General features: G+C 41.3%; 1 protein-coding gene across 3 annotated transcripts; it reads right to left on the bottom strand.

Annotated features, from left to right (window-relative positions):
* Nucleotides 1–81,325: 81,325 nt before the first annotated feature.
* LOC134602679 (potassium voltage-gated channel subfamily A member 1-like) lies at nt 81,326–215,896 on the bottom strand. 3 transcript variants are annotated; one of them, XM_063447809.1, is made up of 3 exons: nt 213,374–215,896; nt 212,446–212,510; nt 81,326–81,392 (listed from the first exon to the last, which is right to left on the bottom strand). In XM_063447809.1, the coding sequence occupies exon 1, from the start codon at nt 215,560–215,562 to the stop codon at nt 213,730–213,732; it is 1,833 nt and encodes a 610-aa protein (XP_063303879.1). In that variant the 5' UTR covers nt 215,563–215,896; the 3' UTR covers nt 81,326–81,392; nt 212,446–212,510; nt 213,374–213,729. The 3 variants fall into 3 exon arrangements, with proteins under 3 accessions (XP_063303879.1, XP_063303878.1, XP_063303880.1); XM_063447808.1 differs by having other exon boundaries at nt 212,446–215,896; XM_063447810.1 differs by lacking the exons at nt 81,326–81,392; nt 212,446–212,510 and adding an exon at nt 212,998–213,026.
* Nucleotides 215,897–288,358: the final 72,462 nt, after the last annotated feature.

The following is a 288,358-nucleotide window of genomic DNA, read 5'->3' as shown; positions in this document are numbered from 1 at the left end:
CTGAGTTCCATTCATCTAATAATGTTTGGTCTCCTGTTCCAAAAGCGGGGACCTTAAGAATTCTGAGACCTCTAGATACAATTTTAGCAATTAAATATTGTTCAAGTGATGTGATTTCCCACCATTTCTTAGTTTCTTTTTCTAATAATCGTTCTAATTTAGTGAACAAAAAAATAATATTTTGATTTTCAGTGCTTCTATTGTTAAACAGAGTATTTCATCTGATTTTTCTATCTTTCCTAAATTCTAGATATATATTGTTAGAAGCCATAATGTTACAAATGCAATGTGCCAGAAAAAACAGTTAACAGATAAGGGAAAATTACAAAGAGAAACAAAAAAGTTAACCGTCAATACTATATAGCACACAGTACCCTAGGTTTATAAGTGTACCCTTATAAACACTCAAGAAACAACTGTGACAAGAAAAAGAAAAACCAAAGGTACAAAGTAATGTGAATCACTAAAGTGATAATATATAAATAAATATAATACCAACTGGAAATATGTAGAAATATAAGGACTCAGAGTGGTATCTGCAAAAAATATGAACAATATATAGGGTAATATTGTAAAGACCACTGGGAAATATGGGTGGTGGAGAACTCACAAAAGTAAGATGAATTCAGGCATATCTCCCTCTGTAATTAGGGAACTGGACAGTATGAGAAACCTCCAGCGATGAATCTCAATATAAGTTGATGACAAATCTTCTAATGCACTCCAAACAGAGAAAAGAAAATGGATAGTGCAGATTGTATTAAAAAAAATAAAATTTCTTTCATATATTGCACTTACAGTGTATCAGAGTAAAAACAGAATGTCTCCACACTGGGTGGTATTCAAAAGCAGCAACTGGACCAATCAGGATACAAAATCAGGAACAGTAGTAGCAGCACCAAACAATATACAAATAAAAGTTCGGTTTAAAAACAAAATAAACAATTCCAACGCTTTTCGTCCTTCTCTGGACTTCCTCAGGGATGTGTAGTTGTGATGGGGATGGGAGTCCTCTTAAATATCCGTCTAATAAGGCTTCAAATGATCGCCGGTGTTGGCGTGCGTTCCACTGTGGAACGCATGTTACTTCCGCATGACATCACTTCCGGTTTGACGAGTGTAACGAAAAAACAGTTTCTATTGCAAATGACAACCTCGGATAGCAGTAGTAATGATCACATAGAGACATGGAACCAATAGGGTTCCTATTTATCTACCAAAAAACCTTATATATACATTTACAAATATGAAAAAAATGGATTATTGGACATTGAGCATATTTAGATGATATATAGCTGTGTATAAAGTGTAATGTATAATACTGTCTATAAGGGTAGACTTATAAACCTAGGGTACTGTGTGCTATATAGTATTGACGGTTAACTTTTTTGTTTCTCTTTGTAATTTTCCCTTATCTGTTAACTGATTTTTTCTGGCACATTGCATTTGTAACATTATGGCTTCTAACAATACATATAGAATTTAGAAAAGATAGAAAAATCAGATTCTCTAAGGTTCTCGCATATGCCAGTAAATCTGACTGTGCGCATGTCATGTTACTTTCTGTTTTTTTATCTCACTGGAGCTAAACTCAAGAGGCAGGCATGTGCTCAGAGTACCTGCCTTGCAAAACTTCCCTTTGAGTTGCATTGGAAAGTCTGTGATTTGCTAGCCATAGAAAATCTGGGCTAGGCAAGAAGGCGGGGACTTGAAATGGCTTTAAACAAGAGTTCTGCCGTTCATTCGGCCTGCTTTTAGATATAACCCGAATTTTAAAATGCATAATTAAATGCTTGCATGTTTTCATTGGAGGTGTATCTACTAAACAGTTATTATATGTATTTATTTACTATTTTTTGCAGTCTGAGGAGGTGTCCCTCGGGCAGTGTTTGCATGAAAATGCCTGAAGGTAATCATTATACTCACCAGAACAACTACATTAACCTGTAACTGTCCTGGTGACTATAGTGCTCCATTAAGATAGCATCTGCTCTGTGTTCTGCTTTCTGAAATTTGAAGGTCATTAAGTAGGATGTGGTTAGCAGAATTCAATGGAAAAATAGAGTTGCCTTTTCAGATCTGACCAAATCTTAGACATGCTGTTCTTACACAGTGAAATAAAAAAAATTTTTTTTTTTTAAATATCTGCATAGATACATTTGGTCACCTCACCTAACTGTTCTCTGCCTGGTTCATAAGTTCTGCCTTCCATCAGTGAAGTTTGGCCTCACACAGCTCACAAAACTATCTTATATAGATGGTGACATCTCTTTTTGTGATCTAGAGCATCTATTTTGCTTTGTGACTAGAGATGTCGCAAACATAACATTTTCCGTGAACGGCGAACGCGAATTTCCGCAAATGTTCGCGAACGGGCGAACCGGGCGAACCGCCATAGACTTCAATAGGCAGGTGAATTTTAAAACCCACAGGGACTCTTTCTGCCCACAATAGTGATGGAAAAGTTGTTTGAAGGGGACTAACACCTGGACTGTGGCATGCCGGAGGGGGATCTATGGCAAAACTCCCATGGAAAATTACATAGTTGATGCAGAGTCTGGTTTTAATCCATAAAGGGCATAAATCACCTAACATTCCTAAATTGTTTGGAATAACGCGCTTTAAAACATCAGGTATGATGTTGTATCGATCAGGTAGTGTAAGGGTTATGCCCGCTTCACAGTGACAGACCAAACTCCCCGTTTAACGCACCGCAAACAACCACAAAAAGTCAATTTGCACAACCGCAAACTCCCCATTTGCACAAGGTTGGATACCAAGCTAGCCATGTCCCGTTCCTTGTCCTCACTGATGTCATTGAAGATCTCTTCCTCCACCTAGCCACTTACAACATCAAGGGTCCCCGAAAGGTGACAACAAGCCCCCTGGGACGCCTGCTGTGTTTGGTCTTCCACCTCCTCAAAGCCACCTTCCTCCTCTGACTCCTCTTCTTCAGACTCCTCTCTCTGCGTTGCCTCTCTCTGCGTTATTATAAGGTGTGTTAAGTAGTACTATTCCTATCAGTTTAATCCCTGTTACATCCCCTATCAGGGGACGTGTATATGGCATCGATTTTAGGAAACGGGAGATGGAAAAAGATGCTTGGTCGGTCCTCCTACTTCAAATTTGGGGCACTGCCCGTGCAATCTAATGTGTCACCAGATAGGAGTGGTGTGTTAAGTAGTCCCCCTCATCAGGCCTTTTTTTGTTCCCACGTTATTAGGGAGCTATCTACTAAAAGGCTGAACGATCTGAATTGGTCTTTCAGCCAAATTTACTAATACTAAATAAAGATGACTCAGTATTAGTAAATTATGCCCCTACTCGCTATACCGTGAGTAGGGGCATATCTATTAAACAGTGAGCAGCCTATGCCTGCTCACTGTAAAAACAAACAAGCAAAAAAAAACACACGCCCCCCTCCCAAGCCCCCACCCGTGCCGTGCAAGTGGGGTCTTCTAACCTGAAGGGGGACCTATTGCCCCCCCCCTAGGCCCCCACCCCTGAGTGGCAGGGGGGCCCCAAAGTAAAATAATGGGGGGACCTATTGTCCTCCACTCTGGCCCCCACCTCTGAGCGGTGGGTGGGGGCCCTAAATACTAATTAGGGGGGGGACCTAATGTCCTCCCCCCTGGCCCCCACCCCTGAGCGGTGGGTGTTGGGGCCCTTAATTAAAATGAGGGGGGACCTAATGTCCTCCCCCCTGGCCACCACCCCTGAGCGGTGGGTGGGGGCCCTAAATATCAATTAGGGGGGGGACCTAATGTCCTCCCCCCTGGCCCCCTCCCCTGACCGGCAGATTAAGTAACCAATCAGAGTGTTATGAGTCAAATTACACAGCGTGGGAAAATTCCAAAGAACTTTCCCACGCTATGTCAAATGACACAGAGCACTCTGATTGGTGGATTTCAAGCTAACCAATCAGAGTGCTGTGACAGGCAAATGTAGAGACTTACCTGTCAGTCTCTTCATTTACCTGTCATAGCACTCTGATTGGATGGCTTAAATACACCAATCAGAGTGCTCTGAGCCTAATTGCAGGGCAGGGCAAGGCTTCATAAGCCTTCCCCCGCCCTGCAGAGCTCAGTCTCCGCGGAGCCCTCCATGGGTGAAGATGGATTTTTTTTCGCTCTTTTTTTTCTTTTTTCTTTAAAGTGCGTTGGTTATTATTGCTTTTTATTTGGCCTTTTTTGGGGCTGAAAAAATAAGATTTTAGAAGAAAGGAAACATCAAATGGTAAGTTTTATATGATTTTTTTTACTGGTACTTAGTTAAATGGTCCCCCCCTCATTATTTTTAGGGTGAGGGGGTAGGTAGGGGTTAATTTTTTGGTGGAGGGTTTTGACTAGGGGTTTAGGGACCCCTAGTCACCTGGGTGAGGGGGGGTTAATTTTTTATTTAGGGCCCCCACCTGCCACTCAGGGGATGTGGCCAGGGGGAGGACATTAGGTCCGCCCCAATAAGTATTTAGGGCCCCCACCCACCGCTCAGGGGTGGGGGCCAAGGGGGAGGACATTAGGCCCCCCGTTCATTCTAAATTAGGGCCCCCAATCACAGCTCAGGGGTGGGTGCCAGGGGGCAGGACATTAGGTCCCCCCCAATTATTATTTAGGGCCCCCACCCACCGCTCAGGGGTGGGGGCCAGGGGGATGACATTAGTTCTGCCCCCTCATTCTAATTTATGGCCCCCACCCACCGTTCAGGGGTGGGGCCAGGGGGAAGGACATTAGGTCACCCCCTCATTCTAATTTAGGGCCCCACCCACCACTCGGGGTGGCAGTGGGGAGGACATTAGGTCCCCCCTAATTAGTATTTAGGGCCCCCACCCACCGCCCAGGGGTGGGGCCCAGGGGGGAGGACATTAGGTCTCCCCATAATAGTAGTTAGGGCCCCCACCCACCGTTCAGGGGTGGATGTCGGGGGAGGACAATAGGTCCCCCCCATTATTTTACTTTAGGGCCCCCAACCGCCGCTCAGGGGTGGGGGTCAGGGGGAGGACATTAGGTCCACCCCAATTAGTATTCAGGGTCCCCACCCACCACTCAGGGGTGGGGGCCAGGGGGAGGACATTAGGTCCCCCGTCATTCTAATTTAGGGCCCCCACCCACCGCTCAGGGGTGGGGGCCAGGGGGGAGGACTTTAGGTCCCCCCCTCATTCTAATTTAGGGCCCCCACCCACCGCTCAGGGGTGGGGGCCAGGGGGTGGACATTAGGTCCCCCCTTATTCTAATTTAGGGCCCCCACCCACGGCCCAGGGGTAGGGGCCGGGGGGGCAATAGGTCCCCCCCTTATTCTAATTTAGAGCCCCCATCCGCTGCTCAGGGGTGCGGGCTGGGGGGAGGACAATAGGTCCCCCCATTCCTTTACTTTAGGGCCCCCACCCACCGCTCAGTGGTTGGGGCCGGGGGGGGCAATAGGTCCCCCCTTATTCTAATTTAGGGCACCCACCCACCGCTCAGGCCCCCCCTTTAGTTTAGAAGCCCCCACTCGCGCGTCGTGGGTGGAAGCTCGGGAGGGGGAACCTTTCTTTTTTTTTTAACAGCCACAGGCTGCTCACTGTTTACTAGACATGCCCCTACTCGCGGTATAGCGAGTAGGGGCATAATTTACAAATACTAAGTAATCTTTACTTAGTATTAGTAAATTTGGCTGAAAGACCAATTTAGGTCTTTCAGCCTTTTGGTAGATAACTCCCTAATACTGTGGGAATTAGGGAGTTATCTACCAAGCGGCTGCAAGAAAAGTTCAAAAATTCCGAAGTTCTGAAGTTCCGAAGTGTCGAAGTGCCGAAGTTGCCGAAGTTGCCGAAGTTCTGAAGTGCCGAAGTGCCGACGTTACCGAAGTTCCGAAGTGTTGAAGTGCCAAATCGCCAAAGTGCCGAATTGCCAAAGTCCCGAATTTCGGAATGCCAAACCAAACCGAAAAAAATTTCCATGCACATGCCTAGTTTATAATCTAGAGGAAAAAGGTAGTGAGGCAAAAAGTTAAAGAGTAAACTGCAAATGATGGCTAGAAAGAAAGGGGAATTGCAAGCACTGTGTAGTGATTAATGAGAATTACAGACACCTGGGGGATCATACTATAAAGTAGACATACTGTTGTATTTTTAACAATACGATTTAATTACTAATGAATAAAATATAAATATATATATATATATATATATATATATTAGAAATATATTAGAAACGGTGGACTGTTTGCAGTAATATCATGATCAGTAACTTTAATTAAGCCATCTGTAATTCTATCTTTGTAGTCTATTGAGAAATTAATATTGTTGAATGATTGGGTAAAAAAATCATTCAACTCAAAAACCTTAATACCATTGAATGAGCTACTACTTTCAGAGTTCTTTCAATAACCATCATTTAACAAATACATTGGTTCAAGGCTTCTGTTCTGCACATAGATATTATGCAGAAATTGGTTTATTTTAATTAGAGTATTGATGAGAGATTCTTGCAAAATAAAAGGGAATTTTCGCAATGAAACTTCCATTTTTTTATCACTGGACCTTGTTTGTCACTTTAAAGTAAATTGATTTGTCTTATATGTTATTTTTTTGCTAGTGCCATTTTATTTAAACTTCTAATGCACTGCACGTGAAGAAGTGTATACTTAGTATTCAAAATAAGCTGTATCCTGGGGCAGTAGATGTTTTTGATACAAGGAGTGATGACAGTCGTTTTTAACAGACCCTTATTAGAGGAAATTGTTTGAGCATGTATGGGCTCTGTAGACTTGAAAAAATAATCACAAGATTGCTTATGTGACATGAATTAGTCTACTAAAATTGGATGAATGCTATGCTTTTTACTTTGAAATTATGTTTAGTTTAATGCACAAAAAAATAATTATGTACCGGTAAGTAAAATAGAATCGGGGGACACTTTTTTTGTTAATCTACCAATACATTTAATGCAGTTATTTTGTTTTTATTTTCTTTTTAGAGATAGATATAGGCTTTAAGAGAATGCAGAGTTTTTAGCATATAAATATAAATCAAGACAGACTTTGCACACTGCATTGTGTATTTGTAAGATTGATAAATTTTCTTATAACCTTGGGTCTGCAATTTGTTTTTATATAGGTAGGTACGCAGCATAGACAGGGCTGTTATACATATACCCTCTCCCCCCCCCCCCCCCGCCTAACTCCAGTTTTTCACATATCACATTTTCTGCATACTAATATAATTAATTTTGCTTTAAGATACTCAACAATTTATTTAATAAACAGTGACATACTGAGTCACTGGTTTTGGACATTTCAATGTACAATAAAATATATTGGCGTAAACACGCAGAAAATAATTTAACCATGCAGAATGGGAAGGGGAATAACAGTATAATAACCTGAGGAACATTAGATACTCTCTGCTCAATTCAGGGATCCATCCCAATGCAGGATCCCCAGTTATCTACCATCTTGTCTGCCAACTACAGATGGGATAGAAAGAAAAGACAACATATCTGACAGCCAATGGCCCCAGATTTCTTAAAAGCTGTCCATGGTCTGATGCAGCAAGACCACCTTGTCAGATGTAAATATCTAAAGATTATATAAGCATGGGCTAACAGTTGCTTTTAAATCTACTGAAAAAAGTTGATGTGAAAAAAATAAACCACGCAATGTTTGCTTTAATAAGTTAATATGGATTTTTAATAGAAGAAAGATGTGAGTGTAATGTCACAATCGTTATTACTTGGGAAAATACATTTAATATGGAAGCAAATTGCTATCAATCCATGTCAACATTAACTAATTGGAAATACCCAATCTACACATATAATGGTAGCGACTGATAATACAGATACCAGCATAGATTGAATTAATTCAGCAGGTCTGTGGCAGACCACATTGTTATTCTTTGGCAGGTGACATCAGCATATATTTCAACTAACCAAGTTAATTCTCTCAACGTAGTCAGCACTTTGTTGAAGATATGTAGGGTACGTGATGCACACTGACAATCATGAGCAAAATCTGAGTCACTGAATTAATGGAACCACACATCACCTGCTAATGAACAATGTCTACCTGCAAATGGAGGGATTGTAACAGGGATTGTTCCTGGAATTGAAATTGAATGGAAGAGGATAATAGTAACAAGAACGTGGGAGGAGAGAGAGGATTGTAGTAGGGATGCAGTTGTTGAGAGGGAGAATTATCTATGGATGTCGAGTAGGAGAATTGTACTGGGGTGTATGGGAGGAAGTGGAGAAAAAAATGTATATTTAGATGAATAGATGAGATCAAGATCATCAAGAATTATTTACAGGGCTTAGTAAGACAAGAAAGGCTTAATGGGACGTTGCTGTTATTGATAAAAATCGAAAAAGAGCAAGTGACAGTGAATTAGAAAAACCTCATGGGTGAATTTGCTGAGAGGAAAGCCCTTAAGTATGATTTCAGATTAAGAAAAAAGCTGTTCCAACTAAGTATATTTAGTGTTGTGCTTCATCAAGCAAAAGCAAGTAAATAAAAGAATCATGCCTCAACTCCTAAATGTCACATTGTCACCTATTCATTCTGAAGGATTCCCAACTGTAAGTAATGGGGGCAGCAAAATTCCAGAAAACTCCTATAACTAGGGCCACCATCAGGGGGTAACAACCATGATGGTTGTCATGGGCCGGGTGGGGCTGGGGAGCCTGCAGAGGGAACTTGCTGGCATTTTGGATCTGGACTGCCCGTATGGGTGGGACCAGTCTGATATGTTTCAGAGAAGTTCTCTCTGTAATGGCACAAGATGAGCAAAAAACAGCTTGAGAACTGAGCGGGGACCGACCGAAGGGCAGGCTATTTCAGCTGCTGCCCGTTCTCAGTATTCTCTTGCGACCCATGTTTTACTCTCCACAAGTTTAAAAGGATAATCCAGACGTGGACCCCTTGCTCACGGTGCCTAGGGAGATATCAGCTATGCCTCACTGATGATGCCTAACAAGGCTGAAACGATCGTCTGGGGTTGCTGTGTCTCTCGTGCAGAGGGAACTTGCTGGCATTTCGGATCTGGACTGCCCGTATGGGTGGGACCAGCCTGATATGTTTCAGAGAAGTTCTCTCTGTAATGGCACAATATGAGCAAAAAACAGCTTGAGAACTGAGCGGGGACCGACCGAAGGGCAGGCTATTTCAGCTGCTGCCCGTTCTCAGTATTCTCTTGCGACCCATTTTTTACTATCCACTTACATGTGCACTAACACCGTGTCCACTTTACACACTGCATCCAAAATACAGACACATACACTGCATCCTCAACACATACACACACTGTATCCACTCTACACACATCTTGTTGGTGGACTTAGAAGCAGGCCCTGCGGGTGGTCTTGGAGGTGGGCCCTGAGTGTGGTCTTGGAGGAGGGGCCACGGGACTCACACCATGAGCTGTGTAATGGGCACCAAAATGTCTGATGGCAGCGCTGCCTATAGCTATACTAGTTAGTAATCTAAACTGCTTAGAAAGGAACAGAACAGAATATACAGCAGTACATGGCAAGTGGACTGCTGTAGGTCTGTGCTCCTGCAACAAATGAGGATTCATCATTTATTTTTTTGTTTACCATCCACCAATATATTTATATTCAGTTTGATAAAATAAAGTACCATACCAGCTGTGGGGATTCATAATTATCTCATGTTCATGTAAATTCTGACATAAACTTTTCTAACCCTTTTTGAAGAATGTTAGCGTACAAAATAACCTTACTGGCGTTCACATTATCAAATATCTGCCCATAGGGTTGATGATAAAATCTTTGTTCCAACTTGTCACATACTCCAGTTGTTACCTTGGAAGTTCACTGAAAATTCCCAGTCTTCTAGGTTTCAGTTTATCATTGGAGTATAGAGATCACGTCTTCTGATACATACAAATGCTCAATGTGCTCAGACAAACAGAAGAGAAATAAATGCTTTGCTCTTTATATGTATGTCCAAGGGCATATGTAATGAACAAGCAGATGTCTAGGGATTACAACTCCCATCAATATCAGGCAGTCTGTTGGAACATCTGCCTGAGAAAGTCTGCCTGCTGCTTTCCCAAACCCATGGAAAATAAATGGTCAAAAGTATATATACGCATAAATCTTTTTTTTACGGTTGTATATATGCTATTATTAACCATGTTAATGAAACTTTGATTTTAATGACCTCAGAAGGCTGAAATGCTGCTTTAATGCCAGGCTTATACCTGAAACTCTGAGATATTGCAGCTTCAACACTGTCCAAAGGGCTACCTTGTAATCTTTGACATAACGGAGGGTAATATTTTATATCCTATGGTACGGGATTTTTCACAATGGTACTACACGTTTTTTTGTACAGAATATTATGGAAAATATTTAGTAATCTTTTTTTCCAGATAAAATAATTTTTTACCCTGCAGAAATTACTTTCCCCATTTGTGATATCAGTTGGTTGTTTTATAGTAATTTTTGTAGAAGAAGAAAGGTATGAAAAAATGTCACCCATCTTCTAACAAGTTGTAAACTTGTAATGTCTTCGTTATGTCAGTCTGAACTGAGACATGTTAGAATGTTGCTCCTGGCAAGATGCAGGAGAGGAAGGCCTGACATGGAAAGAATATTTTAATGTGGCTGTATGTCTATTTTAGCCTGTCTGTATGTGATATAAGTGGACTAGCTGTGTATGATTTGGGTGAGTTGTTTGTGACTGGTACTGTATGTTATGTGTGCTGTCTATATGTGAAATGTATCTTACATGTAATTTTATTAATCTTCAAATAAATAATTTTTTCAATATGAAAAATTAAAAAAAAAAATACTATTATTATTATATGCAATTATATAGCTGTCAACTTATTCTGCAGTATTTTATAAAGAGGGAAATTTAACAATACATGAGACAATTACAAAAGTTTAAAGAAATAATAGGTTGTTGCTTAAAAGTGCTTAAAATTTAGAGGAGGTAAAGTATAAAAACACAATAGGAAGGGCAGTGTAAGTGGGCCTTTTCAATCATCAAGAAGTGCTTCCCATCTCCTCCCAATACCCACGCTATGTACTCACAGGTAGGGGTGTTATAAGTCACAAGTTGTGTCAACGTGAGGAAGGACATGTCTATACGGTTGAGATCCCCACTCAGGGTTTCCCCAGATGTGCTTTTTCCTCAAATATGAGTTTTTGCCACTGGGTTTTTTACCTGGCCACAGATCACTGGGTTGACTGGTAGTCCTATACCCTGGTCCACAGACGAGGGATGGGTATTATTCACACTTTGACTATACACGTTCAAGTTGTGAATGAAGGAGGGAAACTATTGGGAATAATACACTTTGCCTTTGTGCAATGCTTAGTGACCCAAGGCTCAAGCTACAGATGACCGGATGTCCACTCTATTTAAAATTGACTAACTTGGAGCATGTCAGCTATTGGGAATAATACACTTTGTCTATATACAATGCTTAGTGAATATACCCCTAGACAGAGCTATAAACTTTCCTGTCTCAGAGCGTTGGTCTTATTTCCTGTTTTCTATTTCTGTAATTCTAACTGCGTAGTAACATATCTATTTTATGAGTGCGTAGTAACTTTTTATTTAAGCTGTGTAGTTAAACTGAAACTATTATGAGTACTCCCCCATTACACCTGCAAGCTTGCTATAGGTTAAGATGTTAATACAAAATAGATGATTTTGTTAGGATTTGATAAATGCTTGTAAGACCACCCCTGTTTCCTTTTGAATATAACCTGTTACACAGTCCATGAAACGTCAGAAGTCACCTTGAACCTTACATTGTCTTGTCTCGTTCATTGGGGCTCCTCACCAGCTGGTTTGGGGACAAGGAGAAATACAGAGAGTTCCAAATTGCTTAGAAGTCCATGACATGACATAAAGGAAAGTTCTTGACGCAGGAAATCTTCACTAACAGGCAGCATGGGGGATAACACACAAGCAACAAGGTGGGTAGGTAGCAGAATTAGAAGGTGAGAGAGTAGTGTGGCCCTTTAAGAGTGAGCAAGAAACAGGTTTGTGAAAAAAAGTTACTCTGAGAGGCCATTGGCTATTCTGAACAGATGGGTTTTGAGGGTCTTCTTAAATGGTTGAAGACTAGGGGAGAGGCAGACTGTTTCAAAGGAATAGAAACACCAGAAAAATTTCCTGCAAGCAAGAGTTAACAGAAAGAATACATGCAGCGTAGAGGAGAAGATCACCAGCAGAGTCGAGTGTGACCAAGAAGGGGCGTACCTACAAATTAGTGAAGAAATTAGTAGGGGTAAAGTTGTTTAAAACTTTATAAGTAAAGGATAGTATTTTGGATTGAATCCTGTAGGGTACAGGAAGCCAATGTAAAGATTGACAGAGGGGCGAAGTGTCAGAGAAGCGATGGGGAGAAAAATCAGCCGAGCAGCGGTTCTTACTGCTGACTGTAGCGAGGCAGTACCGCTTCTGGGGAGACCAATTAGAAGAGAATTACAGTAATTAATGCAATGAATTACAAGAATGAACATGCTCCTTAGCAGAATTTTGAATAAGAAAGGGACAGACATGGGCAATGTTTTTAAGGTGGAATTAGCAAAAGACTGGATGTAAGGTGTAATGTTGAGTCCAGAAGATGGCACCAAGACAGTGAGCTTGGAAGGACGGCCTGATGCGTGTACTATCAACTTGAAGAAACAGGGAAATACTAAAGGGATTAGTATTATGAAGTTAACAGAGGGTTGTAGTCAATGGAGCATATTCAAAGCATTGTCTTGTAACCAGTGGGGTACCTCAGGGATCTGTACTTGGACCCATTCTCTTTAATATTTTTCTTAGTTATATTGCAGAAGATCTTGAAGGTAAGTATCAGGATCCTATCCTGACAACCAGGAACATGTTTCATTTTCTTCTGTTATTATTTCATGTAATACTTGTTTCTTGCCTCTAGTGGCCTCCCTAGCCACTAATCTCCTCAGTCACCTTATCATCCTTACCTGCCTGGACTAATGAAGAGGCTTAATAAGGCTACACCCTGCTCACAACAGGGCCTTTACATTGAAGTTGGTGATTTGCCTGAAAGACGTCAGTTCCTGGCTCCTGTGAACCTGCCTTCCTCTGTTACCAGCCTTCCTGTGTTACATGCCTGCCTCTGTTCTCAGCCTTCCACTGTAACCAGCCTGCCTTTGATACCAACCTGCCTTTGTTTCAACCCTACCTGGAGATCACAGCCTTTCTTTATTATTTGCAAGTATCCTGTTTTGTGGCATATTGCCTTAATTCAGTTTTTTTTCTAAAGTTTCATAATATGTCTAAAAGCACCAATAAAGTCTCAAATAACAACCCAGGCATAAGTCTCCTATCTGACCTGCTAAAGATCATGGCAGTAAGGTATGTCTTTTTGCTGATGATACTAAGATATAACCAAAGAAGAAAATTATGTCCCAAAGGCAGGACCTATAGTGTGTCAAGGGGACTTAGAAGGGGGTAACCCTAGAATTGAAAACTAAAGTCCAGAGGACACAATAAAGTCCCTATAGGTTTGTATGACAAAATTTAAAACCACAATTTATTAAATTATATTGAAAAGAACAAACATAAGTAACACACAAACACACAAAAACACACCACATATAGTCCCATAAAAAAGAGCTATTAATCCTGAATGGGTATGTAGGATGCAGGAGGCTGCTTGAATAAATCAAAAATAGAGGGTCTTGAAGTATAAAATAAGGTGATAGCGCACAAATGATTATTGTAGATCACAACAATACGGGTAGGTATGAAGAAATCTATTAAAAGAAACCTAAAAGCAACATAGCATAGACTTATGACGTGGTACCCGAATAGAACAGTGGTTCCCAACCAAGTACTCAAGCACCCCCTAACAGTCCAGGATTTAAGGATTACTAAATTGTGTCTAAGATGTTTTTTGGGGAAAAACAAAAACACTTTAGACACAACAGGGTAATCCCTAAATCCGGGACTGGTAGGGGGTACTTGAGGACTGGGTTGGGAACCCCTGGCATAGAAGATACAGAAGACACTCACGGATTAGAGAGCCCTCAAGGTTGGCTCTGAACTCTGCTGGTATTTTTAACACTCTCAGGTTGATGTGGTGTGTTTAATGTTGATAAGTGCAAGATAATGCATCTAGGACGTAAAAACCCAAGGGCAGAGTACAGAATATTTGATAGAGTCCTAACCTCAACATCTGAGGAATGGGATTTAGGGGTAATTATTTCTGGTGACTTAAAGGTAGGCAGACAATATAACAGTGCAGCAGGAAATGCTAGAAGAATGCTTGGTTGTACAGGGAAAGGGCATTAGCAGTAGAAATAAGGAAGGGCTTATGCCATTGTACAGAACACTGGTGAGACCTCACTTGGAGTCATTGTACACAGTACTGGAGACCGTATCTCCAGAAGGATATTGATACTTTGGAGAGAGTTCAGAGAAGGGCTACTAAGCCGGTTCATGGATTACAGGATAAAACTTACAAGGAAAGGTACACGTATAGCTTGGACGAAAGACGAGACGGGGGGATATGATAGAAACATTTAAGAAAGCAGGAGGACATCCAATCAGTGATGGAAGAGAAGCAACCGGTGAAGCATTCAAGGACAACAGGAGAGAGATCAGGGGAGGAGAGATTTACATGGGTGCCAACGGCATAAAGATAGTAGCGGAATCCAAAGGCATCAATACATTTGCCAAGGGAAGCCGTATAAATAGAATACAAAAGGGACAGAATACAGAGCTTCAGGGGGCTCCAACCAAGATAGGCTGAGGGGAGGAGTTGTTATTTGAAAAGGAGACACTGAAGGAACTTTAGGAGTTCTAGAGATGTTAAAACTATAGGAGTTCTAGAGATGTTAAAACCCCCAAAACAGAAAGAGAATTGTTTATAAAAGTCTATAGAAGCTCTCAATATCACCCATTTTCTTTAATATACTCCTTTTGTTGTTTTGTATTACTGTATGAGTTTTTTTCTTAGCTATTCCATCTGTTTTGGAATGAATACACATACACATGCACTCAATATATATACACAAACACACACATGGACATACTCAAACACAATCACATACACTCACAAAGATGCATGCAGATACACATTAACACACCAATACACACATAGACACATACCTGCTCACTCATGCTCTTATTTTCTTTCTTTTTAGTGCAGCACTGTGGCATACATGTCAGGAGCTGCATGAGATTGATTGGGCTCACATTCTCAAAGAGAGCTGCTGTCATTCATTCTGTTTTCTTTTTGTTTACATATTAGCATAGATGCTGAGGAGGGAGAGATAATTTGTCTCTCTCCCTAGCACATCATATGAGTAATTGAAGAGATACAGATTTAATGATAGTATTTGAAAATATATTTCTTGATTCTACTCTAGCAGGGTTATTCACTAAGGTGAGCATTATCCAGAATTCAAAGTAAAATTTACATTTAAGACCAAAATAACCAAACTGCAATTTTTTCCAAGCCATCTATGCTTCCGGTTCATCTACGTTGGTCGGTAATTGGAAATTCACTTTGACTTCTCCACAATTCTCACTTCAGTCAATAACCCTGTATGATTCACACAATATATAGTCTTAAAGAAAATGTAAAGTATACAGATACAAATGTATGCATAGACCCACATACAGGTGCCTGCTCAAATATTACACAAAAACAGTTATAAGTGATAGTCACATTTTTCAAAATTTCTACTAGCTATAAACAGAATATAGAATATAAGCAAATAGTTGGTGCCCTCTAGTGACTGAAAGTTGATATACAAAGTTTGATATATACAAATCTGATCTAACAAAGAAGAGTAAATACAGGATTGCTGATAACAGTTTACTGATGTTTGTTTGTTAACTTAATTATTTACTTAAAGGGTGAAAAAATAACTGTTTTAGGAAACATACAACTGTATTAGATCTGACATTCAGTTCAGAAATGTGTTTTGCATTATTGAAGTAGGTTGTTTAGAAAAATCAAATAAGAGTTACTAGCTCCCCATCTACTGTTGGAATGCCCCTGCAGAGCATTATGGGGAAAAAAACTGTTTAACAACAGTTGGGGAATCAAAGTTGTACATCTCTGGTGTAAGAGGTATTGCTGAACAATGTAGTTTAACAAAATAGATCTAACTACAGGTAAACTGCATAAACTTGAATACGTCCGGGTGAAGGATTTCAGAATGGAGAATAGTCAAACATCAACGCTAGTGATGTCCCGAACGGTTCGCTGGCGAATAGTTCCTGGCGAACATCGCGCGTTCGCCACGGATGGCGAACATATGCGATGTTCGGTCCGCCCCCTATTCGTCATCATTGAGTAAACTTTGACCCTGTACCTCACAGTCAGCAGACACATTACAGCCAATCAGCAGCAGACCCTCCCACCTCCTAGACAGCATACAATTTAGATTAATTCTGAAGCTGCATTCATTTTTTTTATTATTTTGTTTTGTGTGTTTATTATACATTATCCTCCATAGCCAGTAACCTGTGTTTATTATACATTATCCCCCATAGCCAGTAACCTGTGTTTATTATACATTATCCCCCATAGCCAGTAACCTGTGTTTATTATACATTATCCTCCCATAGCCAGTAACCTGTGTTTATTATACATTATCCCCTCCCATAGCCAGTAACCTGTGCTTATTATACATTATCTCCTCCATAGCGAGTAACCTGTGTTTATTATACATTATCCCCCCCCATAGCCAGTAACCTGTGCTTATTATACATTATCTCCCCCATAGCAAGTAACCATTGTTTATTATACATTATCTCCCCCATAGCCAGTAACCTGTGTTTATTATACATTATCCCCCACAACCAGTAACCTGTGTTTATTATACATGATCCCCCCACTACCAGTAACCTGTGTTTATTATACATTATCCCCCCATAGCCAGTAACCTGTGTTTATTATACATATTCCTCCCCATAGCCAGTAACCTGTGTTTATTATACATTATCCCTCCCATAGCCAGTAACCTGTGTTTATTATACATTATCCTCCCATAGCCAGTAACCTGTGTTTAATATACATTATCCCTCCATAGCCAGTAACCTGTGTTTATTATACATTATCCTCCCATAGCCAGTAACCTGTGTTTATTATACATTATCCCTCCATAGCCAGTAACCTGTGTTTATTATACATTATCCCCCCATAGCCAGTAACCTGTGTTTATGATACATTATCCCCCATAGTCATTTATCATTGGACCTAGGCAGCATGATGTCTTAGGCCGGCCCAGAGAGTGAGTGAGTGAGTGAATAATATAATATATATGTTCAGAAACATATTAGTAATATATGTAAATCGGGTTCATACAAAGAGGGTGAAAAGGTATTAAAGAAAAACACACTTATTGCATCAAATTTACAAAGCCAAACTTTTAAAAGCTTTCCTCATTTCTTTCTCGGGATGAGTAATATATTGGTTGTAGACTGAGGATTTCCATCTGCCCAATCTTTTAATAATATGCACTGGAGTGTCAGTGTTGAAGGAGACCGAAGCTGCCCCTATTCTAAATGAAAGACCCTGGACATGGATACAACCCAATCTTAGTAGTAGTGTTCTGATGTAGAAGATGAATTTAGCCGTAGTCAGAGGGATTCAGTGAGAGTAGTGGTGAAATGTGTGTGGCATGACTGAGTGTGGGTAAGTAAGAGTCAAGTATTTTAACTGGGCACTAGTTCTAGGTGGGATAAAGTGGTATAGCGGATGGATGAGTAGTTTGGTTCGTTTTAGAGGTTTGTAGAGAAAGTAAATAGTGATCATGATTTTTAGCGATATCCAATATTTTTAAGGTGGTCCCAGTGCCACCACTCATATCTGGTGTCACAATAGCTTGCATTTAAAAAAAAAAAAAACCTTTTTGACTGTAATATAATAGCAGTCAGTTTCCTTCACATGTGTGCGTTTCAGGGCCTGCCAGGGCACAGTGTCACACCAGTGCAACTCATATCTGGTGTAACAGTAGTGTACATTTAAATAAAAAATACAGGGGGCTTGTTGTCACCTTTCGGGGACCCTTGTTGTTGTACGTGGCTGGGTGGAGGAAGAGACCTTCAATGACATCAGTGAGGACAAGGAACTGGACATGGCTAGCTTGGTATCCAACCTTGTGCAAATGGGGAGTTTGCGGTTGTGCAAATGGACTGTTTGCGGTTGTTTGCGGTGCGTTAAACGGGGAGTTTGGTCTGTCACTGTGAAGCGGGCATAACCCTTACACTACCTGATCGATACAACATCATACCTGATGTTTTAAAGCACGTTATTCCAAACAATTTAGGAATGTTAGGTGATTTATGCCCTTTATGGATTAAAACCAGACTCTGCATCAACTATGTAATTTTCCATGGGAGTTTGGCCATGGATCCCCCTCCGGCATGCCACAGTCCAGGTGTTAGTCCCCTTGAAACAACTTTTCCATCACTATTGTGGCCAGAAAGAGTCCCTGTGGGTTTTAAAATTCGCCTGCCTATTGAAGTCTATGGCGGTTCGCGGGTTCGCCCATTCGCGAACATTTGCGGAAGTTCGCGTTTGCCGTTCGCGAACGGAAAATTTCATGTTCGCAACATCACTAATTAACGCACCCAAAATATCACCCCTTTCACAGGCCACTGATATCTTGTGCATTAGGCAGACTACAATGATGACAAAACAAGATATCAAGCAGGATTAGGATATTAGGTTGACTTCCCAAGTTGTACAATGTATTCACAAGTTTTCAGTTTACTCTTTAAGTATATACTGCATATTGTATTTGTTCTGTTGAGTTGACTTTTCATGCAGGTTTTAACATGGTACATATTCCTAAGCAGCAATTAAGAACAACACTAACAAGTATCCTGAATGAACAGCTGTATTATTGTACTCTAAATACAGGAAGTTTTTGTAATTATACAATTATATTAAAATAGGAAGCTATACTCCAAAGCAAATCACATGCAGGGAGGGAGATATTGCATTGGATGTTCAAAAGTAATTTAGTTTCTGCATAGTTATAGCTTAGAAGGGTGACTTTTTCCCGAAGCTTTATCTTTCTCAATTACTGCCAAGGTGACTTTGTCGGCATTCACAATTTAAAACAGATATATGTCTACTTTTGGAATATGAGGAAGTATATTGCTTGGCCGAGAAATCTGGCATAGTACCAACACTTTTTATACGGGCACATTAAATAAAAGAAATTGTATCTCAGTCATTTTGTTCATAGAAAAAATATAAAAGTAGTGAATCATGTACAGTAAACCATCTTGAAATGTTTAATTGAAGAGAAAACTAGGGTATTGAGCTCATGGAGAAGCAGGTTTGTGGGGTGAAAACCGGTCTCTGACTGTTAATAAAGTTGTGTAACATTCCATTTGCTTAAATTTGCGTCTGTAACTCAAAGACAAAGTTCTGTATTTATGAAAAGAGAGAGATTATATGAAATACTGTATATGATATTAATTACACACATATGCATATTGAAGTCTGGTTTGGTTGTGTCTTATGTGGACCATGATGAGGACTTTAAAATATGTGTGTAGTTTTGTTCTTGATTGCACCCAAGATGTGGCCAATTGGCCATACTTTTGAAAAGGAACAGATACATACAGATCTAATCCGTCATCAGTGACTTCCAATTCAAACACACTGTGGCTATATCTCAGCCAATCCCTCGTCTATCATTAAACCCATTATACCGCTAGGCTTACTTACAAAAATGAACACAATGTCAAGGATACATAGAGAGATGTAAAAAAAAAAAACATTTTTTATCTTCTAATATTGTTGTTAGATATTTTTATAATTTGTATATAAGATTGTCTTTACTTTGAATGCTATAAAAATGTGCTTCAGTATCCCTTTAAGTAATATGCATTTTAAAAGTCAAGAATCTCAAATTATTTACATAGATACAACTGAATTGTTAATTCATCCAGCATTTAAGTGTATTGAATAAAATGTATAATCAAATGAAAATGTGCCTCTTCTGATAAGAGAGATCTTTTTGTTCTCTTTGGTTAGTGTTAACCGAGAAGCAAGATGAAGTTACAAATTCACGTTGGATCTAGATAAAGTAGCATTCAACATCGACAATGTAACACTGGTTCTTTACAGACTCTTACTTTCTATATCTAGTAGGCTGTAACAGAGTGTAAGATTTTTAGATAACAAGACAATAGGTAACATGGCTCTATCTAAACTTGGATTAGATACAATTTGTAAGTCTGTGGAGAAACAGAGGGATTAAATAGCATGGCTGTCTGTGATGGTGCCCTTTCTAAAGGGGAACAAGGGTTCAAAAGTAAACAGATCATTTAAAAAAAAAAATTAAATGTTGAGATGATATAAAAGTGTTTTGTTATTACCGAAAATAAATAATTATTTTTTATTCTCAGAAGTAAGACTTACATTTTTGGTAAATATTTGATACAATTTATTAATTCTGTTATTGTGTTTTTTCATCTCTTGCTTCTTTTGTGCTCTAACTGTGTTTTTTCCAGAAGGAAAGTGTTCTGTTTCACTTCTCTTTTTACTCTAACGGGGTGTTTCACTAAACAGAAAATGACAGAATTGTGACTGTGGTAGACGATCTCGGAAATGCCTCAGAGCCAAATGACCATATATGGGACAAGAGCTGTACGTGATCAGGGCCAGGACCCATGTACAGGAATGCTGAGAATGTTCATATGCAGTGAAGTTGAAAATTAATAAAGTAATAGTTAAATGCTTGCTAACTGGTTATTAATTGCCGCAGCATGGGAGCAACCCTTGCATATCTCTATTGCGTATAAGCTGCATCATCTGTCATATATAAGCACTGTTAACGGGAGAGGGGACTCTCTCCCGGCCCTTTTTGCAGACATGAGTCTGTACTGATGAGACTGTAGCCGAGCTATGAATAAACTTTTTTTTTTTCTATGATCTGTGTCCAGAGTGAGTCTCTGCAACCTGATACCAAGAACACCTGCAACATGACCACATTGGCACTTCTAATATTTACAAAACCCAAATATGGTTGGAATTCGGTTGACCTAGTGACTCTTCGGCAATCGTGCAGATGCATGTCTCTCGGCATTGAATCGTGCTCCGCCAATATCAGCCAAGGGGGAGGGGAACCTAATGCGCATGTGCAGCGAATGACCAGTAAGCATTAGGCCTTGTCCATATAAAAGCATTGCCTCAATCCTTTCCTCTGGGAATTTAGAAGAAGCTGCATGTCCTCATGTAAAGTGTGAGGACATTCAGCATTGTAGAATGGAGGCAAGGACCCTGAAAAGCCAGGAATCATAAACATTGCAGTTTCTCTAAAACTGCAGTGTTTTACATCGCAGGGCTAAGGGAGACAATGAGATGAAGTGGTCTGGGTGACAATAGTGTCCCTTTAATGAAGGTGCTCAATTAATTTTGTTGCCAAGGTGTTACAAGCTGCTACACGTGCTGCTGTTACCTATTATTTGTTGCTGGACCTCTGCTTGACTACCTGCTTTGCTTCTTTTTATTCCCCTTAATCTCAGACTTTTTATAAAGATTCTACTTTTAGTTCTGATTTGGATTTGATACAACCGGAATAACTAACTTACTTGCATGTGTTCCTCCTGTGCTAATCTGAAACCTCTTACACAGTTCTAACGTTCTCCTGCTCCACACTCTAGTTAAAACAACTCTTTAAAACTTCTCTGGCTGCAAGACATCTCCCAGCAAACTATAGAAGCTTCACTAAAAGCACATGACATCTCTGCAGTTGAGTTCTCTGATTTAAATGAAAGAACTATTAAATTAACAAAGCTGTTAGCTGAAGTGATTGTTTTATAAAGGCTCTCAGTGAAGTAACACTAAACTGCTCTCCCGTTCTGTGCGCTACGATTCACATGTGGAAATCCATAACTGTTGTGTCCCCTCACCCCTGGACCAGCAGGGGTTATCCCGGTTTATCAGCATCCATACCTCATCTGCGTCTCGCTGATCCATGCATTCTATTACACAACACAGTACTAGTCAAGATGGTGGGCTCTCCATCTTCATGCATGAAAGACCACTCACTACCACAGCATTGCCACATGTAAAGTACCCTAGAGAGATTGGAGGATATATTCACACGTTTCTGGGCAAGACTGGAAGAATGTGGTGCAGCAGCAACTCTTCAGCCTCGGGAGGAAGCTCGTAGGCACTAGCAACGATGATAAGGATAAGAATGATAAGCCCACCTGGGCATCGGTCCATGAGAGATATATCCCCAAAGCATCGTCCCCAACAGCAGAAGACAGCCCACCATCAGTGGTATCTGAAGCGCTGCACTTAGTGCTATGTCCCTTCCAGAAAGGACTTGATCCTGATATGTCCATTGTGACTCAATGATGTTGGCCCGCATACAGACCTGGGGCTGGGAGAGCATCCGAGGTTATGCTGCCCCCTTTTGATGACCACTCAGCAGGTTCCTCATTTTTCCAGATGTCTTGCATTGGCTAATCATGGAAGCTCAGCTTTACTTTAGAGATAACCTGACCTAAACAACCGCTACCATTATTTCTCAGTTTGACAAGTTATAATTTCTTACTATGCATTTCATTATATTTTGTATGCAGTGGCATCGGGATGCATTGGTACAATATTTTTGTTTGTTTGTTTGTTTTCACTTTCTTTATTACGTTTTTGGTCATATTTGTACAACATATACCATAACACTTACAAAACAAACATATACTAACAAGGGTAGAACTACATTATTTTTCTTTTTTACTGCCTAGAAAGGAGAGATCAGAAGCGAAGCCTTGAAATATAATCTTTACCACGGTGAACGTTTTTAGGGTAATTAATCAAGTTATACATTCTATTTTATTCTTGTTAAGCATTGATCCCATATATCATACATTTTTGGGGAGTCTAAAAGGTTAATAGTTGGGCTGCTAGTGGATTTCCAATGTTGTGCTATTATCAATTTTATTGCTAATAACATATGTATGAGTAACATTTTATCTTTTAAATGCATAATTGGCCAATTCAAATGTTATACAACTTCTGTTGGAGGCCTTAGATGTTTTTGTAGATGTTTTTGACCTTCGATGTTTTTGTAAACCAATGGAAAGATTTATTCCAAATATCTTTAAGCATATCACATTCCCACCATATGTGTAGATAAGTAACTTTTTCTCTATTACATCTCCAACATATATCAGATTCAAAGAGAAACATTTACCAGTATATACACCTCCCCAATGTGATCACAGCAAATTTTTTGTAATATTACCAATATAGGACCAATTTGGGACTGGACTGTAATGCAAACAGCGTGGAACTGGACTTGGGTATAAACTACAATAGAAAAACAATAAAAAACAACAACATAGTGTAAACTGTATAATAAAAAATGTGTAGTAGGTACGTATGTGACTCTCACTCACATTCTCCAGAGCCGTACCAGGCTCTGTAAAACAGGCTCAGGGGTGCCAGTACTGGCTAACGATCCAGGTGATCCAGATAGATGCGACTCCAGAATTTGGATGCAAAATATATTTATTGTATAAAATTATTTTAAAAAGGTATAGGCACAAATGGGCATTATGGGGGTGGAACCCAAAACAGACAATAGTGTATATAGCAAAATTGGAGTTCCACTTACCCCTATCTTTTAGCAGCCCAGAGTGTCAAAAATACACATAAAATAACAAATATAAATATGCAGAAGATTGAAGCAGACGCGTTTCGGCTAACAGCCTTCCTCCAGTGCTTGTCTTCATGTTCTGTTGGGTCTTCTTTTATAAGTCCTATCTGTCCCATTCACCTGGATTCAATTTCGTACCGGCGTCGCGTCACTTCCGGTTTCGCGGGTGACGTCACTTCCGGTTTTTCGGCCGGCTGGAACGCACGCTGAAACGCGGTGTTCAGGATGTTGGTTGCTCTTAATTTTGCTATATACACTATTGTCTGTTTTGGGTTCCACCCCCATAATGCCCATTTGTGCCTATACCTTTTTAAAATAATTTTATACAATAAATATATTTTGCATCCAAATTCTGGAGTCGCATCTATCTGGATCACCTGGATCGTTAGCCAGTACTGGCACCCCTGAGCCTGTTTTACAGAGCCTGGTACGGCTCTGGAGAATGTGAGTGAGAGTCACATACGTACCTACTACACATTTTTTATTATACAGTTTACACTATGTTGTTGTTTTTTATTGTTTTTCTATTGTAGTTTATACCCAAGTCCAGTTCCACGCTGTTTGCATTACAGTCCAGTCCCATATTGGTCCTATATTGGTAATATTACAAAAAAATTGCTGTGATCACATTGGGGAGGTGTATATACTGGTAAATGTTTCTTTTTGTCTTATGTAAATTTAGTGCATTGGGGAAGCACTAGGTTACCGGTTACACCATTTATTGCATATCTTTATTATATACAGAACTGTCGCACTATTTTCTGTTTGTTATTTGTATACTTTTTCCCTGTACTAGTGAGGGCTGCTCATTATATAAAATGGATCTATTTGAAAAAAGACCGAATTGGCAAGATAGAATAGCCAACAGGTTTGAATGTGAACCTGATAATATCAAATTTAGAGATGACGATTTAGATCTCATGTGCCAAAACTTACAAAAACTTCTGACAAAGGAAACCAAAATCAAATGGGAGATTTTTACTATGGAGAAGTACTTAGAGAATAAAATCACCCCTAGAGGTTTACGGTTCTTCAAAACTCCTACATTTGATAGAGATGACGAAGAATTTATAGATATCTGGAATTCAGCACTTGAATCTTTCTCTGTAAGAATGATGAAAATTTGCATCCAGCAGAGAAAAATAAATTTACTAAAATTAGATACTGAAATAAATGAAATAAAAGAAAAATGACAACCATTAAAAGGTTGTGAGGAAGTAGAGAAATCATTGGAAACAATAAAGGATTGTGTTGAAAAGGTTGAGCAAGAAACTGTGGTTATTAAAAAGAGAAAATGTTTGAGGGATAAGAGCGACTATGCACATAAAAAAGTCCGCTCTTTCTCAAAGAAATTTCAACCACAAAGTAGATCTCGCTCTAGGGATAGGATGGTACACTTTCAGAGGAAGGAATCCCCACAATCATATATTTCAGTTAACAAATATCCTGTAAGAAGACAGAATGTGATAAAACACAAACAATTTCGTGACCAATATACACCAAATAAAAGACCCTACCAAGACAAGAATAGATCATACCAAAGGAGACAGGGTTCCCAATATGGGACAGATTATAACTATACGAAGTTTACACACCAAAATAGATTCAGAGTATTATCTGAAAATTCCCCAGGAGAGACAAGAAACCCTACATCATCACCTTTTTTAGGGCAGGGCCCATTGAGGAGGGAGATGACGGGTTTTCCCCAAAAAAGGAGAAATCAGGAAATCGGAGAGGGAATAGAGCAGGAAGAATCTTGGAGAGAAAGGAAAAGGGGGAGGATACTAAATCAATAGGCATTTTTAACCTAACGGATATGATTCTTACAAAACCACAAATTGAAGTTTTAAGAAAGGGATTTAAATTTGTTCCATCAGAATTTAATAAACCATTTGATACATTTATTGATTTAAATAAATTTACTCGGAAAATGTGTATCAAATTATTTTTTGATAAAATATCCCCTCCAGAGCCCTTAGAAGGCCTACAAGAGTTCCATCATACCCAGCTCAAGAAGACATCCACATTTTTCCCCAGGCACCTGATAAATGGGGGGATGAAGGTATTTGAGCGTTTAGTGATGGACGATGTGAGGAATTTAAATAATAATAGTAAGAGGAATTATAAAAGGGATAATTTGGATTTTCTTCAAAGGAAAGCGCTAAAGGAACTCCAGACAAATAAAGAAATAATCATAAAACCCGCTGATAAAGGGGGTGGGGTGGTTATACAAAGGAGAGACCAATATGTGAAGGAAATCTACAGACAATTGGATGATCTAAACACATATAAAGAACTAAAAGGTGACCCCATAGGACAGATAAAAAAGGAGTACGCATCTCTCTTGGGCAGGGGTAAGGTACTGGGAATCCTAAATAGGGATGAGTTCCAATACTTGGACTCCACCATAGGTAGGACCCCGGTATTTTACACCCTGCCGAAGATACATAAAAGTGAGGACAATCCGCCTGGCAGGCCCATAGTGTCAGGGGTGGGGTCACTTCTGAGCAACTTGTCAGAATATATAGACAAGCAATTACAACCCTTGGTGGTTGTACAACCATCCTATTTACGTGACTCTATGTCACTGTTGGACTCCCTGGAAAAGATCAAATGGGATAGCAATATGCTATTGGTGACTTGTGACGTTTCAAGTCTGTATACGAGTATACCACACTTGTCCGGCTGCGAAGCAGTCGAGTATTTCCTTAAAAATCATAGCGAATTGAAGGAATTGCAGGTGGACTTTATCCTAGATGGAATTAGACTTATCCTCTGCAATAATTATTTTTGGTTTGATCACAAGTTTTTTTTGCAGCTTAAGGGGACGGCGATGGGGACCAGGTTCGCGCCCAGCTACGCCAATTTATTTATGGCGCATTGGGAGAACCCGTTTCTAACGGAGGAAGGTAGCTGGGCGCGTAACCTGGTCCTTTATCGTCGTTTTATAGACGACATCTTTTTTATTTGGCGCGGTGATGCAGAATCACTGCGGCCATTTCTAGAATTCTTGAACCTTCAACATCCAGACATTAAATTGACAAGCGAGTACAGTACATCCAATATCAACTTCCTGGACTTAAATATCTATGTGGACAATGAAGCCATTAAAACCAAGACTTTCTTTAAGAAGGTCGACGTAAATGGGTACATAGAAATGTCCAGCTGTCACTATGAATCCTGGCTACGAAGTATCCCTAAGGGCCAGTTCCTTAGGCTGTTCAGGAATTGTAGTGATACTGAAGTGTTTGAGGAACAGGCAGTCTGCCTGAGAGATAGGTTTGTAGAGAAGAAATATGACGCCAAGGAATTGGATAGTTGTATTAATTCTATTAAAAAGATGGACCGAAATAAGACTCTGAAGAAAAAGATGTCTAGTGAGGGGAGGAAGGGTGCAGACCAAGTACCAATTATTTTAAATTATAGTGAAGATGCCAAGCAAATTAAGCATATTATCAACAAACATTGGCGGATCCTAAAATCAGATCCGAATCTGAAGGAAATTATTGGTGACAAGCCACGTATTATCTATAGAGGGGCAAAAAACCTAAAGCAACATCTAACTACAAGCTTCATTAGGGACAAAGGGGAAGGAAAAAACCTCTTTGGACTGGAAAAGGGTTTTTATCCATGCAAGTCCTGCTCAGCTTGTAAGAAAACAATATTTAGTAAACAAAAACAGACAGAATTTACTTCCCACTCTACTAATCGAATATTTAAAATCCATCAGGTTTTAACATGCAACTCCACTAATGTCATATACCTCCTCTGGTGCCCATGTGGTCTGCAATACATTGGGATGACTACCAGAGCATTTAAAACCAGGGTTGCGGAACATGTGGGCAATATACAGAGGGGGTATATGAAACATAGTGTATCAGCACACTTCACTGAGAAACATGGCGGTGATTCTTCATACTGTCATATACTGTCATCTTCAAGAAATTTAAAAATTGGAGGGGTGATAACAATGTCAAAGAGCTAGCAAAGATAGAGGGCAAGTGGATTTTTGATGTTAATACCCTATCCCCAAAGGGGTTAAATTTAGATTTTGAGTTTATACATTTTTTATAAAATTCATACATACATATTTTTTATATATTTTTTAGAACTTATTTAAAAAATTTTCTATTTGAATTATCAGGTTTAGAAGGCTATACTGGCTTTCTGTTTAATTGCTATCTAAATGTAAAGCCTCTGAGGTCATACATAGCATTGTTCAATGTATGTAATTAAATAGTTCTTCCAAGAATACATTGCTCTACTTTTAAACATAAAGAGATTGATGTTAGCTAATACAATATCTGCAATGTGTAAGCCATTTATAGATCATCGTTTTAATTTTCATTTTTCTCATTTTGTTATGATATCCTGCAAATATGGAGGTTAAGGTTGCTATGGGGACTCAATTATAACAATTAAGAGCAACCAACATCCTGAACGCCGCGTTTCAGCGTGCGTTCCAGCCGGCCGAAAAACCGGAAGTGACGTCACCCGCGAAACCGGAAGTGACGCGACGCCGGTACGAAATTGAATCCAGGTGAATGGGACAGATAGGACTTATAAAAGAAGACCCAACAGAACATGAAGACAAGCACTGGAGGAAGGCTGTTAGCCGAAACGCGTCTGCTTCAATCTTCTGCATATTTATTTTTGTTATTTTATGTGTATTTTTGACACTCTGGGCTGCTAAAAGATAGGGGTAAGTGGAACTCCAATTTTGCTATATACACTATTGTCTGTTTTGGGTTCCACCCCCATAATGCCCATTTGTGCCTATACCTTTTTAAAATAATTTTATACAATAAATATATTTTGCATCCAAATTCTGGAGTCGCATCTATCTGGATCACCTGGATCGTTAGCCAGTACTGGCACCCCTGAGCCTGTTTTACAGAGCCTGGTACGGCTCTGGAGAATGTGAGTGAGAGTCACATACGTACCTACTACACATTTTTTATTATACAGTTTACACTATGTTGTTGTTTTTTATTGTTTTTCTATTGTAGTTTATACCCAAGTCCAGTTCCACGCTGTTTGCATTACAGTCCAGTCCCATATTGGTCCTATATTGGTAATATTACAAAAAAATTGCTGTGATCACATTGGGGAGGTGTATATACTGGTAAATGTTTCTTTTTGTCTTATGTAAATTTAGTGCATTGGGGAAGCACTAGGTTACCGGTTACACCATTTATTGCATATCTTTATTATATACAGAACTGTCAAAATTTCAGTGAAGCGCCTACGCACTATTTTCTGTTTGTTATATATATCAGATTCTGAAGGAGAGATTTTTACAGATTTTGTGGGAACATAGCATTTTTATAATGCATCTACAAAAGATTTAAACTGTGAACTGATGGTGAGGAACTAATTAGTGTTTTATTCCAATCTTCGACATCAATATTTAATCCCAAATATTTTTTCAAATTTAGATATAGCAGGAATATTTTGTATGTTATTAAAATTTGTAATCAGTTGTCTTTTTTTGACAATATTTTTAAAATGTTCGTGTAATTAAATATTTTTGAAATGTTTGAGATTAGAAAAGAATCTTGGTAAATAAGATATTTATTTAAAATATTCTTTACTCTAAGGTAATTACAAATTTGAGAATTAGGAAGATTCAATTCCTCCATCAGATCCGGAAATTATTTTAGAGACGCATTCTTTATCAAATTAGATATAATGGTAATATTTATCCAGAGGATAAAATTCAAGTTACCTCTAGAGTTTGTATTTTGTTTGATGGTATTAATTTTGACATTATTCCAAATTACTTTTTTAATATTTATCCATGATTGTATTAGTTGACATAAAACTGTACTTTTCTGTTTTAAAATAGTAATTAATTGTTTTTCTTTAACATTCCATACAATTAAGAATAAATCATCATATCCTATCATAGTTCGTTCAATATCTTGCCATGCTTCAAATTCTGGGGAATAAGTTTGTAAACGATATAAATGGGTCATTACACTAGCTCGGTAAATATTTTTGATGTTTGGAAATCCTAAACCACCTTTATTCTTGTTCATAGAGAAAATCTGTTGGCTAATCCTGGGAGACTTTGCTTTCCACATAAAGTTTGATATGCTAGATTGTAACATTAAAAGCCAAGGATTAGAGATTGAAAGAGGGATCATTTGAAACATGTATGCCCATCTAGGGATAATATAGCTATTTACAAAATTATTACAACCCTACCATGATAATTCAACCTAATTCAACCTTTCTCCATATTTGTGTTCCTGACCCTATAGTGATTCTTTAAACTCCGCTAGTGAGCAAGAAGCACCACTTGTGGCTGTTTGCATGACAGTAGCTAGAGATTGACTTAATCCTTCAATGTAAAAATTACAGTTTCTTTGAAACAGCAATATTTTACATTGCAGGGTTAAGGGTACAGGTGCACTGCACCCACACCACTTATATGAGATGAAGTAGTCTGGGTGTCTATAGTTTCATTTTAATAGTGTAAATTACTGAGAAATTACAAGTTTCCCATCAATAAGAGTTTTCATGTGTGAGCTAAATTTTATCTAGCAGTTAAGGTTAACAGTTTTGTCTTTAAGACGACAGGTATTCCCAACAAGCTAAATTGCTCACTGTGCAGCACTTCCCTAGGAAGCACCTCTAACAGACATCTGAGGAGTGGTCAGTGGAGTTATCACTAGGCTATATTGTAAACACTGCATTTTCTCTGAAAACACAGTGTTTACTGCAAAAAGCCTAAAGGAAATGCTTCTACTCCTCAGAACAAATGCAATAAGCTGTAGTTGTTCTAGTGACTATAGTGTTCCTTTAAGACTCAAAATCAGTTCACTTAAATATTTCGAGTTCCAATGCACAAGAGACAAGTAAAATGTTAGATGGCAGGCTTTATGGTTGCTGGAAGTAAAATATAAAATGTGCCAGGGTAATTCAGTAACATGACTGTGTCCAAGTCTAAAATGGCCTTTAATTTGCCTGCGTTCAAGGAATGTCATGAGGGCATGCACCTCTCTATAATACAAAAGAGTGTTTGCAATGTACAAATCAATGATCTTGCTAAATAGATAAACTAGCCACTGTTTTGTTTTTGCTTAGAAAGAGAAATATAGATACTATAATGTATAAACATTATACTGAGTACCATGTTACTGCACAATACTTCCAGGTCTGCATTGAGTATGCTGCCACAGTTTTATATAAACCATTGTAAAATGGATATTGCATGACCTCCACTATCCTCTGCATTGTCTCCACTTCTTGCCTGTACTTTGTATCCACTTAGTGTTTGATGTGACATCATGCGTGTGTGCATAATTAAAAGCAAACATACAGCAGAATAATTCATGTCTAAGCTATGTGTTTGGTTAAAATATTTACTGGTATTGAATTCAGTGCTGTCTACAAGAAGTGTTTTTTGAAGGAAAAATTTGTATTATGTAATATTAATAATGTCATGATATTTCCCTGGTCAGACTTTCTAAAATACAAAGCCATTAACCTTGTTCAATAAACTCAATGGCCATTAGTTCAGCAACTTTTGACAGCACTAGAACAAGTGGTGATACAATTAAGTTAACTGTCATGAAGATATATGGCTTATCAAACAGAAAGAACGTTGCATTGCATTGGATAAACTCCTGAGATCTGCATATGCCTTCGAAGTCTGACCATTGGAGCCACAGTACCTGTAATATACATTCAGTTACATCAATGTCAAAGCAATACTGAAGATAGCTTACATCTAAATGCTTAGCACAGGGACTGATAACACATCTGATGTTGCAAAAAAGCTTTAACTTGGGAACCGAACATATTTGTAACCCAGTCACATTCCATCAGACACCTCTGTAAAGTCACATATAGTCACAGACCTAGGCACCCATGCACTTAATTCCATATATTCACCAATTTATCAGTCATATGTGTTACGCTACTAGGGGTGATTTGGGTTGGAACTCAACTGCAGCTTGTAAATTCCCTAATTACAATAGTGAAGAAATGGAGAATACTTAAGTATCAATACTGTAGCTTTAAGAAAAGAGAGAATCACTGGTAACTTGACTCACTAGAAGTTTTAATACGTGTTAAACTTAAATGAATTGCATTTAGGCAATAAACCAATAAGAAGAAGTGCAAGTAATCGACAACACAAAGTTCATTATTAAGTAATTCTTCAGAGATCCATTAAGTAACATTCTTTAAGTTCTTAAGAATAATCTTCAATAGGAACAATAATCAAGTAGCTAAGAATATTTGCAAAGCAAGAACAGTTCATAGTGAATAAGCATGATGGGAGTTGTCCTCCATGTAATTAGTAGATTGAAGCACTGAATGTATTTGCAAAGTAAGAAACAGTTCATAGTGAATAAGCATGATGGGAGTTGTCCTTCATGAGATTAGTAATTTGTAGCAATGAAGGTTTGAGTAAGCAAGCATTAGTTCATTAATAAATGATTTTGTAGACAAATAGCTGAAAGATATACTTAAGGTTAATATGGGTAGTCCTCCAATAGTTCAGAGACATGGTCCACTTGTAAAGTAGCAAAGTATCCGTTCTCCAGTAATCCTTTATGGCATGCAGCAATCCTTGCATTTGCTCAAAGGCTGGAACGAGCTTGTGGAGAGGCAAGTCCGGTGGAAGTAGCTCCCAGTAGCTGAGCCTGTGGAGCCCGCGGTCTCGCGGAGGCAGCTCACACGTTAGCTCACACAATCAATCACCAAGCACCCTCCCTCTGGCCCAGTCTCCCTAAATACCGTCAGAGCTGTGTCAGAGTTGCGGGGTCCGGCTCCTCACAGCTGAGTGCCGAACCCGGGAAGTGTTACTCCATGACAATATGTACCACTATGTCACATGTGTACCCATACCTGCACTCACCAACTCTGTTACAATATACACATCATCCACCTCCCTTTTCACAAACCTCTACCTGCCTAGTTGCCTGCACCTGCCAGCCCAACCACTCACTAATTTTCACCGGTGTACCTCTTAACCCGCCTTTTGTTTCTTATCCCCTTTTTTTTAAATGTCTTACCCCCTTTAGTGTATCGTATCCCCTATTTTCCCCATTGTGTGTCTTACACCTCCCTTGTGTATCTCTTACAAATACCCCTTTGTGTGTCTTACTACCCCCAGCCTCTTTATGTGTCTCCTTCTCGCCCAGCCACTTTGTGTCTTTTACTCTTACCAGCTTCTTTGTGTGTTTCTCTTCTACCACAAGCCTGTCTATCTCCCCCAGCCCCTCTGTGTCTCTTTTTCCTCTTCTCCAGCCCCTCTGTGTCTCTTTCATCCCCAGCCCCTTTGTATTTCCACTCCCTAGCCCTTTTGTGTGTTGCTGTCATCCCCAGCCCCTCTGTGAACTTTTGCAACCCCAGGCCCATCTGTGTGTCTTTCTCCCTTCTCATGTCCCTCTGTGTATCTTTCTCCCCATTTTCTTCTCTCTCCCCCCTCCCCTGCCCCATAGTGTTCTTCCACCCCTCCATCCCATAGTGTTCCTTACCACCCCCCTCCCATTGTACCATAGTGTTCTTCCTTAGCACCACCACCACCCCAACCCTTAGTTCCCCTCTTTCCTTTAAGTATAAAATAAAAACAAAATTACTTCTCTTTAATCTTCTTGTGTGAGGATAAAGAGTACAGAGATACAGATGATCCCGGTACACACAATAAGGAACATACATGAATCTACATAAATAACTAAATAAAAAATTCATAACGTAATGCAGTAACACAAATGAATACTCAATTCAGTAGATGGAACCATTAACATGTACTAGAACCATGATCAGGCTCTATATAACACACTCCAGGTTGCCCCCTTTATGGGCTATGAATAAAGGAATCTCCAACAAACCAGCCAATGAATCAGCAAAAAAAATGTTTTATCTAAAAAAACAATATTCAAAAATGGCAGGATGGGGGCGGAGCTTGCAAGCAACCTGAACAGTCGCCATTTACAACAGCTTCTTACAATCGGCAGCAAAAACCCAAAAAATACTCTTTAACCCTGCTTATTCAGCCAGCAAAACACATTACCTTGCTTCTCCAGGTCAGGCTGCATTGCTAGATGCCTTTTTTCCAACCGACGAAACAACCTAGGCTGCGCCGCAAAACCAAGGCCTACTTCCCTCCACCGATCCTCGGATTGGAATCCCTCCTTTGCGGACTCACATAGAGAACACCAATTGAATCACCGGCCTTACTAGAACCCATGCCGGCCACAGGATGCCATTCCCAGAAGCCTGACGGAGTCTACAGAGTGGCAGGATCCCCCACATCAGTACCCAACCTGAGTAGGGACTTCATACTGCACTGCCTGACTTATCAGGATAAGAATCAGATCATGTCTGCCATGAGAGGCAAGACGCCACTTACCTTTGAAAAGGCATAATTTTCCTTCTTTCAGGAACTCACGTGAGCTACCCTCCAGTGGCACAAGTCCATGGGACAGACCACATCAAAACTACAAGCCTACAGATGGGGATCAACTGGGACTCTGGTGGCCTCACTAAAGGGAACCATGTACACACTCACCTCGGAAGCAGAGGCACCGGCCTTCCTATCATTGCCGGGACTGGTATACAACACCACAAACCCACTTAAAGCCACCCCCACTGACCCCTGGAATCCTGACACCACAATCCCGTTTGTACCGAGAGCTGGAGGCTCTCAGGACACAGTCACCTGAACCCATCGGGGGTAAGCACGCAGCAAGATCTGTCTCAGAAGGGACTCACAGCTAAGGGACATTTGTTCTGTTAATGTTTCTTTCCTTATGTTTCTTCCTTACATAATTTAAGTTTTGCGTTAGTTCACAACTGTAGACCGCACTGGCGACTGATTAGAAACACATGCTGGAAAACAAAGGGGGATTCTGACGGTACACACATAACAGCCGACAAACATCCCTCCAATCCCCCCCCCCACTGCCCCCTAGGTCAGGGGCACTTCTCAACCCTCTCCCTCCTGACTCTTTTCCCACTCACATGCCAAAAATGAACCGGGAGCTGCCTCCTACATGCTCCTCCACACGCCAATCTGGTCCCCAATATTAGATTTGCATTACCATCGTAGATATGTTGCACCATCCTGGGTCACTCATGATGATCCCAAGCATAATCCTAACTCATACACTAGGGTACCTGAGATCATATCCCTAATGACTCCCCACGAAACAGACTCCTCAGGTGATAACATGTTGTGATCTCTGTTTTCAAAGTCTACATGCTTAATTTGCTTCCCTGTAAAACATCCAGCGGCCTGTAATTTCCTTGTCTGCTACAAACCACTGCTAAAATAAAGAATACAAAAATAAAAATAGCCGGAAAGCTAAAAGTTAAATAACAAATTATGAAATAAAGTAAATTCTTATCAAGGATAACAAGCTTTACAAAGCACAATGCGTTTCAACCAACATTCATCGGGTGTATATAGTATCCAGTACAATAACAGTATTTATAGGGTCCATTTAATGAATCTGTCCCTTACTCCATGTGTTCCACTAAGAGGGTCAAAATATACACTTCTGTCATTTGTATAAGAACAAATCACGTGATCTTGGCAGCACCATGTCATGTGATTCCGGTGATGCGCTCATTCGAACGAGAAATGCTTAGGTGCAAAATTGGCAACTGGAATATTTACATAAAATGCCCTTTTGAACAACTGAACAATTGAAAGTGTTAAAGAACATAGAACAAACAGAATGGAGAGGATAACTGGATGAACTGAAAAATACAAATATTACAAATAAAAAAACGTATATATAAAAACATTAATAAATATGAAGAATAAAATAATGCAAGAAAAAAAATGCAAATAAAAAAATACTCCCAAAATACTACACCCTACCAAAATGATCCTGTTAGAAAGGATTTAAACCATATGGGGCATAAGTACTAATGTCTAACTTGCCCAACTCTTTAAAATTATCACATCCTCTCCAAGTTTCCCTCTCCTTAAAAATGGCCATAAAGAATAATAAAGTAAAGATTTCCTCTGTGAAACTTCGTAAAATTAGTAGAAACTGTAACGGATCGACGGGCACCCCGACTGGGTACCTCCGTTGAAGGATGCTCCTAGCGCTTCCTGAGGGCTCCAAGCACGCCAGCCGACACCATAACCACCGTGGACTCCTTCAGAGAGCAGGACAGGAACAAGCTCTTACAAGAGCTTAGTAGTGATTTAGCAAGGGAGTATGACAAGCATAGCAATCCCTTGTAGCAGATTCCCCCAATAAGAGACCGCACTAAAAATTGAGGGTGAAGTAGAACTGACTGTACTGGCACATACAGCCTCTTTTATTCACATTCTACAAACATAGTACTGCCCACAGGGTTTTGAAGAACAACCAATCAACACATTACAACACAGCTAACACTCCCATTCATTACATCAGAAATCCTTCCCTCTGCCTGTGATACAATTATCTCATTACAATAGACTAACTTAATTATCACAGGCAGGACAATACAGTATTTTAAAACATACCACTGGGACCCTAAAACATGCAATAACCCCATAAATATATCCTCGGAACCGGGGGATCTGGGTGAACCACATATCCAAAATTCACCCAGATCCGTTCAGTAGTTTGGAAGATACGGTTTAATGCAGATTCCGCAGAACAACAGTAAAACTACTGGACGATGTCTTTGTGCACCAAATACCGTAGAGATGGCACCGTGTAGAAAAGTCAAAACAGTGTCTGTGAGTTAAAATGGCCGCCATCCATTGTTCTCACCATGTGCTTCATCCATTGTTCTCACCATGTGCCTCTGATACATGAAATGGTGGCCACCCAGTAACTCCACAGTTTGTCTGGTAGTCTATCCAGCCGAACCAACAGATGAAACACATGGGGAACAGTGCAACAAACGAAGGGAATCATAAAAAATATGGACAATAGTCATATTTGTGCACAATCTCCAGTTTTGTCACAGGGCACAAATAGTGTTTTCAAATGCCATATATCCCAGGGCCATAGTCAGAAGGTATGAGGCGGGCAAGCAGCCCCCTCCAAGAACACGTGGCAAGGTCTGTTCCGCCACATTAAACTCTGTTATTAAATAGCTTACTTTAGTAATATATATATATATATATATATATATATATATATATATATATGCTCAGTTATTCATGGGACATAAGCTGTTTATTTGCCCCACCAAAAAAAAACTCAACCAAATAACTTTTTGAGTAAAATCACAAATCAAAAAGAAAATGTTTATGGTTGTTTGAGTCGTTTTCCCCAAAGTTCTGGCACGTGGCAGTTCAGAAAAAAGAATGTTTTCCGAATACCCAATCAGCCTGAATTTAGACAATTGCAGTTCAGCCTGAAACAAATCAAGTCTATTAACTTGTAAAGACCTCTTCACTTCTGGACATACCCTCCATACGTGTACCGTTGTTCCTGCCAACATATATTAGAGATATCTGGATACATTTTAAATATAGTGAAATTTGAAGGGCATGGTAAGGAAACATATTTAAAGGAAGAGGAATAAGATATGGAAATACAATGTTAGGTTAGCTATACCCATATACAGAACTTAAGTGACCATTAATAATAACATTCTGGTGTAAAATAATGATGGAGATATGAGTTACTGTTTGTGGCTGAACATGTCAGCCTTGTAACTTGAAATGAATGGTCAAAAACAGTTAGATTGCATTATTCCTGTAACTATAATAAATCTCAATGAGTTGCACATGCCTCCTGTAGACAGCAATGAATACAATTCAAATACAATAGATCAGAGCTAAACTGCTCTGCTGTTTGTTTACTTTAAATTATGCACACACGCATGATGTCACATCAAACATAAAGTAGAAACAATGTACAGGCAAAGAGGGGAGACAAGGAGATATCTTTCAACAATAGATAATTTAACAAAGAGCATGTGTTTGCAACAGATTATAAAAAAAAAACTTGAAAAGCTTAACTTCAGCATGTATAACAGAGAGAATTTAACGAAGTATGATATATAAAATATGTAGCATGTAGGGATCTTGACAATGCTTAGTTTTTTAAAAAAAAATTAAAGAAACATTCAAAGCACCATACCCTCTACAGAGTGCTGGTGGCATCCCAGGTTATGTAGTAAACCTATTTGCGAATGGTTTGACAACTTACCTGGAGTTCATCAGGTTCCATTCACCTTATCTAACTTATTGGCTGATACTCACACGCAATAAGGTGGCCCTGCACTGGAAGCAATCCCACCAACAGCATTAAACCAAAATTGAACAGCTACCCTATGCCGGCCCTGCTACTGGGACTAGGGTCAATGCTCACATCTCAACCAGCATGCCTCTCTTTCACTGCAAATTGCATATTGCAGAGCAAGGATTTGTATCACCTATTTATCCATCTTGATAAAGAAAGCTCCTTCACAGTGATCAGTTGGGCAATCAGGAGGGTAATTTTGTTTACCTGCTGTTTTGACACACTCATGGCTGATGGACACATCTTTGGGATAATGTGGACTGGGAATCTGTCTGTCCCTGACACCCTGTGGCACTAGGCTCAACATCCCCCTGTGTAAGAGCAAACAATCACCAACCAGAGAAGTGGAGCGTGTAAGGTGTACTACAGGATACACCTACCCTTTGTCGGGACGTAGGGATTAAGCTGTAAAATGGAGAAAAAAAGGAACAAATAGTGTAATAATGTCAGGGGTATACGTGGACTGTAGGTGTCCAATGGTCCAACTCACATGTGAATGAGCCTTCCAGGACCCGCTCAGATCGTATAGGCAGGAGTGTATTAGGTGACACAATCCCTTCTTCTGTCCGCTCAAATATGGTATATGAGAAAGCCCTAGGAGAAGGTGAAACGCATATCAGAGGAGGAACAAGGACAACTTGTTTGTATTCTTGGCATCTAACTTTTTATTTGTGTTACTTTGTTTTTAATTGTTATGTTTATTAACTAATATAGTCCTATAAATCACTCCTGCCTCTCCTTGCTTGAAAAGAAGGGTTTACCCCCTCAGAGGCACAGAGCGCTATCACCTTGAGCCAGGCATTAAGGGCTCTGGAATAGTGAGCAAGATCTTTTTATTGTATATCTGTTTTATCATACCTTATGTACTACAACAGAAGTCTACTGGTTTCCCCACTTCTTTTTCTTTTCATATACCACTTAAATTAAATTATAATCAAATTCTAAGTGTATAATATTTATTATTTATATATAATGATATTATTTTATGAATTATATATTGGGGGACCTGCCTGACAACCTAAGCAGTCACCCTGCAGCCTATTCTGCCAATCGAGCCGATCTGAGTCATGTGATTGCGGGTTACAAGAAACAATTCACCCCACACTCAGGTTGCACCCAGCGATCTGGCCATATGACTAGGAGGTGCTCTGTGAATAAGCAGACACCGCAATCCACAGAAATCAAGACTTGGTAACAAAGAACATAGGCGACACGCCAATGTCCGTAATGGTCTTTTTTTATTGGAGGGTAATATTCCTCAAAAAATAAAAAGCTGCGACATTTCTAGAATTGCATGATTAAGGTAATTATAGCCGATATTTGGAGTGTCGCCTGTGTTCTTTGTTACCAAGATGTGATTACAGGTTGTCAGGCAGATATCCCAATCGCAATCGGCATGAAGGGTAAGTATGCTATGGCACCCTAACAGAGTTAAAGCCCTCCTTTTGTAAGACGGTATAGCACACCCTAACAGCAGGAAAAGTTTACGTGGCACATGAAGAAAATGCAGAAAATCCATGCAGAAAATCATGTGTGACCATAAATGTAATTATTCTTAAATATTCTACAAAATGTCCTAATATTTTATTTTTAATTCTGTTAGTGCTACAATTGTATGAGATTTTAAACTAAATCGGCATGTCAGAAAGATATTTTAAATCATATCTGACTTATTCTGGCCTTTTCCTACATTTTGCTCATTAAAAAATACAAAAAAAACCTCTTTAACCCTAACACATGTTTATGTGTTTAAATTTAAGCCATCTACCTGCTACTTTCCTGTAAGTAATTGGCCAGCGAAAGACCTGGATACCATTACAGTACAAATTCTACCAAGGTAAGATTTAGAGTTTTATCAATTTTGTCGTAAATCCTTTCCTCCAGCCTAGTTTCCTATTAACCAAAAAGAGTTTTATTAGGTGATAAAAGGTATTTTCTTTTTATATTTTCTTCCTATTTTCATTTCTCTAGAATTATTTTAAGGTACTTAAATTGCATTGGCCAAGAAAAGAGAGTTTTTGATGTTCATGAACACATCTCATTGTAGAATTATAACAGAATAAATGTTTTGTTCATATGGTTCAAGATAAAACCTAGCTGTGAGTTTTTTAAAACACATTTTAAAGGAGATTTATTTAACAACTTGTTCTAGTAGGTAAGCTCAACTGGATTTATATATTTTATGTACGCATTTTTGCTTCTTCTGTAGAAAATATAAAGAGACCTTTAAAATAACATCTCAGTCCAAATAAAATAATCCATAAAATATTATTTTCTTAAATAGCAGAACCCAATAAAAACAGCATTGTTACTCATAAGGTCTTTACATTTTTTTTAAAGGTCTCCCAAGGTTCTCTATATCTTTGGCATCCCTGTCATTTGGTTCATGACCATTTTCAGATTCTTCTGCACATTTCTGGTTAACATTTGTGCATGTTCAGAAGGGCTAATAAATGACCCAAAGTTGCAGTGAGATTATTATGGACCCTGCAATTCACAGAGCCAATCAAACTGTATATATACACACACCGGTGCAATGTGCAATGTTTGGGCTTGAAACGTCGCACATACAGAGATATTTGCATTTGTGTGTCTGGGGCTAGGTACACCCCAAGCAAAGGTGACTTAAGTAACATGGAACTTTGTTCTGAAATAAGAAACCTACACCATTTTCAAACTTGTCCATTGGAAAAAAGACAATTTAATGAAAAGGGAAAATTGGCATTAAGAAGTAACCTCGAACAAAATCTAGACTAGCATAAAGGCAATTGAAAATAAAATGAAATGATGTCCACTGAATGAGGGAAACCTGTGAAGAATTTGGAAACCCACACTTTATCTTTTACTTATCCCATGGGAAAAGCAAGAGTAAATGAAATGATTGGGTCCCAGCAGAAGCTGAGGCAATTTAAAGAAAACAGGGAGTTGTTCACTTCTTTTGGACTGGGCCTGAGTGAAATGCAATAGATCATTAAAGAAAACAAGCATGGTGTGTGCAAATATTTCCTGAAGGAAATAGGAATATGCATGGAGAGAGGTACTCTGAGAAAAACCCAGGTTCCCGAAGACCATTTTTTTGAGCAGGAGCCTGCCAGATAACCAACTCAAATGTGCTCTATAGATGTGGGCTCCTTACAATTACTATTTACAAATAATTAAAAAGAGCTCAGTTGATTTATGACCTTCTAAAGGAGCCTACATCCGTTTTCTGGGGTGAATCCCAAAAAGGTAATATATGGTGAAATAAAAGAGACTTGCTAGTGCAAAGAAGCTGCATAGGCAACATTGCACCAATGTTTGATAGACTGCATCTCAAAGAAATCTCAATAAAAAATTGAATAGGAAAAGTCACATTTTGTACAAGCTTCAGTTTGCAATAGCCCAAAAATTGGAATTGGAGGCAAAATTGACTAAATGTTTGCTCCCCTCTGTGTTCCAAACCCTCGCTGACACTATGGGCAAGAAAACTGGAATATTCAGTGTCTATTACTGGTTCTCAATACATAAGCAATCTGCTATAGAGACCTAGACAACATTAAATTATTAACTGATGCTTCTGAATCAGCCTCTTCAGAGATAGATCACTTGGACGTCCTTGGTCATATCAGTTGCTGGCTACGAAAGACGCTACTAAAGAACCTCCTCAGAGAGATCCTCCAGTTCATTATGGCAGACTTGCCATTATACAGGTGTCGATACTCACGGCCAAAGGCCGTAATGCCGCCATAAGAAGATGCTATGGGGATCCTCACTTCCAAACTGCATTCAAGAAGCAACAATGGAAAAACAGGGTACTGGACATATTGAGACTGAAGTTCCACTTTAGTGGAATTATTTAAATGTTTATTTATCTCATTACATAGAAACATAGAATGTGACAGCAGATACGAACCATTCGGCCCATCTAGTTTGCCCAATATTTGAAATACTTTAATTAGTCCCTGGCCTTATCTTAAGTCTAGAATAGGCTTATTCCTATCCCACGCATGATTAAACTCCCTCACTGTGTTAACCTCTACCACTTCAGCTGGAAGGCTATTCCATGCGTTTACTACCCTCTCTGTAAAGTAATACTTCCTGAAATTATTTTTTAACCTTTGCCCCTCTAATTTAAGACTATGTCCTCTTGTTGTGGTAGTTTTTCTTCTTTTAAATTATTCCTGAATCGTACCTTTCAAATCAAAGATCAGATACACCCCTGAAGGAATTCTGCCAGGGTATCATATTGTGTTTCATCAACAGAGTGTTCTGAACAATATTTATGCAGCTCAAATTTTCAGGAGATGTCACTGCCGTTACTAAAGTAACTTTCCAGGGGCAAAGGTCTTTTAGAAAACTTACCTCCCTATTGCATGATCACTCTATAACATGCCTATGCGAAAGTAACAGTGTCTCCTGCTCACCAATGAGAATATTGCCTGCAGAATAGAGGACCTTGCAATGTTACCATTCAATCAACTCCCTGTGGATTCTGGGGGCCCTGGCCCAGGAGTCTACAGACCTTTAAAAAAAAGTTAAACTTACAAATAGAACCAGGCTTATCTGGTTTGATTTGATCCTTGTCTACCACCGTAACTTTTGACTGTGACTGACAAACCACCACACATGGCTGCAATATCTAATAACAAACAAGACAGGCTTGACATGCAAGTCTTGGATAAATAGTCTGGAAATGTTTTCTTTATTTTTTTTATTGACAAAGCCATCTATACATTGTATTCCTTACTCTTCTGATTAGCTTTTCTTTTTGCTATATCTACTTAATTTAATTTATGAATATGTTGTGAGCAGTTATTATGTCCATAGATGCCATTTGATACTGCAACCAGTATTAAATGGCATCTATCAAATGCCCTATCCTTTTTTCACTCAGTCCAATAAATGAGAGATCCCTAGCAACCTACTGGTAGTTTATGGGACAGCCATGAATGCTTGTTTTTTTTTTAATTTTGTTTGTATAAGTCCAGTAGCTTTATTAATAGAGCCCTTTGTTAGACGTAACTTTAGACACAATGCTGTCCCCCAAATGGCCTATCTGACTTCCAGAATAGCGGTATCTCAAGTACATTTGAAAAGTATTGTAACAGAGGGAATGGCTTAGAATGTATATGACAAGAAAATATTGTTTCTTTTATGGAGTACTGTTAATTCACATCTTGTGTATTGCATTTTTTCTCTTTAAAATGTGCTTTTGTAAGCTCATAACACATTTACACGTTTGTAACTGCTTTTTAGCATGCAATAACTAAATAAAAAAAAACAGATATTTAGATAACAATGCACGTGTAATGAATGTAAATCTTGCCTTGTCTTTAAATAATTTTTAAAAACTGTAATATTTGTTTTTAATTAAAACTTGATTTGCAGTTATGTACATTTATAATAAAGCATTAATAGTATTTAATGTAATTGCAAAATATTAAAAATACATTTACCCTAAACACATATAGTTAGTATATGAGAAATCACTTAATACACAACATCAATGGATTAATGAAATATGAGTCTCACATGTAAACATCATACAGATTTTAACATCGTCTTTGAGACCACTTCAAAGCAATGTGGATGCTTTTTAGTAACTCTGGTTTTACAAAGTCAGAGGTTTTACTTCTCATCTAAGTACACCTTGTTCACTTTTTTCATTGTTCTGTTTGATTTATCTCAAACAATATCTCACAATATCAAACAATATATTCAAATATTGGCAAAATAAGATGAATACATGAACGCATGATTGCTTGTCTGAAGGTTTTGAACCCGAGGACCAGGTCAGCCTTTGAAACCATTTAATGAATACATAGGTCATGTTCTGCTCTCTGAAATGATGACTCACTTATGAATAGCATGCATTTTGAATACAGTAAGCAACACATAATATTGTGGGAGCTATAATGTTACCCCTATTATTGAGGACTTTGGATAATTTCAAAATCAAATTTCAAGAAGCAGTTTTGGTTCGTTATCTGTAATATGTTTAGAATTTTTTTCCCTTTTCTTTCCTTTTTTTGCTTTTCTTTTTTTGTTTTTTCCATTTTTGTCTTATTTGACAACTCTGCTTTCCTTTCAATTTTTTTTTATTTTTTAAGTCTTGTTATTATTTTGGGTGTCCTCAAGTGAGCCAATTCCTCCTCTGTGTCTTGTATACTTAGTGCCAGATACAGGCCTTTGATAACATGTTTATGATTTTCGTTTGAAGGTCCTAATTTTGTCTGCTCTTCTCTTTGTCAGCTCTACTCTTATTTTTAGTGTATGTACTGATGTGGTTTTGAAAATAAAATATTGTTTTTAAGAGACTCCAGACTGGACATGGTGTACCACCTGTAAATACAAGCTCAGTTTCAACAGGGCCTCCAAAGGTTGAGATGAGACCCAGAGTGCGTAGCCATGATACATGCCATTGACTAGAAAATACGCTGTTTGCTTATCCCCAGAGATGGAATTACTACCTCCAGATACCTCTGTTGTGCTGAGTTACTCTCCATCTATTTTGAAGTGGAAACCTACAGAACTACCGTATTTTTCGCTCCATAAGACGCACTTTTTTCCCCCTCAAAAGTGAGGGGAAATGTCTGTGCGTCTTATGGAGCAATGTGAAGGTTTACTTACCTGTCTTGTAGCGTTGGCCGGCAGCACAGGGCGCACCGCGGTACTGGAACTTGAATTTCAGGTTCCGGTTTCCGGCGGGACTGAAAGGAAGTGTGCACAAGCTGAGTGCGCACTTCCTTTCAGTCCCGCCGGAAACCGGAACCTGAAATTCAAGTTCCAGTACCGCGGTGCGCCCTGTGCTGCCGGCCAACGCTACAAGACAGGTAAGTAATTATGGGACAAGGGGAGGGGGACAGTATGGGAGAGGAGAATATGGGATAGAAGAGAAGAATATGGGGAGGGGGATGAAGTCTATGGGGAGGGGGGGAGATGAAGTCTATGGGGAGGGGGGGGAGATTAAGTCTATGGGGAGGGGGGAGATGAAGTCTATGGGGAGGGGGGGAGATGAAGTCTATGGGGAGGGGGGAGATGAAGTCTATGGAGAGGGGGGGAGATGAAGTCTATGGGGAGGGGGGGGAGATGAAGTCTATGGGGAGGGTGTGGATTAGACTATGGGGAGGGGGTGGGTGAAGACTATGGGGAGGGGGGGTGAAGACTATGGGGGGGGGTGAAGACTATGGGGAGGGGGTGGATGAAGACTATGGGGAGGGGGTGGATGAAGACTATGGGGAGGGGGTGGATGAAAACTATGGGAGGGGGGGGGGAGAAGACTATGGGAGAGAGGAGAAGACTATGGGACAGGGGAGAAAAAAAATATTCTGAAGCTAAACTACACACCCACGATCCAAAAAATCAGACAAGATGTAGAGAAATGGCAAAACATGCCAATATCATGGCTGGGAAGACTGACATCGGTTAAGATGAATGCCTTACCCAGGCTCTTATACTTATTCCAAACTCTACCAATCCCAATTAAAAACACTGACATCAAGCAACTACAATCTACAATCGACAAATTCATATGGGCCAACAGACGCACCAGGATCAAAAGACAAACCCTATACGTTCCCAACAAAGCAGGGGGTTTAGGCCTCCCACACCTCACCCACTACTACAAGGCAGCTCAGCTAACACAAGCACAAAACTGGCACGCCCCTTGCGGAACCAAAAGATGGGTAGACCTAGAGCACGATATCTTTGGCAGGGACTTCCCATCATTATACATATGGCTCCCCAGAACAGCAAGACCTCCCCTACCCCGAACATCCCCCGCAATCATCAACACTATCAACATCTGGGACAAAGTAACCCAAAAAAGTGGCTTGACAACACAACCCTCACCCCTGACACCAATTCTTCGCAACACACACTTCCCACCCGGCATGACACCAAAAGACTTCGCCCGATTCGAAGAAAACGACCTCACACGACTACACCACTTCTATAGAAACCAACAACCAATACCATTCGCGGACCTCCCACAAACTACACCATACCGCACCTTCGACATGTTCCGCCACCTACAGCTTAGAAGCTTCCTCGAAACTCCGACAATAAAACAGGCCGGCACAAAAACTCTTACGCCCTTCGAAAAACAATGCATACAAACCCCTACACACAAAGGACAGATCTCAAAGCTATACACCCATTTAATTCAAAACGTTAAACACGGAGCACTTACATATGTGTCGGCTTGGGAGAGGGACATAGGTCCAGCCGAGGATCCAACAGACTGGACCGACATATGGGAAGCCACGGCATCCATATCCATATGTGTGAACCACAAGGAACAAGCATACAAGACACTACTGAGATGGTACGTCACCCCACTAAAACTCAAACAGATGGGCAGGTCGGACAATGACCTATGCTGGAAAGGCTGTGGACACAGAGGCACTTACATACACATGTGGTGGGAATGCACACACACAACACAACTATGGAACCAAATAGAAACCATGGTATCACAGATCCTCCACACTAACATACCACACGACCCATGGATATGGCTACTATCCAAACCCATGGCCAATACACCAAGATCCCAAAACAAATTGATTGCCAAAATTGCACTAGCAACCAGGAGAGCCATCGCTGAGAAATGGGGAAGCCCAGACACACCCACGCTAGACACAGTAAAAAGGAAAATTAAGGACACAATCAAAATGGACGAATTGTCCGCACTGGTTCACGACACGACCACACATTTCAATAAAATTTGGGACCCATGGTTCTATGAATACCCACCAACAGCCTAGACCGCCAGCGAGCACCCACACGGGATCACATCCCAAGTACGCGACAACCACACATATCCCACACCCATAACCCCCTCAGCCCCCCTCCCCCCGAGTCAGTAGACCGCTAGAACACCCCTACACAAACCACACTCTCCTACCAACCAAGCTACGATACACGCCGGCACCAATGGCGAACAAAAACAAAGGACACACATGACCAAACAATAGCATTACGCAGAAAACACACACTCACACTAACGATTAACAAAGCAACACAGCACCCACAACGCACACCACACCGCACCACAAATGACGCCGAAACGACCCACAAACCACACCCATACCGATGACATATAACGGACAATAACTCACTTAGAACGGAAGAGCGCAAGACACAGAGACAGACACTACAAGCTGACAATTCAGGATATCTCCCACCCCGACCTCTCTCATCCCAGAGGAGCCCGAAACCCAGCGGGACGACTTGACCACTGAAGTACGCAAACACAAAGGGTACAACAGAAAGATCACGAAAGCACAGTGTGCAAACAAAGGTACCCCACAACTGCACACCTATGATAGGACAGGGCATCCTACCCCCAACCCTTTAATCTTCTGTACCCTACCCAAACCACTAGACCAGGATGTATCACGCAAGAATAGAATAATGATATGTATCACAACGCTGAGATCCATAATCACAAGAATATTGCAACTGTCGAAATATTCGAAATACTGAAATAACTTTATGTGTAAGCAATATATGTTCCTTTTTCATGTTTACCAAATGTTTACCCCCCGCTTATTTTCTGTACCCCTTACCCCTAAACAAAACAAAAAAAATCTTTCAAAATAAAGAATTTATAAAAAAAAAAAAAAAAAATATTCTGAACAAACTGTCCCATAGTAAGAAACACTATGGGACAGTTTGCTCAGAATATTTTTTTCCTGGGTTTCTTCCTCTAAAAACTAGGTGCGTCTTATGGTGAGGTGCATCTTATGGAGCGAAAAATACGGTATATGGAATAAATACTGCTTTGACATGCTGCTTGCCATGGTACAATTTCCAGTCTTAAGGTTGTGGACTAGCACTACTTAACCTACAGATTGGTCAAACTTACGCAGAGCAAAACATATTTTAAGCTATTTTTTTGTATACCTTTTTGTTATTCATATAGACTACAGCTGCTGTAATTGAGAGGTTGTTGAACTGTGGATGTATAAATCTCAGTTACAGACTGTGGAGAAAATATAACAGTACACATTTTTAATATTTCTTTTTTCTGTCTTCTCTTATTTGTTGATGTTGGTATGCAGAGATATTCTTTTTGCAATTAGGCTCGCTTCAGGTAGAGGGGATTTACTTATATGTAGGGGGTTTCATTGGTATAGTAGTGTTTTTGTGCATTGTTTTTTTATTTGTAATTAACCTGGTACTTGTGTTTGCAGAAATCATTAATACTTTTATAAATAATTTGCATATTGTATATAGAGTGCAGTATCTATTTTTATTTTTGTTTTTAAATCTACACTAACCCACCACTTTCACTTTTGTTTTTCTTCAGCAACCCCATATTTCTCCTCATCTCATCCCCACATTTCTTCCAATGCCACACTAACATGTTTCTCTTATCTCATCCATATGATCTCACATTTTAATGCTCATTTTTAGCGACTCCCACACCACCACCATTTGTCTCTCATGGATTAAAACAAAATAAAATGGTGAGAGCACACTGATAAGTGTACAACCAGTACACATGCACTAATATCATATAAAATTGCAGTGACAAGGGGGCGGAGCCAGCAGCCATAACGAGCAGACGTGTGCAAGCAGAGCTCCGCAGAAAAAAGCCTGAAAATAGCAATTTAACCACCCGAAAATCTCCAACCTAAGCCCCTAACGGGTCATAGCGAGTTGGGGAAGAAGTCAAAGCACCAGGGAGCCCCGAGACCGACAGGGGCACGAGATATCGGGGATCTTCTCCTCCGACCTGCACAGGCCCCAAACCACGCTGCGCCTAATAAAAAACATGGCGACACGGCCTCGGCCTCCTCCGAGGATCAAGCGATGGACGAACTGGATGTATTCCCGAACTCTGGGGGCTTGCACCTCCCGTCTTCCGATGAGGATAATGAGCTGCCCTCCACGAAGGGGGACATCAAGGCCTTGCTACGCCACCTCTGCGAAATGTTTACCGCAGATGTGGCCACCCTGCGGGAGGAGATACACACGGTGGAGGGGCGCGTCAAAACAACAGAGGGGGAAACGAAAGACCTCTCCGCCCGGTGCACACAATTAGAAGCCCAGAATATGGAGTTGCGGCGCGCTCAGTCCCAACTCACCGGCCGCCTAGACGCAATAGAAGACCGGCACAGGAGCAGAAATGTAAAAATCCGGGGTATCCCGGAAACTGTAGCCCCAGGCGACTTGACACACTACGCCGGGAGACTGCTCGCCTCCCTGCTCTCACCGCAGCAAACGAAACTAACTGAGATAGAAGGGACCTACCGCATCCCGAGGGCCGCTACAGCACCAGCAGACACCCCAAGGGATGTCATTTTGCAGCTTCAAACACGGGCAGCCCAGCTAACCCTTATGACTGCCATGAGAAACAAAGAGAACCACCCATTCGAAAACACTACCCTATCCTTCTATCAGGACCTGTCCAGGCCCACAGTGCTGTGGAGAAGCAGGCTCAAACCACTAACAGTCAAGCTCCGTCAACACTCCATCCCATATTGCTGGGCATACCCTAGGAGCCTGATCATCTCCCATGGGGGAGCAACAACCCGCCTAACGGAGGCGGCGGAAATGGACTCAGTGCTGCTCGCGCTGGGACTAACGACGGATCGGGTTAGCACCGGTCAAGCTCCGAGACAACAACACCCTCACACCTGGGACATGACCAAAGTCCAAGCATTCCAGCCCTCTGGGGCCTCCACCTCGTCCCCTATTGCCTTTAAAGCACAGAGGGCCACCCGCAACACGCTGGGTACCTGAGGCCCAGACGGTGACTCGGGGATACCAAGCATAACCATACAACACCACCAAGTTCAAAGATCCCATCTGTGACTCCCCACTACAAGGTTATATATCTCTATTGTTTAAAAGCTTATGACTTATCCTTAGACTCTCGCTCAGACCACAACATACCCACAACCCGCAGCCACCCAAGGCGGGCAACCCTGACCAATTGGAAAGGTAGCCTCTGACACAAGCAAAGAAGACGCGAACCGAGGCGCACGACAGGAACACTCACCTAGATTGCTTACTCTTACGTCTGGCATGACAGAGGTAGGGGGACTCTCCAGAGACTCTAAGGTCAAGCTATCATACTGTGTTATATTGTTCTTCATTTATTATTTGTGCCCATAATTCTGCATATTAAGCATATTTAACGTACTGTCTAACTACTCGGTAGTGCTGTGACAGGAAGATTTACAAAGTACCTTATTATTTTGAGCTTATAGAGCTCTGGCAGGTACATTATGTAGGTTACTAAGGGGCTGTGAAAATATGGGAAGTGACATCGTGTTACAAGCATTTTGAGTAAAGGCATTACAGCCGATAACCTATTACATCCAGTGGCATAAGAGAAAATACTAGGCATTTAAATCCTAAGTGTCAGGAACTCATAAAGAGCTCATTCACACCATGCCTTTTATTGTGTTACATTGCTTTTCATATATCTCTAAAATTGATGTGAAAAAACCTAAGCACTGTTCAGCCATATTGTCTATAGTCAGATACTGCTCTGCCTCAATACGTGCCCACACTCTACTTCCTCTGGCATAGATGTTCTAGCAATGGCAAGCAACGGCCACCTTTATCTTATTTTAATAAATCTAATCCTACCCTGCCAACATCCAGCTTAGTTAAGCATGTAAAACGAAACAAATTGGGGTGACTATTATGCCACTGCCTAACTTTTATGAAGCCCGAACCGCGCTGATGTGGCATCAGCTGATATGCCGTGTTCATCGACACGACAAACATTAAGCTCCCCTCATAAATTGCAATATCTCCGCGGGTCGGCTTTGCCAGCAAACCCGAAGGTGTACACCCCTGCTACAGACCCCTACACTTATCATGCTCCTTAGACTTGTAGGGCTGGCTATTATTATAAGGTGGCATTACCACTTTGTTATTTTCATTGATTTTTTCTCTTTTAATACTGTTCTTACTTAAGGATAAGTTCACTCAATTTAAACATGGGCACTGTCACTTAATTCCATCCCTTCGTTAATCAAGAATGGCTAGTATTTACTGTTGCGGCTGTGCTACCGTGCATGCACCAATATACCAGCAATGTCTCGATAGGTCGGCTACACCATTTAACCCATAGGTGTATGCCCCTGCTACAGTCACCTAAACATGTCATTAACCTTAGAAATGTGGGGCTAATATTATTGTATGGTAATAATGTCCGTCTGTTTTCTTCATTTATCTTTTCTCTCTTAATAATGTTTATGCTTATAGTTCAGCTTACTTAATATAAAAATGTGCAGTATCATTTAATGTCAACTTTCTGTTAAACAAGAATGGCCGGTAATTGCTGTTGGGGCTTTACTGGCGTGTATGTACTAATCTACCTGCACTCAAAAATAAAGAATAAAAAAAATAAAATAAAAAAAATTGCAGTGACAAGATAAAACAGTGTAAATAAAAAGTACACACACACATGCAATTTTACCATCAACTTGGTATAAAACCTAAGATATAAAGAGAAAATAGACCATAGTGAAATCTGTATAATTGTAATGCAAACAAATTAATACAAATCTGTCTCACTCACATATTGCTGAGCCACTTTACGGCAGGCTCAGACTATCAGCAACTTTGGATAAATATAGATGAGATCAGGTAGGTAGGATCCGCACAAGGTTCTGGATACTGGATTCCCCACACTTAATTTGTAAAAACAAAAGAAAGTAGTAGAAAATATAGCCAGTAAGAATTTATGAATACAGATAATTAAAAATAAAATAACAGGGGGGGTGGGGCCTGACCGCCGACGGGATCAGACGTGCTTTGTCTGAGCTCCTGCTTCGGAGCCCAAAAATCGGTGCCAACTGCAGGCTAACCGCAGCCTTCAACTCATACCGATGAACACACCGCACAGCGCCGACAGTAACCCATCAAGGGCCATAGGCCCGCTGGAGCTTGAGCCGGGACGAGACGGACGCTCTCCCGGGTCTCTGGCTGGCGTCTCGCCTCCCCCCCCTTCTGGACCGGGGGGGTCATCCCGGTCTACACGGGCAGCTGATACCACACCAATCTGAGCCCAAACAGCCACCCTGTCGTGGATCAATCACCGGGCGGCACCCCATAAGATGGCCGCCGCATGCCAGCCATGTGCGAGATACACCAGCATGATCGGGCCGATCACGGGGGAGATTACCCAAAACCATCAGACCATGACAGCCTACCTCAGGGCTGTGTCGGCAGATTACACAGGGCATAACACGCCGCGGAAAGTAAAGAAACGGAGGAGGGAACCCAGGCGTTGCCATCATGGACCAGCTGTGATCCTTCAGCGTCGACGCAACCCATGCACTGGGAGAGATCCTGACCGCCACATGGCAAAGCAGCATGGAGGGAGTCAAACTGGCACATACCTACCTGAATGGCGTATTGCACGAGGAATCTCATCATGGTATGACCTTCAAGCGCAGCAAGCACTGATGTCCCTCACAAGACCTGTCACAGCAATGAGGACTAGACCTGTTCAGACCACAGGAAGCATTGTCCCGGTAAGTGTGGTGGCTGAAGTGCAGTGGGGCATTCCGTTCATCTTCTATGGACTCAAGTACCACAAAGACATCCCTCCCTCTAAGGGCATCAGCTGAGCAGTATAGACCCCTCACAGCAAAATATATTTTAATACATTTATAAAGGTGGAGCGCTTACAGCTTCATGGACCCCTCAGAAAAATCATAGGATCACTCCAGCTCAGAATTACATGTAAAAAAATATAGAGGACATAAAATAGTGAAGTACAGTCATAACAGATGTATATAGGTAAAGTATATGTTTATTCCAACTATTCTAGACATAAAATGCTTCGATCTATTATTAAGACACAATCAGCAATGATAGAGAAAATGTAATCCAAGTACATAAAAATCACACTGATATAAAAATATAAAAAATCAGCCTCTTACATGAGAACAGTAGTGAGTATTTTACAGTATGTCACTGCTACTCACACACGCTTGTGGGTCTCATAAGGGTGCTCAGCAGTCCGGTTAATCTGCAAGGGAATCCTCCACGGATCGCTGTAATAGTTCTGCAGTCACCAGGCTGTAGAAGTAATCAGAGCGTCCCTGTATTCCGAAACTCGCGGGTTCACCAGAAACTCCGCCTACTTACATGGGCGTAGGAACCTGGGGGGATGGGGGGAACGCATCCCCCCAGCAAATCCTGCGGGGGGGACAGGTTATGGGGAAATCCCCCCCCAGCTCCGCCGGCCCCCCTCATGCTGCAGCCGCCCGAGCGCTCTGTAGAGAGCCTCAGGCGGCCGCAGCTTTGCCCAGGCTGGTGCGTCCATGAGGGTGCACCGCCCGGGCGCAGCATGAGGAGAGGGGCTGACAGGAGGTAAGCGCTCAGCGCTCCCTCCTGTCACTCCCTCACTGTAGCGTGGCCGAGCCCTGTATGGTCCGCGGGTACAGGGAGCATCTGTCTCCTGTACCCGGCCGGACTAACAGGAACTGCACACTGAGTGTGCACTTCCTTTTAGTCCGGCCGGGTACAGGAAACAAAAGTTCCCTGTACCCGCGGACCATACAGGGCTCGGCTACGCTACAACAGAGGTAGGGGAGGGGGAGGAAGAGAGTAGGGAGAGAGGGAGGGAGGGAGGGGGGAGGAGAAAAAAGATAGTGGCAAGGGAGGGGGGGAGAAAAAAGAGAGTGACAAGGGGGGGAGAAAAAAAAAGAGAGTGACAAGGGAGGGAGGGGGAGATAAAAGAGAGTGACAAGGGAGGGAGGGAGGGAGGGAGGGAGGGAGGGAGGGGGAGAAAGAGTGACCAAGAAGGGAGGGAGGGGGAGAAAAAAGAGATTGACAAGGGAGGGAGGGGGAGAAAAAAGAGAGTGACAAGGGAGGGAGGGGGAGAAAAAAAGAGTGACAAGGGAGGGAGGGAGGGAGGGAGGGGGAGAAAGAGTGACAAGGGAGGGAGGGGGAGAAAGAGAGTGACAAGGGAGGGAGGGGGAGAAATAGAGTGACAAGGGAGGGAGGGAGGGGGAGAAAGAGAGTGACAAGGGAGGGGGAGAAAGAGAGTGACAAGGGAGGGAGGGAGGGGAGAAAGAGTGACAAGGGAGGGAGGGAGGGAGGGAGGGAGGGGGAGAAAGAGTGACAAGGGAGGGGGAGAAAGAGTGACAAGGGAGGGAGGGGGAGAAAGAGTGACAAGGGAGGGAGGGAGGGGGAGAAAGAGAGTGACAAGGGAGGGAGGGGGAGAAAGAAAGTGACATAGGAGGGAGGGGGAGAAAGAAAGTGACAAGGGAGGGAGGGGGAGAAAGAAAGTGACAAGGGAGGGAGGGGGGAAAGAGAGTGGGGAGGGAGGGAGGGGGAGAAAGAGAGTGGGGAGGGAGGGAGGGAGGGGTGAAAGAGAGTGACAAGGGAGGGAGGGAGGGGGATAAAGAGAGTGACAAGGGAGGGGGAGAAAGAGAGTGACAAGGGAGGGAGGGGGAGAAAGAGAGTGACAAGGGAGGGAGGGGGAGAAATAGAGTGACAACGGAGGGAGAAAGAGAGTGACAAGGGAGGGAGGGGGAGAAAGAGAGTGATAAGGGGGGGACGGAGGGGGAGAAAGAGAGTGACAAGGGAGGGAGGGGGAGAAAGAAAGTGACAAGGGAGGGAGGGAGGGGGAGAAAGAGTGACAAGGGAGGGGGAGAAAGAGTGACAAGGGAGGGGGAGAAAGAGTGACAAAGGAGGGAGGGGGGAAAGAGTGACAAAGGAGGGTGGGGGGAAAGAGTGACAGGTTATGGGGAAATCCCCCCCAGCTCCGCCGGCCCCCCTCATGCTGCAGCCGCCCGAGCGCTCTGTATCCGGGTAAGTAAAACCCCTTCCCTGTAGTGACCCTTTAATGTTATTATTTAATCATTTATATAGCGACTGCAAATTCCGTAGTGCTGTACAATGGGATACACAACACCTAGTTTACGGAATAAGAATATACCCGGCGAGTAAAAATGCTATCCCCCAAGATTTTTGGGGGTTCCTACGCCCATGCCTACTTAGGATAGCGTAATTATGTAGCTAACGTGGCTACGTCTCCACGTCTACGTGTTTCGCCGGTAGGCTTCGTCAGGACGTCAACGGTGAATGCATAATAAATAGGAGCATTTTATGTCTAGAATAGTTGGAATAAACATATACTTTACCGATAAAAATCTATTATGACTGTACTTCACTATTTTATATCCTCTATATTTTTTTACATGTAATTCTGAGCTGTAGTGATCATATGATTGTTCTGAAGGGTCCATGAAGCTGTAAGCGCTCCACCTTTATAAGTATTTTTAATTGTGATTATTTGGGTGTCATGGGTAGCACACAGGTGTACAGGTGCACAGGTGTACAGAAGCTGTATTACTAATATAATCTTAATATAAGGTATTCTAAATTGTAAGGTGGCGGGTAGGATTTTTTTACACATTCTCCCCCTCCCCCCCAAAGGCCTAGGGGCATTTGGGGGTGACTAGGGAGACAATAAAATGTAGTGGAGTCAGGAGGGCGGTTAAAAAATAAAGAATGCGGCCAAGATGGTGCCGCTATAAATACTATCCTGATCCCTAATGGACAGTAAAGCAGGCGATCGCCTGTATCGAAATAAATGACTACATAAAAACACTTGAAAGCTTTATATAACTTACTTGCCCAGGTGCTCCACTAGCTCCCACATAGCAAACAGAAAAAATGGCAATCACGGGGTCTTAGAAGAAAACTTATTTTAACTTATCACATAAAACATGATATATATAGAATTTTGTTTGCAAAATTAGTCACAAACATACTTAATAAACATTTGGAAGACCAAACCTAATTTCCTTTTCAATTGCATTATACATATTCACCAGCATTTAAACCAATTAGTTGAAACTAATACTTATTTTGAAATTATAAGACAATCTAATTAATCTCTTCTGAAATATTACATTATTATATAAATATTAAATAAGGTTTTAAAAACTGCAGGACAAATGTGCCATAGTGTTAGAATTAATTTAAAAAGGAAGAAAAAGCATTACTGTATTCCAGGGGTCGGCAACCCGCGGCTCCGGAGCCGCATGTGGCTCTTTTGAACCTTTGCCGCGGCTCCGGGGCGGATACTAGGGAGGGGAGGAGGCGCATTGTGCGCCCTGACACTCCCCACTGTGGCGGGCGCTGTAGTTACGCACCGTCCTGACGTCTCCTTCCCGCCCGCTGTCAGATCGGAGGGCAGCGGCGCGCATGCAGGTCTACGACTGCGAGGAGGAAGATGACATCCGTCCAGACTCCCGGCAGCAGCAGCAGCAGCAGCAGCAGCAGCAGCAGCGTGCCAGGCACCAGTGTGAGGTAAGTGAAGTGATGCCTCGGGGGGGGGGGGGGGGGGGAGCCCGGCCCACACACTTACACAGACAGAACTTAAAGACATTTTTATCCAATTTAATGTGCCACTAGTGTACAATGTATTTTTTTTTTTTTTTTTTAAGTGTAATTTATATCATATAATAAAACATAAATCCCAAGTATTCCTATTTAGGAGGAGAAGTCCCTATTTCCCAAATTCCTTTGTCACTCATTTCTATCATCATTTCCCCTCTTTTCTAGGAGCTCCATTTTGTTGGTGAGTCTACAGCAGAGCTCCACCAAAATAATACTGACAGTAGTATGTCTTTAAACTACAATAAATGTGTCTGAGTCTACAGCACAGCTCCACCGCAATAATACTCCCAGTAATGTGGCCGAGTTTGTAACAGAGCTCCACAGTAATAATACTCCCAGTAATGTGTCTGAGTGTATAACGGAGCTCCACCACAATAATACTCCCAGTAATGTGCCTGAGTTTATAACAGAGCTCCACCACAATAATACTCCCAGTAATGTGCCTGAGTTTATAACAGAGCTCCACAGTAATAATACTCCCAGTAATGTGTATAACGGAGCTCCACCGCAATAATACTCCCAGTAATGTGTCTGAGTGTATAACAGAGCTCCACAGCAATAATACTCCCAGTAATGTGTCTAAGTGTATAACAGAGCTCCACAGCAATAATACTCCCAGTAATGTGTCTAAGTGTGTAACAGAGCTCCACAGCAATAATACTCCCAGTAATGTGTCTGAGTGTATAACAGAGCTCCACAGCAATAACACTCCCAGTAATGTGTCTGAGAGTATAACAGAGCTCCACAGCAATAATACTCCCAGTAATGTGTCTGAGTGTGTAACAGAGCTCCACAGCAATAATACTCCCAGTAATGTGTCTGAGTGTATAACAGAGCTCCACAGCAATAATACTCCCAGTAATGTGTCTGAGTGTATAACGGAGCTCCACAGCAATAATACTCCCAGTAATGTGTCTTTAAACTACAATAAATGTGGTTAGAAATCGGTCTGTATAAATAAGATATATTGTTCTTCAAGTATTCCTTTGTCCATTTGAAATGTTAGGAGGCATGTTAATACTTGTTAATAGATACTACTTGAAATCTGCTGTAGTAAACTGTATGATCAGTCATAATAATGAAATTAAATGTGTTACGCATAACCAGCTTTTGTGGACAATTGTGACCATAATACATAAAGGGTAACTGAGCATAGCGCAGCCATAATCCTTAGTAGCTGGGTTACTAATACTTTGTTGTCATCTTTTTAAGCAATCAGAAGGAAAAAAAAGTGACAACAAAGTTCTTTTTATAATGACGAGGATGACATTGGGCCCTCATTATTAATTATTATTTACATCAGGCACTGATTATGATTTATAGTAGACTGGGGCCCTGATTCATTTTCTATGGCATTTTGGGGCATTGATTTTGCTATGGGGCCCTCTGATTTCTAATTACGTCCCTGTTTTGGACCCCCGGTAGGCCAGCCATGGATAAAGGCAAGAAAAGAAAAATTTCTGAAGAAAACAGAGTGTTTAATGATACATGGACAGAATCATTTGCATTCTCTACTGACAAGACTGGTTTACCAGTATGCTTAATATGTGGTGAGAAATTTGCAAACAACAAAAAGTCAAATATTGCAAGACATTTCCACAATAAACACACAGCCTTTGCTGAAAAATATCCAGATGGAGATGAGAGACGAAAAGCCATTGCAGAACTTATGAGGAAGGTTGATAGGAGCAAAAATAATTTCAAGAAGTGGGTGAAGTCTGCAAATTCCACAACATATGCTAGTTTTGTAGCCGCTCAGGAAATAGTCAAGCACGGGAAGCCGTTCACAGATGGAGAGTATATAAAAGAAGCATTCATTAATATTTCGGAACATCTATACATGGACTTCAAAAACAAGAATGAAATTGTGCAGAAAATCAAAGACATGCCTCTCTCTGCGAAGACTGTTAAAGACAGAACCCTAAAAATGGCAGAAAACATTAGCAAACAGCAAATTCAAGACATTAATTCAGCTGTGGCGTACTCCATCGCCTGTGATGAGTCCAAAGATAAAGGTGATATTGAACAAATAGCGCTGTTCTGCCGATATGTGAACTCTTTTGGGCCACAGGAAGAACTGATTGAGCTGATACCACTAAAAAACCAAACAAGGGGTGAGGATATCTGTAAGGCTGTCCTGGACTTTTTAAGTGCTAAAGAAATAAACACCAACCACCTGGTCTCAGTGGCTACTGATGGGGCACCGAGCATGAGAGGAGCACAGAAGGGCTTTGTGGCTCTACTGCAGAAGGCGCTGGGTAGAACACTGCTGTCATTTCATTGCATCCTGCACCAAGAGGCATTGTGTGCTCAAACATTTCCCCCTGAATGCACAAAAGTGATGGATGTGGTCATTCAGATTGTTAATAAGATAATGGCAAAGGGTTTAAATCACCGCCAGTTTCGTTTGCTATTGGATGAGGTGGAAAGCACATATTCTGACCTCCTGCTTCACAACAAGGTCCGGTGGCTGTCCAGAGGCGAGGTGCTAAAACGCTTTGTCACATGTTTGGAAGAAGTAAAAACCTTCCTGGCCAGCAAAGAGCTCACCTTTGCTGAGCTGGAACAGCCAGAGTGGCTGGAAAAATTACATTTTATGGTAGACATGACAGCCCATCTAAACACGCTAAATACAACCCTTCAGGGGAAAGGAGGCACAGCCCTGCACATGCTGGAGGAGGTTTTGGCATTCGAGCGCAAGTTGACAGTGTTTGTCAAAGATTTCCAGAGAGGTACACTGTCTCACTTTCCCTCTTTGAGAGAGTTCAAACAAAGTCATGATACGATAAATTTGGAATATTTCAAGTCTGCAATCACCGCAATGCAAAGCTCGTTTGGGAAACGATTCTGTGAGTTCAGAGAGGAAAAAAACACATTATCCTTCCCTGTCACTCCCCTGGCGATCGATCCATCCCTATTGAATATGACTGCATTTGCAGGTGTAAGTCAACCTGATCTTGAGATGGAACTGGCCGATATAGCCGACAAAGATATATGGGTGTCCAAGTTCAAATACTTGACCGCTACTCTTGAGGATGTTGCCCGTCAGAAGGCCATTCTGGCTCAGAATCATAAATGGAGTGATATTGAAAACCTTCCCAAACAGGACAAACTTGTATTCGAAACATGGAATGCCATCCCCAACACTTATATAAACATGAAAAAGTATGCATTTGGAGTCCTGTCGATCTTCGGTTCCACATATGTATGTGAGCAGGTCTTCTCCAACATGAACTATATTAAAAACAAACATCGATCACGCCTCACAGATGACAGCTTGCAAGCCTGTGTGAAAATGAAGGTGACGTCTTACAGCCCTGATGTGCAGACACTGAGCACTGAGGTTCAGGAGCAAAAGTCCCATTAACCAGGTAAATTAAACATTTTAATTAGCTATTAATTTGCAAAAATATATTTTACATTGTTAAGTGAAAGTCCTTGTTTTCTTCAGATTGACAGCTGACTGCACGATCCTGTATATATAGCATTAAGGTAAGAAACAATATATGCAGTGTTATATTTGTTTTAAATGTCGCAATGGTTTTGCGGCTCCCAGTTTTTTTTTTTCTTCGGAAACTGGTCCAAGTGGCTCTTTTTGTCTTAAAGGTTGCAGACCCCTGCTGTATTCCATATGTTTTAGCTCCATCTAGTGGTCATGTGTAAAATTTGTGATTGAATTTTTTTTTTTTTTTTTTTAAAACATGTCTAAAAATAAGACCTGTCAAACCTATACACATTTTGAAGATCAAGCATGTCAAACTCAAAGGCTAACACAGTCCAAATAAACAAGGTTTACGTTTATGTGGGTTGCAAGAAAAGAAAAACTTCAGTTCTCATAGAAACATAGGTTTATTTTAAAAAGTACAGTATAAAAAAAGTTGCCTAACTGACACTGGACGTCCTCACACTCATAGGTCTTTAAAGTAAAAGTATATGCATATGACCAATGTTTCAGTCCAACTACCTTGGCATTTACAGAAATGTTTGGTAACTGAAAATGGTGAATGTTTGCTTTTGCACACCTGTAAAAAACAAATGCCGTTATCTTGTTGATTTTGAAGTCTTATGAGTGTGTTCTTCGCTTTGGCTGAGAAGATCATCAACTTGATGATCTCAGCCAATCCAAATGATTTCCCATAGGAAAGCATTGGGAGGCTATTGTGCATGTGTGAAGCATTCAGCGCCTCCATGCAGACCCAATCTAACACACTGCCCATCCACCTAATCTAATACACTGACCCTCCTCCTTCCTCTCTAATTGAATACACTGCCCCCACTCCCACCACTCGAATTTAATACACTGCCCTCCCTCCCCAATTTAATACACTGCCTTCCTCCCTTAATTTAATACACTTCCCTACCCAATTTAATACACTGCCCTCCCCCAATTTAACATACTGCCCCCACTCCCACCACTGTAATATAATACACTGCCCTCCCTCTCCCAAATGTAATATACTGCCCCCTCCCTCCCCTAATTTAATACACTGCCCTCCCCCAATTTAACTCACTGCTCCCCTCTCCCAATTTAACACACTGCCCCTTCTCACCACTCTAATATACTGCCCCCCTATCGCCACTCTAATACACATCCCCTCCCTCCCCCAATATAATACACTGCCCCCCTCCCTCCCCAAGTTTGACATGATTGTTTTAGATGTTTGAGATATTCACTCTCGCATTGCTGTTTTTTAAAGTTTGATTCCTCATAAAAGATCTATATAATTACTGAATATATTGACTTATATTATACTTAAAGTAACACTGTAGTGTATTCCTAACATAACAGTCAGTGGTGTATTTTGAATTTTTGCTGCCCTAGGCATGACGAAACTCTTACACCCCCTAATTTAAATTTGCCCCACCCCTTCCTGTCAAGGCCACAGACACTCCCTCACTGATGGATGTACTGATATGCACACTGTTTAGCCAACACACACTTTCACTGACAGACATACACACTCACTGACAGGCACACATTCTCAGATACACTGACATACAATGACATATACACACTCGCTGAGCTGATTTGACACACTCTGTCAAACACACTTATATGCAGACACACACAGACAGACACATATACTCACTGACATACACACACTCATTGACAGACACACACACTGACTGACAGACACACAGACTCATTCACACACACACACACACACACACACACACACTCATAGACACATACACACTCACAGACATACACACACATTAACTGACAGACACACACTGACAGTCACACACAGTCATTGACAGACACACACACACACTGACAGACACACACACACACACTCATTGACACACATACACACACACTCACTCACTGACAGACACACCGACTCATTGACAGGCACATACACTCACTGACAGACAGACACACTCATTGACAGACACACACACACACTCGCCGACAGACAGACACACACACTCACTGAGATACACATACACTCACTGACAGACAGACACACACTGCATAACAGACACACACACTCATTCACTTACTCATACACACACACACACTGACAGACATACGCACACATTAACTGACAGACACACACACACTCATACACATTTTGTTTAACACTCACAAATTATTATTTTATTTTAATTTAAATCTATCCAGCCTTCCTGGGAGAGCTGGAGTAGATTCCTTACGTGGGGTCCAGCGGGGCTGCTAGTGTTGCTGGGCAGGTGTGCGTGCAGGCAGAGGGCGAACGGGCACAGTAGGCAGCTAGGGAGCTCTGATCTTCCTGCTCAGCTCCCTCACGCGCCCCTCAATGATGCCGGGAGCAACACTGACATCATGTTCAAGCTCTCGGCATCACTAAGCGGCGCAAGGGAACTGAGCAGCAAGAGCTCATAGATCAACACTCCCTCACCGCACGCCTGCAAAAGGTATCCAGCTCTTGGCCCCCCAGAACACGAGGCTAACAAGGCATCCACCCTGGCATGTGCAGCACTGAGCTAGGAAGCACCTCTAGTGGCCATCTGAGTGACTGTCGCTAGAGTTCTTACTAGGCAGTAATGTACCGTAAATACTCGAGTATAAGTCGAGTTTTTCGGCACATTTTTTGTGCTGAAAAACCCCAACTTGACTTATACTCGAGTCAATGTCTGTATTATGGCAATTTACATTGCCATAATACAAACAGGGGGCTTTGTAGGAGGGGGGCTGGCAGGAAGCTCTTACTTACCTCTCCTGCAGCTCCTGTCAGCTCCCTTCTCCTCCGCGCTGGTCCGGTCAGCTCCCTCTGCAAGTCACAGTGTAAGTCTCGCGGCCGCGCTATGACCCCTTGGCTCTCGCAAGACTTACGCTGGGAGCTGACAGGGGAGCTGACCGGACCGGCGCGCAGGAGAAGGGAGCTGACAGGAGCTGCAGGAGAGGTAAGTAAACGCTCTGCCAGCCCCCCTCCTACACAGCCCATCCATTGGACCACCAGGGAGTGAGAGACCCCCTCCCTGGCCAGCTAACAACCAGGGAGGGGGGACGAAAAAAAATAAAAATGTAAACAATATTAAAATAAAAAAAATATTAATAATATTTAAAAAATAATAAAATTTTAAAAATATAGTAATAATATAACAAAAAACTTAATATTAAAATAATAATATTTTTTTTAAAAAATGCCCACCCCCCACCAAGGCTCTGCATCACACACTGCATCACACACACACACTGCATTCATACACACACACTACACTCATACTCATACACATTGCACTCATACACACACTGCACTCATACACACACTGCACTCATACACACACACTGCACTCATACACACACTGCACTCATACACACACACTGCACTCATACACACACTGCACTCATACACACACACTGCACTCATACACACACACTGCACTCATACACACTGCACTCATACACACACACTGCACTCATACACACACGCACTGCATTCATTATATACACACACTGTAAATAAATATTCAATTAATATAATTTTTGGGGGATCTAATTTTATTTAGAAATTTACCAGTAGCTGCTGCATTTCCCACCCTAGTCTTATACTCGAGTCAATAAGTTTTCCCAGTTTTTTGGGGGAAAATTAGGGGCCTCGGCTTATATTCGGGTCGGCTTATACTCGAGTATATACGGTAAGTAGAATTTTCACTGCTAAGCCTGCAGGGACTGAATATAAATACCAGAGCAACTACAATAATCTGTAGTGGTTCTGGTGACAGATGGGTCTTTAAATGTACCATTAGAGTATCACAGCTGTTCACAAGTACTATTAATTAGAAAATACATTGGTTCACTGAAAGTAGAAACTAGGCTAGACTTGACTCCTGACTCATATCTCCAACCCACTGTTTTATTAAACCACAACACTATATTCTTAAACCCTGTCAGCTGTTGGGTGAGAGCCCAACAGACAGTTCTCCAACCTTCTCTCAAAGAGCCCAAATACAGCCATTACTAGCCATCAGCCATGTGCAAACTGTAGTCACCCCAAGTTGACATTGCGTCTTACTCCTTCCTTCAGCTGTGCAGCCAGGAATTCAGCCACCAGCATATCGCATGATAGGGTGGCATTGCGAGCCCCCACCGACCACCGCAGACAGTGCAGCGTCAATGCCAGACTGCAACCCAACATTAAAGATATCCAGTCCAATTGACAAAGACTCAAAACCCAACAGCAAGTTCCCAAAGGTATGAGGAAGCTGCTTAGAGGGACCAAGAAGCTGCTCCAGAGGGACCAAGAACAGGAAGTCCACATACTCACCATCCACATTCTTGTCTTTGATGTTCCCTAACACATGCAGCTCCAGTGGTGATAGCTCGCAGCCTGGCAAACTCGTGCACGGGAACCCCGCCGCACACTCCCTACCCTCAGGAACCCTCGCAGCACCAACTCCCAGAGGGATAGGACAAAGGGAAAGAGGACTACCCCATGGAGCCTGTCAAGCATAGCCCTTAATAACGTGACAACCTCCCCTGGCCTCTGGGAAACCTGCCCTGAAGCCCCACTAACCTTCCCTCTGTCAGTCCCTGCCAGCGCTTCCCACGTACTAACGCAGTACTCACGTGGGGAATCTGCTGGCAAGACATCCTCCTCCTCCTCCAACCCTGATGCAGAGGTCCTGCAACTGCCAGGTAAGTACTGCCACGGTCCATTCTGTGCACTCCTGGCGTGCCGTCCTGCCACAGCCTGTGACGTCCACCTGCTCCTGCGTTGTGGCATCCACATCAGCAGGGGCCAGCTCCTGCACAGCCCTCCCTGATTGCCTCTGCCTCCCAGTCACTGGCCTCCGTGCAGCTTGAGGCTTGACTGTATTGTTCCCAACGTCTGCCCCCTGTCCACTGTCCATTCTATGTCCACCCGGGGGCTCTCCAGCTCCAGCCCAAACGTCCACAGTCATCCCTGAGGCCTGCTGCACACCAGTTAGCAAATGTTCAAGGGGTCCATATCCTTGAGACTCCTGATAAGTCCACAGCAGCGTCACCGGATCATCCAAGTATGGGGTGGCCATGACAAGAACAGGTAGGATGGGTACCTCTCACTCTGGGAATCGAGTACAAAACTTCTCTGTAACTTTCTTTTCAGGCCCAAGTAAGACAGAAAAGCAAAATTCAGTCCCTCACTACTCACTGCTGACTGGTAAGTCCCTTCTCTTCTGCTCAGCCGTACCCCTTAAGGGGTTAGCGGAGGAGACGTTAACCCCCACAGTCTCCCCAGAAGAAGCCGCTGGCCTCTGCCCTACCTAGCCCCTTGTTACAGGACAGGATTGTACACCCATTACCACAGCACCTGGGAGTACAAGGGAGACCAGAAGGATCAGATACCCACTTGATCACTGGGGACCTACAGAACAGAGATGGGCTACAGGCGTCACCAGGTCCAGTCATGGCATTTTGTGGGTGGGCTACTCGACAAACTCAGGTACTGACCGACAGAAGGTCAGGTACCTGGTTAGTCTCCCCCGGAAAGGGAAGATGTGTGACGAATTGCACTTCACCACTGGGTTTTGGAGAGGCCTGCTTGCCAGCCTCTTGCCCTGTGACTATGGCCCCTGGGATGTATTGCCACTTAAAAGCACTTTTTGGGCATATTGGATTCTAAAACATTGTTTCTGCTCCTTTAACACCTTAAAGACCAAACTTCTGGAATAAAAGGGAATCATGACATGTCACACATGTCATGTGTCCTTAAGGGGTTAAATACAATTGGAGAGGATTTGCACTTTCAAAGTGGCACTTCGGAAACAGCCGAAGTGTTGAAGTAGTCGAAGTGGCCGTTTTAATCCAGTCGAACGCGTTCAGCAGTGTTTGGTCGTTGAGTTCATGGAACTCAAATCGGACACGCGACAGCACGAACACCTCTGAACTTTACATTCTCCAGACTTCGACACTTCGACTGAAATCGAAGTGCGTTCGACAGTTCGAACGCCACTTTAACTTTGAGTAATTGCACGAACTGCCCCGTTAGTGCATTCGAACGGAACTTAATATTTGTCTCTCCAATTTATTTTTTATTGAGCATTTTGCATAAATGGGGGTACAGAAAGAAACGGGGGGATGCCTTTAGTTTCATAAAAACCATGTGCGATTTAGATACTAAGTAACAAGATAACTAAGAAACAGAAAAAGAAACAAAGAATTAAATAGAATTAAATTACTGGTGTTCCAACATATGTTGGTTTTCATCAACATACTGCATACAAGAAGAACAGCATCATGATTGGCAACGCAGTGCCTTCATAGCGTTTTTTGTTGCTCATGCCCCTGTTCTGTACATTTGGTCATTTTTTCCTTTTGGTTATCTTTTCTCTTGTGCAGTTTTCCTTTCGTCCATGAGGTATCTACTCCCACCCTCCCGTGTCTCTTTATTGTAGGGAACTGCTATATTCACACTGGGGATTGCTATACTTTGTATACTCCCCTGGGCTCCTGATCACTTAGCTCTTTTAAGAGCTGTTCCTGTTACGCTCTCCAGGTGGAGAGGCCTCCCCCACATGGTCCTGGATGTCAGAGGTTGATCCAGGGTGGAAGGAAGATGGCGAGACTCCAGTTAAGCTACGGTGGTTGTGGAGTCTGCGGTGGTTGTGGTGTCCGGTGCGGTGCTTATAGTCCTCGGCATCAGCTAGAAAGCATCCGTCAACGGATGTGCCTAGTCGGGTGCCAGGTGATCCGTTACAGGTCTCAAAGGCAACGTAACCAACCTGGCGATTTTCAATGTGAAAAAAATGAAAAATGTAACATGCTAGATTTGACCCTGTAACTTCCCAAAACACCATAAAACCTGTACATAGGGGGTGCTGTTTTACATGTGAGACATCGCTGAATACAAATATGTGTATTTTATTGCAGTAAAAGCAAGCAGTATTATGACATTCACAGTTAGAATGTCATGTAGAACTAAAACAATTTGACAAATTCTTATTTTCTCCCATTTTTTTTTTAATTATATTAAATTATGTTTCATACCTCAATATTTGATGTTAAATGAAAGCCCTATTTCCCCTGAATAAAATTATATATAATAAGTGTGGGTGCATATAATATGAAAGAGGCGAATTACGTCTGAACAGACATATAACGCAAATTCAAGCTTTTGTTTACGTTTTGTTTTGATCACAACGTGTACATTTGGCTCAGTCCTTAATGGGTTAAAACGCCTCCCTTTTCTGCAACATTGTTGCAATCTTTAACACCAGAATACAATACATGGGCAGCTGTCATGCTCTTTTTTAATTTATTGTGTTCATTTTATCTTTGCTGCTAATGACCAGGTAAGAAAGAGAAAAGGATAATATGAGCCCCTGTGCCTTGTAATGAAATTGAAAATTGCAGGCCAGAATAGACAAACTGTAAAACTTATTTTTCTAATTCACTGATTTGGAATTACCTTGGCAATATCCCAACGTGTAGGGAATAGTAAACCCAAGCAGTAAGCATCATTTATTAAATTATGAATTACCAGGAAGTGTCCAGCAAATTTCATAATAGCTGAACAGGGAAAACAACTTACCCGGAAAATTGTTCAAATCTGTCTTTTGTACATAACTTTGCTGTTCCCTTGTACAAAGCATAATTTCAGTTTGCCTAGAGTAGACTATCACTAGATGGCAATGTTGACTTATGTTTGCTGATTGCTGTTCACTGCTTGACATGTTCAGACTGTCTCGCTAGGCACAGATGGTTTTATATTTCTGTAATGCATTTCAAAACATGGATTAAAACAACAGATATGATATTTTACACCTTTTTGTTTACTTGTTTTTTTCCGAATAGACTTAAGCCTCTTACCATAACCGCCATGGGTATGACCAAAGTATTTTGTCTACCCAAATTTAGATGCAAACACTTCACAAGATCTAAGAGCTAAGCTCTGATTTAGAATACTTGTCCTGTAACTCTATGACATACCTTTGATACCGCAGTATAAGTATAGGAAGTCTGCTATCAAATGACATCCCTGTAGACAGCCATACTTATTTCAGGAGATGACATTATGTAACCCGTGCAGAAACTAAATATGTTCTGGGAACCTTAAAAGGAGGTTTCTGGTATTCTCATATCACACACGGCGCGTTATTGGTAATTTACTGCTTTGTAGGTCTGCAATACTCTCACACACATACCACACAATTGAGAACCATGTGGCACTGTTTACACACAACACATTGTTGTGGGTTTTATTTCTCTACAGTGCACACATTACAATAAATAGTATGTACAGTATTTTTATTGCTTTTAATTTGTTATTATTTCGGAGCTCTGTGGTGCAGCCATTCATATCACACTTTACGTTAACTTTTATTGCTGTAAAATTGATGATGCACATATACACAATGCACATTACCAGTATTTCTTCAGAGCTCTGTGATATCCTCATGCACCCTACATACTATTGTGTATTTTATTGCTGTGGAGCTGTGTGGTGCAATCATATACTAGGTGCAATCATATACTTTGCTGAGTTGTATTGCTGTTGAATTTCTCATACACTTATGCACGTTAAAATGCATTTTATTGTTGTAGAGCTATGTAATATAGAAATACACACAGTCCATATTGATGTTAATTTTATTTATTTGGTGCTCTGTAGTACACACAGTACATTGCATTTATGTATATGGAGCTCTGTGATGTAGTTATAAACACTGCCCTTTACTATGAATTTCATTGCTATTGCACTCTGTGATATCCATACATATACCATCATGCACGCTGCTCATTAACTTGTTTTATGGCTGCGAAGCTCTGTGATGCCCTTATAAACAATGCATATTACTGTACATACACACTATGTGAAACATTAATTCTGTACATTATAGCTAGACTGATTGTGTGTTCTATGGTTGTGGAGCTCTTTAGGACACGTATACACACTTACAAATGTGTCTTATTGCTGCGGAGCTTTGTGATATGCTCATTAATATCATCAGGCACAGTAGGCATTAATCAGTTTTATTACAGTGGAGCTCTGTAAGATACTCGTATAAACCTGACAAGTTAATGTGTGTTACAGCTGTTATGTACTAATATACAGAGTTTTTAGGTGAAATGTTATCACACACCCACTATTGTACAGTGTGTATGTACCAAGACATAAACATGTTAGTTTAATAAGTAGTTAACTGGTTTAATTTCTAGTAAAAAAAAAATTCCCTATGTTAAAGAAATAACAGCTCTTGGATCTCGCAATCCTCTCAAAATACTGTTGACATGTTTATTGGTGTGACTGATGCAGCAGAGGTAAGTAAAATCTCAGTAATAACGACTCGACTTTAAAAGATATGTTTGTCTTAGCAGTCCAATTTGGGTAACTACGATCTGATCTATAATATGTCCTGTAACTCTACTCCATGCCTTTGATTCTACAGTACAAGTGCAGGAAGTCTGCTTTTAAATGGCATCCAAGTAGAGAAGCTTACTTATGTAAGGAAGTAAAATTGCATAACCTTTAAAGGAGCTGAATAGCTCAAGTTATGAGTAAAAAAAAACTCTCAAGGGTATCTGTTCCTTTTGCAAATTATAAGACATTTATATAATTGTTCACTGTGATCTGGGGCTGCATTCCTGTGTCAACAGAGTGTACTTCATGACATGTCAACTCTGTGTCAGTGTTCATGTGCCATGATACATAAGCCGCTACACTAATGCTAAGCAACGGCCTTATTATTGCACTGGCATCATTTTGTATAATGTTGTGTCTGTGTTCATTGACACAGTTCATGCATTGTCCTCTGGGTTGTCCTGTACTACTACTTTCTGCCTGACTTGCTCTTATTAAGCTCCCTATCCCATGGCTTGTTTTACCTTGTACTTTTACTGGCTACCCGAAGTTTTCGAACAGATCTGACCATAAGTTTGTGTCAACCTCAATTTGTTTGCATCAAAGCATCCTTCTTGACTCCTTGACCCTGGTTCACGCCTTTTTTTGAGGAACGATGGACTGGGCCGTGTACCATCAAATCTTGGGGGAGAACCTCCTTCCCTCAGCCAGGGCATTGAAAATGGGTCGTGAATGGGTATTCCAGCATGACAATGACCCAAGGCAACAAAGGAGTGGCTCAAGAAGAAGCACATTAAGGTCCTGGAGTGGAGGAAGCTGAAGGTTCGAGTTACCAAATGTCAGCCTCGAAACCTTAATCACTTGGAGAGGATCTGCAAAAGAGGAGTGGGACAAAATCCCTACTGATATGTGTGCAAACCTGGTGGTCAACTACAAGAAACGTCTGACCTCTGTGATTGACAACAAGGGTTTTGCCACCAAGTATTAAGTTGAAGGGGTCAAATACTTATTTCACTCATTGACATGCAAATCAATGTATAACTTTTTTGACATGCGTTTTTTTGAAGTTTTTTTTTTTTGGTTATTCTGTATCTCACTGTTAAAATACACCTACCATTAAAATTATGGACTGATCATTTCTTTGTCAGTGGGCACACGTTCAAAATCAGCAGGGGATCAAATACTTTTTTTATCACTGTAGGTAATCATTTTTAATATTTACACCTATCTAAAAATCACATGGAAGTATTAATTCTTTATTATCACCTTTATTTAAATAGTGACAAAATCATAAAATTAATAGAAATGTGAAAAGAACTGGAGGAGCAAGAAAATGGCACCTGATATATTAAATACATTTCAATACAATAATATACATGGTAAAATCTGCTAATAAAAATATTCACTGGCAACAACTCATTTAAATTAATGACATATTTATACAAAGAATATTTTCATGCAGTGGAATAGTTCAATAAATTAGAAATATATAAATAATTTATGTAAAAAGAAACAGAGCTTGCGTTGTGAATCTTGTAGTTTCAATTTATTGCACATAAGTCCTTAATCACGTTTTTTTCCTTTTTCTTTCTTTTTTTTTTCTTTCTTTTTTTTATATGAGTTGATTAAGACTGTTTCCTAAAAAAACTGTTTCCTAAAATAGAATATAAAGATTTATATAAAAAAAAAAGTATATTTAAAAAACAAAACAAAAAAAACAGAGCAGAACACATTGTTTTACATTTTAGGGTTAAGAAAACACTCCTCTATCGCCATCTAACAGCAGAATAGCAATTTTTTTTACCGCTGGTCAATTTATTGCATAGTTATGTAGAGAATCTTAATGCCTTCTCACAGCATTTTTCATGACAATATTTAGTTCATTCCCATCAATCACCCCTAATTAGCAAACACACACAATCAGTGTTCCCTCAAAGGTAAACAGTCAAGCAAAGCAACTGTTGTTTTTGTCGTTCCGATGCATTTTCCAAAGTTGTTTTAAAGCACCTATTATCTCCTGGAACCTGGAAAATGAAGCAACATTGCTGATTGGACATTTCTGCTGTCTTATTGAGACTTCATGGACATGAAACCTTTTCCTGTGTACCAGCAGAGATTGCCTGTGAGTGTTCTTTCATATTATTCTTACACACCAAGAGCAGTGACTGGTACTTCAACGTGTGTTTGAAATGTCCATGCGTCCATCACTAGACTATCAGGTTAAGGCTTTAGTGATTTGAGTTTATATGAATGTAACAGTATATGAGGTAATATGGCTTTGTTATCGTGGAAATATGGTAGTATGGGGGGATATATATATTGCCGTAAGGGATGGAATATGGTTATGGGAACTGCCATATGATTATACATGGGAGGAGGAAATATGTTTGCCAAAGTAATTTAGTAATGTCAGGTTTTATGCTTTTTAATGATTTCTACAAATCTGTTTTTAAAAATTTATATTGGAAAAAAATATGGGTGGGGGGACAACAGTGACATGGCTCCTGGCAGATGAAGTGCCAGGAGCTGAACAAGGTTCCCGGCAGGAAGATAGCAAGGGATAGCGTCAGATAAGTAAGTCTCTCTTTCATTGCATCCATTGGCCCTTAGATGTCTTCTTCAGTGTTCTTTGCAAAAGATGCAAAGAAACACAAAAAAGGCAAATCTGCTTTAAAACTGTTTCTCTGGCTTTGGAGACAAGGATTTTATAACAGATTTCTACTGCAATAAAGTAATGCATTTAAATACAATTAGAAGGGTTAATACGTTAGCATTCTAAAATGCTACACTGGTTTATAAAAGTGGTGATAATAATGTGTTACCATTTAGTGCACACAACATATGCCTGCAATTTGAATTTTATTCCCTTCATGACCAATAGTAGAACAAACAACCATAGTTGTTCTACCCTAAAAGTACAATGTGTATGTAAACATTCTACAATAAATATTAAAACCACAAAATGAAAAAATGGTTAAGAAATGGCACCCAATAAAGCGTAAAATATATTATGTGAGTCCCTATAGTGTCCAGATTTGCAATGGTATACTTTTATGAAGCAATGTAAATGTGTGAGCTACTTGGGATGGGGGGGGGGTGGGTGGGGGGGTTGGAAGTACATTATGGGACAGAGGAGGGGGGGGGGGAGAGAACACTATGGGACAGGGGATGGGGGAAAAAGGACACTATGGGACAGGGAGGGGAGGGAGAAAGAACACTACAGGGGAGGGGGGAGAAAGAACACTATGGGACAGGGGGAGAAAGAACTCTATGGGACAGGGGAGGGGGAAGAAAGTACACTATGGGACAGGGGAGGGGGGAGAAAGAACACTATGGGACAGGGGAGGGGGAGAAAGAACACTATGGGAGGGGGGAGAAAGGACACTATGGGACAGGGAGGGAGGGAGGGGAGGGAAGGGGAAGGAGAAAGAACACTATGGGACAGGGGAGGGAGGGGAGAAAGAACATTATGGGACAGGGGAGGGGGAGATAGAGAACACTATAGGACAGGGGAGGGGGAGATAGAACACTATGGGACAGGGGAGGGGGGAGAGAAAGAACACTAATGAGCAGGGGAGGGGGGGTAAGAACACTATGGGACAGGGGAGGGAGGGGAGAAAGAACACTATGGGACAGGGGAGGGGGGAGAAAGGACACTATGGGACAGGGAGGGAATGGAGAGAAAACACTATGGGACAGGGGAGGGGGAGAAAGAACACTATGGGACAGGGGGAGAAATAACTCTATAGGACAGGGAAAGGGGAACACTAGTGGGGGAGAGAGAGGAACATTAAGGGGGGCGCTAAGGTACAGGGGAGGGAAGGGAAATTGATCACAGGTGGGGGGCACAAAAAGAGAAGGGAGAGGAACACTAAGAGGGACAGGGGATGGGGCACTATTAAAGGGGATGGGGGCACTAAGAGACAGGTAAGGGGGGAGGAACACTAAGGGACAGGGGAGAGAGGGGAGAGGAACACTAATGGACAAGGAAAGGAGAGGAACACTAAGAGACAGGGAAGGGAGGGCAGAGGGACACTGTAGCGGAGAGCTGATATCCCACAGCTATTCTCCACTGACGATCCCAGGAAGGCTCAGGAACAAGGCAATAGTAGATCCATAGGCAGAGTTTCCAGCAGGCAAAGTAACACAGCGATATCCCCACAGCAATCCCAATAACTGGACGACACACAGTTTCAGGAACAGAACTGCTGGCTGGTACATCCAGCCTGCCTTTTATTACAACTGTACACAGACAAGCCACACCCAGGGGGAGGCATAAAACAACCAATGGTATCTTGGGTACAACCCACACATCCCCTCCCCTTAGTGTGACACATAATCCCATTATTGTACAGTTTCAAACATAACTTTTACACCATATTCATAACTTCTATAATATTCATCACATTCGCATAAAAAATACATATTCACAATCAATCCATTCAGGGGAATAACATATAAAAAAATGGCATGAATCAGACCAGGGGTTTAAAAGTTAGTAAAAGTATCTTTTGTTCCCCCTGGCTGATTGTATTTTAATCTGGCTCAAACAGTAAAAGTAAAACCATCCCCACAATGCATCCTGGCTTCCTCCCTTCTGCCCTGGAGATAATTGGAGAAGGAATCCAATTATCTCCAAAGACAGAGCCAAACTCCATTACCCACATGGCAGACAAAAAGACAGTAAAAGACATAAAATTACATACTGATACATTTAGTACATAAAACACACATTTCTACATATCCCCAGATAGCTTTGATCTGACTGCACATTATTAGATGAATGGCACTCAGATCACACGAATAAGCCTTTCTGCAGGGAAAATAAACAGTTTAACCTGCAGGGCCATAGTCCAAAGGCAAGAGGCGGGCAAGCAGCCCCCTCCAAGGACACGTGGCGAGGTCGGTTTCGCCACACTTCTCCCCTTTGCCCCCAGACTAACAGGGTAGATGAGGGCAATCCATAATACAGGGAGGACAGCCACAATAGGGTTCCGCTACACTGCTCCCCCTTGCCCACAAGCCGGCATACACAGTCTGATCCAACACGGATCGGCTTGGGGATGTCCGGGGCTCACGGATCATTTTTCTAGGTCAGTTTGTCTGGACAACCCGTCAGCATTTCCATTCTGCTTACCCGGTCGGTACTGGATATTAAAGTCAAAGGGCTGCAGCGCCAAACTCCAGCGCAGCAGCCTGGCATTGTCCCCAGCCACCCGGTTCAGCCATACTAACGGGTTGTGATCCGTGAGCAAGGAAAAGGGCTGTCCGTACAGATAGGGCTGCAGTTTCTTTAGGGCCCACACCACAGCCAGGCATTCTTTTTCGATGGCGGCGTAGCTTACTTCTCTAGGTAACAGCTTACGACTGATGTAAGCCACGGGATGTTCTCCGCCATCGGCCCCGACTTGGCTCAGTACTGCTCCCAATCCAAACATAGAAGCGTCTGTGTGAACAAGAATTTGTTTAGTTGGATTGGGAGCTGCCAAGACAGGGGCATTTATCAGTGCATTTTTCAGTTGTTGGAATGCCTGCTCACACTCCGGGGTCCAGTTTACTTGGCGGGGAAGGTTCTTACGGGTCAGGTCTGTGAGGGGTTTGGCCAGGGCGCTATAATTGGGGACAAACTTCCTGTAATACCCCGCGGTCCCTAGAAATGCTAACACCTGGGTCTTAGTCCTAGGGGTGGGCCACTGAGCTACGGCCTCTACTTTGGCAGGTTCGGGCTTCTGTTTACCGCACCCTACTCTATGTCCCAGGTACTGCACCTCAGCCATTCCGATACTACACTTAGCCGGCTTCAGGGTCAAACCAGCTTCCCTTATCCTGTCTAGTACAGCTCCTATATGAGCCAAGTGTTCTTGCCACGTATTGCTAAAAATAGCAATATCGTCCAGGTAGGCACAGGTATAGTCCTGGAATCCATCCAGAAGTCGATCTACCATCCTCTGGAAGGTAGCTGGGGCGTTTTTCATCCCAAATGGCATGACCTTAAACTGATACAAGCCAAATGGGGTGACAAAGGCCGACTTCGGGATGGCGTCTGGGGCCAGGGGGATTTGCCAATATCCTTTACACAAGTCAATAGTGGTGAGGTATTGGCCCCTGGCCATTCTGTCTAGTAACTCGTCTATCCGGGGCATAGGATAGGCGTCTGACACGGTTTTCTCATTTAATCTCCTATAGTCCACGCAGAAGCGAGTCGTACCGTCTCGCTTCGGCACGAGGACTACCGGAGAGGCCCATGGGCTATCTGAGGGCTCTATCACCCCCAGTTGGAGCATCTCATCGATCTCCTTGCGCATGTTTTCTCTCACCGCTTCTGGGATGCGGTAGGGGGTCTGGCGCATGGGTAGTTGCCCTGGGGTCTCGACCCGGTGAGTTGCCAGAGGAGTGTACCCAGGTACATTAGAGAAAGTTTCTTGCTTCTCTCGCAACAGCTGCTGTACCTCGATACGCTCCTGTGGACTCAGCCGGTCTCCCAGTACAACTTCTCCTAAATCTCCAGACAGCTTCCCATCTTCCAGCAGATCTGGAAGGGGAAGGCTGTCACACTCGTCGGAGGTGGGTGCACAAATCGCTGTCACCTCCTCTGAACGTTCCCGGTAGGGCTTTAGCATGTTCACATGGAGCATGCGTCGCCCTCCAGTTCCTGTGCAGGGGCCAATTATGTAAGTGGTGTCACATCTCTGTTCCACGACTCTATAAGGGCCTTGCCATGCGGCCTGCAGCTTATCATGTCGGACAGGTTTTAAAATTAAAACTTTCTGTCCCACCTGGAAGCTACGGTCCCTGGCGCCCCGATCATACCATGTACGCTGACGCGTCTGGGCCGCCTGGAGGTTCTCTCCTACTGTCTTAGTTAGGGCCTCCAGTCGGTCCCGAAGTGCCAACACATAGGGTATGATGGGGGTACCGTCTGCACTCCGGTCTCCCTCCCAATGTTCTCGGATGAGATCTAGGGGTCCTCTTACCCTCCTCCCAAATAATAACTCAAATGGGGAAAATCCCGTTGATTCCTGAGGCACTTCCCTGTAAGCAAAGAGGAGGTGCGGCAGGAATCGCTCCCAGTCCTCATGGGTCTCAGCAAAGGTTCGGAGCATTTGCTTTAAGGTGCCATTGAACCTTTCACAGAGCCCGTTGGTCTGGGGGTGGTATGGGGCACTAATAATGGACTTAACATTGCACTGCCTCCAGAGTTGTTGGGTGATCTCGGCAGTAAACTGAGTACCCTGATCCGAGATGATCTCCCTAGGTAACCCTACCCGGGAGAAGATCTGCATCAGGGCCTCGGCCACTGTCTCAGCGTGGATATTTGTCAGGGCCACTGCCTCGGGGTATCGGGTAGCGTAGTCTACCACCGTGAGGATGTACCTCTTGCCGGAAGGGCTAGGTTTCTGGAGGGGGCCTATGATATCCACCGCTATTCGGTGGAAGGGTTCCTCAATTATCGGTAGCGGATGCAGTTTTGCTTTCCGCCGGTCTCCCCTCTTCCCCACCCTCTGGCACGTGTCACAGGTATTACAATACTTCCGTACTTCCTGGCTAACTCCCGGCCAAAAGAAATTTTGCGTCAGTCGGTATCTGGTCCGACTAACCCCTAAATGCCCGGATAGCGGAATGTCGTGTGCTATCCGCAGCAATTCGGCTCGGTACCTCTGTGGTACCACTAATTGCCTTAACACAATCGGGTCTGACCCCTCTACTTTCTTGTCGGACTCCCGGTATAACAGCTGTCCCTCCCATACAAATCTTTCCCCCTCTGCCCCAGGGTGATCAGAGGTGACTTTATCTCTATATACTTGCAAGGTAGGGTCAATTATCACCTCTGCTGCAAATTCGTTAGGGGGGGACCAGGGGACCCAGTCTAGGGAAGGGGAAGGTTCTCTTACCTGGACCTCCGGCAGTGTGTTGTAGTCCTGGGTGCGGGCCTGTTGTCGGGTGACCACTGGGTGTGCTTCCTCAGTGATGGTGGGTTGTGGCTCAAAAGCAGATGTGAGCTTTCCCAAATCATTTCCCAGTACCACCTCTGCGGGTAACTGGGGCATCAACCCCACCTCCACCCTCCCTACCCCCGCTCCCCAATGCAAATGGACGTTGGCAGTGTCCAGCCGGTAGACGGCTCCCCCAGCAACTCTGACGGCTATAGTCCGGTTAGTCTTGGCCTTGTCAGCGACCAAGTGGCTTTTGACCAGGGTTATAGTGGCACCAGAGTCTCGGAGCCCCTGTACTGCTTTTCCCTCCAGGTATACCGTCTGTCTGTGGTGCTGGCGGTTATCGGCATGGGCTTGTAGTGGGTTAGCTTCGTGTAGTACCTCCCACTGTTCTATGGTGGTGACAGGAACCGCGGAGCCATAAGCAACTGGTGGCTCCTCCTGGTAGTGATGGGCAGTGGCTCTCGGGGGTGGTGGGGGCCCTGGTCGGATCCATGAGGATCGATCTCGGAGTTGTGGGCACTCTCTTTTGTAATGCCCCCACTTCTGGCAGTGATGACAGGGCCCAGAGCTAGGTTGGCGGAAACGTGGTTGCACAGCCGGTGGTGGTGGTGGTAGCTGTCGGGGTGGTACAGGGGGGTAGTTTGTTCCCCCAAAGGTTTTCATTGTGACTTTTGGGGCTACCGGTTTCTGTGACCTGCGTGCATCTAGGTACTCATCCGCCTTCCTAGCCGCCTCTGTGAGGGATACAGGGTTGCGGTCTCTTACCCACTCCTGTACATCCGTTGTTACCCCATCATAGAATTGTTCCATGAGCAACATTTGTATCACATCTTCCATGGATCGTGCCTTGCTGGCTTGCACCCAGCCAAGGGCCGCCCGCTGCAACCTACAAGCCCACTCGGCATGTGAGTCTTTATCTGCCTTTTTCAACTCTCGAAACCGCCTTCGGTATGCCTCTGGTGTTATGGCATACCGGGCCAATATAATCTCTTTTACTCGGCTGTAGTTCCGGATCTCCTCATCTGGTACAGTTCTATAAGCTTCTGCTGCCCTCCCAGACAACCGCCCAGCCAAAATAGGTACCCAATCCTCAGTATTGATTTTATGCAAGGCACACAGTCTTTCAAAATCTTGGAGGAAAGCATCTATGTCTTCCTCCGCCTCCACATAGTTTTTAAACGCTTGGTAAGGAATTTTTATCTTACCCTCTGTATTGTTGGTATTTGCTGTGTCCCGTACTGTGGATGGTTGTGGCCTTTGGCGCCACATAAATTCTTGCACCTCGGTCATAGTCCTGGAAATAATGTCAAGCGTTTCTTTTCCTCCATAAAAGGCCAGTCTACATTTCACTTGTCTTTGAAATTCTTCTTGTTCTGACCCATCCGATGTGTTTTGCTGTTCAGGGATTGCCCTGTCCTCGGTTTGGTATTCTGCCATGACTTCTGCAATGAGAGTTGCTTTCTTTTTGTTGCTTGCTGCAATCCCTCTTGCTTCCAGTAAGTCCTTTAGCGTGGATCTTTTAAGCTTAGCATAGTCACTCTCCATCCGTATTCCATTAATCCTTGTTCCCTTGTGAGTCTGGATCCCAGCGCTGCCAACCAATGTAGCGGAGAGCTGATATCCCACAGCTATTCTCCACTGACGATCCCAGGAAGGCTCAGGAACAAGGCAATAGTAGATCCATAGGCAGAGTTTCCAGCAGGCAAAGTAACACAGCGATATCCCCACAGCAATCCCAATAACTGGACGACACACAGTTTCAGGAACAGAACTGCTGGCTGGTACATCCAGCCTGCCTTTTATTACAACTGTACACAGACAAGCCACACCCAGGGGGAGGCATAAAACAACCAATGGTATCTTGGGTACAACCCACACATCCCCTCCCCTTAGTGTGACACATAATCCCATTATTGTACAGTTTCAAACATAACTTTTACACCATATTCATAACTTCTATAATATTCATCACATTCGCATAAAAAATACATATTCACAATCAATCCATTCAGGGGAATAACATATAAAAAAATGGCATGAATCAGACCAGGGGTTTAAAAGTTAGTAAAAGTATCTTTTGTTCCCCCTGGCTGATTGTATTTTAATCTGGCTCAAACAGTAAAAGTAAAACCATCCCCACAATGCATCCTGGCTTCCTCCCTTCTGCCCTGGAGATAATTGGAGAAGGAATCCAATTATCTCCAAAGACAGAGCCAAACTCCATTACCCACATGGCAGACAAAAAGACAGTAAAAGACATAAAATTACATACTGATACATTTAGTACATAAAACACACATTTCTACATATCCCCAGATAGCTTTGATCTGACTGCACATTATTAGATGAATGGCACTCAGATCACACGAATAAGCCTTTCTGCAGGGAAAATAAACAGTTTAACCTGCAGGGCCATAGTCCAAAGGCAAGAGGCGGGCAAGCAGCCCCCTCCAAGGACACGTGGCGAGGTCGGTTTCGCCACACTTCTCCCCTTTGCCCCCAGACTAACAGGGTAGATGAGGGCAATCCATAATACAGGGAGGACAGCCACAATAGGGTTCCGCTACAGACACTAAGGGACAGGGGAGGGAGGGGAGAGGAACACTAAGGGACAGGGAAGAGGACAACTAATGGGCAGGAAAAGGAGGATAAAGGACCATTAAGGGATGGGGGGGAGGAGAGGACCACTAATGGACATCGAGGGGAGGAGAAAGTAACACTAAGGGACATGGAGGGGAGAGTGGCACACGGGGGTCTGAGTGGGGAGAAAGACAAACAGAGGAACATGAGGGGGAGAAAGACACACAGATGGACCTGGGGATGAGAAAGATGTACAGAGTGGCTGGGGATGAAAGCAACACACAGAAGAGCCTGGTGGTGGAAATACAAAGGGGCTGAGGGTGAAAGAGACACAGAGGGACTAGAGAAGATGAAAAAGAGACACAGAAGGGCAGGGGGGCGATATATGGGCTAGTGGTGAAAGATAAACAGAAAAATAAGCTCGAGAGAGTAAAAGACACAAAGTGGTTGAGAGAGAAGGAAACACAAAAAGCAGCGGTGGAGAGTAAGACACAAAGGGGGTTGTAAGATATACACAAGGGATGTGTAAGACACACTATGGGGAAAATAGGGGATAAGATACACTAAAGGGGGTAAGGCATTTAAAAAGGGGATAAGAAACAAAAGGCGGGTTAAGAGACACACAGGTAAAGATGCTTTTGTGGGGGGGGGGCACCAAAATCATCTTCACCTGTGCACCCAAAAATCCCTGCACCGGCCCTGTTGATTATATTGTTACAATGTCACCTGTCAAGGGCTAGGACAGTGGTTCCCAAACATTTTAGGTTCAAGGAGCCCTTAATGTTTCAATATTTTCCCAAGGCGCCCCAAGTCAAATGAATCCCTGTCAGGGGCGGATCCAGAACCTAATCTCGGGAGGGGCACTTGTAGATTATTCAACACCTTAAGGGTGGCGGGCGTGCTATGCCGTCCTTGGGGACCCGTCTCTAAACGCCGGAGGGCGGCATAGCACGTCCCCGCCATCCTATTTACTTACCCGGTCGCCGATGATCCCAGGCCGGCGATCACAGTGGGGGGACTCACCTGGCATCCCAGGGAATCCCCCTGCTTCCTTTCTGGCCCTCCTGGGCCATGTGATCGCTAGGTCCTTGCATGGACGGCATAGCATGTCACTGCCAGCAGGTGGTAACCACAGCAATGCTCCAAGCTCACAAGAGGAGAACCCACTGAGCTGCAAGTTAGAGCTCCCCCGGTGTCCTCCCCTGCCGGCTGCAGTATTACAGTGCCAGCAGGCCGGTGAGGGAGATCTCTGATCTTAATTTAGATTAAGCTGTGTTGGTGCCTGAAGTGTCTTTAATGATCTATACATTATTGTTACAGAATTGCTAGAAACTTTCTTGGTTCTAACAGATAGGATAAAAACCTATTTATAAAATTATGAAAAAAGATACTTACATGGGTAGGTTATAGGGTTATAAATTTCTGTGTGCAGAGGGACAGGGGCTAGGGGCCTACCTGCACCATAACCTATGCAGTGAACATAACTGTGTTATAATACATGAAGTGTCCCTTTTATTATTGTTACTGGCATTTATAAATTACCATTTCCCTGCAGTGCTGTATAACTGAGGAAAAAGACTTTATACACAGTCCAATGGAAAAGGGAAGAAGGGTACTGGATGTGAGCTGAGAGCCAGTCAATAAAGCTCTTTTCTAGAAAGTACAGAGATAGCCCATCAGTTTACAGTCTAAAAAAAGTGGAGGATTTTTGTTTTCTAAATTTGGATTTATTCATGTGTCCTCATTTCATATATGTCCACTTCCCTTTTTAATGGAAGCTTGTCTATTACATTATCATATTTCTATAAAACTTACCTAGATATGTCATTCATTCTTCACCGTGCATGTCCCATTGGTGAAATATCCTCATTTAATTTGCATCTGAAAATAGAACACACTAATTAGATTGTGCGTTTGATTCACCAATGTATATTTGCATTCATTTATCCAATGTAGGCCATCCTTATTTAAAATGTGCACTCAGAATGTCACTTAATTTAGAGCTCTTTGCCTGTGTCTTTATTGTATAAATATGCAGTAATATATTACTAAATAATAAGCAATCGACAATTTATAACAGCCAAAATGACGGAAAAAAATCCTCACGAAATTCAGCAGATTTTTTTCAACCTTTTTTTGTCATTGTACATGCTGGTTATCAAAACTCCAACTCAAAGTATAAATTAACACTGATTACTCAAAGCAACAAACACAAAATAATACACACATAAAATACCTTCTAAGTATATACTTTCAGATGCTTAGTTCTGGTAGTTTATCTTTAACCCCTTAAGGACACATGACGTATGACACGTCATGATTCCCTTTTATTCCAGAAGTTTGGTCCTTAAGGGGTTAAACTGTTTTACAGAACTGTGTTCCATAAGAATTGTTTTGTTGTTTACAATAATGCTTGCAGCAATCTCTTTTGAATAAATGGCTTGTTACAAAAAAAACAAGATTGCTATTTTGTAGTGCTGTGAATAATATCTGCACTTGTGATTATCTAAGACGTTATAAAGAAAATACATGGAAAGTGTTTCTTTGTGATGACTGGTCTACTTCCAGTGCCAAATGTGTTGTCAAGTCTCTTGGCACCTGAGAAATTTAAATGTGCCCAGCAGAAATGGACATGAGTGACTGTATGTGTAGCCACATCTCACACCCACGCGGCAATCCACTGGCTAATTGCAAGGTGTTTGCATTCTTACCTGGCATCTCTATTGCTGGAGGCATATATACTATACTTCAGGTATTTCAAGTGGACAGACATCAACACATTTTAAGATTACAGAGTCCTCTTAATGTTACAGTTCCAGCCCTAATAACAACTGAGTTAACGAACATGATGGCAAGCTCCGTTATGGAGAATGACCTCAATGATATGACCACCATAGGCGTGCGCATGGGGTGTGCCGGGTGTGCCTGGGCACACCCTAATCCCTGCGGCTTGCGCTATGTGCCTCCATGGGCCGGTGAGGGAGATCAAAGATCTCCCTCACTGGCCCACAGGCAGGAGGGAGGCAGGAGAGGACCCGGGGAGCTCTAGCCAGCAGCTCCACCGGGTTCCTCCCGCGAGGTCGGAGCGTTGCCGTGGCAACGCTCAGATCTCGTGAGAGTAAACTCTAGCCCCGTGCCCAGGGATGGCAGCAGCACGGTCCCCCCTCCATACATAAGGTAAGAAGGGAGGGGGGTATTAACTAAACGGTCCCCACACAATACACACAAAGCACCCTTACACAGCTCACACATACAGCACCCTTACACATACACACAGCACACACACACTAACAGCACCCTCACACTAACAGCACCCTCACACATTCCTACAGCACACACTAACAGCAACCCCCCCCCACACACACACACACAGTGCCCACACACACACACCACCCTCACAAACACACACAGCACCCTCACACACACAGTACCCTTACTCATACACACACACACACACCAACTTCACCCACACACGTGCACACTAACCGCACCCTCACACACACAGCGCCTTCACACACACAGCACCTTCACACACACAGTGCCCACACACACACACAGCACCTACTCACAGCACACACACACACACAGCAGTGTATGTGTGTGTGTGTGTATGTATATATATATATATATTATATATATATATATATATATATATACGCGGCATGTGTGTTTGTGTTTTAGGGTGCACACCCTTATGCAATGATTACCACTAATAAAGAGGAAACCAACATGAATAAGGAAAAAAATAAAGAAAAAACAATAATAAGTGCAAGATGAGATAAGTGTTTAACCCCTTAAGGACACAGCTTCAAAAGCGTGTCTTACCCTTAAGGACACAATCCACACAAAAGTATATATAATTTATATAAAGTAGACATCACAGACTATTTACCTATAATTTTGACACATTTTATGTAGCCATTTCATCACCAATCTCTACTAAATACAAGATTTTTGTAAGTGTATTTTGTAAAGCTGGTGTGTGATCTGTATTTTGATCACTGTAGTCAGTGATCTGATGGCAGGGAAGGTGTTAATGTTTATTTAAAATGGGTAAAGGGGGGGTGGGATTTTAAACTAACTTTCTTTTTTGACAGGGAGAATCAGATCACTGCTGATCAGTCTCCCTGCACTTCACACTGACCGCGGAAGAGCAGGGAGGCAGGTCAGGAGTCCCTGCAGCACTTGTGCCTGCTCTGACAGCCTGTCAGAGCGATCACAGCTGCAGGGACAGCGCAATCGGGTGCTCCCGGTCTGCCTCGAATACTGAAGCAACCCGGAGGAGCATTAACCAAGCAATTGCCGCAATCACAGCGATCTGGGGTTAACTTTGGTAAATGACAGAAATTTTCCATCATGCGTCCTTAACAGTAGGACAAGCATGATCGAAAATGTTCATCTAATGCCGGGAAGGGGTTAAGTACTTAAAATATTAGGCAACTAAAAGTCTCAAAATTTTATAGCAAGCATTTTTAATACTTAGTATAATAGAGCACTCTTTTGCTGTTATAACCTGCTGCAAATGAGACGCATAGCCAGACACCAGCTTCTGGCACCGTTCCTGAGGAATGTTAGCCCATTGCTCATGAACAATGGCCTCCAGTTCAGTAATATTATTGGGTTTGCATGGGTTTCTCAAATCCCACCAGAGATGTAGTATGGGGTTTAAGTCACGTGACTGAGATGGTCATTGGAGAATTTTCTATGACTTTCTCTGCAAGCAAGCCTTGGTGGAATTTGAGGTATGCTTGGGATCATTGTCTTGTTAGAAGGTCCAATGACGCCCAAGCTTAATTTTCCTCACAGATGTCATTATGTTTTCTCCTAGGATTTCCTGATACTTCAATTAATACAACTTGCCTTCCACAAGCTGCAGGTTTCCAGTGCCAGAGAATGCAAAACAGCCCCAGAGCATCACAACGCCACCACCTTAAACAATAAACTTGCCTTTCAATTGGGGTTGAATAATTTGTTTCTCTAAATATCTATAATTGTAAAGCACTGCAAACAGCATATGTTAGCACTAAATAAATGCTGATGATAATAATATAACAGTGTTTGGCAACCTTCTGCACTCCAGTTGTTGTGGACTACATCTCACATAATGTTCATACAGCCAGCCATAATGCTGACAAAGCATCATGGGATATGTAGTCCACAATATATGGAGTGTTGAAGGGATCCCATACTTATACTATAGTTTTGCTACAAATAAAAAACGAAGCATTGCTGTCAATGGACTACAGTTTCCATAATTCTTGACCAGTCAGGAAGGAAATGCTCTAAAATTGATTTAGTACAGAAGTTGAATAGCATAGTCAATATACACCAGCATACCTTAAACGGAAACTCTATGTACAATAATGCTTAGATTTAATAATGCAAATCATCTCTTATAGAGATGGCTGGCTTTAATGAGATTTAAAAGATTCATATAAAAAGAAAATCATACTTTAGGGCTTTATTAATTCAAGTGCCATTTTAAATATTCACTTTTATGTCTCCATTAAAATGATGATTTGTCATATAAGGCTATTTTGGACGAAAGTACTTATCATGCTCAGCCAACCCCTGGATGAAGTTGAATTGGAGTTCACATACACTGCTTAGCAAATGGTTTCTTTACAATTTAATTATATCATATTATTATTATTATTATTATTATTATTATTATTATTATTATTATATATTAAGACATAACATTACTCACCAAAACAACTTTAGCTTAAAGTGCCAACTCCCATTACCCTTAACCCTTCAAGTGTAATATTGCAGTTTTTATAAACAGCCACTAGAAGCACTTCCAGCTTCTCTAAACATGAAAAGAGTTGTAAACTACGCTGTGCATCCTCACGCTATGCATGAGGACCTCCAGCGTTGCCGGAATCCCCAAAGGAAAGCATTGAATAATGCTTTCCTATGGGGAGGTCTAATGCGCATGTGCGGCTATTGCCACGCATGCGCGTTAGGTCTTCCCCGCCTACTGACATCGGCGGGGGAGGAGCATGGGCGGAGCCTGAACCAGCACCAAGGGACATCGGCGCTGGATTCAGGTAAGTCACTGAAGGGGTTTTAAGCCCTTCAGCAACATGGGATGGGGGGTGGGAGGGAGAGGGGTACTACAGGATGATTTGTTTTCCTGGCACTGGAAAGTCCCTTTAATGAAGTTGTTTTAGTGTAATGATCATCCCTCTGTTATCTAACTACTTAATTCTCTGACATGTGTGTGTCAAAATCAAATAACTTTTGTTTCTGTTTACGCAACCCTAGTCATAACTCCCCTGGCTGTGTCTGACTCAGTCTGCATGAAGACAAAATGGTTTCCTTTTCAATCAGGTGTTAAATGACTTTAGATGTTTTTATCTCATCTCTGTAAATGTAACTTTAGCCACACACAGGAGGCTCCTGCATGCTCTGATAGACTATTAACAGAGCATGAGATAATACATACAACAGAACAATACAACAGAATGTGCAGTAAAATATGTTTAAACATTAGATTTCTCTTTACTGGATGTGTTTAGGAAGGCTGTGAAAGTCACATGCAGGGAGGTGGGACTAGGGCTGCACAAACAAAGTGATTTAACAACTGGTAGAGAATTGAGCAGTAAGACTGCAAGTCCATGATGTATACACCAGAACTGCTTCATTAAAACACAATTAAGATGTTTTGGTAACTATAGCGTCCCTTTAAGGAGATTGGCACATGAATAATACAATGGAAATGAAGGTAGGATTATGTTTAAAGTAATTTTAAATATAATACATGGTTAAAGAATAAAAGAAAAAATGAGATTATACATTAGAGAAAGAGGTACATTGTGAATAATCATTGTCAATAATGAAGTTGATCAATAGTAAACAAATTACATGTGTTGACTTCTATTATTTAACACATTTTTTTAATCCTGCAATAGAAACAGGTCAATATGAGATGAAGTGTGAAGAGGAAAAAATAGATAAAGAATAAGAACAAAATAGAAAATATGAAGGCTTAAGAAGAAAAGACAGTACATATATAAAAGACAGAACAGCAAAATATTACTAAATAAGACACACAACAAAACGGTGGTAGGGATAGGGGTTGAAGGGAAGAGCAGAGAAAAAAACGCAATAAGTAAACACATGTCAATCAACTAGTTTATCCAGTTCCTCCAGTTAGGAGAAAAGTAAGAGGAAAACTCTTAGAAGAGGTCATGGTAGCAAAAGGAAACACCATGGGGTAAAAGTGACCAACATACGCACTGCACTGTGGGGGCTGGACCCTTCCACTTCCTAGAGTCTACAGCATCTTGGGCACAAGACGTGGTCTTAGGAGGGTACCAAAAACTGGAATTAGTTTGAAATCTATCTCTATAAGACTGCTTTACAAAAATGAAGCCCCGACCCAGAATGAGACACTCCTAGGGCACTACCTCCATGTATGGAAGTGGGTGTCTATTGTATCACAGCCACTCAAGAGTGATTTCAGAGCGATTTTTTAAAATTTGGTTAAGTTTTATAGTTTTTATAAACCACCTTAAAATTGAAATCAATTATCTCTTATAAGTGTGCAGGCGGTGTACAGGCAATCATTTTATTTGAAATGTCAAAATGTTCTGTAACAATTTCAAACTTCAAGTACCTTTCCTAAAGGATATGGAACATCTTTTTCCCAGGATACTTGGAATCCTGGATAATTCGACATATAGTGGTAATTGCTCCCCTGTCACTAGTTCTAAACCTATATAGTTTCTCAAATGGTAAGATTTGGTGGCATTTCAAGTATTTCCCTAAAAATTACAGTATAGCTCACTCCAATCATAGGAGTCTGTGAACTAAATCTGACATGAGAGAATCCGACACCCGTCTATAAAATCTCTGCTTGTCAAATGACGACTCCTCCATCACCAATTAATTTTTAACCCACACCAGTCTCCGTAAGAATCTCACAAAGCATGACAGAGGTTCAGCAGAGCCTTGCTAATTCTTATGAGACATAAATTCCACACAGAGTAGCTTGTGGTTTTTGTTTCCAGTGACCTTTGCAACTAGAAAGGCAGGTATCAAAATGCAGAACCGAAACCTTTCTTTTTTTTGCTTAATTATGGAAGTAGAAGATTAAATTGCTAAGAGCTTTGACAATGTGTGCAGCACACCCAGCCATGGACTGTCTGTCCAAGACTTCATGTGTCATAAACTCGAAAGGTACACAAAACTGAAATAAATCAGCCAGGAAGAGTATTCACAATGACTGACAGCCCTGGGAGGCGGCCCTACACACAGTTGGAGAACAAAAAGGCATTTATCTCCAAAATTGAAATTATTTTGGCGTTATTATTGTTAAATAAATCATGACACAGTGTGTCATGTGTTGTTGCTTATCTGAGGTTGTATTTACCAAATTTTAAAGGGACACTATAATGTCAGGAAAACCGCTTGGGCCCCCTTACCTCTCCTCCCCCGCCGACATCAGCATCCTTATCTGACGTCACCGGCGCCAAGTGCGCATGCGTGGCACTGCCGCGCACGCATTCAAAGTGTCCGTAGGAAAGCATTTTTCAATGCTTTCCTATGGAGGCATTGCGTGATTGAGGCATAATATGCCTCAATCATTGCCGATGCTACTTTAGTGGCTGTCCAGAAGTGCTATGTTTACATCAGGCAGGGTTAACCCTAGAGGGACCTGCCACCCAGACCACTTCATTGAGCTGAAGTGGTCTGGGTGACTATAGTGTCCCTTTAACACCTGCTAAGGAACAGATGATTATTTATATATATTTATATATATATATATATATGCTGTGATAAAAAAGTGTAGAAAAAAAGCATAGGATTCAAAGAGGATATACTTTATTTTTTCCATGACTGTATGATACCTGTGAGAATAAACAAATAAGTAAGTTTTAGTCAAATGTAGATTTATTCATTTTTGTTGAAAAATCTGATCATGTGATTTCTCATGGTTAATGTGCTTGAATACTTTAGTGATGTGCGCAAAATGATGTGTCCTTATATAATATTGCTAGGCATTGTTTAATTGGATATCCCATTTATGGTGTTCAGGGCATCCTAAAGTATCAGGGGAGGGCATACAGCATCTACACATCTGTTCTGAACACATTGTGACACTTGGACAGAAGGTGTGTAATTAAAAACCGTATTTACTTGTTACCAAGCAACAGCAGGGGAACAGACATGAAAGTTAAAAACATTCGAAAGTGACATTTGAAAGCAGGCCTGTCTATTTCATGCTTGATTAGTGGGATAACCTTGGTTGTTATTAAAGGACCACTCTAGTGCCAGGAAAGCATACTCGTTTTCCTGGCACTAGAGTGCCCTGAGGGTGCCCCCACCCTCAGGGACCCACTCCCGCCCGGCTCTGGAAAGGGGAAAAGGGTTAAAACTTACCTTTTTCCAGCGCTGGGCGGGGAGCTCTCCTCCTCCTCTCCGCCTCCGTTCCTCCCCGTCGGCTGAATGCGCACGCGCGGCAAGAGCTGCGCGCGCATTCAGCCGGTCACATAGGAAAGCATTCATAATGCTTTCCTATGGACGCTTGCGTGCTCTCACTGTGATTTTCACAGTGAGAATCACGCAAGCGCCTCTAGCGGCTGTCAGTGAGACAGCCACTAGAGGAAATAGGGGAAGGCTTAACTAATTGATAAACATAGCAGTTTCTCTGAAACTGCTATGTTTATAAAAAAATTAGTTAACCCTAGCTGGACCTGGCACCCAGACCACTTCATTAAGCTGAAGTGGTCTGGGTGCCTAGAGTGGTCCTTTAAGCAGGGGTTCATCCTCCTTAATAAATGAGTGAATGAACTCCTTAGCAGGGATATTATGAGGATGGAGACTTCTGGCTGTCTAGCATGGCCTGACACATTTAGTAATACCAATTGAATAGACTCTTTAAGGGAAACCCGATTTTCAATGCATTACAAAGATAAAGCATTAAAAATAATGCAAAATAAATCAAAAATATTTTTTAAAAATATAATAAAACTACTTTTCAAAGTTTCCCTTTTTAGTATTTATTGGCTCTCCTCCCTCCTGCCCAGCAAAGGTTTATGGGATAAGTCATTTGTAAAAAAATAAATATTGTGGAACTTTTCAATATAGCACAACATATAGAAAGTCCCCTGTGATAAATAACAGCAAGTCCAATTACTTTAGAGAGCATACTCATGAGGAGTAATAACATGTGCATAGGGTGACAAGTTCTTGTTCCAAATCAGGTAGTTAATAAAATCAAAAGCATTTTATTTATCCATTATAGCTTAAATATAATACATTAATATCTTGCATGCTTTGTAAATATGGCCAATAGTGTAAAATCACCTAACTTATATGGACAGCTTGCCGAGATCACTTCCCTATTGGTGACCTCATACAAACAAGATATGGTGCAAAATATGCGGGTTACAGCTGGATATCTAAAATATAAAGCAACAAAAGATATACTGCAATACTGTATAAATATATCCACAGAGCCCCTACTAATTATTGAACTCACAGACTCCAAATGTTTCAAGCGCCTTGAAATAACTTTCCCTTAGGAGGGAGATCAGGACGGCAGTGCAGCTATCCGGACTGGAATCAGGAACCAGGTAGGTATAATTTGATTTATTGGTCTAACAAAATAAAAGCAAATAAAATGTGATATTCTAAAATCAATCGTTAGGCTCTGGTCCTCAGAGACCAATTTTTTATAAAATATGCAATGACAATAAACAGCCAATAACAAAAAATCATCCTCAGGATGATTTTTTGTTATTGAATGGTATTGACTGTCATTGACTGTTTAATGCAGTGGTGTGGTTGGATGTGGTGTTGGCTTTTAAATGAAGGGCCGCTTTTGTGTGCAGTGTTGGTGTTGCAATGAAGGGGTGTTTATATGTAATTTATCGTTTTAATACAGGGGTGTGTTTGTATGTAATGTTTTGTTTGAAGGCAGGGGTGTGTTTGTATGTTGCATTTTGTGTTAGATTGCAGGGGTATGGTTGCATGTTGTGTTGTTTGATTGCTCGTATGTATGCACATACACACATACACTGCCACATACATACTTACAAAGATATGCATATGTATATTAACACCTATACACAGATATAAACACCTTGACACACAAATACACACTGGCAAGTACAAACACTGACACACAGATACACACACTGGTACATACACACACACACACTCAGATACACACACTGATACATACACACACCTTGACACACAGCTATACAAACTGACAAATACACACACAATCTGACACACACATCATAATATTAATATTTGCAGCCACCCTTCTGTTAGCATATTTTTGTGTCCTGGAGCATGGCTTGCTTAAGGTCCTCCTGCTGTTGCCACCTCCCACCCGTATATAAACTGGTTCTCACTTCCTCCCAGCATCAAATATTGCAGAGGCCCATTCACGCTCTTAAAGGGCCACTGCGCCTGACCCTGTCCACCAATAACCATCGGGTGGCCCTAAGTGCATGTGTGCAAGTCATGGTGCAGTCAGTGTGGTAGTTCTGTATGTATGCTGTATGTTTAATCCATACATTGGCAATTAGCTATTTCATCAACACAACTTTTAGACTCAGATGGTGTACCTACATTTTGTAAAGGACTTTCCCATTCACATAATTTGTAGATGACGGAGTATTTTCAAGAGGTTTAATGATCACTCATCTTTGTTATAATTAAAAGTGCTTTGCAGAAACACAGCTAAATGCAGGTGTCTAAGATGCACTGATTTTGCAAAGGTCACGTGACTGAATCATGAATCAATCTTCTCTAATTTCACTCGGCCTAATTACCAATTTCACAGCTTTGAATGATATGCAGAACAGAACACCTACATCTTATTCTCTTGCAACAAATGAATTTGCCTGCTGTGCTGTCATTTCTGAAATACAACCTCTAATTTACAGTGTCCATTTTAAATCGATAAGTAATAAATGTATCCAGATGTACAATAACAATAATGTTTCTAAATGTAGTGCATGATACCGTTTGTTTATAAAAACAGTTGTAGAAATGTGCAGCCTTGGAAAACAAGTAATTTGACTGCTTGTTTAAGAAAACATATAATTATTTGCAATTAAACCTCTGTCAGTCATTTCAATTCAGAATACAATTAAATAGCTGTTTTATGTCAGCTTCAAGCAAAATAAAGGACTGGATTCCAAAGAAAAGTATAACTGAGGTATAAACTGACACGATACTCTTTTGATACCTTGATCTTGTAGATGTTTTATTGTCATGAGGATATATTAGCCATAATATAGGCATACTATAACATAGTATGTTCAGTCAAATTTAGCTCAATTTAATTGTTTTAGTTTTTTTAGTTGTGTTTTTTATTTTTTTTTAATACAGCTGACTTATGTAAAATAATGAGAATTTAGTTACAGTATATGTTCATACATTGCATAAAAATAAAATATCCCACTTGGGAAAATCCTTCCTCCTGCGACTCTCTGCAGGGCAAGGTTAAATAGGGCCCTGGAATGAGACACCTGTGACAGGAAGGTATGATAGATATGTATATATATGGAATGAGACACCTGTGACAGGAAGGTATGATAGATATGTATATAATATATATATATATATATATATATATATATATATATATATATATATATATATATATATATATATATATACATATCTATCATACCTTCCTGTCACAGGTGTCTCATTCCAGGGCCCTTTTTAACCTTGCCCTGCAGAGAGTCGCAAGAGGAATATAGAACCTTCATAGAACCTCTATACTACCCTAACTCACTACATTAAAATTAATCCCTACACTATACGCATTATGCAACCCCTATACAACACACCCATTACACTACTTTAACACTAGACATTAGTTCCTACATTACATCGATGCCTTAAACATACCACCAAAATATACTAGCACTAAACAATACCTGTAAATATATAAAGCAGCTGTTAAAACAATGACTGCCTCTTAATACATTATTTAATTATAACCATACTGGCAGTCCTTAGCTGGAACTGTTACTATACACTTCTACAATAGATACTGAATAGTCACAAACAACATATATATTCCTAATCATAGAAGCACTCAGTAGATCAGTAGAAGCAGAGTCTGCCACATGATGCAAGACCTGAGTTGCTGGTTGCTGACTGTGCAAAGAGTCCTCTGAGACAATCTAACACATAGCAGCCGGGTGCAGAAAGCAAAAAGTGAGAGCAACCAAGTTTCTAGGATTTTGTACCTAAATATCTGCACCGAATAATGGCTGGACCTGCCTAAGTCCAGATGGGAGATACTACAAAGGGTAGTTGAGAATTACAAAGCTAAGATCCTGTGGAACTTTCAGATTCAGACTGACAAGCAAGTACTGGCCAACCAACCTGACATCCTGGTGAAAGACAAGAAACAGAAGACTGCAGTGGTGGTGGCTGTAGCAATACCCAGTAAATATAACATCAGGAAGAAGACGCATGAGAAGGTAGACAAATACCAAGGACTGAAAGAGTAGCTAGAAAGGATGTGGATAATGTATGCAGTAGTAGTTCCAGTTGTGGTAGGATCACTTGGGTCTGTGAGCCCCAAGTTGGGAAAGTGGCCTCAACAGATTTCAGGTGGGACATCCGAGATTTCTGACAAGAACAGTGCAGTTCTAGGAACAATAAAGATACTGCGCAGAACCTTCAGACTTCTAGGCCTCTGGTAGAGTGTGTATATATATATATATATATATATATATATATATATATATATATATACACCACCCAGCATGGGCGAGAAAATCTTTTTTTTTATAAATAGTTTATGAACATTCTCAAAAAATAACAATACATCTTGTTTAGGTTAAAGGTTATTGTTATATGAATTAAGATAATATATGCTTACACTGGATGATGATGCATGCTTTCTCAGTTTATATTAGAACATCTTTTAAATTGATAGTACACAATGACCCTAGCCGTGGCATTTCCTTGATATGCTGTTGCACTTGAATGTTCAATGTGTATTCCATTCCTTAAATAGACTCCAGGGAGTCCCTGTGTCTGTCTTGCTTATTGAAACCTTTGAACTAAAGAGATGCAGCCCCTTAAGGTCATCTGTGTTGAAGTAATGTAGCAAACTGAATTGCTGAAATGTCAAAGAACACATGTTTCCGCATGCAACAGTCGCAACCCGCATGTATAACAGTTTGAAATGCCATATTTTGCAGTATATATTATTTAAAAGAACATACAATGCATTGCAATGCATGACATCAGGAAAAAACATTTGTCTTTATTATTTCTTGAAAAAAGTGCTTATTTTACATGAAAATATCCGCTTAAAATGAAAACATATGTTGTCTTGTTAAGATGTTTCAATTGTTACATACACTATATGGACAAAAGCATTGGCACACACATGCCAATAATTCAATAATTATTGAATTCAGGCGTTTCAATCAGAAATCAGAGTGGAAATCAGCCCTAGAGTGGAAGCTTCAGAGTATAGCTGTCTATGTATTTAGAATGCAATGCCATAAAAGTCATTGTTGGTGTAATGGTCAGGTGTCCTAATACTTGTGTTCATATAGTGAATACCTGAACCTTAAAGCAGACTATTTAAAATGTTACTTTTCTGCTTTCCTTTGATGAAAAATCAAAGGCATAATTTTGACATAACTTAGACAGCAAAAATGGATAAATAAAGTTGTAAAATTAATAGATAAAGATAGAAACTTAGAAACACCTAAGGAGATAGGTCAACACTTTAACGACATCTATAGCAAGTTGTACAACATCCCTTCAACTACTACCATAGAAGATATTAATTATTACCTTACAAAATCTAATTAATTCAAATTACTGACTCTGATAGATCCTTTTTGAATAAAGAGATAAATATTGAAGAAGTAAATCAGGTTATATCCAATCTAGATACATTTAAAGCTCAAGGTCCTGATGGGTTCAGTAATTAATTTTATTAAATATTTCAAAACCAAATAAGTTTTCATTTAACAAATAATTTTAAGTATGCCATTAAAATGGGTTATTCACAGAAGAAATGATGAGGGCTAACATTTTACCCATTCTAAAAGCAAACAAATTCCCCACAGATGTACGAAACTATTGTCCTATCTCGCTTATACATGTAAACATTTTGCTTCAATCTTAGCAACCAGGCTAAAAAAGTTTTTACCAACAATTATACATCAGGACCAAATAGGTTATATCCACGGAGAACCTCTGCTACCAGTATGCAAAGGATAATAAATATTCTAGATGATGCCTCTAGGGGGAAAGTTATTCAATTAGTTAACAATTATACATCAGGACCAAATAGGTTATATCCACGGAGAACCTCTGCTACCAGTATGCAAAGGATAATAAATATTCTAGATGATGCCTCTAGGGGGAAAGTTCAATTGTTGAACCCTGTCGGTTGATGCTGAAAAAGCATTTGACAGGGTCAACTGGAAATATTTAGAAACAACATTAATTTATTATGGCATCTCGGGTTGGATAAAGAAGGTTATTATGGCTTTATATGTAAACCCAACAACACGTACAATTTATCTGCTCCCCATGTTTTGTTTTTTTATGGAACCCGCCAAGGGTGTCCCCTCTCTCCAATATTATATTTGCTTTCTATTGAACCGTTAGCTATTAACATAAGAAACAATAAAGAAGTGGATATAAAATTTTTGATAATAATCAAAAAAAAAGTCTGTATGCAGACGATATTTTAATCACACTGACAAACCCTTGTAGATCATTAAATATTCTAATGAAAAAAATAGAGAGCTATTCTTTGGCCTCAAATTATAAGTTAAATATTAGGAAATCTCTGATATTAGATCTTAATTTAGATAATACAAGTAAAAAGGAAATCAGAAATATGTATGAGTTCCTGTGGGTAGAAGAAATAGTCGATTAGTTAGGTATTAGTTCTTCTACAAAACACTAATAGATGGCTTTAAAAAAGGAAAAAAATCTAGTGATAACTTTCTGGAGACGAGTCAATGTAGTGAATGCATATGTTGTACCTAAATTTAATTATTTGTTTCAAATGTTACCATTAAAAATATCTAATAGCTGGCTTGAAATGATTCAGTCCAGCTTTATGCAATATATATGGAAAGGGAAAAAAACAAGGTTAAGTCAGATTACCTTAGCCCAGAGGATGAACAAAGGAGGTATTGGATATCCTATTATTAAGACTAATTATATAGCCTCTATAGTACTACATGTTTATAGAATGCAATCAAGTAATAACAGTAATGAAGGATGGTATACGATGGAAGCTAAAGCAGGGGAAGTTACGAGTTTAGAAGGTCTGATCTGGAGCACTAGGTCGATAGGGAAAAATACACTATCCCAATATTATTATACCACATTTGCTGAAAAATTGGGAAAAAAATTAAAGTAACATTGAAGATCAAAAACAAAATTCCAACACATCTTGATCTGAAATTTATTGAACAACAAGTCTGTAACCCAGGCCTGTCCAACCAACAGAGCCTGCATGAAAAAAAAAAACTGGTTTCACTTTCAAACAGATGTAATTTACCTTAAATAATTGTATCTCAATCTCTAAATTGAACTTTAATCACATACAGGAGGCTCTTGCAGGTTAGCAAGCTATTAACATAGCAGGGAATACGAAAATCTTAATTAAACAGAACTTGCAATACAGAAAGCCTAAATAGGGCTCTCTTCACAGGAAGTGTTTATGGAAGGCTGTGCAAGTCACATGCAGGGAGGTGTGACTAGGGTTCATAAACAAAGGGATTTAACTCCTAAATGACAGAGGACTGAGCAGTGAGGCTGCAGGGGCATGTTCTATACACCAAAACTGCTTCATTTAAGCTAAAGTTGTTCAGGTGACTACAGTGTTCCTTTAACCCCTTAAGGACCAAACTTCTGGAATAAAAGGGAATCATGACATGTCACACATGTCATGTGTCCTTAAGGGGTTAATAAAGAGCCCTCCTCACACACAAACAAATGGATGTACCACACAAACGTAACATGACACGCACATATTCACTCTCTCTTTCTCTCCCTCCCTCACCTGCTAACCTGTGTCTGACTGCCAGCATGAGGGCAGAGGATTATTTAATAGTAACCTCTCTGTCTAGGTGTCTTTCAGTGCCAGTGTAGCATACCTTTGCCCAGCATGATTATTGTATCACTACAGAAAACTAGGGATAGTGAAGACATTAAAGGGTTGCTAATCTGAGAAAATGGCTGCATGGTATAACAGACATCCCAATTTGCAAAAATGCATTTCAGGCCTCTCCTCTGCCTCCATTCCTGTGTGACTCTGCTGACTGCTGCCTCCTCTGTCCATTCCTACAAGGTGGGCGGCTCTCTGTGAAGCTGCATAAGGGTTGTAGTGTGTGTGTGTATAAGTGATATAGTGTGTGTAGGGGTTGTAGAGAGTGTGTTTTTTGTTTGATTACAAGGAATGTAGTGTGTGAATATGAGATCTAGAGTTTGTATGTCAGGAATGTAGGTGGTGCAGTGTGTGTGTGTAGGGGATCTAGTGTGTGAAGTACCCAGAGTGTATATAGGAGATATAATGTGTGTGTGTGTAGAGGATTCAGAACGTATATATTCACAATTTTAATGCTATCCTTCACCCTGTTGCTCCCCCTCCTCCTACCACCCTGTCTGCCTCAAACATTGCAACTCATTTCACTGAGAAGATTTCTACAATCAGAGAAGAGATCTATAATCTCTCTCCCTCCCCTTCCAATACAATTTCCAATACATCATCCAACCCCACTCACTCCACTGTTCTATGCTCATTCGCAGCTACTACAGAAGAGGTTTCCACTCTGCTCTGGTCCTCCCCTCCCACCACCTGTTCCCTCGATCCTATTCCCTTATATATCATCTCCACACTGTCTCCCTCTCTTGCTCTTCCTCTCACTAAAGTTTTAAATCTCTCCCTTTCCTCCGGCACATTTCCTTCACCCTTTAAGCATGCAACCATAACACCTATTCTGAAAAAGCCCAACCTCGACCCCAACTCCCCATCCAACTACTGCCCTTTATAGCTACTGCCATGTGCCTCCAAGATCCTTGAGAGAGTTGTGTATGCAAGACTGACAGACTTCCTTGAATCCAACTCTCTGCTTGATCTGCTTGAGTCTGGATTCCACGCTCATCACTCTGTTAAAACAACTGTGACCAAAGTATCCAATGATTTACTCACTGTTAAATCTCACGGCCATTGCTCTATCCTATTTCTCCTTGATCTTTCTGCTGCCTTTGACACTGTTGATCATCAACAGCTTCTTCTCATTTTCCATAATCTCGGTCTATGAGATACTGCTCTCTCCTGGTGCTCCTCCTACCTTTCCCAGCGCTTTTTCAGTGTTTATTTCTCTGGCTCTGCCTCTTCTCCCCAACCCCTCTCTGTTGGTGTCCCCCAAGGTTCAGTCCTTGGTCCACTACTGTTCTCCATCTATACTTCCTACCTTGGTAAACTCATCTGCTCCTTTGGCTTTCATTATCATTTATATGCAGATGACACGCAAATCTACCTGTCCTCTCCTGATCTCTCTCCGCCCATCTTGACTCGTGTCTCTGACTGCCTCTCCACGATTTCCAATTGTATGGCTGCTCACTTCCTTAAACTCAACCTGTCCAAAATAGAACTTCTGGTCTTTCCTCCCTCAAGTGTTGCTACTCCCGTGTCTTTCTCCCCCCAAGTCAATGGCACCACCATCACATCTACCTCACAGGCTCGCTGCCTAGGTATTCTCTTTGACTCTGACCTCTCATTCACACCTCATGTCCAGTCAATTGCCAAATCCTGCTGCTTTCATCTCAAAAACATAGCTTGCATCTGCCCCTATTTAACACCAGATGCGGCTAAGGTGCGGGTCCATGCCGTTGCTCTTTCTCGTCTTGACTACTGCAATCTCCTTCTCAGTGGTCTTACGTGTTCATAGATTGAACGTCTGCAACATATTATGAACGCGGCGGAAAGGCTCATTTCCCTATCCGCCTGCACCTCCCACGCCTCCCCCTCTCTCAATCCCTACATTGGCTTCCAGTTAGATATATGGCTCAATTTAAGATTCTGGTGCTTGCTTACAATCACTACATAATGCTGCTCCAACCTACCTATCCTCCCTAATACACAGTATGTCCCGTCGAGGCCCCTGTGCTCTGGCGAAGACCTACGTCTATTCTCTGCCATGCTCCCACATCTTATGCTCACCTCCAAGATGTCTCCAGGGCTGCACCTTTTCTGTGGAACTCCCTTCCCTTCTCCGTTAGACTTTCACCCAGTGTCCACTCCTTCAAAAAATCTTTGAAAACACACTTCTTCAGGAAAGCATATCATTTAAACTGTTAGCGGATTTTCTAGCAAATACTTTTCTAGCAACCTATTTTATTACACCTACTTATACCCTTTGTGTCACTATACCCCCTTCCCTCTAGCATCTAAGCTCATTGAGCAGGGCCCTCAACCCCTCTGTTCCTGTGCGTCCATTTGTCTGGTTACAATTACGTGTCTGTTAGTCCACCCATTGTACAGCGCTACGGAATTTTGCTGGCTCTATATAAATAATAAAATAATAATAATATAGATCTAGTGTGTGTATAGATTAGATAATCCAGAGTTGGGTAAAGGATCTAACATGTATCTGAAATGTAATGTGTGTAGTGGTGCAGTGTGTGTTTGTGAGGGGTGCTGTAGTATATACATATATATATATATGAGTGTGTTGTGTGAGTGTGTGGTTTGTGTGTGTGCTGTGAGTGTTCTATGTGAGGGTTGTGTATGTGTGTGTGTGTGTGTGTGTGTGTGTGTGAGGGTGCTGTGTGTAAATATATTTAGAGGGATTGTGTGTGGGGGGGAGACCGATTAATTAAATATATTCAATATGTATTTATTTTGGGGGCGGAGTCTGGACGTCGAACGGAGCAGACGTGTCTACCACGTGCTCCGGCCGAGCGGGCAAAAACGGGACAAAAAGCGGGGGCAATATGGCCCAAAGTTCCACACGGGTGCTTCACCCACATCAACACGGGAGACTTTCGACAGGCTCTGCAAAAGTTTCTGGGGAATACTGCACAACAAAGGAGTTACTTACCGCCGTGCAGAAACCCTGGAGGCCTCGTGGATCCGACCGGCGAAAAGACGCAGCCACTATGGGCACACACCTAGAGAATCAAAAGCAGCAGTCTGGCGGTGCAGATACCTGCAGTCCACAAAGCGGGAAAAAGCACAATGTTTCCGAGACGCAGGTACCCGCCGGCGACCACCCAAAATTGAGCCCTTCCTACAAGCGGCACCAACAAAGGCCTTACCAAGCCAGCTTCCTTACCCAATGAACGACACATCTGCATGCACTCCCGGTTCACCGAAAGTGAGAAATGGAGCACCACACTGGGGTGCCACTAATACCCCACAAGGAATCGGTTGACAGCATCACCACGCAGGACCTTGGGGACTCTTTTCTTTTCTTTTCCTTTTTCACCGCCCTTTTATTTTTTCCTGTTAATACCAGCCTTTGGGACAAGGACAATTGTGATCACCTGCGAACTGACTCACCCCTTAAACCATCACAGCCAGTGGACTGCATGCCTAAAGCAAATAGCCTGTAAACTCACTGCATTGACTTGCCTGCAGTCATGTTTGAACCACAACATTGGTAACCTAATGCTATGCAAGCCCTTTCATTATGTGTCTCTCCTCTGACTCTCCTTACCTATCAGGCTCATATTGATTCTTCACTAAAGCAAGAAACTAAGCAGTTGTAAATATAGCATAAGCATAAATGTTTGACCTTCTCAGTAATGCATAGCCATGTATGTAAAACAACTTTAAACGAGACCAAACCAATTATAAGCTTGTCAAGCTTAGCGTGTTTAAATCAATCTATTGATGTTATAAAGCCAGATATCTACATGTTTTCATAAAAAAAATAAAAAAATTGTGCGGTTTAATCTGCCACACTTTAAATGCAAAATGTTATGAAAAGCCTGCAGCTTCTGTTGTGGCTCTGCACGCCTGATATTACCTCACGCACAATGAAAATAAAGAATTTAATTTAAAAAAAAATATGTATTTATTTTATTTATTTTTTATATAAAAAAAAAACGTTATATCCCCCGCTACCTTCTTACTCTATGCCTGGGGGGGTAGAACCCTGCTGCCATCCCTGGTGGTCCTAGTGGTGAGTGAACTCTAGCCTGCAGCTCAGGCTAAAGTTCACTCTCGCGAGATCTGAGCATTGCCATGGTAATCGCTGAAACGCTCTGATCTCGCAAGAGGAACCCAGTGGCTAGAGCTCCCCCGGGTCCTCCTCTCCCTCCCTCCCTTGCCGGCGGCCACATGTAACTGTCTGTGGGCCGATGAGGTAGATTTTTGATCTCCCCCAACAGCCCATGAAGGCACACAGCAGGGCCAGCGCCCGGTGATCTCCCCTGCCAGCCTCGGCCCTTGGTCATTGCGGCATTTGCCAGTCAGGGCCTGTCAAAATGGTCAGCTATAGAGAATAATTTAGCACAATTGGAGCACAGTTGAAGCAATTGTAGTCTCAACACGTTGAGCACCGTGCATGCGCCTACATTATCCACTGTTTATTTGAGGAGCATTGCATTGGCCCATCACAATGGATGACGCTACCTGAGGAGGAGATTCTGTGCTGGAGAGAAGGTGAGTTGTTTTTAATCTTCATTTATTTATTTGTTTGTTTATTTTGTGGTGAATTTGTGGACAGAATGGGGGCCACGTTGATAAGAGGCATCACTACTGTATTGGTAGGAATACAGATAAGCATTCATAATGCTTTGTTGTTCCTTTAATGGCTACATTGAAATACCCTTGACAACATGAAGGTTTAAAGCTTAAAATTATTAAAGGAACAAAGGCAGAAACTATATCCTCCTTATGCAAACACTCAATCAACCCAAGTCTATTCTGAGTAAGGCAGCTGTTTAAAAACTGCCAAATTAAGCCTTACTAGTCACCTGCCTCTCGGTACCTAATAGACTGCAAGACAATCAGGCACAGCATGGCCACTGCTAAATTTTAGTGCAAAGATAACAAGAATATAATAATGCCCTACATTTTCAGCTTGTTATAGAACTATGTGTTAATGTGAATACAGCAAAAAATTCTGTTCAAGAAAGAGTTACTTTAACCCCTTAAGGACACAGCTTCAGAAGCTTGTCTTACGCTTAATGACACAAGCAATTTTTGCATTTTCTGGCTGTTTGCGTTCAACTGCAATTTGCATCTCTCTCGTTTATTGCACCGACACATATTATATACTGTTTTTTAGAGGACAGAAAGGGCTTTAATTTGATGTAACATATATATATATATATATATATATATATATATATGCTTGTTTATTATTAAAAAAAATACAGAAAAATTAAAAAAAAATGAAAAATTGTGTGTTTTTGTACAGTTTTTGCAATAATAATGTGTGCCTAATTAGTGCAGGTTAAAGAAAGTAATTAAAAATAAATTAATTGAGAGGCGGAGCCTGACAACCAAGGAGAGCGGACGCATGATCCAGAAGCTCCGAGCTGCAAACGACGAAAATCGGCGCATAAATAGCCATTACCACCCCCAAACACCAACGATCATCTGTGGGAACACCCCATGGGTCGCAAACACAAAAAACACCCAGAAAAAACGGCCCCAGGGCTCACAATCGGTGACATGTGGCAACAAGCACGCGGCCTGAGCGGAGCCAATATGGCGGCGCTCCATGGAGGCTGCTCGGACTTCTCGGATGACGGCTCGGGGGGAGCCGAAGATGATTACCTCCAAGCTCCAGACCCGACACCGAGAACGAAGTCTGGGAAAAGCACAGCAGATCCCGATACAAATTTGGTGACCACCGGGGTGCTCAAAGGACTGCTGGCTGAACTCCAGAAGAACATCCTTACGGATGTCACTGCTCTCCGGGAAGAACTACGAGGCCTCACAAGCCGCCTAACAACTCTTGAGGAAACCTCCCAGGAACAACAGCGGACCATAGCCTCGCTGCACAAAGACATCCAGGACCTGCGGCACCAAAATGCGCTGCATGAAAGAAAGCTTGCCGCCCAGGAAGACGCGAGCCGGAGGCTCAACATCAAGGTTAGGGGGATCCCGGATGGGATAACGGAGGGGGAGCTGCCACGAGTGATTACCCGCATACTACACTCTGTGTTACCCCCAGGCCCCGCCAAGGCTATTATGCCCACAGCCATGTTCCGGATACCGAAATCCCCTAGAGCACCACCAACAGCCACAAAAGACACCATACTGACCTTTCAGAACAGCTCAGACAAAACGACGGTCCTCACCGCCCTCAAGGGAAAAACTCCCGTGCGGTTCGATAACTCGGAGATCACCTTCTACACTGACCTGTCTCAGGGTACTCTGGCCTGGCGCAGATCTCTCCGGCCGTTCACCTCCATACTCCAACGCCATAGTATACAATTACTTGTGCAACATGACGGGAAAACGCATCAAATCCTGGGCATACAGGACGCTACCAACCTCCTACATACCTTAGGACTGCCTCGAGACTCGATCTCACAAGGTGAACCCCTGACCCCCATCCCCCCGACCCACAACTGGGATCCAGCAGGAACGGCCCCATTCATACTGCGGAATACCACACCAATTTCTTACGCATCTGTCACTACCTAAACAGACACGCGGGGCATGTTGCCCACCCGCTATGACACCTCCGGATCGACCCTACAGGATTACCCTCCCACCTTGCCCAGCAGAGATATCTGCCTAACGGAACCATTAGCCAGACGGCCCCACAGACGCCGCTCCCGATGGGGCACGGGACTTTTTTACATGCTTGGCCCTCACGCTCTCTCCTAAGCTGTCCCCTAGTTGGACTGACCGATGTGTCTACGTCCTAAACCGCCCGGGACACACTGCACGTCTCTCCCCTCAGGACACTGCCATGGTTTCTACCTTCAGGGGTGACAGCATTCCACGCCAACAGATCAACTATATGGGCAATGGCCGACACCGAGAAGCACAGCGGACATCTCCACACTATGGACGGCTGCTCAAACGCCAATGCTAGCCCATAATATGTACATTTTATTAATGTTACGGACATCCGTGAGTCTTCCCTAAACAAATACTGATCTGTTCCATCCCTTTATTTTTATGTTTTCATTCTATTATGTTTTCACACTTATATCTCCAGCCAAGATCTCCTGATCAGGACCAAACACAGCTTTAGCTACACAGGCAACGACATACAATTACTTATGCAACACATGAATACCCATAAACTCTTTCACGCTCTCGCAAGCAATTTACAAATTTATGCTTCGCCGGCACTCAGTCACACTGAGAATAGCCGTCTCTCTTAGTCGCCTGTACAGGCAACAATACCGACACAGGCAGGACACAGTCATCCCACGTCCAGCTAGCGAACCTCCCTAACCATATGTGTAAATTACGCCCTGCCAGTCCGCTAGACCAGCTTCCCTGCATTCCCCAACGCTGCTTTGCACGGTCCCTCCCGGACCACTAAACGTATTAGGCACACCCGATACTAAACCTCCTTAACGGTCTAGCCAACAATAATCGGCATACCATGGGCTCATACATTACACTTTCTCTCTGCCTGTAATCAATAGTTTAGTTTGGCTACTTCTTGATCGATGTTACCGATGGAACTACAAATCCTAAAATGCCATCTGCCGACCTGGTACGCCAGCAACTAATATCGTGCTCTAAGTTTATCTCTCAAGTGTACAATATGTTTTTCCTTTTTATCTTATTTCTTGTTTAATTAACGACCTACACAGTAGAAAAGAGTGTAGGGAAGAGTGAGGCACTCACAATCTGGAAATGTACATGACACTGTTGTTACTGAATTAACCTCTGAAGCGGCACACCCTTACATCTCCTTTCTTTACATTGTACCCCTCTTATATACCTTAAGTGATCATACCTATACTGTTAGCATTAGCAAGGTCTACTAGGCTTAGGGTCAGCAAGAAATATCATAATATATACCGAACACGGGTCTGCCTCACTAGCCTTACGGGCCACCCCGGGTGGTAGATTTTCAGGATAGCCAGGACTCAGCGACTGGGTCTATCGTATCAGAGACCTTTTACGCAGGGTCGATTTGTACCCCTTGGGCATTATTGGATCCGTCTACATAGTGCATCTCCATCTGACATTCAGAGAACTGACCAAGTGAAATGTTAATGTTAAATTGTCTAGCAGGTACTTACCCACTGACTAATGTCACAAGGGACTAGACTGACCCGCACCTTATAAACCTGATAACTACTGATAATCTGGTGTCCGATCTCTTACAGGCCCAAACAGCAACCCGGTAGTACACAATTAGCACGCACTACTTATCTTATCTTCTTTTATTAATTACACAGTTATTAAGCGTAGCGTTACCATATTCTTTCGCTGTTTGTACCAAAAGAAATGTTTGCTTATACTTTCATGAAAAATGTGTAAATGTTATGCATGCCATGTTTCTGTCAGGTTATGTGACCTCTAATGTGCTGATCTGTGCTATTGTGGCACACACAGCCTGCCTGTTACTTAATATTTACATACAAAAATAAAGAATTTATAAAAAATAAATTAATTTAGTTGTTCTGATTTACAGAATATATAATGTGTCTGGCATTTTCAGTTTTTTTTGGTAGTTACAGGTCACAAAGCACAAGGAGTAAAATAAACTTTTAATATGGAGCGATTTTAGAATTTGGTATGTTTGTCTTGTAAGCGTAATAGCCATAAAAGAAAACAAAATTGCCACACAAAAGTATATATTTATATAAAGTAGACATCACAGGCTATTGTCCTAAGGTTGTTTTGACACTTTCTAAGTAGCCATTTCACCGCCAATCTCTGCTAAATATTGGAGTAAAAATTAGTATATTGGGGTTTTTGGCACACAAACTTATAACAAAGAACTTCTCATGTGTATTTTGTAAAGTTGGTGTGTGCTATTCCTGTACAAGGTTTTATTATATGTTCAGTTACTTCTGCTGAGTACAACGGTACCCCCATTGTATGTCTTTGGCACTATTTCGTGAAGCTACAGTGCCATATAGGAGACCTGTCCTTTTCAGTATTCACAGTAGAATTTTGAGAGACGGATTTAATTAGCCTATGCTTCCATTTGGGGTATTATAACAGTTTGACTGTTCAAAAAAACCCCACAAAGGCCTACCATTTGTAAAAGTAGACACTCCAGGGTATATCATAAGGTGCATATTGTGCCTTAGCATGCCCCCATTTTTTCACCAATATATGCCAAAGTATGTGGTAAAAAATAATTTGGGGCATTTTTTTACATACGGATTGCATTTTTGCTGGGCATTTTGTATATTTCATATGTGCCACTAAGTTCAAAACCCCCAAATTATGCTCAGCTAAGTCTTCTGAGTAAAAAGACATCCCCAAAGAATGTCTTTGGCACTATTTTGTGAAGCTACAGTGCCATATAGGAGACCAAGCCATATCAGATTTTACAGAACTTTGAATTTTGACGCTGGGCCTATGTGCAATTTCCAAGCATCTTCGCAGGTTTTAAATTCAAACTACCCCACAAAGGCCTACCATTTCTTAAAGTAGACACCCCAGGCTATTTCAAAAGGCATATTTTGAACCTTAGCGTGGGATAATTATTCCGCTAGCATGTACTAGGTGTAGTGGTAATAAGCGTTTTTTCTGCCTTTTTGACACACAAAGTGAGTTTGCACAGTATATTTTGCAAACCTTATGTGTACTACCACTGTATAATACTTCATATGTTGCACAGCTATGTCTGCTGAGTACAAAAATACCCCCGTATGTACCTTTGCCAGGTATATGTGGACATCGGAGGGGCACATTTGGGACACAGCCATTCCATTTTTTTCAAACTTTAAACTTTTACGCTGTGCCCATGTCCCATTTTAAAGTATTTTACCAGGCTATATAATCCAAATACCCCATAAAGCCATACCATTTCTTAAAGAAGACATCCCAGGGTATTTCAAAAGGCATATTTTGAACCTTAGCGTGGGATAATTTTTCCGCTAGCTTGTACCAGGTGTAGTGGTAATAAGCGTTTTTTCTGCCTATTTGACACACAAAGTGAGTTTGCACAGTATATTTTGCAAACCTTATGTGTACTACCACTGTATAATACTTCATATGTTGCTCAGCTATGTCTGCTGAGTACAAAAATACCCCCGTATGTACCTTTGCCAGGTATATGTGGACATCGGAGGGGCACATTTGGGACACAGCCATTCCATTTTTTTTCAAACTTTAAATTTTTACGCTGTGCCCATGTCCCATTTTAAAGTATTTTACCAGGCTATATAATCCAAATACCCCATAAAGCCATACCATTTCTTAAAGAAGACATCCCAGGGTATTTCAAAAGGCATATTTTGAACCTTAGCGTGGGATAATTTTTCCGCTAGCTTGTACCAGGTGTAGTGGTAATGAGCGTTATTAAATGTATTTTTTAACTTTTTAAAACTTTTTTTACTTTTTAAAACTATTTTTTAAACTTTTGTTTTGCTTATTAATTTTTTTAAAGTTTCCTAAACTTTCGTAAAACTTTTTTTAACAGGTTTAACATTTTTCTATGCTTTTTTTTACCGTTAACCCCTAACTAGCAGTAAGCAGCACTAACAGTAAATTCCCCATTTCCCCATAACTCCCACCCACCCCAGCTAGCAAAATATATAATTATAAAATATTTAAATGAATTAATTAAATAAATTGAACCCCTGAGGGTTAAAAAAAAATAATAATTAATCCTCAGGGGTTAAAAAAAATTAGATCACAGTATAATACTGCGATCTGTATGTTGATCACTGTAGGCAGTGATCAACTGGCAGGGAAGGGGTTAATTTTTATTTAGACTGGGTAAAGGGGGTTGGTATTTTTTTTTACTTAAACGTTACTAAAACAGTTAATTTTTTTTTACCTTTTTAAAGCTTATTTAAAAAAAAAATTAACGTTAACCCCTAGTTAGCCTAACACCAAATTCCCCAATTCCCCACTAACTTCCACCCATCTCAGCTAGCTAAATATATAATTTTTAAATATTTAAATTAATTAATACAATAAAATTAACCCCTGAGGGTTAAAAAAATAATAATTAACCCTTAAAAAAAATCAGATGACATTAAAATGTATTCCCTGCCAATTGATCACTGTAGTCAGTGATCAATTGGCAGGGAAGGGGTTAATTTTATTAAAACAGGGGAAAGGGGGGGTGGGATTTAACTTAATTTTTTTTTTTCCACCAGGGGGCAGGATCATTGAAGATCCGGCTCCCTGCACTTCACACAGAACCCGGAAGTGCAGGGAGGTAGAAGGTAAGTACATTGAGCACATGTACCCGCTCTGACATGCTGTCAGAGCGGGCACATGAGCTGGGGCAGCCCGATCGGGTGCTCCCGGTCTGCCTCTAATACAGAGGCAGACCGGAGCACCATTAACCCCGCGATCGCCGCGATTGAGGCGATCTGGGGTTAACTTTTGTAAATGATGGAAATTATCCATCACCGGTCCTTAACTGAAGGACAAGGTTGACGGAAAATTTCCATCAACGGTCAGGAAGGGGTTAACCTCCATCTATAATTTCTGAAGAGCGCATGCTAAGGGTGGTGGGGCTTACAGCAACAAGTATGTGTGTAATGAGGGATTAAGCAAAACATACTTAAAGTATGATTTATGTTAAATCAGAATCGTCATGCTGTAGTTAAGACTATGCAATGCTTAAGTATGGAAAAAGGCATGAACAAGTAGCTTCACTTCAAATACGTATTTCTTGTCATGACCTCTTCTGCTTCGGCTTCTGCAAAGCTGAAAACACTAAAGCTGTGGACAAGATTTATCCAAGAAAGAATTTTTAAAAATCACAATAGCTTAGAGGGACGACACTATAGTCACCAAAACAACTGATGAATCAGTTTTGGTGTATAGATAATGCCCTTGCAGCTTCACTGCTCAATCCTCTGCCATTTAGGAGTTAAATCCCTTTGTTTATGCAGTCCTTGTCACACCTCCCTGCATATGACTTACACAGCCTTCCTAAACACTTCCTGTAAAGTGAGATCTAATGTTTACACTTCCTTTTTTGCTAATCCTGTTTAATTTAAAATGTATCATTTCCTAGCTTCCTAGACCCTGTAAAAGTATCCTGTTCGTAATTAAAGTTAAATTTATAGAGCAGTAGTTAAGAACTTCTAAAGTTAACTTTTGATTGAAAACAATTGTTTTCATGCTGGCTGCATCAGTCCCATCCCGGGGAGGTGGGGCCAGGGCTGTATAAACAGAAACAAATGTAACTCAATTCCTAAATGGCAGTTAATTGAACAGTGAAACTTCATAAGCATGAGTTTTGGGTTTCACACGCTTACTAAAATTAAATGAGTGACATAAAGCTGAAACAACCAAATAAATACTAGTGAAATAAAGTTAAAGGAATAATACAATAATACAATTCAAATCTTAATCTGGTTTGGTTACTCCTCATTTCAGTATTTTAAAGAAAATTATATAGAAGCTGTATATAAATGTATAGTCAGCACAGCAGAAATAATAGGTGCCTACAGTTTTAGTTTTTACTCAAGTACAAGGCTGTTTGTTTTGTCATAGTTTTAAAGTCTCACGGTGCTGCCCACTGTTTTTGTAATACAGGTTTTTGATCTGGAACTAATAAAGTGCATGTCACACTCCGAGAGGCTACATATTCAGCTTGTTCAGAATATATATATTCATAATGTTTGCTACATTTCCATATTATTAGAATTTATTATAATAGAATCAAGAAAATCTTATCGATTGCAAGCTCTTTTCATTGTAAGCTTGTTCCTATTAACATTTGTAACACTTTGTTTCTTTAGCTGCTAAAGCCGCACCTTAAAATAGATAAGCGGTGAAGAATATGTTATCACTATATCAATGCCAATCATAATAATCCTATGTCTATGTCTCAGATTATTCTGGTGATCCCATAGATATCAATGGCAACCTATACATATCCCATTGATTATGTCCCATACAACATTATTTAATTATTTAATTATCTCTCCAACTCATCATCAGATTTGATGAGGGTAAAACGTATGTGACCAAAAAAAAAATATACACTAATCAGCCACAATATTAAACCCACTGACAGGTGAAGTATATAACATTGCTACTATTGTTACAATGGTACCTGTCAACGGGTGAGATATACAGGGAGTGCAGAATTATTAGGCAAGTTGTATTTTTGAGGATTAATTTTATTATTGAACAACAATAATAATTGAACCAAAAAAACTCATTAATATCAAAGCTGAATATTTTTGGAAGTAGTTTTTAGTTTGTTTTTAGTTTTAGCTATTTTAGGGGGATATCTGTGTGTGCAGGTGACTATTACTGTGCATAATTATTAGGCAACTTAACAAAAAACAAATATATACCCATTTCAATTATTTATTTTTACCAGTGAAACCAATATAACATCTCAACATTCACAAATATACATTTCTGACATTCAAAAACAAAACAAAAACAAATCAGTGACCAATATAGCCACCTTTCTTTGCAAGGACACTCAAAAGCCTGCCATCCATGGATTCTGTCAGTGTTTTGATCTGTTCGCCATCAACATTGCGTGCAGAAGCAACCACAGCCTCCCAGACACTGTTCAGAGAGGTGTACTGTTTTCCCTCCTTGTAAATCTCACATTTGATGATGGACCACAGGTTCTCAATGGGGTTCAGATCAGGTGAACAAGGAGGCCATGTCATTAGATTTTCATCTTTTATACCCTTTCTTGCCAGCCACGCTATGGAGTACTTGGACGCGTGTGATGGAGCATTGTCCTGCATGAAAATCATGTTTTTCTTGAAGGATGCAGACTTCTTCCTGTACCACTGCTTGAAGAAGGTGTCTTCCAGAAACTGGCAGTAGGACTGGGAGTTGAGCTTGACTCCATCCTCAACCCGAAAAGGCCCCACAAGCTCATCTTTGATGATACCAGCCCAAACCAGTACTCCACCTCCACCTTGCTGGCGTCTGAGTCGGACTGGAGCTCTCTGCCCTTTACCAATCCAGCCACGGGCCCATCCATCTGGCCCATCAAGACTCACTCTCATTTCATCAGTCCATAAAACCTTAGAAAAATCAGTCTTGAGATATTTCTTGGCCCAGTCTTGACGTTTCAGCTTGTGTGTCTTGTTCAGTGGTGGTCGTCTTTCAGCCTTTCTTACCTTGGCCATGTCTCTGAGTATTGCACACCTTGTGCTTTTGGGCACTCCAGTGATGTTGCAGCTATGAAATATGGCCAAACTGGTGGCAAGTGGCATCTTGGCAGCTGCACGCTTGACTTTTCTCAGTTCATGGGCAGTTATTTTGCGCCTTGGTTTTTCCACACGCTTCTTGCGACCCTGTTGACTATTTTGAATGAAACGCTTGATTGTTCGATGATCACGCTTCAGAAGCTTTGCAATTTTAAGAGTGCTGCATCCCTCTGCAAGATATCTCACTATTTTTTACTTTTCTGAGCCTGTCAAGTCCTTCTTTTGACCCATTTTGCCAAAGGAAAGGAAGTTGCCTAATAATTATGCACACCTGATATAGGGTGTTGATGTCATTAGACCACACCCCTTCTCATTACAGAGATGCACATCACCTAATATGCTTAATTGGTAGTAGGCTTTCGAGCCTATACAGCTTGGAGTAAGACAACATGCATAAAGAGGATGATGTGGTCAAAATACTCATTAGCCTAATAATTCTGCACTCCCTGTATTAGGCAGCAAGTGAACAGTCAGTTCTTGAATTTCACGTGTTTGAAGCAGGAAAAATGGCTGAGCGAAAAGATTTGAATGATTTTGACAATGGTCGAATAGCAATGACTAAACAACTGGGTTAGAGCATCTCCAAAATGGCAAGGTTTGTGGGGTGTTTATGGTATGCAGTGGTTAGTACCTACCAAATGTGGTGCAAGGAAGGACAGCCAGTAAACCGGCACCAGGTTCATGAGTGCCCAAGACTCATTGATGCACATGGGGAGCGAAAGCTAGCCCATCTGTTGTGATCACACAGAAGAGCTACTGTAGCTCAGATTGCTGTCCAACTTAATGCTGGCCATGATAGAAAGGTATCAGAACACACAGTGCATCACAGATCGCTGTGTATGGGGTTGCATAGCCACAGACCAGTCAGAGTGCCCATGATGACCCCTGTCCATCATCAAAAGCACTTTTAATGGGGACCTGTGCGTCAGAAATGGACCATGGAACAGTGAAAGAAGGTTGCCTGGTCGAATTAATTATGTTTTTTTTTTTAGATCAGGTATATTGCGTGTGAGTCATTTACCTGGAGAAGAGATGGCAGGAGGATGCCCTATGGGAAGACGTCAGGCCTGCAGAGGCAATGTTCTACTGGGAAAGCCTGGGTTCTGGAATTCATGTGGTTGTTACATTAACACATACCACCTAACTAGAGAATGTTGCAGACCATGTACAACCCTTCATGTCAGTGGTGTTTCCTGATGGCAGTGGCCTCTTTCAGCAAAATGTACCCTGCGTGTATGAAGGGTGGTTTGAAGAACATTACAGAATGGTTTAAGGAACATCACAAAGCATTCAAGGTGGCCTTGTCCTCTAAATTCCCCAGATCTTAATATGATTGAGCATCTGTGGGATGTGCGGGAACAACAAACCTGGTCCAGAAAAGACCTTGGAAGTTGTAGGAATTAAAGGATCTGCTGCTAATGTCTTGGTGCAATATACCAGATGACATGTTCAGAAGTCTTGTGGAATCCTTGCCTCAATGCATCAAAGTTGTTTTGGCAGGGGAGCAACACGATATTAGACAGGCTGTGGCTTATCAGTGTATATTTTATTCAATTTGTTCATCTATGTAGGAAAATCAATGACACTGGAACTGAAAATGAGACATTGTACAATTAAAGGAACACTCCCCACGAGCATCATAACCACTAGAGTGCCCTGTTGTTATTATTATGGTGTCTGGAATTCCCTGGTGCCCCCCAATGTTGTTAAACCATTTTAGAATGGATTGACTTCGTACCTGTGGTTACCAGGCAACTATCCCTGCCACAGCTACAGAGTGTTGGAAGCTCTCAGTCTGAGATAAGGCCAGCAGTGAATGGCTTAGCTAAGTGTATAAGAGTGACCAGCTGGCACTCTAATAAAGTAGAAAGTAAACACATACACGTACTCCCCTGGGAAAAAGCAGCTACCTCCACCAACCATTCTGGGATGTTTGTTGCTGTATAGCTGCCTTTGAGCAGCATAGTAGTGAGCCATACAGACATCTTTTTTGATTAATTTGTAGACCAGCAAATTGATAATTAGATTTGTTGCCAACTATTGTCATAATCAATTATTATTGATTTTACCAATTAGTTGTTGCAGCTCTAAAATATTATAAATGTAGATAGGGCATTTCATCATCTCATTGAAGTTGGATAAGCACCTATTTATCTGGTGGTTTCTATCACTGCATAGAGCACTCTGTACTGTGTGAGCTGGAAAATCCTTCTGCTGATGTTAGGGTTATCGTTAATGTCGGTTTTGGGTTAGTGTAGGTAAAGGTCAGTGTAGGGTAACTGCCAAATAAAGTACAAAAAGATCACTGTTTAGCATGAAAACATGCATGCATCTAAGTATATATTTTTTTCTATTGGGGATATATCTAAAAACAACTCAGAAAAGCTGCAGATCTCGTGTTTTTAAGCCATTGCTAGCCCTGTTGTAAGGTGTTAGCATTAACTACCAACAGATTATTTAGATCCTAGATATATAAGGAATTTAACAATGATGACTAGTGAATCTATTTTGAATTATTTTTCTTTAACTGCACTTCATGTGAAAAAAATTATTATAAGAGAAAATGTGAAAAAAAATTATCTTTCTTTAAAAAAATTTCCATGTAACATTTTATTTATATTTATTTTGTGTTAGATATACTTACAGAATATATATAAAGAAAGACATTTCAGTCCTTTAAAAACCAATATACAATATGTATGGGGCACTTAAAGTATGATTGGCAAACACAAATTTGAAGTTTTGCTTTGGTTCTGAAGTTGGACAATTGCCTTCGTCCTCAAGTTGTTAAGACATGTGTACACTTACCGTGCATATGTACTAGATGTGGAGATTTTGGGATGAATTTAGGACGATCGAATGATCAGAAAAAAAATCACATACTAGAATCTAAGGGGATCCAACTCATATGAACCTGAACATATTGGGTTTGGTTTTTGATTCTGTGTACCGTTCCGAGCACCAGAAAAATAGGGGGAAGGCGTGGCAAATAAGCAGTATTTACCATGGTGAACAAGTGATATGGGTTGTATCTCTTGTCCAATCAAGAGGTAGTAAGAAAAAAGGATGATTGAAGTTAGGGGACAGACAATAAATGTTAATTTTATTCTCAGATAAAAGGAAGTCAGCAATAGAGGGAAAAAGAATCAATAAAACAACTGCATTTCCAAGCAGAACCCTTTGGACCCTTTGATGTCAGCTACTGAGGGAGACAGACCAGAAGTGATCCTGTGTGTTTACCCATGTTCTACCTCTATTGAAGTGGGAGACTGGGTCATTGATTGTAGTGGGGCAAATACTTTATTCATTATATTTGTGCTTTGTTGTTTAGAATAGCATGTTTAAATAAAGTTGTTAGAAAGCACAGCATTATGGGCAGAACTTGTACAGGAAGTGTATCAGCCTCCATTTGGGAAGATATAGTAAACAGCCAGTCATGTACTTCTCATCTCTAACCATCACCCCTTAGAGAGCTTAAAAAAATGAGTTCTTGTTATGTTATCTTGTATTATTGATCATTGTTTCTTTGTTGTATGCAATACTGTACTGATTGATGTTTATTTCTACCATTTGTAGTTTCACCTGGCTTGTTCTAATAAATTTGAGATCAAAGAAATATGGTATCTGAAGTTTATGGAGCAGAAAGGTTTATCTCTCTGTCCTAGAGACAGAACAGTGACATTTTTGCTGACCTCTGGGGTGAAGATAAGCTGACTTTGGAAGACTGTACAGCCCGCAGCTATGCAGTATCCTTACAGTCAGAAACCTTAGATGAAACAGGCTTTCAGTAGGGGAAGCAAGCAGCCAGGCTACACAGAGACACGCTCTGTAACGCAGCACTGACACTTCAAGGGTCTCTATACAGCAGGACAGCTTCTCCCCCGCAGCCATGTCTCACAGTGGGGCATCCAAGTCATCCAAGTCATCTGTTGCAAATGCAGCAGCGATCGCCTGCTCAAAAGCCGAAGCAGCAAGGGCAAGGGACGCATTCGCAGACCAAGAGTTGCAGATGAAAAAAGAAAAGGCTCACCTAGAAGCATCTCTGAATATGCAGCAGGCTATCCTAGAAGCTAACATGGAGAGGCTAGAAGTAGACCGAGATGCTGCTGCCGCCATTGCAGAAGCAAAAACATTAGAAGCAGCTGTCTACAATGAGCCAAGAGTAAGTAGCAGCATACCGGGTCTAGAGGAAGACCACCAAGATTCCATGCAGCGCACTTCAGATTATGTCTACCAGCACTCTAACCCAAGCAGTACTCCACAGTAAGAAATCAAACATGACATCAGTGAGTCACATCAAATAAAGAAATAAGGTACTCCGCCTTCATACCAGCATGAACCACCTGCTTTCACTCCAAGGGAGTATGCAGCAAGCCGGTATGAGCCGCCAACCTTATGCAAGTATGAACCCAGCCCGTCCAAAGAAGAGACTCCTACCAGGTATGCCCATACACCACACCACAATACACCAACAGCCTACCCAAATGCCTTCTGTAGACCTTGCCAAGTTCCTTGCAAAACGTTAGTTACCTAAGGACTTACCAAATTGAGTGATCGCCCCCAGCATTACATGGCATGGCGATCTTCTTTCCAGAGTGCCATCAAAGGTCTAGATCTATCCTGCAGGGAACAGATAGATCTCCTCATAAAGTGGCTTGGCAATGATTCTGCTGAGCATGCAAAAAGGATCAGAGACATTAATATAAACCACCCAGAGATAGGCCTTACAGACATCTGGAGTAGGCTGTATAGATGGTATGGCTCACCAGAGGCTATAGAGAGTACACTAGTTAAACGGATAGAGGACTTCCCAAGAATACCTAACAAAGGTTACCAAAGACTCAGAGAATTCAGCGACCTGTGTATGGAGTTACAAGTTACTAAAGCAGAAGGAGACTTACCCGGCCTTTCTTATCTCGACTCAGCTAGAGGTATTAACTCCTTAGCACAAAAACTTCCTTATGAGTTGCACGAAAGATGGATCGCTTATGGCTGTAACTACAAATGAAAACACAATGTACATCTTCCACCCTTCACAGAGTTTGTGGACTTTGAGAGACAGACAAGCAGGAATGAAAGACGACCCCAGTTTAATTTTTCCAGTGTCTTATGCCACTTCTTCTGGCCCTAAGCAACTCAGGGCTCCAGTGGCAGTGCACAAAACTAACATTTCTTCCCACATATCTGCAGAGTCTCAGCCAGAGGATCAAGACAGAAACCCTGCTACGTTCTGCCCTCTGCATAAGACGCAACACCCTCTTCTGAAATGCAGAACCTTCAGGGCAAAGACCATCCGGGATCGCAAAACCTTCTTCAAGGATAGCAATATCTGTTACAAGTGTTGCTCCTCATCAACACACTTTGGCAAGGACTGTAAGGTCAGTGTCAAGTGTACAGAGTGCCACAGCACAGATCATAACACAGCGCTGCACCCAGGGCCAGCTCCAAGAACCGTCCCACCTGCCCACAGTAACAAGGAGCATGGCGATGAGGCCAAAGACTCTAGTACAGACGCAATAGCAATCACTTCACAGTGCACTGAAGTCTGCAAAGGAATTACAGGTAGCAGATCTTGCTCCAAAATCTGCCTAGTAAAAGTTTACCCAAAAGGATGCATAGATAAAGCAGTCAAGCTATACGCCATCTTGGATGACCAAAGTAACAAGTCACTAGCTAGGTCTGTGTTTTTTGACATTCTTAACATTAAGAGCCCCAGCAGTCCTTACTCCCTTAGGACCTTTGCAGGTACAGTGGAGATAGCGGGGAGAAAAGCTCATGGCCTACAAATTGACTCTATGGATGGTAAGACATGCCTACCCTTACCGACCATAATAGAGTGCAATCAGATCCCAGACAACAGATCTGAGATCCCCACACCAGATGTAGCAGTTCACCAGACTCACCTGAATCACACAGCACATCTCATACCAGAACTAGATGATCAGGCTCAGATAATCTTACTCCTAGGGAGAGATATCTTGCAAGCCCACAAAGCAAGCAAGCAGATTAATGGTCCTCACAATGCCCCATGTGCCCAAAACCATCTTGGGTGGGTCATTATAGGCGATGTTTGCCTGGGGAGCGCACACAAACCTAGTACCCAAGAGAATGGTCGTGCTTCTCTCTTCCAGCCCTGCCAAAATTGCATCCTCACAAAAGAGCTACCACACACCAACCCTGTTCCTCTTCCTTTCCTATGTTCCCCATGTGACAGCAATATCTATGAAAAGGACCAAGACTAGTGATGTCCCGAACGGTTCGTTGGCGAATAGTTCCCAGCGAACATAGCTTGGTCGCGTTCGCCTCGGATGGCGAACATATGCGATGTTCGGTCCACCCCCTATTCGGCATCATTGAGGAAACTTTGACCCTGTACCTCACAGTCAGCAGACATATTCCAGCCAATCAGCAGCAGACCCTCCCTCCCAGACCCTCCCACCTCCTAGACAGCATACAATTTAGATTAATTCTGAAGCTGCATTCTTTTTTTTTTTTTATTATTATTTTTTTGTGTGTGTGTGTTTGTATTTATTATACATTATCCTCCATAGCCAGTAACCTGTGTTTATTATACATTATCCCCCCATAGCCAGTAACCTGTGTTTATTATACATTATCCTCCAATAGCCAGTAACCTGTGTTTATTATACATTATCCTCCCCATAGCCAGTAACCTGTGTTTATTATACATTATCCTCCCATAGCCAGTAACCTGTGTTTATTATACATTATCCCCCCATAGCCAGTAACCTGTGTTTATCATACATTATCCCCCATAGCCAGTAACCTGTGTTTATTATACATTATCCTCCAATAGCCAGTAACCTGTGTTTATTATACATTATCCTCCCATAGCCAGTAACCTGTGTTTATTATACATTATCCTCCCATAGCCAGTAACCTGTGTTTATTATACATTATCCTCCCATAGCCAGTAACCTGTGTTTATTATACATTATCCTCCCATAGCCAGTAACTTATGTTTATTATACATTATCCCCCCATAGCCAGTAACCTGTGTTTATTATACATTATCCTCCCATAGCCAGTAACCTGTGTTTATTATACATTATCCTCCCATAGCCAGTAACATGTGTTTATTATACATTACCCCCCATAGCCAGTGACCTGTGTTTATTATACATTATCCTCCCATAGCCAGTAACCTGTGTTTATTATACATTATCTTCCCCATAGCCAGTAACCTGTGTTTATTATACATTATCCTCCCCATAGCCAGTAACCTGTGTTTGTTATACATTATCCTCCCATAGCCAGTAACCTGCGTTTATTATACATTATCCTCCCATAGTCAGTAACCTGTGTTTATTATACATTATCCCCCCACAGCCAGTAACCTGTGTTTATTATACATTATCCCCCATAGCCAGTAACCTGTGTTTATTATACATTATCCTCCCCATAGCCAGTAACCTGTGCTTATTATACATTATCCTCCCATAGTCAGTAACCTGTGTTTATTATACATTATCCCTCCCATAGCCAGTAACCTGTGTTTATTATACATTATCCCCCCATAGCCAGTAACCTGTGTTTATTATACATTATCCCCCCACAACCAGTAACCTGTGTTTATTATACATTATCCCCCCATAGCCAGTAACCTGTGTTTATTATACATTATCCTCCCCATAGCCAGTAACCTGTGCTTATTATACATTATCCGCCCATAGCCAGTAAGCTGTGTTTATTATACATTATCCCTCCCATAGCCAGTAACCTGTGTTTATTATACATTATCCCCCCCATAGCCAGTAACCTGTGTTTATTATACATTATCCCCCATAGTCATTTATCGTTGGACCTAGGCAGCATGATGTCTTAGGCCAGCCCAGAGAGTGAGTGAGTGAGTGAGTGAGTGAATAATATAATATATATGTTCAGAAACATATTAGTAATATATGTAAATCGGGTTCATGCAAAGAGGGTGAAAAGGTATTAAAGAAAAACACACTTATTGCATCAAATTTACAAAGCCAAACTTTTAAAAGCTTTCCTCATTTCTTTCTCGGGATGAGGAATATATCGGTTGTAGACTGAGGATTCCCATCTGCCCAATCTTTTAATAATATGCACTGGAGTGTGAGTGTTGAAGGAGACCGAAGCTGCCCCTATTCTAAATGAAAGACCCGAGACATGGATACAACCCAATCTTAGGAGTAGTGTTCTGATGCAGAAGATTAATTTAGCCGTAGTCAGAGGGATTCAGTGAGAGTAGTGGTGAAATGTGTGTGGCATGACTGAGTGTGGGTAAGTAAGAGTCAAGCATTTTAACTGGGCACTAGTTCTAGGTGGGATAAAGTGGTATAGCGGATGGATGAGTAGTTTGGTTCGTTTTAGAGGTTTGTAGAGAAAGTATATAGTGATCATGATTTTTAGCGATATCCAATATTTTTAAGGTGGTCCCAGTGCCACCACTCATATCTGGTGTCACAATAGCTTGCATTTAAAAAAAAACCAAAAACTTTTTTGACTGTAATATAATAGCAGTCAGTTTCCTTCACACGTGTGCATTTCAGGGCCTGCCAGGGCACAGTGTCACACCAGTGCAACTCATATCTGGTGTAACAGCAGTGTACATAAAAAAAAAAAAAAAAGAAATTTGACTGTGAAATAATAGCAGTCAGTTTCCTTCACATGTGTGCGTTTCAAGGCCTGCCAGGGCACAGTGTCACACCAGTGCAACTCATATCTGGTGTACATTTAAAAAAAAAAATACAGGGGGCTTGTTGTCACCTTTTGGGGACCCTTGGTGTTGTACGTGGCTGGGTGGAGGAAGAGACCTTCTATGACGTCAGTGAGGACAAGGAACGGGACATGGCTAGCTTGGTATCCAACCTTGTGCAAATGGGGAGTTTGCGGTTGTGCAAATGGACTGTTTGCGGTTGTTTGCGGTGCGTTAAACGGGGAGTTTGGTCTGTCACTGTGAAGCGGGCGTAACCCTTACACTACCTGATCGATACGACATCAGACCTGATGTATTAAAGCACGTTATTCCAAACAATTTAGGAATGTTAGGTGATTTATGCCCTTTATGGATTAAAACCAGACTGCATCAACTATGTAATTTTCCATGGGAGTTTTGCCATGGATCCCCCTCCGGCATGCCACAGTCCAGGTGTTAGTCCCCTTGAAACAACTTTTCCATCACTATTGTAGACAGAAAGAGTCCTTGTGGGTTTTAAAATTCGCCTGCCTATTGAAGTCTATGGCGGTTCGCCGTGTTCGCCCGTTCGCGAACATTTGCGGAAAATTTTATGTTCGCGACATCACTAACCAAGACGACTTAGGATGCACAGTGTTCAGGAGAACAAAGGAGGACAATCAGGTAGCAATGTTAATTGCAGATGGGCTCTTCCCGGAAGTTATGAAAAAGCCAAGGGGGAGCAGAATCATGCTCAAGCGCTTGACAACGTTCTCAAGGAACAACTTAAAGAAGCCAAAGAGGTAACAGATTCCAGCAATGGTGAATATCTCTCCAAAGAACTGCGAAATGCACACAGTGAACAACTCATGGGGATCCATCGAGAAGAGGAAATGGAAATGTCTGACAGCAGCGACATCCCAAATAAAAAAAGGCAGAGTCGACGAATCAGCTTTAGCAGCTCAGGCTTATGCATTAAAAGAAGAAAATGACAGTCTACGGTGGCAGCTCGACGCATACAGGAACGAGGTGGAGCTTCTAAAACAAGAGAAGGGACATCATGGTTAAACTGAGGAAAGCCTAACAAAAGACCAACAACTGCAGTTTCTACAACAAGTAATGCAAAATATGCAACAGCGACCAGTAGCTATGCAAGAAGAATTAAACAATAACAGAGTGTTGAGGATAAGGAGGTACACTCACCCAGAACAGTGGCATTTTGTGCCTACAGACTACAATCCTGCAGACCTAGCAACCAGATCTGTTGCAGCCAGCCGTCTCGAAAGTACTTCATGGTTCACAGGTCCCACCTTTCTGCACAGTCCCGACTGCAACATTAATGACTCTGCCACATTTAATCTAATAAATGTAAACAAGGATCAGGAAATCCACCCTCAGGTTTCTACCTCAGTCACAACAACTTCTCTCAACCAGTTTAAAACCCACCGTTTTAGCAGGTTCTCCACCTGGAAGTCACTAGTTCAAGCTATCACTTGCCTAATCCACATAGCTCAGTCCTACAAAAAGGAGCCACCATCTCGTGACAACTGCAGAGGTTGGCATCACTGTGAAAAGGTCTACACAGCAACTGACCTAGAACAATCTAAAAACTGGATAATATATGTTGTACAGAGAGAAGTCTTCGCCAAAGAAAACGACTGTATAGTTAACCAGAAACCTGTTCCTAAAGACAGCGTTTTAAATAAACTTGATCCAATCCTGGATGAAAATGGCCTATTGAGAGTAGGAGGCTGTTTAAAAGAAGGCAAGTTAGAGATGTGTGAGCAAGTTCCTTTTCAAGTGTGTTATCTGCCGTAAACTTCATGGAACGTTACGGACACAAAAGTCTGGCCTTGTTGGTGCCCCAGCTGGAGAGTTTTGTGAACAGGACCTTTACAAACGTCAGTGGAGACAAGTACAAACCCTTGCCAATACCTTCTGGAGTCGGTGGAGGAAACAATATATCTCTACTCTTCAACCAAGGAGAAAGTGGCACATTGAAAGACCGAATCTTAAACCTGGTGATGTTGTACTTATGAGAGACTGCCAGGCACAAAGGAATGAGGTCTGGTCACCAGAGTACTGCCAAGCGAGGATAGGCGTATCCATAAAGTCGAGGTCAAGATCTTCCAGCAGAATGTATTTTTAAGACCAGTGGCCGAACTGTTGTTCTGTTGTTCTCTTGTTTTCTGCAGAAGACTCTGTCAGTGACGTCACATAACGTCAGACGGGGAGTGTTCTGTCCTCCAGACTTTATTCATTATATTTGTGCTTTGTTGTTTAGAATAGTATGTTTAAATAAAGTAATCAAAACCATCACCCCTTAGAGAGCTTAAAAAGTGAGTTCTTGTTATGTTATCCTGTATTATATATTATTGTTTCAGTATACAATACTGTACTGATTGATGTTTATTTCTACCATTTGTAGTTTCACCTGGCTTGTTCTAATAAATTTGAGATCAAAGAAATATGGTATCTGAAGTTTATGGAGCAGGAAGGTTTAGCTCTCTGCCCTAGAGACAGAACAATGCCCACAAATTAAAGTCTGTATTACTGTGGGAAGAAGCAGAAGAAGAAAGTACTAGGGTGGGGAGCAGCTACTGTACATCTGATTCTGCACAGTTGGCACAGCCTACCACCAGTGGTACCTCCTCCACTACTACAACTACCGCCTTTAGGCATAGGATAGTGCCAGTAGTTGACAAAGATAGGGTGAACAGAAACAGTCTCACACCTCATCATACAGTAAATTAAAAAGGAGGGGAAAGAGTTATTCTTGTCTGTCTGCTATTGCTAGACACACATTTATGCACACTTTGAGTCACTGATTTGGGGCCTCTTTGGTAGGCCGTGTGTTATGTTATATATTATTTATACTGTTATTTATTGTTTATTGATATGGGGTCATTGCCAGGGGTATTTATGTATGGAGGGGGACTCTATTGAAGTATCATTATTATGTGGCAATGACCCCAATGTGTTAATATATGTTTCATTTAAATAAAGCTGTGGACTACATATTTCCAACAGAAAAGATGGTGTCTGTGTGGGGTTATAGCACATGCCAAATAATGACTGTGCATATGTCAAGAATTGTTTTACTGATTTGTGATTTTTTTTTCCTTTTATTTCTAGTAAGAGACAGATTTGATTTGCAGTGTGTTTCTGTGCCACTGCTAGTGCTTTGAAAATTGCATGCTTCTTCCCTAAGCTGTGAAGTGGCTGCAGTTTACTGCAGAGAGTTAAGTATTCTAAAATGTGGTGGTCATCCCCTTGTACACTCACCTTAAATAAATAAATTTAACAAATTAAATTACTCCTGCAGCTCTCCCTTTTCAAAATGACTTTTGTTGTGATTTTGCCCTACCTGACAGAGTCTTGTGGTTTCATGTTACTCTGCAGATGCAGTTTAGAGAAGCTGTCAGGGCCTGCTTTTTCCACACAGAAGGGCAATTAGTTATTTTTCTAAGGAAAAAGTAAGTGGGCATGGACAATTAACGACTCACTTACCCTTTTCATCCTAAAAAAGAACAGACATTTCCACACAACCAGTCTGTAGCATGATTGACCATCTTTCAGTGTGAGAAGACTCACACAGTGCCCTACAATCAGTTTCTACCAACTGTGCCTGTGGAGGTATTAGACACCATAAGATTCAACCAGGCAAAGTGAAACCACTACAATGAAAGGGAATTAAAAAAATAGGGCAGCAGCAGCAGGACTAATTTAATTTGAAAACAGAATTTTTCCATTTAAAAAATAATAAAGTAAAAAACGATTGTGCAATTGATGACTTAATCATCTGCTCCACATTTTCCATTAATACCAGATAGCAAATGGAAAAAGATTACAATCAATCTTTCTTAAACTTCTAAAAGTTCTCTCCCTTCCTAATATCTTTTTTTAATTCAGATATATAATAACCTAATTTTAGCAACACAGAATTAGCTCTGCAACAGCATGATAGTATGCTGGAGTCAGGGCCCCGCTGCCCTCAGCAATTTGTTTCCCCATGGGCACGTTGATGCAACCGGCGGACCACACACTAAAGAGGCCCACTGGGCTCACACACTGTGGCACTTTAACAGTGCGACCAGGCCCTTGCTTTTCAGCAGCGCTGAGAGGAAGTCACGGCCGCGAATCACTTCACTAATGGATACAGTTGTCAAGATTTTTACTTATTTGTTGCTTTGCCCATGTATGTGCCCATACAGTTGTGATTAGGACACATGTAAGACACAGAAGATACTGTATGTATGAATTAAAGAGGGAAAAAATATTTTTGAAAAAGTGCTGAGAAATTATGGTGCCCATATAAAAATCTGTAAAGTTTATTTACTGGAAAAAACAACAAGAACAACACATTACCTACGTATCACACAGAACGTAAGCAGCAAGGGTAGGTGGGGGTGGATTGCAAGGTTCTATTAGTCTGTGTTTTTGGAAGTACTGCCTATAATTACAGACCTGTGATTTTTATATATAAATAACAGACGCAAGTTTAAGAACTTTGTAAAGGTATGTAAACATTCCTAGCACACATGTTATGTTTTGAAGGACCAGTACACAGAAAGAAAACACCTGGAGGTTTAAAAGTGTAATTTTTGTCAGTATGTCTGTGTGTGTATGTCAGTATGCCTTTCAGCGTATGTGTCTGTCGGTGTCAGTATGTCTGTCAGTGTATGTGTCTGTGTCAGTATGTCTGTGTATGTCAGTATGTCTGTCAGTGAATGTGTATGTCAGTAACCCAGTCAGTGTGGGAGGAACACGTGGGAGCCAGAGGAGCTAGAGGTGCTGGAGTTTTTATCTTTCCAGTGAGGAACTCACCAAGTATCCCAGGTGGGGATTATACCACCTGTGCTGATTACACTGAGCAGGCTATTTGCTCAGGTAAATGTAAGTACAATCCATTCATTTTTACTCCTGGTTTAATATATTTTATACAGAGAGCACTATCGTTGCGCCTTTTTTATTTTCGCATATATCCTGCTGCTAAGACATTTGCTGGTCAATATCTGCCACCAATATCCCCGAAGTGGGGGATCAAATCCACTGCAGGCGCTTTATACTAGAGTTGGTCTTAGCTATATTCCATGTCAGTAAGCCATTTGGATTTCCTTTTATTCAAGCTTTTATCTTATTTTGTACATATTACACTATTGGAGTTTTTCTTCTCTCTTTTATGTTCCTGGATTTTGAACATCTGGATGGTACACTAACCTGAAGACACAGGCAAGCCCTTACAGACTCACCCGCACTGTTGTATATTAGACTTTATCTTGGACTTTTTGTTGGTTCGTTTTATATTCACAATTTTTTATTATCATAGGACAGTGTATATCTTGTTTCATTTTTATTTGTCTTATCTATAGCTATTATTATTCCTTACCCCTTGGCGCACCCTATTGTTTTGTGTTTCTATTAATACTAAATACGGCCCTGGCTGGAGTACCAATTTTCAAGATGGAAATCCTGGTCCATAGGATTTACTAAGCGGCAACTGGCTTTTCTATAGATCTCAACTGATCTTGCCAGATGGGAGGGATGCTCCGTGTTTTCTTTACCTTTTTCTTATATGTTTCTAGTACGAACATGAGACTGAAATCAGTTAGAGGCCTGCATGTCTCTTATGTTATTAACATCTTGTGGAAACATGCGAGTTTCAAGGTTAATATGTTATGGAGACCTCTACATATATAATGGCCTCCTGAATTTTTTGGTAATGACATTTGGCCAAAACAAACAGCAGCCTCAACTAAATTCTGCCGACCCCCCAAAGAAATTTCAGCCTAAGTATTTAGGAAGAAAGCATATATTGTTGGCCCTGCTCAAGTCTGATATGTATCCTAGCCACAAGACGTTGTATTTGTTATCATGCTAAAATCACCATCAAATTTAAACATGCAACCTAAAAGCTAACATTAATTTACCTTCATAAACATATAATATAAAAAGAACTGTTAATCACAATATGCTGTATAATTTAATTGTATTTGAACTATATATATATAGTGCATATATAGAAATACTATATGTTAAAATCTAAGAATCCACTACATACTTGCCAACTTTGGCAAGTATAAAACTGGGACATGATGAGGCATTATGAAGTGCCAATGATGCAATTTGCATCGCTGGTGATATGCCCAACTATGAAATGGTCTTGTTGGAGAAATCTAGTAGTCAGTAATACATATTAAAATGAATATTGCTTTATGTATCTGCAAAAGAGCAAAAGTAAATTGTGCTAGTTGCAAAATAGGTGACTAGATCAACAGTTCATTAGGGTTAAGCATGTTTTCAAAAAGAGTTTATTGTTGATGAAGCCAAACTTGTTTTAGTATATGTGGTGTAATTGATATGATGCTATGTTATACCTTTAAATATTATGTACCATATTATAAATTATAAATGTTTGACTCTGCGGTGGACTGACCACTCGGCACTTTGGTAATGGAAGAGAGAAAAATACAGACTGGGAATTGAATAAAATAAACTATGGGAACAGGGAGAGAGTAAAGTGGGGGCTAGGATAGACTGAGATGCTTACGTGTGATGTTCCAACACTTAAAGGCTGTAGGGAGAAGTCTGGACATATAAAGGAGCAATAGAAAAGTCATACAATGATTCCATTAAAATATAACCCTAACAAACACACACATGCTGATATGCCTTACTAACACACCCCAGCATTAAAACACATCCATCAGTTGATCAGATATATTAACACTTTTTACACACATTAACTTCATTGGGGGGCGTGTCCTGACACTCACGGAAATCAGCCGCATGTAGCTTCAGCTCTGCTGACAATAGGCCCCAAAACACAAGATTGTGACCCAAAACAAACGAGACCAGCACCATGTCCCAGACCAAGAGCAAGCGAGCTGCAGAGAAGCTCGATAAAGCCAATTTCTTTACCTCCAAGGTGCACCAGGGGAAAAGCATGCCGCTCCAGGAAAACACAGCCAAGATGGCGCAGAGGAGGAATACGAGCAGACCAGCGGATCGCCGTGTCCTGAGCCCTAGCTCACTAAAGCCCTGCTCCAAGGTATGCTGGATATCATGTACCCTGCCATTGGAGACCTCAGAAAGGACCTACAAGAGCTGGGAACAAGAACCTCTGCAATGGAGGATAAAATGGCAGATCACGCCGAAGCTCACAACACTGCCGGAAAAGTTTCGCGGCATACTGCTGTTTGCGGCCATCTCACCAGCAACCTTGAAACGCCGGACTTCCACACCATCACTGAACAACTCCGAAATCAACATGTTGCCTACCGTTGGGGATACCTAGTCAGGTTGCTGCTACAATGCGGAGGCATGAACTTCACCACATCCACACAGGAAGAAGGACTCCTTCTGCTACGAGATTGGGGTATAGAAGTCCTGTCCCCACAAAGAAGGTCACCGGAGACAAGGCAACTATCCCCGGCATGGAAGAGAGCGACATGCTCAGTTCCCGCAAGTAACCCATATACACACAAGAATACGCTTTCATTACCTGTCTCAGTTCCACTACTTAGTTCCACAACAATCTATGGGCTCTTCTACCAGGGCTTACAGTTTGTTTCTTTCTCTCCTTTTCTTTTTGTGGTTTTAATATTAATGGAACACTTTTACAAAGGAAAAAAAATGTAAAAGAAATAATAAGTAGAAAAAAACAAGGGGACAATAAACACAAAGAAAAACAAAACAAATCTAATAAAAAAAAGGGAACAAAAAGGATTTTTTTTTTTTAAAACATGACACAAAACACAATAAGGAAAAAGTTATATTGTTATGTTATGTGTAAATATGAATGGGGATACCCTTCTAAGTGCAGCTACTGGTATGTTCTTGTTAATCCAGTGGAATTGTGCCTATTAAGTAGCTCACCTCCCACCCCCCCTTCAGAATTACTACAATGGGTCACATAGAATAATCTTCACATAATGGGCCGCGAATCCTGTTGAATCCTGTTGAAGTCATAAACTTCATGCCCCAAGGCACTGCAAGGCAGAGTCAAGCTATCTTACTGGCATTGCTATTGTTTAAGTTATGTTTATGTTGCTTAATTTTTACTTATGTTTTTACATGCTACAATATGCTGTGCTCTTCAAGTGTGGCACAATGTCAAGTTTTTTACTGTTCCTTTACTTTGGGCTATGTGGGAAGCCCTTCACTGATTGATTGTCACACCAAATATGACTATAAAGATCACAATGCTACTCACCTATTTGTGATACACCCCGTTGCCTAGCTGGAGAAAGCTGGGATGGGCAACAGACCCCATCAACCTTATGTCGCACACATATTTACTAAAACAATTTTACTATAACCCTCCATTAGATTTTGCTCTCTCAATGTTAAAGGACTGAATATTCCACATAAAAGGCACGTACTCACTAGAGAGCTTAGGTCTCAGGGAGCTGATGTAGCCTGTCTGCAGGAAACACATTTTAGAACTGGTGACCACCCGACCATACTACAACCTACTTCCCCGCATCAATTCCATGCTACTTCCCCAACTAAATCCAAAGGCACTGCCATATTGATTAGCACAGCTGTATCCTTCTCCCTGGTTACACAAGACACCATTGTCAATCTGTATCCTATACACCATTGTCAATCTGTATGCCCCCAACACGAACTAACGTTTCCTACACAAGATATTGCAAAAAGGGTCTGCGATACAGCAGGGAATAACTGTCATCTGTGGTGACTTTAATCACATTCTGAACCCCCAGATGGACACCACTCTCACACCTCACAGCGTTAGATACTGAACCCTGAAACGCCAAAGCAAGGCAATCCAAAAACTATTGGCGTTGCATCATTACTATGGTGCGTGGAGTCTAACACACGTTACCAAAAAATACACCTCCTCACCGGTACATAATTCCTATTCAAGAATAGATGGATTCCTCCTGTAAGGGAATTCTCTTAATCAGATTGTTAAGTGCGACATAAGCGAAATCACTTGGTCCAATCACGAGCCGGTCACTTTAAATCTTAAGAACTTATACTGGGGGCGTGGCCAGGACACGGAGCGAGCTGGACGTGTTTGAGTAGAGCTCCGCTCCGACCTCATCGTTAACAGCCTACAACAGCGCACCAAACCAGTCAAAAACCCGCAAAATCCAACAACATGGAAAAGAGACCGACGAAGAAACCTCCAAAGAAACCCGCAGAGAAGGGAGGATCTGTAGCGGACCTGTTTGCCGCCTCCTGCCAAAATACAGCGGGCCCCCAAGATGGCGGCGGTGCAGAGGAGGAGGCCTCGGCCTCTCCTACACGACATTCCCCAGCACCAGAGAGATCTCTCAACACACCGGATGCCGCACAAATCTTATCTAAGCTGTCGGAGGTTCGGACTTACCTTGCAGGGGAGATCGAGCGCTCAATTCAGGTGTTCCGCGGCGAAATTCAGTCAATTGGAGAGCGCACCGCGAGACTCGAGCAGCGCCTAGAAATAACAACAGCGGCGCACAATGCCGCCATCGAGCACGTGAACACCCTCACGAGTAGGCTAACAACTGCCGAACTAGCAATAGAGGATATGGCGAACAGGTCCCGCCGCAACAACTTGCGACTGCGGGGCCTGCCAGAAAAACCCGGAGAAGGCCCAATGGCAGACCTAGTGACCTCAATACTGAAACCACTACTGCCTGACATGCCGGACCACCTCTGGCATATAGAACGCGCCCACAGGGCTCTACGCACGCGAAGACCGGACGGTAGCTCACCTAGGGATGTGGTGATCCGCTTCCTTCATTTCCAAACCAAGGAGGCCCTATTGAAAAAAGGCAGGGAGGATCCACTGATGTACCAAGGCACAGAAATATCCTTGTACCAGGACCTAGCCCCGGTTACGCTCCAGAGAAGAAGGGAGTGGAAGCCTATAACAGACTCACTGAGGGAAAACGACATCCGATACGCATGGGGCTACCCCTTAAAATTGCTGGTATTTCGGAATGGCAGAACACACGCCCTGCAGCCCGGAGACGACGCGGCAACATTCCTCACAAGCCTGGGGATCCAAGCCCCTGCACATCTCCCCCCCACAATTACCAACATGGCGCCCTTACAAAACCTACCACAGGAGTGGCTGACAGCCGGAGAGTAAGGTACCTGGGGCACACAGCTGTAAAGGCCCGCAACTCACACACAATTCCATAGGGGTGGCTTCCACAGGATTGGGGAGGGGAACAACCGGGGGCAAGGAGACATTGAGTGCGAGTAGAGGTGGGGACCGGGACTGGCGCATCCTGACACCGCGTTTTTCGGTGCAGCACACTCAAGATTGGGGCGGGGAGTGGGTAGGGGACTGGGGAGAAACTTACAGCAACCAACGGCCCGTTAGCACAAGTCCCGACTCACTGGCCTTAGGGTCACCCTGAAACCCACAACAAGGCCCCGGTCGGATCAGCTCAACCAGGCCACTAAGACCAAACATAGTACATCAACGCGCTGCCACTTGAGAATCAACACGGACCGTTGGTATTTTGTTCCTACTGTCCCTCTTTATCCCTAAATTGTTTAATGTAAAGCCTCCAGGCTGCCATTTATAGATAGCATTCCCACCACGTGTACTCAGTGTCTGCCGGCATTTCATGAAGAAAACACAGATTTTATATTAAGATGCATGCCTTGTATAAATGTTGAAATTGTGAAATTGCAGTTCCTACCCTACGCTGCTGTTTTCTGCCCCTTACAATAGAGAGAGGGAAAAGAGAAGGAAACAGAAATTAAAAAGAAAAAAAATAATAATCCACACTAATGCAACAGTAGGAGTAACCATACACATAGTTGTTTTGATTTCAAGCAAGACATAAAATAGACGGCCTTCGTTGTAGAAAAAAGGGCTTGAAATGTCCCCCAAGACAATTTTTTGTACGGAACAGAATCCTCATGCTATAACAAAAATAGGAAAACAATATCCATGTTATGCTAATTTAAACGATAAGACATGTAAGCATTCCCGTTCCCCTCAATTCTTATTATCACATTCTGAGGGATATACAAGGTCTGTAATGAGCATACACTCTGACTCTGTGCCTTATCGCTCTTCAAAATGCAATTAATCCCTCTATTCTGAGATGGGTTTAGGCTAGGCGAAACTGGGATTCATACAAATGCTGTTGATACATAAACATCTTTCTCCTACTGAGCAGTAGAACAACACAAGAATAGAATTTCACATCTTACTGACTACCTACATACAATTTTTCTTTACACTATGGGCTTTGGCTATCTGGGCTTTTGGCCCTTTAGTCCAGGTTCATTGATGTAATCACGGAACCTCTGTTGACTCTAACATGTTTACTACAGAAAATGCATTGCCTCCCACAAAGTGTGTTCATTTATAAGTTTATGTCTGCTGTTCTTGATTACATATTAAGGGAAAGGGGAGAGAAAAGGGTAAAGAAGGGGAGGAGGGGAAAAAAATAAAAAAAGGGAAAATGCAGGACACACTCTAGTCATAACCAGGCAGTGGGGTCAGCCAAAGATGCAGACGCCCGATCACCCATGGCACCCGACCAAAAGATGCGATGTGTATTACATTAAACGCACCGTATAGATGTACCACATATGAAGTCTCACATTGCTGGATTACAATGTACATTTCACAGATTGCCATGACCCTAGACAGCAATGCCGACAGTAGGGAGGGAAAGGCTTGTAGTCTACAGTGTAAGAAGGGAGCGACAGGGTACACCAGGCGGACTAAAAGGGGAAAACACGGGAACGAAACTAAGGAAGGACCGACTCTATCAAAGATAAGGCTAAGAGACATCAGAGGAGGTGTCCGTGTAGACAGTGAAGAAGGCCACCACGGTGACTAGAGAGTCCTGGCCATCCCCCTCCCATGAGGAGACCCCCCATATGAGAATAAGGACTCACCCTCTGGCCCTGAGGCTTTGGACGGAGACTAGAGAGGCGTACATTAGATATACACCAGGGAGACGGCAATAGGGTTACACAAGGGAACACAGTGACACTCGTGGTACTGGGCGGTCACGGACAGAGACCGTCCCGTATCCACTTCAAGCAGGTATTACGGATAACAGACACGAAGACAATAGGTAGCTTAGGGACGGCCAATTTAGGGAACCCTGATAGGGAAGAACACTTCTTGGATAAGGTCACAGGACAGAGCATAATAACGTAGCGGGAAACGCAGCAGGGCTTGGGGGGGGAAACAGTGGAGAAATGTTAAGGCGCTTAGTACACAGGCTGCCCCGCATGGACGGGGAATCTATGTTGAAGTTGATTAGACTCACGGTTATTATAAGTTGGTGCTATTGTACACACTAGAGATGATGGGGTCACATCCGGCCGGATGTACCCACATATCGTCACCCCACCGTTAGAGGGGACGAGACCGGGAGATACACCCCGACTAGTAAGACCAGAAACTACTTTCTTCCTTTCTACCTATCCTTTACTCCCTCTTCCCTTTTCTATCTTCTCCCCCCCCTACCCTCACCGGGCCTGGAGGACGGAGGGCTCCATGGGAAATGTGACAAACCAGAGGGGCGCAGGACGAATGGAAACTGCATACCTCACAGATCAAACCATGACTCTGAAAGTGGTATCAATTAACGTTAAAGGCTTGAACTCCCCCAGAAAGAGGCGATTAATGTACAAAGAGGTGAAAAGAATGGGGGCGGATGTCGCCTTTATACAGGAGACACACATAACAAAACACACCTCACTGGCAGTACGTAACCGCACATATTCAACTTCTCACGAAGCTAGATCACACCAGAAATAAACGGGGTAGCTACGCTCATACGCAACACGTGCCCTGTCAGCATCTCCAATGTAGACGCGGACCCAGAGGGGAGATATATCATCCTATCGGGGACAATACACTCACATACCATTCACCTGCTTAACCTGTATGCCCCTAACACCCCTGACCAGAATTTCTGTCAAACACTGACAAACAAGATAAAGGCCCTACCACACGGCATACTACTAGTGGGGGGCGACTTAAATGCCGTGCCGTGTCCAGCCGCAGACAGAAGCTCCAAACCAGGCCAACTGAGATCACAGGGAAGAGGCCGACAAGATAAGGCATTGCATGACTTCATCCACTCTACGGGTCTTGTAGACATATGGAGGGCGCAACACCCTAATACCACAGATTACACGTTTTATTCGGCCCCTCACGGGACGTATTCAAGGATCGACTACTTCTTGGTCAACGATGTGGGCGTGGCCAGAGTGGTGGACACCTCTATAGGGTCCATCACTTGGTCAGACCACGCAGACATCTCCATAACATTAGGAAACCTTAGCACTGCACCCCAATGGAATTGGAAACTAAACCCCAATTTGCTCATAGACCAACAAACGCAAGAAGAGATTCGGCAGGGGATCACAGAGTACTTCCTGGACAACACAACTGAAGATCTGTCACCTGGAACCATATGGGCGGCACACAAAGCTGTAATACGAGGTACATGTATTAAACTAGCCACCAGGAAAAAAAAACAAAAAACACAATGCCTGAAAAAACTACTGGAAGATCTACGAAACATAGAGATGAAACATAAGACAGCCCCCACCCCCACTCTGGCCGAGACACTCAGAGACACAAGGAGAATGCTTACGGAGCTACTACTAGATGACGCTGCTAGAGATATCACTTGGTCCAGACGAACCTACTATGAGAAGGCAAACAAGGCAGACACCCTGCTAGCAAGAACCCTCCGACCAAGACAAAGAAGAACGCACATTGGGGCGATCAAACATGAAGATGGTTCCATGAAAAACACCCCAGCCGACATAGCCCAAATCTTCACAGAGTATTCTAGAAAGCTTTACAACCACACGCCCAAAACCGATCATCAAAGAATAAGGGCGGAAGAAGCCACGCTCACCTTCCTACAGAATCTGGACCTGCACAAGCTAACAGGCATAGAAACACAAAGCCTAGCAGAAGCTATTACTTGCGAAGAAGTCGACAAAGCCATAGCATGTCTAAAAAACCACAAGGCCCCAGGCCCTGACGGTTTCGGTGGGGGATACTACAAGACGTTCAAGGAGGACCTCTCCCCCAAACTAGCACAGCTATTCAACGACTTTATGGCAGGAGGCAACCCGGATAAAGGAATGTCCTTAGCGAACATAGTCCTCCTCCCGAAACCAGGCAGGGACCCCAGACTACCAGCAAACTACAGGCCAATTTCCCTGATAAATCATGACATCAAGATCCTAGCTAAAGTACTGGCGGAACGTCTCAATCCCATCCTGAAAAACCTGATCCACCCAGATCAAGTAGGCTTTATTCCGGGCCGCCAACTCTTCGAGAACACCAGAAGAAACGTAGACATCATTTGGCGACAAAAAACAACAAACACACCCACCTTAGTGGTATCCCTCGACGCCGAAAAGGCGTTCGACAGAGTCGAATGGCCCTATATCTTCCAGCTACTAACATACCTGAGCTTCCCCGAAAACTACGTTGCATCAATCAGAGCTATGTATAGCAACATAACAGCACAAGTAAAAATTGCAGGCACCCCAGCCATTCAGCCTCGGCAACGGCACGAGACAAGGGTGTCCCCTCTCACCACTTCTATTTGCAATATCCCTAGAGCCCCTGCTACAAGCAATAAGAGAACACCCGCACATCAAGGGAGTGCAGGTAGGGGGCCAGGAATACCTAGTATCTGCTTATGCGGATGACGTCCTCCTGACAGTAACAGAGCCTAAGGCCTCCATGGACGCTCTCACCAAAGTCATAACACGATACGGTATGTTTTCAGGATACAAGGCCAACCTAGAAAAATCCAGTGCCCTCCCGGTGAGCATCTCTGCGGCTGACACGGCGGCGGTGCGAGCAGCCCATAGCATACCTATAGCACACGGTCACATTAAGTACCTAGGGATCAACCTACCAGACATCCCAGCCAAACTGTCCCACCTAAACTACACCCCACTGTTCAGAACACTCATCACAGACATGGAAAAATGGGTAGATAAGCCCATCTCCTGGATAGGACGCATACACGCAGTGAAAATGAACATACTGCCCCGGGCTCTATTCCTCTTCCAAGCACTACCCATTCCAATCACTAAAACCATCTTAGCACCACTACAACAAGCCATAGGCACATTCATATGGCAAAACAGAAGGCATAGGGTTTCAAGGAACATCCTATATAGACAAAAGCACAGAGGAGGTTTGGGACTGCCACACTTATACTTCTATTATTTAGCAGCCCAACTCTCGCAGGTAGCAATGTGGCACACCCCACTAGAGGAAAGGAGATGGGTGGATCTCGAATCTCTCATGACGGGAGTAGACCTACCCCAATTCCACATATGGGTACCTAAAAAGGATAGGCCTATCCTTCGTACAACCTGCCTGGCGATCCTAAATTCCTTGAGAATTTGGGACACCACAGCTCGCAAATACAAGCTAATATCTGTCCCGTCACCGCTTACCCCTATACTGAGAAACAGAGCTTTTCCCGCCGGGATGACAGCTAGAGACTTTGCTAACATTGAAAAAGCGGGCATCCAAAGGATATGCCACATGTACAAGGACAACGCCTTGGTCGCCTTTGACCACCTTAGACAGGAGACTCACCTTACCCCAGCCGACTTCTTCCGATACCTACAAATTAAAGACTTCATGAAACTCCCACACTTACAACAGGCAGCAAAAGGGCACATGTCTTTCTTTGAAAGAATATGCCTGACGGAACGCATGCCAACAGGCCTCATATCCCGATTGTATACACACATTAGCTCGGAAACAGATGAATGGGGCACACTCACGTACACCGAGACATGGGAGAGGGATCTAGGAGAGGAATTGGAGGGAGTGGATTTGGGAGGCAAATACCTCAGTATCCGTATGCGTGTCACTACAGGAACAGGCTCACAAGACGCTATTCAGGTGGTACACCACCCCAGTTAAATTACGCCAAATGGGGAAAACCCCGAATGACGATTGTTGGAGGGGATGTGGCCTGAAAGGCACATACCTTCACATGTGGTGGGAATGCCCCAAGGTGCAAAAATTCTGGAAAGAGATACACGGTTTGATCGTACACATCTTTCATAGAGCACCGGAATTGAATCCATGGACATATATACTTAATAGACCCCTAGAGAACTGGACGATTAGAGAACAAAAACTAATACAAAAGGTGACATTAGCCTCCAGGAGAGCACTAGCCCAAACATGGCTAAGAGTAGAAGTACCCCCAGTGAGCGCAGTACTGTCCAACATCAAAGACGTGTGCCTTATGGACAATCTAACTGCAAGGGTAAGGGGACCATGTCACGGTTTGAGAAAATATGGGAACCTTGGACCTCGAGCGATCTAGCATGAGGTATATCTTTACGGATAGATAACGCTTGACCCCACGCCATCCCACCATGGGATAAGCCCACACAAGATCCCAACCCCAACGGGACCACACACAACCCATGTAAAGACAGCGCCGCCATCCAGCTCGGTGAAACATCCCCCATGACCTCCCATCTTCTCTCTTCTCTTCTCTTTTCCATTCTCTTTCTCTCTCTCTTCTGCACCCTTCTGGTAGGGCGAACGCCCACAGGCCGACACTAAATGCCACATATATACTTTAGACGGGACCTGCCCCAACCCGGCAGTATCAGCGGGAAGGGGGGGACAATGCGAACTCCAAGCCTGACCAGAGGGGTTGACAACACCAATAGCTTCCATGAGCATCATCCAAAAGTGTTTTTATTTTCTTGATTATTTTTTAGTTGTTAGTTTTTTGTTTACACAGTTATATCAATATAGCCATTGAGAAGTAGTAGAACAGTTAAGCGCTATAAAATACAGCACCTAGACAAATAGACAAATAAGACCTTCCTACAGAGGGCACACGGAACCAACAAATAAAAATGAATCCATATGTATTAATGAGACGGCCACCAGGTTCCTCGTCACTTCTGTATTATTATACTTGTCGAAAGCTTTATCTACATAAATGTGCTTTTTCTGTTATGTACCTCCGTTTTGAATGTTGTATTGCGCCAGAGGATTGCCTTTGGGGTACCTCGTGGGCGATTGTTATATGCATACGCACAACAAAAATAAAGATTTAAAAAAAAAAAAAAAGAACTTATACTGTTGTAGAATTATTAAATTACCTATTATTGATTGACTATTATTCTTTTTCCTAACAGTATTTAGAATATTAGAAGGAAATGCTTTTCTAGAAGGTTATGAGCAGCACCGGAACAGTCAAGTTCCTGTAGTATGAAACATTGTATGCCATAGTTAGATCATGAGAACGGTACTAATAAAATGTCTATTCACTAAAGCTTGAGAAACTAACCTTGAAGCTAAATGGTGCCAAGTACTCAAAATGGCTGGCTGCCAGATCCCCCCTCCCATCGAGCGAGCCTCGTGCTAAACAACAATGGCGCTTGTATCTTATGTCCACTCCCGTGTCAAAGATGACGACATCCCATGATGGGAGGATGCCCAACTAACCACTTAACCCCTAAACCAATTAATAATATTGATGGGAGGGTATTGACTTAACCACTTAACACCTAATCCAATTAATCATGTTTATTTGTTGTTATCTTGATATTCTATGATGATGTAATATTGCTTTTATAAGGGTCAGCGAGCCCGCTTTTTAACCAGATGCCATTAAATTTTCTCGAAGTTCTTTTAACCTGAACTCCGTGTGTCAGTGTGAATTTACTTCTGCGTATACGCAATTTAATCATCTCTAATTTGGACAGGAATAGATAGTCATTCAAACTTATTTGTTTGCTTAAAAGAATCTATATCAATTTGGCGCATCCAACGTGGGGCTCTGGGTTATGACCTATCTGGCAGCCGTCCAAGAAGACGCTGGGTGGATGAATCCTGGGGGAAGGAAGGAGATTGATCACCTCTGAATACACGGTAGAGTTTGCTGCAGCACCTGGCCGGTATGTTCCTTTTCCCTGTGATTTACCTGTCCCAGTGTCTGTGACTGCTACCGAGAGGACATCAAAGTCAGGTAATAACTTGCCCAGAGTCCTTGTATTGTTACTGTTACCCACTTTTTACCTGCATTTTTTTGACTATCTGTTGCCTGGGTGTGTTTGCATTGTTTTGTTCCTAGCTTAGTGCCCGGGTAGAGTGAATGCCTGTTTACCTCTTTTAGGAGCAGTTAAACAGCTGACACAATTCGAGCAAGCCTACCTATCCTCCCGCACACCTTGAAAAATATTGTCAATGACTTACAACATACCGAACGGCCATGGGGGAGACACGGTAGTCACACATTTACAAGCATGGCAGATGGACTTAGGTCAAACATTTGAGACAACCTGGAAACAGGCATTCCTAGCACACAGAGGTAGATCTAGGTGCGCATCACACCTAGAACTTATGCGGAAACTCCAATACGGTATATGGTGCCAGCCAGACTTACACGAATATATACGGGTGTCACCGACCACCGTTGGAGATGCCTAAATGACAGGGGGACCATGTACCACATATGGTGTGTGGCGAAACCGACCTCGCCACTGGGCCCTGGAGAAGCCTGTTGGCCCGCCTCCTACCTGCTGACTATGGCCCCTGGATTATTTGTGGCATATTGTATTTTATTGTGCGACTGCTGGCCCTTTAAGCACAGTGAATGGTATTTTATTGTACTGCTGCTGGCCCTTTAAGAACTGTCTGGGGACATATTGAGACTTTGGGTAACAATACCCTTTAAGACTATGGCCCCTGAAAACTTATGTACTTTTATTCGGTGTGTATGGCCCTTTATGGCCCTGGGGACATCTTGTAACTTTGGTGAACAATGCTCCTTTAAGACTATGTCCCCAGACCTGTAAAATAACTTGCCCCTGGCTTTCTCCCACTTGGTTCAGTAAATAGGGCTTACTGAACCAAGTACCACACAGGCGGACCACCCAGAAGTTAAAGTGTGCAGGCAATTTACCTCCCAGGCTGTGAGGTTACTGCAGGTTAATTGCACGTGGCGGCGGCCATCTTTGTTCAGTCGAACGCGGTCAGCGGTGTATGCTAAAGATTCTGAACTGAAATCGGCTACACATTTTACCGAACACCGCTGACCCTTACCTTCTTCCATACTGAACTTGCAGCTCCAGAGACTAAGTCCCGTTCGAAATGGGACTTAGTCGTTTTTCGGCATGAAATTGACCGACCGCACAGCCCAAATCTATGGAACTGTTTTGGACAGGAAAATGTGCTTGCGGTCGGTCATAAAGGGACCTCCAGCTAACTTTTGATCCACTGGAGGGATTTGCCTGATTGTTGGAGGGGTTTATGTATAAGGTGTGCTGATTCCAAATATGTAATTGTTATGAAGATTAGATGTATGGATTTAAAGTTATAGCACGTGTATAACAACTGTATTTTCCCTGGCTGTAATAATTATGTTGACTGGTTATCTGAGGGGAGGGAACCTGGGGGTTGTAACCATTATGCTATTGGTTGTTTTGTCCCTCCCTGTGGGCGGTCCTGTATTCTCAACACTTGTAATAAAAGCCAGGCTGGATGTGCCAGTCCAGAGTTCCTGTTTTACCCTCAAAGTGAAGTGTCGTCTCATTATTGGGGGAAGGATTTATTGCATGCTGTTCCAGTTTGACTGCTAGGAGTGCAAACCTATTCGTATGGTTCCTATTCAACTGTCTACAGCATTCAGAGGCTTGAGAAGATTCATATGCTTCTCTGATTCAGTGATTGTGGTGTCGGCTAGAGTGCTTGGAGGCCTCAGGAAGCGCTAGGAGCATCCTTTAACGGAGGTACTCAGTCGGGGTGCCAGGTGATCCGTTACATGGTGGTCATGCGCTAAACTTAAACCATATTGGGAGATGGTGGGTAGAGTGGCCTCAGGTGTACTGCATCAAATAACCTTCACACCTGTACTGTGTCTACTCCTCATAACGCTAAACAAGTACAACAAATCAGACTCCATACTACTCTTCCACATCCTGATCGCTGCCAACAAACTCATTGCAAGGGCATGGAAATCTACAGAGATATGACTGCAACACCTCTTGATCCAGCAGATATCCACAAACCTAGACTATGAGACAATGACTATGCACCAAACACAAGCAAGGCAAAGCTTCTTAGACATTAGAACGCGATGGGAAACACATATCTCTTCGCAAAGCTGTGTATATAACACTACCTTATCCACAAGACTAAAGGAAGTGGAAAGAGAGGGGGCACGGTAGAGGCGAAGAGAGAAGAGGGAAAAAAATAAAAATAAAAGAGGAGGGAGGAGAGATCAAGTACTTCTGACGTGTTCTTTTCCTGCATTTTCAATCTGATACATAAGCTCTCATAATTGAAGCACCAAGCACTCGCATGCACAGGGATATCTTACAAAGTTACCCACAATGTACATAGTTTATATGATTTTTTGTTTACTTACATTTCATGAGCTACTCAAGTTCTGATGAATATGGATCTCACACAAGCTATGGTCCATGGACTACACATGTATCGCAGACATAGGTGCCTGGAACGCAGGGTCAACAAACCTGAGTTGATCTAAGACCACAAATTAAGTGGTCAACCCGGTCAGGGCAAGCAATGACAGCAATGCATAGGAACCAAACTAACAAAGTAGAACACCAGCAGTCGTCAGACCACAGGTGGACATTGAAGGTGTAGGTACCCGGGTAGCATCAATTATAGCTGTCATATTAGATTCTGGCCTGATAAAGATTGGCACTACAGCACTTAGGATAGAAACAATGATACCCTCAGAGGGGAGCACCCCTTCCTTTTTGTTATGTCATCACCACATGCATAGGGTGGACTGACTGTGAGCGAGTATTAATAGCCCATAGTAGTCGTAGATGATGCGACTAAGCCATGAATTTTGCAATACTGGCCGTACACCTGGAGCTTTAGATTAACCATGCAATGGGTCACTGGCTGATAGCCCAGGTAGACTGTTGCTGTTACTGCCAATGTAATAACTATGTGGTTGTTGCCTGACACTGTATTGATTGTGCCAAGTGTATTACATTACCCTGTATTGCTTGGTGCCAACACGAACTATACCATATAATACCTGCATGAACTGTACGATATAAAGACAATGTAATCTTGTTACGCAGTTATGCAGTTTGCACCTTACTAACTTATTTACAAAAACATACCATTTCCAATTCCTTGGGAATTCTCCAATATTTACTGTTAGATAACTACAGGATTTTATTCACTAGTCAGTTGCTTTTGCTAAATTGAAAACCGGATCCCAACATTCAAGCTAAAATAGCCGAATTATAAATATAGTAAAGTTGGAGAATATTGGCCCTCCACCAGGGCCGGATTAACATAGGGGCTGATGGAGTTGCAGCTCCAGGCCCAGGCCCAGGCCCATGGAATAGGCCCATTTAAAAAACAAAAAGAAAAAAAAAAATTTTAAACTTTTTTTTTTTACACACTACTCTTAGGTCTGCCATCTGACTGGTATTTTACCAGCACAGACAGTATTTGAGGCTGCCTGGACGTGCCGGTATTGCAGTAATACCGGCAATACAAATGCTGATATTTTTATTAGTATAAACAGAGATTACTCTGCAATACCAGCACCAGACAGTAGGGGTCACTGTGTGTGGAGAGAGGCAGGGATAGGAAGTTACAGCATATCTCTCCCTGCCTCTCTCTACTCACTAATCAGCGGGGGAGCAGCCACAGAGCACAGAGAATCTAGACAGCAGCTCCCAGCCTGCAGAGACAACCTACAGCTCAGGTAAGTGAGGGATGAGGGGAAAGGCATTAGGGAGACATGGGGACATTGAAATACTAAGGGACACATGGGGACACTGAGACACTAGGGGACACTGGGAGACCTGGGGACACTGGAAAACATGGGAACACTGAGACACTAGGGGACACTGTGAGACATGGGGATGCTGAGACACATGGGGATGCTGTGAGACATAGGGACATTAGTATACACATTGGGATGCGGAGACACTAGGGACACAGTGTCCCCATGTCTCCCAGCCAGTGTCCCTAGTGTATCTGTGTCCCCATGGCTCCCAGTGTCCCCTAGTCTCCCAGTGTCTGTGTCCCTAGTGTCTCAGTGTCCCCATGTCTCCTAGTTTCCCTAAATGTCTGTGTCCCCATGTCTCCCAGTGTCTACATGTCCCCCAGCCAGTGTCCCTAGTGTCTCAGTGTCCCCATGTCTCCCAGTGTCCTTATGTCTCCCAGTCAGTGTCCCTAGTGTCTGTGTCCCCATGTCTGCCAGTGTCTGTGTCCCCATGTCTCCCAGTGTCCCCAAATGTCTGTGTCCCCATGTCTCCCAGCCAGTGTCCCTAGTGTATCTGTGTCCCCATGGCTCCCAGTGTCCCCTAGTCTCCCAGTGTCTGTGTCCCTAGTGTCTCAGTGTCCCCATGTCTCCTAGTGTCCCTAAATGTCTGTGTCCCCATGTCTCCCAGTGTCTACATGTCCCCCAGCCAGTGTCCCTAGTGTCTCAGTGTCCCCATGTCTCCCAGTGTCCTTATGTCTCCCAGTCAGTGTCCCTAGTGTCTGTTTCCCCATGTCTGCCAGTGTCTGTGTCCCCATGTCTCCCAGTGTCCCCAAATGTCTGTGCCCCCATGCCTCCCAGCCAGTGTCCCTAGTGTCTCAGTATCCCCATGGCTCCCAGTGTCCCCTAGTCTCCCAGTGTCTGTGTCCCTAGTGTCTCAGTGTCCCCATGTCTCCTAGTGTCCCTAAATGTCTGTGTCCCCATGTCTCCCAGTGTCTACATGTCCCCCAGCCAGTGTCCCTAGTGTCTCAGTGTCCCCATGTCTCCCAGTGTCCTTATGTCTCCCAGTCAGTGTCCCTAGTGTCTGTGTCCCCATGTCTGCCAGTGTCTGTGTCCCCATGTCTCCCAGTGTCCCCAAATGTCTGTGCCCCCATGCCTCCCAGCCAGTGTCCCTAGTGTCTCAGTATCCCCGTCTCCCAGTGTCCCCTAGTCTCCCAGTGTCTGTGTTATTGTTAGGAGCAGGTTTGAAGGTAAATCTGTATTTCTTCCTTTGTTAACGGCTCTCGTTTCCTGCTTTTCCTGGAAGGTAAGACAGTCTCAGTCTTTTTCTCAGGTGATATGCAGGAGCTTGATTGCAGTAAGAAAGAAACAGTTTTGCATAGTTCCAAGAGACTTTCAGTAATGATTGTTAGAACATTGGTTAACCCTGTAGTCTCCGGTTTAAGACCTTTACATTGAAGTTAATGTTCTTATTAAAAGACTTCATATCCTGGCTCATGTGAACCTGCTTCAGACTTACCTTCAAACCTGCTCCTAACAATAACCTGCTCCACCCTTACCTATACTTCAAACCAGCCTGCCTCTGTAACCAGCCTTCCACTGTTACCAGCCTGCCTTTGTTACCTGGAAATTACAGACATTCATTATTATGTGCAAGTAACCTGTTCTGTGGCAAGTATCCTGTGGCATATTGCCTAAAGTCTGTTTTCATTCAAGTTTCATAATATGTCTAAAAACTCTAATAAAGTACCTGAAGTCAACCCTGACATAAGTCTCCTATCTGACCTGCACAAGATCATGACAATATCTCCCAGCGTCTATGTCCCCAAATGTCTCAGTGTCCCCATGTCTCCCAGTGTCCCCATATCTGTATCCACAAGTGTCCCCACATGTCTCAGTGCCCCCATGTCTCCCAGTGACACAGGACACACTGAGACATGGGGGCAATGGGAGAAATGGGGACACTGAGACACTGGGAGACTAGGGGACTGGGCAACATTGACACTGTGATACATAGGGACACTGATGCCAGGCTGGCCTTCCAATTCTATGGACAGACATGCCCCCTTTTTGGGCATGTTCGCCCCTTTTTGCAGTTCTGGTCACGTGATTCACGTCAGTTGCCCACCCTTTTACCCTGCCCATTGACTTCCTGCTTCACTGGACACTGCTGTTAGGGGGCTCCTAATCTGGCCCTGCCCTCCACTTAGTGTTAAAACCATTTTCAAGTCGTTTTACACTAAATGCTGGAGATTTGGCTAAGGCAGAACTTCAAGTCGTTTTACACTAAATGCTGGAGATTTGGCTAAGGCAGAACTTATACTTTCTAGTCATACCAATCAATTCCAGCAATGTTGCTGTGATAGGCTGAAGGCAGTAAACTGACACACTCAGTCAATCACTGCCACTCATTGCTGCTCAGACTAATGTTTCCTTGTTTGTCCAAGCAGCAAAGCAGGGATGTGGACGTGAGTCGTATGACTCGGACATGGACTCAAGTCACAAATTGGATGACTTGGGACTCGACTAAAAATAATCAAAGACTTGTGACTTGACTTAGATGGGAAACTTGACTTGAACTTGAGCCCTATGACTTGGCAAGTCTTTATTCTTTCTAAAACCAAAGTTCAGAGTTGTGATCAATCTAGGTTGGACCATGGGGAATGATAAACAAAGCAATATAATTAAAATATCTAATTAATTTCTCTTTTTAATTGCACCCTAAGATATACATTTTGGTCAAACGATAAAATATAATAAAGTGCCACATCCGTAATGTCAGTAATGAACAAATTGAGTCATTACCAGATGATACAAACACCGTAGGGTCTCTTCTAGTGCTCTGTTTAAAATGCTGGTGCACGGGGCATATTTAAATACACATTTGAAACAGCAAGTACATGTTTAATACAAATATGTTTCTATTCAAAGATGTAATTCACCTGTATATATCAATTTTGACTGTAAAGTCCATTTAAGTATGCTCCTTGTTCAATTTAGTCTGTATTGAGTTTAATAATATTGTGTGCAGTGCTGTACTTCTACCACCGAGGTAAGGGTATGGTAACAGTAAGGGTGGTGGTAATATTGTGTGTAGTGCTGTACTTCTACCACCGAGGTCGTGTGGCTTTTGATTTTACTCTATTGTCATCTCTATTGCCACCGAGGTCGGTGTGGCTTTTGATTTTACTCTATTGTCATCATGTGCTTTTTCTGTATTTTTCTTTATCTGTGGTCTTCTTTTACATTGAAGGTTACCAGTGTGTTGTCAGGCATGGTAATGGAAACCCTGAGATGCAATAAACTTACTTAATTAACTGAAACATGACTCACTCCCTCTGACACTGCTACCTCTGCCTCATTATTGTTTGGTGGTCTTCACTTTACTCACAAGCCAAGACAGTCTAACAGTAAGGGTGGTGGTGCTTTCATCCCACTGTTCCATCAAACCTCTACCCACTGATCCTCTACCCACCTTCTCTCAGCTGATGTCTATTCTCAACTCTCATCCATTCCTACTTTCTCCTGTTTATCAGTGGCTATTGGATGCTGCACCCTGAATGCTGCACCCCCGCTCCAAACATACACCCCAAGGAGGACGCGCCTCAAACTATGTCACACAAAGTCAACACATTACAGTACCTGCAGAGATTTTACCATTCAGGTGAATGCTGCTATGTTCAGGGGAAATTTGCCCGAACATAGACAAGCGAAGCAGAGCAGGGAATCCCTCAAATCTATGTTCGGGGAACGTTCACCGAACATAGATTAAATTGATTCTTTGCTCTGCTGCATTTTTCTATTTTTGGGGAAATTTTCCCCGAACGTAGACATACGCACCAGAGCAGGGAATTCCTCTAATCTATTCGGGAAAAATCCCTTGAATCCCCACATTAGAGAGTTGGTCGTAAGTGTGAGCCATCGCAAAACAGGTAGGTTGCAAAGTGAGGACCACCTGTACTCAGTAAGCACTGTTATTTACTTTTTATGTTTTACCATTTTTTATTCATCTGGATGCTGTGAGGCTTACCTCTAAAGTGCTACATATCCATCAGTTGGGATTATACCACTGTATGCTGTTTTACTCAGAGCTGATGTATAGCTCTAGCAAATGTGAGTGTGATCCCACATATCCTTATTATGTGTCCTACACTATCTGGCTATCTGCACTACTACTGGTTATTTTCTGTTTTATTACATATACTCATCACCAACTGAAGCCTAGACGAAGCCAAGCCAGGATCTTCCAAAGAATTGGACTTAATACACACAGTATTCTGCACAACCTGTTTTTTCTGTTTTGTGTTGTTTTGATTGTTTTCAGTAATCTGTTGGGGGTATTTCTTACATTCAGTGTTTGCAGTTTAATTTACTATTTATATTACTTGATTCCTTAACGCTTATCCTAACTTTCATACTTGCTAAACTCCAAGCTTTGCATGCTATTTTACTAACAAGATTAAACAATTAAGGAAAGTGTTTTGCTTTGCTCTTCTCTCTCTCAATCACACTTGGACCATGCGTTTCCTGCCCTTCAGGCCTCCCAGGCTAGTGAACAAGAGGTGACAACGTATATTGGGGTGATTCTGATAGGAAGAATTAGAAGGGCGCAGCTTAACTGTGTATGTATAAAACAAATATATGGTTCATTTGACCACTCACACTTTTATTGCCAAATTCAAGCCGTCAGAGAATGCTGAAGATATCATTCTATGTCTCCAGTTGGGGTTGGGGACTGCAGGGTAGTCACTAACCAGATAACATAGTCCGAGGGATGGAACTAGTGTAGCCAGCACTGTAAGTCCAAATGGTGGATTTGGCACACCGGAGGATAGGCTAAGAGGGTCCCCATTTACGACCTATACGATGGAAAGGACTACATGTATGTTAGTACATAGGCTCACTCACGTCCTATGACTTTAGTTTTGCTGAAGCTGGATTTTCTGCTTGCATTTTCAGATTTCATTGATAATATTTTCATTATGTTATACAAAGGACTCCTCCCCCCGCCCCCCACAGGAGTTACTAGAGAGAGATGATGTGAAATTATGCCAACCTATGGCTCTGACGCTGGCCCTTCTCTTATTTGCCAATGCTACAACCATTATGTATTGCCTCTACCATACCGAATATAATAATAATAATAATATAATATAATAATATAATATACATGACACAGAGGGATACCTGAACCATACAATAATGTCATACAGTTTATTGTTAGATTTTTTTGTCTGATTCAGACAGTTTTGAGACCTACTTGTCTCCGCTACTTACATTTCATTGGAGATCTGCGTACGTATCCTTTTCCTGGCAGACATGTTTACCATTTCGGAGAACTGCATGTCTTGCCTTTGTCTCGCTTGCATTATTTGAGAATTGTAAAATTTCCTTAAAGGGACACTGCAGGCACCCAGACAACTTCAGCTCATTGAAGTGGTCTGGGTTCTGTGTCCATTTTGGCACCTAGTGCTGCAATGTAAAACATTGCAGTTCCAGCACTAAGTTTTCCCTCAGTGGCTGTCTACCAGACAGCCACTGGGGGTGCTTCCGGAATCCAAACAGACTTTTGGTCCCTTATCTGATGCTCTACGTCCGCTCTACATTGCGTCAGAATTTCCCCAATGGCTTTTTTTTCCTGGCACTATAGGATCCCTTTAATAAAAAGAGATTTACAAAAATACAATTTAAAACATTTAAAAAGCTTAAAAAGCCGGAAATATTAAATTGAGCCCAGATTAAGGCATTATTTCATCAGTCTATCCTCTGGAGGCTTGCATGCCAGATATACAAGCATTTGCTAACTAACAGGTAATTAATTATGTATAATGCTCACTACAGTAATACTACAATTTATTTGTTTTATTAAAAGCTATCTGTCTCTGAAGGATAGTAAATTGTCACCTTTTAAATAAATAAATATTGGTGTGGGCACATGCATGAGGTAGTGTAGTGGTTTGTAAGTGCACTTTATTCCTTTTGCTACAAAATGCTAGTTCTTAATGAAAAGAATGTGCCCTATGTTTTTTTTAATTATAGGACAGCTAGGGATATAGCCTGGACTATTAATAGACACATTGTCTTGATGCTCTGTACAGCTCCAAAATAACAGTGCACATTGGCTGCATCCTCAATTTGTGAGGTTACTATGGCACTTAACTTCCAATAGATTAAGATGCTCAAGCAATTTACAGTAACAGAAAGCAAAGAAACTGAAAGCCCGTGTTGATTCTGAGGCCTTGTCAAATATATCACAGCCGATGTCCAAAAAGTCCTCAACAGGCCTGAACAGAAACTTATTCAATGTACATCCAGAGTACATCCATTACCAACGTCTCTACCTTTAGCTGCCTGAAAGATCTGATGGTGAATAAAAAGGCTGCTCAGAATAAATGTGACAGTCCAAATGAACATATTTTGTTCCATATTTCTGGAGAGTAGTTGTATTCCCTGTATTTGTTTGGTTTTTTTCACCTTTTTATTTAAACTTGAAAAGTTTGCATCACATGAAATCCCGACACATCCTTTAACAGCACTTGTATGTACGTAGTGGGGAATTACGATGAAGCATAAACATAACTAACCCCATTCAACCTCCCCCCAATAACGACAGACAACGTGGTATGGATGAACAGGCCACAGCATTTATTATAACATAAATAAATTACTGTATAACACACCCATAACTCCATATATTAAACTCTTCTTTCTGTAACGAAATTGTTAGAAACAAATAATCATAAATAACATATATACATATACAACTCAACATACAGTGCTATACAGAGAACCACCCGTCCTTGCCAATAAACCTACAGTGGCTCCTAAACACCACTGCCTCTCACCTCCCCCCCCCCCCCCCCGTCATAAAAAACATATTCCAATGCCTGCCATCAGACGACCTTATCCACGCTCGATGGGCACGAGACCTCAGGCAACCTAAAGTTAAACCTTTTGAAGCAGGGGAGGCTGAGACCTGTAAACATAAGGAACTTATTCCATCCTTAACATAACCAAACTTAATTGGCAAGGACATACCCCAGACTCGCTGTGACTAACTAAACCTACGCGGGGTGGGCGGGCGGGAAGCTGTTTACTGGCCCGAATCCCAGGTGGCACTGAGGTAAGACCTCCCCCCTACTAGCTCACATAGCCCTAAACCCCACCCACACACATACACCCACTACCAAAGACCCTCCCATGCATCTATCCCCACACTCATACATGTGCCCTTGTCCGCTTAGCTGCGCTATCTCCCCAGGGCCTGCAAATCTGTACCTTAATGTGTTAGTATAATAGTTTGTCAATTTTTATGGTTTGTCTACTGCTGCTTTATGTAATAATTATACTAATATTGAAAAAAATGTAATACCTGTGAGTAAAGTTGTATTTTCGTCAAGTTTTCTAATTTGTTTGTCTAGGGGTTTATAAGAAAGGAAGGTTTTAGACATGGGGTGTAGCCAAGGAGGGGTGCAGCCAGGAAGGGGCATTGTGCACAAGTAGCTTAAAGGGATACTATAGTCACGAGAACCACAACAGCTCAATGTAGAGGTTCTGATGTCTATAGATTGTACCTGCAGGCTTTTCAATCTACAGAGAAAATGCATTGTCTACATTGCTACCTAGTAACACCTCTAGGTGCAGTCACTCAGATGGCCGCAAGAGGTGCTTCCTAATTTCAGAGTCTCCATTCTCTGCATGGAGATGCTGTACACTCCCATAGAGGAGATGCTGACGCATGCGCACTCGCTTTCCAATGCTTTCCTATGATGAGCTCATCAAGAATGAATCGCGTTCTGTGTTGCAGACATGGCTCCTGCCCATCTGCCATTGTCAAAACTAGTTCTGTCCCCCCCTCTCTAATGACATAGCAGGTGGCCAGTGAGACCATGTGCGTGTCTCGTAACTCTGTCTCGTAACACTGAATATAAGTAAGGTGCTAAAGGAGGCAAACTCAGCTGCAGACTGGCAGGGTGACTCCCATCATCGTCATTCAGTACTAAGAAGGAATGGGCCACTAGCAATGAGCATGTGTCTGTGTGTCTATGCATGTAGATCTGTGTGTATGTGCATGTATATCTGTGTGTTGCATTCTACAGCAGCTCTAATGTCAGGAAACAGATCATCTCTGGCACTACATCTGCTGCGGAACAAAATCCAATAATATATACTTTTTTTAAACCTTGACATGCAATATGAAAGATACATAACAGGTTCTGGAGACCTTTATAAAATATTTTTACATTGTAAAAACTTTTCCCTTAACCCCTTCAGTGCATCACTCAGGTAGACACGATTGCCAGGGTCTGCACGATACCCGCCAGCGTGTGTACAAGATTATAACTATTGCAAATTAAATTTGTTGAATGCAAATTAAATTAATTCATTGCAAACTAATTTTGTTTGCAATGGCTGTGCTGATAGCTGAGCTCCCTTGCAGGCCCCACACGGCAACATGGGCCGGTAGGAAGATCTAGAGATTTCTTTGAAAGTGTCATTCAGGCAGCCTGCTCTCAGCCAGAGAGTTAGATTCTGCTGGCATCCTACTGGACCACCTGTTCCCCAATGCCCCCTCCTACCCCCCTCCTCCCCTTTAAAAAAAATGCTTCTTCACCTGTGTCTCTCATAACCCCCTTATGAATTTCTTACCCTCTTCATTGTATTTCACCCCCCATTTACTGGGGGGGGGGGGGGGCAGGAGCTGGGAACAGGAGCTGGAAAAGGAGGGGGACAGGAGCTGGAGAGGGGAGGCAACCCTGTCACATCTCTCCTCCCCCCGCACACACTGAGTCACCTTATTACAGACCTAACCCCTCACACAGTCACATTGCTAAAGTCACTCTATCATACTCACCCTGTTATAGTCACACTTACTCTGTCACAATCACTCTGCCTCATCACCCTCATAAACACACAATCACCCTTATGCACAGACACCACCCCATAGACAGTAACCCTCATACTCACACAATAACCCTCACTCTCACAAGAGAATTCCATCATAAACACAATGCCCACAGCAAGACCACAAGCACCCCCCATACTCAAACACTGTAAGAAGTTTCCTGCGCACATATACGCATGCAGATACAGACATACATAGATACACATGGGCACAGATATGCATTGCAGACACAGCCATGGATACTTACTGCCAGACACACACTCACAGGCACATACATGCTACACCATGCTTGATATGCACACATAGGTACCAATACACACTGCCAGACACATATTGTGATTGTGTGTATGTACCTGTCAATTCATGTGTGTGTGTGACTGTATATCAGTTTATTTGTTTGTTTGTTTGTGTATGTATGTGTGTATCAGAATGTATATGTGTGTATCCATGTATTGAGAGTATATATGTGCATGTATCAAAGTGTATATATGCATGCCTGTATCAGTGTGTGTCCAAAGTGACAACATGGCTACAAAGTGAGGGTGATATAGTATAGGTAATATCATGGTAATATGGTAACACATACTATATACACTGCAGAACTGAGTGCATATCAGACAATGTATGCGTGAAAATTTGAGGGAAAAAGGGGGGTCCACTTACCCACAAAATGGTCCAGATTTACAGATGGGACAATTATAGTATACAATTCAAATCTACAGCTGCTGTGACTTTAATAAATCAAAAAATACCACTGTAATTGAACATTTTGGAGGGAAATATAAAAGCTATCTTAAGTGAGTTAGAATGATATCATCAGTCCCTGCACGCATGCTCAACAGGACCAGGAAGGCAAGGACACAAATTCGGACAAAATTCTACACAAATTCAGGACTGCAAACCATTGAATAAAACAGCTGAACGGAGGAAGAGAAGGGAAAATAAGAAGAGACAGCATTGCCTGCAATATGAGGTCTTCAATATCAATAGCACCCAGTCGCGAAGTTGGATCCACAGGGGGTCACTGTTCTGCGTGCGTAATCTCCTTCCAGGAGGAAGAGAGCCAAAAGGCCCCAAGTAAGCCAAAAAAAAAAAAGTTGTTTATGCTACCTGTCCCAGGATAGGAAGGAGGGTCCTATTTATTTATTCTTTCTTTATTACCTGTCCAATTGGTGTTGGGGGCGGGGACATACCCGTAGTGATGCTGCCATGGATATGGCCTGGAAATTTTATTTATTTAGAACTCTATTTTCCTATCTGCCACGTCATGAACTGGTAAATGCTTTTTATTTTTTAAAGTAAAGATTACTTTTCGAAACACCTAAAATACTTGGATTCTGGGGGTGTTTTTTCTGCAAACTGCTTGGTAGTGGACACGTTAATATACATTTCATACTCATACTTATTATTATTATTAATATTATTATTATGTTGTCATTTATATAGCGCCAACAAATTCCGCAGCGCTTTACAGTGGGTGGACAACAAACGTAGTTGTAACCAGACAAGTTGGACACACGGGAACAGAGGGGTTGAGGGCCCTGCTCAATGAGCTTATATGCTAGAGGAAGTGGGGTAAAGTGACACAAAAGGTAAAGATAGTATTAGACTAGTTACAGTTGCAAGAGAGGAATCAGTCGGTAGCTATTAACAGTTTGATTGATACGCTTTTATGAAGAGTGTGTGTGTGCGTGCATGCGTGCGTGTGTGTGTTTATTCCACTAACATAAGGTGAAGAATTGTGAACTGCTCTTCATTTGTGGGACCAATGCTATCAACATTGCAAAAAAAAAATGCAAAGAATGGGCAGGAAAACAAATCTCGATGATGTGCTGAAATCCTTATCATGCAGCCAAGTAGATATACACCAATATACCATTTAGTAACATTTATTTATTTATTTTTAAAGCGTCTGATATTTTATTTTATAATTAGGGGATATATTATAGTAAGTCCAGTGAAATCACTGTCATCAGTGGGGATTTCTCTCTAAATCCTCTAGAACAGAATGTACTTAGTGGAATGAATCAATATTGCAGAACATAAAAGTGACACCGATAAGATAAAAAAAAAATCCTACGACTCTACTCAAGATTAATTTGATATATAATATGTTTCATTGTCTTTAACAATTTGATGCTCTGCAATATTGTTATTGCAGAGGTCTAAAAGCATAGAATAGATTACATTTCATTTTAATGGGTAAAATACATTAAATAAGCTATGGTCCAGGTGGCATGTTTAATTGGATGGGCCCATGTTATGCTCATTGCAAAATGTATATTTGATAAAGATTTTAACTCCTCCAGGACCAACATCTCAGAAGCATAGGATTTAATAGAAATTATACATTTGTTTATTCTATTTAACCTCTCTAGTGTTGAATATTTTCTAAAAGGTAAAATTTCTTTAAAATATGATTTGCTGTAGAAATACAAATAAAACTGAAATTATTTGCATAGATTGTTTTTTATGGCTAAATAAAAATATTGAATCAATTACATCTAGAGCTTTTTTTTTTTTTTTTTATCCATTCATCCATTGCAGAAATATTGTCTTGGTATATATTATTACAGACTGATAACTTTTTGGTTTTTTTCAGTGTTACAGGCGGGACAGCAGAATCATAAATAATATACCTTATGCCTCCCAATGAATTTGGCAGGATAGTCCTGATGTTTTGGTCTTGCCCTAACCGCCAACCTTTGTTTACTAGTGTTCCACTGGGGCAGACCTGACATCATTCCCTTCGGTTGCCCGTAACTATTCCCAAAGTTCCCCAACTGTTTCATATACTCGTTCGCATACCGAAAAGTACATGCGTGGTCCCCCTTTTATTAGCCCTCAGAACACCGACCACCCCTGGCTGTTGATCACAATTAAGCAATTAACTCAAGTGCTTTCCCTGGGTGGCTTCCATTCGTATAACCGAATGCACAAGTTGTAAGGTAAGGAATGGCAGCCATTTTGTCTCCAGAGCACAGGCAGCAGTAATTGGTCATTGAATGCATGGAACTCCTTTTGGCTACACGCTCACACAAACCCCGGCAAAGATTGTACCGCTGCCCATCCCACTTCACGACCAACTAGACGAACGAAGTTCAGGAGATAGGAACTACTGACTGGGGGGAGCATTCCCTACCTAAAATCCAGTAGGAGCGTTCTCCGGGGTGTTTGCACAGGAACCCCCGTCAGAACTTTCCCCAAATGGCAATCCCATTCTACCGAACGGATGTGAGCGCTATTTTGATATGTTGGGCGCTCAGATACGGGCTATTCGGGGAAATAAGACTTGTGGGATTCCTATATACTTTTAATATGTTTTTGGGGTGTTTTGTAATATTTTGTATTGTTTCCTGTAACTGAGAGATAATTAAGTTATTCTACTTTGGACACCAGGGAGGGACATGCTGGGGGTCTGTGCATAAAATGCAGAGTGTTTCACAACAAACCTCAGTTGACTCCCAGAACTGTGTGTCATCCAGTTACTGGGGGAATAAATATAATCACTAAACAGTGCTTTCTTCCAGCTCCAGAGGACTTCAGCTGAGATATTCAATCTCAGGATTGCAGCTCCGCTACATCCACTTTGGTGGATACCTCAGGAAGGAGTCCACAAAAGATGTAGTGTGAGCGAATCATTAGACGGCTTGCACTATACTCAGCATACTGGGACAATGCAAAGACAAGGAAACAGTGCTCTTGAAACGGTCTGCCCACAGTGGGCTGGATTGGTTGATGGGCAGCATCCTGGTGTGACCTTGCAGTAATCCTGTAAGACCTGTCCCACAATTATGTCACTGGTGTGCCGCCTTTATCCCCCTGTCATCGACGTCCTCAATGTTGGGGATGGGAGTCATACTCTATTCATTGGTATTTGGCTATGTTTGGGAATGCAGATTTACATATTACCATAGCACAGTGCATTATGCCTCTAAATGTGGTAATCCTGTCATAAACATTAAATTTAGTACTTGCGAAAAATTTATAGGAACTGCACGTCATTGATACAGAGGCTGACGTATTCTATACACAGACTCAGTACTACAGATATTGCTCTCAATCCCTCCCTCCCTCTATCATCTATATAGATACATTTACAGGAAGCCTAATGAGTTCTATAATGACATGCTAAGGGTAACATTACCCAGACTCAGACTGAACAGACGCCTCATTTAAAATTTCCATTGTTGCTCGCTTCAGAAGTTGTGTTGAATAGAAGTGAAGGTGATATCAGTTTAAAATTATAAAAGTATAAAAGTGTTGTAAAATTAACCCCTTCACTGTCTATATTAGGAAAAAAAAAGTATTTACTTTCAGATTGTGGTATGAAATTTGGTTCATAGAGTCTCACTCACTCTTATTTACACTCTAGTTATGATTAGCAGCCTGTAGAGGGAACATTTTCCATGCCAAAAGCCAATAGTCACTGATGTAATTCCTGTACATTTGCTAAAAATATAAGTTCACCCTAGGAATAGAACACCAGCCATGCTAATTTGCATAATTAATTATATATGTGTGATATCACATGACACTACATCACACAGGGTTACGAAGCATCATTGTGAGCGACACTAAAGAAAAAAAATTGGAAGAGGAAAATGCCATAAACCACTAAAAAACGAATTCAAATGTACACTGTTTCTTAGTGTATGTGTGTAGTAGTGTGTACACAGTGAATGCCAGTGTGTATACTCTGTGTTATTGCAGTAGTGTGTGTATACTGTATCTGGGTGTGTGTACTATTGTTATATTGTGTAAACTGTTTATAACAGTGTGTATCATTCTGTGGATACTGTACGAATTTGACAGTAGCTTAGCAGTGTGTGTATACTGTGTCTTTGTGTGTGTATATCAGTGTGCCATGTGTGTATACTTTGTCTATAGTGTCTATACTGTGACTGAGTTTGTGTGTCAGTATGAGCTTACTGTGAAAGTGTGTGGTAGTGTGTTTCTTTGTGTATATTGTGTCTGAGTGTGGGGGTAGGGGTTGTGTGGTGTGCTTGATTTCTCTTATCACTTTTCCAGAGCCCAGTTAGCAGAAAATACCAACTTTTGCATTGCAGGTATTTTTGCAATACTGCAAAACCATACAATACCGTCCAGGAGACAATGCAAGCTCATACCCTGCTATCAAACAGTGCAGTAAGTTACAATGGATCATATTATTCCTACAGACGGGGGAGGGTGGAAATGAATGGATTCTACCATCTCACTGTTAGCATTACATTGGCATCCAGAGATTAGCAAAGTTTGCTATAGCAGTTTTAAATACCTTTATTTTAGAAATGTAGGATTTAACTGTATTCACTGTGGACATTATGCTGAAACGCAAACCTTTTGACATTAAAATAATATTTTATTTTTATACACAAGCTGTCTAACTTAAATACGTTGCACAAGTTTTCTATCTTAAAAACACAATATTATGCATGTCATTTCATTTTCTAAGTGTACTCCAGTTTGTGTTGAAATTGCATGAGTGGTAAGTTGTGTATTTTTGTGGCAGTACAAAGTATTTAAGGTAGTTCATTTTTATGCACCACTTGTCTATTATTTTATTGTATTGAAGGCAGTGTGTTCCTGTGGTGTAGTGGGGATGGTCTTGGGTGGGTGTTTGAATAGACCATGAGTAACAGAAGCAATGTTGCCCTCTTAGATCCTCAACATTCTGTTCTGCTAGTAATGCTTTCAGTGCTAATGACTTAGTGCTAATTTCCAATGGTGCTGCGATATTTGACAACCAGCTGTTACTCACTAAAGAGCTAGTCGCTACTGTTAGTGAGTAGTGTTTTTTTTTTTTACAAACTGTAACATTTCACCAGACATGAAGTTACTGATTGTGGAGACAAATGGTTCCCATTATTCTCTAGGCTTCAGAATGGTTTCCAAACCTATTGCTATTGTTTAATAGTTGCAGCTAACTCTTTGTGCATCATAGAAATACAAGCTAGCTATATGATGTGCAGTGACATTGAAACCATAAAGCACACATCAAACCACATGAAATCCTATCAAAACTAAAGAAAAGCCAGACATCATATAAAACATAAAAATATTCTTTCTGTGAAAGTGAACAAAATGCATGTGTTTTTAAAATGAACTATTCACATTTTAGAAATTAACCTCAAAAGTTAAAGGAACACCGCAAACCACCATTACTGCTGCAGCACACTGTATATGATGCTGAGGGTGCCCTGGTGCCACTCATCGTAAGTAGTTAAATAATTTTTGAACAGTTAGAAACCGTTCAGTTAACTCTCCTATGCTAAGCCCTTTAGTACATGGCTGGTTTATTGGCTGAGAGCATCGGCTAATCACTCTCAGCCAGTGATGCTAAGATCTACACTGTCTGGCACCAAAACCACTGCAGCGTGCGCTATAGTGGATGTGGTTCTTGGAGAACTCATTTAAGAAATGTATATGGCATAGCACAAAATACCACTATTGCTATATTCTGTTAATACCACCCACAGAGGGAAGTACACATGCTCATAGTGCGCCTTTGTTTTACTAGCAAAGAGCGGTTGCTATGGTAACATCTTACATAGCATGTGTTTCTGTATTTTACCAGCAAGCAGTTAATCTGTGACTAATCTTAATCTTTGTGAAAAGATGTTATTGGCAGACAGCCGGTACAAAATAGAGATAAGGTTGGAAACCACTCAGTAATTAATAGCCACTACTAGCTACCAGCTGCTTTTAACAGCGAAAGTTTACGGTAGCTAATTACCGACAAGGTTGTGAACGGGCCCTAATATATGCAGAATGGGAGTGCCAGATGTGTTAAAATATTTTAACACTATTACTTAAAATATGGAAACATGGAATTTGACAGCAGATACATACAGTTTCCATGTCATATCTATCTATGATATAAAGCTTTGAATTCTACGTGTTCCCCGATTTTCCTTAGGGTCAGATAAATTGTCAGCCTAAACAATGCTCCATTACATTGGCAAACTAAGGTAAGTGCTAAGGGTGCCCAGCATCCAAATACTTTAACTCACAAGGTGGTTGATAACACAGAGCGTACAGCATGGTGCCTGATTTTTGGCATGCCTCCATTTTAAAATAAATATATATATATATATTTATATATATATATATATATATATATATATATATATATATATATATATATATATATATATATATATATTGTAATATATATATATATATATATATATATATTATTTAATTTGTTTATGCAAGCAGTGGATTTTTCTGCTTCTAATTGTCAGGATGAAGGAGCCTGCTGCCAACAGGCTCACTTATCCATGACTGACTGACAGCCACAACCCAATGGCCTAATTGTTGTGCATCAGAATTCTCTTAGCACTTTAAAAAATAGAAACTAAACCTAATGCTTTGGTTCATACCTCTGCCACTTCCTATCTTATAGTTTGGGATACGCTCTGAATGATGTGGGAGTGCGTTGGACTCTGCTCTTGCCCCATGCATACCCTTTTGTTTTTGACCATTGTTGTTGTTGTTTTAGTTCGGCTTATTGACCTTATTTGTTTGGATAAAGTTGAAAACTCTGAACCGGTTGTTTGAGCAGGGCCCTCCAAACTTTCTGTATATTTTATGTGCTTTCCCACTGATGCTTTTATGCATAATGAATGGAATCTATTATACTGTATTTGTACGCAGTCTTGGCTAAATAAAGAATGGAATCTCGTGACCTTCACCCCATACCATTCCTGTTATTTCATAAGTTCAATCACACAACTCACAAATAACTTCCTGGTCATGTACTCCAAGACACCAATGACATAACCTACATCTCACCTCCTAGTCATACACCCTTATCTCACCCCTCAGTACAATATCTAGTCTACTACCCACTCACCCAGTTACATAAAACTATCCAGTCACCCACTTAGCCACATTAACCTGCCTAGTCGCATACTCCAACAATCTGCTCCAACACATTCACACATCCAATCACATATTATTATTTATAAAGCGCCAACAAATTCCTCCACGGTACACAATATGTGACCTAGCAAACATGTAGTTTCAATGAAGCAAGTTGGACATAAGGGGAAAGAAGGGCCTGTCATACATATTATACATGCATATGCTGTCAGAAACACACATACAGGGGCAGTTGCATAGCAGTTCTGGATGTATTTTATAGACTGAATATGCCATGATGCTCAGTCAATCTTTAAGACAATATGGTCCACAAATACCTACAGAACATTGTTTAATCTGTGTCTGTGTGCTAGAGTTATGTAGCGTTTCTGGTTCAGGATCATGAAAAATGTGGTCCACAAGAATGTGGTCTAGCAATTGTGTGTGGCTTTTGTGCATCAGCATATCGGAAAAGGTGATCCAGAAACATTTATGGTGACCGGTGACTGCAGATACATATGTCATGATGCCTAGGGAACAATTAGAATGAAAAGAACAAGATGTAAAAGAGGTGTATAAAAGGAGGAGGCAATTTAGCTACACCTATAGAATAATAAATAAAATAAAAAACATGTCACAGACACTTGGCTTACGCCTGCCCTATTCTCATTCAATTGAAATGCTTTACTATCTGTTCCTAGAGATTATTTTCTTAGTGTTTCTCCATTTGTATATACATTTCTCCTCTGTTTATATATTGTCGTCTTTCTTCTAAGCTATGTGTATATTAAGACCCTTTAGTCTTTCCTGGATATATTGTACCACATAAACACCACACTATTTTAAAGCCCTTTACTGGACTATCTGCAATGTATTTAGATCCCTTTTAAACTGTTACCTTTAGTATTGTACACAATACTATAGGTAGGGTCTAACCCCATTTATAAAGTGTTATGAACAGAGTTCATTTGTACACAGAGAATGTATTTCAAGAGAGGATAATTAGCATGTGTGCATCTATCTTATGTGCCCTTAGCATTTTCTGCCATGTGTCCCATCCCTCACTGTAATCTCCAGAACATTACAGGGAAACAGACAGTACTGATGGTACTAATGGTTTTGTTATTACTGAGAAAGAGCAAGGGGCTATACTATTCAAAATAGTAAATAAAGTAAAATAAAAATGATTCTTAATAATGTATTTAAGCTTACTCACCTGTGAAATGCATAATGCTAGTGGTATTTGTACACTAATATAAATCTCACCCTATTTTCTGTTTCCTCAACCGAAGATAAAAAGAAAAGAAATCTGATATGGTAAGTCATTAAAGAAGAACAATATCATCATAATACATGTTACATGTCAATTTAACTTTAATGGCATCCAGAGTATTTGCCAAAGTCAATGTCAGTCCTTTGGGACCAGCTGGTTATATTCCAAAAGCAGGTGCATTGTTGTACATATACCTGTCAACAGGTGTATTAGCAAGCACTATTTGTCAGTTCTATGTGCATAAGCAATCCCTTTAGCAGAAGATTTTTGAAGAAAGTATATTGAAATGAAACTAGCAACACTCTGCAAAGTGAGAGAGTCAAATTAACTATTGATCATTCTGTATGCAACAAGATCCCTTAATTTGATGCAGTATTTCAGCAGCTTGGTCTGAATGAATTCAGATCATTTCTTTTGGGACTGGGGATTTAAAAAGGATTATGTGTGACACATTCTGTAGCTCATGCTTTACAATGGAAGAATGTCTGTTCGCCTCTCATTCATACCATTTATTCAATAATGTATCTGTGTGTTTAATGTACATACAGTTCTTAGTTACAATGGGTCCTTCAAAACTGATGTCCTTGTCTAAAATAGAACAGCCGTGTATCTAGGAATCTTCAGTATGCGTTATAATAATGGCGCTTGCAATCATCACCATATAATACACAACAGAACATCAAAGGTTAAGTGCATTGTTAAGGGTAAACAACTGTGTCTAGCTTAGATGCTCCCTCTTGGCAACAAATCCAATGAGACTGCCCTAAGAGCTCTCTCTGCATTAACAGGTATTGTCAATTAACAATGAAATCCGAACAACACATTTTTATGCTATATAAATATGAATAGATTTATCCATTATAATTTATCTAACGTTTTCCAAGGTCCAAATTTAGATTTAGTGGGCTATGGATCACTAATATTTACGCATTAAAAATCCATTTTTTTCTCAAAAAAAGCAACACACAAAAACAAAAATAGACATAAAAATAGTTGCACAGCAGGACAATGAATGAATAAATGATTATGGATAAACATGCATTTATTTTCATTCTTCTTTATTTTGAATACAAGCTAAGAAATGTAAATTAAAAATCAATAATTAAATTATTAACATGTTTTAAATGATAGCAACAATACTAAGACAACTGAGGAAAAAGAACAAAGAGGAGAAAAATCATGTGGTTTCAAATAGATAGCAGTTGTTTCTCTTCCTACCTGCATTTCTAGTCTGCTTTCTAAACAATCACATATATTTACTGCAAGCATTTGAGATACCCTTCTAGGCAAGGTATATGAGACACCCAGAGCTATAGTACTTTATTAGATGAGGAAGACCCTCAAATTATGCAAATAAGCTAAACCCAGAGTGTAAGAGTTGGGGTTGGCAAAAAAAGTTGGTTATTTTTTTAACGTGAGCAAGATGAACACAAAGTACTAAGGTAAACATTATTCCTTCCACTGGAAAATGTTTGCCATCAAGTACTGAAATAGGATTTCAGGCAAGGACCCTCTGAGTTAAAGCCCTGTCTGTGCATTTCGTCAGAGGTGGACAACAGCAAGTCTCCAGGTGTCAGCAAACTATGGCACGTGTGCCATGCACGGCACTTGAGGTGCCTTTGCACGGCACTCAAGGCTGCCAGAGCCAAACAGGCTCTGGCCTATCAGGAGCCCCAGTAGGACTTCAGATATTTGCTAGTGCAACCTGACCTGTCATTGCAGTTGGTGATGGACAATCCTCGAAATCTCAAATCACTTCCTCACAGCACTTTTGAATAGGAATCCGCACTGGAAGAGTAGCCCATAGCAGCTATCGTAGCGTCTGCCCTTGACCTTCGCCCACACTGATAGATATACACAGATCTGCAGAAGTTGCCTCTTCCTCATACAAATAATACATACAGGCCACCTACGAACACAAACACACAGTCCTCATAAACACCATTGACAATCCACATACATGCACACAACCCCACTAGCATCCTCTCACGCACAATTACACAAGCAGACCTCATATACAACCCGCATTCATAGATATCATATACAATACCACAAACTGCTCATGAACATATAAAATATTACAGTCCCTATACACACAAATGCAACATTACAAAGCAACTGCAACACCCATAAATAACACAAGCAAAATATGGCAACATACACACCTCATTATTAAAAGAAAAAATAGGACCGGCACGCCAAGGGACTTTAAGATTTTGTTTTGGCACAGTACTACTAAAAGGTTGCTTGGACTAGAACATCAAACCTGTTTAACAAGACAAGGTTGAATAAGTTAAGACTGCCTTATGTGTGTCAAGAATCCTCAAAGGAACATTCAATCAACTCAAATAACCCTCTGCAGTCAGTCTCATACTAATATGAGCAGAGACTGCTGGAGGATAGTCTTTTATTGTTTTCTGGTATTCACTTTAGTATAAAGTAACTTATTTAAGGGTTTTTACACTGTACCTCAAACAAGGATCAAAAAAAGATACTATTTTTTTTTTGTCGTTAAATAATTATATTTACAGACATAAGTAAAATGTACTCCTTGCTTTCATGAACTCAGCAAAAAGGTGATTTTATTGGTAGTTTGTGTGTAAATCATGTGGTAGTGAAGGGGTTAAACAGAGCACAGCAATGTTGTCATGCTTTTCTACAGATTTGCATGAAATATCTAACTTGAAATTATCAAGACTTTTAAGAGGCAGTCATTTTTTAACCTACAGGAATCAAATCACAATTAATTTAAATCACACCTTTTGAGCTCCGTACAATTCTGTGAAGAGTTTGGGAATAAATATTTCTTCTTTCCCCCTATGTCCCTACTACCATGCGGCAGCTGGGAGCTTGTCTACTAAACTGTTAAAAATAAGTGCTGGACAGTTTTGCTGCCCAGTCACATGGAAAGGCCCAATCCCGTGAAGATGGGGCCTTTGAAACAACGGGGGACAAAGTTCTTCTCCATACCTCATCTCCCATATGGGCATAAGTAATAGGGGTTGGCCAAATTACAGTAAATAATCCATTAGCAGCAGATGGGGCCCTGATATTAATATTAGAGCTGGGGGTGCTATTATAAAAGCTTTCCCACTCTATGTCAGCTGTTGAAAAGCATGGGAACATTTCCAGCACTATGCAATATTAGTACGAACATTTTTTTTTTTCTTTCTTTTTTTTTTTTATTATGCAATGTGCAAGTCAAGAAACAAAGAGTAATCGAACAGTAAGTATAGACTTATCGGAAACATCGCTTATCAATGTAAACATTATCAAGCATTATCGCAACATGTATGACTAACACAACATCAGTCCTACGGTAACATTGGGGATTTGGACAGTTGACGTGAGGATATATTACATTACTTTGGTTGTGGTGTGTATCGTTTGGATACTGGAGCAACCATACTCTCAATACGCTCTAGGCAGGGGCCTCTTAGCAGAGGCAGACTATACGTCATCTCCACTAGGCGGTGTATCTGTGTGAGGTGTCCAAAGTGGAGGTGTTTGGTAAGGAGAAAGACTAGGGGGAAGGCTAGGAGTGGGGCGGCCTCGTGGGACCTAGGTTGCAGTCAGTGGGGCATTCGCTAGGTTGGTTTGTCGTGGGGGGGGTGAGTTTGGCCCCATGTCTGTGGTCACGTTCGGTAGGTCCCTTCTCCTACTGATTAGACACCTATGCTTACCAGTGGGCCCAACCTTCTATCTTTTTATGGGTTCTGGTGGAGCTTAAGTGTGCCATTGTCTAATATTGACCATTAGTGGTGACCTGTGCTATAACTTCTGTCCTACTAGGTATCTTGGTCGATTTCCATTTCCTCGCAATGAGCAGGTTTTCTGATACTAGGATGTGAAAAGCCAGGGTTTTTTGGGTAAGTGTAAGGCCCCTAGGGAACGGGAATAACACAAAGGAATTGATTGACTTTTGTATTGACCTGCCCAACACTTCCGCTAATAGAATAGTAATCATATCCCAGTAAGGCTGAAGAGCCGAACAGGTCCACGAGACATGCGACATAGTGCCCACACTCGCACTGCACCTCCAACATGTGTCAGGTGTTGTGGGGTTAGTACGAGCATTTTGATAAGTTAACCAACCAAAATTCTCTGACAGTCAAGTGTTGAAATAAGTCTCGCATAGCAGGCGAGGGCATGTCAGCAAAATTGGGGGTCTTATTGACGCCACTTTATTAGACCTCGCGCTGTCAAGGTTTTTTATATCTATGTGCCCGCTGGCTACTAGCTCTACCAGCGGACAAATTGTTTGGATTTTTCTCAAATCTGGGACCGGCTTGAGGCATTCAGCCTCTGGCGGTGTTTGGTCCAGTTGAAATCTGTACCAAATTCAGGCTTGTTTGGAGCCTGAACTGTCAAATCCAGACATTGTTAAATAGTGTGAACAATATCTGGGTACTCCTGTCTGAATGACCCAGTATGCAGCTGGATAGTTTTGCCGCATTTGGGGAACAACCCGAATAAAGTACTTCTGCAAGCTGAAGTGCTTTATGTGTCACGAATGTTCTTTTAATGCATTAAGAAGTCAGAATCAGTTTCTGAGTTTTGTTAAACTGTGAATTATAGATGATTGTCAAGCAAAAGCTATAATTGTAGGATAAAATATTTGAATTGGAAATACACTCATAATCTGTTATTTCACAGCTCAGTTAGACTGGCATTCATGTATAAGTCTGTTACCAATTCTCCACAATTCCCATTTTAGTAAATAAACCCCTAAATCAAAAATGAATGTTAAATATTGTTCAGCTATGTGGCACAGAAAGAGATAAATTGTGATTATTTGTTTATTTTTGCAATTTATTTTAACATTCCTGTATTAGTTTAACTGATTGAGTTAAAACAGACACTATCCCTGATAGTGTTCATGTGGTTTTAAAAAAAAATCATGATTTTCCTCTATACATGATTTTCTTCTAATTCTAATATATTTTTTTTTTTTATATTACTGGCAACAAATGGCAAATACAGTAGGCTGTTCATTCTATAAAAAGACACAAAAAGCGCCAACTGCTGTTTTTTTTGTTGTTAATTGCACGTTCTTAAAAGAAAGACTGTTTCAGGGAACACATTTTGTCATGTCTGAAATGAGTTACTATTATTTGGCAACATTCTGTTCAGTTTATAAAAATATGTACTACTCCAGAAAAAATATCACAAAGGGAATCTAAAAATGAAATATATGTTTATTTCAAGGACATTTTCCATGATTGACAGTTATGACGTTAAAAGTTTTCTTCTCAAAATAAACATGGTATGAATTTATACTGGACAGTTGAATAAAATTAGCTCCTTTCTCTCTAGTGACTCAAGAGGAAAACATATGCTGATAGTCATGAAAGGTCTTTAGAAGCAGTGAGCCTTTTACAGTAGGAATCACCTGATCAAAACTAGATTGTCGAGTCATAATTTTATCTTGTAATATGAGTTACTACACGCTCACAACTTGTCACGGTAAATTCATTTAGAACAATACTAGAATTATGATATTCATTTTGAAACACACACAGGGATATTCACTAAACCAGAAATTGTAGAAAATTAACAAATAATCTGCAAAGTACAGACCAGTTGTAGTCATGCTGGAAGAGATAAATTGATTTTTTTTTATTATTATGCAATTTTGACTTAAATCTACAATTGTCTTGTTGATTTAGAGAATATGCCCAGCAGACAGCATGCACTGCAGACATGACTGGTTTCAACTTGACATTTTTATATGATGCTAAATGCCTGTTTTGGTTTTGGTTTTTTTTTTTGCAAAAAGGGGAAACTTTGTGCTCTTGAAGAACACAGGAAAAAATACAATAAAACTTTGAGTTTTGAATGTTTTACTTTAGTGAGTAAGCTCCTCTATTATTCATTATAATAACTATGGTTAAGTACTGCTTATGTGAGTGGCTTAGTGTTGCTGGTTTAAATATACATGCCCGCCTAGACCAAGGGTGAGAAATCTTTTGTTGGCGCTGTGCCAACGTAATACTTTGAAATCCCTGAGGGTCCCAACCTAATTTTAAGGTTTGTTTAAGTATTTTGAGGAATAACACTTGTTTTATGTATGGTTTGCAGTGGATGCTTTGTGAGGTTGTACGTGTGTATACAGGGTGTTGTGTATGTGTGGGCTGTATGTATTATATGTGGTATGTCTGGATTGTTATGAGAGTGTATGTGCAGTGTAATGTTGAGTATGCATTATTGTTTGTGGTATTGTGTGGCGTGGCATGTTTTTACAGTTTGCATGTGGGCTGTCTGTGAGTGTGTGTGTGTGTGTAGGTTGCTTGTAGAGGGTATGAAGCTATCTGTGGTATTGGGTGTGTTTATGGGCTGTGTGTGGTACATTCATTGTTTTACTTAAAAAAAGAAGTTTAATTTTAATGGTATCGCTATTTTAATCTCAAATGAATGACTAACACTAGTGGTAATCTTTGGATATCTAACTCCTGTTGGAATTGGATTTCTACCAGTTTGTCTAGTTTCAATGTTATCAGCGGCCTTCCATGGGCCTTCCGTTTGCAAGGTGTAACTGATATCCCTCTAGGCCAGGGGCACCCAAAATGTAGATCATTAGATGTTATATAACTACAGCTTCTTCATTCTAAAGGCATGCAAAGCATTATGGACGTTGTAGTTCTATCACATCTGGGGATCTACCTTTGGGCACCCCTGTTTTAGGCACAGTATGAGGTCCACTTTGGGAGAGCAAAGTAAATGCAATGAAACAAAAACAGAGAATATGAGGACTCTGAGAGCTGCAAAAGCTCAGAAAAATCTCAAAAGCTTGCACTTTGGTTAGTCCCCGCTCAGGTCTCAAACATGTTATTGCTCACTTGTGCCATTACAGATAGAACCTACACAATTTGCATATCAGACTGATCCTGTAAAGAAGGGCAGTCGAGATCTGAAATACTGGAAAGTTCCCTCTGCACAAAACATATAACAACCCTGGACGATTGTTTCTGACTTCTTTGGGCCTCGTTAGCAAGGTGTAGCTGATACCCTTCTAGGCAGGCTGGTGTACTGGTAAGGAAGCGGTTTAGCAGCATGTAAACCAGGGTTCAAAACCCAGCAGAGTCAGTTCCTCACACCGACACTCCCACTTACATCACACAATCCCTTCCCTCTGTCTGTGATACAATTAACAAAGACAATGGGCTAACTCAATTAACTCTAAACAGAAAAAAACATACATTTTTACAAACCCCCAAAAGTACCCCAACAATACAACATATCCCCACAAAAGTCACATCCCCTGATAGCCCCGATCTGGGTGAACAACATATCCAAAAGTCACCCAAATAGGTTCAGGGGTTCAGGAATTTCCTAGAAGTCTTTTTCTATGTATAGCTTGGTGGAAAGACGAGACAGGGGGGATATGATAGAAACATTTAAATACATAAAGGGAATCAACACAGTAAAAGAGGAGACTATATTTAAAAGAAGAAAAACTACCACAACCAGAGGACATAGTCTAAAATTAGAAGGACAAAGGTTTAAAAATAATATCAGGAAGTATTACTTTACTGAGAGGGTAGTGGATGCATGGAATAGCCTTCCAGCTGAAGTGGTAGAGGTTAACACAGTAAAGGAGTTTAAGCATGCGTGGGATAGGCATAAGGCTATCCTAACTATAAGATAATGCCAGGGACTAATGAAAGTATTTAGAAAACTGGGCAGACTAGATGGGCCGAATGGTTCTTATCTGCCGTCACATTCTATGTTTCTATGTTTCTATGTTTCTAGGCACAGTGAGCAAAGGATAAGTAAATGAATTGCAACAAATATAGGGTTTTTTTTTATGCCCCTCTCCCTTTTGCTTACCTTTGGCCAGGGATGGTAATCCTTGTTGATCCTTGGTGGTCCGGTGGCAGGGGCTTGGGCTCTGCAGCTTATGAAGTTGCAGGCCACTTGTGTATCTTACTTTTCCAGTGAGTAAGAGCATTGCCTTGGTAACCCACAACAATACTCTGAATCACTGAGGAGTATTGGAACATGCAATAAATGTGGTCTGATGGCACCTTCTAGAGGTGCAGGTCAGAGGCTCTCCCACACCCAAATATATGGGTGCTCTGGGCTGACTGGGGATATCCTCTGACCTCTCCAACTGGCCCTGTTAGGTCTGGCAGGCTTAACCATAAGAGGGGGTAAGACAGTGAGGTAGAAGCGAGTTACAATATGGTTTGATGTGGAAGGAGGCAGAGTTATGATGATTTTGGGCTAGAGCAGGCATGTCTAACCAGTGGCCCACATGTGCATTGCAGCTCTGAACTGCTTGTAATGGGACCCAGTTGCTGTCCGAGGGAGGCATTGAGCCCTTTATTTACTGTGAACTTTCTGCACAGCTCCCTTGTGCACCCTGAAATGAGCCTGCATCTAGGATATGACATCATCCCAGCATCGGCATCACTACTGGGCACACGAGTGACCTGTGCAGGAAGAGCACAGTGATCCCATCACAGCAGCAACCACTGGCCACCAGGGAGGATCAACTCCAGCCCTCCCAGAGCAAGGTAGCAAGGCTGGGTGAACCTCTTACTTAATAAATGTGTGTGCATGCCAGTAAGTATGTGTGTATGTGATTGTATGTGTGTGGGTCTTTGATTGTGTGTATATATCTAGCTATATGTGTGTATTTATGTGATTGTGTGTATAGGTCTGTGATTGTATATCTGTGATTGTATGTATGGATGTCATTGTGTGTATAGGTCTGTGATTGTACGTGTGCATTTGTGGGTCTGTGATTTCATTTGTGTATGGCTGTGATTATGTGTGTGTGTGTGTGTGTGTGTGTCTGTCTGTGTGCAGGGCTCGAGTCCTGCAGGAACGCGTGGGAACGGCGTTCCTGCACTTTTTCCACAGCAGGAACGCCGTTCCCATTACTAGTCCTGCAGGACCCAGGGCTGGCACAAGCGGCTGCGAGAGCAGGGGGAGCACAAATCCGAATCCCCTGCCTCTGACTGGGGACTCGGATTTCTAAACTCACCTCTCCCCCTGCAGTCAGTGGAGTCGTCCAGCCTCTCCTGATGATGTCAGTAGGAGGGGGCGTGACTTTCTCTGCTCTTCTCACAGGACCGCTGGGGAGCAGAGGAAGCCACGCCCCCTCCTCCTGACATCATCAGGAGAGGCCGGCTTACTCCACTGACTGCAGGCTGCAGGTTCCAGATCCTGTCCCACCCCTCCTGGCCCAAGGTAAGCCTCAGGGAGGGGGGAAGGCACTTTAGGTTTTTTTTTTGTGTTTTTTTTTATCCCTTTCCTCAGTCCCTGTCCCTGTCCCCCTATTTAAGGCCCTGTCCCCCCTCCTCAGTTCCTGCCCCCCCTCAGTCCCTGTCCCCCTATTTAAGGCCCTGTCCCCCCTCCTCAGTCCCTGTCCCCCTATTTAAGGCCCTGTCCCCCCTCCTCAGTCCCTGTCTCCCTCCTTAGTCCTTTTCCCCAGTCCATGCCCCCCTCCTCAAGCCCTATCCCCTTACTCAGTCCCTGTCCCCCTCCCCAGTCCCTGTCCCCCTATTTAAGGCCCTGTCCCCCCTCCTCAGTTCCTGCCCCCCTCCTCAGTCCCTGTCCCCCTCCTCAGTCCCTGTCCCCCTCCTCAGTCCCTGTCCCCCTCCTCAGTCCCTGTCTCCCTCCTCAGTCCCTGTCTCCCTCCTCAGTCCCTGTCTCCCTCCTCAGTCCCTGCCCCCCTCCTCAAGCCCTGTCTCCCTCCTCAGTCCTTGCCCCCCTCCTCAGTCCCTGTCCCTTTCCTCAGTCTCTGTCCCTTTCCTCAGTCTCTGTCCCCCTCCTCAGTCCCTGTCTCCCTCCTCAGTCCCTGTCTCCCTCCTCAGTCCCTGTCTCCCTCCTCAGTCCCTGTCTCCCTCCTCAGTCCCTGTCTCCCTCCTCAGTCCCTGTCTCCCTCCTCAGTCCCTGTCCCCCTCCTCAGCCCCTGCTCCCTTCATCAGCCCCTGTCCCCCTCCTCAGCCTCTGTCCCCCTCCTCAGCCCATGGCCCCTTCCTCAGCCCATGCCCCCCTCCTCCTAAGCTCCTGTCCCTCTTCCTCAGCCCTGCCACCTTACTCAGCCCATGGCCCCTTCCTCAACCCATGTCCCCCCCCCCCTCCTCCTAAGCTCTTGTCCCTTTTCCACAGCACTGTCATCTTACTTAGCCCCTGTCCACCTTACTCAGCCCCTGTCCACCTTACTCAGCCCCTTTCCACCTTACTCAGCCCAGTGCTCTTACTCAGCCCCTGTCCCCCTCCTCAGTCCCTGCCCCTCTTCTTCAACCCTGCCCCTCTTCCTCAGCCCCTGCCCCTCTTCCTCAGCCCCTGTCCCTCTTCCTCAGCCCCTGTCCCTCTTCCTCAGCCCCTGCCCCTCTTCCTCAGCCCCTGCCCCTCTTCCTCAGCCCCTGCCCCTCTTCCTCAGCCCCTGCCCCTCAGCCCCTGCCCCTCTTCCTCAGCCCCTGTCCCTCTTCCTCAGCCCCTGTCCCTCTTCCTCAGCCCCTGTCCCTCTTCCTCAGCCCCTGTCCCTCTTCCTCAGCCCCTGTCCCTCTTCCTCAGCCCCTGTCCCTTTCCTCAGCCCCTGTCCCTTTCCTCAGCCCCTGTCCCCCTCCTCAGCCCCTCAGTTCCTGTCCCTTTCCTCAGCCCCTATCCCTTACCTCAGCCCATGTCCCCTTCCTCAGCCCATGCCCCCCCCCCCACCCTCCTAAGCTCCTGTCCCTCTTCCTCAGCTCCTGTCCCCCTCCTCAGCCCCGTGCCCTTACTCAGCCCCTGCATACATGCGTATAATTTTTTGGGGGGGAGGGGGAGGGGGGGGCGGGGTGTGGATCTGGATCTGGGGTGAGTTCCTGCACTTTTTTACCCAGGACTTGACCCCTGTCTGTGTGTATATGTATAGGTCTGTGAAGTTATTGTATGTATGTATATCTGTGGTTATGTGTATATGCATTTGTACGTGCTTGGTAGATAGCTCCCTAATTTAATATCCTTAAATATGGCAATCCCACATAAAGATAACAAATAAGGGAGTTGTCTACTAAGCAAATTAAATATCAAAATAAAGAAAAGGGCTTTTGAAATTTTTATTATGAAAATTAATTATATTATATATTTTATGTGTTGCCCAAGACAATTCTTCAATCAATATGGTCTGGGGAAAGCCAAAAGGTTGGACAACCTTTGGGCTAAAGGGGGGCAGAGTTACAACATTTCAGATGTGGAGTTGTAGTTCAGATGTTCCAGGGGCAGAATGATGGCACTGCGAGTGGGGGAGGCAGAGATAGCATGATTGCCGTGAATGGGGGGAACAAATCTCATGTGATTAAATTTGTCACAACAAGATTTCTTCACTACTTCCTGCTGCAATAAGAGCACAGGGCGACAAGAAATCAAGAAATGATGTCACTGCTCTGTGCACAAGCAGGGCAGATTGAGCAATCACCTAACGGTCAGCAAGGAGCACCAAGATGGCAGCTAATAATGGGGTATGTGAGAGGTTTTGAGCTGTTTTTAACAAAATGTTCAATATAATGCTATATAGTCTTTCACTATAATGTAAGGTATCATCTCTTTCTCAAGAAAAACATACTATAAATATGTTGTCAAACATTTGTCAAAAAGTATCAAATGGAGTGGCTATTATAGTATTGACATTGTTAATGTGTCAGTAATGATACACATGCATGGTGTGACATTACCCACTGTGCAGTGCAGCATTGGAAAACATCAACAGCAATTTAAAATGAGGGTAGATAAAGTAGAATGTAGCCCCTTCACTCCCTCCCCCAGCTCCCTAACCTTCCCAGCCCAAAGAGTTTAAGTTCTGCCCAAAATGCTTAGTCATAGACAAGCAGCTGATGTGTATGCCACAAAAGGAACAAAGATACCCCATTGGTCATAACATGCTACAAAGCTTCTAACAGGTTTCCAACAGAGAATACAAAAAATAAGGTGCGCTATACCTTTAAAAATATAAATTAGTATATAAGTAGTGCATCAATTTCTTAAAGTGCAAGTGCAAAGTGCAACACGTGAGGGTACCTTTAAAAATGAAAAAGCACACTTACAAGTGGCGACTGGAACATATAATATATGGTACTGTATGGCCCTCAGGGTAATATATAAAATAAACACAAAGAGAAATATCATAGGGTAATATGTAACATAAATTAAAAATCGAATATAAAAGAGTAACACTCACAATGGTAGAGCAGTGAAAGTCTGCTCTAACTTAGTTGGCATGAGTCCTCTTTTCTCAGGACTTAGAGACCTTTCAGATCCAAGACAGCAGTTCCAACCTTTAAAAGTGGTTTATTGGTAGATGTACATACATATGGTTATTCAAAGTGATGTATCTCTTATGGCCCGTGCAGGAGATGTTCCCAAAATAAAGCGGTCACAGGAAAAACAGTTCAAACTCGCCGGTTTTCGTGCTCGGTTGCATGCGGTATCTGCATGCGGCAACCGAGCACGAAAACCGGCGAGTTTGAACTGTTTTTCCTGTGACCGCTTTATTTTGGGAACATCTCCTGCACGGGCCATAAGAGATACATCACTTTGAATAACCATATGTATGTACATCTACCAATAAACCACTTTTAAAGGTTGGAACTGCTGTCTTGGATCTGAAAGGTCTCTAAGTCCTGAGAAAAGAGGACTCATGCCAACTAAGTTAGAGCAGACTTTCACTGCTCTTCCATTGTGAGTGTTACTCTTTTATATTCGATTTTTAATTTATGTTACATATTACCCTATGATATTTCTCTTTGTGTTTATTTTATATATTACCCTGAGGGCCATACAGTACCATATATTATATGTTCCAGTCGCCACTTGTAAGTGTGCTTTTTCCTTTTTAAAGGTACCCTCACGTGTTGCACTTTGCACTTGCACTTTAAGAAATTGATGCACTACTTATATACTAATTTATATTTTTAAAGGTATAGCGCACCTTATTTTTTTGTATTGTATGTTTAGTGATGTTTTGAGCTATCGTTCACTTTGAGGTGCAGCTTTATAGCTAAACATAGTGTTTCACTGATTTATAAGCTATTTACTATCACTAATATCACACAGCGCCTTTTTGCTTGTATATATATATATTGTTTACAGGTTTCCAACAGAGGACTGGTTTTTTTGTGTGTAGTGAGCTTGTAAATATTGGAACCAGTGTATAATAACTATAGGTTTAGTGCTGATATCCAGGTTTCGTTTTACCTGTTACCATTTGCTTCGTGCTTGAGAATATACCAGGAATCTAGAACTATCTTCTCCTTGTCAAGTGGGATCTCACTTTTACAAATGAGTTATTGCATGTTGGTCAGAAACGGGGGACGTAGCCCCAGAGACTAAGCATCCAAGAGTCTAAATGTCTACCTCAGAGACATTTCGATATACATTGCCTAAAGATAATACGACCCTCCTAGCGGTCTAGGAATTTATTTTAGGAGATGAACACATTCTTATATTTAATACAAACCTGTCCACCTTGAGCTAAACATTCACTGCATAAGGCAATTCAGGGAAGTTATGATCATTTCACTGCAGTCTGTCTGCAGTTCATATAGGCAACTATAGTTTGATTGTATGGCTTTTGTATTTTATCCACCATTATTTATCTCTATGTGATTGCTTATTCCAGCTCTCAGATGGAAATTATCTTAGAGTGATGCAATTCTGCAGGGCTGAAAATGTGATATGTGAATATATTTTTTATCTCCACAGCCACGTTCAGTTATTGCTTAAAACACAGGCGTTTGTCTTGAGGGACCCATATTACGTAAACAGAGATGAAAAGTAGTGCACTGACAGGGGCTCATCTACATGTCTCTAGTTGCATACTCTGAATGGAATACATTCTCTGTGTTCTCGGAGGGAAAGCCAGGAGCATGTTGATAAATCCCATAGGAAGATATTTTCCCTTCTGGGTAATATGCAATGCAGGGATTTCCATCCTACTGTCTACATACAATGTATCTGCCCATCCATACAATCTTCATAAAAATGAATCCTCTTGGCACCCTAGCCTAATTTTGCACTTTGCATATTTTATGGTATAAACACTCTGTATTATTCAGTTTGCTATCACTGAATCATTTTATAATGGAAATGAATATCTGTAAATATATTTCGACCCCAAAATCTTTTGTGACCGGATATTGTTGTTACACAAGATATTGGTATATTGTGATTGTATACCATACAAGTTCTTGTACATGCTGTTTTTTTACTAGCTATGTGCCTGCATAACTGTTATGAAAAAGCTTATGAGGAAAATAGACTTTTAGATAGATCATTGACTTTTAATGGATTGTCTATTAGGGAATTAAATTCATAGTGACTGCTTAACAACACAGCACTTAAATAGTCACTCTAAGCCCCATAGCAACGTTACAGAATTATAAAGATTATGGTGGCTTCAATATTATATTGTATATAATATGGCATTGCAGTATTTGAATACACATACCTCCCCTCCTCATCTCTTGAGTGCCTAGAGGCTGTCTGCATTTGCAGATGGCACCTTGGAACATCTCTGTACACTGTCCATTTAACAAAACTAGGGGTTTTGTGATTAAAAAAAACATTGATCAGAATCACAGATTTCCGATAGGTGGAGACTCTTTCTCACATGCAAAGGAAAATATAAGAAACTTAAAATATAAGATTTGTATTGTTTGTATTTGCCTTTTATCTTACTTTCTTTGCATATTGTAATGCATTATCTTGGTAATAAACACACTAATTGTATTCAGCCTGAATAGTGTGCAGCTGAGCCTAGAGAAATTAGGTAGGATTACGGCTTCGACCAGATCAACAGGAACTGTGTTGGATAACAAGCAGAGTAAACCTGTGTGTTTAATAAAGAATTAAAGACTACATTATACTAAATGTAGGCATGGTTATGACAATATGCTGTTTGATCTTGCATATGTAATGATGCCCCCACAAATCCAGGCATAAAATGGTATACTTGCATATAATATAATAAACAAAGTATGGAGAGACTACTCAATGGTATATATAATAAACAATACACACTTGGGTGCTATTCATCACCGGTATTCCCTCAAATACCAAAACAAACAATAATTAACTAAAAAAGAGATGGCACACAAGAAACCATACAAAATCTCTATCTTGGTTTAATAAGTCAATATTAGGTTTACAATTGTAATACAATAAGTGATAGTGAATAGGCTAAACATAACCAACAATAATTATTTACCAAAATTCACAAACCTAATAGGGCAGAAACACGGATCCAAAGAAAAAAAAAACAACGTTTCGGCACCTCCTGGCTGCCTTTATCAAGGGTGTTTACTTGCATATAATAGCATGTATACACTGATCAGCCACAACATTAAAACCACCTGCCTAATATTGTACCTCTCGCACAGCCAAACAGTTCTGTGGAGTCAAGACATAGACACAACCCTTCACCTGATCTAAAAGTAAATGTGATTCATCAGACCAGGCAACCTTCTTCCATTGCTCCATGGTCCAGTTCTGATGCTCATGTTCTAATTGAAGACCCTTTCGGCAGTGGACAGGGGTCATTATGGGCACTCTGACCGGTCTGTGGCTATGCAGCCCCATACACAGCAAACTGTGATGCACTGTGTGTTCTGATACCTTTATATCATGGCCTGCATTATGGTTTTCAGCAGTTTCAGCTACAATGACTCTTTTGTGAGATCGGACCAGGCGGGCTAGCCATGACCCTAATGCTGGTTGACCGGTTGTTCTTCCTTGCACCACTTTTGGTAGGTATGAACCAGTGCATACCGGAAACACCACACCAGACTTGCCGTTTTAGAGATGCTCTGACCCAGTCATATTGCCATGACTATTTGATCCTTCTAAAAACCGCTTGCTAAGTTTTTTTGCTTTCAACACATGAAATTAAAAAATTGACTGTTCACTTGCTGCCTAATATATATCCCACAACCTGACAGGTGACATTGTAACAATACAATATTGTTCACTTCACCTGTTAGTGGTTTGAATGTTGTGGCTGATCAGGGTAAATAAATTCAATGTATATGGAAAAATGTTGATTAAACAGTGCGATTAAAATAATCTACAAGGAGATTGATATAAAATAATTAGTATTTTAAATTCTGATGTATAAATCAATAAACTTTTTTTTACTTTTTGAGTGTCTGATGAACCACAGGCCTTTACTGCTTCACAGCAGTCTCGCCAAGCTACAGAAAACACGCAGTGATTCTAACCATATATATTATATCTAACAGAAAAAATGTGTTTGTGTTTTAATGTGTTTTCCCTGTTGCCATGGAACACTTTCTGTGCAGGTTGAAGGGTTGCTATGCATAGTTACTGTTTGCATAAGAGTGAAATGTATTTTTGGTATATGTGAAGTTACAGGCATTGCAAGGCTAAATGTGGGATTGCCAATTCTTGTCTCATGTAGTAGGTCACACAGGCAACGCTGGCCAGTTTAAAGTCATAAAACTTTCTCAGGTTCAGAAGGAAGCCAGAAGCCTTCCAGTCAATTACACTAGCAGATGGAATTAAGGTTAGGGCCTGGTAGATGCAATATGTTCATGAAAATTACTTTTGCTCAGGAAAGTGTCACATGAGATTTGACTGTGGAGAAAAATACTTAAAGGTAAAAAAAAGTATTCTCCACTTAGTGAACAATGTTTAGGTGAAAACCCACTAATCACATGATCACTGTCAAATCAACTCAAATCGAAAAAGGTCATTGTAAAAAGGTTTTGATGTGTGAAAGGAAATGAAAGAGGATTATAAGGTAAATCATTTTAAACATTGTGAATATAAAAAAAACAAAGAACAAATGGGTCGATTCAGTGTGTGCTGTCTCACTTATTGGTTAATATAAACAGACAACATGGTGAATAGTTATAGATTAATGGATATGCAACCGTGGATGGATTTACCAACTGGAACTGTTTACCATTCCATATCTGGACATGATCCTATATTGTAACCTAGATAATCTGTGTCCACTGATATATGTTTGAAACACCAGTCACTGTTGAGTAAAATTTGAAAAAATGTGTAAACTGGTATATTAATATTTTTTTTCCCCTGGTTTTGGAGCTCAAAGACTCATAAACCTCCAGGGATGTGACATTTTCTTCAAATGGAGTGAGTTTAGTTCTGGCCAGTTCCACAATTTCTTATATTTATTCTATGCTTGACTTCCTCTCACCATTCCATTCTAATTTTGAACACCCTTATTATTATCTTGCCTTTGCAACTCTCAAAAGTTACATCATATAGAACTGCAAATATAGAGCATTGAAAAGGGTGAAATTAAGTAAGTCAGTGGTGGAGCAAGTATTTAAAAAAAAAAAACCAAAAAACATAGACCTAGGTTTGCATAAGATTAGTTTAGCAAACAATTATTTAATTGTAAGTTGACCTATCTGACCCACTCTTGGAATTAAAAAAAAAAAAAAAAAAAAAAAGTTTTCATTAGACAACATCCATTATTAAGGGGGCTCAGTAGCACAGGTAAAAAGAAGGAATGTTACAGTGAATAACATTTAATACTTGTTGTCTGAGGCCTTGATGTGCATGATATGCTTGTTCCATCCAATGGGGACCTATAAATATAGCATGGGGACTCAGTTTTGAATCCACACTCAATAGTTAAGAACCAGTTGGCTTCCTGATGCACTTTCCACTGAAGTTTAAGCAGCCGGGTCCAGATGATGGAAAAGGTAAAACACTGTCATACCCATATGTGTGATTATGTTGTCCAATAGTATTTAAGTTTGCACTATATACATTTCCCTCTTCCAGGTCGTCGGTGCACTATTGTGACTTATGTTACCCAAGAGTGCATTTTAATATTGATTGCTATTTCCATTCCTGACCAAGCTTTGTTCTGAGCATTCTGTGTATCTGGTATCCCCGACTTTGGCTTGTCTATTTATTTATGTATGCTTTTGAAATACTTGACCTTATCTTATTTTCTACTTTATTTTTGTCTAACTTGGGCATAACGTTAAGCCCGGACACTCTAAGGTCAAGTAAAACTTACCCTCTGTTTCGTAACTACCTCCTGTTAGATAGCTATTTCCCTATTATATGCATGTTAGGGTCACCTGTCCTGGCAAACGCAAATAGAAACACAAAAAGAGAAAAAAATAAGACACAAATAAGGAATCAGAAACTTGCCACTTGGAATGAGTTGGAGCATAAATAAACAGTGGCTTGAGATGTAGAGGTTGAATTGGATGGTAACAGATATAGAAAAAGAGAGAGCGGCTTGAGTAATTGAGCAAAGTAACACCATGGAAAAAAATATTGTACAGAAATGTGGAACCCAAAACATATAAAATAGTAAGTACGGATGCATTCAGGGATTTCAGCACCTAATCATCTTTCCACCCATGCAACAGTGTGCTAGGAAAATAACACATGTGCACTAGTGATGTTGCAAACATAAAATTTTCGGTTCGCGAACGGGCGAACCGGGCGAACCGCCATAGACTTCAATGGGCAGGCGAATTTTAAAACCCATAGGGACTCTTTCTGGCCACAATAGTGATGGAAAAGTTGTTTCAAGGGGACTAACACCTGGACTGTAGCATGCCGGAGGGGGATCCATGGCCAAACTCCCATGGAAAATTACATAGTTGATGCAGAGTCTGGTTTTAATCCATAAAGGGCATAAATCACCTAACATTCTTAAATTGTTTGGAATAACCTGCTTTAAAACATCAGGTATGATGTTGTATCGATCAGGTAGTGTAAGGGTTACGCCCACTTCACAGTGACAGACCAAACTCCCTGTTTAACGCACCGCGAACAACCACAAACAGTCCATTTGCACAACCGCAAACTCCCCATTTGCACAAGGTTGGATACCAAGCTAGCCATGTCCCATTCCTTGTCCTCACTGATGTCGTTGAAGGTCTCTCTTCCCCCACCCAGGAAGCGGGAGATGGAAAAAGATGCTTGGTCGCTCCTCCTACTTCAAATTTGGGGCACTGTGCGTGCAATCTAATGTTCCACCAGATAGGAGTGGTGTGTTAAGTAGTACTATTCCTATCAGTTTAATCCCTGTTACGTCCCCTATCAGGGGACGTGTATATAAGGCATCGATTTTAAGAAGTGGGAGATGTAAAAAGATGCTTGGTCGGTCCTCCTACTTCAAATTTGGGGCACTGCGCGTGCAATCTAATGTGCCACCAGATAGGAGTGGTGTGTTAAGTAGTACTATTCCTATCAGTTTAATCCCTGTTACGTCCCCTATCAGGGGACGTGTATATAAGGCATCGATTTTAGGAAGCAGGAGATGGAAAAACATGCTTGGTCGGTCCTCCTACTTCAAATTTGGTGCACTGTGCGTGCAATCTAATGTGCCACCAGATAGGAGTGGTGTGTTAAGTAGTACTATTCCTATCAGTTTAATCCCTGTTACGTCCCCTATCAGGGGACATGTATATAAGGCATCCATTTTAGGAAGCGGGAGATGGAAAAACATGCTTGGTCGGTCTTCCTACTTCAAATTTGGGGCACTGCGCGTGCAATCTAATGTGCCACCAGATAGGAGTGGTGTGTTAAGTAGTACTATTCATATCAGTTTAATCCCTGTTACGTCCCCTATCAGGGGACGTGTATATAAGGCATCGCTTTTAGGAAGCGGGAGATGGGAAAACATGTTTGGTCGGTCCTCCTACTTCAAATTTGGGGCACTGCGCGTGCAATCTAATGTGCGACCAGATAGGAGTGGTGTGTTAAGTAGTACTATTCTTATCAGTTTAATCCCTGTTACGTCCCCTATCAGGGGACGTGTATATAAGGCATCGATTTTAGGAACCAGGAGATGGAAAAACATGCTTGGTCGGTCCTCCTACTTCAAATTTGGGGCACTGCGCGTGCAATCTAATGTGCCACCAGATAGGAGTGGTGTGTTAAGTAGTACTATTCCTATCAGTTTAATCCCTGTTATGTCCCCTATCAGGGGATGTGTATATAAGGCACCCACTTGACATCCACGGACGCATCGTCATCATCAACCGCTTCACTTGTATCTGACAACTCAGCAAAGGAAGCAGCAGTGGGTACAACATCATCATCATCACACCGTACGTGTGTAATGCTGCCTGACTGAGACATATCCCTGTTATCTACATCCTCTGGCAATAATGGTTGCGAATCACTCATTTCTTCCAACTGATATGTAAATAACTCCTCTGACATACCAAGTGAAGCGGCTGTGGTGCTAGTGTTGGTGGTGGCGGCAGGCGGGCGAGTGGTAACTTGAGAGGTGCCCGAAGCTAAGCTGGAGGAGGATGGTGCGTCGAGGTCCCGAGCGGAAGCTGTAGAAGATTGGGTGTCCTGTGTTAGCCAGTCAACTATGTCCTCAGAACTTTTCAAGTTCAGGGTACGTGGCCTCTGAACACTGGGCATTATTCTAGGGCAAAAGGGAATCACAGAACCACGACCACGACGGCCCCTGCGGGGTGGCTGCCTCTGCCTGTCATTTTTTTTTTTATTAGTGTTACTATGCGTGCAAGCTACTGTGACAACAGATATGAGTGGCACTGGTGTGACACTGTGCCCTGGCAGGCCCTGAAATGCACACTCGTGAAGGAAACTGACTGCTATTATATTACAGTCCAAAAAGTTTATTTTTTATTAAATGCAAGCTATTGGGACACCAGATATGAGTGAGTGGTGGCACTGGGCAGGCCCTGAAACGCACACTAGTGAAGGAAACTGACTGCTATTATATTACAGTCAAAAAGTTTTGTTTTTTTTAAATGCAAGCTATTGTGACACCAGATATGAGTGGTGGCACTGGGCAAGTGGGCACAGTATACGCTGTGAGCCTGACACACACGCTGGCAGACAACTAACTGCTTTTCAATCTATTACAGTCAAAATTTTATTTTTTTTTAAAAAATTTACACTACTGTTACACCAGATATGAGTTGCACTGGTGTGACACTGTGCCCTGGCAGGCCCTGAAACGCACACTAGTGAAGGAAACTGACTGCTATTATATTACAGTCCAAAAAGTTTTTTTTTTGTTAAATGCAAGCTATTGTGACACCAGATATGAGTTGTGGCACTGGGCAAGTGGGCACAGTATACGCTGTGAGCCTGACACACACGCTGGCAGACAACTAACTGCTATTCAATCTATTACAGTCAAAAAAATTTTTTTATTTTTTTTTAAATGTACACTACTGTTACACCAGATATGAGTTGCACTGGTGTGACACTGTGCCCTGGCAGACCCTGAAACGCACACTAGTGAAGGAAACTGACTGCTATTATATTACAGTCCAAAAAGTTTTTTTTGTTAAATGCAAGCTATTGTGACACCAGTGAGTGAGTGATGGCACTGGGCAGGCCCTGAAACGCACACTAGTGAAGGAAACTGACTGCTATTATACTACATTAAAAAAGTTTTTTTTTTTTTTTAAATGCAAGCTATTGTGACACCAGTGAGTGAGTGGTGGCACTGGGCAAGTGGGCACAGTATATGCAGTGAGCCTGACACACAGGCTGGCTGGCAGGCAGGCAACTGCAATTACATTACACAGAAAAAAAAAAAGCAGACTGATGTTCTAGCCCTAAAAAGGGCTTTTTGGGGGTGCTGTCCTTAAAGCAGAGATCAGATGAGTCCTTCAGGACTGTAGTGGACACTGAATACACTAGCCTAGCTATCAATTTCCCTATCAAATCAGCAGCAGCTACACTGTCCCTACTCTCACTAAGAATGCAGCTTTACACTGAATGTAAAATGGATGCTGTCCAGGAGGTGGGAGGGTCTGGGAGGGAGGGTCTGCTGCTGAATGGCTGGAATGTGTCTGCTGACTGTGAGGTACAGGCAGGGTCAAAGTTTACTCAATGATGACAAATAGGGGGCGGACCGAACAGCGCATGTGTTCGCCATCCGTGGCGAACGCGAACAAGCGATGTTCGCCAGGAACTATTCACCAGCGAACAGTTCGGGACATCACTAATGTGCACATTTTAAAACTATACAAAAAATAAAGTGGTGCCCAATAGGTAGATCCCCTTATGTGGTAGAACTACAATTCCCATGATATATGCTGCACATTTAGAGGTTATCTGTTAGACACCGCTATGGCGATTTTTTTCCACTTAGTCTTGTTTTATTGTTAAATGTTATTATTTTTTCATTATTAATTTTTATTAGTTTTGCACTTTTTTGCCTGAACTGCCGTAATTGACTCTTTGATTGAGTCAGGCAGTCACAGCCAGGGTTTATTTGTGTTTATTTTTGTGTTTTTTGGTTCTACTAATAAAGTATCTTTCAGATTTTTATATACCGTATTTATCGGCGTATAACACACACTTTTTCTCCCTGAAAATAGGGGGCAAATGATGTGTGCGTGTTATACACTGATATACCATATTTTTCGCTCCATAAGACACACTTTTTTCCCCTCAAAAGTGAGGGGAAATGTCTGTGCGTCTTATGGAGCGAATGTGAAGGTTTACTTACCTGTCTTGAAGCGTGGGCCGACTTCACAGCGCGCACCCCCCGGTACAGGAACTTTAATTTCAGGTTCCGGTTTCCGGCGGGACTGAAAGGAAGTGTGCACACTTCCTTTCAGTCCCGCCGGAAACCGGAACCTGAAATTGAAGTTCCTGTACCGCGGTGCGCACTGTGAAGCCGGCCCACACTTCAAGACAGGTAAGTAATTATGGGACAAGGGGAGGGAAAGTGCACTATGGGACAAGGGGAGGGGGGACACTATGGGAGGGGGGCAGAACACTATGGGATGAGGGGGGGGACACTATGGGAGGGGGTGGAGTATACTATGGGAGGGGGGGAGAATACTATGGAAAGGGGTGGGGGAACACTATGGGATGAGAGGGGGAACACTATGGGAGGGGGAAGAAAACTATGGGAGGGGGGAGAATACTATGGAAAGGGGGGGAACACTATGGGAGGGGGTGGAGAATACTATGGAAAGGGGGGGGAACACTATGGGATGAGGGGGGGAACACTATGGGAGGGGGGGAGAATACTATGGGAGGGGGGGAAATTTCCTGAAATTTCCTTCTTAAAATGAGGTGCGTGCTATACGCCGATAAATACGGTACTTATTATTTATTACAACAGTATGTTATCATAACAATAGGAACAAAGTTCTGTTTTTCTTTTCTTTATCAACAATTTTTTTAGGGTTACCCCCTTATCTGTTCCTGTAGATTTTTATGCCACCTTTCATCAATTATTTACAATTCCCATGATGCTTTGCATGCCATTAGAATGCCTTTCAGAATGGCAAAGCATCATGGGAGTAGTAGTTCTGCATTATCTGGGCATCTACTTATCAGGCAGCCCTGCTCTAGTGAAACCTTAAACAACTGATACTGACACCTAGGATTTCCTAGCAGTATAGACAGGGCCGGCGCGTCCATAAGGCGGCACAGGCGGCCGCCTTAGGGCGCACCGGCTCTGGGGGCGCAAAATTCCAGTGACCGGCAGGAGGGAAGTGCTCCCTCCTGCCTGGTCACCTCCTGGATCCCCGGAGCGGCGCTGAAGTTCATTAGAAGGCGGCGAGGGAGCTCTCTGATCTCTCTGACCGGCTCCCTCGCGCACCTTTTGCTGATGCCGCGGGAGCCGGAATATGACGTCATATTCCGGCTCCCGCGGCATCAGAAAACAGCCTGCGAGGGAGCCGGTCAGAGAGATCAGAGAGCTCCCTCGCCGCCTCCTAATCCAGTCAGCCGCACGCCTCCCAGCAGCCCCACTGGACCACCAATGAAAGACCCATGCCAGCACTCCAGGTAGGGAGGCTGGGTGGGAAATTTAAATTTAATTTAGATAATTAATTACTGTGTGTGTCTGGCAGTGTCTGTCTGTCAGTGTCTGTCTGTCAGTGTGTGTCTGTCAGTGTGTGTGTGTGTCTGTCAGTGTGTGTGTGTCTGTCAGTGTGTGTGTGTGTGTGTGTGTCTGTCAGTGAGTGTGTCTGTCAGTGTATGTGTGTGTGTGTGTCTGTCAGTGTGTGTGTGTGTGTGTGTGTGTGTGTGTGTGTGTGTATGTGTCTGTGAGTTTGTGTGTGTGTGTGAGTATGTATTTTTCTGTAAGCCTGTCTGTATGTATGTATCTGTATGACGGTATGCCTCTGTATGTATGTATGTGTCTGTATGTCTTGTATGTATGTTTCTGTATGTCTCTGTATGCATGTATGTAACTGGATGTATGTTTGTCTCTGAATGTCTGTATATATGTCTCTGTATGCATGTATGTAACTGTCTGCCTTTATGTCTCTGTATGTACGTATGTGTGTGTCTCTGTATGCCTGTATGTCTTTGTATGCATGTTTCTGTATGTATGTATGTGTCTGTATGACGGTATGCCTCTGTATGTGTCTGGATATAGACAAAAAATGGGATACAGCTGAATAACTAGAAAAAAAAGAATATATAGCACATAGTGAAGTACATTAACAATAATTGGATTTAACCCACAAAGATTGCACTCACGAGATGGTGTAGGGTAATGCGCCTTTAAGCCCACAATGGGCTGAAATGGTATTTGCCTTCCACGGATAGGTTGCTCTGTCTTTCACAGGAAATGGAAGAATGCCAGTTGAAATGTAAAAAAAAATTTAAATAAATAGCCTTGAAAAATTAAATCAGTAAAATTTTAAAAATAACTGCAATCTAACGCGTTTCGTCCAAACAACTTGGACTTCATCAGAGAAAATTCTGCAGTTTAAACAATCACATAAAATACAAAGCATGCATAATCCCACCCCCAACAGAGTCCCTTAAATACAACCAGTCCGTGTGTTGATTGGAGAATTCTCTCATATCATCATCTGTATGATGTATACATCATCATCCAATAGAGCTGTAGGACTTTCATCTTCTGCCAATTGCTATAGTATAAATATATACATAGACTACAAAAAATATATATAATAAGAAAAATTATATAAATACTATATGTATACAAGTAAATAAATAAATAATTAAATAAAAAATAAATATAAATAAGAATAAAATGAAATGAACTAGAAATAAACCAAAAATAAATAAATAATATTAAATAAAAATAAAAATAAAAATAGAATAAAATAAAAAATAAATAATAAATAATAAAAAATAAATAAAAAATAAATAAAAATAAAAATAAGAATAAAAATAAAAGAAAAAGTATAAACAAAATTGTAATAATAATAAAAAATAATAAACAGTTAAATAAAATAAAATAAAGTAAAAATAAATGTAAATAAAATTAAAATGAGAACAAAAAACAAAAAAGATAAAAATAATAATAATAAAAAATAATAAAAAAAATTAAAAATAAAAATTCTCTTTGTTATTTATAAGTTTTTACTTTTAATTTGAAAGTCTGATGACTGATTGCGATTATTTTGAGATTATTTTCAGTTATTTAACTACTCGAGTGGCTGTTCCATGCTTGGAACGCATATGCCGCATTTGGAACGCAACGTTGACGTCACGACGTACGTCGCCGTCCGCAACCGGAAGTATGCGCATGGAACGCAACCGGAAACGGACATTTGGAACGCAAATCTAGATGAACTAGACGGACGAAAAACGGCTATGTCTTTTTGCCGCGAAATTACAGAATGAGAGCCATCTGGAGGCAATATACCCTGATGGGAGAAGTGGTTCCAGGAGAGAATTCTCCAATCAACACACGGACTGGTTGTATTTAAGGGACTCTGTTGGGGGTGGGATTATGCATGCTTTGTATTTTATGTGATTGTTTAAACTGCAGAATTCTCTCTGATGAAGTCCAAGTTGTTTGGACGAAACGCGTTAGATTGCAGTTATTTTTAAAATTTTACTGATTTAATTTTTCAAGGCTATTTATTGCCTTTTGAATAAAGAAAAACATTTTTTACATTTCAACTGGCATTCTTCCATTTCCTGTGAAAGACAGAGCAACCTATCCGTGGAAGGCAAATACCATTTCAGCCCATTGTGGGCTTAAAGGCGCATTACCCTACACCATCTCGTGAGTGCAATCTTTGTGGGTTAAATCCAATTATTGTTAATGTACTTCACTATGTGCTATATATTCTTTTTTTTCTAGTTATTCAGCTGTATCCCATTTTTTGTCTATATCCATATCTATATTTGAGGTTCGTTTGGGGGAAACCTCTTGGGAAGCTGTATCCATCTTATACGCAGTTAAGTACCTCTGCATATTCCTACCATTGAGTTGGTTAGGTGTACTTGTGTATATATATTTTTTTTTGTGTGCATTTTTTCTTTTTCAAACATACTCTGTATGTGTCTGTATGACGGTATGCCTCTGTATGTATGTATGTGTCTGCATGCCTGTATGTCTCTGTATGTATGTTTCTTTATGCCTGTATGTCTGTATGTATGTGCCTGAATGTCTTTGTATGTATGTTTCTGTATGCCTGTCTGTATGTATGTGTCTGTATGACGGTATGCCTCTGTATGCATGTATGTCTTTATATGCCTGCATGTCTCTGCATGCATGTATATCTCTGCTTGTATGTCTCTGACTGTATGTGTCTGTATGTCTCTGTATGATTATTTCTGTCTTTGTATGACAGTGTGACTGAAAAATGATGCCTGTGTGCCTGTGGCTTGGGAGGAAAGACACACAGGTGAAGATGCATTTTTTTAAAAAAAATTTTTAATGAGGGTTGGGGGCGCCAAAATGCATCTTCGCCTGTGTAACTAAAAATCCTAGCACCGGCCCTGAGTATAGATAATAAGTCTCTCAAAAGAGAACTGAAAGGATTTTTGGAATACAGGTGCACTTTGCCAGAGTATGTTGCACAGATCAAGTGACTCTCGTCTGCAATTAAACTCTACCACTATATTGCATTAACATCTTCTTTAGTCTGCATGCAATCCACACTGCATTGAAAGATTTAATCAGCACAAGTACTATCAAATAGAGGTACCTGCAACTTTAGCTCAATCTTACCAATCAGTTCATTTGTAAAATAAACACAGGAATGCAAATTAAAGCTTAGACAGGCATTAGCTTATTAATAAATGTCATTGATGATAAACTGGTTTACAAATTTTTCAGGATACAATGAACTTTTCTCACGTCTAACAATTATAAAAATATAAGTACTTGTACGTGCTATATTCTGCAGTATACAACAGCACATACTCTTGCTTTCTCTGTATCGCATCCCCATTGGCAACAGTTATATAATGGTTTGCTTAAATATTTGATTTTGCACAACTGTTCAGAGGTTTAAGTGACGCACCACGTGGTTTGTTTAAAACTGTTTCCATGGTGACAACCGTCTTACCCCCCCCCCCAGACACAATTGAATAGACTCAGAAAGTGCATCCTACATGTAAGACTATTTAAGAAGCATTTGCAATTTATTTATTTTTTGTTAGCGTGAACATTAAAGAGAGTTATTAATTGAAGACTGTTTAACCTCAGCAGATGTGTGCCTTGTGTGGCAAAGCTTGCATAATTATTCCTTGTCGCAAGTTTGCATCCCCTCTATTCTCTTTTGACTATGAAGCTGCCAGAACACACAAGATTCCATTTAATGGGTGGGATTGATGAAAAGGGGGAGATATTTTCCTTGTCAGCGGGGATCCCTATACAGTGAAAATAGCAATAGGAAAGACAGTACTATATCCTATTTTAATATGATGGCATAAAGCCCTGTCTACCGTAATAAAAACAATATTATTTCTATCACATGTAATAAATGTGCTCTTAAAATAATATAAAAGTTATCTGTGCCTGTCATTATAGTAATTTGTGTGACATTGTGACAATGTACAGTTAGCGTGAATCATATTTAAAGTATTGTGGCCCTACTGACTTCAGTAATAAATAAGATGAAAATTTAATTTTCTTTTTCAAAGGAAGCAATTACTTCATTAATCTCTCCAAAACCTAATTCAGATTGTAACAATTGAAACATTACCATTACTAATGGTAATGTTTCAATTGTTACAATTACCATTCTATACTTGCTTTAATCCTTTCTTCATATCACATTTTTTTTTTCATCCAAACTGACATTGGGTTACAATGTAAAACATTTGCCAAATTAATATTGAATTAGTTGCATGATAAAATCATTTAATACTTGCAATACACTAGTGATTGGCGATTTGGTTCTTTTATGGATAATTCATGCTGTTGTATTAGCAGTAATCGAAAAAGCAAGTTAACATCTAATTATAATAGCTTCAGAATAAGCCCGTAAGGCAGTAAAGCGCTGGAAAATGTCTGTCCTTTATTCAATGTAACGGATATCTCCGCCGACGGATGCTCCTAGCGCTTCTCAAGGACCATCAGCACCGCACTTGACACTATAGGCACCGCAGACTCCACGAACCGCCTTTGCTTGGTTGGGAACTCGCCGTCTCCTCCCCACCCTGGGACTCCAAGCTCTGGATCCAGGAGCATATTGGAAGAACCTCTCCTCCAAGAGAGTATAGCTGGGGCTCTTCTCCAAGAGAGTATAGCTGGGCCTCTCCTCCAAGAGAGTATAGCTGAAGGGATCTCTTACAAGAGCAAGCAGTGATATAGCTGTTCCCTACAACAAGAGACAAGGCTACAAGTTGAGGGTAAGAAGATCCGGTTTATTGAATGCAAGGGGTATTTCTTTTATACAGATTTCCCCACAAGGTTACCACCAACGTGGACGTTGTTGGGCACCGAAAACAAAAACTTAACAACCAATCGTTTACAGACACACAGTTAAACACTTCCATTCATTACTGTAAATTCCTCCCCTCTGCTTGGGAGATAATTGAGTTAATTGCTGTATCAACTAAATTATCTCCAAGCAAAAAATATACTTTTTACATAATTTGTATAACTCCAAAATTATACATTCAATCCCAATAAAAGTTACATTTTCAGAACCAGCATACTTAGGGGATAAACATATCCACAAATCATGCGGATTGGTCCAGTGGTTCGGGAGATAGCTGGAAGTCCCATTTTGACCGACCGCACTCACATTTTCATGCCCAAAACAGTTCCAGAGATTTGGGCTGTGCGGCCAGTCCATTCACCTTAGTTCAAATACTGTTGAAATGCATGAACAGGGGGCCGTTCGTGCAAATAGCAATGTTAATGTGGCGTTCGTATTGTCGAACACTGTTCGACTCCATTCGAAGTGTTGAAGTTCCAGAGAAGGTAGAAGTTCAGCGGTGTCCGTGCCATCGCGTATCAGATTTCAGTTCCATGAACTCGACGACCAAACACCGCTGAACGCAGTCGACTAAATTAAAATGGCCGCCGCCACGTGTTCGTTTGTCGAATGGTGGCCACTTCAGCACTTCGGCTGTATCCGAAGGGCCAGTTCAATAGGATTTAAAGGGCCAGACACAGTGTTTTAGAATCCAATCTGCACAAATGGAGTTTTTAATAGGCAATACACCCCAGGGGCCATAGTCACAAGGCAAAAGGCTAGCCATTAGTCCTCTCCAAACACAAGTGGCGAAGGGCACTTCGTCACATTCAAATATATCACTTTGTGAAAATAAATAAATGACATGATAGGTGGCTCTTCAGTGGTGTCCTATGGGGAAGGGAATGGTTCTCCCTCTTACAAATCTCACTTGCAGTTTATATTTGAGGAACAATTGAGTCACAGATGCACTACCTGTATGTTCTGGCTTATCGATTAGCACCATCTTAGTGGATAGACCAATGTGGCAGGCAATAGGTGGCATTTATTCCTTTTGGAAGGCCTCCTTATCCTTCCTAGCTTTAAAAAAAATACATTGAACTTGGTAAATGTATGCATGTATTTTGAATTTGGCAGTGATGTATAGTTCATGAGCTATAATTTTGAGCAATGTGCACTAGCAAATGTGTAGTCATTCATTGTACAGTGGCATTGTCCAGCTCTCCATGCTTCAATGACAAAGAGTCAAAGCTCCACTGTTTCCTGCTACAGTTAATACATAGAAACAAATGCAAATAGCAAGTAGGGCTGGACGCAGTACAATATACACAGCAAGAAGCATCATTACAGAAATCCTAAAACCTATTTGTGTCTTAAGCAAATATCGGAAAAAAAATATTGACACTATACATGTGACTCTTTTCCCCCTAGGATTCACTAAAAATTCTATCAAGAATATTTAGGCATCCCCAATTCTATTCCATTTGGAATACTGGCAAAACCCAAAACTGGATTAAGGTTGCCTAGGACCCTGGGCAGGATACCAGATTGGTGTCTCCTCCAAGAGCCCTGTGCTCTGCTCTGAGAGTACTGTGCGTATGGGAGAGTGTGTGTAGTGGCTGAGTGTTGAGTGTAGCAGCTGATAGCTGTACACGGAGTGGAGGCTGAGTATTGTGTGTGGTGGCTGAATTTTGTGTGTAGATCACTTTAATAGCTCTATTGGTGCTCTGTTAATAACTCAGAGTGGTGGCCTTGACACTCTAAAGTCATTGTGAAGCTCCATGGGACCACGATTACCCTAAAGAGATGAGGATCACAACACTTCCTCAAGCAGCTGAGGCAACACAGGACTGAGCAGGGAGATATGTTGATCTCTCAGCTGGCTCAAGAACCCCTCACAGCCACCCAGAGCTTGAGGCCCAGTGGGCCACTTTATGGGTAGTTTAACTCTTGCACAATCTGGATGTTTGGTGGGCCTTGAGGACTGGGAACCAGTGGTGTAATAGCACACACTATTGTTAGAACTAGTATTGACTGTATGCATTTTGCTCTTGTCAAGAGGTAGTGTGTCTTAATAAAATGTAATTTATGTACAGAAGAGGAACAATGAAAGTCAAAGGCACTCCCCTTTTACTTACATGATAAATTAAGTGTGAAAACCACCCTGACTATTTACTATAAACTACAGACAAACTAAAATAAATGTAATCTTACTGTGAGTAGGCAGTTTTTTTTATGTAATGCCATGGTTCTTTAACTCTGAGTTGAGACACAAAATTGGTCACTCATGCTTTTTCAGTGAGTTCCCAGTGTTTAAAAGAGGCACAGGGAATTGCTCAAAGTAAATTGGCTACTGTAACTGTACTCAGTACTGCTTTTCTGTATATGTGGAGACACTTTTGATGCTATGACAAATGCAGGTGTCTTGAAAGATACATTTTGTTATATACATTTAATGTTGAAGAATGAGTCACTGCAGTAATTTCAAAATTGAAGACTGTATGTAATTTAGATCATTGTCAAAATGTAATGGACGGTGGACCCATCGCCCTATGACAAATGGATGACTTTTCTCTATCCTGTGGTTTTGTCCATTAGGGATTTGAATGCCTTATCTACTAAGGTTCCATATTACAATCCAATTACACCTCACTTATAGATACTCTCATAAAAAGGAGCTCTTGAAAAGATAACAGATTAATTTTTTAATTAATCACTAAAATAGACTAATGTAATCACTAATTTATTGTTCTGTAAATTAGTAATAAAACATTACAATACATGAAACAGGAAAATTAATATGTGTTGATTAAAGTGTGAATCATAATTAATATTATTCTTATCTATGTATTGTTAATCCGGTAAAGGAATGCAAATAGATAAGATCATATTATTTACATTTCTGACTGATAAAGCACACAAAAGAAAAATACACCAGTTAATTAGTACACAATTTATGTTGCTGAATAGTACATGCCTGCTATAGTGAGTAAGTGTAGTTACAGCTTAGCCCAAATCAAGTTATTTTACATTAGGTATACAATGTCTGGTTTGTTTGCCTGATGTTTTCCTAAACAAATTTGACATGTGAAAGCTTTGGTGCATAGAGATTGTGACGTGTATTAGACAGCTCTCCTCTTAAAAATTCTTGTGAGAGTTTGTACAGCTTAAGAGATAAATATAGCTCTTAAAAATAACTTTAAAAATGCATTAAAGTCTTTAGTCTCAACAAAGCAGAAAAATAGTAAATGTATTTTAAAGAACATTATAGTTCCTTTTGGTTCACTCTAATTCTCATGGTTAGCTACTCTAACATGTTTGTGTTGGTCCCAACAGTTCTAACTTAATAACATGCCTTTAAGGATAGTCCAATTCCCAACACTCTGGCAGGAGGGGTGAGCGATCTGTATGCTTTGAAGCACAGATTTCTCTTCCACTAACAAGATCTATTCTACTATAGACAATGCATGCAAGGATATGATGTCCCGATCAATTTCCTTTCTGCCTGTAACATCAAGCACCAAGATGGAGCTGAAAGTGGACATTTTGCATTGTTGGGGGACTCTTAATGCCCAATAAATGTTTATCACAGCTTAACTAACAAAGTGTTACATCTTCCACTTCAACAAACATCATTTAGCTCGGAACCAAGTAACAAGAGAAAAGTAGAGGTTCTCCTCCTAATTGAGTCTGGCATCATCAAATGTTATGTAAATAATTCCAGTTGCTTTCACAACCAATATGTCTCTCTGATATTCCAAGAGACAACTGGGACATTGAGACATTATGCAGAACACTTATGGAGTAGGCTGGGGCTATTATACATTAAAGGGACTATGTTCACTGAGTCAAGTTTAAGGTGAGGGTAGCTGAGAATCCATATTAACTGTTCATTCAGCTGTAGTGTGAAGTTTATGTTCCATTTACATAAATGTGTACTTGCGAGGAACTCATCATTACTAATTTCACTCATGTTCTTCCCTACTTTAATTGATCATAGAACCTATCAATATGTTTAACCTTTGAATTATATAGGGTCATTGGTGGACATTGATCTAGCTAAATTTATCAGAAGAATGGTTTCAATTTGGCATATTCAAAGTAAACATGTATCTCGTTTCTAGCTGGACTTTGAATAACTTAACCTACAAATGTATTTTATAACTAGCCAATGCATAAAATAACAACAAATAAAACACATGTGAAAGTCATTTATTTCCCAGGAACCTAATATCCCCCTCTTTCTCACTAAGCCTTCAGTTATCCCTTGGCCTACTGTAACATTCTATAAGAGAATTGGTCTGTGTTAGTGAATCATGTCATGCCAGTGCTATGTACTCAGGACTGCAGTGACCAATATATAATTCATGGAAACATATAAGAATGTCTATCTCTGCTTTTCCCATTCATATTATTTATTTGCATGAAATGATGTTCATGACTGTGGGGCATCTACTGATGGGCAACTGACCAGGTTTCCGGTCAAAGACTCTCACTTGCTCTTAAACAAAAATTGAATCCAAAATGCCTGTAGTTGCATATCCAGTGTAAGCAACTAATCCAATATGCAACTAATCCAATATGGACTTTAGTTGCATATCCCATTGCCCTTTGACAAATGGATGACTTCTATTCCTGTAAGTAGATTAACAAGTACAGCAGGATTAAACCATTCAAAACAGTAAGTAATGCAGATTCCAGTGACTTCATTGATATGAAATAATTGGGGCTGTAATCACCCAGGAGTGTTCCTTTAGGAGGTTAACATTCTATGTAATAGGCAATCCACTGCTAACATTTTGATTGTGGACACAGTACTATGAAGCACTTGTTATTATACTATTTATTTGGCGTGTGTTAATTTGCTGTAAAAATGTGTTAACATTAGGGTTAATTATTTAAACATTAGAACAGTGTGAGGGATAGGATGCTTACTTGAACTTCAAAATAAATATTTCTACTCCATACAATTAAATTGCATCAATATGCATCAATATTTAATATTGCAGAATATATGGATATATGTTATTACCATGTCTATGAACAATAAAATATTGGTACTGGATATGCCACCATAATAAGAAAAAAATGAATGGATTTCCATATTAGCAAGCACGATGAAAATAGGTCTTCTCTATTTAACTCAGTTGCCCTGGGAGACCATGCAAAAAGCTCTACCAGCTCATTTAGAAGAATAAATGTTTTAACAATTGAATGCGAAAAAAAAGAGGATTAACAAATATTCCATCCTTCTGTGCAGCGCGCACTACAACAAAAGCAAATTAGATTCCTGTGTACACTAATGTGCTGCCTAGTCTCTAGAGATACTGACATACATTTTGCAAAATGAAGCAGTATTTCTTAATGATGAATTTAATAAAATTAACGTAGCTAAGAAGTAAATGGATTTTTTTTACATGAATCTGGAAACGTGGAAACACGTTTATTGACTAGAGGACTGGTTTACTATGTTTCTTGCATCTAAATAATTTGCTTAAAAATTGGTTGTGATGGACAGCTTTGAAAATGTTAGTGATGCATTCGATCTGCAATTTCACTGTTAGCGCTAAACATTTTGTCGTTCTGTGTCTGGATAGCTTAACGTGCTTGATCAAAACAAAATCATGTAGGAGTATGTGCATCATTTTCCCAATTAGTTTCACATTCATTGTCTAGAATGTCATAAAAGCATATTATGAGCACGTAAAATGTTCTCGCTGTTGAAATATTCAAGGAACCGCACATATTCTTTTTAATGCTATTTTAGCAATGATTACAATACCACTAAAGTGACGCTAAACCTATATTTTTTTTTGTATCCTGGTACAGAGCATCCCTTCCACCCTTCCCAAAAAAAAAAAATCCAGTATAGTTTGTATCACAGGAATGCAGTCAAAACACTATTTGCACTGCCTTCTTTGACATCACAGGTTCTGGAAGAAACCAGCTCAGTCCTTAGAGATATATTGGAGCGAGCTTCCAGTATAACAGCTATGAATGCTCGGTTTCAGGATCAGCAGAGTACTATCGATCTTACGATCTTAAACATTTGTATAGTACTCTGGAAAACTGGATCTTTAACAATAATGTGTTTTGGCTTTTCATGTTGGTAAATATTTTTCATATATATTTCACCTGTAAAAGTGTAAAGTCCAAGTTTTTAAGCTGATAATGTAAAGGTACAAAGTGTTTTTTTAAATTTCTATTTTGAAAAGCTTTAAGTGTTCCCCAATTCTTTCTACAAAGAGCATGGTTGTCTCTACATTTTGTCACCCATATTTACACTGTCATATTATTATTATAATTTTTTTATCATGCACCAATAAATTTCACAGTTCTCTATGATTGGTGGACTAACAGACATGTATGTATTTGTGATCAGATGAGTTGGACTTCCAGGAATACATTTATCACATTTCTAAACACATAATGGTATTAACCCCAGGAAATTATATCTATTTTTGCTAAAAATTCTTCTTCGTGCTAAGGTGTTTTTTTGTTTTTTTTACTATCAGCCTTTTTATTATGGACACCAGTTTTGCTCCAGTTACACCAGTTTATTTGCAGCAGGTTGGGAAGAGTTCAATATTATAATTGGCAGTGACTGGGACGCCAACCTAGAGCTATAGAAAAAAATCTATGTCTGGTTTGTTTGCCTGCTGTCAAAATATGACAGAGTACTAGAGAGAAATTAAAATATTTTTTTTATAATATCTTTAATTAATTAATATGTTTATTAAAGAGACACTATAGTCACCAAACAACTTTAGCTTGATGAAGCAGTTTTAGTGTGTAACTCATGCTCCTTAAGTTTCACTGCTCAATCCACTGTCATTTAGGAGTTACATCACTTTTGTTTCTGTTCATGCATAACTAGCCACTGCTCTCCTGAATTTGACTCACACAGTTGAACATATTCCTCCTCAGCGGAGGCTCAGCGAAGGCTCAGCGGAGGCTCAGCGGCCGTGCGCCTGTATGACTGACTTCTGCAACATGTTAATGGATGCCGGCCGCTGCTGATCCACGCCTTATTATAACCACATGTCCACCCATGTTAATGACGACATTGGCTTACGTGTGACGTTACGCGGGAGACGCGCACGCACGTTCTGGGGTCAAAGGCCGATTTCGGCCAATCAAATTTGTAATTGGCTTATTTAAACTCAGTTTTACTTTTCCTCATTGCCCTGTCGTGGTTTCCCTTAGTGGTTGTCCGAGAGTGTGAGATTATATATATAAAAGCACTTGCAATAACGTTGACTGGGGACCCTCCTACATTGTAAGCTGCATTCAGGGAACAAGTCCCCTAGGGCTTCAGGCTCAGGATACTGGAAAAGTTCAAGTCCCATCTCAGGGAACAATGAATGGTTAGTCAATTGTAGCTACTTTTTAGCAACCAGCCACTTCATGTTACTGTGCCTATCACTTCTTTTAGATTGTAGCGGATGTTTAGTAACTACAAAATTCATAAAAGTAGAAAGAGGCAGTTACTGGTTGCGGCTACCAAAAGCCAATAGTTAATAGGCTAATGGCTCACATTATTCTTTATGAAATCCCTGTCCTCTACTTAGCAAATTGCGTCTGACTGGTTTTCAACCTGTCGCTACTTATTACCATCTGATATTAACCCAAAAAACTATGGCGTGGTGGAAAGCAGTTAATGACAATTAAAGCCCTATATATTGTATAGGGTGCAATCTCAAGTAATATAAGAGAAAAGTATCAGGTGGGTTCTGGTAACTTTCCCTCTTAAGCTTACATTTGTGAGGCTTGGTAAGACTGGACAGCAAAGACAGAAATCATTTGATGACTTAGAAAACACAGAATGGCAAACAACAAAATAACATTGCTAACTACGACGTTTATACAGATGGGGTGTGCTTTAATTACAGATGCAACAAAATATGCTCTCAGAGATCCCTGGGAATACAATTGATGGCAACATTCTTATTATCGTCTCGAAGGTATTAAATTAGCTAATATATACAACACTCCATCTAAAGATAAACCAAGCCTTCTTTGCTCCACTTGTTTCCTGGGTTAGAGGCCAACATCAGAGCTAACATCTGTCACTGAACATTGCATTTCAACCTTTGCTAAATAATGAAAATCTCTGCCTGCTTCGTGTTCTGCTTCATTTTAGGCTGCAATAAACATGCTGTGGAAGCCCTTCTGCCATTTAACACATCCCCCACAACATGCCAAAGGCAGTGATTTAGAAATGTGTTTACACTATTGCTGGGATTAGTGACAGAGAACCGTCTGCCATTTTCTTTCATTATAACCAAAGCTTTGTTAAACATCCAGACAAAAACACATGAAACTATTTTCAAAGGAAATTCTACAATTATACAATAAACCATGTGCAATGTTTTTCGTAATTTGCAATTAGATCTGATTTACAGTATGCAGGCAGAGGAAATTATGTTTGCCCTTCACTATGTGTAATTCACTTAAAGTAGGACATGTATTATATTAAATAAATGGAAGATTTTATTGTTGTGCCTATTTAATTATAAAGATAAATCATATTTACGTATATCCATTAAAAAACATCATTTGTCTCTGAAAGCAGTTTTTCTTTTATTAATTCTAGCGATGCTGATGTATTCTGGTGAATTTGCGTAGGTCCATCTGATTTTTTTTGTCCTACTGTGAGTTGTTTCTCCAACAATGTACAGTCTTATTGTGGCATGTGAAACACAGTTAGTAAAAGTGTATTAAAATATATTTTTCTGGGGGCGGGGCTTAGTGCCTAACGGGGTCGGACGCAACTGCCGAGAGGTCCGAGTACCGACCGCAATAAACAGTAAATCGTGGGATATCCCATGGCCTACGGAGCACCGGACAGCACTCACCAGATCCAGGAGGGGGTGAGCTACAAGCCCATGCCTTTTCTCTACCCGAAATCGAACGGGAAAGCTCTCCGCAAGTCCAGGGCCTATCAGTGGTACAAGACCACGCGGTCATCTGCACGGGACTTGGAGGCTGAACTGGAAGAGCTCTACAGCTCCCCCTGGCTACCTGACTACACTGCACAACGCACAGACAACATGGGGCGCAGAACCCAGAAAGCTCAGGCTGGCCTCAGCAGGGACTACCCAAGATATAGGGGAGTTGCTACAACTCCCAATGGCACCCAAGATGGCGGTCCCACCAGACACGGGCGCGCAAAGAGCTAAACCTGCAACCAATGCTCACATACCCGGTGACGCTGAAACCCCTACAACCTTCCTAGAGGCACTGTCGGAAGAAGATCCACAGGCCCCTGCCACAAAACAAGACATCGCCAACCTCTTAAGGGAACTGCGATAAATGTCGGCGGCCGACATAGACACAGTCCGCACCGATGTTAAGGCGGTGGAGGCTCACACACAAGCCACAGAAAACACAGTTCTGGAGCTCCAACGAGAGGTACGAGACCTGCGAGACAAAATCAACATCCTACAGCACTCGCATACCTCCCTGACACAGCGGGTCGACATTTCCGTAGACCGCAATAGACTCCCTAACATCAAGGTCCGAGGTGTCCCGGATTCAATCAGCCAGGCGGAACTGCCGCACTATATACGACGACTGGTAGAAACGATCCTTCCACAATCACAAGCTAAGAAACTCCAGCTCGACGGCTGCTACAGGATCAACAAATCCAGACAGGCCCCTAGTGAAGCCACGCACGACATAATAGTACGCTGCCACACCGTGTCAGACAGGAACCGGCTTCTGGCAGCCGTGAAAGGCAAAACCCCCATGGACTTTGAATCATCCAAACTGACATTTTTGCAAGACCTTTCCAGGAATACCCTGCAATGGCGGAAATCACTAGGCGCAATCACAAGCCACCTACGGGCAGCCGGAGTGGAATACCATTGGCTATTGCCGAGAGCTCTCACGGCCACAACAGCGGATGGTAGGATCCTAAGACTCACCTCCACAACCGACGCAGCAGCTTTCCTCCAAACACTGGGACTAAGCATGCACTCGGAGGCACCTAATGACCCCACCGACAAGCAAACCCGGACAACGACTAGACGGACGCCCCGCACGTCTGATGAGGGAGAGAAACCAGACGAGACCTGAGCCCCTATGAAACCTACAGCTGTTACTATTTTTTTCTAAAGTTTATTTCCAACACTGTTTATCATTACAACAGTAGATTCACACACCAAAGCCTTATCAAAACACCACACACACTGTGGAACATCAACTGACTACATGAACCTCAGCTAATCCCACAGTCACACAAGGGTCCGATACTCCGATAGCGGTGCGGAGAAGGAGACAGCGATGAGGGACTTTGCCGCTGCCTCAGGTAAGTGACTGAAGGGGTTTTCACCCCTTCAGTAACTGGGGATGGGGGGGTGGGAGGGAGAGGGACCCTCCAGTGCCAGGAAAACTGATCGTTTTCCTGGCACTGGAGTTTCCCTTTAAGCTTGGACCTCTCATGGACTACATTGGTTAGCTTGTTAGCAACCAGCACTGTCCTATTAAAACTCTTAAAGAAACACTATAGCATTAGGAATACAAATTGCAGTTTATACGAAAAAACTGCAATGATGTACATTGCAGAGTTCAAAGAATAGGGACACTGCAACCAGACAACTTCATTGAGATGAAGTGACCTGGGTGACTATAGTGTCCTTTTAATGAAATGTAAATTATAATGATAGAGGCCAAGACTATTTATTCCTTATGTCAGGCTTGTGGTTAAAAAGGAAGATTGTGGGGCGGAGCCTAGCTGCCAAGCAGGGTGGACGTGCCAAAACCCAGCTCCTGCAATATCTGCCTGATTTCGGGGAAAAAAACCCGTAAACCTGGCACTGATCCACTCTAAAGGGGCACAATTGAACGGGGATTCTCGAGGTGCACCTCTGGACACCCTAATCGACGACCTACCCACCCGAGACCCCAAGTTGCGGTGACCGAGGCCTACGGAATGGCTGGCAGAGGGGAGACGGCCGCTTCCCTTTCCTCCTACCTGTACCACGACCACCTCGACGCTCAATCCTCCTACCCCCCCCCCCCCTGGGACCGGTGGGGGATATCCCGGTCCCCGCCGCGAGCCCAGAATGAACCTATGCACAACGTGGGGGCATCAGGGCCGGCGACACAAGGCCCATCGAAAATGGCGGCGGCGGAGTATTCACGGCTGCAGCAAACTCAGCTTACAGCACCTGAGCAGAGCTCCGACTGCGGCACAGACCTCATGCAGCGTCTGGATAAACTATTCCGAGATTTCTGGGTGAAGCTCCAGCACCGCGCACAGAGCGCCATGGCAAATCGACCAGATCCCTTGACCCCAAGAAAGAGGAGCGATGGGCAGCCGGGCGAGAGGGGAACTCCCTCGGGCATAACACCGGACCAAAAGCTGATACTCACCTATCCCAGCCCACCCGGGCTGAAGGCAAAACGGGCCCCGACCCGCAGGCGTCGGCCAAATGGGCGGAAATATAAGCGGCAATCAACCTACAGACCTTCCGCCACCCCCACGAGGGGGAGACACTCGGGCAAGGAAGGCTACCGAGTCTCAGGCCAGAAGACGCAGGCCTACACACCAGCCTGGGGCTGGAGGGACACCCCCGCCCCCGCCAGAGCGGCAGCACCTCCTCAGGACCAACCGGAGAACCTCAGCCACATTCCCACAGAAGGAATAGGATGAAGGGTGATTCCCCGCAATCTCTCCTCTGACCCGCATACGCTAACCCACGGGCCCAGACGCAAGTACCGGTGACGGTGACCGCTGCATGCCAGTTTGAACTCATGTGCTGATGACTGCTTTTTGCCAACCATTGAATATCTTATCTAGTTTATATTAACCTTCTATCAGCCAAGCTTAGAACGCTAGAGGTTTAATTTTATCACTGCAGAATCGCACTGTTAATTGTATCGCATTTGCATGTATAGACTTTAAGATTGATGTTATTATATTCGTTAAGCGCATAGTGAGATGCAAGAGTCAGAATGTCACTCAGATATACTGCCTAGTCAGCCTCTTAGGTAACGATTTTTCTTCTCTTTTTTTTTTTTTTCTACTTATGTGTCTGAGTTTAAGATTGAGCATGTTTGAGCCTGTATACCAGAAAACAGATACATCTCGTTTATAGGCTTACCTGGGAAGCTTATCCACCTATATAAGCCTAGAATTCACACACCGAGGCTACTTACCTGCAGGGTTTAATCATTAAGACATGAGTCTCCTCTCTAAGCTCGGTCATAAGCATCTAGCTCCCTATGATGGGTCGCCTCTAAGCATAACTTAAACCACTACTGTAACCATGCTTCACTGCAATAGCCTGTGTAACCTACCAGCAATATAAGCTTGTACAACTCGTGTTATTACTACACTTTAAGTATGCTTTAACTACTTTTGCCTACTTTATTATATTATTATAAAATTGTGCCTGTCAATCAAAACCCCGCATGTTTAGCGAGGGAAATGCCTGAGGAATGCTGTCGGGGCACCTCAAGACTGTTTGTACCAACTCATTGCACTGCAAAAATAAAAAATTTAAAAAAAAAAAAAAAAAAAAAAGGAAGATTGTGTGTAAAAATATGACTGCTAGTATGTATCTGACCACTACAAATATATCATAAAAAGGAAGGAGTCATATAAATTCATATAACATTTTTACCAGTAAGGATATATTGAGATTTTTCATTTTCAAGTATGTCCCATTTAATGCAATAAAGTAAATGCTTTACTAAAGCTTTGCAATCACTCCCAGTAAAAAGTTAGATCTCTAAAGTTAAAACGCTAAAACTGAACTCCTTGTCTTTCCTTCTCCTAATACTGATCCTCCTCCTTCACTCTCCCTTCAAGTTAGTGGTACCCACATCAGTTCATCCTTGCAAGCGCGCTGTCTTGGCGTTATACTTGATTCTGGCCTCACATCCAGTCTGTTACCAAATCCTGTAGATTCCACCTTAAAAACATAGCCCACATCCACCCCTTTTTTTTGCAAGATGCTACTAAGGAGCTTGTCCATGCTCTAGTAATCTCGTGCATGGATTATTGTAACTCTCTCCTCATAGGTCTTCCCACAAGTTGTATTGCCCCGTTACAGTCTGTAATGAATGTTGCAGCTAGAATGTTTTTCTCTCCTGTCGCTCCTCTCACACCTCACCCCTCTGTCAGTCCTTACATTGGCTTCATGTATCCTACAGAAGTCAGTTCAAGGTACTAACTCACACCTATAAAGCACTGACCAATTCTAGCCCCTCTTATATCTCTTCACTGATCCGCAGGTATCCATGCACCCATACGGCCAACTCACGCTTGCAGGACTTCTCGCGGGTGGCTTATTTTCCTTTGGAATAGCCTGCCTACGACCATCAAGCTCTCCCCTAGTCTTCAATCATTTAAAAAATTGCTCAAAACCCATCTCTTTAGGAAAGCTTATGCTTCCTGTCCTAATGTGTTTTACACCCCACCTCCTATAGAATGTAAGCTCGATTGAGCAGGGTCCTCTTAAACCTATTGTTCCTGTAAGTTTATTTGTAATTGTCCTATTTATAGTTAAATCCCCTCTCATAATATTGTAAAGCGCTAAGGAATCTGTTGGCGCTATATAAATGGCAATAATAATAATAATAATATGATCTCCCAGTGTAACCTCTTCCTCACATACCTGTCCTTTGCTCTCTGCTAAAGGGCAGCACTCTACTCTCTCCTCCAGCTCTGCTTCACTCCACCTTGTTTGATTGCTACCTCCTGTCCTGTTGTGTTTTACTCCCCACCTCCTATAGACTGTAAGCTCGTTTGAGCAGGGTCCTCTGCAACCTATTGCTCCTGTAAGGTTTTGTAATTGTCTCATTTATTGTTATTTATTGTTATTGTTAAATCTCCCCCTTTGATAACATTGTAAAGCGCTACGGAATATACTGGCGCTATATAAATACCAGTAATAATGATAATAATAATAATCAGAATCCCCTAATATTTCACAATAAGTGTTCTTGTATCAGATAATTCTGATAAAAACAGTTCTTTCACTTTTGAGCTTTTTATATAGATAGAATCTGCAGGACTTCTGGGTCACTAATGTGGTAGCAGGATTCTTTGTTTTAGCAATATCTGTGAATAGCGGCACCTGCAGAAATGAAACAATGGTCAAATTGCCAATAGGAGAGTGGGATGGCACCAGGCTATAACAACGGTTCTTATGGTGCTTAGAGTGCCCCTCTAATTTTATTTTTCAGACTTCACAAATTGTTAAATATTGTTGAATATAGAGGATACATAAAAATAATACAAACAAGTCCAAGGGACTAATGGTTCCACCTTAAAGATGTATTCATATAACTATAAACAAATATTCTTAAACTAAACAATTTTTTTTTTTTTACACGCATATGTTCTCTCTCTCTCTCTCTCTCTCTCTCTCTTTCTCTCTCTCTTTTAACCTCTCTCTGGGAAGTAAGAAAACACATTAAAGTTATATATGTATAACTAATCAGAACTGCAACATAAGAAGAAAACAGAATACTAAGTAGTTTTTTTTGTAAATCCCTTGTCATAACAACAACCTAAATCATATTTTAGATCATTCTTACATTGCAGTTAAGATTAGGTATAAACATAAAGCCTATTTTATAGCAGAAGGTAATGTTACAGTATACAATGGCTTAAATATTTATGTGCATTTGATTTATCTACTGAAGGATTTTCCACTTCTCATTTGCATGCTGTTTCCCAGAATCCTTGTTTAAAGCTGTTGCACATCTTAACTTGTATTGTGATGCCTTTTGTGCCTGCCTACATTGCATTATCCTACAATGTTACTTATGGGTTGTGTAGAAAAGGGGGAAATCATGCAAAAAACAAGCCAGACAACCAGGGCCGTCTTTAATATTGATTGGACCCTGGGCAAAGCATTTGCTTCGGCCCCCTGGACCCTGTACACCCTCCCCAGGCGTGCAATCACGTTATCTTCCTTAACACAGTGGCAACCTAAACTAGAGAGGTGCAAGAATATTTTTTGGGGCCTCCCTATTGCAAGGATGTTTAAAAGGTAGATCCACATCTGACGTACAACTCCAGCAACGCCTTGACAGCTGGGGCTCTACCATTTACCCATGTTTGCAGGTTTGTATTTAGCACTAAGCAGTTTTTGTGTGTTTTAATGTAAACAGGTCTTTGTATGGAATTGTTTGTATGTGGTGTTGGCGTTTGAATGTAAGCATGTATTTATATGTAGTGTTGGTTTTTGAATGCAGGGGTGTGTATACATATAATGTTGGTGTTTAACACAGACGTGTATTTGTATGTAGTGCTGAAGCTTGAATGCAGGGGTGTATTTGTGTGTAGTGTTAGCGTGTGAATGTTGAGATGTATGCACATATATACACACAAACACACACACATAGATATACACACACTGAAACACATGCAGACACACAGATACACACACACTGACACACAAATACACAACCTGACACATAGATACACAACCTGACACACATTCAGATACACAGACACACATACGGACAACCTACAGATACACCAAAACACACAAAGACAACATGCAGATACACACTGACACACATACAGACACACCAATACACATCCTGACATACACAAAGATTGACACACATGCAGTTACACACACATATACACACCTGACACACTTGCAGATACACAGATACACACACAGACTTCATACAGATACACACACATATATACACAATGACACGCACACACAGATACACACAATGACAACATATAGATACACACATAGATACACAGACACATAGAGACAGACAAACTGACACGCACACACAGATACACACAATGACAATATATAGATACACACATAGATATACAGACACATAGAGACAGACAAACTGACACACAAACACTGATATACACTGATATACATACGTACATAGCCATATAAACTGACAGACATACTGACACACTGACATACACACACACAGACATACTGACACAGAGAGCCATACTGATACAGACATGCACACAGTGACATACATATGGACACACACAGACACAGACACTAACAGTCATGCTGACACACACACATATACTGACAGACATATTGGCACACATTCACAGACACACACATAGGCATACTGACACGCTGACACATACACTGACAGAGATATTGACACACACATATACTAAGACAGATTGACATAAATTTACAGGCATACTGACACACACACACACACACGCACACACACAGGCAGACATACTAACACATACACTGACAGACATACTGGCATATAGACATATACTGAGACATTCACAGATACACACACTGGCAGACATACTGACACACACACACAAAATTTACACTATTAAACCCACCCTACAGTTTGCTACCTTGGAGGGTGGCTTTCCCACTGGTGGCTGAAGCTGTTGGGAGTGTATGCCTAGAAATGTTACTAAGGACTATATTAAGTGGCTCACATGCCTCTTTCATGTGGTGAAAATACTACTGGGCAAATATATTTATAGGGTTCTGTCTGTGCAGACAAAGAAAATGAAGCGTGTTTATATGAGAACACTTTTTACGTGCATAGTACCTCATTACAGAACTGATATTCTTTATGCTACTGCAGTATGACTTGTACTGTTAAACACATCTGCCCGCAATTTGCACCTATTCCCTGCTTTTCACACCTAAGGGCTCGATTTCACAGGCATGGTTACAACACCGAAATGTTCACATAACTTTCTTCTTAAATATCGATCTAATGAAGGACAGTGATCCTCTGATCTGCTCTATTCTATTGATCTTGCGTCTTGTATGACATGCATACAGGACATGTATCACACTGATTATAAGGAGAAGCTGTGTGCTGTTGTCTCTGTATCTCTATTGTGTTGTATGTATATCATATATATCTATTATGCATTATCTATCATATACAGTACTGCTTACAGTGATGTGAAGAATCACTGTGTATCCCCTCACTCAATAAGAAAAAAGAAAAAACTAAATAAGCAAAAATTAATGATTATGAACTCAGTTATATGATATAAATTATTACCAGCTTATCTTTTAAATTTTCCTTCTCTCATGTGAAAAATACACCTAAAACATAATCAAATTACGCAATAGTTCAATACATTCACAATCTGGTAACAGAGCAAAGTCCAGGATCTATATTACAGATAAATATGGTGGTTTAATTAAACTTCTTTTTGGATCCACATCTGAATGAATCCAGATGCTGAAGTGGTTTTTCACCTTAAAGGAACACTCTAAGCACCACGATGGTTTTTCACCTTAAAGGAACACTCCAAGCACCACAAATCGTTTTAGAGGAGATATGGATGCTCCTGCTTAGGAGCTTCTGTTAGCACTCTTGAGCTAAACCCTGCAGTGATTTTTGGCTCTCTAAATGCTGTAATGGAGAGTGGAAGTGGTGTTAGGTTGACTCCTAGTAAGAAGTCAAACCATTCCTAAATGATTTGACTATGCACATAGGGGAAATGCCAGATAACTCTTGGCACCATAACCACTGGTGCACTGTAACCATTTTGATACTTGGAATGTTCCTTTAATACTCATTTTGGCTTTAGTTAACACGTGAGTATCTATGTATTGTGACGGTAGTCACCGCCACTGTGAACATAAGATGAACACTTCAATTAGATCCCTGGATGACTCCTATGTTTAAACCCTTAAGGACCAAACTTCTGGAATAAAAGGGAATCATGACATGTCACACATGTCATGTGTCCTTAAGGGGTTAAGTCACCCTGTGCCCATTGTAGGTGCAGGGTCTGTGTATTGTATGTGTATTATGTATTTATTGTTAATTGTTGAATCTCCTGCTGATGCTTGCTACCAGCTTGGTAGATTTGGCTATGGGGCCTGTATAGCACCCTCTGTTGGTAGCAACAGCTATATGAACTACCTGAATAGCAAGGCTTTTTCATTTCCAGATTCCGGTTGATTTGCATATTGCTAATTCAGCACACAGGAGAGATATTTAATGTTAATCATTGTCTTCCCCACCCCCTTATGAATATGGAATTGTGTTATAATAAGTTGCTGTATGTTGTCTGCTATGATTTGGTTATTTGTAGTTTATTGAAGTTGTCACAGCAATCTAAGTGTAATGAACATATGGGCTAGTCCCGAGTTAAAATAAATTTATAGGGATCCCAGTGACAGGGTCTACTGACCTGTTGGCTAGCTACATGATTACTTTAGCCCTGGGATAAATCAAGACAGCTAGACCTGAGAGCTGCAAGTGTTTTTGTAAAGGCAATAGCAATCACTGTAAGCAGAGCTGCAGAAGAATAGGCGATCCCTGCCTGGAAGGAGAGCTGCAGCCTAGTCGGGTGGAAGAGCCCCAGAAGGATCCCAGTCAAGCTTCGGCAACTGGGGCAGAAGCGCTTTAGGTTTCCTGGATCCAGCTAGGAAGCAGCTGGGTACAGGGTGCGCCATCACATTTATGTTTTACATTTTCTCAGTTGTCACATTTGCAGTATTACACTATATTTGTCTTTCTTTTACATATTGTGTCCCACGTAATTTTAAGAAGCCAAGACAAGCAACACAGATCGGATCTGAAGAAGCCGATCCCTCTGCGAAACGCGTCATCTGACTCTCTACGTGACATCATCACGCACGTCCCGCCTCCCGGAAGTATTCAGTGGACACTGCCAAACTCGAGCGTGCACAGACTGTTTGGTTTCAGCCAGCGGCTGCATGAACTCAGGAATGGAAAGTCTTCACGAATACCCAGTGATTTTAAAGTTGTGCTGTTTTACAATTGTGGAAATAAATCGTTTTACCTTATTGGCGGCAGTGGATATTTCTATATTTGGAGCTATCTGAAGTAGAGCAGGCTCATCTGCTCTCCACTTGTGAGTGAGCATTCTAAATACACTTTAAATTTTGTTTTACTAAAACAATACTTCACTATATATGTTTTTGTATTGTATTCTCTTTTATGTACAATTATTTGCAACTCAGAGTCACTTCAAATATGTGATTAAAGTAAGTGTATTCCATGGGATTTTTGTGCACTAGACTTTTGCATCAAGCACTTTGAACATATATGCACATTGCACTTTTCAAAGAGTGGAATTATTTTTTTCACTATTTTCACTTTATTGATATTGTGAGGAAATCTGCACTTTATAAAAAAATATTTTTAGTACACTTATTTTTTCTGTTTGTATTCTATTTTGTGTTTTATGAGCTAATACACATAAAGGTGCTGCTTTTTGTGCAATAAGGTCACTATTATTATAATGTAAGCGCCTTTTTTACTTGTTTATTGATATTCAATCACATTAGTTACACCAACAACAGATAAAAACAAAAGGGATAAAATAACAGAATTCCTTATCACTTGCTCAAGTTTTCAAACTAAAACTTCTGTCCAGGGGGTCTCTGGTAAGAAAGATGGTCACTTAGAATTAGATTCTGACCCCTCAAGCAAGTACAATGCACACTTTAGTATCATTAGAGATAGACCCTGTGGATTATCAAGCCTCACCCAGAGGTGGAGACAAGGCGTACCTATAGTAACTATAAGTGACCCCCCCCCCCCCTTTGTGTTCCAGACCAATATCAATCCAAATTAAAATGTTTGGTTCTATCTCCTCTTATGTACTTGCCACAGAAATAATAATTGCCTCTTTGAATTGGTTACCATTTCTCCATTCCATAGATATGTCACACTTCTTACTTGGGAACCAATATAGCGGACATCCCAATCCCTTCCCATATGGTTAAGTTATGCAAATAATATTTGAGCTTGATTAGAAGATTGTGCTGGTCACATTCCAAATATAACAGAAATGAGGCTCAATTATTATTCTGTGGGTAAATATTAATGTTTCTTTCTTTTGGATATGATACTGGAAAACAAGCCATGCCATGTTTTTTTTTATTTTCTTGAAAGCTAATGATCATTAACATATCAAAAAAATCCACTCATCAATTAAAAGGCAGAGGCCATATGGCTGAAGTCAGTTAGTTTACATAGGAGCAAGACTTCCAGGCCACTTATGTGTGACTTCACACACCTTACAGAGCTTTTGATTACTCAAATGTAATCATTTAAAGGGACACTATAGTCACCAGCAACTACAGTTATTGTATGCTTTTCCTATAGATAAGCATTGGATTGGCTGAGATCATCAATTCTGATGATGTCAGCAAATGAGGCAAATCGGGGGCAGGGCCAGCGTCAGTGGACCCGCAAAGCAGTGGAAATAAGGTGAGTTTTCATACATTTTAAGAGGGAGGGAGCCACCCAAATGATGATTTTAGCATTGTAGGGTCAGGCATGCACCTTTGTGTTGCTGATCCTATAGTGCTCCTTTAATTCATCATAACTTTGGGGCGGTTATTTCATATTTGAATTATCAGTAATTCAGAGAATTCAAAGCACATTTACAGTTTTAGAAGGAGATTGTCAAATTGGAACAAAAACTGAATTACCTTTGAAGAGTTTAATGGTGATGCATTGTGCTGCAGTGACAGAACTGCACTTTTACAGGAAAAACAAAAATAACCCCCAAGGCAGTATTATAAAATGCACAATCACTTTGTGCTGCTGTCAAGTGACATAGAACTTCTATCACTGGAGCTTTAATCTAAAGCCCCCTTTAATTAAACAGAAAGTATACTTTCATCACACAACTGAGCAAATTACCACTCACAATATGGAAGTAATCACTACTGAATTTTTAGAAAGATCAGATTTTTACAATTCAGGCTGCTTCATGAGTCTCTAAATATAGTCATCATTTAAGCTGAGACTTGAAATTTTTTTTAAATACTAGGTTTAAGCAGGTATGACATACATAATGAATCACAATGCCTGTGCTGATCACACTTTCTTTAAAAATTGTAAATATTAAAGATGGGAGATACCAAGCAAATATTCACTCTTTTAGGATAATGTTCTACTGCGTAAAGCATGTCCTATAGTACATCTATTCCTATGGAAAAAAAGCTGGCCTGAATTTTAAGCAGCTAAGTATACTCTTACTATTTTATTGGATGTATTGGATTTCAAGCCTAACCACATTGTGGCATGCAGTTATATAAATCAATGTCATGTCGTCCATCATCCAGACTAGGTTTAACCTATGTTTACTTAGCATTCAGGGAATACCAGAGCTTTTGCGATGTTTGAAAAAAGCCAATTTATAGTCATCTGGAAATGAAGTAGCACAATGTGGTTAATTGTTTATTGACGACTTTACTCCGTCTTTGTCGCAATAAAGCATATAATGCATTGCTAATTATAATCAATGCAACAGGTGTTCCTGTACACTTTAAAAAATAGGGGCTATAGTACTAGAAATACATTTGAACAGCTGAACATGTCCATGGGTTATTGGTCAGGAAATATCCTCCTTTCTCAGGGACAGAAAATAAACTAGGTGGTATCTAGATATGGGAAACAGATTTATCAAAGTGTCAGATCTTGATAATGGGTGCAAGAATGAAAAAGGGAGGAATGACCAACAAAACTAATGTGCCAACTGGTTAAACTGGTTTCTATGGTCATTGCCCCATTGTGAGTATTTTGCACCACTTGTCAGGATGCAACCCTTTGATAAATCTCCCCCCAAAGTTATGTTATAAAACAGGCCAGGTGGAGTCTAATGCAGATTGAGTGAAGCCAAAAGCCACGGATCTCTCCAGGAGAGGAGAACTTTCCTCCAGAGATGTGGACAATTCAAGTCATAAGCAGAAGTCTAATGGACACATATGAATAGTATGTAAATATGTTCAACTCTTTGTTTTTCAGTATATTGAGCAGTACACTACAGTCGAATCAAAAAATGTTTTTAGTCTGAAAATGTGATTGGTGTTAAGTATTATGTTCAGTTAAAAAAACCTGTGTGCCTCCAGTTGCTTTATGACTATATCAACCATTCTCCTAGTAGAAAGTGACAAGATAGAAACTATCGACACGTAAAAGCTAGAGGTCTACTTTAGGAGCAGTTGGAAAGCCTGGAAGGACTCTGCTTCTATCCAAGACCAATATGAATTATGTTAATGTACTGCCATTATGGAGTCAAGAAGGATTGGTTTCTATACAGGCAGCGGAAGCTCTGCAGGCATCCCTCACGGGGCGATCGACCAGGCACACGGAGATTTGGGAGCCGTGGTTCTTGTACCAATCTAGAGAATGAATGGAAGATGGTGGCGGACCCCCTGAGGGATGGGGAAGGGGGGAGCAACCTCACAACCGATCCAGCTCAGGGCCGGACTCGGGGCGCACCCTCAGGCGGGATGAATCTCACCGTCGGACCGCATACCACAGACATAAGATAACTCGCATGTAATTATATATGGGATCTCGCAAATAGATCCATAACCACAATATAGGGCGACCAGACTAATAATCACCTACCATGATTCTGACATATGCCCACAGACACGAACCTTTCAGTGAATACACTCAAATGCGTGAACCCACAAGCGAATGGGTAACACAAGACCTGCCCGCGTAGCGCTCACATGGAGAAGAGGTTAACGTGGAGGAGGGGGCACCTCTACACCCCTACACCCTTATCTTCCCCACCTTTCCCTTTTAATCTTTCACTCTATTTCCTTGTGACACAACACCCAAACCAGACTGAAATGAATAAAGATACTAGCATAATGACCGACACTAGGTTTAAAAAACTTCACGACAGCGGGACAATGACAAAGGGGAACGTAAGGGGATAGCCACCTCTACAATGTTTTACTGTATATCATACAACCTTAATGTTACCATATCCATATTGTTAAAGTATTACTTCCTGCACTTATACCTGATATGTTAGGTAATAGGCATAGTCTGATAACTCGATTGTTATTATGATCTTTATTATGCTGTACTGTATATACCTTTGACATCACCTCAATAAAAAAGATTATCCAAAAAAAAAAAGAAGGATTGGTTTCCCTAATTGCCCATAACTTCAAATGTTGTTTTTTTACTTTTGGTTCAACGGTATAAAAAGATGTGTTTAATTCTTAAATTTGATGTCTTTATTCAAGTTCTTTATAAGAGGTATCATTTCAGAGTGCTATTTCTGCCCTTATTACCCCATACTGGCAATATTTATTGATCAGAATTATTGAGCAGCACAGTTTGAAATGATCATTTTAAATCAAGGTATTTGATTTCTACCAACTACTGTGTGTTAGTTTCTGTAATATAAATATACATATATATAGAGAGAGAGTGAGAGAATAATAATAAATAAAACAAATTAGCCACTGCTACAGGTGGATGGGGGATTCTGATTAGGCTAGATCCACAAGTGTCCCCTCCAAAAAAAAGAGGGTCTAAAATACATAATTGTTATTATTAGTCCTGAGTCCAAAGACCTGGTGGTGACCAGGGACCTGAAGGCTGTGCAGAATACATGCTGTGCATATATTTCTCACTGAAGTTCCATCACTCATCCTCACAACCAGCCTCCCCCCACACATGCTACCTCACTAGCAGCCTAGTAAGCATAGAAATCTAGCATCTGATTGTGGTAATAAAAGGGATTTTATTTAAACAAAGCTCTTATTGTATAGCTGTTGTATGGATGCAATATGGTAAAACAATATTGGGATGGTAAAACAATATTGGGATGGATTTCTTTGCATACTGAACTCTATGCAAACACCCTTTACTTTGTTTAAACCAGGCCTGTGTACACAGAGGAGTCAACAAATACTTTAAAGGTTATTCTCCAAACTGTCAATTGTTGGGAATTAACCAGGCAATTAAAAATTGTAGGCCAAAATAGTCAAATTGGAAAAATTCTCTGCTTGTCTTTATATCATTGTGACTGCATTTATCCCTAGCAACAAATATAAATTGTATCTACCTCACTGCATATGTCAAGGTGACCATGTTTTTTTCAGCGAATACATTCATACATGAAATATTTCATTTTTTTTTTCAATTATATTTAATATATATTACATATTTAAGTAAATATTTAAATAAAAAAAATTACCAACTTATTTACATGTTGTTTATGATAAATGCCATGTTATGGTAATGAATGCATTGGAACCTAAGTTAGCGCCCGGATTTACTGTGGTTTTAATGCTTCTGTTTACCATTTAACGACAATGTTGGAAATTATCTCATCCAGGTTGGGTGAAACTGGACATTTGGTAGACAGATCATTAAGGATAGCATGTTTCAGTCAACGCACTTCCACCATCAGACATGGGGACATCTCAAGCAGAGAGTCTACAGGAAAAAGCTAGCCCCTACAAGTTGTTGCAAGACCTTGGTTTCTATGTATTATTTTTTGAGCAAATTAGTATCTTTAAATTCTGTCTCATTCCCCCATCTGGCTGTGGCATGGCTTCTAATCAGCGATGATTTACTCCACTGTTTTGGATTGACTACTTTACTCCTATGACCAACCAACCCCTTCCTGCCCCAATCGGAAGAATGAGCAGAATACTACTGAATTACTCCTAATATTAAGGTGGGTATGTCTGTACTGATTAACAATTGCACCATCAATCGTATAGTCATGCATCATGCTTATTCAGTTCATACACAGCTCTCACATTGATTCATAATGCAGTAAGAGTATAACACTACATTTTAAAGGCATACCTTTGTGTAGAGTCTGGTTGTCCTGTGCACCAGGCCTCACATATGTGGATGTGCTTGGTTTGAAGCTGTATACTGAAGACATAAAATATCCTTTAAGGGCGTTCCACGTGCTTTGATGAAATGTAGGAAAAATTGCACTCTTGGATTTACTGTAGATCATTAATTCCATTTTTAGTCTTTCTCTTTTACATATTTCTTTAAAATCCTGGCATTAAATCTCCAAGCAGATCGACCAGCTAAGATTTGTAAAAGTAGGCAGAAAATCTTAAAAGTCTGATCGGATTTTTATTCACATTATCCACAAAAGGAGTTTAAGAAAGTCTAATGGAAAATGATTTTGTCTTGCTCCTTATATAGCACAAAAGATTTAAAAAATGTTGTCACACCATGAAAAAATGCTAAACGTTTTTAAAAATTTTAAAAAAAACCTGACTGTAAACAGGGCTAAGTAAAATTGCTACATCTGTTCTGTTGAAACGTTTGGTTATTTGCTATAAACGTGGAAGGAGTTTCTTATTACTTTATAAAAATCAGTTTTCTTATCATAGTGTCTAAGTATAAATTACATCTGGATGCCATTTCTAGAGAGAGAGAGAGACAAAGTTGATAAGCTGTAATAATTTTCTCTTTGGGTTCTAAAAGAGTATTAAATTGAGCTTTAATAAAATATTTAAATCAATATATCTATAGGTGTTAATAAATTAAGGCTCACATATATACAAATAAGTATACATTAATTTCTACGAAATAAAAATGTTTCCTGCTTGATTGAAGAGCACCAAATTCACTGCACATTACGTTTTTTTTATCATTACTTTGTCCACAGATGTAATTTTCTATATTTTTTTTTTATCTTTGTGTGGAAACATTTTACAGAAAAGTATTATAAATATGTAGCAATACAAAAATGAAAAAAAAGTTAATTAACCTAATTTAATTTGCATGGATCGGATGAATAGAGCAATGCTTTATTTATTTATCCCAAATATCTTTGTTTAACAAATGTCTCAATGTTTAGTTCTCCTCCTCTTCCTCCTGGAACAACTTCCATTTTATACCCAGCTTTCAAAAATAAACTTTATTCCAATGGAGATAAAAAAATATTGACATTAACATTTCTCTGTTATAAAATATATGCAAGATTTCCAATACTGTAAAACTTACGAAAAAGTGTATCAACAGAAAATACAGTGTAACTGTCAAAGAGTTTGAAATTCTCTTTGTGAAATATAGAATCTGTTTGTTAAATTTTGTTGGCCATTTTACACTTCTGTAGTGCTTATTCTACAGATCTGTTTCTCTGTTGGTATCCAAGCACAGAGCATACAGAGATTTTCTTAGATCCACATTGCTCTTTGCTTTAAGATTGCTTTTTTCTAAAGTACTAGTGCCATTATTGATGCCTTCAAGGTTCTCCAGGTGCACCACAGACTTATTGAAGGAGGACTTGCTTGGGCTTCTCTTAAGGTCACCTGCACAGCTGCCCTGCCCACTGCTTGGCTCCTCCTTGAGGATCACCTGTTCATCATGGTCTGTTTCTCGGTGATAAAAGTAGTTAAAGTTGGAAACAATGACAGGAACTGGCAAAGCAATAGTAAGCACACCAGCGATGGCACACAAGGAACCAACAATTTTACCCCCAACTGTCACAGGCCTCATGTCTCCATAGCCCACTGTAGTCATAGTTACTACAGCCCACCAGAAAGCATCCGGAATGCTAGAAAAATGAGACTCTGGGTCATCAGCTTCAGCAAAATACACTGCACTTGAAAAGAGTATCACTCCAATAAATAGGAAAAATATCAACAATCCTAATTCCCTCATACTAGCTTTCAATGTTTGTCCCAGTATCTGGAGTCCTTTAGAGTGTCTGGACAATTTAAATATTCTAAAAACTCTTACCAAGCGAATGACCCTGAGAATGGCCAAAGACATAGCTTGTTGCCCATTGTTAGTTTGCTGCTCAGCCAGTTCGGTCCCTAAAGTGATAAAATAGGGAATAATGGCTACAATGTCAATAATGTTCATGATATTCTTAGAAAAGTCAGCTTTGCTTGGACAGGCAAAAAATCTGACAAGTAGTTCAAATGTGAACCAGATGACACAGGTAGTCTCAATAATGAAGAAGGGATCTGTGAGGCCACTCAGTGGAACAGGCTGCTGGGTGTTGTTCAGAACCTTGGACAGTGCCGGAGGAAGCTCGTTTTCATCTCTAAACTCTGGAAGGGTCTCCAAGCAGAAGGTGATAATGGAAATAAGTATTACTAGTACAGATACTATGGCAATTCCTCTGGCAGAGCTTGAACTCTCTGGGTACTCAAAAATCAACCACACCTGACGCTGGAACTCATTTCGGGGAAGGGGCTTCTCCTCATCCTTGAGGAAACCCTCATCTTCTCTGAACCTCTCCATTGCTTCCTCCCCCAGCTCATAGAAACGAATTTCATCTGCAAATACATCTATGGAAACATTGACTGGCCGGCGGATCTTGCCCCCCGACTGGTAGAAATAAAGAATGCCATCAAAGCTGGGCCTATTACGATCAAAAAAGTATTCATTCCTGAGGGGGTCAAAAAACCTCATTCTCTTTTCAGGGTCGCCCAGTAAAGTATCTGGAAACTGGTTGAGAGTTGACAGTTGTGTTTCAAACCTTAGTCCAGCAATGTTTATGATAACCCTCTGGTTGCTCTCATGGTCCATGGTACCCAGGTCAAAGTGGGGGTCCTCGTCTTCTCCAGGGTGAGTTTGGTGTGTATGGGGTTCCTCTTCATCCACTCGGATAACTGTATCAATACCAAAATCCTTATTATTAGTGCCAGGATGGCTCATGATCATCTTGCTGCTTTGCAAGTGATTGCCCACAACTCCTCCACCTTCTCCTCCTCCCTGGCTGGTCCCTGGTGGCTGATAGTGCTGTTGAGTTTGTGGTCGCTGCTGGCAGCTATCCTCACTGTCGTCTTTCTCTTGGCTGTAATCGTTCAGCCAAGATGGTGCCCTGGGGATTTGGAGCAGATTCCTCCTGCTTGCAGTGCTGATTGCCATACCAGAGCTCCCATCCTTCCCAGTGCCAGCAACAGCTGGGACTCCGTTTTCCAAACTCACCAAAGCAATATCCATTCCAGAATCATGAAATAGTCATCAGCCCCAATCATTCTGCAGGATGTCACAAATCCTCCTCCCCTCACAGAATTAGAGGGGGGAAGGGGTTAGTGGTGAGAAGCAGAACTGAAGACTCTCCAAAATGTATGTAGAGACGACGAACTCCTCAGAAAGTATGACCAGTGCAAATCTCTGTGTACACAAATAACAAAAGGAGAGGGAATCCGGATGAGGGACCAATCATTTTACTCCTGACGTCAAAGATGCAATTTTTCCCCATCCATAGTTACCAAGCATCTCTCTAAAGCAGATACCTCCCTCTTCAGCATGCAATCTGTTTCCCTCTCTCCTTTTTTTCGACTGTATTCCTTCTTCTCTCCCTCCCTCTCTCTGTCAGTTCTGTGTGAATATAGGAGAGAGACACACTATGAACTGAGTGGGCGTCCCATGCACTTCCTACATCAGATATGTGACAGGTACCAAGGGAAAAGGATGATATATCTTAGAGACCGTGTACAGAATTTGTGTGGATGTTATTTTAAGCTTTATTCGTCTCAGCTTGGGAGGAGTTAATGCTGCCTTTTTCTGTTAAGAGGTTTTGTATTTCACTGTCGTTTCTGTAGCAATGTAAAGTATTTGAATGGTGTGTCTAAGTTTGTCAATTCAAGTGCCTTGGCAAAGAATAATAGGACTAGACATTATATGAAGATGTCAGCTGTGATACACCAGTCATATTTTAAACAACAATCCTAAATCAACAGACTAGAAATAAGCATTGCCTTACCCTAAACGTTTTCAAGAAGCAGACTCATGCTACCCAGAATTAATTATTTTTACTATTTTACTGTGAGATTTTTTTTAATGTATTTTTTTTATTGAATAGTAAAGTGAGTTGCAAAATGTTGCCACATAGTGTGGCTATTTTACCTGAAATTTTACAATGTGCTTTTAAATTCACTACAATTCTGTGTTAGTAAAGAAAAGCCTCTAATGTCACAAATGACCTTTCCTTCTGGTTAGTGTATTACAGTATTGGAACCTCTATTGCCCCAAACAAAGCTATGTACGTCAGTGAATACAAGTTAACATATTTGCATGAGAATGTAAATCGCGATCTGTCAAAGAAAAAAAAAATCACACAACATCTGCTGTTTAAACTGGGACTGCCATTAGGCAGGGAAAGAGTTAATAGTTTATGGGAATGTACAGTATGAGAATAATTTAACCAAAAATAATTCAGGGATAATTAATAGTGCTAGTTTTCTCCCACGCACAATAACGTATGCCTTTTAATTTATTATCTTTTTTTTTTTTTTTTAGCCCTATGGAAAGGAAAATTGATTGGTAGAGTTAAGGGATAGCAGTGTTTAAAAAAAGCTTAACATGTCACTGCCATTAAATGCTTTAAAACCCGCGTGGGAAAGAGAGTTTCCTGGAGCTAGGTTTTCAATTACCACAAGATAAAACATTGAACTTTTCAAATCGAGCATTTCGGATTGAGCCTAGTTTTTCAGTCAGAAAAAAAACCAACACACCTGCTAATCCGTAGTCACCTGTTAAGTCTCCTTTCCCTAATTTGTGTGCTGAATGTAAATAGTAAGGTCATATTGTTTAGAAAGCTCAGGCTGACCTTGAACATTAACTCTCTAATTACCAAAACAGAAGCAAAACACTGTAAATGCAAATTATTCTGCAAATTATTCTGGTATAAATGGAATGTTTTTGGAAATAAAAATGTATATATCCAAATATAAATTATGCATTCATAAAATTCATGTATTCACATATTTAGAAACACTGATTATAGTGCTAATGTCAGGACATTTACAATCTTGAGTAGTGTGTAACATGGTTAACATGTCTGAAGCTAAAAAGAAAAACAATGAAAAAGAAAAAAAAGTTAGTTGGGCCTCCACTTCTCTTTATTTATTTTAAAGCCCCTATTCGATGCCCACGGGTGGGGATAGGGGGGGAGACCAGATCCCCTTGTTATTTTGCAGGTCTTTTTAGTAACTGGGTATGAAAGGCTGCCCAGTCACTAGTCTTTAGTTGTTTAGTAGATATGCCTCCACCAATTGCATTGCAGCTGAGCGCATAAGGGAGTTTTAACCCCTTAAGGACAAAACTTCTGGAATAAAAGGGAATCATGACATGTCACACATGTCATATGTCCTTAAGGGGATAAACCTCCTTTAGAGCAATATGAGGGTTATAGGCTTTTATTTTTTATTTTACACTTATACAATGTGGCGGCTGGCTAGCAAGCACTGGCCAGCTGCCACATGGTTAACCCTAAAAGCGCCATGGTTTTATTTTGTTACTATTTGCCCACTGACTGGTAGTGCTGCCAGTGGACAAACAGTACTTAAAATTATCATTTGCTTGAAAAAAACAAACAAGTGAACAATAATTTGCAAGTATGCATCCTGCTGGAGGTACTTGGCCCTGAATTTTTTTTAAATCAGTTTTCTATAAAAATTCTGATTCCAATATTTTGTTAAGGGTCCAGATATAAAATGAATTGATGATAAACTGGACACCGAATGTATCCGATGAATTACTGAAGATTCGGTCAGGTTGGATGAAATCTGACCGGAATTAGCTTTACTAAATATGAGAATTGTCATTCCGGTTCAAATTAGGCAGTGTTCAACAGAACTTGTCCACTCGGCAAAATCTGGGGTCTAGTGAATTATCCTGTAAATATTTATATTCTTATTAAATGTGATATATATTTTTTAATTGTTTATTTACTTTGCTAATAGTCTTTATACTATTATCAATTTTATTATATATCTATATATCTATATATCTATATATCCATATATCCATATATCCATATATCCATATATCCATATCCATATATCCATATCTATATATATATATGTTAAAGAGAGGGAAAGCTGCACTCATGGTCTTCCATAAAAATCCAATTTATTAGGTATGCATTAAAAGATCAACGTTTCAGGATCTTTCAAGAACTTTCTTCAGGATCAAACTTAAACATCGATCTTTTAATGCATACCTAATAAATTTGATTTTTATGGAAGACCGTGAGTGCAGTTTTCCCTCTCTTAAACCTGGATAACCTCAACCCTGGCAGGCACCTGGCATTTATACCTGTTTTAGTCTGTGTGCAAAGACCATTTGCTTTTATATATATATATATATACATATATATATATATATATATATATATAACCAACATTCCCAGCTACAGTAAAATGTTTATAGTACAATAAAAATGTAACAATGAAAAATAACAATAAAATAAATTATTAGATGTATTAAAGACTCTGGGAAGCTGTTTTCAAATTCCAGTTTGCAAGTGTGATAATTTGTAACCCATTTTCTCTCTTACAGGGTTGCTCCAGGCACCATGATTACTTCAGTGATTTGAAGAGCTCATCATACTTTCAGTCTGTATGCACAATAATGCCCCAGTAATGCTGCCAGATTTGGAGTTACACCTCCAGCAGGAGGAAGGTTAAACTGTGCACATACAGGCACCATGACCAAATCAATTCACTGAAGTGGTCATGGTGCTTGCTGTAAACCTTGATGCACTTTGTGAACTCGAAGAGCATAATTGCAATCCTCCACAATATAGAAGAGCACTCTTTACCCACAGACAGGCAGCAGCTGTCACCAAGGACACTTGACAGGGTGAACAACAACAAGAGAAATTGTAAAAGCAGCCCAATAATACCATAATAAATACATCAGTATGTAAAGATTATGGAGAGCCAATTGTTCTCTTATTATTATTATTATTATTATGATATTTATAGAGCGCCGTCAGATTCCACGGCGCTTTACAATGGGTGGACGAACAGACATGTAGTTGTAACCAGACAAGTTGGACACACAGGAACAGAGGGGTTGAGGGCCCTGCTCAATGAGCTTACAGGCTAGAGAGAGTGGGGTACAATGACACAAAAGGTAAGGATAGTATTAGACTGGTGACAGTTGCAGAAGAGGAATCAGTTGGGAACTATTACAAGTTTAATTGATACGCTTTTATGAAGAAGTGGGTTTTTAACGATTTTTTGAAGGAGTGGAGACTGCATGAGCATCTAACGGAGGAGGGAAGCGAGCTCCACAGGAACGGTGCAGCCCTCGAGAAATCTTGAAGGCGAGCATCAGAGGTGGGAGTACGGACAGAAGATAGACATAAATCTTCAGCAGATCGTAAGGGCCTAGACGGGACATACTTGTGTATAAGGGAGGACTCTTAAAGGTTTACTCCAACCAGGGATGGACTGGCTCACCTGGATACCGTGAAAATTCACGATTGGCCGCTCTTATCCTGGGCCGGTGCCATTTTACTGCACTAGGTGAGAGACTCCCCCTAACGCAGCACTGTGACACTTCCTTGGTGCTGAGCAGGCACTTGAAATATGCTGCTTGGTGCTGAGTGTCAGCTCTCTGCTGCCCTGGATAATTGGAAGGGGTATGGCCAGTGAGGAAGCTCTGATCCATATGTGCTTTTCCAGCACAGATCCCCTGTATGCCCTATAAAGGTGCCAGAATCAGGAATGTGATGTCACTCTGGCCTGGGCCTGCAAGGGGGCTCTGCTGCCAGTGCACATATGGACCGGAGCTCCCTCAGAGCAGAGCAGCCCACACTGGATACCATGGGATGATATGAGAGTGGATCTAAAATAAATACATAATTTTTTTTGAGTGTGTATGTGTATGAGAGTGCCTGTGAGTGTGTGAGATTGAGTCTGTGGTTGTTTGTGTGTCTATTGGTGTTTTTGAGTTTATATGACTGTCCCCACACCAAAGCTCCAATCACCCACAATACTGCCCTTTTCCCCCACAACAAAGCCCTATTCCTCCACAATACTGCTCATATGAACTCCCACAAAAGTCCCTATATGCCACTAGTGATGTCGCGAACATAACATTTTCCGTTTGCAAACGGCAAACGTGAACTTCCGCAAATGTTCGCGAACGGGCGAACCCGGCGAACCGCCATAGACTTCAATAGGCAGGCGATTTTTAAACCCACAGGGACTCTTTCTGGCCACAATAGTGATGGAAAAGTTGTTTCAAGGGAACTAACACCTGGACTGTGGCATGCCGGAGGGGGATGCATGGCAAAACTCCCATGGAAAATTACATAGTTGATGCAGAGTCTGGTTTTAATCCATAAAGGGCATAAATCACCTAACATTCCTAAATTGTTTGGAATAACGTGCTTTAAAACATCAGGTATGATGTTGTATCGATCAGGTAGTGTAAGGGTTACGCCCGCTTCACAGTGACAGACCAAACTCCCCGTTTAACGCACCGCAAACAACCGCAAACAGTCCATTTGCACAACCGCAAACTCCCCATTTGCACAAGGTTGGATACCAAGCTAGCCATGTCCCGTTCCTTGTCCTCACTGATGTCATTGAAGGTCTCTTCCTCCACCCAGCCACGTACAACACCAAGGGTCCCCGAAAGATGACAACAAGCCCCCTGTATTTTTTTTTTAAATTTATACTACTGTTACACCAGATATGAGTTGCACTGGTGTGACACTGTGCCCTCTCAGGCCCTGAAACGCACACGTGTGAAGGAAACTGACTGCTATTATATTACAGTCAAAAAAGTTTAGTTTTTTTTCAATGCTAGCTATTGTGACACCAGATATGAGTGGTGGCACTGGGACCACCTTAAAAATATTGGATATCGCTAAAAATCATAATCACTATATACTTTCTCTACAAACCTCTAAAATGAACCAAGCTACTCATCCATCCGCCATACCACTTTATCCCACCTAGAACTAGTGCCCAGTTAAAATACTTGACTCTTACTTACCCACACTCAGTCATGCCACACACATTTCACCACTACTCTCACTGAATCCCTCTGACTACGGCTAAATTCATCTTCTACATCAGAACACTACTCCTAAGATTGGGTTGTATCCATGTCACTGACACTGACACTCCAGTGCATATTATTAAAAGATTGGGCAGATGGAAATCCTCAGTCTACAACCGATATATTCCTCATCCTGAGAAAGAAATGAGGAAAGCTGTTAAAAGTTTGGCTTTGTAAATTTGATGCAATAAGTGTGTTTTTCTTTAATACCTTTTCACCCTCTTTGCATGAACCTGATTTACATATATTACTAATATGTTTCTGAACATATATATTATATTATTCACTCACTCACTTACTCACTCACTCACTCTCTGGGCCAGCCTAAGACATCATGCTGCCTAGGTTCAACGATAAATGACTATGGGGGATAATGTATAATAAACACAGGTTACTGGCTATGGGGGGGGGGGTAATGTATAATAAACACAGGTTACTGGCTATGGGAGGGATAATGTATAATAAACACAGGTTACTGGCTACGGGAGGAGAATGTATAATAAACACAGGTTACTGGCTATGGGAGGATAATGTATAATAAACCCAGGTTACTGGCTATGGGGTGGATAATGTATAATAAACACAGGTTACTGGCTATGGGGGGGGTAATGTATAATAAACACAGGTTACTGGCTATGGGAGGGATAATGTATAATAAACACAGGTTACTGGCTACGGGAGGAGAATGTATAATAAACACAGGTTACTGGCTATGGGAGGATAATGTATAATAAACCCAGGTTACTGGCTATGGGGAGGATAATGTATAATAAACACAGGTTACTGGCTATGGGGGGGGACAATGTATAATAAACACAGGTTACTGGCTATGGGGCATAATGTATAATAAACACAGGTTACTGGCTATAGAGGATAATGTATAATAAACACAAACACAAACACAAAAAAAAAAATAATACAAAAAAAAATGAATGCAGCTTCAGAATTAATCTAAATTGTATGCTGTCTAGGAGGTAGGAGGGTCTGGGAGGGAGGGTCTGCTGCTGATTGGCTGGAATGTGTCTGCTGACTGTGAGGTACAGGGTCAAAGTTTACTCAATGATGACGAATAGGGGGCGGACCGAACATCGCATATGTTCGCCATCCGTGGCGAACGAGAACACGCTATGTTCGCCAGGAACTATTCGCCAGCAAACCGTTCGGGACATCACTATATGCCACACTAAAGCCCCAGTCCCCCAAAATATTGACCCTATTCCCCCACAATACTGCCCCTAACTTCCCTCACTAAATCCCAATTTCCCCACAAAACTGCCCCTATCCCACACAATAAAGCCCTATTCCCCCACAATACTGCTCCTATGACCCACACTAAAGCCCCAATCCCCTGCACTAAATTCCCTATCTCCCACAATGCTGCCTCTATCCCCCCACACTAAAGTACCTTTATTTTTATTTTTTTAACATGACCTATTTTACAGCCCCTCTCACCCACAATATAGAGCATATATCCCCTCACCCATACATATATTGCAGTATTTTCTCAGAAAGGTGTATATATATATATATATATAAAAGAACTGAAGACAGGAGCACTCTCTGGGATTTTTCAAATTTGTATTAATAAGAAATCACCACCTCTACATCAACGTTTCGACCCTTCTGGGCCTTTATCAAGACAATGACAGTGTCAAAAAATGCCTATATATACAGTGAAACTAAATGTATAACTTACCCCATCTGTGCGAAAAGTTTTCTATCCACTTCCGTGTTTCGTGATTGTGCGCATGCGTATGAACGTGTATCCGTGCGTACTGACGTGATCAAAGTGCGACCCGGTGCGTCTGCGTGTGAACGTGCAATCGTGCGTGCTGACGTCATAATAACGTGCACCGGACACCTTCTGTGTCTAAACAACCGTTCCCATGGATACACCTCCGTGACATGTATGTTACAAGGAGGAAAAAACTACTATGTCCAGAATAGACCAGCCAAGGATTATGTAAAACATTACATCAAGGACTATATACCATGCAATAAGTTACTCATGCTCAGATCATGACTAAACAACTAACCTCGGTCCTAAAATTAAACCTAGATAGTGTGACATACGTACCACCATACTATAGATCAAAATGTATAATGGCAAAAAAATGTGTGTATATATAACCATGCTAAATCCTGAATGTAAGCCAGTGTCCATGTAAATCAGTGTACAGTGTATATACAAAAACCAATAATGTATATACGAAGTGTTGCAAAAGTGTGTGTATATGTAACTAAACCCACATTAAATCCTAAATATGAGCCTGTGTGTCCCATGTGAATGTATGTACAGTGTATGTACAAAAACTAATAGTGTTTGTAAAAATGTGGTACACCCAATAAAGTCAGTGACAATCAAAATAAGTGCCCCACACCCCCAGTGACCATCCAGTGTGCCCCTCTAGAACCCATCCCCATCCAACCCTGGTGAGTGGCGGTGTCCAGGTCTAATAGAATAACAAAAGCTAGATGTAACAGTCATACAGCCAATCATAAATGTATAAGCACTCACCCTACAAAATCCAACATATACAGACTAAGTCTATCCTGCATCCTACTGACTGATGTTAAATCACTAACAGAAGGTAATATATTAAATCATACGCTGTCCTACATCTAGGACAGCGCTACATAAGAATGCAGTAACTGTGCATATTGATGAGTGTCTGCCATTAAACAACCACTTTATCAACGAGTATCCAAAAATGAACTAAACGATATATACTCATTGAGCCCTCTGGGCTGAACAGTGTCCAATTGTCTGATCCAAAATGTCTCTCTCTGTAATAACAATCTGGAACGATCTCCACCTCTGGGTAAAACCGGTATTCTGTCTATTGCCATAAATTTGAGTGTAGGCAACCTATGATTATATTGCAGGAAATGTTTCGCCACCGGTTTTTCGGTCTTTCCATCTCGAAATGCCGTTGTAATGGCCGATCTATGCCCTCTGATCCTATCCCTTAGAGTCAAATCCGTTTTGCCAACGTAAAACAAACCACAAGGACACGAAATTAAATATACCACATGAGTAACTTATTGCATGGTATATAGTCCTTGATGTAATGTTTTACATAATCCTTGGCTGGTCTATTCTGGACATAGTAGTTTTTTCCTCCTTGTAACATACATGTCACGGAGGTGTATCCATGGGAACCAGGGCCGTCTTTAAGGAGGGGCAAACGGGGCAGCTGCCCTGGGCCCAGTTACTCATGGGGGGCCCAAAGCAGCTGCCCCGTGGGCCCCGCTGCCTGCAATAAAATTTGTTGTTTTTTTAAATATATCCCTACCTAATGGGCCCGCGGTGCTAGTATTGCGGCTGCACCGGGGCCCGCACACTAAGGGGGCCCACCGGGTGGCCCATACCCTTAGGGCCACCCAGTGAGCATGTTCCAGCAGGGGTCCGGTTGGCGCTGTGGCCCTTTAACAGCGCGACCGGGCCCTTGCTTAACGGCTGCATGGGAGGAAGTGACGTCCGCAAATCACTTCCTCCCACCTCACAGACATCAGGACGCGCAGGAGGCTGCTGAGCCAGCATCCAGTGAGGAGGGGGAGCAGACCCCCAACTCCCAACTACCCCAGCCAGCACACTGGACCCCAGGGAAGGAAGCCTCTTTCAAAGGTAGGAAACTGAAGAGTGTCTGTCTGTGTGTGTCTGTGTGTCAGTATGTCTGTGTGTGTGTGTGTGTGTGTGTGTCAGTTTGTCTGTGTGTGTGTGTCAGTATGTATGTCTGTGTGTGTCAGTATGTCTGTCTGTGTGTGTCAGTATGTCTGTCTGTGTATCAGTATTTATGTGTGTCTTTCAGTATGTCTGTCTGTGTGTCAGTATGTATGTATGTCTGTGTGTCAGTATGTCTGTGTGTGTTGAATGCAACACCGCTACCCCACACTGCCACTGTCACAACTCACCGCCACTGTCACCCCACAATGTCACTGTCACCCCACACCGCCACTGTCACCCCACACTGCCACAGTTTCACATAAAGTAAAATATAAGGGGAGTTGGAGGCTTTCCATGTTAATGCATTCTTTGCTGTGTTATAAATGGTTTGTTTTTCTGACAATCAGATGAGAAACACGGAATTACCAAGCCAGGAAACGGGGTAAACTGAGAATAAATTGCAAAGTTTAGGCTGAAATACCCAGACCGCGTAAAAATTCTATATCTCAGTTACATAATTGAGTGTGTCAGTATGTATGTCTTTGTGTGTGTCAGTATGTATGTGTGTGTGTCAGTATGTATGTATGCCTGTGTGTGTGTCAGTATGTATGTGTCAGTCAGTATATGTCTGTGTGTGTGTCAGTATGTCTGTATGTGTGTCAGTATGTATGTGTCAGTCAGTATATGTCTGTGTGTCAGTTTGTATGTCTCTGTGTGTGTCAGTATGTATGTCTGTGTGTATGTCAGAATGTCTGTGTGTGTCAGTTTGTGTGTCTGTATGTATGTCGGTGTGCCAGTCAGTATGTCTGTGTATGTGTCAGTATGTATGTCTGTCACAGTGTCAGTATGTCTGTCACAGTGTCTGTGTGTGTGTGTGTCAGTGTGTATCTGTATGTTGTCAGTATGTATGTATCTGTGTGTGTGCCAGTGTGTATACCTGTGCATGTATCTGTATGTAGCCAATGTGTGTATCTGCAGGTGTATCAGTGTTTGTATCTGCATTTGTCATGTTATGTATCTGTGTGTCTGTATGTTGTCATTGTGTGTGTCTGTGTATCTGTATGTTGTCAGTGTATCTGCGTATGTGTCAGTGTGTGCATGTGTGCCAGGTTGTGTGTCTGTATGTGTGTGTCAGTGTGTGTAAATGTGTCTGTATAGCTGCATCTGTATGATTGTGTATATCTGTGTATCTGCAAGTGTTTCTGTGTGTGTATGTGTATCACAGTGTGTGTGTGTGTTTGTGACAGTGCATGTGTATTTGTGCATACATCTCAGCATTCAACACTACACGCAAATACACACCTGCATTCAAATTTCAACACTACATATAAACACACCTCTTTTTTTAAACAAAAAAATTATATATAAACACACCAGTGTATATATAAACCAACACTACACATAAATGCATACTTGCATTTAAATGCCATCTCCACATACAAACACACCCCTACATTCACACAAACATACTCCATACAAAAACATGCTTACACTCAAACACACAAATACTGCTCAGTGCTAAATACAACCCTGCATGCATGGGAAAATGGTAGCGGCCCAGCTGTCAAAGCATTGTTGGAGTTGCATGACAGATGGGGATCTACCTTTTGCCCCCTCTTGCCCAAAATAATTCATGCACCAGAGCCCTCTCTACTTTACGTCCGCCTCTGCGTTTATGTGGGGGGCATGATTGCATGCCAGGGAGGGGACGACAGGGTTCAGGGGGCCCAAGCAAATGTTTGCCCAGGGTCCAATCCATATTAAAGACGGCCCTGATGGGAACGGTTGTTTAGACACAGAAGGTGTCCGGTGCACGTTATTATGACGTCAGCACGCACGATTGCACGTTCACACGCAGACGCACCGGGTCGCACTTTGATCACGTCAGTACGCACGGATACACGTTCATACGCATGCGCACAATCACGAAACACGGAAGTGGATAGAAAACTTTTCGCACAGATGGGGTAAGTTATACATTTAGTTTCACTGTATATATAGGCATTTTTTTGACACTGTCATTGTCTTGATAAAGGCCCAGAAGGGTCGAAACGTTGATGTAGAGGTGGTGATTTCTTATTAATACAAATTTGAAAAATCCCAGAGAGTGCTCCTGTCTTCAGTTCTTTTATATGTCTGCTGGGATGCACCCGGGTATGTGTCTGTGGATTACTACATTGGAGGTTGAGTGCCAGAGGTTGGATCTTTTTTTTATATATATATATATATATATATATACATATATATATATATATATATATATATATATATATATGTGTGTGTGTTTGGCGTATCTAAGTATGTCCCTCGTTTAGAAGAAAGGGGTTATAAAGATAATTCAGGCACATCATGTACTGAAATGCAAAATGCAGACAACCTTGGAAAAAATAACAACCCATAACGTTTAAAAGAGAAATGTCCTTTCCAGGGTTTTCCAGAGGTTATATTTTGCAACTGGATTTTATTTTAGTACAGTAGTGGTGGGTGATGATGCCTTTTTTGGTAAAGAGGCAATGACAGTTAAGTATGAAGTAATTTTTTGCTGTTTTTTTTTTTTTAATTGTCTTATACTGCTTCCCCAATACTTATGAGACGCAGGGACTAGAAAGAGACCACATTTTGTTATGGGAAGAAGAATGTCCAGCACTTTTGTGTTTAGTGCTGAAGGAAGAGCAGTGAATGGTGAGAGAATGGTGCACATGCTTAGCCATGCAAGGTTTGCCGCTTAGTGTTGTAAATCTTGAGGGACACTAGGGTACATAATTAGACTGGAAGAAATTAGATTTAGTCGAAGGCAAAAAAAGGATTCTTTACAGTAAGAAAACAGTGATGTGAAATTATCTACCTGAAGAGGTGGTTTTATCAGAGTCTGTACAGATGTTTAAACAATTTCAAACAGTGGCGTACACACAATCCATGGGGCCCCGGTGCAAAACTGATCCGTGGGCCCCCCTCCCCATCCCCCTTCTACCCTGACCCTCTTCCCCCCCCCTCTCTACCCTGACCGTGGGCCCCCCCGAACCAGATAGACACACACACACCCCGACAGACACATACATACATACACACACACACACAGACACATGCAGAAACATACATACATGGACACACACATACAGACACATACAGAGACACAGACACACACACACATACAGACACAGACACACTCAAAACAGACACACACACACACACACAGCATGGGACACCCGATGTACCCCTTAACAGGCGGCCCCGGCGGTTAGCCGCGTGGGCCGGGTGCCGCAAAACATGACAGCTGGTACCCGGTTGCGGCCACAGTATGTACGCCACTGCTTGCAAAAAAATTATATTCAGGATTATAATGATATACAAACACCCCTTTATTCCAACACCAACATTACAAATAATAGTACACTTGCAGTGAAACGGTAACACTGCATACAAACACACCCTTGCATTCAAATGCAAACACTACACACAAGTATACCACTACATTCCAATGCCAACAGTGCATACAAATACACCATTACATGCACACACATACTCTATACAAAAACATGTTTAAAAATACAAGGTTGGGCAAATGATAGATCCCTAGCTTGCATAGCATTGTGTGAGTTGCACGACAGATAGGGATCTCTTTTTTTCCACCTTGCCACTAGAGGGTGGGTTCTCTTGCACCAGGGCCCTCTTGAGATTAGTTCCTCTGCTACTTCAACCACTGGATGCTATGAACGCCATGTTAGTGGTGGTAAATTGAAGCCAGGAACACCTCTTGTCTATTCATTCCCTGTTCCAGTGGATGTTATTGAGAGTGGGAATTGGTGACAAAATACGTAAGGCAAGAGTGCAGAAAATAGTTGAAACACAGATAGAGGCAGAAATGAGAAACTGATAGGAGTAGATGCTTAGGAGGGCAGAGTAGACTCAGACACAGTGGCAGAGAGAAGCTCAGAGTGAAACAGAGAAGGGGTGCAGTATATTCAGGGAAATGGACAAAATACATGTTTTAGGGGTGACGAGATGGACAAGAGACATGTTTGAGGGGTGAGGAGATGGAAATAAGATAAATAAATTAGGTGAGAATAGAGACAGCAAGTAGGGGATTAAAGGGACACTCCAGGCACCCAGACCACTCCTGCCCATTGGAGTGGTCTGGGTGCCAACTCCCACTACTCTTAACCCTGCAAGTGTAATTATTGCAGTTTAAAAAAAAAAAAAAAAACTGCAATAATTACCTTGCAGGGTTAACTCCACCTCTAGTGGCTGTCTACTAGACAGCCACTAGAAGGCACTTCCGTGTCCCTAGCACAGGAAACCTGTGCTAGAGCGTCGCTGGATGTTCTCACGCTGTGTGAGGACCTCCAGCGTCGCTCATTTCCCAATAGGAAAGCATTGAAAAGCATTTTCAATGCTTTCCTATGGGGAGCTCCAAAGCGCATGCGCGATAGGTCTCCCCGGCCGGTGGGCAGGATCAGCCAGTAACCTGTGTTTATTATACATTATCCCCCCACAACCAGTAACCTGTGTTTATTATACATTACCCCCCCATAGCCAGTAACCTGTGTTTATTAATCATTATCCTCCCGTAGCCAGTAACCTGTGTTTATTATACATTATCCCTCCATAGCCAGTAACCTGTGTTTATTATACATTATCCCCCCATAGCCAGTAACCTGTGTTTATTATACATTTCCCCCCCATAGCCAGTAACCTGTGTTTATTATACATATCCCCCATAGCCAGTAACCTGTGTTTATTATACATTATCCCTCCCATAGCCAGTAACCTGTGTTTATTATACATTATCCCCCATAGTCATTTATCTTTGGACCTAGGCAGCATGATGTCTTAGGCTGGCCCAGAGAGTGAGTGAGTGAATAATGTAATATATATGTTCAGAAACATATTAGTAATATATGTAAATCGGGTTCATGCAAAGAGGGTGAAAAGGTATTAAAGAAAAACACACTTATTGCATCAAATTTACAAAGCCAAACTTTTAAAAGCTTTCCTCATTTCTTTCTCGGGATGAGGAATATATCGGTTGTAGACTGAGGATTTCCATATGCCCAATCTTTTAATAATATGCACTGGAGTGTCAGTGTTGAAGGAGACCGAAGCTACCCCTATTCTAAATGAAAGACCCGAGACATGGATACAACCCAATCTTAGGAGTAGTGTTCTGATGTAGAAGATGAATATAGCCGTAGTCAGAGGGATTCAGTGAGAGTAGTGGTGAAATGTGTGTGGCATAACTGAGTGTGGGTAAGTAAGAGTCAAGTATTTTAACTGGGCACTAGTTCTAGGTGGGATAAAGTGGTATAGCGGATGAATGAGTAGTTTGGTTCGTTTTAGAGGTTTGTAGAGAAAGTATATAGTAATCATGATTTTTAGCGATATCCAATATTTTTAAGGTGGTCTCAAACAAACATAAAATTCTATATAAAATTTGTTGGAATATGGAATAGTCGTGTACAGTAAATCAGAGAGGGCTCAGAATATCGAACCATCGATTGGTAACCTGGATGAAGTAGCGGGTCTATCTGTTTTATTAAATACGCGGTAATATGCTTTTAATGGGATAGGACGTTAGGAAAGGTGTGTGATTGGGATAAGTGGTTGTGGTTGTATTTACCTTATCCTGGGACCGACCTGGCTCCTAAGCTTGAGCCGCGCGTGGCTGGATCACTCCTGCCTCCACACGAGCCGCATGCGGCTTGATCTCCTCTTCTGACTTAGCCGCATGCACTGACCGCAGTGATCGTCACGTGGCCCGCCTGGCACTAGGAGCACGGCTCGAGTCACGAGCTCGCTCTTAGAGGGGCAGTGGGAGCCAAAAGTTGATTCAGACTCCCATTGGCCCACGTCATTCCAGCACCCCCACACACAAACGTTTTGGGGGTGTAGGCATGACGTGGGCCAATCAAATGTTAAAGGATATTTAAACTTCCCTAGCCCTATCCACTTTGTCCTATCGTGGTTTCTGTGTCAGTACCCTTTAGTGCATTCCTTGATCTATTTTGTTTATTTTGGTATTGACCATGGCTTTGTTCTTGAGAATGAATTTATATTTAACCCTTTCATGTCTTGTTTGCCCGTGTGACTGATTACCATCTACCTGACCGCAATTAAGCATGTCGGGTCGGTCAGGTAGGAGCAACCTTGCTGGGTCATCCCCTTCTGGGGAGAAAATCGCTTGTTGATAGCTGCTTAAAGTGAGATATTGAGGGAGCTCACACGAAGTGCGTCTTTCCTCCATGACAGCTAGGCCCCGCCCCCTGGAAGCTGCATTCTTAGTGAGAGGAGGGACAGTGTAGCTGCTGCTGATTTAATAGGGAAATCGATAGCTAGGCTAGTGTATTCAGTGTCCACTACAGTCCTGAAGGACTCATCTGATCTCTGCTGTAAGGACAGCACCCCAAAAAGCCCTTTTTAGGTCTAGAACATCAGTCTGCTTTTTTTTTTTCCTGTGTAATCTAATTGCAGTTGCCTACCTGCCATTGTGTGTGTCAGGCTCACAGCGTATACTGTGTCCATTTGCCCAGTGCCACCACTCATATCTGGTGGCACAATAGCTTGCATTTAAAAAAACAAACAAACTTTTTTGACTGTAATATAATAGCAGTCAGTTTCCTTCACACGTGTGCATTTCAGGGTCTGCCAGGGCATAGTGTCACACCAGTGCAACTCATATCTGGTGTAACAGTAGTGTACATTAAACAAAAATACAGGGTGCTTGTTGTCACCTTTCGGAGACCCTTGGTGTTGTACGCGGCTGGGTGGAGGAAGAGACCTTCAATGACATCAGTGAGGACAAGGAACGGGACATGGCTAGCTTGGTATCCAACCTTGTGCAAATGGGGAGTTTGCGGTTGTGCAAATGGACTGTTTGCGGTTGTTTGCGGTGCGTTAAACGGGGAGTTTGGTCTGTCACTGTGAAGCGGGCGTAACCCTTACACTACCTGATCGAGACAACATCATACCTGATGTTTTAAAGCACGTTATTCCAAACAATTTAGGAATGTTAGGTGATGTATGCCCTTTATGGATTAAAACCGGACTCTACATCAACTATGTAATTTTCCATGGGAGTTTTGCCATGGATCCCCCTCCGGCATGCCACAGTCCAGGTGTTAGTCCCCTTGAAACAACTTTTCCATCACTATTGTGGCCAGAAAGAGTCCCTGTGGGTTTTAAAATTCGCCTGCCTATTGAAGTCTATGGCGGTTCGCCGGGTTCGCCCGTTCGCAAACATTTGCGGAAGTTCGCGTTCGCCATTCGCGAACGGAAAATTTTATGTTCGTGACATCAATAACTACCACTAATCCTCTCTTGCCGCTGTGGCTCCCAAAGAAAAAAACAGTGAGGATCACTGCCCTAAATTGTGATATGTTGAAAACAAATGTATATAAATTACACCTAAGTAAAATAGATTGAAACTATCTACAAGTCAACCAAATTGTTTGTGGGGTTTTGGTTTATGTCGTCATATTTACTGAAACAGACCAGTTGCTAAATTTACAACAATTTACTGTGTAGTGCGCAGATCCCCAAAAAAGAATCTAAACATCAGTCAATATCACTGTTTTTAATTTGCATTCTTTTAAACAGAAATAAAGATACTTCAGCAAGTTGTGTTGCTTTAAAAATCAGGTAGGTTTATTGAAACCACCCATTGACATATTCATTAACAGCTACGATTTTTTATCTTATTTTTTATCTGTTAGGTAAATGTACTTCAGAGTTTCTCAGTAACATTAAATCCAAAGAAATGGTTTAACAAATAATCTATACCATAATTTCCTTAATCCCAAATCAACTTGACTGTGCATGCTTTGCAATGTTGCTTGCACTGTACATGGATAGTTTCTGACTTCACTGTCACAGTTCTGGAGGGCAATCACACTTACATCACTGGTGCTTGGGAGGATTAATGCATGCTCTTTGATAAAGCACAGGAAACATCTGTGAACGCACGCTCATCTTACCAGGAGCTAATCCCTACAAAACAAAGATAATGAATTTCAGAAATGAAGCATAGTATTGTGGGATCCAAAATAAGCTGTTTACATTTTTTTTTTTTTTTTTTTTTTAATAACAAGATTTTATTTTCTTCTTTTAAGTATTCAGCTAAGGGGTTTATTCACTTAGTGTCAAATAGTAGTAAACTGAAAGGTGAAAACCCCAAGTTAGGAAAAATTAGCTGATTTGGAAAAAAAATCTAATTGAGCTGTAGTCAAATATTTTTATTGCTTTATCAGGCACATGCCTACATTAAATAATGATAAAAAATATTTCTGTTTTCTGTTTCAGTGCTAAAACACATTTTTATTAAAACATGTGGACACCTGGTTTATGCGAAAGAAAGACAGACAGACAGACAGACCGACAGCAACAGACAGACAGATTGAACTGGATCAAATTCACTTTAGCAGTATTTTAGCACTTAAGCAGTAATTTAGACCATATAAAAATGTTGGTGTGTAAATTTCCCCGAACATAGACAAGCGCACCAGAGCAGGGAATCCCTCCTAATCTATGTTAGAGGAAATTTCCCCGAACATAGACAAGCGCACCAGAGCAGAGAATCCATCTAATCTATGTATGGGGAACTTTCCCCGAACATAGAAAAACGCACCAGAGCAGAGAATCCATCTAATCTATGTATGGGGAACTTTCCCTGAGCATAGATTTGAGGGATTCCCTGCTCTGCTGCGCTTGTCTATATGAAATCTCCCCGAACATAGTCCTGCACTTGTGTGCATGCTCTGTTGCGCATCCTCACTTATCGAACAATTCGTGTCATGACGAGTCGTAAGAACGGAACCCAGTCGGTAAGTGAGGGGTGTCTGTAAACTGAACTAACTTTTCTTATTTCGAGGAAAACATTGAAGAGATTTCCTATCAGTATTTAACTGGAAGACTAGGAGAAAAAAGTTATTAAAAGAGCTAAGAGGAGAAAATTGCAAATATGTCAGAACAACTGAGTAACCCCATTATATTACATAGGTAGGTAGATAGATAGATAGATATTTGTGGTTGGATACAATAAACCGAGTTATAGTAATTGTGGTGTAAGTTGGTTGTGGTGTGCCTAAATATAGTTTGAACAGAAATAATTTTCCGTTCACATGTGTAGCCGCAACACCAAATTATCTCAGAAATGCCAAAAATATTAGATTGTACTTGTGAGTCGTTCCATCGTTAAATCAACAGGATTCTTGCCACCGTGCTGGACTTTTCCCAGTTATGGATAACGTGTCACAATAGTTGCATGTAGGTCCACACACAGATAATCCCAAATAATCCACAGAAAAATTATGTGTACGAAAAGAGTGCTTTATAAGCCTTCCACCGCCCTGCAGAGCTCAGTCAGCGCGGAGCCCTCCATGGGTGAAGATGGATGATTTTATTTTTTTTGTGCTCGTTTTTTTTTTTTTTTTTTTTAACAGTTGCGGCGCGTATTATGGGTTTTTATTTGGTCTTTTTGGGGGCTGAAGAAAGAAAAGAAGACAGAAAAAAGAAGACATCAAATGGTAAGTATGAAATAGTTTTTTTTTACAGGTTAGTTTTTTGCCCACCCCCTCACTATTATTAGGGTGATGGGGTAGGTAGGATTTTTTTATTGGGGGTGGGGGGGCACCCCTAGTCACTTTATGTGTGGTCCCCACCTGCCGCTCATGGGTTTGAACCGGGGGGGGACATTAGGTCCCCCCCATCATTATTAAATTAGGGTCCCCACCCGCCGCTCATGGGTGGGGACCGGGGGGGACATTAGGTCCCCCCATCATTATTAAATTAGTGTCCCCACCTGCCGCTCACGGGTGGGGACCAGGGGGGACATTAGGTCCCCCCCATCATTATTAAATTAGGGTCCCCACCCGCCGCTCATGGGTGGGAACCGGGGGGGACATTAGGTCCCCCCACAATTATTATATTAGGGTCCCCACCCGCCGCCAATAGGTGGGGACTGGGGGGGACATTAGGTCTCCCCCACCATTATTAAATTAGGGTCCCCACCCGCCGCTCATGCGTGGGGACCGGGGGGAACATTAGGTCCCCCCCACAATCATTAAATTAGGGCCCCCACCTGCCGGCAATGGGTGGGGACGGGGGGGACATAAGGTCCCCCCCTCATTATAATTTTAAGGTCCCCACCCGCGGGCAATGGGTGGTGACCGAGGGAACATTAGGTCCTCCCCACAATTATGTTAGGGTCCCCACCCCGCGGGCAATGGGTGGGGACCAGGGGGGGACATTAGGTCCCCCCTAACATTATTATGGGGGGGGTACTATGTTCCCCCCATTTTAACTTGTGTGTTTCCCACCATGGGGGAAGGGTGGACCTGTGTGCCGCGAGTAGGGACATTGGGGAGGGTTTAACCTCCTTTTTTATCAATATGGGGGTCCTATTGACCCCCATATTGAATTATATTTCGTTTTATGACAGCGAGCAAACACTGGCTGCTCGCTGTCATTTAAACTTACATAGAAGTAGAGAGCTGGTAAGAGTACCGTGGGGAAAGAAGCTATTTAGATCTAAATAGCTACTTTTTCCTATTGCAACATTGTTATAGTTTTACTATAACATTTTGTTACATGTACTCTCTCTTACCATAGCTCTCACTCACTTCTATGTAAAATACTGATTTAAATGACAGTGAGCAGTCACTGGCTGCTCGCTGTTTAGGTGACAAGCCCCTACTGCAGGGAGGGGGGGGCGGCCAGTCCAGTCACTTGTAATTTTAAATTTGTTTAGGCGATATGCCCCTACTCACGGCAATGCCGCGAGTAGGGGCATTCAGGAGGATTTAACCTCCCATTTATTAATATGGGGGTCATAGTGACCCCCATGGATTTTAATGCGGGGGGTAGTAATACTTTTTTTTACAAGGAGGGAGCTGGTAGAGATGCCGGCTCCCTCCTTGCTTTTTTTTTTGCACACACCAGTGCTGTTTTCGTCCTAATGGAAACAAAAATGGAAACAAAAATGGAAACAAAAAGGTAATCATTCGGCATTTCCACTTTCCTTTTGTTTCCATTATCGTATGTTGCTCTTTCGTTTACGTTTCTGCCGTCAAATCCGAAAACCACAGGAATTTCGGCCGAAAACGTTTTTGTTCGAAAACGAATGCACATGTCTAATAAATATATAATAAATATATATATAAATAAGGAAAGATACCGGCACTCCAAGGATTTTTCATTCAGAAATTCTTCTTTTATTAAGAAAAAATCATCAAGATATCTTTCCTTATTTATGTTCCAGCAACCAGAGCACCAGGTATTTTGGATTTTTTGGTTGGCGTGCAGGGGCGTTTCACCTTTATATATATATATATATACACGCACACACAATATCCACTTATAACTTACTATTATTATATTAATCATATATAATTAGTACTATGTTAATAATTAAGAATATTCATGGATATAATATCAATGAAGAAATGTCATATTATTACTAATGTTAGTGGAATATGTATAATAGACATATATGTGTAATCTTAACTACAGTTTCACACAAGAAAACCAGACACCAAATGAAAGATAACACTAAGTAATTAATTTTACTTTCTAAAAAAAAATGAATACTAGTTGCATTGTAAGGAGAGGTGAAGAAGCGTTTAGGACATGTTAGAAATCTAAATTTAAAGGTATATGCCAGACACTCAGACTGGGAAAACACTTTGAAGATGACAGCTTCTGTGATGTATAGTAGCCATAAGAGATAACGAAAATGACAAAATGCATCACGAAATACAGTTAACCCATTATACAAAAAGGTAAATGGACCCCCTGACAAGACTTTTTGGTGATGTAATTACGCCATCTACTGACCAAAATCTAGATGATAGTCTGTAGGGAAGATACGCCCACAGTTCGCTATTGGTTACTATTATCTAGTGACGTGTAAGGAACTAGACCCTTTAAAAATGAAGGACAAAGGGAAGAGGGGTCACTCTGAAACACTCTCTGGGACTTACATATTCTGACTCTTGGACTGGTTTCAAGGCTCCTACTTTCAGACTCTCAAACACTCTCTTGGAAACTCTGACATCTGGAGCCAAAGCTGGACACACCTAACTCTTTATACTTTTCCAACTAACACAATTTCAGAACTCTTCTATTTCCATACAATTCTCTATACATCATACTTACATTAAAAATTCCTGGGACACATTTACACATCTGATAGAAAATCTACAACCTAACTGGTAATTATGCTGGTTTTATCTAATTTAATTAAATTCAATTAATTGATTTTACTAAAAGGCAGAATATACTTGGATAAAAGCTGGTGATTCCAACATTTAAGGAGTCATGATTCGTTACTAATACATAGAATTCGGAATTCCATTCCTGCAGGTGGACCAATGAACTCTATTTTACTTTTAACTTTAAAAATAGAATACCAGGCAATTATCCAGATATATCAGCTTCCGTAATTTAGAAATAGTGAATCTTAATTAGGAAAGTTAAAATTCTGTAAACATAAAATCTGGTTAGAATTATTGTTATTAGATGGACATAGGAATGGTGAATGATCTGGTATGAGAATTATTGTAGTTGTAAAATCGCAATATAATAGGATAACTTGACTATGAGGATTGTAGCTAGCAGTGAGAGAGTTAATTCAGTGTGATTTGACTGTCAGACAAAGTTTTATTGCTTTACGCTGTGCTGCTGTGAAATGCTGTGAGAGGCTGTTCTGTGTTAAGTTGTCCTATCGTAAATCTTAAACTGTTGACAACTGTTGCATACATAATTGTTGCTTTTAGCTGTCTATATTGTGTTAAAACCACTGCCATATTGTATATACTTATGTTATACCTAAATATTCACTGATTATTGTCATGCATGTTACATATATTATTTTTATTATTATTGTCACAATAAATTATATTCTTATAATTAATTTGTGATTAATGTGTGAGATAAAAATCTTTTAATGAAAACTTACTATGGATCTAAGAGAATTAAAATAGTGGGTAATTCTCAGCTTTAAATAATTAATCGGGGAAACAGTTTTAGATATTTTAGATATAATAAAAATTGTTAAAAGTTTTATGAAAATATAATTTTTAATATTTATCACCCCATAAATATCCTCTCACAGATGTGCCTCCCCAAACGTCCTCGCAGGATCCCTCCCTCTCACTTGGGGATGGGGGCTCGGATGCTGGCAGGTTACACCACTCTGTGAATGTCACGCTATCTGAGAGTACCAGGACATGGATAATGCTCCAGGCTATAAAGTGGTAGAAGAGTACTACACAAACAGTTCTGGGGCAGAATTTCCAAGGGGTAAGGCTCCATCCACTTACCTTGGTTGCAGATACGTCCATGAGACGGTGGTGGATGAGTCCCACGCGTAATGTACCTGCATTTCAGCACAGCCGACTTATAGTCTTTGATCTATAAACCAAGACCTCTGCTTAGAGTGTCCCTTTGATGGTTGTTTTGCAAATGTACTTGCATTAATTTATCTGTTGATTTTTGCTGCTCTTGTAACTCAGATTTACCTGTTGAAATGGAGGTGGATATGTCAGAGATTTGACCAATAACACTGCAAGACATTATCTAAGCACCAATGCCATTTCATTAAAGGGCTACTCTAAGTGTCTTAATGTCACGGTATATAAATAAACCAAACACAAATGGTATAAACCCAGAGAAAGAATGCCCTATACCGGTCCTGGCATAACGAGCATTACAGAAATAGTGAACAAGGAAGTCAAAGACAAGACAAAGTCAAGTGAAGCCAAATATCAGATATTATAGGTGGAAAGCAAGGTCAGGGAAGCCAAATCAAGAACCCAGATAATCAATTAATATAATCTAAACACATTATTGAGACAGTTGGAACCACAACAGGACATAGGGAATTGTACAAGGCATCCTTTTATATGTTGGGGTGGGGTGTTTGCTGTAGGCATGCACCAAAATATAAGATGGCAACAAAATCGATGCCCTTCCACTTTTATGACATCATGACCAGCTGTATGTCATAAATAGAGGTGGGGGAGCCGTCGATGGCATCATGGAGGATGTCTGAAGTGTGCAAGGTGGTGGTCCGCTGGGTTAGGCAGTCACTATTCAAGGTTAGTATAGGAGTGCTGACGTTATGCCCCCTCCAGTACTGCACACAACATGGATGGTCAGGGAACAGACATGAAAGGACCAAAGCAAACAAGGGGCGTGAAGATCATCAGTATCAACCCAAGACCTTCTTTTAATCCGTAACCTTTCTAGTGCACCAGGTATTGAAGTTTACCCCTCGAAACATGGAATCTACTTTTATATAGGGTTAAATTCCCTTTACACTCCCTCCCCATCAGCTTCACACCTGTGCTGAACAACTGTGGTTACTTGTTAGTACCACTCTGGTTGCTAGAGCAAACCAGCATGACACTGTGCAATTTTCTGCACTTCCACTACCAGTACACTGTAGTAAGAATCATATCACTAGTCTGCTCCTTCGGTCACCACCTATTGTAGAGCTCCCTAATCCTGCTCTCAACAGCTACTCTGGTGATTTCAGTCTGACTTCTGTGATTGTTTTCTGTAGTCTTGCTGAGGGGAGAATCTTCTAATCTGGTGTCTATTCCTCCACAGAAGAACTGTATTTAAGAAGAAAGTAAAAAGCATTTATTTCCCCTTATTCAGACTGCACCTGTTTATTTATTTCTCACCTTAATTCCCACACTTCATCTTCGCTACTGCCACTTGTTTTGTTGTTCTGCATGCCATCTGGTGACCAAACAGCATAAATACAAGGCTATTTTTGAACTGTGTTTCCAATAATTACCAGCACCATCTTGTGGCTAAACATCACTATTACAGGACCTCAGTGGCAGAAGTACGGGGCCTGCATGCATGGGGGACCATGGGGTGGCCCGTGCACTTAGGGACACCCAATGAGTATTGCTAAACAGGAGCATTCCTGCAGCAGCATGCCATTTGCACGCTCCTTCAAAAATTGCGACATCTGTGGCATTGTGCTGTGTGATAAAACATTGGATAGCAGCCACAGTCTTCTCACTGTTTAATAGACATGCCCCTACTCGTGGTATAGCGAGTAGGGGTATAATTTACTAATACTAAGTAATCTTTACTTAGTATTAGTAAATTTGGCTAAAAGACCAATTTAGGTCTTTCAGCCTTTTAGTAGATAGCTCCCTAATACCGTGGGAATTAGGGAGTTATCTACTTATTCATTCCTGTCATTACATTGACTGGCCAAGTAACTTACATTTTATATGAATGTATGTTACTTGATTGTTGTAAGTGTTGCAAATGCTTACAGCTGAATCCTGGCTATGTTTGTATACTTTTTATTTGAAATTGTATACAGTGTAACATTCTTCTTCTTTCACTGGGTAAGTATATTAGTACTTAGGCAATACTGTGCTTCGGAACTTCGGCACTTTGACACCTCGGAACTTAGGCAACTTCGGAACTTCGGCACTTCAGCAATTCGGCACTTCGGCATTACTACACTTCGGAAATTCTGTAATTTCAGCACTTCGGGACTTCGGAAATTCGGCACTTCGGCAATTCAACTAAAACTTTGCAGTCCTCTCCTATGGGTCAGATTCTTATTTCTGGTGTACACTCTTTCAAGCTGGTGTTGACAGCTACTGTGGCCCGATGGACACGTCCTTAGCTATAGATGGCACTTCATTGAGCACACGTTTTGTTTGTGGTGCAACAGCATCTTCTCCTTTGGTGTCAGGTGTCAACTTCTCGGATATGTTAAAAATCCAAGATTTTCTTTTCAACTGATCCGGCACACTTTTTTTTACATTGCTACTTAATGTTAAAACAGCTAACTATGAAGCCTTCTGACAGGTTTTAAAACTGTATATTATTCTAGCCTATGTGAGGGGATAATCTGAATTTTATTAATGACTGGAGCTGAATATTTTTACATCCCTGTTTTATTCCTCTGTAGGTTGGGCATTTTATGTGCATTGGATCTTCAGTCATCTTTTCATCTGTACCCGTGTTTTTGCTAGTACGTATCCTTTTTGTGCTGCTGTCAATTATCAAGGTGATTATCTTTCCATTATGAATCTTTGATGCATTGTTTAGCATCTTTCTCTAAGTTTTAAACTGGGATCGAGTTTTAGTGATCCCTGCAAATTTAGTCTCGACTCCTCTTCTGGAGAACATGTTTTAACTATTCTTTTGTTAACTAATTGCTTGGCAAGATGTTCTGTTTTTCACCAAAGAAAAAGAAAGTCCTGCTATTTTATGGAAACTAAATATGGCCTCTGGATCCTTCTGGCTGGTTGTGTTCTCTACATTTATTTTTCATTTTCTCTTGCTGCTATTGGAGGCTGCCATAAAAAGAGTAAAAGAATATATGTTTATTCCAACAGACACTTGTTCATAAGCTACATACCCCAACAACCTGACTTGTGTAGGGTCCTAATCCCATTTGAAATTCTATGTGATAACCCTTTATTACATGCCATTTCTTATTTATACTCCCTGCGCCAACAAAATAGGAATCTCCTGTCACCTTCATATATGGGCAAATGCATTGGGGAGACTTTTACACAGTTTTAGATGGAGATTGGTGACATTGTCATGCTGCTACAGGCATTGTTTATACAAATTTGGTGGGAATGCCCAACAATCACAGGAGGGGGAAATGTCTGTTGGATTATTAAGCTTGATCACAATCGCTATACGGGCCTTTTGGGGAGGTTAAGGAGAAGGATCATTGTACTTTAGCTTACTGATGTACAATGATTTTGGAAAAGAGATGCATGAGAAATGTTTTTTTTAATTCTGTTTCTTCACAACCCCTGAATATTGTATAACAATACATGGTACAATAGGCTTGTTTTATAGTTATATTTCATTTTTTGTTTAAGCTGCTTTAATATATATTTCCGGACCTCTGTGTCTGTGCTCATGATTGTGCACTTTAATACGGTCAAGCACAGCTATCAAAAATGTGGCAACTTATGAGGACCCTTGGGTACTTTCTCAGTAAAACTCTAATTTTGAAACCAATAAAAATCTTAATTTACAAAAAAAAACCACACAAAAAAACACAAACAGTATAGGAATATAATTGTCTCCTATCATTACTAAAATTCAGATTATTCCTTCACCAAAGCTAGGATAATCCCAGAGGTACCCCACCTGGTTAGGAGACTTTGGTCCTTATTGTTATTCTCTATAAAAGCCAAAAGTATTGCAGTGGACTCCCACTTTAGAGTAGCTTGATATCCCTATCGTATCTCCAATTTCCTTCAGAGGCAGATAACTTAATTTACTCCTTTGGATAAAATGTTTTCACATTTTATGGGGACATTATTTGCCCAACTGTCCTGTGAAGGCAATCTATGTGGTCTATAAGTACGCTGGAACAGGAACATACTTTTCTTATCTGGGGCCCAGGCCAGAAGCTTCAATTTCATCATGAAGGCAAACCACTGAAGTTTACAAGTTTCTTATGAGCCACATCTTTTGCTTCTGCTTTGGGACTCTATCTGCCTATAGATGTATGCTGCACAAGCACCCTGCAAAACAACCTCGGACATTGATCATTTTTACCCTGCAGGACTCCAGCCCATTTATTATCATTCTTGCCCTCTGGGACTCTAGCCGATTAGTTCATTGTAATCCTTCACATCTATTACCTGAAGAAAACATGGTATGGCGACCTAAATTTTGGGCTCAAATCCACGCCATATTTTATTGCATTTTGTGATGTTTGGCTTTTTCTGTTTTTAAAAAAAATTGAAGTGTATATGATTAGCAAATATGTTGAGAAACTGTACTCCATTAATGTCCTTTATGCAAAAATCTTTCCAGTTCTAAGGCCACATTAAAGCATGAAGCAATTTCACTTACGTATTAAGGTTTCATTTGGAAGTGGATTATCAGGGCCTAGTGCAGGGTAACTGCACATCCCAAGAGCTAGGAGCTACATATGCAGACCTCCCAGGAACTGGAAAGGGGGGCTCTGCAGCAGACATGTATCCAGTACAGAAATAAGGCAAGACTAGGACAGGCACCTAACAAGAAAACAAGACAAGACTAGAAGAACCCAGAACCGGAGCAGGAGAAAAAGCAGAACGCAGAACATGTACACAAGACATGAGGGAAGTAGATAGTAGATAGCTTCCTATTTTGGTATCCTTAAATATGGCAATCCCATATAAGGATAACAAATGAGCTATCTACTAAACACATAAAATACCAAAATTAAGAAAAGTGTTAAAGTGTTATTATATAAATTAATTAGATTATCTATTTTATGTGTGGCCCAAAACAATCCTCTTCACTCAATGTGGCTTGGTTAAGTTAATAGGTTGGGCACCCATGGTTGAACAGTTTACTTTATGAAATATTAATCTCCTATTAGAAAATAAAGGGAAAAGAAGCTTGTAGATCTTTAATCCATCTTGAGGAATCGCTCTAGCATATACAATATAGCTGATAAATTATTAGCTAATAAATGAAATAAAACCTCAAAATAACTCTGACACACCCTACTTAGGTTCTTTAAAACAAATAAAAAAATATTCCCCAATAAACTAGTGACCAATTTGCTGTATTTTGGTTTTACAAATCCAATTATTTCAATGCCCTACTACTAATCAACCAGAAGATTTGATTAAGCAAATTTTGCAAATTCTTTACCTCAACCTGTCCCATCTTTCCTGGGGGACCTTGCTCCCTATTTCTGCAAAAAATTCTAGATGTCACTCACAGAGCAAATAGAGTTTCCGAGGGATGCCTTCTCCTGTCCTTTGACAGACTTCATTGAGGATATATAAATCACATTTTGAGAGTATTTGGTTTCCCAAAAATCTTTACTACTGAAATAATAGTACTTTTTTCAAGTCCCTCTGCAGCGGTACTTAATTTAGGTATTTTTTCTTAATCAAAATAATTTCCTGTTCTTAATATAGGCACAACACCAATCACTGAGAGCAAAACTTGCCTTCTGCTTACCTTAATACCCTCCTTCTCCCTCCCCCCCTCCTCAGAAACTCACAGACTCCCTAGACCCCCGCGCAGGGAGCCCCTTATTAGGACGAGCCGATAGATAGTGACCACTCATGACTGAGAGAACATACCACCCACAGAGTGGGAGCGACACGAACCGACATCACGAAGATAAATGCAATGGGGCACCAAACTCACACAGACACTGTTACTGAATCATTGGCTTTGTTTGAGGTTCAACAGTAACTGCAACCGACCACTGACTAGTAACAATCTGACAACTAATGACCCAACGACAATGGAGACCTGCGCGTCTCACAAGTTACCTAAATGTTTAGGGAACCTGCGAGTTCAAAGGTTTTATGCTTCATTGACATAGACCTGCGAGTCGTGTATTCCACCGTTCTATGTCATGCTTGTATAAAAAAAAAAATTAAAAAAAAAATTATAACGGTATGTGGGGAAAATCCCATACTAAAATAAACAGATATTTACAGAAAAAAAAATTCCTGTTACTAATGGTATGAAACAAAGGTGTCCCTTGTCACATCTGGACAGGGCTGGTGGAAGGATTTTTGCCGCCCTTGGCAAAAAAAAAAATTCCTCCCCATTTGTTCCATCCACTCATGCAGACTTACCTACACTGACCCATACAGACACACACACTGCCCCCCACAGACACACACACGCTCACACTGCCCCCCCTCCAAACACACACACTGATCCATGCAGACACAGGCTGTCCCATGCAGACACATGCCGACCCATATATACACAGACCGATACATACTCACACACACACAGACACTGACCCATGCAGACACGCTGAATCATACACACAGCAGAGACCCATATGCACATAAACAGATCGATACATACACACAGACCCATAAATACATACATACACACACAGACCCATAAATACATACATACACACACAGACCCATACATACACACACAGACTCAAGCAGATTTACATACTGACTGAAACATACTGACACACATTCTATGAAACACACTGTACATTCTCTCTTTCCTTCATTGCACTTTGCTCTTAGTTCCTATAACCTTTACTGTGCCTGGTGGGCGACACTTTTTTTAGCCTCATTTCCTGTTTTTCTCCCGCCCACTTGTCCCCATGTACAGGGCAAGGGGCAGGAGTGAGTGAATAATGCGCCCTTGCGCTGCTTTGCTGGGAGAGGGGTCCTGACTTTGCAGGCTGTGGTAAATGCCGGATCGACGTTCTACTGGGCGCTAGTCTACAAGTAAGTGCCCACTCTATTTGATCAAATCAACTTGATAGTCCTACATCTGGACTATCTCCTTAATTTTACTTTCCTTTAGTTCTCCCTAGTCAATCCCTAGTTTGCTTACCCTTCTGCAACAGTTCAGCCTTGTATCTTATCACAAAGTAAATCATAATAAGTTCCAAGCTTTGCCAGTCAAACACCCATTTACTTTAATTTCACAGCTAAAGATCCAATTGATCAGTGCCTTGCAAAAGTATTCACCCCTTGGCATTTTTCTTGTTTATGTTGCCTCACAACCTGGAAATAACATGGATTGTTTCAGGATTTGCATCATTTAATTTACAGAACATGTCCATAACTTTTTTTTATTTTTTTTATTGTGAAACAAACAACAAATAACAAAGATACAAAACAACAGAAAAGGTCAACGTGCATAACTATTCACCCCCTAAAGTCAATACTTTGTAGAGCCACCTTATGTGGCAATCACAGCTCCAAGTCGCTTTGGATAAATCTCTATGAGCTTGCCACATCTTACCACTGGGATTTTTGCACATTCCTCCTTGCAAAACTGCTCCAGCTCCTTCAAGTTGGATGGTTTGCGCTTGTGAACAGCAATCTTTAAGTTTGATCACAGATTTTCTATTGGATTGAGGTCTGGGCTTTGACTAGGCCATTCCAACACATTTACATGTTTCCCCTTAAACCACTCAAGTGTTGCTTTAACAGTGTGTTTGGGGTCATTGTCCTGCTGGAAGGTGAACCTCTGTCCTAGCCTCAAATCACGCACAGAGTGGTACAGGTTTTGCTCAAGAATATCCCTGTATTTAGCACCATACATCTTTCCCTCAACTCCAACTCTGACCAATTTCTCAGTCCCGGCTGCTGAAAAACATCCCCACAGCATGATGCTGGCACCACCATGTTTCACTGTGGGGATGGTGTTCTTTGGGTGATGTGATGTGTTGGGTTTGCGCCAGACATAGCGTATTCTTTGATGGCCGAAAAGTTACATTTTAGTCTCATCAGACCAGAGCACCTTCCTCCATACATTTTGGAAGTCTCCCACATGCCTTTTCGCAAACTCAAAACGTGCCATTTTATTTTTTTGCTGATGCACATTTGAAATGTTGAATCCGGGCACCTGGGCCTTCCAAGACTGCCATGCTCATTACAACCGTCATGGTTGTCATTCCATGATAGCAGTCCTGACAGCTAGTAAACATATCACAAGACTATGGCAGAGACAGAGACTATGGGAGTGGTGGCAGAGGCTGATACATACAGGGTCATTCACTAAACTTTGAATTGAAAAACTGAGGCCACAGGTTGTGACCATAGAACTATAGCAGATCTGCAGATTTTTTCTTTATCAATTTTTTTTGTCTATTTTTCCATTCAGATATAATTCACTAAAATTCTCAGTTTAGTTAATAACCATGTCAATAACCTCAAGGCAGAAGTCCCAATTTGAAATTATTCTGTGTCAGGGCAAATAGATTGTCATGACAGACAATTAGATTGCGGTGCCACTTTATTCCCTTAGATAAGTAGATTCTTTTTAGTTTTATATATAAATTCAACACCACTGATTAAATATGAAAGTCAGGATGTATAGTCATAAAATGTTTAGTCATTTTGTTTAGTACTACGGCCTCTTAAACATCATGCAAGGAGCAATTATTTTACCATGGCATGGTTTTGTAAGAAGTTTTATTTTCTCAACCAGGGCCAGAGTGTGGAAAAAATTTGTCCCAGGCATTTTTTTTTAATCACAGCACCCCACTGGTAAGGGGGCAGAGTGAGAGAGGGGGAAGTGTTATGTCATTACCAATGACAAACACTCCTCCCCTCAAAGTGAGCATGTTGATTCAATAGCATTCAATGAGGGCTTAGTGTTTTGTTGTGATGACAGTTGCAGGAGAGTGATCAGGGTCCGGAGAGGGAAAGCTGTTCACAGTTTAATTGATATGCTTTCCTGAAGAAGTAAGTTTTCAAAGATTTTTTGAAGGAGTGGAGACTGGGCAAAAGTCTAACAGAGAGGGGAAGGGTGCAGCCTTAGAGAAATCTTTAGTTTGTTTTTTAGGTTTCATTATATTGTATAGAAATTAGAAATGGTAGAAAAGGAGCGTAACCGACATTCCTTTGTAACTGATAACTTGTATATGTGCAAAATTTCAAACTGTCTCTCAGAATCAATTTTTTGTTGCTTCTCTCTCTATTGCAATAAAGTTGTGATCCTATACTTCCACTACTCTGGCCTCTGACTGGTTAATTGAAAAATGTTTTTTTAGAGGGTGTTGGCTATTTGGCTAACACTGGTAAATGCACAGCTTGTTTCTCCCTTGGTTATATAATATTTGAATACATTTAGTGTTTCCATTCCACGCTTTCTGCACGCAGACATTAATTAGCAGCCATGTTTCCTACATAGACTGGAAAACAGAAATAGAAAAATAAACAGTAGCTACGTCTGTATGTACAGATACTAGATAACTTTATTTACACTCTGCTTGCACACAGTGTTTCCTTGTCCTCTATAAAGCTGGAACTTGATTTTCAATCCAGATCACATATCTCCATTAAATAAAACTAGTTAGCACAGACACCCATTTCAAAATATATAGTAAAAAGCATCCTAGTTGAATTATCTGCAGCCATCCTTGTGTTCCCACTTCAGCGAATGCTTCCTTTGTACATGTAGGTCTTTTATTTATCGCTTGGATTTAAACAATGTAAGGGCTTTAGAGAGCTCAAATCTTCTACCCAGCTTCTCGAAGAATGCTCAAAAACAGAAGTAATTCGAAAAAACCTGATTTAACAAATTAGGAATTAAAAGGACATACTGCCATAATCTAAACTGTCACTAGATGGCAGCATTGCTTATAAGGCGTATCAACATTCAGTGCCATAAAAAAAACTGTCACTAGATGGCAGCATTGCTTATAATGCATATCAACATTCAGTGCCATAAAATAAACTGTCACTAGATGGCAGCATTGCTTATAATGTGTATCACCATTCAGTGCCATACGGCAAACCTTGCAGCTCTATTTCAGATTTCGTTAGAATTTCTTATGTGAATTACACCGCAATGTATTTGAGTAAACAAAGTTGTTCCTTACTCCAGCAACAGTGGAAGATTTTTGAAACGCGTGCAACACATTCTGTTGCCAATACCAACAGTCATGGTTTGCTAGTGAGAGTTCTATCTTAATCCTTATTATTATTAATATTTATAAAGCGCCAACAAGTTCCGCATCGCAGTACAATGGGTGGACTAACAGATACGTATTTGTAACCAGACGAGTTGGACACACAAGAGCAGCGGGATTGAGGGCCCTGCTCAATGAGCTTACATGCTAGATGGAGTGGGGTATAGTGAAAGAGAGAGATGGGTAAAAAGAAAAGAAGGGTCAATGAGCAGGGAGGGACTCCCCATTCCTCTCCGCAGTCTCAATGCTAGTCTTTCATGCAACATGTCCCAAACTAAGGGAGTAGTAAATCATCTTAATAAGGTTTGTTTTGCTTGAAACATTATTTCTGCAACATAGATTTGAGCTTTGTATGGAATATCCTGTTAGTCTGTGTTTTATGTTATTTTCTTCCTAGGTCCTGTCCCATGGCACTACATGGGTGTTTGTAAGCATGTCTGCGGGTTCCAGAGTGTGGCTGTGTGTGCTTAGGAGTGCACCTATCATTATTAATTATTATGCTTACCATTCCAAGGGGTATACACAAATATTTGATCAAATTCTCATTGGTAACATGAACAGTTACACTCTTATATTGTTACCTCTACCATTTCGGCTGAAAGGCTATTCCATGCATTCACTAAACTCCCAGTAAAGTAATATTTGCTGATATTATTTTTAATAGCAGTCTGTGTGTATCTATCCAGCAGTCTGTGTATTCAGCACTCTGTGTGTGTGTGTGTGTGTGTGTGTGTATTCATGTGAATATTCAGCAGTCTGTGTGTGTGTGTATTCATGTGAATATTCAGCAGTCTGTGTGTGTGTGTGTGTGTATTCACGTGAATATTCAGCAGTCTGTGTGTGTGTGTGTGTGTGTGTATTCAGCAGTTGATGTGTGTATTCAGCAGTCTGTGTGTGTGTGTGTGTATTCAGCAGTCGGTGTGTGTGCTGAGTATACACACAGGCTGCTGAGTATACACACAGACAGATTGCTGAATACACAGTCAGCAGTCTGTATGTGTATTCAGCAGTCTGTGTGCATATTCAGCAGTTGGTGTGTGTGCTGAATATACACACAGACTGCTGAGTACACACAAAGATTGCTGAATACACCCACCCACAGACTGCTGAATACACACAGACAGAGTGCTGAATATACACACAGACTGCTGATTACACAGTCTGTTTGTATATTCAGCAGTCTGTGTGTGTGTATTCAGCAGTCGGTGTGTGTATTCAGCAGTCAGTGTGTGTGTGTACTCAGCAGTTGTGTGTGTGCGTACTCGGCCGTCGGTGTGTGTGTGTATTCGGCAGTCTGTCTTTGTGTATTCGGCAGTCTGTGTGTGTCTATTCAACAATTTGTGCGTGTGTATTCAGCAGTCTGTCTGTCAACAATTTACAATTTTATTCCTGTGAGTTGTGGTATAGGCTCCAGTGCACTACTTTGCCTGGGGGCCTTTAATGCTGTTAAGATGGCACTGGTCATTACGTAAGTATATCAACTTCCTACAAGTGGGCAGAGGAGACAAACTTGTTTACAAATCACAAACAGTTCGATTTTGTGTTATTACTCTGAATTTTCCAGTATGTATTGGTTTTTCTCTTTGTGGTTGCTGAAGCATGTTAAGATGGTTGTTTATCGCTTTTGGGGTATTAATATCTAACCATATTAGAATGTCCTATTATTTTATATCAGATATCAAAATACACACTTCCTTTAAAAAAATACATAAAATCTACCATCAGGACCATTTAGATCTCAACTCTGAAATTAATAAAACTAAGTCAGATCAGATCCTTTCCATAAGAAGGTCATGCCAAATGCGCTTGAGTCTTGAGAAAGTTTTTCAAACGAAATGCGGAAACGCATCGATGAGCTATTGACAATTTTTTGTCTGTCATCAGAGTTGGGCTTTATTAATCATGGTTTTGTGAGTGTATCATTATTTTTTTTTTTATCTCATATCATACAATGTGAAACTAGTTGTCCATCATTAGTTTTCTGCAGGAAGTGCAGAAGTTTGAAAAGTTTTAGCACAGTTTGAAAACCTAGGTTTTGCTGGTTGCCTACACTACATCTGGTCTTCTCCAGCAAGAGAAACCAAAAGTCTCTGTAGTAAAGCACAGTTAATGTAGGACTGCATTCATGGTTAACGGATACTCTCAACCTATGCGTGCAGTCCTACATGGTCCTGATTTGTTCTTTAGAGTAACCTGACTTCTCCACCTAGAGAAAACTCGATGCAGCAGATGCCGTGCAGGCGCCTGCCATGACCCAGTTAAGTTGTCCAGCTGTCCTTAAATGATTAAACTGGCACTTTACAATAAATGTTGCACTGTATTTTTTGAGAAATATATGCATACAAGCGTATAATTTTATTTTTCGTGGGTGTGGAGTTGTGGATCTTGGGTGAGTTCCCACATTTTTTTCCCCAGGACTTGACCCCTGGCTTGAACTAGTTCTAGTATGTATGGCATACAGGGGTACAATCCCCACTTATAGGATACGTGGAGAGGTATAGGTCTTTTGATCCGTATGTGGAGTAAAGAGAAAATGATGGTGCAATACGTCTAGTACAGATGGATAAATTATTGAATGACAGGGTCTATTGTAGTCCTACTCACTTGTAGTAAAGCTACTAGTTCAAGCTCTACTACACGTGAGTAGGACTACAATAGACCCCGTTGTCCAATATTTTATCCATCTGTACTAGACGTATTGCACCATCATTTTCTCTTTTCTCCACATACGGATCAAAAGACATATACCTCTCCACGTATCCTATAAGCGGGGATTGTACTGCCGTAGTTCAAGGTCTACTACACGTGAGTAGGATTACTATAGACCAGGGGTAGGCAACCTTTTAGCAGCACTGTGCCGATATAAGATTGTGATGTCCCATACCGTGTTGGTCCTGTTTTTGTAAATTGAGGTGTGTATGTTGCCGTCTTCTGCTTGTGTTATTTATACTGTAATTGCTTTTGTATTGTTGTATTTGTGCGTATATGAGCTATTATATTGTATATGTTCATTAGTAGTTTATGGTATCGTGTATGATGTGGGGTTGTGTGCATGTATGTGGATTGTTAGCGGGTTACGTTTGTGTTGATTGTGTGTATGCTTGTGTGTGGGCTGTTCACATTATTTGTATGAGGGGTGGGTTATTCTGCATTTCTGTGTAAATCTAGCAGTGTGGGTGGCTTCCCTGGGTTCCAGTGGGGACCAGGCTGGCCAGGTACAGGTCAAGGATACTAAAATGTGGATTCACATTCACAAGTGCTGGGAGGAAGAGATCTGAGATCACTTCCTCTACGTGCTGCAATGCATAAATTGAGGATTGTCCTTCACCACCTCTTCGTATAAGCAGATATCTGAAGTTTTACTGGGACTCCTGATAGGCCAGAGCCTGTTTGGCTCTAGCAGCCTTGAGTGCCGTGCAAAGACACCTTGAGTGCCGTGCATGGCACTAGTGCCGTAGGTTGCCTACCCCTGCTATAGACCCATCTGTCCTAATATTTACCTTGTGTTCTAGACGTTTTGCACCATTATATTCTCCTCTCTACACATATGGATCCAAAGAAGCCGTCTCCATTCGGTCCACAAAGACTATTTCCCCATACAGGCCGTCTGTTGTCCATCTGACATAATTAAGGACTTTATTTTGTTAGATCTCTTTTTTAAGGTTTTTCTTAGGATTTACCATCATATTTTGGACTTTGTTTACTATCATCTGTACTATAGTCTGTTTTGGCACAACCTTTCTTTGTCTTGTCTTATTCTTATAGAATGTAATATGCCTCTGCGCAGGCAACTGTTACTGTATCAAAGCTATGCCAATAATGTTTCATATACTGCTTACTTCACATGCATTTCCTCCCCTGCGTGGGAACACTATTTCATGCTCAATAAAAACGGATTTAACACAATAATACACATGTACTTGTATTTCTACAACTATCTATATGATCATAGATAGATAGATAGATAGATAGATAGATAGATAGATAGAAATATAGATAGACAAAACCATGTACAGTATGTAACTGGCACTCTGTTGTATTGTCTGTATTTTTCCTTTGGTACTTCCCCAACACAATGTTTAAGATATTTCAAATAAAGTTTATTACATCAATAATGACTTTACATTGTTATTCTGGGAGGAACAGGTCCTCGCAGGTAATCTTTCATATATCTTTCAAATATAAAATTATTTATTTTATTTCTGTATTTCAAATTTAAGGCTCTGGTATGCATATCTACATTAGGCTTTTCAGAGATACTCAGGGTTACTCATTAAACTGTGAACTGCCAGAAAAAAATATAAATGTAGACCAAAATAATTAAGGTGCAATCATAGCTAATTTTATTAAAGACACGGAGGCTCCTATTATGCATATCTCTTTCTTTATTACTCTCAGCAGCAAATATAGAGAAATATAAATATATCAAAATGAAAGAAAAAACTGTATAGGCACACAGGCAACCAATCACATAACAGAGTAAGTGACTATAAAAGGCCTGTGTCTCCCACAATCCCCCTCTTTCTTTGCTGCTCTCAGACCAGATAAGTACTCACTTGCTCTGCTCACTTGCTGTGCTATTTATTATATATTTTATTGCATATATTTTACTGTGCTGTTTGGGGCTTTTACTTGACTTGTTGCCCTATCCTGTGCCTGTGTGGTGTGCCCCGCTGGGATTCTCCACTCCCGACCGGTCAAGCCTTTTCCCTGCCGTTTTTCCCCTCCCCTGCCCCTCTCCTCGGGTCGTGGGTGGCCTCCTGTGGGTGGCCATGTGGGTTTGCGGTCGGGCAGGCACTTGCGAGCCTTCCGCTCATTTCATGGCTCCCTGATGCAGATGGGTCGGCCGCGTGGGTAGTGTGCACGCGACCTTCCCCTGCTGTTTGCTCTCCATGAGGTGCTCCTCCATACCTCGTGCGGCGGCCATCTTGGACCGGAGTTTTTGCCGCAATTTTACCGCAAGCTTGCAGGGTTCCCTCTCCCCTTACCCGACCCTCCTCCTCCTCACCCTGCCAGCCTCTGAGTCTTTTCCTGGGCACACCACCGGTCAGGTATTCTGTGTTGCTATTATTTTTATGCCTATTAACCTTTTTCTCTCCTGTGGGTTACTCAACCCTGTCTTGCTAGGTACATACTTATTTAATTTTTCTTATTTATTTTTTCTTGTTGTGCATTGAATGCTACAGCGGAGGCTTATCTCCTCATCTCCCACTCCTTGATGCAGGCCCTGCCTGTTATGACGGACTCGCTGAGGCAGTCAAAGATGGTGCGCTCCCACCGCGCAAATGAGCCCCTGGTCGGGCATAAAAGACCAGACTATGACTATGATAAGAGGTCGGTCACCGACCGGAGTGAGGAGAAGGAATTTGAGGTTATGGTAGGATGGTTTCCCCCCCCACCACCACCATGGCGACCCTTACTGGGGCTACTGCCCCTGTTCAGGTACTACCGTTCGGGCGGGTGTTAGGGGTCCGACCCCTTTTGGGTCCTCAGGGTAATCCCCAGTTCTTAAACGAATCAGGCTGGTAACCGCAATAGATCTGACTTCTCCCTGGAGAATTTCAGTTTTACTTATGGACACCCTGGGGCCCCCACCCCCTTTCTTGTACAAGATGTATGTACTACTTGATTCCGCTACGGCGGGGACTGTGAACGGCCGGGTGCATCAACTATTGGCTCTAGTGCCATTATTTCTATGGCCGTAATGGCCGAACACCAGAAGGCGATTCTTTTGAATGTTGGCCCCAATTGGTGAATATGGCCATCTCCGAACCGGCCCCTCAGCTGAAGGGCTGCTGTTCGGGAGCAGAATTTTGTTAAGGAACTGGGGTCCTACGTGGAGACATTCACAGCGATTGATGAACCCCAGGAAAATAGGAATGGGTTTTTTCTCCAAGGTTTGGTGGGACCGGGCGTGACAGGAGCCGAACGTCTGGCTGTGATTTGCGGGACTCGTTCTTCTGGTGGATACCCATTGTTCCCCTCATCCTCGAGGATGGGTGGTGGGCAGGTTTGGCCCAGATTTTTATTACGGATGGGCTGCCTTGACTATAGGCTCATGGTCTCTCCGTGCGGTGCGGGGCTACCGTCTAGAGTTTTTCTATCCAAACCTGTTCAGCATTTTTGTTCCCATAGCACTTGCCTGTCAGGGGGACAGGAATTGTTGTTCTCCACGGAGACCTGCGATCTGCTCGCCTTAGGGGCGATCTGAGAGTTGCCGTGCGATTACCGAGCTTCAGGTCAGCCTAATCTTGGTACCTTAGCAGGGAGGAGGGTTTCACCCCGCGCTACTTCCCTGACCTCTCTATGTTTTTCCCTTGGTACCTACACTCCCATATGATTGGCATCCACTGCCTCCGGGATCATCTCCAGGCATCAGATTGGTTGGCCAATCTGGAACTGAAGGACCATCGTGTCACGGTTCCTATAAACAAGGAATCCAAGGATTTTTTCTCAGTTTCTTTGCCTGGAGAAGGAACCGTTTAAAGTTTTCAATAACTACTGTTCACACTCTCATCGGTTTCTGGGTGTCCCACCAAGGGTTACTAGTGGTATCCGTCTGAAAATCTACTTAGACTACATCTTGGTCATGTCCCTGTCAGGGTACCACTAATGGTTGCTTGTCAAAGTCAGTTTCTGTATCCCTCACAGGCGGTGAAGTTTCTTGGGTTTCACAGTGGAATTATATCAGGCAGTTCCTGTTCCTCCCTGGCTCCAGGATGAAAGCCATGACAAACGTAGTGATATGGACTCTTAGAGCAGTGGACCTGCCGATCAGGCGTTTAATGAGGGTACTCAACCTGCCTACGGCTTCCATCCAGGCTACATCTCTAGGACCGCCTTACTTTCGACCCTTTCAAGTCAGAAGGATTCATTTCTCTGTCCGGGTCACTCTTATGTGGCAAGGCGGAAGTTGGACTACGGCTCCAGAAAGAGATTGATCCGATGTCTTGGCTCATAGGGGGCCTGGATCAGCAGGACCCTCTGCGAGCCATGAACCTTTTCTTCCAGAGTCAAGTGGTCCGAGTTTGAGAAGATGTTGCACATCGACTGCATGTAACTCTTGGCGGGAGCCTTTTGCTTTTCGCAGTGTTGCCCCGGTCGCGCGAACAGCTGCGTTATGCTCTGGGTGGACTATATGTCAGCGATGAGTTCCATCGACCATCTAGGGGGCACGAAGCCGTGCACGTGGCTAATCGTGGCATAGGACCTCTGGCAATTTTGTCTTCACAACGTCCCGGTGACAGCAGAACACATTCCAGGCCTGGACACTTCTAGGGCCGATTGGAATTCACGATTATTCAAGAGATTCTGGAGACTGGCGCTTACACGCTTCGGTGTTTTTCCAGGTTTGGAACAGTTGTGGAAGCTGTTTGAGGTGGATCTGTTGGCATCTTGCCTTAACACCTAGTTGCCGAAGTTTTGCGGCTGGAGGATGGTGCCTATCGACTGTAGCGATTGACTCATTCATTCAGGATTGACCAGATACTTGGATGTATGCCTTCCCTCCGTTCGACTTGGTTGCTCGCAGGCTCTTGCAATTGGCCCAGCACTAGGTTGTGTTGGTGTTGATTGCTACTCTGCGGAGGTCGCGCCCATGGTTCCCTCGATTACTGATAATGGCGATAGTTTGCCCAGGTTTGATTCCAAGCGTTCAGAGCCCTTCTAGACCGAATGGGAACACGCTTAGTGGACCAAGGCCTTCTACACCGGATGACAAGACTCCTTTCGGGGGGCTTGGATTATCTTGGATGTTCCGTGATCAACTCCCCATCTCCTCTGTATCACATGGATGCCGGGTTATCGATCGGCCTCAGGTCATCATGACAAGTGTGGTCCGGTTGATGCGTGAGACTAACACTGGTTTCCGTGTCTAACCCTTGACATTGGATTTTGGGAATTTCCTAGTCGGTCGACATCCTTCGTAGGTCATCTATGTAGAGGATTCACCTTGCTAGGCCACCTGGAGCTGGAATTTTTACCCTACAATCAGGATGTTTTTGACACTATGGCCGGTGGAGTGTCTGAAGACTTACCTGGAGGTTACGCAGCCACTACATACTCCGGATCATGCACTTTGTTCTCTTCCTTCCACGCTCCCCACCTACCGGTGTCCACTCCTACATTGGTGCGATGGGTTTAATGACTGCCTTGTTGGCTGGTATCGACATGTCGTTTGTTACATCCCACTTGGTACATGGAGGTATGATGTCCAAGGCCTCGGAGGGCGGTTGTCGTTTGGAGGATACCTTACGGACTGTTGTCCGGTGGCAAGAATCCAGTTTCGTGATTTTCTATTTCAGGCCGATTGATCACATTGCATCTCATATGGTGGCTCAGCTTTGAACTTGCATAATAGGAGCCTCCGTGTATTTAATAAAATTCCCAGATTTTACTATTAACATGACGTAAAGTCATGATTTTATTAAAGACACGGAGGCGAGTATTATTGGGATGAGATGCTGTTGGACTTTCAGGTATGTTGCAATCCAGTCTGTTTATTGTATATATCTATTGTGTATATTTACTAATGAGGTTTCAAGTTTCTATGGTTTGGTACTAATGGTAATTTTCTATATTCTAGGTTTGAGTTCCTAGACTGCTCCTGACGAATTTTATTTGGTGAGTTTCAGTTTGGAGTTTGGATTTTACCATATTTCTCTCTCTTTTGTAGCTGGAAGTTCAGTTTGTTGCTGTTTCCTGTTCTTACCAGTGTGTGATGTCGGTTCATGTTTCCTGGTCTTCGGTTCGCAAGAAAGAGGGGGATTGTGGGAGACACAGGCCTTTTATAGTCACTTCCTCTGTTATGTGATTGGTTGCCTGTGTGCCTATACAGTTTTTTCTTTCATTTTGATATATTTATATTTCTCTATCTTTGCTGCTGAGAGTAATAAAGAAAGAGATATGCATAATACTCGCCTCCGTGTCTTTAATAAAATCATGACTTTACGTCATGTTAATAGTAAAATCTGGGACCTTAGAGAGAGTTTTCAGTTCAGCAGCCCCCCTCCCTCTCCAGCATCAGTTTCCCAATTAAGGTTCACTGTCTATTAATGTGAACTTAGCACTTGTTGTCTTCCTCTTGGTTGTTTTTAATAAGGAAAAATATGTGATCAAGTGATCAAGTATAGAGTAGAGCATTACGTTGCCAGTTTAATGCCACAGTAATTCAAACTGCTGGATTGACAACAGCATTGCTTTCTTTACAGTCTGTTTAAACTTTAAGACAGCCTTAAGCTGAATGAAGCTGTAATTCACAGTAAAGTGAACAATTCTTCGTCCATGATGTACATTCCCTTTAAATCCACTGCATATTGTATCCCATGAAATCCTGACCAACTGCGCCATCAATTAACTTTGTTTGCACATTGTTAAATGTTTTCTTCAAGTAGGTATCTGAAAGTAAAAATACATTACATATTTATATGTACAGGTGGTACATATATACTATTAATATATCAGCATCAATACCAAGGGCTCTGTTAACAAAGTACTGAGTTTTAGCTGTATTATTGCCTTGATCAGGGCAATGTGGGTAGAACAGATCTTATCAATTAATTAATGTTGATACTTTGTATTTTCACTTACACTTTTCTGACTGACCACTAGATGTCAGCCTTTTGTTATTTGGTAAACTGAAGAGAATAACATTTCTGATTTCATTGTTTGTTTACAGGTGTTTAAGTTAAATTGGTACACTGTCCTGAACTTACCTTTGTAGATTAGTTTATTCTTCCATCCACGATGTGGCTGAAACATTTTTAAATTAATGTTTATAGCAGAGACATGAATGTTGGCAGCTGGTAAGAATCAATAAACAATTTAGTCCACCCATTGTGAAACTTTGTGATGAGTGTGCTTATCTCAAATTTTTATCTTTCCCAAGAATTCAACAATTATAGTACTACCTATATTACTTCCACTGCAAGAATATCTGCAATTAGCAATGGTTTGCACCCTCACCGGAGTTATGGCCATACTCCAGTGCTCTGGATCCGGGAAAATTAATAAGCTGAGGACGTCAGCTGAAAGCAACAAAAGTTGCACAGAATCGGCATTAGTCAGCCCACAACTCTAGTTCCTGGTTGGTCGATAACATCCCTATGACACTGATGGAGGTGGAGTTTCCGGTAAGCTTACACTTTAATGGCCATTGGAGTTATACTAAAAAAACCTCCATGTCTTAATAAAGGACTAAGATTTTACAAACTAGAATTATCAAAGATATATACACAATGTAACATGTATAATCAGAATGAAATAAAAATAAATATATTCTCAATAATACTTACTATGTGTATAGTTGCCAAAGTAAAAACAAATTCAAAACATCCTTTACATTTTTTTATTTGATTTAAGTTTTACTATTCTGTTATTTTTTTATTTAATTGTATATGAAGTATATATTCTTCAATTATATAATCAATCACTGCGTGTTAGTGGAGACCTAGGCCTTTCTCTTTGTGGAAACACTGCCAGGAGCATCTTGCTGATGATGGAAAAAAATTATCTTACTGTATTGTATTTTTTTTCTTAACTATTTTGCCTTATGTTTGAACTGTTTGGTGAATCCCTATGTGTGCCAGACTGGCAAGGTATGTCCTGTAAAAATGATTCTCCAACCCCATGAGTTGGAAACTTTCTCTAATTTGGATATTTAGTAGTGCAATTTGCTATCCCTTTGTCAACTGCAATTTAGTCAATAACATTGTGCATCATTCCAAAAAGCCCAAATGGTCTAATTTTCACAGAGGTCTCAGAATGTGTCCAGTCGGCTCCTGGATCAATATGACATCTCACTTATGACCTTGTAACCCCAAACATAATCTTAGTTTGTGTGACAGCTGTTGCATTGCTGTGATAACATGCTCATTTATGGTGTCACCTTGAGCTTCCTCGGATCACTTTTTAAATTATATTTGATACCTACACAACCATATGTGTATTAATTATGCAGTTACCTAGAAACATTTTCAACACTGAACCTTAATTACGGTCATTCAAATTAGGAGAAACAGTCCAAACACTTAAAACAGCTTGAAGCAGTTATTACATCTGCAAAAAGTGTTGTTTTCAACAGAAATTAGCACTTTCATAAATTAACCTTGTTATACCCTTTGTTTACTATCATCTATATTATAGTATGTTTTACCTTTCTTTGTCTTGTCTAGAATGTACTATGCCTCTGTGCATCTTATTACTCCTTGGTTTGTTTAGCTCAATTGAACTAAACTCAAGAGGAATTGCCCAAAGCACCTCCCTTGCAAAGACTTCTCAATGAGCTGGTGAAGGAGGGGAGGGCTTGCAAAAGCTGCAGACAAGAGATCTGCAACATTTTCTAGCTGTTTTAGATATTGTCACGGTTCTGACTGTGACATCCAGACGGCCAGACGTGGTCACCCCAGAAGTGCCCAACAGGGGATTTGAACCTGAGTACTTTGCGGTCCTGGGCCTGCTGTTTCTCCTCTGAGCAACTATTTAGCTCATGTATCACCCTGAAGTACGATCTTGTCTTGTCTCCAGCACTAGGGGGTTGGACTTTTCCTGTGTCTGCTCCAGTCTCTCAGTCCACCTGAAGCGGATGCCTAATCAGCCAGGAATAAAACACTCTCTCTGAGGGCAGTGTTAGTTCATTGACTCTGATTCCTGTGATGGTGTTTGTGATTCAATGTTCTGCAGTCGGTTCCTGACCTTGGCTTTTCTTATCGTGTGTCCTAACCTCTGGCATCCTCTGACTTTGGCTTACCCTCGTTTATCCTGACTTCTGGCACCCTCTGACTTTTGGCTTACCCCCGACGCTTCTCCTGCTTGTGCCCTTGCCTGTACTGTGACTTGGAGCAATATCCTGTACAGCCCCCGTGCACAGATTCACAGGCCAGGTGAATTCTTACCTGACCACCTTCGCCTGTGTTTATTTGCAAGATTGAGCATATATCTCTGCATACCGGACTCCACATCAGGTAAGATCCTGACATAATGAACTGACCATGGAGTCTGCAGAGATATACAAGCTGCTCACCTCCTTTGCTCAGCAAGTGACCAACCTGTTCCAGACTGTTCAGGAGGTGCAGAAGGATGTATTGTCACTTAAAGTAATAGTACACCCAACCCTGGAACCTGCCTATTCAGAACCCTTTGTGATTATTGCTGACAGATTCGACGGTTCCCATTCCTCATTCACAACATTGAGGATTGTAAGCTCCTGTTTGCCCTTAAGCCCAAGACCTATTACAGCGACATTGTCAAGGTCTGTTCCGCTGTTAATATGCTTTCCGGACGGCTGAAGACATGGGCATAACAGAAGCTGCAGGAAAAAAGTGAAATCTTGGACAACTGGGAGTCATTTAGAACTGCTATGGACTCTCAGTGCCTTACCTCCAAGAAAACTATTCCCAAACCTGGCTTTTTCTTATCGTGTGTCCTGACCTCTGGCATCCTCTGACCTTGGCTTACCCTCGTTTATCCTGACTCCTGGCACCCTCTGACTTTTGGCTTACCCCTGACGCTTCTCCTGCTTGTGTCCTTGCTTGTACTGCGACTTGGAGCAATATCCTGCACAGCTCCCATGCACAGACTCACAGGCCAGGTAAATTCTTACCTGATCACCTTAGCCTGTGTTTATTTGCAAGGGTGAGCATATATCTCTGCATACCGGACTCCACATCAGGTAAGATCCTGACAGATATACCACAATGATAGCAATATGTTACCTCAGGAATAAGAATGTCAGAAACAAAAGAACCATGTTTATGTGCAGTCTTCATTTAGATGCTCGTATTTCTCTCTTCACCTGTGCTGCTTTTAAAAAAGTGAATTATGAAAGAATGTGATTTCACTGCCTCTCTGAATTGTTTAATTTCCATAATCTTCTCTATGTCAAAGGATTGATATACAATAGTGAAATAAGATGGCTTGGAGTCTTATTTTTTAATTTTGTTTTCTCAAAAATTGTAAGCGTATATATGAAACTGTTAATGGGCATCAAAATTTATATTTTTAGTATACTTTAATTTCAAATACATTTTAAATGATTTTACTTATGATGACATTTATTTAGCTTTTTACTCCTGATATGTTCTCCTGCGTTATCCTGCATTTTTATGAAGAGACTAACAACTAATATAGCAAATGCTGTAATGGAATTAAATAAGTAACTTTGAATTGTGAGTGACTAAGTACGTCAGTTAAATACTTACTACGAAAGGGAGATGTAGAAGATGGCCGTGTAACTCTGTCAAACAGTCCATTCTTAGAAGCACAGTAATGTATCCAAGAAGACTCTACTGTAAACCATCCATTCTGTAGGAGGAATCCAGTTTCTAAAAGCTGTCTTGGTGACAAATTGGAAGCTGGTTTAAGTGGCAACAGAGAGTTTGACATGTTATCTCACATTTCAAATGCAAAATACCCGATACGAGAAATCTGAGACTCAAATGAAAAACAAGAAAATAAAAACATTTAATTAATAAGCTATAAAGTAATAGAGGTATATTTATTCACTAGACAGTTTATTGTACAGAATTAAAGGATATCTGTCACCTCAAAACTATTTTTAATATATTTCTTTCACCAAGTTTTGAAAGCAAATTAATTTATTTTTTATAACTGAAGTATAAGTAAAAAATTAGAAAAACTCATCCCTACGTTTAATATATGACCAGATTCTTCAGCCATATGCATGGTCAGACAGTGTTTGAAAACTCACAGTTAGTCTCTATGGTCTTCCCTGCTTCACTCTCTATCCAGAAGAGAGAAAACTATAGATGTCATCTAACGACATTTCACTTTTTTTGAGGAGCTTTATTTTAGTGGTGCCCAAACTACTTTTAGCTTTTAAAAATTATATAGTTTTAATAGCTTACCAACTGGACTATTAATTTGACTCTATAGTGTGAACTATTAAAGGGTACCCAACTTTCAGAACTTGCAGTTATGCTACCATTCTACATTTCTACAAAAAAAGCAAAAATCTAAAAAAATTCCCATTTAATGAGCATACATGCAAGTACTAAATATATAACATAGGAAAACTCACCCCATAAAATGATAAGAGGTCCCGATGCTGGTTATATGAAGGGATAAACTGATTCTCAGTCGGCTACAAGCTGTAAAAATAGATCTCTTGCACTCTACACATGAAATAAAGCATACACTTGATATAAAATAATACATACAAATGTGGGAAAAAATCCATAAAAAACAATTATTAATTATTAATAAACCTATATGGAGGATACCCCAATTAACAATACTTTTGTGGATTGATCCTAAATAGAAGTTAGTAAAACAAACAGAGGCTTAACTCATTGAAACAGAGCAGATACCGTACATTACATAAACTCACAGTAAGAACACCATAAGATTTACAAGTAAATCACTTAAAAACAAGGTCATACATCATACAATCAATGAAATGCACCAGGTAATTATACATTTGCATATTATCTTTGTGGAAAAATATGCATGACAGGTAAAAATTCTATTGTCTTTCAGATAATTGAAAATAAAATACTTCTTTAACAATATATAAAACCTGTCATATTTTGTAACTAAGAAAAAATAGGTATGAGGGTACTGTGCTGTGCTAATGCTGTGTGTATTCAAGTATTACGTGTGACATAAAAGTACAGCTTGTTCAGTAAATAATAAATTAAAATTCCTTTTTAATTTTTTTGTTTAGGCCGTCTAGCAAGGGCCCTCTTCATCTCTTGTCCCTGCATGTCAAACATGTTTTGTTAGAATTAATTGTTTGTCTTTACCTATTGTACGGTGATGTGGAATATATTGTCACTGTATAAATGCTATGAACTACAAGGTTCATGTAACGGTAGTCACTGTCACTGGGTATGGAAGGCAGACACTATATGTAGGTCCTCAGATTCCTCTTGTGTTTTGGTCACCCTGTGCCCAGTATTAGTGCAAGGCATATTTAATGTATTGCTTGTCTGTGCCTCTACCTTCCCCCTTTTTTTCTGTCCCATTGTTTCACCAGCAGGGTGTCCCAGGGATACTGCCAGACCAGTTTAAACTAGCTGCTTTGTCCCTCCTCAATCTCCCTTGCTATTGTCTGACCCCACCCTTCATTGTACTATAGTGTTCTATGTATCCTATTGTATGTAAATGAGGCTGTTGGGGGCTTAAAATATGTGTGCTATGTCTAGTAAAGTTTGTTGCTGTTAACCTTCACCAAGTGTCGTCTGGTGTTTGGGGAAATCTGCTGATGGAAAGTGTATCCAGGGCTATATACACAGTAGCCTGATCCAGGGTGGAAAAGGCCCTCAGTGATCCCAGTCAAGCTTTGGCAACTGGATCTGAAGTGCTCCAGGGTCCCTGATAGGTACGAGGAAGCAGACTTGGCGGAAGTACTCGGTCGGAGTACTGGAGCTCTGTCACAGTCCAGATGTGATAAAAACACATGAACTATAAGAAACCTCTTCTGCCAGTACATAATAACATGCACACCCCAGGGCCGCCATCACGGGGGGGAGGAGGGGGGGACAGACGGTACTCTGTTAAGGTGCCCGTCTGTGCACTAAGGGCTTGCAGATGCAATGTGGTCCAGTTGGAGAAATATACATACCTCCTTTAGCCGGGCTGGGTAATGTCATCTGAATTTGAGGCAAAGTGGCCCCTTAACAGGCTGTATTAACAACACCTATTCCTCTCCTGCGTTGCAGCACTGGGAGGAAGTGAAATCAGATCATTTCGTCCTGGCGTTAGAAGGATGCCGTACGGAATTGAATTGAGAGCCCTGCACAGCCAGCAGACCAAAGCCGCTTACTTGACCACTGGACCCCAGGGATGCCACCATCATTCAGCATAAAGGTCAATGTGCATACATTTATGTGGTAGGATAGGTGCTGTTGGGGATGAGCTTTAATAAAAATTATATTTAAGTTTTTACTCATCTTACCTGTGGTCAGGGAGTGAGGACACTACATTTCCTGGTGGTCTGGCGGCACAGTGTAGACTCCCAGCAGCTTGCTGGCTTACATAATAAAGAAGGCCTTGGAGACTCCATATTCACCTCCAGCATTTCCTGTCCCATTCTCGCAGCTCTTGCATTGTGCCGCTTTGGAGCTTCCATGGCAACGTGCTGAAGGCCTGGGTGTGTATCGGCTGTACCCCCTGATGGCAACACTGGGTGTCTATGGAGTCCTCTTAACATAACAGAAAAGGGGACTGCACTCCAAAAAAATATCTTTATCTCAAACTATGGAGGTATCCATATCTCAATGTTCTTTTGTTTAGCAGACTGGAGTGCCTTAACTTCTTCTGTTATTGTATACATTTACACTGAGAGGACAGAAACAACTCCCTGAACTATATCAACAAGATGAAGCTCACAAGCAAAATAAACTGAAAACGTTTCCCAGCAGCGCACCTAGACTTGCATATTTCTCTTCTTATTTGACAATTGCATCCTCAGTATAAGTGAATTTTAAGTTTAAAGAGTTACTCCAAGCCCCATGGCCATGACTACTTCAGTGATATGAAGTGGTCATGGAGCCTGGAGTCTGTACGTATGTGTAACTTTATTGCACAGAATGTCAGTCATTGCCTGAGAGCAGTCAGCTGACTCCTTCAACAAATGAATGCATCAGAGCTCAGTGTGGATCCAGGTATGGGGGCAAAATGTTGCTGAACAGCTTGCTCCATTACGAAGAAATGGGTCAGCGGGTTCTAGTGGTTATGATGATTGGAGTCAAATTTTAAGGCCAAAGTAGCAAAAGTGGAAGCATAGCTAACTGAGAATGTGTGAACACTTTACTATTTTTACCTTGAATTTGAAATTCACTTTGAATTCACACTTTAGTAAATAACCATGTTAGTGTTTAAAGTGCATTCTGGGATTTATTGGTTTTCAGGGTACAGGAAATACAGTGATTACATACTTTAGATAAAGTCTCATAAGTCTTTCATAAAAGTCTTTACATAATATAGTTTTTTGAAATAATATTGGAGATTTCAATATATGAACATGAGCATGTCATAAACACATTATTCAATATTGTAAAAAAGACATATGCCATACTCCATTTTTTCCTGGCAAAAGATGCCTTGGGAAATAACCAGAAAAACAGGAGGAGGAGTCGGGGGGAAGAAAACTGTAAGTTACTCCCTCTTTCTGACATCATCAGCAGAAGCCGTCAGACTTCACTTCCATTCAGCTACGTGCTGGCTGCAGGGAGATTGAGGTAGGCTGCACTTATTTGAAAAATCTGAGTCCCCAGCCAAAGGCAGGAGATTCGTATTTTTGCGCCACCTCCCCCCACCCCCCTGCTCTGGCGCCCTAAGTTAGTCCTCTCTGTTCAAGTCACCTTGCTTAATTTTCATTTGCTTGCGATAAGTGGGCGAGAGGAAATTTCAAGTTAACGCACAATAATCTATCAAATAGAAGCAATTTTTCCTCATCATGTGCAAGAAGATTCCATCACCACATCTTGACATTTCCCATCAACCATTGCACACAAGATTATCTATGGAGAAACAGAATGTTTCTCTTGCTTTTCCATGTAATGCACAAAGCCTGCTTTCTCTAAAATGCCGAACGTCTTACTGCAGTACAAATTCAGAACAGGCAACGTCTATAAACTTTAGGTTATATAAACTTTAGTAAGATGATTGAACATTAATGTTAACAGGAAGTAGAGAAAATGACGTACATGTTTAATATTACGTTCATTTTTAAAATACATTTTCTAGCTGAACTAGCTCATCTCCATGTTCAGTACTGCATAAAAAGATTTGTAAAAAATACAACTTTCACCATAAAATAGCGTTGTTTTTATATATATATATAATAAATCAGCTCACTAAAGAAATCTTGGTTTTTTATACATATATTGTTTGAGACACACATGTAGATATATGTATATAAATGCCTGTGCAAGCTTAGATATAAGTGCCAACAAGTTTTCTTTTTTTTTGTAGTTAGATTATCTTTAATAGTTTTGATAAATATTTAAGTAGTTAAATGTTTCTCAATATATTTTTATATTTAAAAAAGTTACAGTTATCAATATTTGTTTCTAAAATCCCATTTTAATTTGTGTTAAATTAAATATCTTCTTAAATCTTTCTTGTACAGTGCACATAGCCATGCGCAAAAAGTTAGTGAAAGCCTTTCTCTTTATATTTACAGTGTAAAATATGTGAAAAAGGAGGGGTGCAGACATTTTGCAAATACTGGGTTGCTGGAACGGAGCCAGGACCAGGGTAAAATAGTCATGAATAAAGCAATTTGTCAGTGGCAGGCAGTTTGGTTTGAGGTTAGTTTGGTGAATGAGGTTCCAGATGTCCTGAATCAAAAATAACTTCAGTGTTTGCACAGTCTGGATAGCACAAAAACTTTACTATAACATCCCTGTTTCTCCAAGAATACAGTTTCCAAATTCCTTCTTGACTCATAAACTAATGATGAAATAATAATGTGGAAATACTGGCAAAGATCACAACTTAATAAAGAGCTGAATATGAGCTAAATAAACATGCATAAAAATTAGACAGGAGAATGTAACAGGAATACAGATAAATGTCTACAGACAGTTGTTGAGTTTGGGCAGCCGAGTTTGGATTGATTGAAAAAAAAATGAAATTCCTTGATCAAGAGTTTTTTTTTGTTTTTTTTAAACATTTCATCTTAGTGTGAAAGCATAATTTTGTGGTAGGGTGCTTTTTCCAACTAGAAAATATGTCAATATTTCTAAATGTCTACAAAATAGGACAAAGTCTCAATTGTTAGAAGCAAGTCAGTGCTCTGAAAGCTCAACTATGGAATTTTATGTATTTCATTTATGGCTTTTTGGAATTAATGAAATTGCCTACAGCCTCTTAATTAAATGAAAGACATGGATGTCCCTGCTCCTGCAACTTGCTATCTTACTCATAAAACAACTTAGCTTCTCTACAATAATTTAATTTGAATACAAAATGATGCTTCTACTTTCAATTCACATTTTTATTGATCCACCATTTCACAACTTATTCACTGCCCGATAATTTCCCATTATTTACAAACCACAACAGACAAATTAAAAGAAAATGTATTTTTCTTCTATTTAAAACAAGTACTGAAAGGAACACTATATGGTCAGGAACACAAATATGTATTCCTGACCCTATAGTGTTAAAAAACACCATCTGTTCTACCATTGTACCTATCAAAGTTAATTGCTCTCTTGGAATTTATTATATTCCCTTGGTGGAGTTTTAGAGGCTTAGTTATTGGTCCTCTATTGTTCGTTCTCTACCATGTCTAGCGAATTCTAAACAAACTGTTGACAATCATTTACATGGAATGAGTATTTACCATTTAGGTTCACTCTTGCATCAACCTCTCATAATTTGGCATGAGTGCCATATAAAAAAATAAATAAAGTAAAATCCATAACCTCAACCATCAACCTTAATAGATAATGGGGACCATTGGTGCATGATGCAGCGTGTGCACAGTCTTTTGCATTTCCTTGACCATAGAAATGCACATCTTAACTTCTGTATATTACAGATCACATCATGATGGAAGCGTTCATGGTGCTTTGAGTCTGATGTACAGTGTTTTACTGAGAAACGCTTCACGTACCGAGTTTAAAAATGTGCTGCCGGTAAAGAGTTCTCGGCTGGATAATATCAGTTCTGTGCATAAAAGTCACATGTCATGCATTGTATGCTGGCGACAGGTGACCAATGATAGCATTCCAACCCCCTTCATGCCGCCCAAGTCCTCCTCTCAGCTAAGAAGAGTGATGTCACTGAAGGCAAATTATGCTGCAGAGAAAACTTGGCCTCTATCTGTCATGTATCTCTCTTATTAATGGGCGAGGACCCTGCCAGCAAGGGTTATTACAACCAGAGCAGTGTTTTAAAAAAAGTAACCCTTTACCTAGTTAATATGGGAGATTTCAAAATACTTAAAAAGAGCCGTCACTTATGTTGCATATATAATACTCTGACTCTGATACAGCATAGCTCATAATGTCTGGTAAATGTTTCTATAAGACATGTGCAATTTGTTTAGTTCCAAATGTATATTCGTACAAATTTCATGCCATTCGGATGCTTGCGAATGTCCAAAGAGCCGAACTGTTGAAAAGTGTCAAAACAGGAGAGAGGGAGGGAAAATTATGTTAATGATGATAGGAATCTTGACCAATAAGCTAATTCCTTTTGTGCAATGTAATGCTTGCTTGCCCAATCCAGTTTCACTATTCCCTGTCCAATGAAATGAGCAATAGATATGTGAAATTAGTTTAGTTCCGAATGTACATTTGTATGAATTTCATGCCATTCGGATGCTTATGAATGTCCGAAGTTCCGAACTGACGACGTTCGGCAGTCCTGAAGTTTCGAACCGAATCGCCGAAGCAGACAATTTTTTTTTACTTACCTGAATTTCCGAACCAAATTTTTTGCCCATGCACATCCCTAGTTTCTATATAAACCAAATATGTTTGGATTTTTTTCAAATAAATGCAAAATCTTCTTAAGGTCATTCATGGGGGTGAGCTGAATACAGATGACCTGTACTGGTTTGAAATTTTGGCAATTCCTCCAGCCGTCACAATTGACAGCTGTGGGAAAAAAGCATTGTCTAGTGCGACAATATCGATGGAAAATCCTGCGGTCGCATGGGATCCTTCATAAACACCAGAGTAAAGCACTGATGCAGAGTAAAGCACTGATGGGGGCTCCTGGCAGATTAAGCTCCAGGAGCTGAATAGGGCAAAAGCTGCGAGGAACATATGTACATCTCACTTGCACTGAAGAGTCAGGCCACCGCACGTCAAGTGGTCACCATTGGGGGTTTTAGCAAAATACTCCAGAAGGTAACAGAGCCTTACTTTGGAACATCTTTAGTAAGGTTACTCAGAATAGTAAAAATAAGTGGACTGCATTAAAAAAACAAAAAAAATACAGGATGCATTTGGACAGAACTGAAAGAGAAGTACTTTTTTTTAGAAAGTAGCAGATGATTCATCCAGAATTATGGAATGTTTTTATATTTATAAATAAATGGTCATTTTAATAGTATATCTAAATATAAGTGTCCTCATGAATATCTCTCCAGGTATCAACACGGCTGTATCTGTATGCTGTAGTTCCAAACAAGAACCCTGTGGGAAATAAGCAGGGCTGTTATTACTGTACTATAACAATGTACTATTATTACAATCTTAAACTCTTAAACCAAAGTTGTTCCTAATCAGTGACTTGGATACTGTAGTTGATATCAGTGCACACCAATGGCATATTTAATCATTGTAGTATGTTGGAAAAAGCACCTAAATCCTTGTCATTTGAACTTTCAGTAATATGTATTATTTTACTTTGAAGGGCAAACTGGTTTGGGCGTAGAAACGGAAGACGCACCCCCCTCAGGAATCATGTGGGGTGGACAGATAATACATATCCTCCACAGTTAAATTAGGCATACACAGGCCCGGACTGGCCATTGGGCAAACTGGCAAATGCCCAGTGGGCCACGATGGTCATGGGCCGAGGCCGACAGGGGAGATCAAGGTATCTACCCGACCGGTCCCTTTAGGGCTGGTGCTGCCTGACCTCTGGCCAATAGAGGGAGCTCTGTGCGCGGGGAGATCAAAGATCTCTCTCACCAGCCTGCAACTAGCAGAGCGCCGGCCCTGTGCACATGGTCTACACCTGTCAAGAAGTGTAGACCAGATACTTCTTCAACTGGACCACCAGGGAAAATATGTCCTCCCCAGCATCCTCTCTTGCCAAGGATCAAGGTAAGGTGTATGGGGGAGTAAATTGTGCATTTTGTTTCCTCCATGCCCCTCTCTCACCATGCAGGTCCTGTCCCTCCCTCTCACCCAGCAGCCCCATGTCCCCCTCTCCCTATGCAGGTCCTGTCCCTCCCTCTCACCCAGCAGCCCCATGTCACTCTCTCACCAAGCAGCACCTTTCATCCCCTCTCAATCTGCAACACCATGTCCCCTCTCACCCAGCAGCCCCATGACTCCTTTCACACCTTGTAGCCCCTTTCTCCCTCACACCCTGTCTCCTCTCACACCCAGAAGCCTCATGACACAATCTCTCACCCAAAAGCCCCTGTGTGTCCCAAGCAGCCCCATGTCCATTTCCCACACCCTGCAGACCCATGTCCCCTTCTCACACCCTGCAGACCCATGTCCCCCTTCCACACTCTAGACCTCTTATTTCGCCCTCACACAACATCACCTATCACCCCACGCTACACGTTAACTGCCCTGAGAAGTATTAAAGTATTAAACAAGTATGCCCACTTTGGAGAGGCACGAATGTAATCGGTGATGACAAAATATGAACCCTCTTGGGCCACGCCCCTCCTAGGGCTACTTTGCCTTTAAATGCCAAGGCTGAATTTTTGTCCCAGTCCAGCCCTGGGCATATACCATTATACAGTGGCAGCAGGTGGTGGGGCACTTGAATTTACATTGCATGTTCGCTACTACCACTGTTGCAGGGCTCTGCTGTCCACAAAGCAGCCTCACAACAAGGCTCTCTATACTGCTCCTCCAGAAAAAAAGGTTAATCTCCCACTGTGAGTAGAGAGAATCTGGTGTTTTTCCCTCATCTGTTTTGAGGAGTGCCCCAATATTAAAATAATCCCAGTCTGGCTGCTGCAGGGTTTTTAATTAAACGCCCCCCATATTTTGGGGGATTCCTGCGCCAATGTCCCATGCACACTGGGACAGATTCCACTATAAAATCAAACATTACCTGTTATAAAACATAGATGTATTCCAATTGTTTGCTGAACAATTTAGCCAATAAAGAAAGCCCCTATATCCTGTCTGGGCTGTTCAACATACGAATAATATTAACAGTTATTAGTATTGATGTTATTAGTATTATTTACTCCTCCCTCCACCAATTTTCTTTTCTCACAAATCAAATTCAGCCCACTTGCCTTAAATATTTACTAACTTACTAACCTAACTTCTTCCACTTAGTCTCATCTCACCTACTTTGCACCTGATTAATATTCCTCCCTCAGCTATCTCTCTCTTTCCCCATTCCATCTGCCCCTCTCTATCATCTTTCTTCTCTTTCCTCATTCCATCTCCCTACTCATTATTCAGTCTTCTCTTCAAATTCCATCACCCCTCTCCATGCTTATTCCTTATCTCATTCCCTTCCTCAGTCAATTTCCTCTTTTCATTAACTCTTCACATCATATGCTATCTCCTTATTTCCGTTATTATTCTTTGTCCAATTCTAGAAATTTCGCCCTGGCTCCTGGGATTTCTCATCCCTTTAACTAAGGTGGCTGCCTGAGAAAAGTTTGAAGGTGGCCGCTGCGGGGACCATTGGAGTCGGCCGCCCTGGGAAGCATGAAGGTGGCCAGCTGAGACTGCATGGAGGCGCACGGGGAAGCAGTAATCTTCCTGCAGTTCCTCTCTGCTCCCTCGAGCGCTGTTTAGTGATGCCGGAGCCAGAATATGACTTCACTACTGCCTTGCGCTTATTCACATTAAATGTCAGCTGCCACAACTCTGACCATTTTTCTAGTTTACCTAAATCATTTGCCATTTGGCTTAACCCCCCCCCCCGTTGGAACATTAACCCTGTTACATATCTTAGTGTCATCAGCAAAAAGACATACGCAATCATCAAGACCTTCTGCAATAACACTATTAAAAATATTAAAGAGAATGAGTCCACGTACAGATCCCTGAGGTACCCCACTGGTGTCAAGACCATGCTTCGAATATACTCCATTGACTACAACCCTCTGTTGGCTGTCACTCAGCCACTGCCTTACCAATTCAATATTGGTATCCAAACTTAAAGGGACACTATAGTCACCAAAACAACTTTAGCTTATTGAAGCAGATTTGGTGTATAGATCATTTCCCTGCAATGTCATTGCTCAATTCTCTGCCATTTAGGAGTTAAATCCCTTTGTTTATGCACCTTAGTCACACCTCTCTGCATGTGACTTGCACAGCCTTCTTAAATACTTCCTGTAAAGAGGTAGCTAATGTTTATACTTCCTTTTTTCAAATTCTATTTAATTTAAAATGTATTATCCCCTGCACTGTTGATAGCTAGCTAGACCCCACAGAAGCATTCTGTGTATGATTAAAGTTCAGTTTAGAGAGCAGGCAATAAGAACTTTTAAAGTAATTTACATCAAATTGAAAGTGAAACCATTTTTTTTTTCATGCATGGTGTGTGTGTTACAGCCCGGGTAGGTGTGGCTAGGGCTGCATGGACAAACAAAGGGGATTTAACTCCTAAATGGCAAAGAATTAAGCAGTGAGAATGCAGGATCATCATCTAGACACTAAAACTGCTTCATTAAGCTAAAGTTGTTTTGGTGACTATAGTGTCCCTTTAAAGATTGCAGTTTATTGATAAGCCTTCTATGTGCAACGGTGTCAAAAGTCTTACTGAAATCTAGGTAAGCAATGTCTACTGTGCCACCCTGATCTATTATTTTAGCTGCCCAATAAAAAAAAATCAATAAGATTAGTTTGGCATGATCTCCCTGAAGTAAACCGTTGTTGTCTCTGATCTTCAGATCCATGCAATTTTTGGTGTTCAACAATCATATCGTTTTAACATGATTTCCATTACTTTACCCACTATGAAGGTAAGGCTTACTGGCCTATAGTTGCCAGACTCCTCTCTACTACCTTTCTTGTGAATGGGCACACCATTCGCTAACTTCCAATCTTCTGGGACTACTCCTGTTAACAATGATTGGTTAAATAAATCTGTTAATGGTTTTGCTAGTACATCAGGAAGCTCTTTTAATAACTTTGGATGTATTCCATCAGGCCCCATTGACTTATTTGTCTTTACTTTTGACAGTTGAAATAGAACCTCTTCCTATGTAAACTCACATGTAACAAATAACTAATTTATCCTTTTTCCTAACTGAGGTCCCTTTCCTTAATTTTCATCAGTAAATACTGAAAAATATATTCATTGAGGCAGTCAGCTAGACCTTTATCCTCTTCTACATACCTTCCTTCTTTTTTTTCTAATCTAACTAATCCTTGTCTTACTTTCCTTTTCTCATTTAAGTATTTAAAAAATGTTGTGTCCCCTTTTTTTACTCACTGAGCTTTTTTTTCTTCTGTGTGTGATTTGAAAGCTCTTATAACTTGCTTAGCCTCTTTCTGCCTAATCTTATAGATTATTCTGTCTTCCTCACTCTGGTTTTTTTTATAATTACTAAATGCTAACTTTTTGTTTTTTTATATTTTTGGCCACATCTGCGGAGTACCACTGTGATTTCTTACATTTTTTTGCTTTTACTGACTAGCATAAAGCAATTTTCTGTTGCCTTCAGCAGTGCAACTTTTAAATAATCCCATTTCTCTTGGACTCCTTTTAAACTGCTCCAGTCTGATAATGACTCCTTATACATAATCTAATTTTAGAAAAGTCTGTTTTTCTAAAGTCTAAAACTTTTTTGTTTTTATATGGTGTGACTAAGTCACTGTTCTTATATTAAACCACACGGACTGATGATCACTGGATCGTAAACTTTCACCTACAGTAATATCGATACCAAATCTCCTTTTGTTAACACTAAATCTAGTATGGCCTCTTTACGAGTTGGCTCCTCATCGACTTGTTTTAGAGACAATTCCAGTAGGGAGTTAAGAATATGTGTGCTCCTGGCACAAGCAGCTATTTTGGTTTTCCAGTTCACATGAGGAAGATTAAAGTCACCCATGATAACTCCCCCCTTCATTGTCATTTTACCGTTTTCTCAACTAGTAGATTATATAACTCTTCTATTTGTCCTGGGGGCCTATAAATCACACCTACACGAGTTACTGTGTGATTACCAAATTCTAACGTAACCCAAACGGACTCTATGTTGGATTATTTGTACGCATACACTACATTGCCTAAACACAGACCTTATTTCTCTTACAAACACACACTACATCTCCAATAGGTTCTGTGAGTGGAGTCAGAGGCAGGTCCTGTGGAGCCCAGACCTTGAGCTGTGTAAGGAGCCCCAAATTTTTTGATGGCACACCTGAGCCCCCTTATCGTAAAGACAAGGATGAGTATATTCAATAGTCCCCACTAACAAACCACTCACATACTGCAAAATTGTGGGGAATAATGAGCAGAGACTGGCTGTATGGATACATACCTGTCACTAGCCTAACACAATAACTGCCAAGAGCAGAAGTAAAACTGTCCTGCAAATTCATTTTTTTTTTTTTTTTTTTTTAAATGGAGCCACACCACAAATTTTGATGTGCAGTCATTTGGTGATTGATAGTAAACAGCAATTGAGAGCAGTAAACCACAAACTGGAGGGTGGAACTGACAACTGATATATACGTTTCAACACTTGTAGTAATGTATTTAAACTGCAATTACCTTTATTACTATCTTTATAACGGCCAGTTATCTACTACAAAAGTCCCTACCATTAAATGCTAATTATGTAATGTGGATTATCAATCAGTGTGGGTATAGTTTAGAGTGTAAACTGTGCCATCAGTTGTTCAGAGCAGCTCTCTCAGAGTGGGATTTCCAGATGGTATATATTGTTATTATTTGTCTGGCAAAACATTCATATTGTGTTGGTAGATTCCATATTCCACGAAAAGGCATGAGCTGCAATGTGTGTTTTAATAAATCCAAATTAAAATCCAAATTAGAACATTGTTATAGATAAACTTAACATTTTGTTACTAGAATGCCACAAGGCTATTATATGATAAACATCACAATCTATCACAATGAACTATTATAGCCAGATCACAATTTTTTCCCCAAAACAATATGTTTTTGTAAAAAACAAAGTTATATCTGACTTTAATATATACATTATTGATGAGTAAGACAGTTTTCAAAAGAACATAAAATGCTATAAGTGACCATGTATATTTTTAAAGGTAAACTATAATGCCAGGAAAACAAAGTTGCTTTCCTGGCAATATAGCTTCCTATAGTGCCCCCCTCCATCACCCACACCCCGTGGTGTAGAAGGGGTTAAAAACCTTTTCTGTCAGCGCATGTGCGGCAATAGTTGTGCTCGTATTTGTATTTTCCCCATAGCAAAGCATGTATAATACTTTCCTATGGAGATTTACATGACGCCGGGTGTCCTCATGCATAGCGTGAGGATGTCTAGCATCAGTTAGGCAACCAGAAGTCACCTAACGACCAAGAAATCCCTCTAGTGGCTGTCTGGTAGACAGCTACTAGAGGCGGAGTTAACTCTCAAAGGTAATTATTGCAGTTTATTAAAAATTGCAATAATTACCTTTGCAGGGTTAAAGCGGTCAAAGCGGTCAATGAGTTGAAGTGTTCTGGGTGTGTGTAGTGTCCCTTTAATGCCTTACATAGATAATTAAAGGACCATGCTACACACACAAAGCATCTGCCTTCTCCCCCATTCCACCCTACAGATCTCATATCAGACCAGCAGTCTTTCTGAATGCTTTTGCATTGTGCATGCACCAGGGAGTGACAGATTAAGAGGCTTCTCAATGAGAAGTCTCTTCTGGTAAAGATGGGAAGGGGTTGCAAAGTCTGCAGTCATGCAAACTACAACTTTTGCAAACACCTTTTTAAATGTATCCCCAATGGCTACATGCATAATGGAATCCAATGGGGAATATCTACTATCTATTTTAAGCCTGAAATGGTTCTTTATGATAAATAAATAACAAATGCAAAAATAAAAAAATAAAAAAATCATAAAACATTTATATGTTAAACTGCAGCACTTGTACAGAAAAGTAACAGCTCTTCCAGCTCTTCTCTTATTCTGCTGTATGGGTTGTTGTTTTTTTTTATCCCATAAAGGGTCTGACAGGTTTTTCTTTCTTCATATGCCCTATACCCCTCCTCCCCTTTTAACAAGGCCCTATAGTTTTATATATATATATGCAATCATATACTGTAACTAAACACCCATTATTTTTGCCTAAATTAGGTGTTTTTAAAAATAAAAAAAAAATTAAATTAAAATCTGTAAGCCTTGAAGTTGCTGTTTAGTGGATGAGGGAGTGCACTGGATTTTATGTCCTTGCACACATACTCAACAGCTGTTGTCCCAAATGCCGGCTTCCAGACCTAGGCATATATATATATAAGATTGTAAAAATTGGCAGCAATCTCAGTCTTTATAACAAAAACTGTTCACACGCGCAAACCATTCAACTTGAAGGAGCTGGAGCAGTTTTGCAAGGAGGAATGGGCAAAAATCCCAGTGATAAGATGTGGCAAGCTCATAGAGACTTATCCAAAGCGACTTGGAGCAGTGATTGCCGCAAAAGGTGGCTCTACAAAGTATTGACTTTAGGGGGGTGAATAGTTATGCACATTGACTTTTTCTGTTATTTTGTCCTATTTGTTGTTTGCTTCATAATAAAAAAATAAAAAAAATCTTCAAAGCTGTGGGAATGTTCTGTAAATGAAATTATGCAAATCCTCAAACAATCCATGTTAATTCCAGGTTGTGAGGCAACAAAACACAAAAAATGCCAAGGTGGGGGAAAACTTTTGCAAGGCACTGTATTATACAGACCATGGGTGCATCCCATTTTTACTCTTATTTATATGTATATATAGTCGATAAATTGTTAAACACAGATCTGCACACCAGTCAAGCTATAAGACTTTCTTTTCACACAGAAATGTAAAATTTGCAGTGATGTTACTACTGCAAGGGATTCTGGGTGGGGATATGCAAATTAGTTCAACAAATAATCACGTTCCATTTTAAACATGGATTCCTTGGAGTTTATGTTTTCTGTATACAACAGCTTTAAAACACAACTCAGGAAAAGATACCATTCCAGTGAGCCTCTCACAGACAGCTGTTTCGTTGTTAATGCAACTCATCAGCATGAGGTTGCTTAATGGCTTGCTAGTGAGACTTGGCATTACTAGCGGAGCACAAATGACGAAAGTTATGGTGGGGGGAAAAAGTGATTGAAAACCCCTTCCAGTAACCAACCTCATGCTGATGAGTGGATAATGATAGTTGTCTAGTGATTACTGTACTTTTAAGGGTATTTGTAAATAATCTGGAGACTTTTAGATTTTAAAAATGCACACATAATCATAATATTATCAGGGTTATTTGCTCAATTGTGGACAGTCCGTAATGAAAAGTGCATTAGAACTCACATTAGCCAAATGGAAAAGTCACCAAGTATTCTATTTTTTCAGGGCAGCGATTTTAAACCAAAGTTTGAAATTAATTTTGAATTCACTTTGAATCCCTCAAAATTCACACGTCTGCTAAAACTGTGCACCAGTTCTTGTTTGAAGAACATCCTACTTGATTGTATTTAGTTATTATTTTTTATTGGACATTTTTCCCTGTAAATAGCATACACTACAATTGGTATAACCATTCTCTGTATGGCTCAGCTATTTCGTCCATTTGATATTTAAATTAAAAAAGTTTTGACAATTTGTGAATAACAGTTTCTGACTCTAATCATTAGAAATCCATTTATGTCTAATGCCAATAAGCATGAAATTTAATATCACCACAGGCCTTTTCAATGTCTCTCAGATACACTTTACTCTATTAAGTGCAAAATTAAGATTATGAATGAAGGAAAATCAGAGACATGATATCACCACACTAAATACAAAAATTATGAATTGTGAAAGGCTGATTGACAACAGAACTAGCACTGCCTTTATCATTATTTATTGTTAAAGCGTTACACCAAGCACCATGACCGCTTTAGGTATTTGAAGTGCTCATGGTACCTACAGTCTGTATGTGCACATATGGAGTTTAATCCCTCCACTACAAGTGTAAATCCACATCTGGCAGCATCATTAGGGTGTCATAAGCTAACCCAGCACTAGTTCCAGGCTGGGTAATGCCAATTTTAGAATGACAGAATGTGAATATAAAGAAATCCAGGCACTACAGCGAATTCCAAAGTGAAGGCAATTTTTATTGGAACAAGGAACTCAAAAGCAACGTGACAAAGGCCCTAAGGGGTCGAAACGTTGCTTTTGAGTTCTTTGTTCCAATAAAAATGGCCTTCATTTTGGAATTCGCTGTAGTGCCTGGATTTCTTTATATTCAAATTCTGTCAATAAATTTCAAGTTTTTTGTCCCCTTCCCCAGCCCAGTGGCAGAACTATCGCTGGTGTGGCTGTACCAGGGCCCGCACGCTGGTGGGGGCCCTTCAGGTGGCGCAGATACAAATCATGGAAAGAGAAGGAGGCGCGGGGAGCAGCAGAGGGCCCATCGGCTATCTATCACAGGGGTACTGCCAGGCTAATTTGTTTCCCCCTCTGCCCACACTCCTCCGCAGCAGGGCTAGAAGGAAGTGATATCACATCCTGTCACTTCCTCCTAGCAATCCATGGAAGTCGCGCAGGAGGGGGGTAGGAGCCCAGCACTATGCAGAGCCTGGGGCCAGTTTCTGCAGCAGAGAGGAGCCAGGAGCAGCAGGCATTTCTGTGTATGTATGCATGTATGGGTCACTGTGTGTGTGTGTTGGTCACTATGTGTGTGTGGGTCACTATGTGTATGTATGGGTCACTGTTTGTGTGGGTCACTGTGTGTGTGTTGGTCACTGTGTGTGTGTGTGGGTCATTGTGTGTGTATGTGTCACTGTGTGTATGTATGGGTCACTGTGTGTGGGGGGGTTCTATGTATATGTATGGGTGGGTCACTGTGTGTATGTATGGGTCATTGTGTGTGTATCTGTGTGTATTTATGATAGTATATTTGCGTATCTGTGTGTGGCAGTGTATGTGTATATGTCCATACATCCCAGCATTTAAATGTCAACACTACACACAAATGCACAGCTGCATGCAAATACAAACACACCACTACATTTAAATTGCAACAATACATACAAATACACTGCTACATTCAAAAACACACATACTCTATGCAAAAATGTGCTTATTTTCAAGCACACATACACTGCTCACATGTACAACCCTGCAAGGATAGGCAAATGCTAGATTTCGTTAAGGGTCTACCTTTTAGCCAGCCACGCGCTAGAGGGGACCCTTCCCCAGACCCTTTTTGTACAAAGCATACATAGGAATTGAAACAGTATAAAATAGAATATCTGCGTTATTTGACATTTTGGTATTATGGTTGTACACAATGCCTCATTGGTCGATGATCACTTGGGGACGTGAAAGCCACTTGAATCCTGTAAATGTAATATTGATGGTCCTTCTCAGGGGACTTATGGCCCAGACCCTTTTTGTGTCTCTCCCCCGAGCCCCTTTGTGTGTCAACCCCCAACCCCTTTACTTTGCTCTTTTTCTTTGCATCTCCCCCGCTTCGCTTCTGTGAGTGTCATTGTCCCCTTCTCCAGCCCCTCTGTGTGTGTCTGTCACTGTCTTCTTCCCCAGCCCCTCTGTGGGTCTGATTAACACAGAATTTATTCGATTCCAGGTCATATGTAACTAAAATTACAGAATTTATCTCTGTTAATCTATGAATTTAGCATTGACTAACTATATCCTTTCCGGTCTGCATTTAATGTCAGAGCTTTCTGCCATGGTTATCTGGTTTATTTAAAGAGTTAACCTGGATTCAATCCAATCCCTGCAATGTGGCTACAATTTGTGTTACACACTCCTTATCACTCCTTATCACACAGTCTGTCACCCAGTGCTACTAGGTAGGTGCTCTGTGGGAGAGTATTGATGAGAGACTGTCTCCTGCACAGCAAGAGTAAGCTTTTGAGAGTAATACAATGTTTGTAAAATAATTTTTCTCCACTAAAAATTACTGTTATTAGAGACACACCAGTTAACCATTTCAGCACATTTTTGCTCTGCCCCAAATATTGTGCATTAATCCTTTGCTGCATGGTAGTGGTGGAATAATTTGCTATATTATGACAATCATTGGAGACCTTTCTGGTATGAGTAGAACATTTTAGATTGTGTTTGTTATTTTACAAACCTATTCACACAACTGCAAAGTATTGATGAGGAAGTAACAAATGCACATACCACATAGAGTTTCTTTAAATATAAGACCATCCATTTCTGGGTGAGTTACATTTTTTCCCCAAAGTAATGTGCCTTACATGCCAATAGCATCTCTCTGTTCACATACCAGATGATTTGTGAAAGATAACCACTGATTTCTGCCGTCTTCTGGTACCTTACAATAAACCTCCGTTTTGTACTCTTGCACAGCCCTTTCTCCCAGGAATTGAAGACTAAACAAGTAGCCTCGAATGTGGGAGGAAGCAAACAGATCCCCATCCTTCTCCCACCAAGATGCTTAATCAAGCCTTGTTACTTGCGTTTGCAAAACGTACTAGCATTAGATTGGCTGAGATAGACAAATTTGATGATCTCAGCCATAGAGGCGGGGCCAACCGCAGTCAGACAATCACAGCGATGGAGAAAAAGTAAGTAAAATACCTTTTAATTCCTTACTGAGGGGGGCTGGTCACATAAACAAGTACTCTAGCATGTTTGTATTCCTAACACTTTATAGTTCCTTTAATATATGTAACAGAACCTTACCTTTGCCTGGGAACATTTATTGCTAAACCGGCCCTTTAACCACTAACCAGGTACATGCACATTAACAGAGACTAAAACCACAATGGAATGTGCTTACCTGGTTCATGTGGATTACTTTTAACCCAGTTCGGGACATTTAAACACTTTCGTCTATTTTATGCAATCCGTACGGTAGAGATTCAGCATGTATAAGAATGAACACAAACTACCGAACACCGGACCACCTTGCTATTTAATTATGTGGTATTTTACCTCCCAGGTCGGCACTTACCATCCGTATGAAACGCACAAACTCTTTGTTCCAGTTACTAGGTGGCCGCCATTTTGGGACTTTTACACGTGTTCGCGGCCATCTTAGTTCACGAACAGCTGTGAATTGCCGTCGAGTGTCTGGAACCAAAATCGGACACTCAAGTAGGCGAACACCGCTGAGACCTCCAGAACACCGTAAATTCGTGCAGGAACTACCGACCGTGCTGCCGTTCGGTAGAAAGACCGCAAGGCCAAAACTTATGGAACTAATTTCGGCTAGTGTGCCTGTGCGGTCGGTCAAAACTTTAAAGTCCCATAACTCCCGAACCCCTTTACCGAATGGGATGATTTTTAAGTATGTTGTTCCCCCAGACAGGGGCTATCTGGTGATTTATGGATGTACCCCAAGTATTTAGGGTACATCCAAAACTCGGGTAAAAATGTGTGTGTGATAATTATGTTAACTGTTTATCTGAGGGGAGGGAATGTGTGGGATGTAACATGTTTGTAATTGGTTACTGTCCTAATTATGTAGGTGTCTCCCTTTCATGGGCAGAATCGCATAAAAGGAGAATCCCTGTCATTAAAATTTAGTTCTTCTTGACCCTTCAAAACGTAGCCTCGTCTCGTTCTTGGAAGGGGATTTTTAATGCATTATTACTTTACTTTTTAACAGCTGAACCTGACTCTCCTCTTGGATCTCGTGGATGGGAATAACCAGCTTCATTACTATACAGCAACTTGCCGGGAAAAAGGACGTCTCCAACGGCTGATACCCTCTCACTACCTGGGTAGCCGTTACAGTATCCAATACATAACTAAAAAAAGAAATATATATATAATAGATATATATATAATTAGAACTTGATATGCTTGATCTAGTTTTATTTTCTTATTTTAGTTATGTATTTGTTTTCTATGATAAAAAATTGAATAAATGCAAAGTTCCTTAATAGCAATAACACGATCTGTTTAAATAATAGTGACGATACAAAATTCTGGTCTAAAGAGTTGGAATAAAATGAATTCAGATAAGTTTACAGTCTACTAAAAATATTAACATTTGATTTTGATGTACATTTTAGCTTTTTGGCTTTGAGATGTCACCATTCCCTTATTATGAACATGTAAATTATGTCAGTAATGATAATAAAAAACACATTGCTTTAAGAACCCAAACCCCACTTACAAGTAATTTTCCATACTTCCCAGAGCATTAACCCCTTAAAATAAGATTTGAAAACAATATTCAATAATACCAATAGTAAGACATTTCCCCCATAAACTTCATAACATGTTTTCACTCTGTGTTCTCTGCCAGTTTGGCCATTTAGGCTGCACATAATTGGATCTGGTAATCAGGGCCGCCATCAGGGGGTGACAACCATAACAGTTGTCACGGGCCCGGCGGCCCTGGGGGGCCCGGCCGCCCGGACCCCACCGGGTGGCCCGGCCGCCCGGGCCCCACCGGGTGGCCCATACACTTAGGGCCACCCGATGAGCCCCCTCCTTCAGGGGCCCGGTCAGCGCTGTGGCCACTGTATAGCGCGACCGGGCCCCTTTAAAAAAAAAAAAAGCAGCCGCAAGTGCTGCTGGGAGGAAGTGCTCACTTCCTCCCAGCTCACTCCGCGCGGGAGGAACGCGCTGCCCGCCCGCCCAGCCGTGAAGAGGGAGAGCCAGGCAATGAAGAGGGAGCAGCGCCGACTCCCATCATCCCCAGCCACCCTCCTGCAAAGAAAAGGTAAGAGACAGGAGGGTGGCTGGAAAATGAGCTGTGTGTGTGCATGTATGTATGTATGTATGTATGTATGTATGTCTGTGTCTGTCTGTCTGTATGCATGTATGTGTATGTATGTGTGTCTGTCTGTCTGTATGTCTGTGTGTCTGTATGCATGTATGTGTATGTATGTCTGTCTGTGTCTGTATGCATGTATGTGTATGTCTGTCTGTCTGTGTGTCTGCATGCATGTATGTGTATGTCTGTCTGTATGTATGTCTGTGTGTCTGTATGCATGTATGTGTATGTCTGCCTGTATGTATGTCTGTATGCATGTATGTGTATGCATGTATGTGTGTCTGTCTGTATGTGTATGTCTGTATGCATGTATGTCTATGTATGTCTGTCTGGATGCATGCATGTCTGTATGTATGTCTATGTCTGTCTGTCTGTATGCGTGTATGTCTGTCTGTATGCATGTATGTCTGTGTGTCTGGATGGATGCATGTATGTGTATGTATGTCTGTCTGTGCATGTATGTCTATCTGCATGCATGTATGTCTGTCCGTATGTCTATGTGTGTATGTCTGTATGTATGCGTGTATGTCTGTCTGTATGCATGTATGTCTGTGTGTCTGGATGCATGTATGTCTATGTCTGTGTGTATGTCTATGTCTGTCTGACTGCATGCATGTATGTCTACATATGTATGTCTGTCTATGTATGTTTGTGTATGTCTGTATGCATACATGTATGCCTGTATGCATGCATGTCTGTATGTATGTATGTCTATGTATGTATATATGTATGTCTGTATGTCATTATATCTGTATGTCAGTATAAATGTATGTCTGCATATTATTATGAACGTAGGTCTGTGTGTATGTGTGTATGGATGTCTGTATGCATGTATGTCTGTCAGTATGTCTGTATATATGCATGTATGTCAGTCTGTATGTCTGTATGCCATTATGAATGTATGTGTGTATGGATGTCAGTGTCTGTATGTATGAATGTGTGTGTGTATGTATGTATGTATGTCGGTGTCTGTATGTATGTGTGTCTGTATGTATGTTATTATGTGTCTATCTGTCACTATGTATGCCTGTGTGTATGTCTCAGTATGTGTGTGTCAGTATGTATGCGTGTATGTCTGTTTCAGTATGTGTGTCTGTTAGTATGTATCTGTGTCCTTTTGTATCAGTGTGTGCGTTTGTGTCTGTGTGTGGACCCAGTGGGCGGTATTTGGAGGCGGGCCCCACGGGGCCCAGACCCTGAGCTGAGTTAGGGGCCCCAAAATTTCTGGTGGCGGCCCTGCTGGTAATATGGAAATGAAGAAAAGAAAATAACCCCCTTGCGGGGATAAATTAAGTGTGTCCAGATCGTATCTCAATTGGAGATAACCCTTGTATTATATACAGAAAGAGAGAAAATGATAGTGTAAATCAAAGACCATAGGTCTAGGAAACACTGGTGAGATACAGATCTCAGTTGTCTGTTAAAATTAATAATCTTTAATTAGGTATACATAATCATGAACAAAATGATAATGAAAGTAATCAAAAAAAAAAAAAAAAATTATATAGAAAAACGCACCCAGAGGGTGAGAGAGGAGATCTTAAGGGGCTCAGGGAGCTATGGGAAGGGTATAAACATCGGTAAGTGCTAGTATAGATGTATACCTCACTAATAGGAAATATAGGTGGGAGAGACCAGTGACTACTAGTGTTAACAGCTGGTGTATATACAATTTCTTACACCTTGAAACGGGTAAGAAAAGAGTATACTAATATGTCACACTGGCTAATGAATGCCAAACAGAACCACAAGACGTGTAGTCATTTCGAGGTATATAGACATTAAAGCCTCAAAAAATGGTTACACTAGAGGGTACTGTAACAAGCAGTGTTACATAATCACTCATATAAACACAGGTAAATTACTAAGTGCAAGTAGGACAATCCCCCAATAGAGGGCGGACAGCATATACAATATAGAGCTGGTCCTACAGAGGCACTCAGATACTGACAAGTAGTGCAGAGAGAAACCTCCGGTTCAAGAGTAGCAATTACTACTTAGGAGACTTGAATGTCCCCCTTGTAGGTATTACCGGAAAAGTACTGCTTGAAACTAGCCCCAGTGCTGTATACACTGACTGGTCAAAGTAGGACTAATATTGCAGCATATCACACTCTGTCTGTACTAGCAGAAAATCATCAGCTACTGACAAATAGTGCAAAGAAAAACCTCCAGTTCAAGAGTAGCAATTACTACCGTATATACTCGAGTATAAGCCGACCCGAATATAAGCCGAGGCCCCTAATTTTATCCCAAAAAACTGGGAAAACTTATTGACTCGAGTATAAGACTAGGGTGGGAAATGCAGCAGCTACTGGTAAATTTCTAAATAAAATTAGATCCTAAAAAAAATATATTAATTGAATATTTATTTACAGTGTGTGTATAATGAATGCAGTGTGTGCGTATGTGTGTGTGTATGAGTGCAGCGTGTGTGTATGAGTGCAGTGTGTGTGCGAGTGCAGTGTGTGTGCGCATGAATGCAGTGTGTGTGTGTGTGAATGCAGTGTGTGCAGGGCCGGTGCAAGGATATTTGCCGCCGTAGGCAAAAAACATTTTGCCGCCCCCTCCCCCCCCATATGTCCTGACTTCCCCTCCTCCTCCCTCAGTGGTCCTTACCTCCCCACCCCCGTGTTCCTTCACCCCCCCCCCCAGTGGTCCTGACTCACCCCTCCCCTAGTGGTCCTTACCCTCCCCTCCCCTAGTGGTCCTTATCCCACCCCCTCCCTCTCATAGTGGTCCTTATCCCCCCCCATCCCTCCCATAGTGGTCCATATCCCCCCCCATCCCTCCCATAGTGGTCCATATACACCCCCCCCCCTCCCATAGTGGTCCTTATCCCCCCTCTCCCTCCCATAGTGGTCCTTATACCCCCCCTCCCTCCCATAGTGGTCCTTATCCCCCCCTCCCTCCCATAGTGGTCCTTATACCCCCCTCCCTCCCATAGTGGTCCTTAACCTCCCCCTCCCTCCCATAGTGGTCCTTATACCCCCCCTCCCTCCCATAGTGGTCCTTATCCCCCCCTCCCTCCCATAGTGGTCCTTATACCCCCCTCCCTCCCATAGTGGTCCTTATCCCACCCCCTCCCTCCCATAGTGGTCCTTATCCCACCCCCTCCCTCCCATAGTGGTCCTTATCCCCCCCCCCCTCCCTCCCATAGTGGTCCTTATCCCCCCCCCTCCCATAGTGGTCCTTATCCCCCCCCCCTCCCTCCCATAGTGGTCCTTATACCCCCCCTCCCTCCCATAGTTGTCCTTATACCTCTTTTTTTTTGTTATTATTAATTTTTTATTATTATTTCTTTTTTTTTTTTCGTCCCCCCTCCCTGCTTGATACATAGCAGGGAGGGGGGCTCCTTCCCTGGTGGTCCAGTGGCAGTTCAGTGAGGGGAGAGGGGGGCTGGCAGAGCTGTACTTACCTCTCCTGCAGCTCCTGTCAGCTCTCTCCTCCTCCGCGCCGTCCGTGCAGCTCCCTCTGTCAGCTCACAGTGTAAGTCTCGCGAGAGCCGCGGCTCTCGCGAGACTTACACTGGGAGCTGACCGAGGTGCTGAACGGACGGCGCGGAGGAGGAGAGAGCTGACAGGAGCTGCAGGAGAGGTAAGTACAGCTCTGCCAGTCCCCCTCTCCCCCGGTCTGTATTATGGCAATGTAAATTGCCATAATACAGACTCTGACTCGAGTATAAGCCGAGTTGGGGTTTTTCAGCCCAAAAAATGGGCTGAAAAACTCGGCTTATACTCGAGTATATACGGTAATTAGGAGACTTGAATGTCCCCCTTGTAGGTATTACCGGAAAAGTACTGCTTGAAACTAGCCCCAGTGCTGTCTACACTGACTGGTCAAAGTAGGACTAATATTGCAGTATATCACACTCTGTCTGTTCTAGCAGAAAATCGTCAGCTAATCATAGTCATAGTACTGCTCCCTTATTCCCTCCAAAATTCTCCATACAGGCCCCAGCTCCTCTTATCCTAATACAACACCCCAAACAGTGTGAATAAAAAAAAAATAAAGTGGCGTGATTATAAAATCATAGTCTGCCTGTCTGCCTGCCTAACGCGTTTCGGCGCTGTAAAAAGCGCCTTTCTCAAAGGCTGTCATTGAGCAAATGCTCGTGTGTACTTTTTAAGTATGAATAGCGGCCGAGGTTCAGCCAATCAGCGGTGGACGGGGGCGGAGCTGCAATTGTGTACGCCCACCGTTCGTGATATGTGCGAGAGCCGTCAATCTTACAGGCTCTGGCCAATCAGAGCGGGTGGAGGGCGGGTCTAAGTGCCGATACTGAGTCCCAATGTGTGGTGCTAGCAGTGGCATCGGCTTAAATGCCTCGTAAGTGTTACAGCAAAATGAAGATTTCATACACCAGATGGGAATAATCAATCCAATGATTGAAATGTAATACATAATTATAGAGTCCTATGTGTGTTCATATAGGACGAACTTGGAACTAAATGATGTATTCCCATCCTTGGGTTGATAACGAAGTCTTACAGTATCCATGTACCGTATATAATCTCTTATTAAAAGAGGATTAAAATACTGTGGTATTATCCGCAATGTACATCAGTTGCTGACTGGTAGAACTTAAGTTTAGCCGCTAGTAGGGAGGTTCATAATGATGACCTGATAAAGATATGATATATACATTTGGTATGTACATTAACATACAACAAGTATAAAAACAAGTGAAGGATTTATAACTATAGAATGAAGTTTCATTACAGAATGAAAGGGGTGAAGGTAAAACCTTCATTGAGGCCATTTGGGGACATGGTGTTTAATGTCTGAATCCAAAAACATTCTCTCCTCTTCAGGATAAGATCAAGGTCTCCCCCTATTTTGCCCACATTGACTTTTTCTACCCCTGCAAATTTGAAGCATCTAGATGTGTCACTCTGGTGTGTTCTAGCATGTCTTGCTACAGGGGTATCTCTGTCGGATGAAACCGAATGGACATGTTCCATCATGCGCCTCTTGAAGGGACGTATTGTTTTCCCTACATATTTTTTTACCACATTTACATGTGAGGAGATAGACCAGTCCCGTTGAATTACAATTAAAAAATTGTTTAATTGGAGTCTTATGTACACCGGAGGAATCAGTTATGGACTTGGAATCGCTATCTATGTAGCAACAGGCTACACAGCGTCCACATTGGTAGGTGCCATAGACATTGAGCCAATTTTTCTTATGTTCATTGTGTTTTGAAAGGTGGCTTGGAACTAACAAGTCCTTGAGATTTCTGCCCCTTTTTGCTGTTATGGAGACGCGTGATGGAATCACATCTTTGAGATGTCTATCT

Source organism: Pelobates fuscus, chromosome 3, assembly GCF_036172605.1.
Source record: "Pelobates fuscus isolate aPelFus1 chromosome 3, aPelFus1.pri, whole genome shotgun sequence".
Lineage (NCBI taxonomy): Eukaryota > Metazoa > Chordata > Amphibia > Anura > Pelobatidae > Pelobates > Pelobates fuscus.
This window is presented reverse-complemented; position numbering and strand designations above follow the sequence as displayed.

Coding starts and splice junctions, on each gene's coding strand:
- LOC134602679 (XM_063447808.1), bottom strand. CDS start 215,562: ATGGATATTGCTTTGGTGAGTTTGGAAAACGGAGTCCCAGCTGTTGCT.